This window comes from Podarcis melisellensis (genome assembly GCF_964234715.1).
Source record: "Podarcis melisellensis genome assembly, chromosome: 4".
NCBI lineage: Eukaryota > Metazoa > Chordata > Lepidosauria > Squamata > Lacertidae > Podarcis > Podarcis melisellensis.
The window spans coordinates 55,344,291-55,632,648 of record NC_138531.1 but is presented as its reverse complement, the minus strand read 5'-3'; the positions used below and the strand labels follow the sequence as shown (position 1 = coordinate 55,632,648).

At 41.9% G+C, this 288,358-nt stretch overlaps 5 protein-coding genes across 16 annotated transcripts; 2 read left to right on the top strand and 3 right to left on the bottom strand.

The window, feature by feature from the left end:
- Nucleotides 1-65,001: 65,001 nt before the first annotated feature.
- On the bottom strand, nt 65,002-79,788 carry MRPL39 (mitochondrial ribosomal protein L39). 2 transcript variants are annotated; one of them, XM_081908025.1, is made up of 10 exons: nt 79,658-79,788; nt 74,981-75,187; nt 73,937-74,076; nt 72,932-73,031; nt 71,983-72,050; nt 69,527-69,639; nt 68,447-68,512; nt 67,295-67,448; nt 65,726-65,773; nt 65,002-65,127 (listed from the first exon to the last, which is right to left on the bottom strand). In XM_081908025.1, exons 1-10 carry the CDS (start codon nt 79,692-79,694, stop codon nt 65,062-65,064), a joined length of 999 nt encoding a protein of 332 aa, XP_081764151.1. In that variant the 5' UTR covers nt 79,695-79,788; the 3' UTR covers nt 65,002-65,061. The 2 variants fall into 2 exon arrangements, with proteins under 2 accessions (XP_081764151.1, XP_081764150.1); XM_081908024.1 differs by lacking the exon at nt 79,658-79,788 and adding an exon at nt 76,626-76,784.
- Nucleotides 79,789-90,245: 10,457 nt separating this feature from the next.
- JAM2 (junctional adhesion molecule 2) lies at nt 90,246-115,772 on the top strand. 2 transcript variants are annotated; one of them, XM_081908033.1, is made up of 9 exons: nt 90,246-90,415; nt 99,148-99,213; nt 103,462-103,572; nt 105,097-105,249; nt 105,980-106,185; nt 107,363-107,465; nt 108,209-108,316; nt 111,471-111,486; nt 112,786-114,119. In XM_081908033.1, the coding sequence occupies exons 1-9, from the start codon at nt 90,361-90,363 to the stop codon at nt 112,919-112,921; spliced, it is 954 nt and encodes a 317-aa protein (XP_081764159.1). In that variant the 5' UTR covers nt 90,246-90,360; the 3' UTR covers nt 112,922-114,119. The 2 variants fall into 2 exon arrangements, 1 of the variants encoding a protein (XP_081764159.1); XR_014167595.1 differs by adding an exon at nt 114,126-115,772 and having other exon boundaries at nt 90,249-90,415; nt 111,471-112,813.
- Nucleotides 115,773-117,648: 1,876 nt separating this feature from the next.
- Nucleotides 117,649-124,117, bottom strand: ATP5PF (ATP synthase peripheral stalk subunit F6). Of its 4 annotated transcripts, none has more exons than XM_081908053.1 (4): nt 123,974-124,117; nt 121,957-122,148; nt 118,880-119,004; nt 117,649-117,798 (listed from the first exon to the last, which is right to left on the bottom strand). In XM_081908053.1, the coding sequence occupies exons 2-4, from the start codon at nt 122,124-122,126 to the stop codon at nt 117,770-117,772; spliced, it is 324 nt and encodes a 107-aa protein (XP_081764179.1). In that variant the 5' UTR covers nt 122,127-122,148; nt 123,974-124,117; the 3' UTR covers nt 117,649-117,769. The 4 variants fall into 4 exon arrangements, with proteins under 4 accessions (XP_081764179.1, XP_081764181.1, XP_081764182.1 ...); XM_081908055.1 differs by lacking the exon at nt 123,974-124,117 and adding an exon at nt 123,639-123,917; XM_081908056.1 differs by lacking the exon at nt 123,974-124,117 and adding an exon at nt 123,753-123,917.
- Nucleotides 124,118-124,274: 157 nt separating this feature from the next.
- Nucleotides 124,275-139,050, top strand: GABPA (GA binding protein transcription factor subunit alpha). 4 transcript variants are annotated; one of them, XM_081908011.1, is made up of 10 exons: nt 124,275-124,432; nt 126,380-126,480; nt 127,857-128,001; nt 129,094-129,178; nt 130,045-130,290; nt 131,848-132,042; nt 132,670-132,726; nt 134,270-134,410; nt 135,070-135,262; nt 136,422-139,050. In XM_081908011.1, the coding sequence occupies exons 2-10, from the start codon at nt 126,404-126,406 to the stop codon at nt 136,648-136,650; spliced, it is 1,368 nt and encodes a 455-aa protein (XP_081764137.1). In that variant the 5' UTR covers nt 124,275-124,432; nt 126,380-126,403; the 3' UTR covers nt 136,651-139,050. The 4 variants fall into 4 exon arrangements, with proteins under 4 accessions (XP_081764137.1, XP_081764139.1, XP_081764138.1 ...); XM_081908013.1 differs by lacking the exon at nt 124,275-124,432 and adding an exon at nt 124,545-125,065; XM_081908012.1 differs by lacking the exon at nt 124,275-124,432 and adding an exon at nt 124,545-125,093.
- A 2,803-nt stretch (nt 139,051-141,853) lies between these two features.
- APP (amyloid beta precursor protein) lies at nt 141,854-287,635 on the bottom strand. Of its 4 annotated transcripts, XM_081907999.1 has the most exons (17): nt 287,394-287,634; nt 244,216-244,383; nt 222,762-222,891; nt 204,322-204,434; nt 202,353-202,546; nt 197,079-197,281; nt 189,556-189,723; nt 180,667-180,800; nt 176,526-176,600; nt 175,175-175,333; nt 169,172-169,300; nt 166,275-166,374; nt 158,997-159,218; nt 155,217-155,270; nt 149,254-149,354; nt 146,339-146,485; nt 141,854-143,128 (listed from the first exon to the last, which is right to left on the bottom strand). In XM_081907999.1, the coding sequence occupies exons 1-17, from the start codon at nt 287,451-287,453 to the stop codon at nt 143,027-143,029; spliced, it is 2,259 nt and encodes a 752-aa protein (XP_081764125.1). In that variant the 5' UTR covers nt 287,454-287,634; the 3' UTR covers nt 141,854-143,026. The 4 variants fall into 4 exon arrangements, with proteins under 4 accessions (XP_081764125.1, XP_081764126.1, XP_081764127.1 ...); XM_081908000.1 differs by lacking the exon at nt 155,217-155,270 and having other exon boundaries at nt 287,394-287,635; XM_081908001.1 differs by lacking the exon at nt 189,556-189,723.
- Nucleotides 287,636-288,358: the final 723 nt, after the last annotated feature.

Here is a 288,358-nt window from a genome sequence, read left to right as displayed (position 1 = left end):
GCACAAACGTTGCATGCTACAGTTCCCAACCAGCGTGCTACAATTCCCGCTCATAATGTTACATGTGCATGCGTATGGCATCAGAGAACGATTCACAATCCTTTAGAGGATTTGCAGGCGTTACCTGAGGTTGTTACAGGTTGTAAAATTAGAAATTGTCAAAGTGCCATTAATTGTGACACTTGCAAGCAGGCAAAGGTGAGAGGGTACAGTTACCCAAAGGTGGAACGTGTGGCCACTAAACCTTTTGAGTTGGTACACATAGATTTGGCCGGTCCTGTCAAGGAACCAAGTCTAGGGGGGGCCAGATTTCTGCTAACTTTTCTGGATGATTTCTCGCAGAGTTCCTGGGCTCACGGTCTCAAATCCAGGGAGGATGCAGCACAGCTGATCAAGAGCTGGATTGAGGGGGTGGAACAGAGGTTCTCCACCAGGGTTCAAGCGATCATCAGTGACAGAAATGCTAAGTACACTGGTTCTGCATTGCAGAAGTTCTTGCAGAAGAGAGGGATACGCCACACAGTTACTTCACCCCAGCAAGGGGGGGTGGCAGAGCTGAGGAGTGGAGCTCTGGTTAAGGCTGCACAGGTGATGCTGAAAGAAGCCAGGTTACCTCCTGAGTTTTGGGTGGAGGCTACGAGGGCTGTGTCATTTACCTGGAATCGTGTCTACAACTCACTGGTAGGTGACACACCGTTCTCTTTGTTAAATGGCCGAAAACCCCAGGTTCACTTTCTGCGGACTTTTGGAACTCCTGCGCTTGTCGCTTTGCCTAAGGCTTTGCAAGGGCCAGATGGAGCCAAAGTCCAGAAAATGATCTTCTGTGGGTATGAGCCAGAAGCCCGTGCATGGCGGTTTGCTTACCCGTCAGGTGATCAGAGTAAGGTGCTGATCAGTAAACACGCTGAGTTCTTAGAGGAGGGTGTAAAGTCAAAGACTCCTGTCAGGCGTGATGTTCTCTCAGATTGTCTCTCTGATCCAGAAGACAGTTCTGATGAGGCGGAAGAAGAGGCTGAGGCTGCTGATGACGACCAGGTCACTGACCAGGGTCAGGAGCAGGATAGGGCATCTCCACAAGCTGTTAAGAGACTGCCCAAAAGTGAGCCTAGTTCTCCTGTGAGTGTAATGGAGAGGATTCGAAGACGCTTTAAGTCAGAAGGAGAATTCCATGATGCAGAGGACACACCTGCTGATCAAAGTGAGTCAGAGGGAACACCTGAGTTTGTGCCTAGGAGGTCCAGTCGCACAACAAAAGGTATCCCACCAGAGAGGTATCAAGCCACAGGTGCGTGGGTAAGTTTCGCACAGTGCGATTCTGAGAGTTGTGAGGTGGTTCCACAAATGCCAAACAGGTTTGCCAAGGGAGGGCACAAGGCATTGGGGAAGGGATCGATCTCACAAGGTGTTACTGAAGATGTTGCACAGGTATCACGCAGGGACACAAGGGGGGGTGTGATGGTTCAGAATTTATCTGGTTAAATTCCCTGGTGTGTGTCACCTGCTGACGTCAGCTTACAGCTGGGCGGAGACAGAAGCTTTCGAAGCTAGGGAGGAGCTAAGGAGAGACAATCCCTGTATTGTTCAGTTCCCCTGTGTTCCTGAGGGGAGAAAGACCTTCTCTCTGTGTATCTGTGAGAGAGACATGGCTGAAAGAAGCCCTGGTCTTTGATGCTGTAATGTTTTAATAAAGAGCTGTAAATAGACGAACCTGTCTATGTGTGCTTACAAGGAGCAAGACTGCTTTACACGCTGTGTTCTACTCTGCTAAAAGCCGTGACTGAGAAGAGACAGCAGGAGTTATTGCGCAGCTTGGGAGGAAGCGTGCCGGACCGCTGTAAGTGATTGATTGGGATCGTAAAGCTGTCTGAGATCGCGGCCCTATCGATCAGGGAGGATCGATATATATACGAACATTTCTTGGGAAAGTACTGTATCTCGTCTCCTTAGCCTTCGGATCTCTTCTTGGCCTCTCCTTCTCTGCACCCCTTTCTGTTTTGCCCTCTGCCTATTTGTAAGTATCTTCTCTTTCTTAGGTTGTAAAAATCTTAACTTTCTTAGATGGATAGCCTGTGAATGGGATCTGCTACTGGAATTGAATTTCTGCTCATAAACTTGCTTCTCATTGTAAATCATGGTGGTGGTGGTTAGAGGCAATTGCTAACAAACGAGCCTCAGAACTCAAGGCTGATTCCCACCATTTTGTATGTTTTTCATTTCATAGGCCAAATTGACTTGTTTTCTAGCAACTCAGAGTTTGATTTTGCAAGGAAAAACATGTTGAGTTTGCACTGTTAGGAATGTTTAAACAAACCCTCATCCATTCAGTGATCATGTGAAGGGGAAGCATGACGGCTAGCCACACTTTTGCTAGCCATGCTTCTGAAGCCTCACATCTGGTTTTTGCATTATTCTTGTTGTTGTTATCATATCATGATGCTTGACTAGATGGGCCATTGATCTGATCCAGCAGGGTCATCTTATATTCTTATAATGATCCTTCATGGAAAGAGAACCTTGATTGACTAGGTCTGAATGCGCATAGATCCCCTTTCACACGAATTTTGAATGGGCAATGGGAGAGCAGCAATCCTGCTCTCCCCCAACACTTTCACTAAATGCATGGTGGATACTTATAATGCCCTATTGAGCTTGCACATGACAAGTTGTGCAAGCAGGTTAGATACAGGCTGCATTAGAGCTGCTACAATCTGGTTAGGTTACAAATGTGCAACTGCCCCAGAACTGCTATAAGACTAGCCATCATTTCATACAAATTTAATCCTAAACAATAAGGAAAACGATCAGTCTTTTTGATAACAAGCCCACGGAAGCCTTCTATGAAAAGGCATTCAGGTATGAGAGTTAACATTTCTTTAAGCTATGTAAGATATATTTTAGTCCTCGTAGCAAGATATATATTCTGCAGTGAGGAGATAACTTGGCAGAACAGACACAGAGGCATAGTTCAAAAGGAAATGCCCTTTTACAAAAAGCCATTTCTTCAGATGATCCCTTGTCTGTGTTAAAAGCCTAATTATTCAGTCATTAGACAGTGGAACTGGTGTTGCATTTAAATTTCGCTTGGAATCTGAGCCAAAATCCAAAGGAATAAAGGAAACATTTTGCAGATGGCTTTGTATTCAAACTGCACTGCAAGACAGTCTGCATGTTCCAGAGAGAAAATGATGTATTAATCTTTACCCATCATGGATCTAAGAGTAAAGAAAACTGATTTGTTTCCAACTCAGAAGCAATCATGATATCAAAAAATGAGCAATTTACTTAGTCCCAGAACACGGTGGTGCTTGCCAGCTTTAGATGGCCCCGTTTTTAAATGCACAACTTGAGACACTTAAGCATGCCCTGAGCATGCAGAAGATGGACTGCTTAGCACAGCCAATGATACAGTCACAAGTCAAGCCAAAATTAATACTTTACCCATATTCACATCCCATCTGCCTGAAAATTCAGGACCACGCTTTGGGGAGTCTGACACCAGTGATAGTTCAGTAATCCAGTTTTTAGCGTATTTTACTCATGTGACTTGAGCTTTGATAAAGGCAGTATCTGCACAGGAGATTTAGGACCTAGGTGTTATATCTAATAATCAGAAATTGTTTAATGGCCAATATTTTATACTAGACAGCCTGAAACTATTATCAGTAGACCACTGCTGCTGAATGAGCTCGTGTCATATGGTCCATGCAAAGGATGCTAGAATATCTGTACTAGACGAATTTATCCTGCACTTGATGAATTTATTTTTTCTGACAATTGAGATTTTTTAGACTGCTTTGACCAAGGCTAACAACCCAAAAGGCTAACAAGGCCCTGATTTAGGATCCCTAAGCGTTCATAATATAGTGCTGGTATATTAAAATACATTTTTCCTTTAAAAAAAAACAGTTAAAGGATATGCCTGTTCTCAGTGTTCTGACTTAGGGCTCATGATTTTCATAATACTTTGCTAGTTTTAACAATAATAACAAAAGTGTTATTTTTCTTCATATTTAATTTGGACATGAATTGTCCCTTTAACTCGCTCCTACCCAGAATAAGAGAGTAGATACTATTCCAGGAACATGAAAGTGTGCCTATTCCTTTCCGAAATCTTAGAATCATAGAATTGTAAAGCTGGAAGGGAAATATGCAGCTGTCCCATACGGGGATCAAACCTGCAACCTTGGTGTTATTAGCACCATGCTCTAACCAACTGAACTATCCAGTGCTGATGAAATATTCTTTTTTATTTTTGTAAAAAGACATGTTTTTCAAATTCTTCTGCACAATGAAATCCTGATAGTAACATCCCTTGGAGGCTTTTCCAGAGGTTCATGAAGCTGGTGCTAAATTTGTTATTTTTGTTAACTGCTCTTCATTTTGATTGTAGATGTGAGTGATTGTACAAAGCTAAAGATACTACAGGCCTCTGTCACCAGAACACAATCTCGGTGCTCCAGAAATGGGTGCTGCCAAGTACCACTGCCAAGAAGCATGTCCCAGATCGTGCTATATAAACAATTTCAAGAGGGGGGGCAGGGAAGATGGGAGTCTGTGTTGTGAGGAGAGCCCAAGGACCAAGGCAACCATTGCATTCTGTAAGGGAAGTTACAGAGCTGGGGAATGGAAACTTGGTGATGAGTCAGCTCTTCCTAAGGCCTAAGCCAAGGTCAAGTCTTTGTGATGAGTCAACGGTCCTTAAGGTTAAAGTTGGGAGGCATTGAGCTCTCGCAGTGATTTCAGAAATCCTAAACAGACTCTGAGCAGTCATCTCAGAAATGACTTTTTTGCAAAAGGGATATGTGCAATTCCTGGTGGGTACCCAATATGTTACTATTAAGAACAAATCAGAAGCATCAAATGAAAAGCTTCCAAGTCATGCAAACACTCTTTTGGTAGCACGACAGACAGTTGTATCTGCTCATTAGTCATTACTGCAATATTGAGGCAAACACATTGGCAAGTGACAAAAGAAAAAAGAGCTGCAATCCAGTTCTTGTCGTGCATAACACACACTGGTCTTGGTTGGGAATGTGCATCCTTATTTGCTTCAGGACAGTCACCCAAATTAATTTCAAAAGATCCATGTAAACATCATGATGCAGAGGGGAGGGAAGCATTTGAATAAGTACAAGCTGTGCCCCCAGAAGCTGACCTCTGCATGTGGGTCCCCCATACCTAGTCAGAGCAAATGTTACGTACATAAAATTCAAGGAGAATTCAAGGAACCATATAGCAAGGCTTTTCACTGACATTAATGCGACATTTTTTTCTGAGTATATCTGGTTGGCTGTAAGCAGCTTTTGAATAGTATGACCTGGTTCTTATTTTATCTTATTTTATCCCATGATATCCAATTTCCAAGCATTAATTGCTTCGTCAAAGACAGGGGCATGTTTCTCTTGACATATTTATTCCAAAGGGCACAAAAAGTCATCACAGGGGTGCATATTTTCTTCTAGGCATGCACTACAGCTTTCTACATTACAAATTTTTGACACATCTGGAAGGTGAACGCTCATCTGGATCTCAAAGATTTCCAGCTTAACCTCTCTCTGGCTATTCCTATTCCGGATGGCATTTCTAAAGAGGCATGAAAGCTTTCTTGTATAGTTCAAAGGCCTTTAAAAGCAAAATCACTACTTGGCTTTAATATATACACACACACTTTCAGCATTTTCATTTCTTTGGGGCATAAATGAATTATCCAGAGTTTGAAAGGGATACATTTCCTAGTCAGCCTGCAAAGAGACAGTAGTGGCAGCTGTAGAAATAATGTTCTGAAACGATAGCCTGGAGATGCTGGAGATGAATTTCCCAGTGTTTCAAAACATCAGATCACAAGAAGTCTGCGGCATTCTCAGATCAAGGCAGCTGTGCTCTGTGCAAGACCACCAGAATGATGCTGATAATTTGGGGGATGTTAGAAGCCAATGCCATAGCCAGAAGAGAAACAGCAAAAAGGGTTATAGTCTTAGATGGAAGTGAAGGCAATATTATGGTGATGACTGGCATATATCTCATTGGTAACAGGCTTATTACCCTTGATTATTTGATATATAACCCTAAAATCGATCAGTTATCAAAACATGGAATTATCAAAGTACATTGACACATTCTAGGCAGGCAAAATAATTGCAGTGAGAAGTGTGGTCTTGGGAGGGGCCATGATCAGGTGAGAGTCTTGAAAGCCAAAGATCTGAGGTTGCCTACTCCTGCCCTAGAGGAAGTCAGAGAAAGAGGCCAGCTAACTGTTCTATGACCACATTCACACCATTTAGGCTGGCCATATTTTAAAAAGTAAGGAAACCTCCAAAGTTGTGTGAAAGAGAACTGGAGACACCCCCACCTCAAGGGAAGGGGAGCCGAAACCACACCAGCATGTTCAGAATACCTGGAGAGGGACGTGGGGGGGAGCAGCAGTGAGAGCTGCTGGGCAGGGATGAAGAAGTCGAGGAGGAAGAATCGCCCAACGACCCGTGTGCCATCCTGTTGGTTATTTATATATCGCCCCTCACATACAGAAGTATCATGAAGGACTCGCACTTATATTCTGCCTCAAACCCAGCCGTGGGTGCAGATGGTGCCTCACTGCTGCTGCTGCTAGGCAGCCCAGAAGGGCAGCAGAATACAGCCCCAGCCTCAGCGGAGCCCCACACCCAGCCCCCGCCCCAAATTCAAGGGGCTGAGTGTGAAGGCCTTGTCGGAGCAGCAATGATAGGCAGGACCTGGATGCCAAGGTGGTAAGGAGACCTGGAGAACTCCGGGGATGAAGGACTGAAGAGGCCCTCAAGGAGGGGAGACAACCCCCTCACTGCCTATCCCAGGAGCCCAGAGAGAGAGAGAGGCACCCGAGGAAGGGAGATGCTCCACACCTGACGCGGGCCCTCCCCACTAAACGCTTCGCCTCGCCCATGCCTGAGTGCGTCCGTCACTCTCTCTTCCTTCCAAAGGCAGCAGTGGAAATATGGCGGGCAGGGCTAGAACAATGGGCCAAGCGAACACACTGGGAGGCAGAGGATGGGGCTGAAAGGGAAGCCAACGGCAGCCAACGCGGGGGAAGAAAGCCTCGGTGGCACGTACTCACACATAAAAACAGAAAACCGGGGGGTGGGGAGAGACTCAGGTTGCTATACCTGTGGGAAATTCCAGACAAGAATAAAAATTCCCCCCAGTCGCCATTTTAGGCATCCAATTTCCATACATGTCTGGAATTTTCCAGATGTATGGCAAGTCTAACACTATTCATTTAAAGCACTATAATACCACTTGTCATGGCTTTCCCCAAAAGAATTATGGGATCTTTAGTTTGCTAAAGCTTAAATTTCCAGAGTTCTGTAAGGACTGAATGTTAAGCTGCAATGGGAATTAACACTTAACAACCTAAAGCTCCAATAATACTTTGCTTAAAGTGGTATCATAGTGTTTTAAATATGTGGTGTGAATGCAGCCTGTAACTGTTCACGGATCCTTATACAGAAGGGGTCAATACAGCTGCCAAAATGTTCTGACACTTCTTGAGGACTGTCTTGATGAGCTCTTGGTCTTACCACCACTGTGCTTGTGTGCTCGCGCTCTCTCTCTCTCTCTCTCTCACACACACACACACACACACCCTACACCCTTAGTTGCTGTTGTTGTTGTTTTGTCACTCTACAGGAATGCTCTCCCTTGGCTTTTACACACAGCCTTCTTTATTCATTTTCCTTAATCTATTTTCTGAAGCCCAATCAATTTGGCCCCTCATCTTCTGATCCGTTGTAGCGTGAACAGAATATTGTCAAACGTGGGACATCTAGCATTTCCAATGTGACATGAAGGCTGGCAACATTAAACCTGCCATGTGGGGATCCCTTGCAGATAACTGCAGTTGTTGGAGACAGAGGAATAATGACTGCTGGGAAGAGTGTAGAATGAAGAAACACCATAGTGCATCTGCAACAGCACAACCAGAAACCTTCATCTGCCCCAGCTGCAACAAAACATGTCTCTCCCATGCAGTGCTTTTTTTCTAGGGGCAGAAAAAAGCACTGCATGCTTTTTTTCTAGGGGCAGGGGTACACATACCCCTAAACATTTTGTGAATCTTAAGTTTGGCCTCATTGAGGGGCAGTATTTCAATATGAGTAGGAAAATGAGAGTACCCCTAAACATACATACATATATATATATATATATATATATATATATATATATATATATAGGCACTGCTCCCATATCTGTCTCTACGGCCACAGCACGTGCTGTAAGTCTCCAACAGTAACTCTCTAACTCCCAAAGCACAATCTTCCATTGTCTCACAGGAGAGACAGAAATCAATCAAAATTCCCAAACATTTGATGGCGATTATATGATTCATATTAATGAAATCTATATTAAATAATGAGGCGTTGTATTTCTGGAAAACTAATTAAAACTGACTGAGAAAATAAGATGATATTCTGCTAGTTTATCTTTGAAGGATTCTGTTCTGCTGGCTATGGAATATCACTTTAAAAGAAAATTCTCATTTTAGTGGGCCAATGTAACACTTTGCCACATTCTAGTTTTTTGGAACATTAAATCAAAAGAGAACCTGACAAAAATGTAAGATGGAAACAAAGGCAATCTAAAGGCAAGAGATGGAATGTTAGGCCAGAGAAATTTCCATGAAATGCATTGCATTATACCATGCAAGTTGTGTGTCATACAGATTTCATAACCTTTTAAAAAAAAACAACTATTGACTTCTCCAAACTCTTTTTTCAAACCTCTCTTTATTAAAAACAACCACTCCTGCTGAATTTATTATTTTATATTAGGAGCAAAAAGTATTTCATTGTGAGAGCTGCTGCAAGGTTATAATAATCATGCTGGAATCCTAGCATGCAGAAATCAAGCAACTTTTATAGAAAGCATTTTTGGTTTAAAAAGCTAAACACAATTCCATTAAAAATTCAAAGGCATTCTAATTTCAAAGGGGTTTTATTCGACTTGTAGATTTCCAAAGCCTTGTAGCATTTGACAATTGACTGACAATTTCTTATCATGCAAATTCTTGCCAGTTACACAATTGCATTTCAGATCACTCTGTTGACAGGAGATGGTGTTTGCAAGAACTATTTGGTAGATTTTTATTATGTGGCTTTGGAGGAGATGCCATGAAAGTAGGAGATATGGAATGCAGGCCATGCTGTTACAAAAGGAAAGTGGCTTCTAGGGCCAGAGATATCAGGTCACCTGTAGAGGGATTCAACCATACAACAAGTGTTTGTTTGTTTGTTTGTTTGTTTGTTTGTTTTTGTTTGTTTATCTTGACTTTCCTCCCAGAGGAGCCCAAAATTTAGACCTGCACAATTAAAGTGCTCTGTCTCTCTAGTGCAACAAATCCATAAAAATACAGACTTTTGCAGTTAGAAAAGTGCTGAAGAAATGCACTGAAAAGAGCGAATGACTGAATAATGGGGAAATATATAAACACCATGAAAGTGAGTGGAGTTGAATGGTCAATAAAGACCATGCACAAGCTATCTACACACTATAACATTACAGCACATCTTCCCACTCAAAGAATTCTAGGTACTGTGGTTTGTTACAGGTTGGTAGCAACTGTAGCTCTGTGATGGGTAAACTACAACACCCAGAATTCTTCAAGGGAATGACTGTGTTTTGAATATGCTTTAAAGGTATAGTGTATTGTGTAAGCTTTGTGCAAGCGAATCAGAATGAATGTTGAATAAACAATAAATAGGTTGTCTGGTGGAGTGTTCAGCGCTACTGAAGACTGTCTGACTTAGTAGCAGTTGTCAACACGCCTCTGAGCAGCGACTCACATTTACTAAGACCCTAGGAGGCTGCAGACATGAGTGAGCCCTGCTTGTATCTGCACATTTGAAAAAGGAAATGCATGGAAGAGATGGAGCAGACTCTGCATGCCGAAATAGCTTGCACATCTCCCACACGGATTCCTGTGCAAACATTGGAGCAGCTGTGTTGTTCCAAAAATAACTGTGAGACTTCAGCTCCTCTACCTTTCAGAATTAAAAGCTGGAAGTGCAGTTCTCTTTCCCCAATTTCAGATAATGTGCAAAGCACAAAAAGGGCAAAGGGGCTGAAGGTAAAAGTAACATTTTCTGTACACCGACTCCACAATTTTTTGTTGCTGTTGTCATTTTTCTCTCTCAGCCTACTTTTATAATGAACTAAAGTTCATCCCAGCACCATGGCAACTAACATTTAGAACAACTGCAAAGTTCTAACAACATACTCTAAAAACTAAAAAGAAGTGCCCCTGGCTCTATATTCATTTTTACACCATCTGGCAAATGACTTTTACAGGAAACTCTTGATTTTCTTCTCCATTTTAAAACTGTTTTAGAAGGCAGCCCTCTGGAACCACTGCTGTGGCCTTCACAATCTGCAAGTCAGACTACCTCAGATTCATAGTCAGATCTGTGCATTCTCCCAGGGTAGTTTTTCAGGGGTGTGTTTGTGTCTGTGTGTGGTTGCTGCTGCTGCTGCTTGTTCACACACCAATTCACCATTTTCAAAAACAGGAAGGTGACATTTGAGAACAAATGAAAATGATCTAGTATACAGTGGTACCTCTGGTTGCGAACAGGATCCGTTCTGGAGCCGTGTTCACAACATGAGCAGAACACAACCCATGTCTGCGCATGCACGGGTCACAATTCATCACTTCTACACATGCGCGTGATGTCATTTTAAGCTTCTGCGCATGCACAAGCAGTGAAACCCAGAAGTTACCCTTTCCAGTACTTCTGGGTCACTGCGGGACGCAACCTGAAAAGATGTAACCTGAACCGAACATAACAAGAGATATGACTATATATTTTATTTTTGTGCCCTTTAAGACAAGGGTGGGTATTCCCTCCAAAAGCTGTTGGAACTCCTACTCCCCTCAGCGTTGTAATCCTGTAATATTTGCAGGCCTACATGTCCCCATACCCACTCACCCTTCTGCTTTAAGAAAAAGCCTTGCTTAGCAACATTCAGAAGTGGCTTCCTGGCAGGCGGACCACTGTTGCTTACTAGGTCGAAGGTAAAGACAGTGGGGAAGTTGGTGCAGTGCAAATGCACTGACAGGAGCACCAGATGAGCTCCACTGATGTGTCTGCACTGCACCAACCGTCTCACTGCCCTTCCCTCCCTTATAATCAACAGCAACCAACCTGCCAGAGAATTAACGTAATGGCTCTGCCCCACCCAGTGAGCCACTTCTGACTAACTGTTTTGTTTTCATGTTGAGAAAGGCGGTTAGGTCAGTTGTCTTTTCTGTAGTCCTGACACATCAGCTTGTTACTTGATATACTTGTATTTTGCAGAACAGAGAGACACCAGTGTATTTTCTGGTTGGGGAACTAAACATGTTTCAGTGGTGACCTTGAATTCTGGCAAGACAATGACAATGTGGGTGAATGGTTTCCGTATCTGGGAAATTCTGAGCCCAATTATTTACTCTAAGCACCAGAAATGAACTGCAACCACAGGCCTCCCACACACAAAAAACACCCCAGGTTACTGTTCTCCTAACTTTTAATTTCAGCACTTTATTTTTGTTTTTAAAAATGGTAGCCGGAAATCCTTCTTGATCTACTTCAAAGCACCCCAATATCTACCTACCAGTAGATCTACCTTCTGTCCATCCCTGGGTTAGAGGTACAACTAGAAGCCCTTTTGCTGGTATCAGGCTTTAATAATAATGATGATGATTTATTATTTATATAACCACCCATCTGGCTGGGTTTCCCCAGCCACTCTGGGCAGCTTCCAATAAAAGATTAAAACTACATTAAAACATCAGTCATTAAAAACTTCCCTAAACAGGACTGCCTTCAGATGTCTTCTAAAAGTCAGATAGTTGTTTATTTGTTTGACATCTGATGGGAGGATGTTACACAGGACAAGCGCCACCACTGAGAATGCCTTCTGCCTGGTTCCCTGTAACTTGGCTTCTTTCAGTGAAGGAACCGTCTGAAGGCCCTCAGCGCTGGACCTCAGTGTCCGGGCTGAACGATGGGGGGTGGAGACACTCCTTCAAGTATACTGGACCGAGGCCGTTTAGGGCTTTAAAGGTCAGCGCCAACACTTTGAATTGTGCTCAGAAACGTACTAGGAGCCAATGTAGGTCTCAAGTATGTCCATCTCTCATTCTTTTCTTGATTGTTTGTTTATATGACTTTCCATCCATAATTTCCCCCGCCTTAAACTTCTAAAAACTGTTAATTAACAATAGAAAGACAAACTTTAGGAACTGCAAGTTTTTGATGGCTCATTGCTTTAAGAGAGAGAGAGAGAGCAACAGAGAGAGAGGGGCTTAAGATACTTCCCTCTGGCAACATGTTCTGAAACTACAAAAGCAATGACACCTCTGAAGTAAGTTCCCATTCTGCTTCAGGGTATCCTTAATGTTCAGTGAGCTCATCTGAGTATGGATTTAACAACAGAGCTTTCATCTCCTTATAGTCTGGTTCACACATCTCTTGCAAAAGACTAAATAAGCTGACTAAAACAGCCCCCATCTTTACAATTGCAAATTGAGGACTAAGCAGTCGGTGGCTTGGATTTTTTATATTTTAAAAAAAATGTCCTTGGGGTGCAGTTTCTTTCTTCTCCTATCAGTTTTGAGCAGGTTTCCTTTCCATATGGATTTGTACAATTCATGTTAGGATGATGCATATGTTAAGCATGTGCTAGTGCAACAAATAAGATTATCTAATAAAAGGATGGAAGCTGTCAACATGATTGCACTCTTTAAATGCTTTCATTTAGATGTGTTTCAAGTGTTTTCACAGCCTTGCAGCAAGATATCATAAACACCAAAAAAGCAGCACAACAAAATTTTGGCAGATCTCTGATTGTTTAGGCCAATAAGATTCTTGAATTCCAGAATTTATTTATTGGGGGAGAGAGGAGAAATGAACGATGCACAGAATTGATGCACTTTGCTACCATTGATCTACCTTAGAGGTTCTGTACATCCAGATCCTCCTCTTCTAATAATGGAAAGCTTCAACATGGGTAGCTGCCTCATATCAGGTCAGAGTATGTCTGTTCCACACTGACTGGTAGCAACTGCAGTCAGATGGGGATCTTTCGCAGCCCCACTTGGAGAAAACTCAGAAACTGAAATATGTGTTCTAGCATTGAGCTACAGCCAATGCTTCTGTAGAAACTTATTATTTCTGATAAAGTAGGTGGATATACAGGGTATGAAAGTGTTCTTGCAGCTTCACCATGATCCGTTCTACAGATCTGAATTCAGCCACAGGTGCAGCATAAAAGTATGGTTGCCATTCTTTTAGCTTGGATCCTACAATATATCACAGACAGCCTCAGAGTTCTTCCATTGTATCTGATGCATTGGATGTTTGGTACAGTTGCATGTGATTTATTCCCAGCTTTACAGTGTGCATAGGACTGCATCCTCAAGCTTTTCTCTTTTTTAAGTCTTACTACATATATATTTGCCTCAACAATACATTTGTACGATTTCAATCTCACCTCCATGTTGAGCCAGAGAGTCCACTATACAATGGGTAGCTAGAAAAACCAAAGCAGTCTACCCCTTACTTTGCCCATATAAGAATGCACATTATCAATTGAAGAATTACCCCCAGCAACAAGGGTTTCTTTGCAAATCATTGCCATTCTGTATTGAGGTTAGAACCATCTACATAGCCAACCACCTGCCCAAAAGTTTCATACAGTTGGTTCTCAATAATAAGCACAACATTCACAGCTCCATCTTGAGTTATGGATATCTAGTGGGACACATGGATAAACTCATTTTCTACCACTTTCTCGGCAGCACAGTGTTTTCTCCCTTTGCCATGTTTTTATTTGTCTGTCAGGACCTCCATAGGTTTCTTCCCCTGCTTCCAGGCATGCTGCTTTCTCCTGTCAGTGCAGTGAGCCTCATAGGGCAGTGTCCCCTTGTGCATCGGATCAGCTACCCATTCCTTTTCGACAGCTGAGATGCACAAAAGAGGAGGTCAGCCAACTATTCCGCATGCACATTTAGATATTTACTTGGGATGAATTCAGTCTGAATGTTGCTTCTGTCCGAAGTGAGGCAGAAGTATGAGTTTAGCTGTCTGCCGGCACACGGTACTCAACATCTGTTCTGAGGAGGAGGGCAGAAAGTGCTTCATTGTCTCCTGCATGGTATTCCATACAGATGTGATCCCTACTACTTGGAGATATACCTTCTTCTTCCAAGCAGCAGCTGGCAAAATCTTCAAAGGATTATTAAATTCTAAGTATTATTTCATTCCACATCACTAGTTGCTTCCAGAACAGCAACTTCTTTTTGTGCCCGTTAGCCATTATTCCAGAGTCTGGTCTCCTGTGTAAGCTTTCAGCAGGTATATCACAGTACTGTTCAAGTCCACTAATTGTTCCCACCATTACTTATGTTTGTTCTTGAAACTGCCAGCAGATGGGTAATGTTCTTCCAATGGAACAGTTACCTCCAGGCATGCATGCTGGCGAAGTACCATAAAAACGCTTTGTTTGTCCCCTTTACTGCTTCTTGATGAGGTGGAAAAACTGTCTCAAAGTTTAGAAAAACTACTTCGATTTCCACATCAATTGCAAGCACAGGAAGGACAGAGCCCATGGTCTTAAGATCCCCCCTAATATTTCCTGAAATCCTTATGTTATTTCTCACCAAAAGTGGGTGCAACACTGCCACACAGTGGCATCTCTATGATGCAGCCAGGGCAGAAAAGATTTGAAAGAGACAGCAGCCAGAGGTGCCAGTGTAGTATCCTATATGGGCCATTTTTGTGGTCCAGAAACTGAGATGGATAATACAACAGATTTGTAATGATAAGTTCACTTGCTGAGCATTCTTTGCGTAAAGGCTGCATTCTAGTTCTGCAGTGCCATCAAAGGAGGAAATGCTCACCACCTGCTCTGGCCGTGCAGTCCACCTGCCCACCTACCCACCTCCACGTGTGGACCTCAGGTGGCAGAGGGTGGTGGTGGAAGGCTGCTTGCCCTATTATATTGCAACCGTAATGTTTCCTGACTCCCTCTGTCTCTATTATAGCAACAATCATAGTGTAAGCTGTAGGTCCAGGCATGGTGGTATTTATACAGCCTGTATATGAGTTGTGCTCAAACTAATTTTTCCTCTGTATAACAATCTCATTTTCGTAACTCAAGCCACAACACTATTTTGTTCTCTGGTGCCATTTTTGTGTTTGTAATAAGAAAATAACTGCTTTTGAACCGTTATTGGGATTCAGTCATTCTTGCTCATTCTCCCTGGGACAGTGCTAAGAGTACAACGCAACTTCAGTGCAGTCCGCCAGGGCTCCAGGCTCACAATCTCAAAATGCTTCCATGGTGGCATGTGTGCTGAGCATAGCATGGTCAGCAGTGGGTGGCACGGTGAGGCGATGCTGCTCACCTGACTTCCAGTCGCTCCCTCCACTACTGCCTGCTAGGAGGCAAAGAGGGGAGGCAGCATGGTGTAAATGTGCTAGCAGGAATGCCGAATTGGCTCTGCCAGTGCATTCACTCTCTGCTGACCTATTTACTTCCTCACAACCACCCCTCTACTTCCCGGTAACCAGCATCAATGCAACCAACCTGTGGACAGGTAAGTAGAAGTACCTCACTATGCCAGCAGGGATGTGAGTTATCGGGGGATGTCAGGGATTGGACTCCAGGGGACAAGATGGAGGAGGAATGTTGGCAATCACCCACCCCACCCATGTTCTCCTGACGGAATGCAGCACTGATTTACAGCAGGGGTTTGAGGAGGGTCACAGCTCAGAAACAGATGAACAAAAGAGTTGGGAAGAGTTAGGAGAAGGGGGAGGCAGAGCCAGGGAAGACAGAGGCAGAGCGGCCACCTGACATGTCACTGGAGAGTATTTCTGACACCCCTTCTCCCAGAACTCGGCACTTGTTGAGAGTGCAGGAACAAAGGACTCGGAGACAATTGGCCATGAGCAGCCACCATAAGGGGAAATGCTGTTGCTAGGAAGGAGGGAGAAGGAGCTGAGTTGGAGCAATGCCATGATTAGGGCAGACTGCGTTCCTTTGTCTCTCGCTGTTATGAATGAAACTCATTAATAAACTCATTAAAAAGAACTATCTTGTTTTCTCTTCTTTTTGCTACCACAGGGGAAGAAATAGAATTCCTGAAGCACTGCGTAGGCTTGGAAACACTGCATGACCACCTTTGCAGGTGGCATAGCCTACCAAAATTCAGCACATATAGCCACTGAATTTTAGAAGTGGAAGATACCTTGAAGTTCATGTAGCCCAGCCCCCTCTACAATACAAGATCTGCAATGCAGGGTGCAACTACAGCATCCCAGACAGATGGTTGCCCAACCCTTGCTTAGCTATCTCCAGCAAAAGAGAGTCTACCACCTCCCTAGCTAGTCTGTTCCACTATCGTCTCTTACTGTTAGAACAGTTCTTGTAATTGCCCTTTCCACCCATAACTTCCAGTCACAGCTTCTGCAGCTACAGAGAAGTAGTCTGTTCCACCTTCTTTGGTTCAGCCCTTCAGATATTTGAAGAGAACTGTCATGTCTCGCATTTATCTTCTCATCTCCAGGCTAAACTCACCCAACTTTTAATCATGGGGTTTGTTTTCCAAAACCCCGCACCATCAGTGGCTTGCTGCCACCATGGAACGGGAAGGATAGAGCCTAAGAATCGACCTTCTGTGTGTGTGCCAAACTTGAACATAAATGGATTGGATGAACAGCAGAGATGTCAGCACCAATCCAGTGATGCAGCATTTAAAAGAAAAAACCAGCACTCAAAAGTGGCCTCGCCGCTATCAGTCCTCACATTAATGAAAGAGAGTTTTTCATCTTTGGGTCAACTCTTAAATGTAGATTTGGCACCTCATCTTCAGTGTGATGAAAGGCTTTTAGCTCATGTCTCATGTAATTAAGCATGCTTGGAGCAAAAAAAACAACAACCAAAACCTTCCCCCAAAAAACAGCTTCAATCATTATCGCACAACACTATGCACAACATTATGCAGTTACTTTGATTAATCCTTCTCCCAGAGAAGCAATCTTATTTTGAAGTTCAGTCTTCAATAATTGCATTTCACTCCTGTCTCATCTGCAGCCGTTCTTTTCAGCTGAATTGAGCATTTGTTGTTTAGCTCTTCACGGTGGGATCTGGATGATTCGGACACTAGTTCTTCCTTTTTGGTAGAGGTTAGATGGTAGCTTTCCTGAGGTTCTCAGACACTGATTTGTGGAGCACTGATTTGCAGAAAGCTGGCTGAATAATTTAAAATATCAGTCATATGGGGTGTAGCTAGGGGGTGCTGAGGTGGGCCCCCACCAGGGGCACAAAATCAGCTGCCAAGACCCTCCGCCGGGTGCCCTGTCCAGCCAGCCCTCCCTGCCCACAGCCCAGGCAGGGCAGGGAAGAGGGCGTGCTGGCCAGCAGCTGTTCTCGGCTGCTCTCCTCGCCCCTTGGCTCTCCTGGCAGCTGGGTGCAGCAGCTGGGCTGGCTGGGGAACCTGACGGGGGAGCCTGTGCATGCCCCAGCGCTCCATCCTGTTTGGCCGTGAGGTGCCAGCTCTGTCTCTCCCAGACCACCACCAGCCTTGGCCCCTGATGCTGCCCGGTCCACCTCACTGCCCGTGCCCCTGCATCTCCTGGCACCGGGGGGGAGGAGTTGCCAACCTCAAAGCCTGCCTACTCCAGAGTCACTTCTCTCTCTCCTCTTGCACAGCCTCTTTCAAGGGTGCCAACTTGAATCAAATAAATGGGGAGGCAGGTAAGCACCGTCCTGTATAATTGAGATGGAGCATACACACACTATTTGAATGGCAATACCGACAAAAGAACAGTGGCAAGAGAAATTGATGAACTATGCAGAACTGGCGAAATTGACATGCAAATTGCGAGATAAGGACAACTATGACTTTAAAGAAGAATGGGAGCCTTTTACAAGCTATTTAAAAAGACAACAAAATGAACTGGACTCCTTGGCATATTTTGAATAAACATACACAAATTTATTGAGGGTATAAATAATGAAGATGATGTGTTTTGATAATTTGTTATGTTGAAATTGCTAATTAAAAAAAAAAAAGAATGGCAATACCCATTAACTGTGGGGGGGCTCCTCAAATATTTTAGGGGGGAGGAACCTTGCTCCCATGCCCTCCTCTCTATTAAAGTGGGGTGCTTCCCACTTTATGCGACTTCACCTATGCACGCAGGGGCCTGTGCGTAAGTGGGGAGACGCTTATATACCGTCATCTAGGTCAGCCTTCTGCATCTTGGTGTCCTCTCTCTGTTTTGGCCTCCTTCAATCAGAATTCATTACAAAAAAGAATTCATTACAAGGTGAAGTGTGTGAGGAATTGAATGGGTGGAGGGGGCAGGGATGGAGGAGAGGCAGAAAGAAGAGCCAATTTGTCTGTGGCTAGGGGGCGCAATCTGGACAGTTCTGCCAGGGGCAGAAAGTCACCAAGCTATGGCTCTGCATATGTCTTGCTAAAGCTGATAAGCACTCTGCCCGACTTTACAGAACTTTTTTCACAAAAGCAGATGCATTACAAAGGCAAGCTTATTAATATACGAATTATATATTTTGAGTTCTAGAGCAGCAACAAAAAAAGTTTATTAAGTGGCCTGCTGTCACCTCCAGGTATTTTCAAGTGATCCATGAAGGTGGGGAAGCCTGAAGAACTGCTGGTCTAGAGTATTCAGAATTATTTCAGAAAACATTATGAAGGAAATGGGTCTATTCATGGGTCACAGAGCTCCTGCTTTTGATGACAGTACCATGCTAGACAACCAACACTTTTTATCTTGACTGAAATCATTTCTATCCAAGACTGGGGAAGAAGGATCATGAGCAGACTTAAAACAACTTAAAGAACTGCTTAAATGACTGGCATCTAAATAAATGCTAAGAAAATTCAGTATTCTTTAGTCCTCTTCTGTCATTCCTCACAATAAGAGGGAAAGCAAGTGCAAAGGGGTTGTGCGGGGAGCGTTTAGCTCTGACCATGCCATCACACTGCTTGTGCTGGTTGCTCACAAATTTTAGCCGTGACCTTTGCAGCAGGAAGCTTTTCTTCTCATAGAAGCTACCTGCTTGATTCTGAACCCTAGAAGATTAGGGTTCTAATTGGGTCTCCACAAGAAGAAAAGGCATGTGAGGGGCAGATTTGTCCATTTCCATTTCAGTTTCTCATTTTCCCAGTTCTCAAATTTTCATATCAATTTGAGAATTATTTTCTAAATATCCTCATTAAAAGTTGCCAGCATTTTAATGTACATTTCTAAGATCAGCAGAGGGAGCACACTTGATGGTCCTACCAGCCTTGTAAGATTGGAGGGAAGACATTCTCTGTGACAGCCCATAAACGACGGAATTTGATACCTTTGTTATTTAGTATCCTTTGCATGCTGAAGACTCACCTCTTTACTCTAGAGATACCTTTTTTGGACCAAATTTATATATCTGATGTCAGCTGTTTTAATTTATTTTAATAATGTATTATTGAAAGGTAAAGGGACCCCTGACCATTAGGTCCAGTCGTGACCGACTCTGGGGTTGCGGCGCTCATCTTGCTTTATTGGCCGAGGGAGCTTCCGGGTCATGTGGCCAGCATGACTAAGCCACTTCTGGCGAACCAGAGCAGTGCACGGAAATGCTGTTTACCTTTATGCCACAGCGGTACCTATTTATCTACTTGCACTTTGATGTGCTTTCGAACTGCTAGGTTGGCAGGAGCACGGACCGAGCAATGGGAGCTCACCCCATCACAGGAATTCAAACCGCCAACCTTCTGATCAGCAAGCCCTAGGCTCAGTGGTTTAACCCACAGTGCTATTGTTGCAAAGTGCCTAGGGACTTTATGGTGAAGATCAGGTAAGAAATCAAATAAATAAATTGGCTAGCAGTGATCATTTTCTCTGTCCAAAATAACTGTGAGAATCTCTGCCATTGTCCCCATTGTTTTATTGGTGCACACAAATCTCTCCCCACTTGGTAGTGATCAAACAAGAGAAAATAAGTAGCACTTGCAGGTGTGAACTAACATTTAATAGCATCATTTTAAACTGAGCACGCAATGAAGTTGAATTGCTCCTTTAGTTAAACATTTGCATTGCATCCTTAAGTGAACCACCATAGGTCAAGATTTTAAAATGATAATGCCTTGATCTATAAAACAATATTCCTTACTGTCTAACCTCTTCTGGTGTCCTCTCATTTATATTACACTCATCATTCACTGAGTTCCCTCTCCTTATATTACACATGGGCACTGAAAGCACATACTAAACACTTTTCCAAAAACGCTTTCTTGAGTTTCTATAGCAGTGCTTTACATTCTCAAATCATCCAATATTCAAGAGTTTATCTGCAATATTTATCACCTTTCACATTCAGGAACCTCAAAAACAGATAAGATTCCTGGATGAGCGCTGAAACTTTCCTACACTGCATGCAAAATATCATTATTTTTATTAATCTAATGTACAGTTGTTTTCATCAGAGTTCCCTACATTCTACACCCCCCCACCCCCCGCTCTCTCATACCTATAATTCAAGCATCTGGGAGGGGGGAGTTTACTGAGCTGAGGATGTCAGTTTCAAACTGAAAATGGAGAGTGCCCTATGATCCCATTTCCCAATGACACGCCAAAAAATCTCAATATAAGCCATTTTTTGAACATATAAATTAAAGTCACTGTAGATGCAAAATGGCATGGCACAGCCAAGTTACCGGTATATGTAGGACAGAAACATGCCTGGCCACAAAGCATTCTTCATTTCTACACTCTTCTTGTATATCAGGCAATAATTTCCCCTACATCTTAAAGAAAGATTGGAACTCAGACAGACTTATCTATAGATGCATAATATCCTGCCTTGAGGGCTCTGGAGAGCAGGATTTATCCGTAAGATTTAAATCAAGCTCTAAACAATATAGAACTTTACAAGAGCTAAGGATTCTGATTAAGTACTATCTTGCACACAGAAAAGCACACAAGCTCCAGACCAGAAAGCAAGGCTAATAAATAAGGGTTAGAAGAAAAGATTCAGCAGCATTAAATATGCATTCAAAGATAAACAATATGCTAGTCACATATACCTACAAATAAAATTTGCAGAAGGATGCTTTTGCTACTACTGGCAAACTCTAGCCTCAAATGAGCAGAAAACAAATTCAGACATTATCACAATGAAGCTGGCTACTCATAGACCTCTTGGGGTAGGGGGACTTGAATCGCACTTTGTTCATGACGGATCAATACAAGATCACAATTGGTTAGTTATTAAACCAACTCACAACATAAAATCACTACAAATACTACAATAGGATTATAAACCTAAGTCACCCATCATTGATTCCACCTTTTACCATGGTTCAATTCAATCATGAACTGGTCCCATGGTGGTCATCGAATTGTAGAGTTGGAAGGGGGCCTGAGGACCATCTAGTCCAACCCCCTGCAATGCAGGAATATGCAGCTGTCTCATACGGGGATCGAACCTGCAACCTTGGCCATATCAGCACCATGCTAACAAGCTGAGCTACCCCTGGTACTTTCATGCAACTTGTTTTCAAGTGAACAAACTGCAGTCTAGCTGAGTCAACCCCACCATGAGGCAAGTGGAGAAGGCTGCCTCAGGCAACAGTCACACCAACAACAACATCTAAGGCCTAGGGAGAGGAGATCCCCCATCATTTTTTATCCAAAGCAGGAAAGGGGAGGCTTTTGCAGCCTGAGGGCCACAATCCCTTCCAGAAAGCCTTTTGGGGGTCACATAACAGTGGTGAACAGGAACAAAGGCCAAAGGGAACATATCAATGAATGTGAATTTTATCTTTGTACAGTAGAGTAGCTTCTACACATTCACACAAGCCTCTCTGTCCTCTATTGAGGCAAGCAAGAAGTATTAGCCAAGTTCAAGGACACATTTCAGTCAGATAGTGAAAAGCAGGGTTGGTGAGAGGTGTGGCTTGGGAAGGGCATGGCCTTGGAAGAATCCCAAGAGAGGTCTAGAGGACCACATTTGGCCTCAGGTCTATAGTTCCCCATCCCTACCAAAGAGCATTTCTCGGAGCGCATACACACTTGTCATTTGGAAGAGCTGAAAGCTGCAGATTATCCAAATGTGAAAGGAGATGCCAGGTCCTTCCAGGGCAACACCCTCTGGTACTACCTGGTCCTAGGTTGCTAGGGAGCACATGTGGCAGGAAGACTATGCTCTGTCATGGTCTCCATGGAACCTCTGAAGAGCAGTAGTTGAAAACAGTCATGCCACCAGCAGCAATCTCTAAGGCCTAGAGAGAGGATAGCTGCCATCATCCCACACATACCCTGCAAAAACCTTCATAAATCAGCACTACCTTTTGAAAAAATCTTATAATTGTGTTGTTATGTATCAGTTTTCACTTATTGTCACCAAGGTCTGTATTAGATTCCTGCTGTCAGGTAGAAATATAGGACATAAATATTGCAAATGAAAAAAGAACTGACATGTGATCAAGGATGGCAAAATGGAAAACCAACAGACCTAATGCATGATATACAATCTTCCAAGACATTCACCAACACAACCTCCACTAAACTGAATGTCAGCCAGCCGTCAATGGAAATTGAAGAGGAGAATTTTGTAGTGGATTATTATCCATGTAAATCAATTACCAAAACATCTTCAGTCTAAGTCGCACAAAACTAGACAGCCACAAACCTTTATGGATCTTATATCCTAAAGTATTTGGGAGTCAGGGGTAGAAACCAAGAAAAATAAGGTGTATATTTGCTTATTATAGCACTTACATTGGCCACAATCATGTACAGTTTTATGCATTAAAACTATGTGGATTTCAATGGCATTTAACTGTTCACAGTAGAAGGCAAGATTATGGCCATCTTGTTTTACACTAAACAATAAAAATTGTGTGTGTTGTAATAAATACAATTCTGAGGAAAACAAGAGGGCAATAACATAATTTTCAGTAATTTTTAATTTCATTTAAGTAAAATAATGTGGCTGTCCTCAGCTATTTCAGATGGACGTTGCATCACTTATTGTGCCATATGCCAGATAATCATTTTGAGATGCCCTGTGCCTTTTTATCATAAACCAATAGCTGTATTTGCCCGTCAAGTACATTTAGCAGGTACGTAGGTCTGGATTCTGCATGTTTGGTGCCTTTCCACGACATTTGCTACATTCAGCAGAATGTAAGATTTTAGATTTAAAATATGTTTCCAGGCTCATCCCACTGTGTAAATAAATCTATTAAACCAGCCTAGTAGAGAGCTAAGAGCTAGCAGACAGAAAATTTGCTTATACTAAACATTTTTTCTGTTAAAAAGAAAAAAATCATTTTCTATATAAAATGTAAATGGTGAATAGCATTTGAACGTTGGTTTGTCCACCAGAGCATATAAACCATGTCATGTAACTTAAGGGGAGAGATATATACCAGTGAAGTGATTTTGTGAGTCCTAGCAGATTTGGATCTGTGTTTTGTTTTGTTTTTTTTAAAAAAAAGGATTTATAGATGTCATTTCAATACAATAGCACAGTCGTTATGCACATTCCCAGAGATCAGGGCAGGAGGAGGAAGCTAGCTTACAGCTAGCAACAAATCAGTACTTCAATATATATTTCTGAATATTAGTGACTGTTACTCCTTTGTATGTATGCTTGTGCAGTCTCCCAACAGAAAAAAATACCAAGGCCAAATGTTGATCCTGATGGCTGCTACCTGCTTTGAAAATTCATGGTACTCTTTATTTGTTTAAAAATATTTGTCATACTTCTGGAATTTATCTATCCACCCCTGTCCTTCTGCTTCATTCCTCTCTCAAGGCTCCTCAAGGAGAATAATCTAAAACACAAGGAAAAGGCATCAGCATTGTAGTGTAAGTACACATTATATGTTATGGGCATGAGAGAGATGAAATAGTGATTCTCTATCAAATAGCATAATGAACAGCAGAACCAATACATAAATTTAAGGGAAGCCTGTTACCTTATGGACCATAAAGGTGCGTGACTCCTTAAACTTTGGATTTATGACTGTTGATGTGCGATATTCAACCTTGTCAGAGGCAATCTAGTGATTCTCTCAGAGATTTCCGAGAGCTAGATAAGTGGCCTGTACAAAGGGACAAGGGAGCAGGAAATCAGAAGGGATGTCAAAGAATAGAAGATAGCTTGACCCTTAAAGCCCTCAGATGTTTGGAGCCAGGTTATCTATGAGGTAGTAGCTTTCTCCAATAAAAGCCTGGCCAGGTTTTAAGATGCTGAGTTTAACTGATCATAAACTTATGGAGTTTGAGGGTGCCTTATAAGCCAATTATCTGCTTGGTGCAAGAAATTTCTGACCTGAAACATCATCAATAGATAGTTGCACACCTTCTACTTGAAGATGTCCAGCAAGGAAGAGTTATCTGTGGGGCAGCCTTCGCCAATACAGACCTGCCCAGGTTTTAAGGTGCCCAGGAGAGAGTCTTCTTTATGTCCAACCAATGCCAACACATTCGGCATGTTCACGAGAAAGAGTCTTCTCAGTGACTGCACTTAGACTTTAGAACGTCCTTCTAGGGACAGGTGAGAATTTTTCTCTTGCACCTTCTGCTAACAAGTCAAGGCAATGGGCTGAATCCAACAAAGTCATTGCACGTGTGGAACAACTTACATTTGTGCAACAGAACTCCTTTTTTCTCTTCTACCTCTGTACCCCATCATCCATAAATCTGCTCTGGAAACTATGGGGGCAGGACTCCAAGCCAATTTGGGAAGTCATGTGCAGGTTTATGGGGAATTAATCAATTGACTACATCCTTAGGATGCTCACTGGAAAACACCAGTAATAATAATACATTGGTCATCAAAGGCATTGCTTGTTCATCAATTAACAATCCTTCTTAACTTGAAAGAGGCCACCAGGATGCAGCCATGACCCCAAATGCTCTCATCAGCACCTGTGACTCCTGGAAATGGTATCAAGCCTTAGCTAGCCATCAAACTGACTCCACCTTTTTTGAAAGAAAATGAAAATGCTTTGGTGTTTTTCTTGCAATGCAGGTGTCAGAGCTGCCTCCAGGTCCCAGCTCACAGAGGACCAACGCTAGCCGGTAGTAATGTACAAAAGTCTTTATTGAAGTTCAGTTTCCATTTACAAGCTGCACCGTGCAGCTCTACGTCTAGAAGCTAGATCGGCGAAGCTCCGTCTGAGTCTCCACCCCCTGTACACCAGTTTAAGACTCTAGCCTTACTCCACCTCTTCCGTCGCTCTTTTCTCCTCTGGGTCCTTCTGCCCCCCGGGGTCTCCTCCTTTCTGGACTCTTCTGACGCTGACCCCCCTGACTCCTGTCCCTCCTTTCGGCGGGCTTTAGGACCTGGCTCCCTATCCGGGCTACCGACTGTGCCGCTCGCCTGTACATTTGAACTTGGCGCACGCGCCCAACCTCCAACCTTCCTCTTGACCGTTTCCTCGCTCCCCGATGGAGGCGTGGCCAATCCTGACTCATCTCCTCCCGCTGGCGGTGAGCAGCCTGATCCCGATACCTGGGACTCCTCCCCCCTACTGCGCTCTGGTGGGGAAGCTGGTCCTGATTTCCAACTGCTGCTCTCTGAGTCCCCTCTGGCCCCTTCTTCCTGGGGTGTCCCCCTAGGCACCCCCCTTGCTCTGACCATGGGAGCCCCTTTCTGTGAATCTTCCGATTCGCTGGAAAGACTCAGCGACCTCGGACCACTGTCATCGCTTACGCTTCCTTCGGATTCCTCCCCCTCGCTCTCCATTTCCTCCCTTTCCTGTGCCTCTGCTCCTGAGCCCCTGACATCCGGTTTGGCCTTTGAGGTCAGCACTGATATTGTTTGCAGCTCTCCAACCAAATTTAGTGAGGGCTCTCTCTTTCTTCTGTGCTTTAACAGATTAATCCAAGTAATTCCTATTACTGCTAATGGGAGCAATCCGTTTAAATAGCATGCAAGTAGATGAGGGAAATGGATACCATTTGTAGGACAATCAGCAAATACTGTAAATTGCAAGAAGCCCTGAAGAAAATTCATGTTCTATAAGAGTCAGTGTTTGATTGAAAGTGGTACTTCAGAGGAGTGCATTTTTGCCATTTGAATTGTTTTCCCCTCCCTCCCTCTCTGCTTTGTGGTGTGCATGATTTGTCTGTCTTGAGTTTCTGCATAATTGTTGTTCACAGGGGTACATCTGCCGCATCAGCACTTCAAGGTACCCTTTTCAATTAGTGCACTATTGCCATTAAATTAAGGCATCTATTAAGCCTCCAACACAAATTCAACAGAGGGAGAAACTGCAATGTAGGGCAGTGGGAATCTTTTGCTTACATTAACATTATGGCCTTTAAAAGAGCCAATCTACATAAACACTGTTATCCACACAAATGAAATACGGATTAAAATTAGTTTCCCATTGGGCTCATTTTGTTTCATTTTAAATGCAGCCATTCCTGCCCCGGTAGACGTTTTTGGAATCATTCTGAAGCATACTCGATCTGCCAAGACTAGCATTGTAAATGAATGACTACACCAAGGAAAAGCCAGTTGATACATTCTGCAGGATTTTAATTTCCACTTGATGAGTTTGTATTTATGCATGCAACAGGATTTGGTAGGAAAGCTTCTCCTGGACTGTGCCCATATCAGACTGTGTTTTTGCATGCATACCACGTCTCTACAGTGGGAGAGAGAAGTTCCTCAAATCCCTCCTGAAAGAAAGAGGATGTCAGAAAGAAGGGCTTGGTCTCACCTTCTTCCTGATGGGTGATTTTTCTGTGCACAGTTCCCCCCACCTAGCAAGCATGTGATTCCCACCTACTGCCTATAGCAGTCTATACTGTATAGTCTACAACAGTATTCTTTAACCTAGAGTCATGAGATGTTGTTGGAGTGCAACTCTCATCATCCCAGGCGAGTTTAGCCAAAGGCCAGGGATTCTGGGAATTGTAGTCCAACAACACACGGGGACCCATTTTTAAAAAGCACCTGGCTAGAAGAAGCTTTACCACTTAATTATGTTGAATACATAAAAAAACACATCAAGTGAGGTTTTAAAATATGACAAACTGTCTTTGCAACCTTGAAAAAAATAAGATAGCATACTTTAATGCCTGGATGACAAAAGATTTAAAAATGAATTACAGGTTTTCCTTTGCACCCCTTTTAATTTCTTAAAATCACACCATTTGGCACCACTTTCCCTCTCTTATTTTACAGCCTATAAAAAAATCACTTAAGGATAGGAGAAAAAATAAACTTGAAGGACTCTAAACATAATTAATCATTTTTCCATTTACCACTGCTTTTTTAAAACAAAAAACCCCAACCTTTATAACCTACAGTAATGAATGCTATGGCATCTTATTTTAGAATTGTTGCTTTTATACCCTCATCTCCTATTTTTGTTCTCCTTAGTTGAATCCTAAACCTTTCAGCATCTCATTAGAAATTACTCTGTAAAATGGTATCCAGGTTTCATACATGAGGTAACTAGCTGGCACATTTAAGCAATTAACTCAGCTGAACTCCACTGAAGTCCAAAACCAGCTTCTAAAATAACAAGTGGCATATGAGACTCTGGGGGTAGCCTTCTCTCTTGCAGAACCACTCCTTTGCTTACTTTGAAAGTAAGGATAAAAGGCGAACGATGTCACATTTGGAAAGAGTTTTCCCTCACCCCAGCTTTTGCATTAGCAACTTCGCTTTCCACTTAGCGTTTTTCATTTAAATTGTTAATATTGATCTTTTTCATAATATAGTACAAAAGTCATTAGCAGTAGGCTCTTTTCATAATTGCAGTGTCTTCTGTGTTGCACTCAAGAAGATTAATATTGATGTGATTGTGTCAAGAATTTGCAGCCTAATAGAAGGCAGATACTGTGTGATATAGAAATCTCATTGTTCACTTATCTGGCTCAGCTGAACTGGGTCTGTTAAGAGTGACTGGGTGGTTTTTCTTACCACAGTATGACATCTATTCTTCTTTGGTGATTGTCTTCCATGAATATGGTCTTAACATTGTGTCCGTGAGTAACTGTGAAAGCCAATTCTGGATCTGCACATCCTTCCACAGTGGGGACATAGTTTCTGGGTGGGAGTTGATCACAGTGAGGATTTGCCAAACCTGCCTTTCTTATAGCTCATTTCTCCCTCTCTTCCTGAGTTCGTGCATCTTCAAAGTCCATGGCGCCTTTGGTAGAGGCTAGTCTCCAATTTGAGCACTCACAGGCAAGTGATTCCCAGTTATCTGTGTTTAGACTACACTTTTTAGATTTGCCTTGAGAGCATCTTTAAAACTCTTTTGTTGTCCATCAGCACTAAGCTTTCCATTCTTAAATTGGAAATAGAGTAGTTGCTTTGGAATATGATAATCAGGTATCTGAACAACATGACCAGTCCAACAAAGCTTCAACACTGGTGAACTTTGCTTCTTCCAGTATACTGACATTAGTTCGCCTGTCTTCCCAGGTGACACCGTTGATGAAATCTTTCGAGGAGTTGGAGATAGTGTTTATAAGTGATCCACGTTTCACAAGCATACAGTAAGGTTGGTAGTGCAATAGCTTTGTAAACAAAAATTTTGGTTTCCCTGGGAATGCCGCCGTCTTCAAACACTCTATGCTTCAATCTGGAGAACGCTGCACTCAGAGATCTCAGGCAATGTTGGATGTCAGCATCAATGTCGGCCCTTGTGAAAAGATGACTGCCTAGGTAGGAAAAATGATCGACATTTTCTTACCTCAGTATGGCATACCATTGTTTCATTAAAAAGGAAAATTAGAGCTGTTACTGAGATTGCACAGAACCTTGATTATCTGAGAGGAAAGGCGGTCCTCTTCTCCCCAGTCTGCTGCTGTTGCTGCTGCGAGAGTAGGAGACACAGATTAAATCAATGCAATAAATCACTGGTTAGGGACAATAACTACATCAGAGCCAGGTAGCCCATCTCTCATTCATGCTTTTTGGAGAGACTTCCCAGGACCTGCTATTGTGTTACCTTTCCAAAACCATTAGTCTATCTATTTCTGTAATAAACTGTATGCTTCATTACTCTAAACTCTGGCTTATTGTCTTGTTGCTGATTATCCCTGTTAAAAATTTAATGGCCACCAACGTAGAAAGCTTTAAAAACAAATTGGACAACCTTGTGGATAAGACATTATGAAGGCTATACATTACAGTCCTGCCTCCAGGATGCCTCTGGTGCTGGGAATCATAAGGGGGAGGGTGCTTCTTCTCATGGGCATCGGTTGGCCAGTGTGAGACTAGATGGGCTTTTGGTCTGATCCATCAGGATTCTTCTTGGGTGGGTGGATATTCTATGGCGCACCATTTCACTTGGTTAAAGATCCAAACACATGTCATTTGTGTGCACACATGTGTGTTGCTATGCACGTGTGGCTGAGAACCCACAAAAAAAACCTACTTCTATTACCAAAATTAGAGCTACACTAAGCAAGCCTGAAATTAAGAACGGACCTCTGGAACGAATTAAGTTCTTAACCAGAGGTACCACTATAGTAGTTAAGAGCAGTGGACTCGTAATCTGGTGAACCAGGTTCGCATCTGCGCTCCTCCGCATGCAGCTGCTGGGTGACCTTGGGCTAGTCACACTTCTTTGAAGTCTCTCAGCCCCACTCACCTTACAGAGTGTTTGTTGTGGGGGAGGAAGGGAAAGGAGATTGTTAGCTGCTTTGAGACTCCTTAAGGGGAGTGAAAGGTGAGATATCAAGTCCAAACTCTTCCTCCTCTTCTTCTTCTTCCAACAATACCCCCAAAAAGTTTTCTTATCAAAAAGGCCTGGCTGTGCTGCACCACATAAAACATCCAAATCCCCAAGCCCTTGGGCATGATACATTGGAGGAATGAGCCTGTTGCCATCTCTTCTGCTGCTGAGTAGCAGTAGAACAGTCTGTGAATATTGTCAGTAGAGGTGGCATGCAAAACTGGTCAGCTCTTCCTTGCATATAGAAGTACCAGCCAGGAACTCTTATCATACGTTGAAAAGCTGCAATCTGGTCATTTTTCAAAGGAAGATTTTCATTACATCACATTAGTATCAAATGCCTGTTTGGAAAACTGCAGAAAACCATCAAACATTCAGCAAAATACATGGCCTCAAGCATCTCCTTTAATAAGAGCTAAACATTGGCTGGGATGTTAGGATTATTTGCCAATTACCTTTTCCAGAACTGGCATGCCATTATTAATTTCTGCAGAGAGAAAAAGACCATGGTGTGTGGGGGGGAGTCCTTCTGGTTCCACTAAATTGGAAATCCTGCCAGCATAACATTTAATATACCCCACTTCCTCGTGCCCAGGGTTAAATGCAGGCAAACACATCATTTAAGTGTGTTGTAATCTCTCCTTATCTGGGTGTATTTGTACGTTACTTCAGCCATAGGCCACAGCAACAAAAAGGACAAAATATATCCGCCTGCCTGCACATTGTACAAGGACTGCTTTTCAAAAATAGTACAAAGCAGCACAGAAATGATCAGTAAAAATCTGCATACACTGAAATAATATTTTGAAATGAGCTGTACAAATTCAATTGAAGTTTACCTAGGTTGATGCGCACATGAAAGACTTGACACGTGTGACACATAAGCCCCTTTCAGGCATTGTGCATGTAGACTGAACAAAAACTGAAGCACAGTGTAGACACCAGATCAGGTTAGGTCAAGAGTGGTGAACTGAGTCTGTCCTGTGGGCCCGATCCTCCTCTTCCTTCTCCCTATGGGCCAGGTTTGATGGGTGAGCCCATCTGACAATCACCTGACATCACAGTGACATCAGGCACCCCATTATGTTTGCCTGTGCAGTTTGAAATCAAACTGTGAGTAAGGGCATAGCATTTTGCAAGCCCTCAATGATCATCTGATTAGGCTCAACCATTAGAGAGGGTAAAGAAAGAGTTGTGAGTGGAGTGGGGCCTTTTCCCCATGCTTTTGGCCCCCTGGGAAACTTAACAAACTGTTGCACCTGCAACTGGGTGAGGGGAGTGCAGCTGAATTGGACACAGCTGTGGGCAGCCTGAGGCAGTACCATCAACCTTGGGCCTGCCCATGAAAAACAAGCTTAGACAAGATGGGTTAGCAGCCATTTTCATCCCCATCAGGTTGCAGAGCTGGGCAGATAGGTTTAAACTCCATTCTATTTTTACCATCACCAAAACTGATGGGGTCTTGGTTGGGGGTCTATTTGCTCAGGTAAGCATGACAATTAGGTACCCCTGCTCTACTGTGAAAACAACAAAATCTTAGACATTTCCCCCCTTCCTGATCACCATCAATGTAGAAGCAGTAGTAATTGGTGCCTAAAATAACTGATATGCACTGTGGTGCGTGTAACAACTGTAGGCAGTTCAATGACCTGCTGGTTCATTAAATAGCACACATGTGTGAAACAAGATCCTTCACTTAAAGAAACAAAGCAGTTATTCATGAAAGGTGAAGAGGACAAATTCCGAGCTTGCAATATGAGTTCTGTTTTCTATATTCCATCTTCCCACTGATGTTTCAAATAAATCATTGCACGCAATCTGTAAGTGAATGCATATGGTGAATGTATGTAATTACAGTAGGTGTAACACAGACCTCAGTGAGATCCCAAATCTATATCCTCTGCTCGGATAAATGTCTTACTAAACAATGGAAAAGCCTTTGAACAATCTAAAATCCTTTGATAGGTTGATGTTGTTTGAACAGCTAAGTGGATTAGGATTCCACTGAGAAGGTATGTATTTTGGCATCCCCTACTGTATTGGGGATAAAACTCTAGGGAGCAAGGACTGTCAGAAAAGTTTCCAGCAAATTTTCAGGCCGTGTACACATTACCAGCTTGAAACACAACTAGTTCAGTCTGTTTCTCAATTCAGATCAAACTGGTTTAGGGGAAAACACATCAAAAACACAGTAGAAGAGAAGAAGAGTTTGGATTTGATATCCCGCTTTATCACTACCCGAAGGAGTCTCAAAGCGGCTAACAATCTCCTTTCTTTTCCTCCCCCACAACAAACACTCTGTGAGGTGAGTGGGGCTAAGAGACTTCAGAGAAGTGTGACTAGCCCAAGGTTCCCAGCAGCTTCATGTGGAGGAGCGGAGACGTGATCCCGGTTCCCCAGATTACAAGTCTACTGCTCTTAACCACTACACCACACTGGCTCTCTAATATTTAATAGTAATAATATTTAATATATTATTTAATAATATTTAATAAACAACACAATAGATGTGGATTGTGACTAACATCATGTGCACACCGCTTCCCAAACTAGCAGTGGGAGCAGTGTGGGTGAAATTACTCCTGATATTTTTCACACTGCAGAAGGACATAAAACTTCACACTGATCTAGGGGCGCCAACATGCAAATGTGTCTACATGTTAACTAGAGATGCCTGATGCCACCTTTAATAAATGATGTAGGCCAACTATTTTGCTACATGGCCATTTGCAAGCCAGTGGAAACACTTCCACAGGGCACCTGCTGCACATGACAGTTATAATTCAGAAGAACCACCCAACATGGGAATAAACCTGATTTAATCTAAACCATCCAATCCAATACCAGTCTCTAATAAAAACATGGCATAGGACAAGCAATCAGAGCAGTCGTTATGGACAGTGGCTCTATAAATTACAGCTCCAACATGGAGGTTTCCTTGTGGTGACCATACTATGAGAAATAGCCAGGTTTAGACCTTTGTTTCAAGGTGACTTCATGGATCCCACTGCAAATTCCTGATACAGTTGTGTATAACTTCAGCAATTTTTTGTCTTCATGGAAGCATACCATATTAGTTTCCATTTCATATTCCCATTTTTAAGCAATATAACTAAATAAATAAATAGGTAAAGGTAAAAAGGTAAAGGTACCCCTGCCCGTACGGGCCAGTCTTGCCAGACTCTGGGGTTGTGCACCCATCTCACTCAAGAGGCCAGGGGCCAGCGCTGTCCGAAGACACTTCCGGGTCACGTGGCCAGTGTGACATCGCTGCTCTGGCGAGCCAGAGCCGCACACGGAAACGCCGTTTACCTTCCTGCTGGTAAGCGGTCCCTATTTATCTACTTGCACCCGGAGGTGCTTTCGAACTGCTAGGTTGGCAGGCGCTGGGACCGAGCAGCGGGAGCGCACCCCGCCGCAGGGATTCGAACCGCCGACCTTTCGATCGGCAAGTCCTAGGCGCTGAGGCTTTAACCCACAGCGCCACCTGCGTCCCCAAAATAAATAAATACTAGGCCATTAAAAAAGTGAAATAAGGCCATCTTAGCATACCCTTAACTGTTAAACTGCTGGATCAACAAATTCTCAACGACGGCCCTCTACTGTTATATCCTCTGTTAGATTGCCTTATACATCCATTCCTATAAACGGAATAATGGGTTTAATGGGCCGTTGGTTTCCCACTGCAAAAATTATGCACTCTCTTCAAGCACCATTTCCCCAGAGATGATGAAAAGATACCTGCTTTTGCCACTGTGGCTCCCTTCTCAATCGTATCAAAGCATGAAATTACCATGGACCTAGAAGTTCTAGAGGAAGGGCAAGTATGCCATGCTTGTTATACACACATTGACTGACCTATTATTCTGTTAACAGCCCATACGCTTTCATGAAAACATTATGTCAAAATAATAGGTGATGTCCCTGGACCTTGGAGGGGAGGGCTAATACTGTTGTAATTGTTGTCTTCTTGAACAAACGCTGGCTATGTGCTACACATTGTGCATACAAAACGGAATACAAAAAGTGGCCATACCTCTGCATAGTGGGCTTACAGTCAGACTCATCCTAAATGTTGCTTTGCTACTTAAGTATCAGTGTGTGTTCTCCTGAGCCAACAGCTACAACTGCCCAAGATTCCCAGTATTCTGGGTAATTACACAAGGGCTGGGCCACCAGGAATTTGCTAAACCCATGTTCACACAAGCGATAACTTCTCCTTAATAAGCCCATAAAGCATTGTAATCCTATTTTGTTCTCGGAGGAGTTTAGATGAGGCGGGATTTGCAGGTACTAATCACAATATGAGCTCTTCTCTCCCCCGCCCCCGATGTGTGTGTGAGAGAGAGAGAGAAAGACAGAGAGAGAGAGTCAGAGTCAGAGAGAGAGAGAGAGAGAGAGAGAGAGAGAGAGAGAGAGAGAGAGAGAGAAGAGCTCATATTGTGATTAGCGCCTGTAAATCCCGTCTCAGCTAAACTCCTCCAAGAACTCTCTCTCTCTAGATATATCTATCCCCACCCTGGTTAAGCTGCTTCATCTATTTATTTTAGAATGCTGTTATTGCATTTAATGGTACGGACAAGCTAAACTTTAAAAACTGACTGCTGTTGAATTGATTTAGTTTAAAAACAACAAGAAGAACAGGCTAGCAGTGCAGGAAAAGGAGGGAGCAGAAAATTCTCATAAGCGTTTGTCAACTGGCATGGGATGCTACTGCCATCTGGTGGGCTTTTCCAATTATATTGCTATATGACAACTCCCCCCCCCCCCCTTGAAAACAAACAGATCACATTTAAGGCTCTCTTTTCTCTCTGAGCAAGCACCCAGCAACCAATCAAGTCATGGACACACGCGGCTCGACAGAACTGACAAGTCATCTTTAGTAACAGATATCTCATCACATTTTGAAACAGCAATTACTTACGCAATAAGCATCCTTTTAGCATACAAGAGGAGCTTCTTTTCCCCTTCTGCACCCTCTCCAGATACACTCATTCTGTCTGAAAGTGAGTTCTTTTACATGCCTTTGATTCTGACATGCAATTAAGTTAGACAGCTACAACAGCCTTGGTTTACCAAAGGTACATGTTTTCATACAATATACATACATCCCTGCTAAAATGAGGACATGAGTATACAGTAACAGAATTGGGCTGCAATCCCAAGCTCACTTGCAAAAGAGTAAATTCCACTGGACTCATGGTGTCTTACATGTACATGCATCAATCTGGGCATGTGAGTGTGGAATAAATAGTTCATGTCCTATCTATACTTCTATTCTTTTTTTTTTCAGAATGCCACCATCCAAAGGAGCTTGCATTCAGGCATAAAACAGAAACCACACAGCCAGCAGGGATTTTCCCTATGATTTTCACTGTCATATTTCCCATATATGATGACTCAAGCTGAACTGTGTCTTAATGCACAGGCAATCTGGTCTTTTTCTCAAATGTGGGCCTCAAATCCTTTTAAAGACCTACAGAAGGGATGGAGGACCTGAGGACTACAATTACAGCTCTCATTATCCCTGACCTTCTAACTTCTAAAAGGGTGCCAATAGACTGAAACAGTGGACACCCAAGCAGAAATACTCAAAACAAAAGCACTCATGCAGAAATAACCTGGGACTGCAATCCTATGCATATCTAAGAATAAGCCCACATGCTTTTGAATTATGGTGCTGGAGGAGATTCTTGAGAGTCCCATGGACTGCAAGAAGATCAAACCTATCCATTCTTAAGGAAATCAGCCCTGAGTGCTCACTGGAAGGACAGATTGTGATGCTGAGACTCCAATACTTCAGCCACTTCATGAGAAGAGAAGACTCCCTGGAAAAGACCCTGATGTTGGGAAAGATGGAGGGCACAAGGAGAAGGAGACGACAGAGGACAAGATGGTTGGATAGTGTTCTCGAAGCTACCAGCATGAGTTTGACCAAACTGTGGGAGGCAGTGGAGGACAGGGGTGCCTGGCGTGCTCTGGTCCATGGGGTCACAAAGAGTCAGACATGACTAAACGACTAAACAACAACAACAAGGATTTAGTTTGCAACCACACGAGAGCCATTTAGAGCTGATAAGGCATGCTTTGCTGCAGTTAGTTGTGTAAAGGGTTAAAAGTAAAGTTTCGCATCTCCTTATTAGTTATATTATCTAACAACGCCCATTTCTATGACCAAGATTTTGCTATAAGGTTTAGTCATGTTCATCCAGTTCAACAAATTTCCCTTCCAATGTTAATTAAAAGCTTCCTGTTTACAGATTCTAGCCATTTTATTCCTTCCTTTTCAGTGCGGCAGTAGGCTTAGTAATTAATTGCCCCTTAATTGTTTAATTCCTGGTTTCCATGCTTTCTTTCTTGCCTTTTATATCCTTTTACAGTGAGCTAGTATGTTTCACTATTAAAAATGAAAAGGAGAAAAAGAAATTAAGGAAACTAGCAACTAAACATACACACTGTGGGGAGCAGGAGTTGCCTATAAGGGAGAAATCATCACTAAACCTCCAGGTGAGCTGGAAAAGAAACAATAAAATTTCCAGAACCTATAACAGGAAACCTTTTTATTTTAGGCACAGTTATCCCTGAAAAGCATCGATATTGTTCTACCAGTTCACTGAGGATTTGTTGATCTGGATTTGTCATGAAAAATGAGTGAAGAAATTACGACAAGGAGTAGTGTGGAAGCAATCCTACTACGATCAAACATTCATAGGGTTGTGCTGCACTGGAATTTCCAAGCAAACTTGGGTGTTTAAAATGTAAATTAGAATCAGTGGGCTAACGTTGGATCTGATTGTTAATACATTACATGTTGGGAGAATGATTATCGCTACAGTCACAAAGGAAGGAAAGGCAGCTTTTCCGTTTGACTTGGGATCAGGTCCAAATTGTGATGAAAAAATAACCGAGAGGAGGGAGGGAAGAAGAACACCAAATATTCATGAGGCGAGCTTTGAAAGATTCTGAAAATGACTTTTATTATAATACCAGAGCATTCATTCTAGTAGTTGAGATTAAGGTTACAGTGCACAGAAACTCCTGTTTGACTTCGGAGGGAGAAAGAAGAAAGAGGTATCTTTTTCTCTCATTCACCTCCACTCGACTGTCAAAATCTTGGCAAGATCTGCAGACTTAGTCCCTTTCCTGCAATCCTTACAACTGCTTATTACAGTCTTTGTATGAGTTAGAGTGGATTCACTCTCGGGGCTAAGCTGGAATCCTACCATCTGTAGAACCCTAGTATTAACTATAGGCTTGGCAAATATGCTCACAATGCGCGTGGTTTTCATCAATGGGATGGCAACTCCAGCACTAAATTACTGTTTGCACAGGAGTCTCTTCGCTCTGAGTTAGCAACAGAGCCCTCCTGAATAGCATGTCTGTTATTTACAGGCAAATACCCAGCTGTGTTCATATCCTATTGGCAAAAGTAAGTGAGTATATAAGCAAGTCCCAAGATTCAAAGGCAAGACCCATACCACATGGGAAATGATGGGAAACAATCCCTTAGACAGAACCCCAAGCTGAGGATACTTCTCCAAGGGTGGTAATGCATAATTCTATTAATAGGAACATAGATAGTTGGGTGCATGGTTGGCATACAGACTGCAGGGAGAATTGCCTGCCCAGGTGGTTGCAGATGTCTCTAGATAGCCTAGTAGACAGTCAGTGTCTACTAGTTGTGGGAGGTCCTGGAAGCAAAATATAGTTTGTTGAGCATTTTGGATCTTGACATTCCTTGTTTCCTCTCCTGCTGGGTTTTAGAGATGCTTTATAACTATCTTATGCTGCTCTCCATAACTCTTATGTTGATTTTTGTGTCAGTACAGCATTGTGTTGATTTTTCTTTTAGATATTTGACTGTATTTCAATTGCATTTTATGTTTAATTGATTTCTACAGTTTTGTGAACCACTCAGAGGACTTGGTTAATTGCGTAGCATAAAAGTGCCACAAAGAAATAAATTGTATCCTCTGTGCTGGTTGTACGCTGCATTAGTTTTATGGTTTTATATTTTATTAAACTGCTTTATTCTGTTGTTGGTTTTAGCAAGCCACCCCGATGACTTATCTTTGCGGGCAGCAGGGAAAAAATGTTCTAAATGAATAAATAAACTTGCCTGTGAAAGGTTCCGGGTTCAGTCCCTGGCATCTCCAGCTAGTGATGAGAAAGATTTGTGAGAAAAATCTAGAGAGATGAAGACCCATGTAGGCAATACTGAACTAGATGAATCAATGGTTTGGCAGCTTGCTAGGTTCTTAGATATAACAGCCCCATATGAGAACGTAAGAAGAGTCTTCTGGATCAAGTCTGTGGGAAACCAGCAAGCAGGATTCAAACACAAGAGCCCTCTAGCCTCCTGCTATTCAAAAGCATCACTGCCTCCAACTGTGGAGGCAGAGAATAGCCATCATGACTAGTAGCCATCGATAGACCTCTCCTTTGTCTAATCCACTTTAAAGCTATGGAATCGCAGCTACACATACACAAATAAGCCTCACAGACATCTTAGAAATGTTAAAGCTATGTTGGTACTAGGAATTCAAAATCATTACTGCTGAGAAATCCGGAACCTGTTCATACATTAGAAATGTGAGGGAAGATAGAAAACCTATCGGATTGATCATACAGTGGGCAGTGGGTCTACTCTGCCTAGTATTGAATATCACCTGTTGTCTTTTTCCCCCCATACGCTTTGGAAAATTTAAATGGTGAGGTACCGTTTTGGTATTCATAGGCAATACAAATTTGTCTTAAGTGTGTAAAAAGAGGAACTTAGGTCTATGCCCTAAATAAAAGGGAATTTTGTCCATGAATAATCTCTGAAGTGTCTTCTTTTTCTTTCTTTAGATTAATCATACACTCTTTTTTATTTTTTGAGACAACTGAGATTAAATAATGCACTACTCTTCTACAGATGTCATGGAAACATGAGTTGTGCCTCTGTTAAACATCATAGGATCTCTGCTGGACTCCATACAATTTAAAACCATTTTGAAGGCTTTTGATGAGACTCTCTTAAGAAGAAAAATGGCTAACAGATTTTACAGTGGCGTAAGCTTTCATGGAATAGAGCCTCTTGTTCCAGATCCACAGTAGGCTTCGTTTATACCATGCTATAAGGCATCTGCTCATTTTTAAGGAGCCAAAAGTCTCTTTCAAGGCTTTGTGGCTAAAGATTAATGCAGGCACTTCTCTAGAATGTGGCCTTTTTGTGGGGGGGAGGAATAAGCTTTCAAGCCACAGAAACTAACTTTTCCTATAAATTAGCGACTACAGAGAAAACTTTTATCAAGGCATCAGTTGCAGGCAGTTTCACAAGTAATGCAGCACTCTCATTTTCACTGTTTTTTTTCTTTTCTTTTTTGCACAGTTTACTATCTGCATGACTTACTGTGATATAATTTTGATTACACAAGAATAGATTTTTCATTTTTATTGCAAGCAACTGAAGAATGTGGATTTAATTTTAAAATAAAATTTAGGGTACATAAAGTTTTTAATCTGACCAAATTTATCCAAATATACAATACAGGAGGCGGGGTTGGTATTTAGCTCAAAACCTACTAGCTTTCTACCCTCCCTTTATTCTTTTTAGAAGCGTATAATTATATGTTTTTTATTTAAAAAGGAGGGATCCAAATTTAAATGGAACATCTGCAAAATTACAGTTATAAAGTATCTGTGAAATGAATCAGTCATGAACCATCTTTCAAAAGGAATTAACTAAAGCAAATTTTAAAAATGGAGAGAGGGAGAAAGAGACAAGAATCTGTATCATAAATTTATGACAGGAGATTAAATGATTTAAACATTCTCACTAAACATGAATTCAAAACAACGTAAAACCGCAATATATTTTGATGAAGCCCGAATATATCCTTGCTTTATTCAATAAATAGCTGCCAATTTGTTGCAAATTTATTTTATCTTTGTCTTTTCTCTTTAAATCTGGCCTAATGAGTTAACTTGGTCATTGAGACAAACTCTCACATTTTCTCTGTTGGAATCATTGCTGATCTCCATTTTTTTTTTTCAAACAAGTTTCTTGCTACCAACACCAGATGCATGACTTACCAGAGATATGTCAATTCCTTATGCTTCTGTCAAACTCAACCACATATTTAGGGGAATGCACACACAGTCAAACTGAGCACCGGCTTATGGAAGGTGCAATCCTGTTGGCTGCAGGGGTCTGCTTCAGCAGCATATTATGTAGCATAGAAAGCTACATAAATGAGAGCACAGCATATGAGTGTGCTGCTCCAACACACACACTCAACCTGGGAGTATGTACATCCTTGGTCATATCTGTAATTGCTCTCTGTGTTGTGGTCAAGACAATGGTGAGATTAATTGATATATAAAGTGTTACTAAGGTGTTTTGTTCAACTGGAATTCTGTGTGGGCCGCAAGACTGTGTGTGTGCAGGGCTGTCTTAAGCATATGAAGCGCTAGGGTGCAAAGATCCGCCCGGTCCCCCCCCCCAGTGCCCCAGTCCCAGGCGTGCAGGAAGGCCAAGCCAGCCGGCCGCCTCAGCATCTCGCTGTCTTGGTCTCCCCCAAACTCATGGCGCAGAGCAGCCCGCAGCAGAAGAGCCCACCACGGTGCTCTAACCAACAGGCAGGCTCTTCCCCGGACTCAACTCTTGGGCCCCGGACTCTCAGCCCGGCACCCCTGAGAGCCCGGCGCCCCGCACCCCTAGCACCTATGGGTAAGACGGCCCTGTGTGTTTGGATAGTTTGGCTTTGCTCTGAGTGTCTTTAATTTTGTATCAGTTCCATCGCGGTAAACCAGAGAAAGCAGGTGTAGTGCAGGCAAATACCAATTCTGGCAAGATGATGGGAAGTAATGGCATTGATAAGACGTTGCAAGCCACAGATCAGAGTAAAAGTGTCAGATCTTAATTAATCCCCTAGAATCAATGCCATTCTTGGTATAGGTAACATCTCTAATTTGGTCATTAATTATTTCTTGTGAATAATGGATTCCCTCCAGCAAGTATGTTCTGCCCTAATTAAAGTAAGCATCCCTGTTTGCAGATCCTGAGAATTTTAAGCTAGTTGTTCCTTTAAAAAATGGATACACTGATTGGCTAAGACTGCCACTGTCACCTTGCCACAGTTCTATGGTACAAAACATACCGTATTTTTTGCACCATAACACTCACTTTTTTCCTCCTAGAAAGTAAGGGGAAATGTCTGTGCGTGTTATGGAGAGAATGCCTGCGGGTGGTGGTGGGGCTCTGCTGCAGTCGTGAGCAGAGGATCCATGGTTCCCCTTCCTTCCCTCCTCTGTGGTTACAAAGCATGGATCCACATGGATCCTCAGGATTTTTGCACTGGGCTACTCCAAACTCACTGTCAGATCACATTGTCTGTGGCCACAGCATGAACCACAAAAATCATATATCCACTATTTCGTTTAGAATATTTTTTTTTCTTGTTTTCCTCCTCTAAAAACTATGTGCGTGTTATGGTCTGGTGCGTGTTATAGAGCGAAAAATAAGGTAATTGCTATGGCTCATGACTGCTTACCATCTCTGATATTTGAATTGCTTTGGCTCATGGCTGCTTATGATCTCTGCCCATCCCGGACATTAGCAATATCACCTCACAAATTTAGATTAATGCCTGCTGATAAGCCTCTTCACCATATCTAGATCCTTTATGCTTTGTCAGTTTCTTCAGCTTTAGGAATACATCCAGAATGCTTCGCTGTGCTTCTTTTTCAAGGCACTTCAACTCCATGAATCACTGTGGGAGCCAACTTATCTTTTCCCCCTTCCCTCTCATTCTTCTGCTTCTGAAACATTATCATCATTATCACCATGATCAGTTCTATTTTTTCTATAAAAATAGGTGCCAGAACTCACCATGAACGCTTCCCTTGTTCTCTTGTAATGGCAATGGCGCCCACCTGAGAGGTGCCAGAACTGAGTTCTGGTGAGTTCTGGCTGGGGGGGAAAGCCCTGATCAGGATGATCCCCTCTTGGAACTACTCAGAAAACCCTTGCAGGGATACTAGCCAATGTCTTTTCTATAAGGAAAGTTTTATTATTTTAATTGGAGCAGATACTTGTCTGCAGGATTTTGCTTTAAGATGTCTGGATCAACAAGATGCTACAAAGCACTCTATGGGTCCCAGCTTCAACTCGTGCCACCTCATAGAGCCTCCAATCAGTGGTGGAGGAGGGGGTCCAGAGGGGGCGGTCCACCCTGGGTGTCATCCCTGAGGGGTGATATTTGGCACACCACCCACCCACAACTCCCAAGCCTACCACAAGCCATCAGGGGAAGGGGGAACTGTGCCACTTTGCCAGCGGCATTCCCCCCTTTCCCCTTCGTTTTCACAGCTGGGGAGGCTTGGGAGTCGCCGATGGGCGGCGCGCAGAATGTCTGCCATCGGTGGCTGGCTCTGCCCCATGGGTGGCTTGCTCCACCCCCGGCTGCAGGGTGTGCGTGCCACTCCATGCACCTGCGTGGCTATCCCACGCCTGGGACGGCACCCTCCGTGTCCCGCCCTCCTCAGGAGCGTGCCCCACCAATGTCCCCAATTTGCTTCTAACAAGTCCCAAATCCCATTGAGACACCTGACTTTGTATTGGAATTTGTGGTTCATAAAGAGCCAAACCACAGCCCTAAACCTTGTGATGCTAAAAAAACAACAACAACAATGAAGTTTCTTTCTTGAAACACCTTTAGAGTATTCATCAAACAGGTTATCAATTGCCTGCTATTAATTATCCATCCCAGGAATTGTCTTACACATTTACGGTTCTTGATGCTTTTAATTTGTCAGCAGATGGTTGCTTTCTCCAACCTCCAACAGTCTTTAAAGATAGAACAAGCATCGCCTGGAGTATGTACTCACTTTTCTGTTGTCCCATTCCCATCCCCTTTTTCATTACAAAAACCTGCAATTGCTAACTCAGGGGGAAAGAAAGTGAGACAGAAAAAAATGAGTGTGCACACCGTGAGCAATGGTGACTCTACCATGTTCCTTTCGATTCACTGAGAAAATAATAGTCTGTCTACAGCTTTTTCTCCCACGTGCAGTTTAGGAAAATTACGTGCTATACTTGGGAACTTCCAGACATCTTCTCTCAGAAGGCTGTAGCAGCCAACAGAAAGTGGGAGGAAAAGTACTTTGAAGAGCATATGTAATATAGCATGAGGGCATAGTGATACTTGTTTTAAACTGATTCAAATACTGTATTTTTGAATTTCTGTGACCCGCCTTGGACCTTACAGTGAAGGGCTATTATTATCATTATTATTATAAGAAGATGACGTTGCCATACATTTTGCCCTGTCTGCTATTGTCAGAGACCACCAGTTGGTCCTCACACTATCATTAAAAGACTCCATTATTTCTGAATAGGTTACATAGCTAAGGTCTAAGAAGCTATACTGAGGGGTTAGCTACCTCTCCTACAGATTATAAAGCAGGGAGGAGGAGCCTGTAGCCCACCACATACATACATACTTACTTACTTACTTACTTACTTATTTATTTCTTATTTATTTATTTATTTCATACCCCACCTTTTTCTCTAAGGGGCTCAAGGTGACATACATGGTTCTCCCCCTTTTCATTTAATCCCGTCAGCCTTTTCGGCTAAGATGCTATGACAGGCCCAGGGTCACCCAGTGAACTTCATGTCTAAGTGGTTGATTTGAACTTTGGTCTCTCAGATTCTAGTTTGACATTCTAACCACTATATCATACTGGCTCTCTGTTGCTGGATTGCAACTCCTGTCAGTCCTAGTCAACATGGTCAATGGTCAGAGATGGGGGAAGTTTTAGTCCAGCAAAGTCTGGAAATCTGGAGTACCACGGGTTCCTCACGCCTGCTCCAATGTCTAATCTTCCTCTTCTTCCCAATTCAGTCTCTTCAACACTGTACCACTTGACAGTTGTCCGCTGAGAGCCCTGAATATGCAAAAATGAAACATAGCCCTCTTTCAAAATTCGCATTTCTCTGAATTTTGCAATACAGTGGTACCTCAGATTAAGTACTTAATTCATTTCGGAGGTCCATTCTTAACCTGAAACTGTTCTTAACCTGAAGCACCACTTTAGCTAATGGGGCCTCCCGCTGCCACCACACCGCCACCGCATGATTTCTGTTCTCATCCTGAAGCAAAGTTTTTAACCCGAGGTACTATTTCTGGGTTAGTGGAGTCTGTAGCCTGAAGCGTCTGTAACCTGAAGCGCCTGTAACCCAAGGTACCACTGTACAGTTCTCTGGCTACATAATGTGTACGAAATTGCATATTCTGGATAAAGTTTGCATTAAAATGTAAATATTAGTGAAAGTAACACAGAGAAATGCATATATGAAGATAACATGCAAGAAGACATTATATTAAGGGGAAATTGCTATGCAAAAAAATTGTATATTAAGCAAAATTGCACACCAAAATGTGTATAGTCACACATGCTGATGAATTTTCATGAGGATTTCTATTTTTAAAAAATTCACAAAATCCCATTTGGTAACAGGACTGAACACGCTGATCTTCTTTTGGACCATCATCAGAAGGACTGGCTGAACCCTTTGCCTAGACGGCAGCACATCTCTCATTCAGCACATATGCAAAGCTGGAGCCAACAGTCCCGGATTATCAAATAGACCTCGGCCTGAAGCAAGATGAGCACTGCAACCCCATAGTTACCTTTGACTGGACTTAACCATCCAGGGGTCCTTTACCTTTACTTTTAACTACCAAACAGACAGAGTAGGCACCAGCTATAGGCCCCACACTTTTTCGGAGTCCAGCGACAACAGATCAAAATAATATTCATTTGATCTTGAAATAAAATGACAATCAAGCTTTCTTAGTTCAGTGTTATCCCACTAGTGTACACAAACAAGGGGGGCCCTGAGATTTTGACAGCCCAGGGGCCTCCACAGGCTTTAATCAGGCACTGGAAGCCAGGATGGAGTTAGTGAAAGCAATATTTCACTGGGTGCATGGGTTTACTGTAACATTTTCCCCAAAAAAACTATTTAATTTGTGATATCTTTGAGTAGCATTCAAAGAGTGGGAGCTTGCTTGCAGAACAGCAAGATTTCTGGTTTGAAGGGTGGCCCATGCCTCCTAAACACAATATAAGAAGCAGTCCAGTGTACCTGAAGGAGCGTCTCCACCCCCATCATTCAGCCCAGACACTGAGGTCCAGCGCCGAGGGCCTTCTGGCGGTTCCCTCACTAAGAGAAGCCAAGTTACAGGGAACCAGGCAGAGGGACTTCTCGGTAGTGTGGAATGCCCTCCCACCAGATGTCAAAGAGAAAAACAACTACCAGACTTTTAGAAGACATCTGAAGGCAGCCCTCTTTAGGGAAGCTTTTAATGTTTAATAGATTATTGTATTTTAATATTCTGTTGGAAGCAGCCCAGAGTGGCTGGGGAAACCCAGTCAGATGGGCAGGGTATAAATAATAAATTATTATTATTATTATTATTATTATTATTATTATTATTATTATTAATGCTCATTTCATGAAGTCAGAAGGTTCTCCAGCAGCCTCTTCAGTCACCAGTTGCTCACTGACTTTTCCAACTGCATTTCCCTGTAAGCCACTTCTAACCTCCTTTAGGCATCCTGCCAAACTCAGAGTGGCTAAAAGCTGGGGGGAGTGGTGTTTCAAGCTCACATGAAAGTGACAGTAATCACTAATAATGATTTAATACTATTAACATTCATAAGAATGAAGGGACAAAAATATATGCCGGTCATTTACTTCACAGTGTTTGCAATGAGTTTCCCATTGCACTAGATTTTTATGTAGCCAGTATAAAACTGATCTGTAAATCTAGCCTTCTTGCACAAAGTGTTTGCTCATTCAATGAAGGCATTTCATTAGAAGTAAAAAATCTTCTGAACTTACAGAAAACTTTTGTTCTTATTCAGGTACATTTTTGATATTCACTGTGAATGAAAGATCTCAGCCATCGTACCAGATGACAGCTGCCATACACACAAAATTCACCTGAGCCTCAGGTCTCCAAGCAAGATATCACAGGAAGTCAGATTGCCTGTGAGATCTCATGACAGCATCACTAGCAATCCCAGAGCCATTGCCCTTGCTTCGGGCAATGGGAGGGATGCTTTCTTTCTCTTCCTCACTGGCAACCTCATTAGAAAGCAGGCTAGCTAGCCATGGGGCAGCTCCAAGGGTAATGTGATTTTGGCTATACGTGTTACCCTTGGAACTGAACCCCCATGTAAGATGCAGGCCAACTGTACTTCATTATTATTAATTGCATTTATTTACAAACTTTCTCTCTCACATGTACCCCAAAATATTATTGCTTTATCATTATTAATTAAATTTATTCAACACTTACCACTTACAACTGGAAAAAGAAATACAAATACAAACATATTTTTTAAAAAATACATTGCAACCTGAAATGACCACACTCAATCACATAGAAATTTTAAAAAATACTGCAAAGCTTTTAGAATACAGTGGTACCTCAGGTTACATACGCTTCAGGTTACATACGCTTCAGGTTACACACTCCGCTAACCCAGAAATAGTGCTTCAGGTTAAGAACTTTGCTTCAGGATAAGAACAGAAATCGCATGGCAGCGGCATGGTGTCAGCAGGAGGCCCCATTAGCTAAAGTGGTGCTTCAGGTTAAGAACAGTTTCAGGTTAAGAACGGACCTCCGGAACGAATTAAGTACTTAACCTGAGGGACCACTGTACTGTAAACTTTGAGTGCTTCTCTATTTTTTGCATTTTCTTCTGCGTAGATACTGCAGAGGAAACATTAGCTAGAGAGAAAAAGGTTATCCCAACTGTTATCTTCTTGAAAACAGGCTATTTGCTACCATTTTTTATTTTTTAAGTATTAGCTTATAAGTCAACATTTGATCTTTCTTTTTTTAATGTAAAGAACCCCTTGAAGTGGGCTTGTGAGGACGAGACTCTGATACTTTACATGTTACATTCTGGAAGTCCATCTGCCAGGTTTCATGAAACAACCACATTTGGTATCATTTGGTATCATGCGGAGTTTTCCGTTCACTCCAGAGACTCAGATGTGCAAATGTATGCAAGCACATACATTTCTCACTAGTGCCGTAACTGTTTCAATGATCGGCATGCCAAACCAAGAAGTTTCGCTTTCATTTTGCCTGTGCTGCTGTGGCTCTGCTTAAAGTTCAACAGAAGTGAAAAATGTGATTCATGGTAGAAACAACTGCTAGTATTACTTATCTCTCCAGAAAAACTACAGGGGCTTTCCCAGATACACTAATAGGAAATTCAGATTTTACGTTGCAATCCTAGGGCAGATCCTAGTCATAATTAACCAGGGTTAAAGCCCATTGGTGCTGGGGTGTTGTTTTTTCCAATTTGGGGAGTGGGTGAGAATCTAAGCAGGTGTTCTAACATGATCCAACTATGCTAGGAAGTCATAGTGCTAGGGCCAATAGCTTTATATCAGAAGGCAAGGACGGAGAACCCTTTACCTTCAGATATTATTGGACTACAACTCCCATCAACCCCAATCAATATGGTCAGGGTGACAGGAATTGTAGTGCAGGGCTCCTTGTCATAAGGGATGCTCCCTTTATCCCTTCCACACCACACATTCACTGAGGGAGTTGCTAAGGATCATCTGGAAATGAACTGAAAATTAGTACTGCCCCTATCATAATGCCATTATGTAGCCTTATTGGAGTTCAGCGATTGGGAGTTCAGCAACAAATCTGTGCTGTGACCACATTTGGAATATTTTCAGAAAAGGGCAACCGAAATTATCAAGGGAATGGAGTGGCTCCCCCAGAGGGAAGGCTGAAGCATTTGGGACTTCTTCTGTGAAAGAAAGGATGACTAAGAGGATATGTGATAGGAGTTTATAAAATTATGCATGGAAGTTTCTCTCTCTCTCTCTCTCTCTCTCTCTCTCTCTCTCTCTCATAGCACTAGAACTTTTGGACATCTGATGAAGAGGCATCTTGGAAAATTCAGGACTGATCAAAGAAAGTACTTCCTCATGCAGCACATAGGTAAACTTTGGAACTTGCTCCCAGAGGAGGCAGTGATGACCACCACCACCTTGGATGGCTTTAGATGAGGATTGGCAAAGGCATGATGGCTACAGAGATACAACATTGTTAATGGCATGATGGCTAACACCAGACAGGAGCCAGACTTAAGGAACTTCAGATCCCACTGTATAACTAAAAGGTCACACGTAAAAATGTATCTCTTAGATCCCATATACCGCACCTGTCAGACTGTATCTGCACGTTCATTTAAAATAGTGTTATACCACTTTAAACAGTCATGGCATCTCCTAAATAATTCTGGGAACGGTAGTTTGTTAAAGCTGCTGAGGGTTGTTCCCCTCACAGAGCTACACTTTCCAGAGTAGTTTAGCAATCAATCCCTCTTCCCAGGGAATTCTGAGGTGAATAGGGATCTCCCAACCACTCTTAATGCCCTTAACAAACTACATTTCCCAGAATTCTTTGGGGGAAGACATGACAGTCTGAAGTGACATGATATTGTTTTCAATGTATGGTACAGATAGGGCCACTGTTTCAGTGAAACTGATGTTGAATCTAATTCCTGACCACTCTGTTATAAGAATATTTGGTTTATAGAGGATATGGGAAAGCTTTTATGTGAATAGGTACTTGTTTTTCTTTTACAAGGGTCAATATTAATACCTGATGACAAAGAACTCTGAACCCTAGAAGGGAGCTTTAAACAAAGCAATGTATGAACACATCAGAAATGTAGATGTGTATATTACATGGGTACACTCAGGTAAGATTGTACATAAAACTCTGGGAACTGCATTCTTGGAGGAGAATGTTGGCTTGTTACCCTAAAATGTGCGAAGCTCTCAGGGAATCTAAAATCAGATGTTATTTCTTTAAATAAAATAGAAGACTTACATATTATACACCCAAATGGAAGGTGGGTGTGATGCTTTCAGAACTTTGTGAATGTGCCGATATACCCAGCACCAAGAAAACAAAGGATGCATCAAGAATAAATCATGTAAGTTCAGGACCAACTGAATATTCATATGCTTAACCTGCATTATATTAATCATAGCTGACATATGATTTTAACGGCAGCTTCCAGGAAAAAGAGGAAGAATCAAGAATTCTAAGAACTGGTGAGCAATGCTTTCAAAAGTTCCGTGGCCTAACGTTCTTTGCTAAGGAAATGAAGGGAGAAAACATCATCTGCTATGGAGAGAAAAAGTGGCATCAGGCAACATTATTAGTAGTGTTTTGCAATGTTGGGGAGAGGAACGCACAATATAAGTGAGAGTGGAGAGAAGAGGACTGTCAGTATTGTTCCTGTGGACCAGCATAGCCAAGTGACCCCACCCCCAGGAGAAAACAGTAATTTTTTTGGGGGGGGGAGTAAATAACACTTTGTGCAGAATTACATGGCTAGTAGTTGCCACTTTAGATGACATTATTACATGAAGGAAGCGTATACTTGCAAACCACTATGTACAAAAGCTGAGTTTGAAAAAAGAACCCCATGTGTTTTAGATGCTATTTGTGTGCACAGCCTATTTCTTATCATCTGCCCTGCTTACTCCTACCAAGGGGCTACTCAGAATGGGTCTTCCATTGAAACTTGTATCCAAATCCAGGACTTCTGAGTCAGATATGAAAATGGATCTCCCTGGTCCTTCTCAGGACCTAAACCCTGCACCATTAACATTACCTCAAATGCTAAATTTAAGTAATGCCCATAATCCCAAATCAGAGTAAAACCCCTTTATCAACTTATCTAGATTCAGTTTAAACATTTGAGAAATATCTCTTGGAATCAAAATAACTAAGTATGTCAAGATACCAACTCTGGATACCAACACAATCACCTATTAGTATACAAAATAGATAATCTGCAATTGCCCACTGGCATTCATTTAGATTTTGATCAATTAATTGTATACCTTAAAACTCTACCAAAACTATTTTTTTTTAATTCTTGTATGGAAACCATCTGCTTACAATCATGAAAAATGAAACAGAAGAGGAAGGGATTTGGAGCACAGGTTGAACTGGGAGGTGTGGCAATTTCTGTGGCTGGATTGGATTTGGAGACTAAGTGGCGCTATTTCCATTTTTTTAAGAAGTAACTTATTTTCCAAACCAATCCATCGTGAGCCAGGGAAAAAATCTAATGTGGACAAATTCCTCACACCTTTACATCAGTGCATACAATCACTGTACATATGTACACACCCTGTTGATCTGGAATTTAATCACAACCTACCAGCATTATTTCATTCATTCTTTTAAATATGCCCCATACTGTTTCTTTTTTAGGAGTTAGTCCTTCAACTATTCAGGTGGCTGATTCTTTCCTTGCTTACACTTAAAACAGACCTTTTAAACAGTCAGTAACAACACAGATCATGAACGAGGGCTTAACATTTATTACTTATCTTTTTGCTAACATAAAATAAAAAAGAAAGAGGGGGTTTCAGTAGACCAAAAGCCACTTGCACAATGCTATCAAGATGCCAGCTGATGAGGGGCCCACTCCTTTTCCAAAAGAAAAAAATCCCACAGCTTGCACACTTAGCACACTATGCCATCATACAGAGATTTCTGGCAAGAAAAATCCCCTGTACTTTACAAATCCAGCTATCAGCAACTAGAGATGGGGCCCTTCAAGTTGTGAGTAGCATCTAAAATCCCCCCACCTACATGGGTACACAGAACCAAGCGTCTCTGTCTCCTTCTTGATACCTGCTTTGTGTAGTGCCAAATATAGTTGAGCTAAACTTTTTATTGTTTCAGGAAATTTGAGCTCAGCTTCCTTCCCGTAGAAAGATATATGTATGTCAGATAAAACACACAGAGAATTAACCCTTTCCCTAAACTAATATATGCACAGCACTACTGTACAGGGTGAGGGGGATGAAATCTTTCATGTTCATGTAACTTTGCAATTATAATTGACCCACAGTGCAATTCATAACATATATTTTGTGTTTTAGATGAGAGTAATCCCTCTCATGGGAACGCGGGTGGCACTGTTGCCGATCAGAAGGTCAGCGGTTCAAATCCCCACGACGGGGTGAGCTCCCGTTGTTCGGTCCCAGCTCCTGCCCACATAGCAGTTCAAAAGCACGTCAAAGTGCAAGTAGATAAATAAGTACTGCTCTGGCAACAAGGTAAACGGTGTTTCCAAGCACTGCTCTGGTTTGCCAGAAGCAGCTTAGTCATGCTGGCCACATGACCTGCAAAAACTGTCTGTGGACAAACGCAGGCTCCCTCGGCCTATAGAGCGAGATGAGCACGCCACCCCAGAGTCGTCCGCGACTGGACCTAATGGTCAGGGGTACCTTTACCTTTAATCCCTCACATTACACACAGGAGCATTAGACAGAATCGAAATAACTATGCAACTAGGGCCAAATCAGCCATTAATTGTGAAAATTTCAATTAGCCTGTGCATAAAAAAAAAGTAAATAGCAGCTGGACAGTATCAGAACTACAGGGGGAGAGGGAGCTGAAACATTTCCTCTGCTGCTGCAGTCTTGATGAAAGTCCTCACCACCTGCTATTGAATTGGGAAAGAAGCCTCTATAGGTGCCAGTGGTGGATTCCCTTCGGATTCAGATATCTGCCCCTCTGACATTGCTTTCATCAGGACAACAATGGGCTGGAGAGCTAAACTCTTCGTCCCCAACCCCTGCATTTTTAATCTACTCTGGCTGCTGTCTGTATTTTTTAAAATGTAGAGTTGTTTTCTTCAATCAGCACATTGCAAAGTAGTGACAGTAGCAAGTTGTGGGGGCACGTGTAGGGAAACAGGTTCCCCCAGAGACATCTTTCCCAGGAGAATCCTAATGTGAATTTGCAGTGAATGCATGCTATTTGAGTTATTTGAGCTCTCCCCCACACACACACACACACTTCCTTTTGAAGGATGAGGTGGGCACAGCATCAGTGAGGCAAGTGACTCGCATCCCAGGTGCTTGACAAGGAGTGTCTTGGGCTCTCCCACCCCATGGGCTGCCAATAGAGGGTCAGATCACTCTTCCAAGAAGTCTAAGCTGAGCACTTGCATAAGGCTTTTCCCATCCCCTTCTCCTTCCATTACTTTCCCCCCTTCTGCCCCCTCCCCTCCTTTCATTCTCCACCCACCTGCACAAAATTAGGCCATAATCACACCTGACATAAATCAACAGAAAGGTGGAAATGAAAAAGAGTTTAAAGAAAATATCATTATACCCTACAGGAAGAGGAAAATATGCAGTACAAGTGCACTGTGTTTTAGCATTAAACAATGGATAGTAAAGTTCCTGTGGTTTTCCCAGCTTTAAGATGACAATGCAGGAGGCGAGGGCAATGTTAGTCATTTAGCGTTAATTGGTGTGGTCAAACTCTGTTAAATAAAGGTTTCTACAGCAGCACATACAAACGACTGCTATGGCAACAAACACAACTCCAAATTAAAAACATATGTTCTACTTTACTAACACCTGCCTGTTGTAGAAGGAACCATTAGATAGATCACAAACAGGAACAATGGCGTTGTCCCTTTTCTCCCTATGAAGACAGAAAATGCTATAACAACAACAACAACAAAAACAACAGCAACTTTATTATTTAGCTGTCGTCCATCTGATTGGGTTGCTCCAGCCCACTCTGGGCATCTCCCAACAAAATATTAAAAACACAGTAAAACATCAACCATTAAAAGCTTCCCTGAAAAGGGCTGCCTTCAGATGTCTTTTAAAAGTCAAGGAGTACATCACCTTGAGATGTACACAATCATCTCAAGGTAGGAAAGTCCTGCCCTTTTGCTCAAGGTCTCCCTCCCATTACGTGTATGACATCAGGTGCAAGGTGGGCAGCCGTGCCTTGCCCAAAATGATCTCCTGGATCAAATGGGGCAACCTGGCAGGCCAAGCTTGCCCCATGGGGTGGGGGTTCCCAACCCCAATCTAGAGATACAAAAATTCACCTCAGGAGCTGAATGTATTCAAGGAACAATACAATGAATTCTGCAAAAGGTTGAAGGCAATAATGAACACAAAATGTAAATGGATTTTTAACATATGCAGTTCAAAATAAACACCACAAATACATTGGAAATGTAATTATCCTGAAAGAAGGTCCACAAGCAGGAACAACCAGTGAAGTACTGGCCTCAGTTGGCAACTTTGTTACTGTTGAGTATGTGAATGGGAAACTGAAAATAATAAAAAAAAATTGCCCAAGTGATACTATTCAATAGTAAGAAATTCTCTTCTAAAAAAAAGCGGGGTTTCTGTGACATTTGTCTTCCCTGGAAATGATACTAAATGTTAGGTTGAAAAGAAACAAGTCATTAAGGTTTTGCCACAGCTAAATGTAAATTCCCATGGGCATTCGAACTTCCCACAGACCTGCAACATATGAATGCATAGTAAAGTGTCATAAGCACAGGGAGTCTGTCAACGGATTGTCTCATGTTACATCGGCCATGTTATATTGGTCAGAGACCATTTGCTAGGAAACCTTTTCCCAAGAATCACCACCATCAGTTTGATGCTTGCCCGTGTGACATTAGCTCTTTATGTATACTGGTGCCTGGTGGGTGGGTGGGGGTCCATACTTTTAGAGAAAACAATCATCCAAGTTGCAAATAAATTTGTGATGTTGCAAAACTGTTACACTGGTCACATCACTTTAAAACACAATAAAAAGAAAGTATTTAAATTACCTCTTGATAGTTTTGAGAATGAAAATCAATCCAGTTCACACAGAAATAGTTTCATGTTAATTGGAGTTCAAATAATATTAGATAAAACACAAACTATGATGGAAACATTACATTGGTCACTATGGAATTATCCTACTGTGATTTCAATATCCGCTTAAAAGACAGAAGTTCAGAAGGTGAAGCTTTCCTCATCACTCTCTTCTTTCCATTTAGCTGTGATCCCTACATTGCTGGGGATTGGCCTAGATGACTCTTAGGGTATCTTTCAACCCTAGAATTCTGTGATTACCTTTAAGAAGGGAATTGCTGTCCTGTAATGCAATTGTTCCAGAACCTTTCACCACCTCCACCCTCAAACAGGCTGATAATCCCAAGAGCAGCATGCACAGTAAAGTGCTGGTTCAATTTCTTTAAATACTCTTGGGATTTAGAAGGTCTTCATCTGGTGCCTACTTTCAAATGCACATGGGGAAGTTGCAGCTGTCATGCCGTCCACCTGTCCCATCACCTACCCTCTTCTTCTCCTTCCCCCATACAGGATACGCTTTAAGGAGAGGGAAGCACCGTAACCCAGTCTGCTTGTTATGCAGATGGCAGAGGCGGATTTAGGGCAGCACAACTGGTTCCACTGCACTGGGCGTCAAAGGGAGTCACAACTATGATTAAGCAGAAGGTGAGATAATTAAGCAGAAGGTGAGAGGCAGGAGGCACACTGGATTTGGGCCTTGCACAGGGTACCGCTGAAATCTGAAAGACCAAAGTCCATCCCTGCAGAAGATCCCAGGTTCAATGATCCAGAAGATCATTGCATCATCAATCAAAACCGGACTACTTTCCACACATGTTCTTCATTATCTTAGAAAGTTTGGGATTCCCAAACTAGACAGAAACTACATCTCCCATAAAATGTACATGATTCAAATTAATAGTCTCATCATAAATTGGTTAGAGTGGCAGGTGGATTGCCATGGGATGGTTACAGAGAACAGAGAAATCATGAACCAGAATCATGATGACCATACTGATGTTGATGTCATATTCATACTAGATCAACTAGAAAAACATTCCTCTTAATCCCCATTTTAACAGCTTATAGGAACAAGATTCTTGCACAGGTTAACAAGCATTGTAAGAAAACAAATTAAAAAAATCACTGAGTAGTTTATCAGTTGCGTATCAAGAATGAAAATTTGACAGGAAATAAAGATGGAAATTGAAGCCTTAACATCCCATAAAATGGTGAATGTTGTGGAGTAAGCGCACTACCAAGTATCAATTTGATTCCAAATTCTGCTAGTTGCACCAAAACTACAATCCTATGTATGATGACTTGGATGCAATCCCAATGGGACTTACTCCCAGGCAAAGTGAGCCTTGAATTGTAGCTTCAGTTTGCAACTGCTGAACTGAGGAGCAAAGAGCTCTACAAAAACTCAAGCTTTAACTGATTTTGGGGGGAACCCATCCATGCTAAAGTGACAGATAGTATCACAAGTGGCAGTAGATATTTGGTGCTGTATTTGTGTCCAAGTAAATTGAAACGTCAAACCAATTAGCATTCTAGCATAATTGGGGAAAGCAGGAAAGGGCCCGCTAGATATATTGGCATTTTAGTATTACCTCCAACAGCCTTGCCAAATTAAACAGCACATCATTCTTATGTGTGACTCAACGTCCTTCTTATTGCAACAATAAATGTTTCATGATTATGGAACCAGATTTAGTATGTATGTATGTATAATTATGGAACCAGATTTAGTATGTACGTATGTATGTATGTATGTACAGTGATATCTCGGGTTACAGGTGCTTCAGGTTACAGACGCTTCAGGTTAGATTCCGCTAACCCAGAAATAGTACCTCAGGTTAAGAACTTTGCTTCAGGATAAGAAAAGAAATCGCATGGCAGCGGCATGGTGGCAGCAGGAGGCCCCATTAGCTAAAGTGGTGCTTCAGGTTAAGAACAGTTTCAGGTTAAGAACGGACCTCCGGAACAAATTAAGTTCTTAACCTGAGGTACCACTGTATGTACCGTATGTATGTATGTATGTATGTATGTATGTATGTATGAATAATTTATTTCTCTTACATCCCCCACCTTTTCCATCTTGGAGCCCAAGGTGGTATACTTTCTTTCTGTGTTTTTCTCATTTCTTATCTGGCCTTCACCATAAGGTCCCAGGGTAGGTTACAAAATAAAAAAATGCAGTATTACAATCCCTTAAACTGTTTTATAATCTTAAGGTGGCACTCTCTTCAGTTTGATGGAAGTTTTGATCTAGGGTAGCCAGTTATACATTGCAAAGGATTTTTGTAACCATGTGTTAATTTATAAGTATAGACACACATTTAGAAATAATCACTATAAATAGAAATGCAATGCACCTCACCATAACAGGGAAGGGTTTGTCCAGGTGACCTGTCTGCTGACCAGGTGCTGCTAACTGTTGATGAGCAACTTAAAGGCTCCTGTTGTCCTTTTTTTGTTTCCTCCTCTTTAACCGTACTTGGACTGGATAGTCCTCAAACAGAGGACACCTTCCAATAGAGAGCTATCCTCTGACAAACCATCCAATGAGAGGGTTACCCTCCGTAAGGTAGGACACATGACCACCTTAGTCATGCATTAGTCCCATTGAAATCAACCCATAACCCCTGAAGATGGCATTCCAACCTTCCTCTGCATATTTGCAAGGAAGGCAGCTAATGGGTCAGATCATCTCTTTCAGAGAACCATTAACTATTTAGCTGCTTAGTTTAAGAGGTCACAGTAAGGCATATATTATTGGCCCAAACTACCCTTGACATGTGACCAAGTATTATGTTCTTCTGATCTTTGCCCATTTATATTCTTACCTTTGGTTTTTATGTACATTGCTTTGAGAATATTTTTTCCTTTTTCTTGATTTAGTGCTTTAGAAATTTATGTATAAAGTAAATAATAAATAGAAGCAACCCATTTGCATTCATTACTCTTTTTAAAAATAGCCTACAGAAAGTACACAGTACATTTTCTAACATTGCATGGGATTTTTGTCACACGCACGGGCATGCACACACACATTCTGAGAAGAGTGAAAAAAGAGGTCAGGGGATTTACTGAAAGCAAGGGGATGAGTCACCTTCATGACTTATAAAATGTCCCAAGGTTGTTAGGGGCTGGCTTTCTTTGCTTAACTTGCTCTACAAGGATGCACAGCGCAGGGTCAATGCCAGCCACTTCCAGGGCACTGTTAACATGTGCTTTCTTTGTGTATGTGGGCTTTTGTTCTTTTTCTCTCCCTTCAAGAGACGGAGAAAGAGAAAAGGACATGCACATTGTGTGATTTTCGGTGCGCACGAAGTGGATTGAGAGGAAGTCTGTGGCGTCTTTGCTGAACTGCTTGCATCTATGAGGAAACAGCCTGCAACAAACAGGTAGGAGTATTTATGGTTTTTTTAAAGAGAGATTAAAAAAAATTACAGCCCACAAGGAAATATAGAGTGGGCCAAGTAACTAGGGCATGGAGAAAGAGTCAAGGTGGTTAAAAATCAACCCTAGACATATGTAGAACTTCACGCAGACCGACAGGCTTAAGACAATGTGAAAACATAAATATAAATAAGCCCTTAAAAATAAGAGACTGTTATACAAACCAACAGTGTCCATCATTTGAGGTGCCCTTTAAATTATATTATGCCAATAAAGCCAAGAAATAGAGGCAATGCTTTAAATAATTGTGTAACAAGCAACTGACAGCCTTGGGGGTCTTGCAGGTGATTTAACATTTGACTGTATCTACAGAAGTGACTGTGCAAATACAACAGATTTTATTCGTTTTATAAGGTGGTTTTACAAGTTTGCTTTAGCTTGCTACATATTAGGGCCACAAATCAGTACACCATGATCCAATTACAAAGGTTATAATTAAGACCCATGGGAATTATTGGGATTTGAGGTAGTCAGAACTAATTTGTCCTGTTGATTTTAACAAGACTCATGCATGGTCCTCTCGAGATACAACTCCTGTTTGCAACATTCCTTTATCAAAAACGTCCTTAAAAACTCATTTAGAACATGTATCCATACTTACATCTTGAGGGTGATCTTTACAAAAACACGATTTATAATATTAAAATAACCAAATGACTATAGAGATATATTATAGTGATTTAAAAGTTTGGAGTCTTTTCGTATGCAGGTTCAGTTTTATTTTATCAAAATGCAAGTAACTTGACAGATATTTCTATAATGAAGTAAATCTTTAGATGAGCAAAAGTAATCTAGATTGTAAAGAGGATTTTCTGTCTTATACACCCATCACACATGCAGTGAACTCAGTCAGATAAGTGTCTAGATTTATTGGGGAAAGTACCGGTTGAGCATTTGCTATGATAAAGAAGGTTGTAAGTTTGCTGGTTACTCCTGAGTAAGCATGGCTAAGCCCATATTTTGTGCTCAAAATATTAATGAAAGTAACTTCAAAAGGTAAGGAAATGCAGTTTTAAGTACATTGATGTCATGTAATGTTTAAGAATGTATTCAGAGACATATATCACAGAAATATCTTCAGCAAATAACTAATGACCAGTTTATACCTGCAGCAGAATCAAGTAGTAAAACATTTCCTGGATAATACCAGTTCATGCTTGAATTGGAACTGAGAGGAACATGGCTGTATTGCATGTTTAAATGGGTGGAAATTGACTCCATATAAATAGTAAAATAACACGGCAGGGTGAAGACTAGGATGAATCCATCTCCCAGACATGCTGAGATTCTATAGGTGAAAAGATTCATTCCTCTTTGAAGCAGCATAGACAAATGCAGTCTTTCCATGTTGCAACCTGAAATGATATATCCTAGATACAACTTTAGTACTTGATTCTACGGAATGCTTTCAGCCAGCCCTTAAGCTTTGGTTAGCGAGGAAAGAACATCGGAAACCATGGTTTCCTATTTAAAAAATGCACTTTGGACTGTTTTTCATGGTGGATTAGCATTAGTACTGCAGACTTTATCAACTTGAACTCCAGAGGTCTTTTTGACTACAGTTCCCATCAGCTTCAGAAAGCACACCCTATGCTGACTGGGGCTGATAGGAGTTGTAGTCCAAAACATCTGGAGAACACCAGGTTGGCAAAGGCTACACTTCCGTTTCAAGTACAGCACATGGTTTTCAGTGGCGCCTCCTACCCATTGCAGCTCTTTCTACCCACAGAAAGGAAAAAATTCCTCCAAATGTAAGAGTCAGAGAGGCTCCAGAAGAGTATGGGACATTGTATGGAGGACTGTGGTATGGAACAGGAAATCAGTGAAATTTGTGGCATCTGCCTTGCACATGTGCTTTTCGCTAGCACAAAAACATTGCTGGATAGAACCCTTTGGGTACATCCTGCCCAATTATAATCCTGCACCCCAGTCAAGCCCAGCCCCACAGCTAGGACCCCTGGAAGGTGAACTATACCATTTAAACAACAGCCCCAGAGTCCATCTTTTATGGAATGAAAATAAGGCATTGACCTGTTTGGGCGAATTCCTATGCATCTGAACTGCAGAAGTGGTGTGGTGGCAATTGTGGAAGGAGAGTTTCATCTTCACATTTTCTTCACTAGGACTAAACAATCCACTGTTTCCATCTCCCCCAGACTGTAGTTGGCCGGTTTTGTTTTAATGGAACCATGCAAGCCTCGCCTCTTTTGTGGGAATTTGTGTTTGCAAGCTTTGGAAGGTAGCATGAGGCCAGCTCTTTTCTTCCCATCTGCCTGAGTGAGGCGGTAGATCACCACATACTTTGGGATGAGTGTGAGGATCATCTTAGCTATACCCAAGGAAGCCCATTGACTTTTGTTCTTCACTTAGAGAAGCCTAGTGACTTTGAGGGCCAAGTGATTAATGCATTCGAATGGAGGGTAAGGGGAAATTTGGTTATTCTGCTCATCAGAATAATTAATTTCTCAGGTTTCTCAAAGGAAAAACAATACAATATAAAACAAAGAAAGGGGAGGGAAAGTACCTGCTTGATCTCCTTGTCAGTGAAGGGGTGTCTCTGAATCCTAGCATTGACTTAGTAACTTTATTCGACACTCCCTTCAGATGCTGTGTCACCTGCAGTGCATTTTTGTTTACATGAGTTCCTCATGCTTGGCGACAGCCTCTTCCGGGCCTTTGAATGAGTTGAGTCTTGTAACTGCATTTAGCTGGCTTAATTTAGACTGAAAAGAGGCAATTTCCATTATCGCTTAACTCACCGCATCTTACATGACATCCACTTCCTCATTGCTCTTCAGTCGCAATTTAAGGGCTGCTATGAAAATTATATGCAGCCTCATTCACTTCCTTTCGAAAAGAAAAACTTCTGAAGACAAGCATTGTTTCCCAACTAACTTTATTAAAGCTCCAAACAGCAGTTTAGGTGCAGGCCACTCACCAAAGAGGCAGATGGCAAGAAACCCACCTCAAGCAAACTCTGAGGTCAGCCCAGCTCCACACAAGCTGCCTTTGAAACCTGGGTCAAGATTGCAAATGGGTTCCCACATACAAGACCAAAGCTGGGAAGAGAGGGGGAAATTTTAGCCCTCTATAGACTATGGCTAGCTACAAGCTGTTATAGGTTGTGGCCAACTAAATTCTATTCAGCATATACCCACTAAAATTGATGGCCCCTAAGTTATTATTTTCAGGGTTTACTCTGAGTAGGGAGGTGGGACCCAGTCCTGAGTAATTGCAACAGAAGGAATTAATTGTCCATAAAGTCTGTTTCCTGTACCAAAATTCTTTTCCTGCTAGAATACATTTCCTCCTTAAGTTCACAGCTCTTTTTATGTTACAGGTAAATCAAAGAGAAGACTGCAGCAGCTTCATCAACTCAGGACTTCATCTTTCAGGCCACATGCTGTTAATGCTAATCGTGATAGGGGTTTATTTTATTTCTAACTGACTCCTACGTGTTAGCATTAGTGGTGTGTGGTGCTTATTTCCAGAACTGAGATGGAAAAACATCTGCCACTGGTGGAAGGAGAGCAAGAAGCAGCCACTGTGGGCCACCTTGATGCTGGGAAGACAGAAAATAACTACTTCACATACAGGTTTGTTTGCTAAAATGTTTGTGTTTTCCCACAACAGAATGAAACCACTTTCTCAATAAATCTTTTATTATGACCATGGACACACACAAGTGACTATGACTTTTTCTATTCATTTGATAAAGTGTGGGTTTTATTTTCAAGTCATGTGATTGGGCATCTTTCATTTTGCCTGATGCTTGGAAGTGGATTTCAAGCACTAGTGTAACCACAGAGATATTCCCCACTGCATTTCCACAGCACTTAAGACACACACACGCCAATAATCTTGCAATCATGCAACTGGCTTCTTCCTTTCTTGACCATGGTCCATCCTGGCTGGTGAAAAGTAGTTCAGGTTGGGAGATGGCATTGACCAGGTGGATTCATGATGTGGTGAATGTGTCTTTGTGCAGTGGAGTGGCACCTACTGTACTTAAACAGGAAATAGTATATCCACTCTTGAAGAAACACACACTGTACTATATGGTTTTTAACAAACTGCAATTACCCCCTCCTTTGGTAAGTTGGTGGAGAAAACGGTGGCTGGGCAGCAAAGAAGTTCCTGAAGGACATGGAGTATCGAGATCTGTTTCAATCCAGGCTTAGACATGACTTTGAGGCTTGAATCGAAAGCGGGACAGGGGGAATACATCTCTGCTTCTCAGCCTCTCAGTGGCTTTTGATACTACTGACCATGGTATGCTCATGGACTGGCTCTGTGGGATGGGTATTGGAGTCACTGTTCTACAGTGGTTTTGTTCCTACCCACATGGTCATGCCCAGACATCAGCAATGGGAGATGGTTTCAACCCCTTGGTCATTGTGCTAGAGCGCATCTGGCCACGATCTGGTCTCCAGTGCTGTTCAGTATCTACATGAAGCCACTAGGTGCAGTCATTAGGAGTGTAGAAGTGAAGTGTCATCAATATGTTCACAGCTCTAATTGACCATAACATCTCAGTCAGGAGAAGCAGTGCATGATCTGGACTGTTGTCTGGGTGCAGCGGTGGATTGGATGAGGATCAATAAATCCCTGGGAAGATGGAGGCACTGTGAGTGGGTGGTTCCAGTGGGTGGAAGATTGATCAATTGTCTGTTCTGGATGAATTTGCATGCCCTCTGAAAGAACAGGTTTGGAGTTTGGAGGTGATCCTGGTTCCATCTTTTGGTACTGGGGTCTCAGTTAGCCTCCATGGTTAGGAGTACCTTTTACCAGCTACAGCCATTCTTGGACTAGGCTATTCTGGCCACTGTGATTAATACATGGGTAACCTCAAGACTTCCTTATTGCAATGCAGTCTAGGTGGGGTTACTCTCTTGGGCCTGCCTCGGACACTCCAACTGGATCAAACTATCAATGGCTACTAGCTATGATAGCTATGTCCCACCTTCAGTGCCAGAGGCTATATGCTTCTTAATACCAGTTGCTGGAAAATGTAAGGGGGGAGAGTGTTGTTGCACACAGGTCTTGGTTTCAGGATTCCCATAGGAATCTGGTTGGCCACTGGTATATAGAGCTACTGAATATGAACATGTGAACATTGCAGCTGCCATACTCCTCTACAATAGCACAGTATGCATAAGCACTGTTGACAGCACCAACATCCTAAGACAATTGGACATCACCCCAAGGTAGAAGTGGATACCCACAACAGGGCACAATACAAGCACAGTTACCTGTAGCCCATGTGTTTACAAAGCAGATATCACGTCTGTGGGGCAAGGAGAGAGAAACAGCATTGCTACCAAGTTTGTCTGGATTAGTAAACAAATATCTCAGGATTTGATGCTGGGGAAGTTCTTCCAAATACTGCAAGATGTGTAACTTTAAAAGGTATATGGTACAGGAGAGTAATCTTGGGAGCTTGCCAAATATATTGTTCCTGCAACATGATAGTCAAATACAGCCTCTGCATCTCATTCACTCATATTTTCTCCATGAGATATATGAATATATACTTCCACCCAATTGTGGAAAAAATTAAAGAGACAATCCAAGTGGCTGGGCTTAATGGAGCAGCATAGTGACCACTGCATTCACAGACCCTGTTCAAATCAGCCTGGGTGGGAGTGGAGGAAAAATCCCTTTTTGCTACACCAGCTCCCAGGTTGACATAGTGAAAAGGCTCAAAACACATTTCTTGCCATCATGTGATAGCTGCAGAGCTGGCTCGCCGGGGGGGGGGGGGGAGTATTGCATATTGCAAGATTTCCATTTCTGTCATCCACCCCCTAAATAAACCCAGTTTTTCCCCTTCAACTGTTTCAAAGTTTCCAGAAACTTTACACCCTAGACCCAGCAGCCCACCACTATGGAAATGAAGGTGGGCTTTGAGTACTGAAATTAGTGCAGCAGATTTCAGAGTAAGCCAAGGCTTGCTGCAGATGTGGGCATCTACAGTACATGTGCAACTACAACAAGTTCTCACGTACACACCCATGAATGGAAAACCGCTCTGGTATGTTCAAAATGGGACAGTCTGAGCAGCAGGAGATGCGAAGAGCTGTCTACCTAAAATTCAACCTCACAACCAGTCACCTTCCTCAGTAAGGAGGGCGAAGGGGCTAGGTGATTAGTCCTTCCCATCAACAAATGGTGCCAGCCATGCATCTGATGTACAGATGCTGCCACAATACAAGGAGGCAGACAAGAGGGATCACCTACTGCTGATTAGTCAATAGTATGTAGGGAAAGATGAGAACATGACTGGGAAAGCAACTTTGTGTGGTACAAGTGAAAGCTGGTCTGCATACATAAAGAGAGCTGGTTTTTACCATGTGAGTAAATGGCCATCATCAGCTCTTCAAAACCTCAGGCAGACATCTCCCTCTGTCCTGCTAGCATGGATTCTATTTCGAGGGAAATCAAGGGCTGAAGGTGATAACTCAGCTTGCCAATTCTGTACACAAGAATGAAGAACCTGTGCTCTTCTGGATATTGCTAAATTACAGCTCTCATCATCCTTGACCATTGGCCATGATGGCTGGGGCTGGTGAGTGATGGAGTCAGTCATCATCTGCCATCACATGGAAATGGAGGTAAAGGTCAGTCTTACTGAAGACTGGGGGCAGGGGCTGCTCAAAATACACTCTACTGCTGTGACAGGTTACATCATTGCCCTTTGCACTTTTGAAAGACCGATCTGTGTTCCAGTCTTATCATTTCTTTGACTAATTTTCTCCGGCTGGATTTGAATGTGTCCTTCAGGTTTATTTAAAACACTGTAACATGTGTATGTTTAATTGACTTGTAGAGAACACATCCACTGTGACAGCACTGTAGCAGCAACATCTACCATGAACTGAATTTGAACTCATGCAACACAATTCCTGATGCAGAATTTTAAGTCACCAGGTTACCACACCAGATAATGTATGGTTTAGTGTCACTCTTGTTGCCCTCATTTGGTGGTGATGCTTCAGGGCTTCATATCCCATGGAAACCAACTGCACTGGCTCCCGGTGGAGTACAGGGTTTTGACCTTTAAAGCCCTATGCGGCCTAGGACCCACGTACCTACGGGACCATCTCTTCTGGTATGCCCCACGAAGGACCTTAAGGTCCACAAATGACAACATTTTGGAGGCCCCATGTCGCAAAGTGGTTAGATTGGTCTCAATTAGGGCCAGGGCCTTTTCAGTACTGGCCCCGACTTGGTGGAACGCTCTGTCACAAGAGACTAGGGCCCTGCGGGAGTTGACATCTTTCTGCAGGGCCTGCAAGACAGAGCTGTTCCGCCTGGCCTTTGGACACCGTCTGACCCTTATGCTTCCCTCCCCTTATGGTCTTGATTTATCGGCTACTTTTAAATTGAGGCTGCATTTTAAATTACATTTTAACCTGTATTTTAAATTATTTTGTTTTTGTTTTGTTTTCCCCTATTATGTTTTTACTGTGATTTTATTGGTGTTAGCCGCCCTGAGCCCAGCTCTGGCCAGAGAGGGCGGAGTATAAGTTTAAAAAAAAATTATTATTATTATTATTATTATTAAAAAATACATACATAACCCAGTACATATCAACTGTAAAATGTGCTAAGACTACAGGCTATGGACAGACATTATAGATGAGAGGCGACATCATTATCTAACTGGATTTGAAACCAACTTTCCCAATTCCTATTGCAGCAATCCTGTTGGCATAATTTAGTGGAAGCTTGCAGGTGTGCCAGCACATAGACTTATAAAACTGTAGAGTTGGAAGGGACTCTGAGGATTATCAAGTCCAACCTCCTACCATGCAGAAATATGCAGCTATCCTATATGGAGATTGAACTTGCAACCATGGCATTATCAGCACCGTGCTCTAACCAACTTAGCTATCCAGTGAACTTTTCCATCCGTAAAACTTTCATTTATGTTTACACCTTACTTCTGATTTGATGAAGTAGGAGCAAGGGCCAACAAATGCTTTTTTGTCCGAGTCCATGAAAACCTATGGTCAGAAGTCCTTTTGGGGGGATTGACTGAATAATGAAATGGTACTTTACAAAGAAAACACAATTTAATGTTGACAAGTTTTACCCATGTGCAAATTAGAAAGACTTAGGCTGATTCAGTATTTGAGATTTCATTTTCATCTTTTGCTTCTTTCATTTTGTCTTCACTGATCTGCAAAACACAGTAAATAATTTACTGGAAGCATATATTCTCATATGCTACTTGCACCAGCTCCAAGTCATTCTTGCTCCTTCATTTAGAGCAAGTGAAGAAACACAGCACTCATATTAAACAACCTGTCTATTAGCAGCCACTCTATTCTCAACATGGAGATTTCTCAACAAAACTGTGGTATCTGATGTATGAATGGCAAAGACACAGCATAGCTTTTACCTCCCCTGGGAAATGCTAATTTCCTCCATCTTAAGGCATTAACACTTTCTCACTGAAAACTGTTCTATTAATACACACCATATTGGAGGAAATTACAGTTCTGTTTTAGTTACATATGCAAATTGGGATTGCAAAGCAAAGTTCCCATACTTTTTGAAGTTGTACAAATAAGCAGCAAAACTTTCAACAGATGGGCTAATATGGATCATGTAAAACTGATAATTTAAAATTTGCATTTTTGTATACATTTGATCCTTAGCCCTCTAAGAAATAAAACATTAAATACCCAAAGATAGCATGTCAACAATTCAAATTACAACAACAACAACAACAACAACAACAATAATAATAATAATAATAAAGCAACTAGACTTACTAGGTTTCGAGACCTTTCCCGCAACCTGTGCCATATTGTGTGATGAAGCTGGAATGTGAAAGGGTGCAGTCAAGTATATAGCCAGACAGATGTTTTACCATGTCTACTTTAATGGCCTATGACAACAACTACTCTGACAAGAACTTCCATCACTACAGTTTCACAATAACTACTCAAGAGGGTTTTATCCAACTTAGTCATACTCTTAGCTGGCTCACTGTAATCAGTGGACTAGTTAGCCATGACTAAATTAAGCTCACTGATTTCAATGGCTTTCTCCAGTATGATTTAGCAAGATAAAACTTAAAGTGTAACAGTATTTCTTTATACTGTTTGTATTTGGTTTATTTTGTTTATTAGTAAAATATAATGTAAAAAAGGAAAGTAAGCAACAAGTTAACTTTAAATGCCAGAATAAGAGTATCAATTTTTTTCAAATATCTGTATCAACTGCATCATGCTACCTTTTCTTGTAAGCGACTTTGTAAACTGAGTTTTTAAAAACCCCAAATAAATAGAAACAGCTTGTGTGTGTTTGTGTGTGGACATAAAATGATTCCTAAATGCAAGCACATGCTTGTAACAATTTTATTTAAGTATGTACAGAGAGATTTATTTCAGCTCTTGACAAAAACTGCGAAGGGAGCACTGATCCAACACACACATGCTGTTTAACACCTTAAACACGGTTGTTCTCTATGCTATACAAGAAAGATCTAATTACTGTTGCAAATGGACAACCAACAAATAGTATTAAATGGTCTGGTTGGGAGAAGTGGAAACAGACCCCTTTAGGGAAGCATCCAACATCACATAAACAGAATTTCAATTGTGTGATAGGACTTCCCCTTCTTCTCTGCTCATACCCTCCCTGCCCGCCTCCCGCCCAAAATCTGCTGCAGAGGGCATCTAGGTTAGGAATCTTAAAGAGGCTGTACTGCTTTTTATTCTTCATTAAAAGGAACAGATGGTCTTCTACGTCAAATTTATATTTATATACTGAAAGTGATTCAAGCTGTTCTTTAATTAATTAAATAACATTTGCACCCAGCCCTTCCCTTTAAAAAAAGAACAAAAACCTAACAATTAAGTTAAAAAGAAATGTAATTAACATAAGAAGGCTCCCTATGACAAAACTGAAAAAATCAAGCCAGTTAATGGGGGCGGGATGCTCCAATGTTGTTGGACTTCCATCAGCCCCAGCCAGCACAGCCAAAAGTCAGGGATGATGGGATTTGTAATTCCACAACAGTGGGGGGGGGGGGGGGGGAACAGCACTTCTATGACTGCTGTATAACAATTTTTGGTTTCCTCCTCTTCGTGCCATTTATAATTTACAGGTTTCTAATGAATGAGTTTCTACTTATTCTACAAAAAAGAATAGTGGAACTACACATTGGAACTAAAAGTGCTATATCTCATGTCTAATGGGATAACTGAAGCTACTAACACAACTTATACTGAAGCCCTGATCATGGAAAAAAAGTAAGACAGACACATCCACATAACAAGCATCTTTTATGTTCCTTACTTCAATCACAAATATCTATAAGCAAATTGATGACTTACCTTTAAGTAAATTGGAACAGAGAGACCCTGGAATCTCCGCATAAGCTCAGACTCAGCCCTTGGAACATTATGAGCAGCTGTCACCTCATACTGGTGACACAGGCTGGTTCTGGGAATCTGCGGACCTTCGCTAATGTCTACAAAGTCACCTAACCTGATTCAAAGCAAAAACAAAGAAAGATTAATAACTTTTTTTAAAAAAGTGTATTTCCACCAAACATTTGTCTCATTTACTGCAAAACAAAAGTCCTGCCAATGTGATGCACCAATAGTCAGTAGATTTCAGAACTGTTCTTTTAGAAAACCTGATGTTGTTTATAGGTGAAGCTGTTTATAGGAGGAACCAAGAAGTAAATGTGCTATTATCTGTGTCACCTGCATTGACAGAGGAGATGCATCTTTTGGGAACCCCAAAAGGGAAGGTACCAGATTATTGTGGTAACACCATAATAAACCTAGCCTATGGAATCTAGTAAACAGGACAACTGACATGTAGCAGTTTGATTTTTAAAAGTCAGTTTAAGGCATTTTGAACATTCTGGGCAGAAGAACTCAATGCCCGAGAGCTCCCTATCCTGTAAGCAGAACTCTGCTCTTGGAACTCTAGATCCAACTCACAAGTACTGAATACAGTGGTACCTCGGGTTACATAGGCTTCATGTTACAGACGCTTCAGGTTACAGACTCCGCTAACCCAGAAATAGTACCTCAGGTTAAAAACTTTGCTTCAGGAAGAGAACAGAAATCACGTGGTGGTGGTATGGTGGCAGCGGGGAGGCCCCATTAGCTAAAGTGGTATCTCAGGTTAAGAACAGTTTCAGGTTAAGAACAGACCTCCAGAACGAATTAAGTTCTTAACCCGAGGTACCACTGTATTACATACAAGCACATTTAAAATGTGATTCATTTCTATGCTGCTCTTCAATGTAAAATATCCCCACAGTCTCACCCCATGACTAGAATACAACTGAACACTGTTAAACAAGTTGCCTATTTGTACCTTCATTGTATCTGGGGAAGTTCAAATCATTTTTGTGACTTGATGACAGGTAGCTCACAGTTACAAAGAATCCTCTCTGTCTCTGCGCGCTCTCTGTCTATATTTATATGTAATCCTAGTTATGAAACAAAGGCAAACAAGATTTTGCTCACCTGTGCAATTTTACTATTCTTTCAGAGTTCTGTGAAGCTTGCTGTTCAATTAACTCCCTTTTGTACCTACAGAACCAGAAAAGAGGCCCATAACTCAACATCACAAGGTATAAAGTGGAAGATCATAACCAAACTGGAAGAATACACATTATGCCACACTTCTTTGCATATTCATAACCTTATATTTTTCCTTCCTAACTACTAGGTTCAACCGCCCTGTTTCCAAGGAGTTCTTCTCAAGAAATTGCCAAAAGAGCATCTTTCTTACAGTCCGCCAGTCCTGGGTAAGCAGTAGGAGACGGCTTCCTCCTGTTAACTACTCAAATCCACAACAAACAGTGACAGTGAAGTTAACTCAGATACATTTCAAGCTCTACAATATTCTAGCATTATAGATGCCTATACATTCAGGCTTAAGCACATTGTTTCTCTTAGACAACACATCTCCCTTTACTTATATTCATTAACACTCTTTGTAGTAGATTAATTTAGACTATCTACTACACAGCAAAAAAATAAGTTACAAATGTAACCTCTCTCACAGGTATGCATGACATATACGGCTGCTTGGCTGATCTGACTTGTTCCACATTGCTTTAATTATCAGCAACTGTAGTGCCATCTACTGGCAAAAATGATGAAAAACTTCAGGTCAGTACCTTAGTAGCTGAAAATTAACATTACAGTGGTACCTCGGTTTAAGAACAGTCCTGTTTACGAACAATTCAGTTTATAAACTCCACAAAACCAGAAGTAGTGTCCCGGTTTGAGAACTTTACCTCAGTCAAAGAACGGAATCCGAATGGTGGAAGGGCACTGGCGGCAGGAGGCCTCATTAGGGAAAGCATGCCTCGGTTTAAGAACCGTTTCGGTTTAAGAACGTACTTCCTGAACAGATTAAGTTCGTAAACCGAGGTACCACTGTAATTGTTTAATGTAACCAATTGGACCAGCTTTAAAACTCATTTAAATTATATATAAAACTTATCTCATGGAAAACAATACACAATTTCAGCAGAAGATACAGGTGGCCTGCTTTTAAACAACATGTGCTATTAAACAAAATATGGTAATACTGACTTGTTATGTTGAAAAATTTCAAGCGCCACTTTTGCATCAACATCCAGCATTTCAAATGGAAGGTCTTTATGAATTAGTTTGTTAACGTCTTTTGTAAGAGAATGGAGACTTTCCTTGGAAAAGAAGAAAAAATGTATGTATACACAGATCAACAAGACAAGCAAGAAATACAGAATGCAAGTTAGCTCAGATGACTGAAATCCAAGCTATGTAAGGATTAGCCCTCATCCTCCAGTGGATTTTCCAAGGCCAAACCAATTAGGATAAGTCTTGCCTATGCTCAGCCTTGGAGTAAGGCAAGACAATGCAATATAGAGACAACAGATAGTAAATATTAACTGTTCCTGGTGATTTTTCCTTGTTGTAATGTTTCATTCCCCCACCCCCCATAGACTGTAAAATTATTTAGCTTCTTTAGTTTTACAGCCACCCATGAAAAGTGCTCTCACTCCTTTACTTCCAAGTAAGGCGAATAGTAGTTACTTTGGAACCAGCCTGAAACTGCATTTACGGATTAAATAAGAGACCAGAGCTTTCCAAACGCTTCATGTTGGTGACATACATTTTAGATATGCATCATTTTGTGACATGGTAATTCAGTTTTACTAGCAAACTGGAGGTTAAACTAACCCCTTTCCAGCCCCAGGAGGAGCGCAGGAGCGTTCGCACGACACACCTACACACTGCAGCCGACACAAATGTGTCGTGACACAACAGTTCAGAAAGCTCTGTAATAGACCTTCTCTATTATACAAGCTCTTGCATGGGAAGGTCAATCTCGGTTTATAAAGACTAATTTGTAGTTAATTAATTCTCATTTTCACTGTTGAAACTAATACAAATAAAAGGGGAGGAATCATTTCTAGAGAATCATTTTTACTGTGCACACTACAAAATGAGGCATAGCTATTTTGATCTTTATCTGGAGACCTTTTCGTTTCCGCATTTATTTAGCTGTGTACGAAAATGGTCTAAAAATCCATTTCTTTTAATGCTTAGAATCATAGAATTGGAAGGGACCACAAGGGTTAGCTAGTCCAACCTCCTGCAATGCAGGAATCTTCTTTCCAACATGGGGCTTGAAGCCACGACCCTGAGATTTTAAATTTCATGCTCTACTGACTGAGCTATCCACAGGGTTATCACCAATTAGAGAAAATACCAGAGCAGTAACAGGAATAGATGAGCCTCCCTATTCCTCAGCTTACTCCAACTGCCTTCAGTCCCAGCCTCTATGCTCAATGGCCAGAGATGATGAGACTTGTAGTCTAAACTGCCTGGAGGTTGGGGAAAGATTGCATTTTAGCATCCAACCAGTCCACTTGTGTTTCCTTACATATACATACACACACTTCCTGTACATGCGCAAACACAATACCCTGTACACAATATACTGTACATAATATACTGCTACCCTTGTATACAGAAATATACCCTATATATTCCTGTACACAATATACTGCTATCATTACACCAGGGGTCAGCAACCTTTTTCAGCCGTGGGCCAGTGCACTGTCCCTCAGACCATGTGGTGGGCCAGGCTATATTTGGGGGGGGGGGGGGATGAACGAATTCCTATGCCCCACAAATAACCTAGAAATGCATTTTAAATAAAAGGACACATTTTACTCATGTAAAAACACACTGATTCCTGGACCACAGGCCGGATTTAGAAGGCGACTGGGCCGCATCCAGCCCACGGGCCTTAGGTTGCATACCCCTGCCTTACACCATATAATACAAACACTTGAGTAATTCTAGAAGCCTTGTTTTGCTCAGTCAATAACAGGTATGCTGGAAAAGGACTATCCTAAATAAAGTTTTGCCAATGCAGACCTAAATTTCCCCAAGATGTGACTCCAAGCCTGAATGCAGTGCTATGGCTTGGATCTTAAGGAGACTTCTGTGAACAGAAGAGCTTCTGAAATTCATGGATGGTACTGAGATCCAATAGAAGACCCCATGCACTGAAGAGAAATAAGCATTTCCCACCTATTTCTCCTTCCATCCTGCAACCTTCTGTGCTGTCTCTCATATTGCTTTGGAACCTGAGAGACAAGGGGTGGAAGAAGGAAATAGGCAAGAGTCCAACTCAAGGTGGATTCCAACAATGCATAAGCAGCTTTCCTCACACCTCTTCCACTCCTCCGTCTTCAAGCATCCTATGTGCCCCCAAGATTTGTTTCAGAGGGTCCCACACTCCTCTGGAGCAGATTTTAAGGGCATGAAGAAGAAGAAAGGAGAGGAAGAGGAAATCCCGAAGCACGAGCAGAACTCTCTTCTGCTCGGGAATAGGCAATGTTGGATACATCCTAGTCAACATCTACTGGACAGTATTTGCCAGCAAGTAGATCTGTGTTTGGTGAAAATTTCCCTGTATTTTGTAACATTGAATAACCAATTATCCCCCAAATAAAGAGTACACCGGAACATGTCTAGTGAATCATCATACTTACAGCAGTTGGTTTCCAGTCGTCCAGCCTGCTGTCCAAGATTACATCGTAGCAAAAAGCTCCAGATATCACTGCATGGCAAGTCAAGATCCAAAAGAAAATGAGTAATTTTTGAAGTTAAGTCTGAACTAAACCTATTTTGCAATCCTAATGGTAGCCAACATATGGGGCTTCCTACAGTATCGGAATGCTCATATACATGTTTATGGTGCAGCCAAATATTGGGTATGATTATGGTTGCACCATCTAAAAAGGGTAGCAATAGCCTAGAGTAGGAAAAGAGGAGAGCAACCACAATGACCATAGGGGGTGGGGCATTTTCTCTACAGGAAATACAAATAAAACCTGGGTAGCTATTAAGGTCAACCTCTGACACCCTGCTCTGAGTTTCACCACCTTCTGGTGACTGGAGAAAAGGGTTTACACTTGCACTTCATCTTTGGAAGTCCTTTTTCAGGGAGGTTCTCCCAGTGTCAATGTTGTTCTCTTTTCAGCAAAGGTGAAAGCATTTTTATCTGCTCAGACCTTTTAGGTTTTCTACAATTTTTATCAGAGGTAGGTTACACTGAGATTCCATGAAGTTGACTAACAGTAGATTCCAAACAGCTAAGTAGTATTTCGTCATTCAACTTTTAACTAACTTATAGAATTGTCTGCTACAAGATATGGCAATGGTCATTAATGAGGCAAACAGATAAAAATTATTTGATCCATTTGCGAAACAGGTTTTCTCTTTCCCTGAATCTCCTCACACAGGGCAAGGGGCGACTACAGGGCTGAGGAGAAGATGGGGAAGTCCACTCCTACAAGATTAGAATTACTCTAAATTACCAAAGCTTTTGAAATGCATAAATTAAGCAGACCTTTAATCAAAGAACCTTCTACATGTGTTCCAATATACAATTCATCAACTTTCAAGAACAATAAAAATTTGCAACAGCAAAACATGTACCTGGCACTTCTGGAGCTCTAACAAGAGTGACTGGGTATTCATCTTTAAATGCTTGTTCTAATACACAGCCCAGCATCATAGCACAAGAGCGCCAATAGGCCTGCAACAAAGGATTTCAAACAAACTTTATTTATTCTAACATCATGCTATGCCAAGACAGTTCGCTTCAAGTGAAAACAGAGCGTAAAAGTCTCAAAAGATGCAAGAAGACAGCTGCTAATATTCATGGATATCTCTCCACCTCACTTCTGACATAAATTTTGCTTGTGGTAGAGAAGCGGAAATGTGAGGAGTGGAGCTGTCCTCTATTTTCATGTACTGTGTAGGACTAGTAATTGTTGAAAGATATGAATCCCTCTAGAACAGAGCCACACATACAAAATCTTTCCAGAAATTGTTTGCTATATGGTAGGATCCGAATTTCCCATTACAGGAATGGCCAGACTCTTTCCATTTTTGGAAGACACCAAGATCCAACAGAGACTCTCTGATAGAGGAAAAGGAGAAAGCGATCTTCAATGATTCCTCCTTTTTCCTGTCTCCTCAAGCTGCTTCCCACACTATTCCAGAGGGTCTCACAATTTTCTGGAGCTTTCCAGGACACACAGGGTAAAGAAGAAATTGGGGGAGTTTCCTTCCCTGCCTTCCTCTTTCAGAGTAAAATAGAATTTCAGAGCTATTCTGGATTCAACCCTTATTGGCCTGCATTTCTTACTGTTCAACTATAAACATAAAGAGCATTGCTTATGCAGTTATGTGGAAAGAGATATAAATGTACTACAGAAGTGTGTGATTTAAAAATAGAAGAAAACAAGGAATCCAAATATTTTGACTAATACATAATGAGTAACCATGTATGACTATGTACCTATTATTTTCTGGCCTCATCTTTGTGCTTGTATTCAACACACAAGATTCAAATCCTTCCTTTCCTTAGGTTTTATTCGAAAAAAGCTTCAACTCAAAGAGAAGAAAACACTATGAAGAAAAATGGTACAAACATACTTTGTTCACCTCCTCCGGGTCCTCACTTTTGAAAGTAAGAAACTGAATTTCACAGGAGCGAGTCAAAGGCCTGTACATATCCCAGATTTGTCCATCTACAAGGGCAAGTACCGATCTCTTACTGTGCCATTCACTTAGATCTAGGAAAGGCGAAAAAGTACAAAAGGTACAGCAAAATAATAGTGATAGTATAGTTGTACTTTGTTTACAATAATCAGCCAGACAATAAACCATCAATTAAAAAAGAGTGAGCAGCAGCGGCATTCTCCATGGACCAGCTGTTGCTCAGTCTTTACTGTCACACACTATCAGAGCTCAAAAACATTTGGGATAACAGAAGAGAAAAGAGGGGACCTCGTCAGCCTATTTATTTTTTTAGATCATCTTGTAGAATGTTTTAAAGAAATGGGATGGACGGAGCATACTACTCCTTCTTAGCTTGTTAGGAATTCTTGATAGATGTGAAATTAATAATCAGGCAGGCATCCTTTTGATGGCCAGGGAAAGGTGGAACTAACAATGTTGGAGATTAAGAAGGGTAGGAAACCACTAGACCTCAGCCTAATTTCGAAAACCACCTGGAAGGGATCATTCAAGTCCTTGGAAGAGCAGTCTGCGTCCCCATGCAAGCAACCTGTTGGGCAGGGAAGAACAGGATGCAGGAGAGAAAGACTGAACACTTGAAAGTGAGAGACAGAAAGAGTGGCTCTTCCATTGGCAGGTTACTCCTAAAGGAATGGGGGCCCATGAAAGGGGGGGGACCTCTACTCTCAACATACCAGATTGCTAGGCCCCATTAATAGATGATAAAATATAAAGGGATGGGAGTACCTATGGAGGGAGATTTCTGAATGGGATACAGGAGCAACTGGGTAATGGAACTGATTGTACTACCTTTGGAACAGTGAACTAGATTTACTCAAAAAAGGAACATTTATCACAAGGACATTCTTCTTCATATAAGATTAGCTGATGCACTGTCCATCTTTTAAAAAGTGTGCTTAAGGGTGACATAACTACAGCCCTCCATTTGCAAGTACTTACGCATAGCACAAGTGTAAGGAGTGGAAAGCCCTTTGTTCATTATTAAAAAAGTGCCTGGATTAGGTTTGCCAACATATTTAACTTCAATCTTCTCAATTCGTGGATAAAGTGACAATTGTCTCTCTTTCTCTTTTGTGAAGAGCTCACTGCGCATCTGAGCAATCTCAGCTACTGAGAGTTGAGGAGCGGGAGCTGTTGAAACAAGCCCTGCAAATAAAAGAAGTCTCATCAAACAGCATATTGCTTCATTTTAGTAAACAAAACAATCCCATTCCAGAACAGTTCCTTGGAAGCAAGCTCTAAGAATCTAAGTGGAATAGTAGATAATTTATATATTATCAAAAAATGTTGCAGTAAACAAGACTTTGACAAGTTTTGAAACTATTAGGTAAGTTCATTACTCACCATCAATATCTATAATGAATAATCAGATAAGAAAAAAGTACTTCATATATTCAGAAGTTCAAATGTGTTCTTTAAATATACGATTCTATTAGACCTTACCAACAAGTCGGATCTAAAAGCGATACTGCTGTGCCAGTATTCAGGGGCCTTTCCACATATCCATATTTTCATAGCTAGAACTAACTTGATCCAGCTTAATAGCCTTATCACCACATGCTACATTAGGGAGAGGGCTATCAGTGTTGTACAGGAAATTACTATTAATATGTTCACTGCTGTAACTGAAGGAAGGGAGGAAATTTTCATCATGGTGTAGTAGTTACAGAATTGAACTAGTACTGGGAAGAACTAGTTTTGAATCCTCACTCAAATCATGAAGCTCACTTGGTGACCGTGGGCAAGACACACTGCCCAACCTAACCTACCATACAGGGCTGTTGTGAGCATAACTGGGAATGGAAAAGTATGTACCAGCTTGAGCTCTTTGGACAAAATACATAAAATACATTTCAAAGGCCAGAAAATGGTGCAGGAGTTATGGCAAACCCTTTGAAAGTTGTGGGATGGAATAATCACAGTGTTTTTCCTCCTCCCACTTGCACACAAAACAAAAGGCATTTTTTAAAAAGGCAGGCGTGTCCCTGTAAATGTTTAGGGTGCCACTATTATCTGTCCACTAATATATATGCCAGTCAAATTATTCAGAACATACAAAAAGGATGGACCCTGCTCACAGCACAAAGCTTCTGCATACAAGAGCACATCAAAAAGTGCTCTACCCCAGCAGCACACACTGCCCTAATCACAAATTAGACTTCCTATTCGCCCTATTGAAACTTAGCAAAACATAAGTTTACCAAGGTGCAATATCTCTGGAGAGAGAGAGAGAGAGAGAGAGAGAGAGGAAGAGGAAGGACCACGGCGCTACCCACAAAGAGCAAAACTGGATCCAAAGCTCACAGCCTCTGAACTCGTTATGAACCTGCAGGGTTCAGCTTGGAATATATGAGGCGCCTACCTCATTTGGCTTAAAAATTAAAGATACAAGCGTGCAAAAAATAAATAAATCATGCTTTCGAAGGGCAAAGGGGTGGGTGGGAAACCACCATTCCTTCACTTGGGAAAGCAAAGCACCGCAGCTCCCCACGTGCTGAAATGGGCCGTGCAAATCAATGGGGAATGGGAAGGTTTCTCTCCCCACACCCGCCAGCCTGACCCAGCCATTCCCTGGCGCACTCACTCCGGCTGCAGCCTCGCCACACTCCGCGGCTCAGCCAAAGAGAAGCCATCGCCAGGCGGATCCTTCGCCCCTCGAAGCCCGGCGCAAGCGGAGCACCAACAGTCGTCGCCTTCCGGAAAACAGCTGCTGCGAAACAAAGGTTCCGCCTCTCTTTCCCAGCGCGGCTCGTTACGGCTCCCCCCTCCGCAGCTTCTGGAGGCGGAGGGCGCGCGTGAAACGGCCCCTCATGGTCTATGGGTTTGGAAGGAGCGGACTGAGTCGCCTGCTCGAGCGATTCTTTCAGCCCGTTTTGACAGCTGCAGCTGGACAGGCAGAAATGCAAGAGGTGCAGCAGTGGGCGGAGCTACTATGCCTATTTGATTTCTGTCCGCTGTGCAGATGCTGCAAGGAAGCTAGCCAGGAGACGGAGGGGTTGCAAACAGGCCCTTTCTCTATTCATACAGTGATCACCAGCAACCAGGCGCCTTGGCACCCGTAAAGGCTTTCGAGGATGCCTCAGGTGCCCTAGACTGACGCTGAGCTTTCTTTAAAAAGAAAAAGTATGTCTCTAACCCTAGAAAATTATAGGGCAAAATGGGCAGGTACCATCTAAGTCAGGCATCCCCAACCTGCAGCCCTCCAGAAGTTTTGGCCTACAATTCCCATGATCCCTAGCTAACGACCAGTGGTCAGGGGTGATGGAAATTGTAGTCCAAAACATCAGGAGGGCCAAAGATTGGGGGTGCCAGATGTAAGTCATGTCTATGAAATATGAGAGTGTGTGTGTGTGGTGTGGCCACTTTTCCAGGTACTGGAGGATGCTGCCTATTGCTATTCAACAGCGGCAGTGCTTGTGGATATCGCCACAATATTGATTTTCCGTGCACAACCAGGACTAGCAGAACATAGCTGACATCCCATGGTAAGCACAAGGAACATCAGGAGCAGCTGTCTCTAGTTTTGTGTTGTGCCAAGCTCCCCATGGCAGCCATTTCATGTAATGCCATTTTCCCCAACAGCTATTTTGTGACTGGCGCCCCCAGCACTCAGTCAACCCCTGGCATATATTATATCAGCACTGACTGCTTTGTACAGCTGCCCCCTTGTGCCCCACCACCACCACCAAAAAAACACTGCACTGGTGGGGGAGCACCGAATTTTGGCATCACACAAGGCACTGCTGAAATTTGAGATCCCAAGGTCTGCCACTGTACATAGCGTGAATGTCTGCAAAGACAAAACCTTTGTACATAGAGTTGTACATATGAAAACTTCCATGTTATCCAGAGCATGAAGCAACTAGAAAGAGTAAAAATAAATATTCAGATCAGAATGTAAATTCAAGCAGTTACATCTGACTTCTGCATTGTCACACGCAGCAAGTGAGATGACACCATTAATTGGATCAACTATGCTCAGTGGCGTAGTGTGGGGGGTGCAGGGGGGGCCGGCCGCACCTGGCGCAACATCTGGCGATTAGGGTTAGGGGGCGCAAATCCACGGGTTAGGGGGCTCAAATTACTTGCCTTGCTTCGGGTGCTGACAACCCACGCTACGCCACTGACTGTCCTGGTCAGTTTTCAATACTGGAAGCAGGTTTTCAGATTGCACACAACTCTGTCAGACAAAGGCAATATACTCATTAACAGTTTAAAAGACAATGAGGTCATCCCCTCTCCACCCACACAACATTTAAATTTGCTTTTTAACAATGCTGTACATACCAGATAGGGGGTTGTTTCAAGAAACTACAGAATACATATGGATTGTGGCTAACATCATGTGTACTTGGCTTCAAGCCCCAGTGGTGGGAGCACATTGCAGCTGGAATAAATGTGCACAGCCTTAGTTTAGGAGACCAAAATAAACACTGAATATGCTAGATAATTGGCCTGATCATTATCCAGTTACAAAGGTTTCCTGCTCAGTGCTGTTGGCATAGAGATATCCCAAACTAAATCAAAGATGGCATTCTAACGTCTTGTATGATGTCACAATTGGGATATACTTAGAGTAGTAGTAGTAGTAGTAGTAGTAGTAGTAATAATAATAATAATAATAATAATAATAATAATAATAATAATAATAATAGGGTTTTATTATTTATTACTATTATTATTTATTTGGTTTTATTATTGGCTGGGGAAACCCATCTGGTTGGGTTTTCCCAGCCACTCTGGGCAGTTCCCAACAGAATATTAAAAACACAATAAAACATCACACAATAAAAAACAACTTCTAAAGGAATCTGAACACTGGGAAATTGGGTAATCTTTGTGACAAGTGATATTGGATGTATATATATTTTTTTTCCATAGAGGAAGAGGTTTAGAATGATTTGCAGACTGAGTAGTCAACTCATCAAATTCAGATGATCAATAGAAACTCTGGATATCTTGCCCAGAAAAGAGTTAATCTTATTTGGGACTTTGGGACCTGATTCATGCTACTATCTTGGAGATGTTAACCCACCATATTGTGAGTCTTCCATCTAATGCTTTGAAGGGAAATTCATATCATAACATTAATTTTTACTATTTTGCAGGACCTGGTAACTGTGTTACCATATGGAGACTTTTTCACAGGATCCATTTTGCCAGGTTATATATTGAGGTGCAGATCATTTGAAAATGCTTGTAAGAACCATCTTGGCCAACCTCCTTCAAATAAATGAAAGTTACTTGTGGTTTTAACAATAATTATAGATTCTCAAAAGTGTATCCACATAGCATGAGGCTAATTCCTGTCACCCTCATTCCTCAACTTAACTTTTGACCACTCTAGTATGCTGGTTCAGTGTTTCAAGATTTGAGTTTGAGAAGGGAGGGATTCCTGTTCTGTCTATAGATGGGGCATATCCTCAACAGGAGCCCACAAACAGCTGTCCAGAAGGTTTAGCTAACATTGCTAAGGAAGTTCTGCCCAAATGGTGCTCACATATGGACCTCACCCTGGATGAGAGGTGAAGTGCTGAAGTATGGTGTAGTAAATCGGTGACAGCCTATACATACCAAGCTTGCAATTTTAACAAATAAAATGCATTCGGTTCTTACAATTGTTTGGGAGGAGCAGGCTCCATTTGGGTAACATCTAATTTTGTGCTTGTGCTAAAGTAGCAGCTTTTTTTCTTTCTTTTGCTGCTAGAGGGCTACATTTTAGAAGTTGTTGCTGGTCTTAATTTCATTTCAGAAAAACACCTTAGAACACTTAAATGCTTTCATCAAGTTCCACTGAGCTTATCCGGCTTGTGACATCATACACGGCCTCAGAATTCCATGTTTGCTTTTAACCTAAGTTATCTCCATGCCAACAGCAGTGACCAGTAAACATCTGAAACATAACCATCAGCCTGCCTTTCCAGCAACTGGGACATTTCCTTTTGCTTTTTTATATTAAAGCATGATGGAAGAGTTGTGTGTTGGCTAAAAGCATTTTATGGACATTTCATTTCTCAGCCCAACTCCAGCTGCTGTTGCTGCTGCTTTCTGTTTGGTATAAATAACAATCTCTAAGAGGACGATTATGAGAATCTATGAAATTGATCAGAGAGTGTGTCTGGATCAACTATTGTGAAGTTATGTGTTTTATAAGTAAGATAGTTAAGAAGATAGGCTTCTGCACTAGCTAAGGAACAATGGATGCTTCCTAAAGGACTGAATTCCTGCTTCCTTAAGGATGGAGGCCATTTTTTTGTATTTTGTTTCTTTCTGATAATGAGGATACAGCCAGCAAGATTGGGTTACAAGCATATGTATGTATGTATGTATGTATGTATGTATGTATGTAAATCTTGCTGACTGTATTCTCTCTCTCTCTCTCTCTCTCTCTCTCTCTCTCTCTGTGTGTGTGTGTGTATATCTATCTCCCCACCCTTTGCATCCCACTTTCCCTCTCCATTTCCCTTTATCCTCCTCCAATCTTCTTTCTGTCAGAGTCATCTAGGGACAAATGTCTATTAAGACCAGGCTGGGAAGAGACTATACCTAGAAAGATGTGTCATTCATTCTTTTGGATAAAAGTTGGTAGATCCACAGCTGGATTAAACTCTCTTCCTATTAATCATGGATAATGAGACCTTTCAAGTAGAGCTATATTTTTCTTCATCTCTTACAAAATTCCAGCCCCAATATTGGAAGCTGTTTTGGATTCCAGAGCATTTTCTTTTTATGGAAATTACCCTTTCAGTAATTATCTCTTTTTTCACCTTGTGATTTGACTGCATGCCATGAGCCAGAGGAAGCCAACGCTTGCCCTAAAGGCCACTTCTTCACAACTTCCATGAGATAGAACTGTTTTTGAAATTTTGACTGCATGTCAACATTTATTTTATGTCCTGGACAATACTGAGGGTTTTTTTTAAAGAAGGACTAAGCTGCAATCATCTGTGGAGCAATTATAATTTGGCCTTTTTGAAGATGATGGAGAGATGTAACGTCTTGAATGGCAAAAGACAAACAGCCACACCAGCAGAAAAATTGATATACAGTAGTTGTTAGAGACATTGTTTCATTTTTTCCCCCAGCATGCTTTCTTTTAGCCATGCACCTCTTAATTCCATGGTACAAATTATCCTGGTTTCACTTCCTTTTTCATGGTTAAGAGTTTGTTTTGAATAGTTTGTTTTCATTATATATTTGGATTCTATTATAATAATTGTAATGTTTGGAGGTTTGAATTTCTTTAATTAAAAAATAAAACTTGGTTTTTTTCCTTTTCATATACTTTTATTTTTGCAGGGGGGGTTAATTTGATATTCCCTCTCATGCGCATACACAAACAGGTGTTCATTATATTTGCTTTTTACCTTAGATTCATATGCAGAAATTCTCCAAATACAATCTGTAAAATGACCAAGTTTCAACAGCCTTTGATCAGTTTGGCTGGTACCACAGTTGGCATATTTGACTAACCTCATAACAAAAGTCAACCACTGATGACATGATGGAGACCACAATAGGAACCCAAATGGCATGGTTTGATATTTTAATGTGTAGCTAGGGCAGGAATGGCTTGCTAGTCTATGGTCTTGGGAACAGGAGTAGACAGCTCAACATTTCAAGTATCCATTGGATCCATGCTGGGTTAAGAAGATGGCACCTCAGGTGTTAGAAGGCAACAAGTAAATATCTTTATGGGGACTAATTCAGACAGTGGTATCTCTTGTCCTATATAGTGTCCTTTCACCACCACCCCCAGGTTATCTCTCATGGTGCACCAGGACAGACCCATCAGGGATCATAGCCTCAGCTCTCTTTTGCTGCTCCTCTGCTGTTCTTTCCTAGCCTCTGGCTTTCTGTGATAAAGAGCCTAGTTCTCCAAATGTATACAATTACTGGTAAATAAATATAAGCAGCTTTCCTGAACGTGCATTTTTATACCTTCTTTTCATGAATGTATACATTTTCATGCACACTTTACCCTACCACATGCATTTTTGTAGAGACCTGCATTGCCAAATTTGGAGACGTGTGAATTTCACATAATGGTTGGTTGTCTTTTCGCTGATGTATTGTTTTGGAGCGTGTGAAATAGGCAGGTTCACCTTTAAATATGAACTGAATCAAATTTCTCCCCAATCTCTCGGTCAAGGCTCACCTACTCCATAGAAGGCAGGTGGGTAGTGTGAGTGTTCAGAACTTAAATGGTTAAGGGTTCTGAGTGTGCGTCACATTCCGACGTCAGACGTAAGCCGGGAGGAGACAGAAGCTTTTAGAAGCTAAGGAGGAGGAGTTTTTTTCCCTGTACTTTCACTTCTCTCTGTGTATCTGTGAGAGAGAAAGACGTGCCTTTGGATATGGCTGAAAGAAGCCCCGGTCTTTGTTGCTGAAATGTTTCAATAAAGAGCTGTAAATAGATGGAGCTGTCTGTGTGTGCTTGCCAGAAGAAGGAAGTAAGTCTGCTTTACACCGCTGTGTGTTCTACTCTGCTAAGCCGTGACCTGAAGGGAGCAACAGTGGCGCAGCTTTGAAGAAGTGTGCCGGACCCGTTATAAACTGCTGATTGACGATCATAAAGTAATCAGGTGTCACGGCAGATCGATATCCAGAGGTTATGGGAGGTCAGCCAACGCTCGTAAAGCAGACGCTGTGAGCCTCAGGAATGCTTTGAAGTTAGCGTTCTGAGGCTGAGGGGCCGTCGGAGGCCAACGGGAGCTGACAGGAAGCCCAGGAGAGGCTGAAGGATGCCCAGAAAGCCCAATGGGGGCTGGGACAGTGTTGGGGAGCTGTTGTAATGCTTCTACACGTCTGTGTGATGGACTGGGTCCTGGAGAGGCTGGACTGGCAGGCCCTGTTCCCGATGGATTGGCCTCTAGGAGCGCTAGTGAGCAGATCGGGGGGGCGAAGAGTTCCAAAGGCAAGTTTAAAGGACTTTTCACTTGTGCTGAAGCGAAGAGCAGCTTCAGGGGGGGCCAGGCTGGTGGGAGGCGCCGTTCCAGAAGGAGGAAGGCCAGGCCAGCTGGGAGGAGCCCCGGGCAGTGTTTTTCCACTGGAGTTCAACGTCTGCGTGGCAGTAGCCCCCACCGGAGCAGAGAGCCGAGGCAGGATGTTGGCAAGGACACTTCTCATGGGAACCAGACGGGTTTCCGTGGCAACAGGCCTGGGAAGACAGGCAGGCGTGGAACTGAACCAGGTGGTCGTGGTAAACAGGAAGAGTCTTATCAAGTTTCTGCTAGCATGGCTGTGTTTGAGAACTGTTGTGTGGAAAATTCCGAGCTCTGCTTTGTTATTGACTCTGCAGCTAACCGCAACATGGTTCCAGAGACCCCTGCAGTCGAGATGTGGAATTGCACGGCAGTTTCAAAGGGACAGACTGTAAAGTTCGCAAATGGACAGAGATCTAAAATTAATAAGCGTACTAATGTATATCTTTCTGTTTTGCAGGAGGCGGTGGATTTTTGTGTTGTTCCAGGGGTTCATCACTGTTTGTTATCTGTGCCTTATTTGTTAAAAAAGGGTTTTCAGGTTTGTTTCCAGGGGGATTCCTGCACAATCTCCAGAGAAGGAAGACGACTTGTTGAAGTGAAACGGGGACAGAATGATCTTTTCGTTCTTAAAACGTCTCTTGGGGGTGAGGGGAAGGTTGAGAAAGCACAAGCGTCGCGTGCTACAGTTCCCAACCAGCGTACTACAGTTCCCGCTCATGATGCCTCATGTGCATGCGTATGGCATCAGAGAACAATTCATGGGTCGGTAGAGGACTTGCAGACTCTGCCCGAGGTTGCCAAGGGGTGTAGGATTCAAAATTGTGGAAGTGCCATTAATTGTGACACTTGCAAGCAAGCAAAGGTGAGAGGGTGCAGTTACCCAAAGGTGGAACGGGTTACCACCAAACCTTTTGAGCTGGTTCACATAGATCTGTCCAATTCTGTCAGGGAACAGAGTCTGGGGGGGCCAGGTATCTGCTGACTTTTCTGGATGATTTTTCGCAGAATTCCTGGACTCATGGTCTCAGATCCAAGGAGGATGCAGCACAGCTGATCAAGAGCTGGATTGAGAGAGTAGAACTAAGGTTCTCCACCAGAGTGCAAGCGATCATCAGTGACAGAAATGCTAGATACACTGGTTCTGCTTTGCAGAAGTTCTTTCACGAGAAAGGAATACGTCACACAGTTACTTCACCCAAGCAGAGGGGGGTGGCAGAGCTGAGGAGTGGAGCTCTGGTTCAGGCAGCACAGGTGATGCTTACAGAGTCTGGGATACCTCCACAGTTTTGGCTGGAGGCGGCTAGAGCTGCATGCTTCACCTGGAATAGGACCTACAATTCGCTGGTAGGTGACACTCCGTTTTCTCTGTTGAATGGCCGCAAACCCCAGGTTCACTTTCTGCGCAAGTTTGGGTCTCCTGCGATTGTCTCTGCGCCTGAGGCTTTGCGAGGGCCAGATGGAGCCAAATTCCAGAAAATGATCTTCTGTGGGTATGAGCCAGAAGCCCGTGCATGGCGATTTGCTTACCCGTCAGGTGATCAGAGTAAGGTGCTGATCAGTAAACACGCTGAGTTCTGTGAGGAGGATGTAAAGTCAAAGTCTCCTGTCAGGCGTGATGTTCTATCAGAATGTCTCTCTGATTCAGAAGACAGTTCTGATGAGGCGGAAGAAGGGGCTGAGGCTGCTGATGACGACCAGGTCACTGACCAGGGTCAAGAGCAAGATGTGGCATCTCCACAAGTTGTTAAGAGAGTGCCCAAAAGTGAGCCTAGTTCTCCTGTGAGTGTGATGGAGAGGATTCGAAGACGCTTTAAGTCAGAAGGAGAATCCCATGATGCAGAGGACACACCTGCTGATCAAAGTGAGTCAGAGGGAACACCTGAGTTTGTGCCTAGGAGGTCCAGTCGCACAACAAAGGGTATTCCACCAGAGAGGTACCAGGCCACAGGTGCGTGGGTAAGTTTCGCACAGTGCGATTCTGAGAGTTGTGAGGTGGTTCCACAGTTGCCTAACAGGGACGCCAAGAGAGGGCGCAAGGCATTGGGGAAGGCATTGATCTCACAGAGTTTTGCTGAGGATGTTCCACAGGTGCAGTCGGAATCCAACGCAAGGGGGGGTGTGAGTGTTCAGAACTTAAATGGTTAAGGGTTCTGAGTGTGCGTCACATTCCGACGTCAGACGTAAGCCGGGAGGAGACAGAAGCTTTTAGAAGCTAAGGAGGAGGAGTTTTTTCCCCTGTACTTTCACTTCTCTCTGTGTATCTGTGAGAGAGAAAGACGTGCCTTTGGATATGGCTGAAAGAAGCCCCGGTCTTTGTTGCTGAAATGTTTCAATAAAGAGCTGTAAATAGACGGAGCTGTCTGTGTGTGCTTGCCAAAAGAAGGAAGTAAGTCTGCTTTACACCGCTGTGTGTTCTACTCTGCTAAGCCGTGACCTGAAGGGAGCAACAGTGGCGCAGCTTTGAAGAAGTGTGCCGGACCCGTTATAAACTGCTGATTGACGATCATAAAGTAATCAGGTGTCACGGCAGATCGATATCCAGAGGTAGCGTGTGGCCCCTGGCTCAATTTCATGCAACCCTTAGCCTGATTCCATGTATATGGCAAAGAGGGAAGAACAAGGGGAGAAGAGAACACAAAGGGAGAGAATAGTGGGTGGCAGAAAGTTGGAGAGGAAGGAGTGACAAAAAGAGAGAAAGCGAAGAGGTTGGGCGGGGAGATAAAAGGGGGTGCCTAACCCAGTTTTGGCTCCTAGAAGTTAACCCCAGGGGAACAGTGCCCTTGACAGAGAAGAGATTGCCCCCAATGAGAAGAACAAACATTGTTCTTTTGTTATCATTTAGTGCAGGAACACCCAATAGCAGTGAATTTCCTTTATTTTTCATCCAGGCCAAATCTTTTCCAAGTGGCAGACAATTTATGGCTTTTGGCATTTTGCCAAAACCTGATTCTTTAGCAAGGCCTTGAGATGAAAAACTTTTCTTTTTTTTTTTAATAAATTTTTATTGAATTTTCAAATTTTTTAAAGACAAACACACACACACAGACACCAAACACAGAACAATACATATATAATTTTCATTACCCTCTTTCCTTGACTTCCCCACATCTCTCCTTCCCACATTCCAATTTCTATAGTTAATTCAGCAAGTTATTTCCTCTTCTCTCTATTATATTGTTATCCTCTGTTCTTTATATTTAGCATCTCTTGTTAGACTCAAATTTACTTATAAATTTTTACACATTAACTCCTTTCTCTAAGGTCGACCTATCTTCTCTCACACGAATCCTCCCTTTTTATATTAAACAAAACATATCTAAATTAAAAGATCATAAATCAAAAATTCTTACTATTCTACTCTCCCCCTCCCTCCCTGGCCCAGTTTCTGTCCCTTTCCACATTACTATTCTAAAAAATCAGTCTCAGCCCGGATTTCTCACATCCGAGGCTCTCAAGCCCCAGTTAGTCTTTCCCCGTCTATTTTGTTGCTTATTGGCCTTCAATTCTCGAAGGAGTTGTGTCCCAAGCTCCTTCTTCTTTCCTTCCGCCAAAGTCAATAGCATTTGCTGCCAAGGATCTGCCAGTCTCCCATGCTCAAACTTAAAGAAGGGGTCCCAGTCATACTTGTTCTTTCCTTCCACCGAGTCAGTCCATAGCAATTGCCACCAAGGGTCTGCCAGTCTACCATACTCAAACTTGAGGAAGAAGTCCCAATCATGTTTGTTTATTCTTTTATGTTCCAGTATTTCAAATGTTCCAGGGACTTCTTCCTTTGTCCTTCTCTCCTTTTGCAAATTTACGGTACACTGGTCCTGTTCATCAAATCCTTTATTTTCTGAAGCTGTAGGCTTTTGGTTGGTACTTTCCCTCTGAACGTCCTCTCCTTCTTCTTCGTCCTCTCCCCCTATTTCCAAAGCTGTCTCTTCTGTTTCGGCTGCCGGGTTGTTTCCCAACTTTTTGTCATCAGCAGAGTTGCACAATTTCAAATTCAAGGTCACGAGTTGTTTGCTCATATCTGCAGTCTTTTCTTGTAGAATTCCCACGAGAAAAAACATCCTTTCAATCTCTGCCAGTAATTTTCCTTCTGCTGCCATTGCAATATCTTTGGTTCCCTCCAGGGGGATTACCAGTCCAATAGTTCTTTTTCCAACAGTTCGTTACTTTGTTATTCACAAATACTTTGTTTCCAATCAGTTCAGATACAATATATCGCCTTTAATCCAGAAAAGATTTTCTAAGTATCTCAATTCCAGCCTTTAATCGCCCGTTTGACAGCTCTTTTGACAGCTGTCAAACTTTCTTCTCCTTTTCCTCAGGCTCACACGCAGGACCCTCCCGGGTCCAGAATGGGGGGGGGGGAATTACATAAAAACTTCTAATGTTCCTCTCTCCTCTCCAGCACAATAGCTTTTTAATCCAATTCGTGCGAGTTATCTTTCTAAGCACAAAAGTCTTTCCACCTCAGTGCTTCTCTCCTTGCTTAAATCTTTTTGTGGGGGGGGGAGTGTGGACTTCCTTTTAGCACATCCCCCGGTCGTACTCCGATCAAAGGTAAAATTTTAGTATCAGATTTCCATTCTACTCACGGGTTCTTTATTTCAGTCCAAATTTCAGGAAGGAAGACAGCGCTCTCCGGCCATGGCTCGCGGCTTCGCTCCGCCGAGGTAGCGATGGACTCTCAGCACCGCGCCGCACCCCAGTCCACTCCGCAGCCTTTAAAAAGGCTCTTCGCGGGTCGGGGAGGGCGTTTAAGGTGCCCACCGAGTCACCAAGTCCGCAGGCTTCAGCGCCTGCGGTTTTTAAGGGTCCCCGTGTCGCCAGCACGGCAAGACCCGTCCTCAGCGGAGCCGATTCCCTCCGGAGCTCGGAGGGAATCCGCCATTACCGGATCGCGCTATCCCGGAAGTCCCCGAGCTGAAAAACTTTTCTTTCCTCACTATGAATAGGTTATGGCTGTTTCCCTTTCTCTCTTAAGTTCTGAGGTTTTATTAGTTGCTTTCAGCAGAGAGGGATAGTTATTGTTTGGGGATTTTGTGTATGTGTTTCAATGGCCCTCCGGAGCAGGCTTTGAGGGTGTGCAGAAGCACATAGGCAGGAGGAGAGGCAGATGAATTCCCATTGCACAGGAAAAACCTTGTTTGTGCAGTGATGGATTCCGCCCTGTTTATATCTTATGTTGTTAAAATATTAATATAGAAACTTATTTATAATTAAATTATTGATTAAAACACTTTGTTGCTCTAGTACAGGGGTGACCAATGTGGTGCCGTCAAGATGCTGGTGGACTACAACTCCCATCATCCCTGACTATTGGCTGGGGCTGATGAGAGTTGCAGTCTGTCAACATCAGGAGGATGCCACGGTGGCTATCCATGCTCTCTAGCACAACATACTCACTTTAGAAAAGAAACTTAGAAAAGTATTGAGGAAATGAATGAAAATGTGGGGAATGAGCAAATCCAACACTCTGCAAGCAAATCAGGATGAATGCTCAATAAAGACCAGATATAGTCTAACTTCAGGCTTTGTGCAAGCAAACTGGGATGAACGCTCAATGAACAAGTCATTGGGAAGAGCCTTGTAGGACAACTGTACTGTTACAGTATGTGATGACCACCAATTTGGATGGCTTTAAGAAAGGATCGGACAAATTCATTGAGAAAGCTGTTGATGGTTACTAGCCAGGATGGCTCTGCTCTTCTTCCACAGCTGGAGGCAGCAATGCTTCTGAATACCAGTTGAGGCATACTGGGGGCGGGGGGAGATATGCTCTTGTGTTCAGACCCTTATTGCAGGTTTCAAACTGGCATCTTGGGTGGCCACTATGGAAATAGGATGCTCAATTAGATGGGTCATTGGCCCGATGATGCAGCAGGCTCTTCTTATGCTCCTAAAATGAGAAATGTTCTCATGTTGCATTAATATAGCACGGGACTGAATCCAGCACCATCAGTCAATGGAGCACAGTGCACTTCAACTAGTGCCAGCACATGGCGAAGCTGGACAGCTGCCTCCCAAGAGCTGATGTTTGGAGAGTTAACTGAAGTGTGTTTCTGACATGTTAAAATCCCTAGCCCGTTTCTGATGCAATCCTGACCATGCCTACTCAGAAGTAAGTCATATTGATGTCAGTGGAGCTTACTGCTAGGTGACTGAGGTTAGGCTTGCAGCCGCACTCTTCCAGGACCAGGGAATCCACTCTTGCTTTCTTTATTGAAGCACCATACACACACACACACAAACGAAAGGAAACTGGTGGTGTTCTAGGCAATGGGTATGAGATCATTTTGATGCAAGGTGGACCATCAAAGGGTTGCCTGATGGGATGTACTAAGAGGAACAGCAAGAATGCTCACTGGAAACAATGGGATACAACTGAAGGTGCACAGGAGATAATGGGAGCTCCTGATCGCTTGTTTCAATATATACCTGTTGCTTCTCTTTATGGGCCTTAGAAAAGGGGGACTGACCTTTGGCCAGTCACCGTCTTTCAGCCTACCTCACAGGGATGTGAGGCAAAAATGTAAAGGAAGAAAGCATGTACACCACCTTGGAGAAAAGCTGGGCTATAGCTATATAAATGAAGATGTGCTAGATAAAAATTAAGCCCCCACAGAACTGTAATACCCGATGGAATGGGAGGCTAGACGCAGCGTGGGGCAGCGGTGAAGAGTGTCGGGCTAAGATATGGGCGGCGACCAGGGTTCAAATCCCCACTCGGCCATGAAGCTCCCTGGGCCAGTCACTGCCTCTCAGCCAACCTCCCTCGCAGGGTTGTTGTGGAGCTTTAATAAGGAGCAGGAGAACCACGTGCGCCACCTCGAGCTCCTTCGAGAAAAGGGGGGCACGTCGATGCAATAAGGAAACCTGGTACGGGCTTGTTGTCCGGCAAAGAGGCAAAAAGCTCTCTCTCTCTCCAGCGCCTTCAAAAAGCAGCGCGATCCCTTCCCTCTCCTCCTCGGCTGCTTCTGGCCGCCCCTTCTGCTGAGAAGTTGCCTCGGAGTTAAAGGAAACGTCCGTCGATGTGCAAAGGGGAGGGGGGCAGAGGGGCGAGGCAGGGGAGGCTGAGCAGCTCGGGCCCGTCCCTCTCCGCCTAGGACCCAGCGGAAAGCCCTGCCCATCTCCCCGGCTCGACGGGAGAGGCGCCGTCCCCCTCCCCTGCTCGAGGTGCCCGGGCGGAGGGAGGGAGGGAGGGCTGGAGGGAGGGTGGAGCCGGAGAACGCGACCCCCCCCACCCCGCCCAGCTGCGTCGCCAGGCTCTCTTTCCCCGCCCCCGGCCCCTTCCCTCGTGGGGGCGAAAGGAAAAGCGGCGAGCCAGCTGTTGCTGCGAAGATGGCGAGCCGCCGCGTCTTCTGGCTGCTCTTCTGGCACTTGGGCTTCCTGGGCTGTAAGTCGCTTCTCTGTCTTGGCCTCTCCTTCCCCGTAGGGCAGCGGATCTCCCTCTTTCTCTCCTGGGGGGAGAGGGCGCTCAGCTCGCCTGGAAAACCCCAAGTCCTTCCTCGCGCAGCCAAGTTCGCCGCCGCCTCCTCGCGAGGAGCATCGGGTTGTTTTTTCCAGGGAGCTCCCTCTCTTTTCGCTTACAAAAGGTCCACCTCCTCCTGGTAGGGAAGAGCAACCTCGCCTCTCCCAGCTTCTCTGGGCTGTCTCCTCTTTCTGGCTGACTCTTCCTACTAGGCGGTACTGCCGCGAAGCAGAGGACGGGGCTCGCCCTCCCCCGCCCCAGCCGCCGCTCGATTTGATTTGATTAGCGAGGCCGGCTGGAAACGCGCTGGCCGCCCCAGGAGGCAGGCGCACGCGGCGGGGAAGCCGAGGCTTCAAGCGGAGCGGCGCCTGCTGGGGGTCTGTTAACCAGGCAGGGCCGCGGGAGGGCACCGGGGTCAGCTGGTGTCAATTCCCAACGCGCGCTTCAACTGAGAACGCTGCAATCTTAGGATGCTCCTTTGCCCAAAGCGTTTAAGGTGCATGGGCGTGTCCCTTCACACTTGCCTTGCTTCTAAGCCTGTGTGAGAATTGGCTGGAAGGAGACTGCTGTGCACACCTGCTGTGGAATGAGTCCCGTGGAATCTGGGGGAAGTTAGCTATTATGAAGGAGTTTGGGGGTATTTGAGAGATGGGGACCAGCACAAGTGCTTTTGTCTGCCAGCTCCCTTGAGCCACAGCCAACATCACCTGTGGTCAGGACTGTTAGGAGTTGCAAGGGCCTCAGTTTCCCCAGCCCTAGTCTAAAGTGTGTGTTGAAAGTGGCTGAAAGCCATGCTAAGCGGTTTTGAGACATAGAAATCTGGCTTTATTTTTAAGTGGGATTTCTACTTTGTTTAGGAGAGGGGAAATCCTGTACATTTTTACTTGCGAGTTGGCTCACCTGAGCTCGGTGGGACTAAGTTCTGAGGCAACATGCCTAGGATCTGGCTATAAGACTTACTCCAGGCTGCCTCAGCCCTCCAGATGTTTTTGGCCCACAACTTCCATGATCCCCAGCTAGCAGGACCAGTGGTCAGGGATGATGGGAATTGTAGTCTCAAAACATCTGGAGGGCCGAGGTTGCGGAAGCCTGACTTATTCCCATGGAAGATTGCAGCTGTGACACACAAGACTGGATTCACTCTGCTTATTACTGTGGACTCACAGCGTTTTCAGTGCTGGGTTGAAAATCCGTGTTCACACAAATTGAAGCCCAGATGTGAACAACTGGAGTGGGGGGAAGCCGTGAAAAGCACGGTCAGGGGAACTAACTTCACTGTACTCTAAGACTGTAAAGTAAGCACACCTGAAGTTCCACTGTGTTCAGTGGTGCTTTCTCCCAAGTACGTATAGGATTCTGCAGCCATGCACCATGAACTGAAACATCTCACTTGGGACTAAACCTAGAGTTTAATGGAACCTGCTGTCTGATAAATGTGCCTTAGGCAGTTGACTTGGAAGTAAAATACATTGAACAAGTGGGCTGTACATTGGTTGTATATTGTGTGAAGAAATACAAAAGAGACTTGTAGGCTTGGCAACTATATTATTTATTACTTGACCTAAACCACTGAGCCTTGGGCTTGCCGATCAGAAGGTTGGCGGTTTGAATCCCCGCAATGGGGTGCGCTCCCGTTTCTTGGTCCTAGCTCCTGCCAACCTAGTAGTTCGAAAGCACATCAAAGTGCAAGTACAGTGGTACCTCGGGTTAAGTACTTAATGCATTCCGGAGGTCCGTTCTTAACCTGAAACTGTTCTTAACCTGGAGCACCACTTGAGCTAATGGGGCGTCCTGCTGCCTCCGTGCCACCGGAGCATGATTTCTGTTCTCATCCTGAAGCAAAGTTCTTAACCTGAAGCACTATTTTTGGGTTAGCGGAGTCTGTAACCTGAAACGTATGTAACCTGAAGTGTATGCAACCTGAGGTACCACTGTAGATAAATAGGTACTGCTCCAGCGGGAAGGTAAATGGCGTTTCTGTGCGCTGCTCTGGTTTGCCAGAAGCGGCTTGGTCATGTTGGCCACTTGACCCGGAAGCTGTCTGTGGACCAACAACGGCTCCCTTGGCCAGTAAAACAAGATGAGTGCCACAACCCCAGAATCGTCCACGACTGGACTTAATGGTCAGGGGTCCCTTTATCTTTACTAAAGGAATTGTTGGAAAAAATTGCAAAAGGAAAGGTGCACAAAGTGAGATTTTGATGTGCCTGAAACTGAAACTTTTAAGAGACTTACCGTAAATTTTTATATCACAATTCACAAGATTATTCAAAATGATTTGTGTGCTAAAGCATTTTCTTTTGTGTTTCAGAAAGATAATCAAGCATTGTTGTGATACTTAATCTTGCAATTTAAAATAAATTCAGCAGTTTCAGATTCTGTGCTTTTCATCTTTTCTAGAAGATTTTTTGAAAATTGAAGTTAGCCGTTTGGGGGAGAGTTGCATGTAGTTAGTCTTGCCTAGGGTTCAAAATAACCTGGCACCAGCACATTAAAGCACATTCAAAACACATTATTTCCCTCACAGAATTATGGACCCTTTAATTTACTCCTCACAGAGCAATTCCCAGCAACCATTAACAAACAACAGTGCCCCAAAGGACTGGTCTTCAACTCGTGGGTCACAGCCTGATCCAAGGTGGATTGCAACAGGAGCACTACCACCCTGCAAATGTATGGTAAAAGATTAAGAAATGGGTCCCCAAATGCATGTTTGGGTTAAAAGTCGGTCCTAGGTCTGAAAATATTAAAGATATGTTTTAAAGATATAACAACATATTCAAACATCCACATCAAACTGGTTAAGGAATCAAAACATTCATTCCTTTCTTAGGAGGGTTATGAAACATATGGGGGGGTTGTTTTGTTTTTATTTTTCTTTAAAAAAAGATTGCCAGAGCCCCTGAAAGCAAAAGTAGCAAGCATGAAAACAGTCAAAAGCATGCCCTCAAAGATTATGTTTTCTCTTGATAAATATAACTTCAATGAAGATAAGAGGGGGGAAGTGGAGAAAAATGCCCCACCCAAGAACTGTGTTGAACACAGATAGGTGAAGCCAAACCACACAGCTGTGAAAACAATGTGTATTGAAATATGTCGGATATCTGACTAGTATGCTTGTTAAGCTTTAATTCCCGGCAGATTTGGTACTTTGTACTTCTACACTGTAGTGATTTCAAATTGATGTGATTATTGGAAGATTTGATATCTTTCTGCTTTGATGGCTTAATATAATTTTAGAAATTGTTCCCTGTCTGCATTTTCCCTGTCCCAAGATCCTTCCATAAATCAGGATTACACCTATCAATGAAAGATATCTTCCTCATAGCATTTTTCACACAAGATGCAAATTACTTTGATATTGTGTTGGGAACTGATTTTAATTTCAATTAAGCTTTGTATAGTAAAGAATTGTTCCAGAGCTATCCAATGTTTATAAGCTCAAATTGTACTGTTATGAATCTATGGGTGCAAGACACCCTGAATTCTGGATTAAGTTGGTGTTAGAATTGAATTAATGTTGGGCTGTTGGAACAGGGAAGTAGCAAGACCTGTGTGTGTGTTTAAGATGTGTGTTAGCTGCTATTAATCTTCTGGAATTAGCCTATGTGGAGAGACAATTGACCTAGGCAAACTACAGAAGTTGTGTATCAGCCATCCTCTTTAATCCGAGGCAATCAATACAAAGCTAGTTTTGTTTGAGGCAGTAACCTGGGGGTTAATGATCCATTAGCACAACAAAGCCTCAAAGAACTAGGTGTAAGAATGCAAAGACTAGGGTTTAGGTTAGCAAGCGCATAACAGGTGGGATGTGGCAGGGTAGGGATGATGCTGCTGCTTTTGGAAGAAGCTGGCGTCCACTTGGGATGTGATGTTTGAAACCTCCACAGTAGGCACTGGCTTTAGATGTGCGTAATTAAACCATATATCATAAAGACACCACAGTGGAATGCATCCACTGTGAAACTTGAAACTCCTAGAGCTGTATCCGGCTAAGTTCTACTCAGAGCTGTTGTTGGCATCCATCTGTCTCAATGGAGTGTGCCTCCGAAGGTGAAGTCAAACCACTGGAGAATCACAGAAATTAATGGACTTGCTACTACTATTTTTAAGAATGCTATCAACTTGATGGACACTTTCAAATCCTGCCACATATTTACAGAAAAGCCAGGCTGGTAGTTGCCAGGGACGTGGATGCATTGCACTGACAAGCCGTTAACTCTCAACCTCCAGTTTTTCAACTGTAAGAAAGGCTATGATGATGGTAATGATAATAATGGTTGTCAAATACTGCACACTTAAAAGTGCTACATAAATGGTAAGCCAGGATAGGTCTTGCTACATTTGACAGTACTGTAAAGTGCAATTCTCTTCTGCTTTGTTGAGAAGCTTCATGGGCTCTCTTAAATACTAATCCTGAATCTGAACAAAGAAAAGTTCTCAGCATTTTTTGTATTGCCCAGTTTTGTTGCAAAGCTGAGGTAATGCAATCTGCTGCAGTTTCCTGAGTCTAAAGCCCTGCAGAAAAAAAGCCATGAAGGTTGGGGTCCTTCTTCTTCGTAAAATCCTGGGTCAGCGTGCTAATATTCATGAATGGTTTTTCTACTTTACTGCCTTTGTAAGAGCTTGGAGCAGAGAGCTGCATAGCAACGGAGGCTTCCTTAGAGATTCACCTTCAGCGGCAGGCTCTTCCTTTTGTATAAAAGAAGGGAAGTGAAAAATGCAACAGTTGAGGCCACTTAAAAGTAGCACCGTTAACCCAACAAATGAGGTACAGAGCAAAATGCCGTGCTGCTGTGCGTTTTCCTGTTTGCCTTGCCATTGTTCTGTGTCATCTGTATCCTATCTGCCCTGTGTGTGTTTGCTTTTTGTATAAACAGTTGTTTTTAAAAAGACCTAAATAAGGGCAAGAGGCTTGAGTTGAAAGTTTGCAATTGTTAGCTTACTACAAAAGGTGCCAGTTGATCTTTAGCATACAAAAATTGCTTTCTGTTTTTAAATTGTTATTTTTTTAAAAAGGAAGATTACATGACATTGTTTTTGCATTATTATGTAAAACTTTAAGGGTTTAATTCTAGATTCCAACAGTAGTTCAGGGCACTGCAATGCCTACGGAAGGCAAGCTGTAGCTCCACACTGGATCACATGCTTTCTAAGCACATAGTCCCCCATACGTCTCGTTCAAGGATAGCTAATGTAGCTTCCTCAAATGTTGGCAGCAGGGCCAATGGTCAGGGTTGATGTGAGTTGTGCTCCAACAATGCTTGGCAGGCCACATGTTCCCAATTCCTGGTGTAGTGGGTGACATATTGGTTGCTTATTTTATTATTAATTACATTTCTATACTGCCCTTCATCCAAAGATCACAGGATGATTTATAATATAAAAATGCAAAAAGCACATACAACAAACAAACAAACAAATACACAACAATACCCATGGTGTAAAAGGCCCTAGATTGTTTAATTAGCCAAAGGCCTGGAAAAAGAGGAATGTTTTTGCCTGGCACCTAAAGATATGTAGCGAGGCTTTGAGAGTCAGCTTGGCTGGAGTCTGTTTTGGAATCAATAAATTACTGGCTACCAGTGCACCAACAATATCTGAAGGGCCCTGTGTTGGCTAGCTTTGCTCTAGTTTGTGGGTAGGTAAACTAAGGCCTGGGGGGCGGATCCAGCCCAATCGCCTTCTAAATCCAGCCTGCGGATGGTCCAGGAATCAGTGTGTGTTTGCATGAGTGGAATGTGTCCTTTTATTTAAAATGCACCTCTGGGTTATTTGTGGGCCATAGGAATTTGTTCATTCCCCTCCCAAAAATAGTCTGGCCCCCCACAAGGTCTGTGGGACAATTCACCAGCCCCCTGCTGAAAAAGTTTGCTGACCCCCTGCTCTAGTTAAAGCATCTTCCATGGTGTAGCTGTAGAAGAGATGTCTGGTGGGTTGCCGCCTCTGAAGAAGCTGTTCTGGGTTTGATGTTTCCAATGGTCTGAGCAGTATAACGTGTACCGAGTCCAGTGTACTGTGTATTGAAGCCAGAGAGCCTGTGTGCTGAAGCCCAGATGGCTTCCATAATCTAGTCAAAGGGTTTCATCAAATACTGCTGTTCCACTAGCACAGCAGACTACCCTAATGGGACTTTTCTCTCCTTTTCTTCAGTTTCCCATGCACCATCAAAATCTGCTCCAAGGAATTGGAGAACTCCCTGCCCCAGAGCAGATTATGAGGTTGTGCAGAGAAGGGAGATGAAAGAGAAACCCGATTGTACAAGTATTATTCTGCATGCGCACACACACACCCAAAGTACCTAGGAGGTGTAGCAACCTTGGCAGTGTGTAGGATGGCTGTAGTAGTCAAATGAGAAAGTAGTTCTTCTATCCGTAGCAGTTGTACAGGTGAGGAAATTTTGGCTACCGTATCTTTCCCCAGCACATCATGCATCAACACAAAATTATTTCCTCTACACAATTATCATACACATGATACATGTGTTGTACAAAGGTGCAACAGGGTTTGCAATCTTAGTGGATCTTGCATTCCTGTAAAAAATAAAAATAAATAAAGACATGATGCATTTTAGTTTTGCAGCCATTTGGACAACATTTGCATTTTTAGGCTTCATAAATTGGCAGCGTTTCCAACAACTTTGTTGCTATGGAAATAAACTCTGTGCAGCTCTTAACAATAGCAGTGTAAGTCGATTATTTGTAAGACACGAAGCATTTTTAAAGACGCCTGACCCCTATTTTCCTATTCATTGCCAAGAAACAGAAGAGGCAGCAAATATGTCTTTATTTTAGTGCATATTTCTCTTAATATACAATTTGCATGCAATTTTGCCTAATAGGGTGTCTTTTTCTTTGACATTTTCACTAATGCATTTTATGTACGCTTTCCCCTGATATGCACGTTTTAAATACACTTTTTGAGGGTTGATGTACTGCATTGCAAAATTTGCAGGACTCTGAATTACAAAGGATAGCTGTGCTTCAGTTTACTTGCTCTTTTGGGAAGTGAGAATTGGGTAGATCTAGATTAAAATCCAAATCAAACTGAATTTCTTCCCCATCCTAGTGGCTGATAATGTGTGCTGGTAAATGTCCAAGCCTGCAAGAACAGTGCACATACATCTCAGGTCCAGGATGCTTTTTAAATACATATATTAAAAAATGTGTTACCTTACTTGTGATTTTGTGTGTGCATGTATTGCATTCAGAAAGGTGGTTCATGTGAGGTCTGCCCTACTGGATTCACACACACACAAAAATTGTTTTAGCTTTGAAAAGTTCTAGTCAAAATTTCCCCACCTCACCTTTTGTCTGAGCTTTCTTGTTATTTAATTCTCAGTGATGTGTATAAGGATTCTTTTAGTTAATGTTTTTATAAATGTCTCTGTTCAGAATTCTGGAACACATTCACAGTTCCTAAAAATGTTTCCAAAGTAACTGAAGACAAAGGTGAAAGTTTGCATGCATCTGTTTTTTCTCTTGAAAATGGCAAACTGTAAACTATTTCAATGGGGGGGTTGGGGTGGGGAAACAGTACTTACTAGCAACCAGCAAGAACAGTAGTAGAAAAAATGCTGACTTGTGAAATATATGTATACTTATTTCCCTCTAATTATACTGCCTATATTATTTAATAGCGGTGGTAAGACTAACTGTAAATTGCATAGTGGAAACACACATTTTATTTAATGCACAAACACATGCATACATTTCCTAGATTATTTATTAGTTTAAATCAAAGTAGAAAAATGGTGGGGAAGGGGTAGCCAGAAAAATGGTTCATAACTTTAGATGAAAACGTGTAGTCATCTTTAGAAGCAGTAAGCTTTAGATGAACTGCTGGTATTCAAAAAGCCTTATGCATGCAGCCCAGATTGGTTTCAGTGGGACTGAAGTGAAACAAACTTGGCCTGGCTCCAACAGAGCTGTTAGCACACTCAGATGCAGAGTGTCATTAGAGGGAGTGCTTATATTAATATTCCATGTGGAATCACCACACTTGGTATGGTCTGACCTGTAAATGGGAGCGAATCGTAATTTTTATGGAAGGGATCTGAAATGCAGCCCCCTAAATTGAAAGGTTCTCAAGACTTTCACCATCCCTATTGGATAATCCTCAGTTTTCCCTGAAAAGACCAGAGAATATCATTTCCAGTTGCACAACTTGGCTGCGCAACTTAGAATCATTGTTGAACTGTAGTCATAACATGACAATTATAACCTTCCCCTCCCTCTGCCTTCTTTGGCTGGTTGAAGTATTGATGTTGAGAATTGTGCGAAAGGATGTTGTAGTGCAACAGTACAAAAAACTGCTTATCCCTGGTGTTGCTCAGCTAAAACCTGAGTGATTCTTTTAAGGGCGATTTACGTTTCATCTGACCTGATGTTTAAATACTATAATCCAGAACTGTACCTAGAGTGTACATTTGGCACTGATGCAGGTGTATGGAAATAAGAGTTGCATTTGTAGATTAAAAGAAGAAAAGGGCTCTGAAATACATTTGCACATGCATGGTTAAAAAAACTTAACTAGTTAGTTTGATCTCCTTTGCAGGCAACATGATTTAAGGAAACAGCCCAACTGTATGACTGCAGAAGACATTTATTTGATTGTGAATGGACATTGCAATGTAAAGGATTTCTATTTCATTTCAGATTATAAAGCATATGGAATCATCGTAGAGACAGACACGAAAGATGTTACAGCAAACGAATTTGAGGGTACAGTATGTGTATGCCTGTGTACGTCTTATATCAATGGATAAGTGAAAGTCCTGAGATGAATTTTAAAAGGCTGTTTGATCAAAGTGCAGTGGAGTGATGCAATGGATACAGCAGCAACAAAATGAAGTTGGATTGTATATTAACAAAAAGTAATCCCATTTGTCCCCCTCAACTGAGTGTCCCCAAATCTATTCTATTCCCAAGCCTCCAGAGCAGATTTTGTGTGCATGTGTGTTGGGGCGGGTTCAGACAGAGAAGAGCAGGAAGAACTTTGGTTACATAAGCAGAAGTCCTTGCATAAACAGTGTGACTTTGTTACACACAAACCTGTGGGTGCTTCCAGACAGGTGTTTGGTATGAAATTGATGTTTCAAGTTTTTTGCAATGTCTATACAATATCATTGGCGTTGTTTAATATAACAAGAAGAAGCTATAAAGGGAATGTGTACTTGCAATGCATGGAACTCTGTACACAACCCTGTAGAGCTTTGGGTTATTGTCAGAATCACGTGCTTTGAGTCTGTTTTAACAATTAATCTGTGAACAAATGTTTTCTCGCTCTCTCTTTCTGTATTTTTCTTTTCATTTCCCACCCATGTGTGTATATCTCTCTGCATGTTTTGTTTTGTTTGAGTATCTTTATTGGCTGTTCTGCTGTGGACTGCCAAGAAAGGTCACTTGGCATCGTTTAGGCTGTTATCCCCTTCCACAGCATTTCCCCTTGCCAAAACAAAATGGGAACTAGTACAGTGTGCCAACTGTAACAAATATAGACGACCTGATGTGAAATAAAGAACATGGGTCCTCTATGGAAGAGTCAGTAATTGTGTTAGTCGTATCGTTTTCTGAGTTAGTGGCTTTGCATTTGCTGTGATTGATTTGAAATATATTACCGTAAATCCACACTTAACGTTTGTCCCACGTTTTCTTCTGTTTGTCCCATGATTTCTAGACACAAGTCTGATGAGTTTTTCTTTCATTCTGCTGCTTTCCCTGGGAAAACCCACTGTTTACTGCTGAATCAGAACAAACATCAATCCACAGAAAACCCTATTGATGTTTGATTCAGCAGTAAACTGCAGGTTTTCCTGGGGAAAGTGGTGGAGCAAAACAAAAACCTCCCAGACTTATTCCTAGAAATCATATTACAAACAGAAGTGAAGATGAATCATTAGACATTGTACTTCCTCTTGACAGTTTCTTTCTTTGTCCTTTCTGGATTTATTTGTTACTGTTTGTTCAGAAATATTTCCATCTGTCCTTATCCACATTCCATTTTATCTTTATTGCCAATTCTCTCATCCACACCCTTCTCAGATTTGCATTTTTGTTTTTCTTCTTGAGTTACCACCCATGTCAGCTATTCATTTGTGTGTGTGTGTATCGCCCTGTCATCTACAGTTTAGTGCTTTTATCTTTCTCCCTTTACAAATATAAAAGTTTAAGAGCCCTTTTCCCCCCTGGAGAAATGTCAGGGAGAAACCATCTTTGAAAAGGTTTGTTAGGCTGCATGAACAAGAGCAAAATAGCTTCCCCACTGTGCAGATTTGAAATTCTGAAATCCCATATCCCTCCTCTCGTTTTTAATTCTATAATATTAGCAATATGAGAATCAGCCAAATAAAATACTTGTAAGAATAGAACACAGTGGTCTCGTAACTTTCTTTCTCAAAAGCTTAATAAAACATTAAGAAAAGGCTACTTGATGCAGGCATTTCAGGAAAGACACCACCTATTCCGCTCAATCAGAACTTCGGAAACAAAAGCATTTCCACTACTTTGCTGTGGAAGTCTGTCATATCAATGTTGTTTATGATTTCCTGGAGCAGGGTAAGATCCCATCATTAGAACTTCTTTTAATATGCTTTTGAAAGGCAACAAATGTTCTTTTGGGTGGAGTAATATGGGGCTTACATGCACATTGCATGAGCAATTTGGGGTTACATCTAATTGATTGAGAAAGTTTCCAAAATGGCCACAACAGTCCGTGTGTGAATAAAGTGTCCTGCTACTATTTGCAGGCATCAATAATATAACACAAAAGCTGGCCAATTTCACCACCTAACCTTGTAGCTGCTTTTATGCTCAGAATGTGTAATTGCAAAGTCAGTAAGTAGGTCTTTCATTCTTATTCTTTGAACATTTGCAACATGGAAAGTTGTAGGCGTGAATGAAGAAATGAGACTGTACATGGAGTTAGATTTTAATTATAGGGAGCCAGGCCAGGCCACTGCTGGTACCTGCCACTGTACACACACATCATGTGTGCATAAACAGGGAGGAAAAACTATTGGGTACAAGATCATCTCCCACAATTACCTTTGCAGGTTAAGACATTGTGGGTTTTTTCCACACTAATAAACCACAGCCAGGAAGCCAAGAACCTTGGCTTCGCATCATAGTTTGTTTGGAGTCAAGCAAACTAAAATTCTTGGTTCTGACATAATCCTAAACCAGGGATTGTGGTTTGTTGCTCCTGCTTGTGCTAGGAGAGGGAGCAAAGTGGGAGCTGTCTGCATGTTCACATTACACATTAACCATGGTTTACCATCATGTGTGAACACAGCTAATCAGGGCTGACCCAAGAGATTTTGGTTCCTGAGGTGAAGCACAAAATAGCGCCCCTTCCCTGCCTGGGAAGACGTGGGGAGTGAAGCTGCATATTAGGAACAAGGGGTGACTAAAGATCTACATGTGATCCTTTTCTTGAAGGCCAGATCTGTTGCTGTCGATTCTGCTACCTGAGGTGATTGCCTCACCTTGCCTCATGGACGGGCCAGCCCTGCTGCCAATGAATTCCTTCAAATTCCTTGCTTCTTCCTTCAAATTCCTTGCTCTGCCCCCCCCCCAATAATTTAATAAAATTATTAGTTATATTATGCTTTGTAAAATCACAAAATTATGTTGGTATTTTTTTATTTTCCTTGTTTGACGATAGTTACCTTTTAAAATACGGGACACAGGTGGCGCTGTGGGTTAAAGCCTCAGCGCCTAGGACTTGCCGATCGAAAGGTCGGCGGTTCGAATCCCTGCGGCGGGGTGCGCTCCCGCTGCTCGGTCCCAGCGCCTGCCAACCTAGCAGTTCGAAAGCACCTCCGGGTGCAAGTAGATAAATAGGGACCGCTTACCAGCGGGAAGGTAAACGGCGTTTCCGTGTGCAGCTCTGGCTCGCCAGAGCAGCGATGTCACACTGGCCATGTGACCCGGAAGTGTCTCCGGACAGCGCTGGCCCCTGGCCTCTTAAGTGAGATGGGCGCACAACCCCAGAGTCTGTCAAGACTGGCCCGTACGGGCAGGGGTACCTTTACCTTTACCTTTTACCTTTTAAAATACATTCAGTAATGAGTTAAAACAAAGCCACTCCCGATCTAGAGAGGGGGTGGGGTTGCGGGCTCTCGACCCATCAACAATCTCGCGGGGCTGGCGTCAGCCCCAGCCCCGCGAGAAGCGGGGATTCCCCCTAGCTCATTAATATTCACCGCCCATGGCGGCAGCCAATCGGCTGCCGCAAAGGGCGGGCCCTCACAGGTTCACTTAAGGTCGGGGCAGCCCGGGGCTCGCCCCTTTCGTTCCCCCAGCAGCAGCGGTTTGGAGGTCTTGGGCCCCCCCAATATTTTTTATAAGTCGGTATGGGCCCCCGCCCCCCCCCAATATTTTTTATAAGTCGGCGCCCCTGACTACTGTAAACTTAGGGGCACCTCTCATCCCACATGTTGTGTTTATACAGTGGTACCTCAGGTTAAGTACTTAATTCGTTCCGGAGGTCTGTTCTTAACCTGAAACTGTTCTTAACCTGAAGCTCCACTTTAGCTAATGGGTCCTCCCACTGCTGCCGTGCCGCCGGAGCACAATTTCTGTTCTCATCCTGAAGCAAAGTTCTTAACCCGAGGTACTATTTCTGGGTTAGCAGAGTCTGTAACCTGAAGCGTATGTAACCTGAAGCATATATAACCCAAGGTACCACTGTATATGGATTTCTTTCTGTAAAATTCCCATGCCACCTGCAGAATCCGAAAGGCTTGGGTCCAGATATCTTAAGAGTTATGCACCAAAATCCTGAATGGGTGCATACTTTGTGCATGATGAGAAGCTTGTGCATTCTGTACCCCAGTGTACACACACAAAATGTATATGGACTGTTAATCTGTAGAGTCATTCTACAAAAGTTAATTCTGAAAGTGTGCCAGTTGTTTGTAGTGTATTCCAACTCAGAGCAGAAACAATGACGTATTTTTCCCTCTGCAGAGGCATTTCTAAGCTGTAAACACAATGAAGGGAAGGAAACTACAAGAGTAGAATGGAAAAAAATTACCAAAACTGGAGTTAAATTTGTCTACTTTGAAGGTTCCTTTGTTGGTAAGAAAATGCTTACATTTATATTTGTGTGTGTGTTTACTGTGCTGCTGAGGGCTTGTGTCCTGCATGTGAAATGTTCCCATGTTCAGGATTGCATGGAGAAATCACAGGATGTACACTGTACATGGATTTATTTTTTACTGTTTTATCCAATTCTCCTCCCAAGAAGGTCAAGGTGATGTACATTGTTCTTTCCTTCCATTTTATCTTCGCTCACCCCTGTGAGTTAAGTTGAGCTAGGAGTTACCAGCTGGCCCACGGTCACCCAGCAAGCTTCAAAGCTGAATGGGCATTTGAACCCGAGTCTCATGGATTGAACTTGTAGCTCTAGCAGCCATTTCCATGATTGTGACATCACAATCAACTGTAGAAATAGCTGCTGCCTGCTTTGCTGAACAAGAGGATAGCCTGTTTGGTTCACATGTTCCTTTTAGTCATGGGCACATTTCTTAAAAGATAAATCAAATAAAATTGATTTGACTGCCTGACGTAAGATTTATTTAATTAAGTGACATTCCCTATATGTGTATGTGTTTGTGTGTGGAGTAACTAGTTAACAGAACATACATATTGCATTCTGCTGTTGTAGAGTTCTTGTGTGTCACTGAAAATCTCCCATCCTATGTTTCAAGGGTTGCTCAAACACTTGAAAGGCAAAGTCGCACATATTTGGCTTTCCTCCTTTTTCCATTCATGTTCCTGACTGTCCTGACTAACCCTTCTTCAAACAGCTAACATCCACACTCAAGCATCCCATTCCATCTGTAGCTTGGCTTACTCTGTCTTGTAGTGCTGTCTGCTGTTGTAACAGTTTTGAGGGAGAAATGAGAAAAAGCATGCATCTCATGTGTGAACCTGCCTTTAAGTCACAAATTAGGTCTGGCACAAAATGGCTCCTCTGCTTTCAGTGGTGTCATTTTGAGTACGCTCTAAGCATCTGTATGGGGGAGAGAATGGGGTGAGAAATCGGGGGATGAGGAATTAAAGGGGGATACTGCCAGCAGCCCTGTAGCAGCAACCACAAAACATGTCCTGACAGCCACTAGCTGCTATTTTGCTCTAACAATTTCCCCTCAGAAAAGCAGTAATATGATTAGGATATATAGCAGGAGTTGCCAACTCAGTGCCTGGGAGCCATGGCATCCACAAAGGCCTTCATTTGGATTAATAATGGCATTGATAACAGGGTACTTGTGTCTTTAACAGCTGTATGACTGATAGTGGCTGATAGTTCTCATTTGAAAACATTCTACTGCAACATATGAAAGCTTACAATGTATCAAAATTGCATGCAAAATATGTGTTTGAGACACCAAATCCCTTAATAAACTACCTCATATGAAATGGAGTGTTGGAAGGGTCTTTGGGAGAAAATAAATATCGTGGGGAATGGCAGGTAGAGAGCCAAACTGGCATTGTATTCTGGAAAACCAGTCTTTTTTCCCTAATTGTTTTATACATTTATAAAGCAAACTTGAGGAAGTTCCTTTCTAGCCATTGCTCTCTGTCTTGATTGTTTTGCAGGTGATTTTAAAAATCGAGGAGAAAGAGTGCAATCAAGCATCCGCATTAAAAATGTGACTAGAAAGGATTCTGGGAAATACCGTTGTGAAATTAGTGCATCCACGGAACATGGACAACAAATAGGGGAAGTTATAGTCTCTCTCTTAGTGTTGGGTAAGAATCTAAACAAAGCTATTTTGAGGTAACACTATTCAGTAGTACATTTCTTCTTGCATTTTGTTTGCCACCCAATTACAGAAGGGGTACAATAAAGTATCCTGTGTGTGTGTGTGTGTGTTGTCTTTAAAAGAAACCCTCTGTAAAAATAATGTTTCATTTTATATCATTTTATTGTTATCTGAAATGTACACATCCATTGGGCCTGGGATAATTTTTGTTAAATTAATGGTATGAACCAGACTTTAAAGCCAACCATTTTGTAAAGAGATAAGTAGCTGGGAACTAATTTTAGACATTCTGAAATAGATTATTTAAAATGTATGAATGGGGTTGTATCCAGAGTGGACTCACTGAAAATACATGATTAGGTTCATTGATTTCAGTGGGTCTACTCTGAGGAGTAGTATTTAGATGTTAGTTTGATACAACCGATTATATTTTATCTCTAGTTGTGGAAGAGAAAGTCTGGACATAATGCACCTCAGATCAGTATTTTGTTTACAACTAAAGATTATATTACATTTGCTGATTCATTGTTGAAAAATCTTGAACACTGGCTTACATCAAACTTCCGTCGGACAATGCCGGAGGCGAGGAACAGCATGCATACAATGTGATGCATAAACCACTCAGTCTAGCTGCCTTTATTAGAGCAACTTGTGAGCAATAGGCAGGTTTAGCCATTCAGATATTTTACTTTGAAACAGATCATGTCATTTCCTAGTCCCACCAGCTCCTCCTGCTTGTGAAGTGCCCAGCTCAGCTATGACGGGGACAGTAGTGGAGCTACGCTGTAAAGAAAACAATGGTGTTCCTGCGTCAAAGTACAGATGGTATAAGAATGGCCTTCTTCTGCCGGAAAGCCCAGCATTGCGGAGCATTAAAAAAGAGAGACTTCCTTATACCATGAATGCTACAACTGGAACTCTGGTTAGTGAACCTCTGCTCAATACCACTTAGCATTGGACTTTACTTAGCCCAAGAAAAGGCTTAACATTCTGCTGTGGTAGTACTGAGGAAATTTAACATAGTATCAGGATCCTACTGTGTGGTTGTGTGGTTGTGGTTTTGCCTCAGAGTTGCATAGAGATATAGTAAATAGGGCCTCTTTCAGTCACCTTGCATCCTACACGTTGTATATCTTTTGAAATATAGCTCAGAACCAGCATGAAACTTTGCTGATTCACCTATAAGATAATAAAATAGATTGACGAGTATGAGAATGTTAGGAAAATGGGATATATTTTACAAAGCAGAGATATGTACTTATCTCACCAAATGTCTGCTGCAGTAACTGAATTGGCTCATCCACACTTCCGTTTGTCTGGTGATTTCTAAGCATGGGTCCAAGAGGTTTTTCTTTTGTTCCTCTGCTTTCCTCAGGAGAACCCGCTGTTTACTGCTGAATTGGAACAAATGTCAATCTGCAGAAAACCCAATTGATGTTTGTTCCATGAGCACTTATTATTTCTGCTACACCCCAATTTTCAGAACTGTTTCATTTCTCTCTCCTCCCCCTAAAAAGGTTGAAAGCAGTTTGGCCAAAAATATTGGTCTGCTGGCACTGCTTTGTCCACCCTCTCCCATCCCTTAGATCAGTTGTCACTGTCAGACTGGACAAGCATTTTGCATTCTGGAAAACTGTGACATACAGTCATTGGTTTTCAAACAGTTTAGTTCTCAAACATTTTGGCTCCTGAACATCACAAACCTGGAAGTGACTGTTCCAGTTTGCAAACTATTTTTGGAAGTCTGACAGGGCTTCCGCAGCTTCTGATTGGCTGCAGGAGCTTCCTGCAGCCAATCAGATGCCACATTTGGGTTTTTGAATGTTTTGGAAGTCGAACAGACTTCTGGAACGGATTCCGTTCGACTTCCAAGGTACAACTGTATTCTAAATCCACTTCATTGATGTTGGTGGTAATAATAATAATAATAATAATAATAATGATGATGATGATGCAATGGCATAATGTACTAGAAATGTTGTCTCAGTTTTGACTGCTCATTCCCATTTTTTTTAAAAAAGTTGGAATATTCTACTTCTTCTCTCTCTCTCTCTCTCTCTCTCTCTCTCTCTCTCTCTCTCTCTCTCTCTCTCTCCCAGCAATTCAATTCTGTTTCAAAGAATGACACTGGAGAGTACTACTGTGAAGCTGACAATAAAGTTGGACAGCCTCAGAAATGTTCTGTAAAGCGAATGCAAGTTGGTAAATGTCAAATTCCAATGTGACCAACCAACCTTGAGATGAGAATGTCTTAATTACAAGACAGAGTTAGGAAACTAAAATGTGTTAGTTCACCTTCCAACTTCAAACTCGGTTATGTGGCACATCTTTAAAGGCCCAGTTTGGATGATTAATAAAAAGAGAAAACATTTTAAGCAAAAAAATACATTTTACAGGACACTGCCACAATTTAAAGTAGGTTTTCTTGGGGGGGACCCAAGAGGGCGGCCTGCAACTAAACTGTTCCCTTAAATAGGCTAGGAGTGGGCTGGTCACAGCCCCTAAACCCCTGCCTCTGATTGGCTTAGCTGGCGCTGTCTCTCCCAGCTGCACCACAAGATGGCGGCCTCCACGGATCCAAGTGGTCAGTGCAGGACCATTTTTAGAAAGAAGGATCCAGAGTAGTGAGGATTGCAACTTGAAATGCCTTTAGATGCACCTTTGCAGATGAAAACGCAGGGAGCATATAATATTTTCACTAACTTCAGTTCCTGGACCAGATGTGTAGAGTGATTATCTGGCCATAGTTATTGTAGTTTAACAAACAGTCACTCTTCCCAGGGCTCTACCATGCCCTATTTGAGTGTGTGTGTGTGTGTGTGTGTGTGTGCGCGCGCACACACACACACACTCTCTCTCAAATAGGGCATGGTATATATAATGAATATTGCCTTCTATACTCAACCTCCAATTTGAAATTATATTTGTTTTGCTTTCCATGCTAGATGACCTTAATGTAGGTGGCATCATAGCTGCGGTGGTCGTTGTGGCTTTGATAATAGCTTCCTGTGGTCTCGGGGTATATTATGCACAAAAGAAGGGCTACTTTTCAAGTAAGTGAAACTTCTTCCTTCCCGGATTGATCAGTAAGTTCCCATGCTTAAATATTTGTGAACTGTGTGGGGTTGTGGGCCGGCAGAAGCAAAGGTGGTTTTGGAGCAGAGCTAGCACACCTGGAAGGGGGTGATAGGAAGGAGGGTGGTGGAAGGGGATGATAGCAAAGTAATGGAAGGGGGTGATAGGAAAAGGGGGTGATGGGAAAATAAAAGGAAAGACAACTTTAGTCTTGGAAATAACAGCAGAACCAGCTGCCAGAAAGCAGTACTTCTGGTCTGCGTTGAAAGCTAATGTTTTTTCCATGTGGATGGATAATGAACAGTTCCTGTAAATAAAGATGCTGCCCTTGTAATAACAGAGATTTGGAGTCAGCGTTGCATGTTCTGTTTTCAACCCAGTTTTTATTAGAGGGTGGGTAGAGAACTTATTATATACAATCTTCTGAGTCTCTATTGGAAGGCTCTATTTTTTTTTAACCTTTAAGCTGGTGGCAAAATGTCCAAATATTGCAATTTCCCTCAGAAAATCTAGAATTGCTTTCTGCCCCCCCCCCCCCCGCTTTTAACAACCTTGGGTATTTTACATTTGTAACTGTTCAATTTGTGGTGAGATTCAGCTAAGTTTTATCCAGGGTAGGCCTATTGAAATTAATGCTCCTAACTTAGTCATGTTGATTAATTTCAGTGACTGTACTCTGTGAGTAAAACTTAGAGCCAGCCCACCCATGAGGCAGGGTGAAGCAGCTGCCTCAGGTGGCAGAAGCACAAAAGGCAGTGTCCCACCTGCCCCACCACTTCTGGTACTTGGTGTTGCCACTTGTCCACCCTGCCCCTGGCTGGGGTGGAGAAGATGAGTGTCAAGGCATTGTGGAATGGTTTTCCTCTTGCCAAGTGTTGGCAAGGGTGGTGTTCCACCACCAATGGAAATCGGAGGGGGGGCACAGCAGCAGGGGGACAAGAGGGGCACATTCCCATTTTGCCTCAGGTGGCAAAATAGGACAGGCTGCCCCTGTGACTACCAATCAATAACAAACAGTCATGGATTGGAGTACACTAAATCTTAATCTACACCAGACTGCAGAATTTTACCTTGATGGATTTTTCACATGGTGTTGAATTTAGGTACCATTTAAAGCCAAGATTCCTGCAGCCAGTTCAGGCATCACTGCAACAGGCTGGGACACCTCTGTTAGCAAATTCTCCCGGGGGGGGGGGGGGAGACGGCAGACCCCCAGTACCTCCGAGCTTCTCCCAGTAGGCATGTCTCTGGAATGGCATGTCTCTTCACTCCAGAGTGCCCCTCTGTGACACTTCTCATATGAAAAGTGCACACAAGTCTTCTGGCATCACAAAGCAAGAAGATAGAAACATCCGTAGGCCTAAACTACGCTTTATTCACAATATATACAGAGAATCCATAATCACGTCTGTGCCCTCCAAACTCTGGCAGAAGCAGAAAGCATACAGCAAAAGCGAAAGTACAGTCCAATAACACTCACAGACGGAAGAGATAAGACAGTCTTCCTTTCCCAAACTCTTCTCAGACATCTCATGTGATTTATACTAATCACACTAGTCAGCATCGGCTACGTAAAATCCTAATAACCTATTCCCATGGTCTTCCTTCATGCCAGTTGGCCTATAACCGTATGGAAGATCCACATGGCAAATGAGATCAACGCAGCTCCCCAGCAAATAGATTTCTACCTGGCAATATTCACATGGAAAGGAAATTGTTTTCACAATGGTTGCTGTTCTCTGTATCTGATGTTACTGGTGCAGTATGGGACTGAAGCCTGGGACTCCCAGCTGCTGCTGAAGTTGTTTATGTGGTGGGCTTAATGCAACCGAGTCAGGTTTAGTACGTTTCCACAGCCATTGAAAAAAGCCATCAGCACACAGAATAGACAGGACAGTTTCTCGTGGGTTCATTTGCGATATGTAACGAAATATATTTCAGTTGTCTAAAAGCCAGTCAGTACATGTAGACAGTATCTCAGTAAAAGCTCAAACACCATGGTTTCTGCCCTGTTATATCACGTGACAATAAAGATATCGTATCGTATCGTTGCTGATTTTTGAATGCAAGTTTTGATATGAAATTTCTGCAGAATTTGATTAGCCAGCTCCCTCTGCTGGGTAACAATGAGAGTGCATCTCCCTGTCCCCCAAATATTTCTTTCTGTCTTTAAAATAAAAGTTTTATTTTTCCAGAATCAGGATTCATCCACATTCCTTTTTGCCCTGTGAGGCATGGGTCTGAGAGGTTTTTCTTTCACTAGGAAAACCAGCTGTTTACAGCTGAATTGGAACAAACCTCAATCCACAGAAAACCCAATTGACGCTTGCTTCTATTCTGCAGTAAACCACGAGGGACAAAATAACCATCTAACTGAACAGTGAGCTGTAAGATAGGACCATTTTTGTCCTATGAGCAATTAGGAAGAAGTCAGGCATCTTCAGATCCCACTTAGACCAAATAATTAAGTAGTAATTTATTGACTATATGTTACTTTGTAATCTAGCAATAAATGATTACTTAGGAATTTCTTGGCAACTTATTTTGTAAGTTATCTTAACAAATTATTTTGTATTGCCCTACATACTGTGGAATTTTTTTAATATATAATGAACTGACGTGGCTTCCTTTCTAGCATTTATAGAGTGCAGCATAGTCTACAAAGAATTGTTTTAGAATCTTTATTTTGTTCACACATGCAGCAATCTAGTGAGTGGGGCACAGGAGGTAGTGATTGAACATCTAGTCAGAAGGCCACATCTGACTACAGATGTAAACTACAGATCACATAATATAATTAGCTTCAAATTATTTAACCACATCTTTCTCAAAGAGAAAGGAGGAAAAACATAACCAAGCTACATAAAACGTGGGTGAATGTATGGAAAAACCCTGCTTTAAATGGTCTTAAATATAACTTTTATTAACACTTAGCTGGGTGATCTGATTGGGAATATCTGGAAAACCTGATGTTTGTCTGAAAGTAAATATCTGCAAGATTAGAAGGAAATATGTGATCATATATTTATGGCAGTTGTTCCAGAGACTGGTGTAAAGTGTGCAGTTAGGCAGTGTGAAGTATGGAGAATGACACTTGTTTATCTTTCTTTTCCTGTTTTTTTTATCCCCCAGAAGCACATTCTTCAACGTAAGTATATTTATTTTCCTTTCTGTTTGCCACTTTTGAACAGCTGAAACATTGACTATAGTTGCAAATATTGATCCAAGGATCAATAGTTCTGCACCATTGTGCAGAATCCCTTGCATTAGTCATATCGGATCAGATCCAAACTTCTCCTTCCATCCACAGGTGATTTTTCACCCTGGATGGAAGGATCCTTCTAACAGTAGAGAGCGAGGAGGCAACTTTTGCCAATCCCCCTACAGCGCCATCTCCCACACTGTTTCGCTTGTATGTCTGCCTTTTACAACTCCCTGAAGCATTTCCTCAGAAAGCACAAGGGGCTGTAGGGGGTATGGGGGTGGAAACTCCCTTTCCCCCTTTTGCTAGCCGGAGCAAAATCTGGATCCAAGCCATTTCATTTCCTAGCCTATGATACCTAAGCTGGGCTCAGTTGGCTAATATTTGAAGAGGGTTCTGGTCGCCCATTGGCTACTAATTTTAAGAAGCAATAAGGAGGCCTTGAACAGTCTTCCCTATAAAGGATTGCACCATAGAACCATAGAGTTGGAAAGAACCCCGAGGGTCATCTAGTCCAACCCCCTTCTCTGAGCAGACTCACTGAAACCAGTGGATCAGATTTAAATGAGTGTTTTCTCAGTAGAACTAAACACTGTATACATTCAGTACTTCCCTGACTGAAAATGTACAAGGCAATTTCTTTCAAAGTTCATATGTATATATGCCAATGTTTTCTTTGTTAATAAGAACACAGTTAAACAGCAACTTTACATGGTTGCTAAAGCAATATTGTCTATATTTGGAAACCCATGTAGCAGACGTATCTGGATAAAATTATTTATGTTTAAATAAAAAATAGTATAGGGTTTAATTCAATTATAATATGATTTATAATGTGATCTTGTGGGTATTGCTTCTGTAACAGTTAGACAAAAATTAATTGAACGTTAAGCCCCAAATTTAGAAATAATACGATTGACTTCTTACGTGCAGGCAAATTCCCTGTGATGGGGAGCCTGTGGCCCTCCAGTTCTTGTTGGGACTCTATACTCTCACCGTCCCTGAACCATTTGCCATGCAGGCTGGGGATACTGGGAGTTGGAATCCAATAGCATCTGCAGAGCCACAGGTTCCCTTATCCTTGCTCTAAGCACTGAATCAAACTTTTTTTAAAATAAATAAATAAATATCCAAGCAAATTCAGTAGAAACAAGAATGTATGGAAAACAAAGCTCTATATAAGTAAGGTGCATGAAATGCCCAGATCTAACAGTATACTTTCTCCCACTTTTGTTTTGCTAGCAGGAAGAACAAAGCTGCAAACAGTGAAAAGGTGAGCATTCTGTATCCATGCTGTAGTGGCACTGGCAAGATTAATTCACCCGTTATGTCTGCTTCAGGAAGGGTGGAGATAATGTACTTTCTCATGCCACAACTCTAAAGTACAGAACGGCTAAGAGCACAGCTATTCACCCAGACAGCATGGTAAACTGGACTGCACCAATTCAAATGCAGGGAACAAGGAGGGAATTATCTTTGAACACTCTTCCGTATAAAAGTGTCCCATAAAAAGGTGGCTAGCATATTAGGGAAGAAAACAATGCTTGTCTACTATTTACAGAAAGTTGTTTTGAATTATGTCCCACATAATGTCCCATCTGACCTGGTAGATAATAGCACGAGATGCATCAGGTTATTTCTGTTGGCATCTTACTCAGCTGTATGCTCCTCTATACATTATACCGGTAGTTATGGAAAGGAGCATTTGCCAGAAAGAGGCTATTTCCAGCAGTCTTGTTACGTACTGAATACATACCAGCTCTCAGGAAGGTGCGTCTCCATCTAGTGGCAAGTTCATGAATTTCTATAGCCTTACCCAGATTACATATTAAATACTGTTGTTTCTCCCCACTCCTGACAACTTGTAGGATCAGTGTTAACTCACAAAGCAGTGGTAGATGGCAGCCATACTAAGGTTTTTCACACTGCATGACTCCGTGAGAGCTGGCTAGATAGGATGGTTTTCACCAAACTCCGTTCTACATATAAGATCAAGGGGAGGGAGGGACTTCAGTGGGAATCAGTCTGTATACATGGAGGAAGCTTTGTAGTTATTTTTTACCATCATAGTGACAGCATAGAACCACTGAAATGGCAACAAGCTTAGGATACAGTCCACATTGAGGTTTATTCAGCTGATCTCATGCTCAGGTGGAGATGCATGGATTAAAGTGTGTTTGCTTCGCATATGTGAATCAGCTTGTAGAGTTCTTTTCACAATGATATGGATGACACAGAAAACTGTTAAACCAGGGGTGGATAACTTGTGGTCCTGCAGATGTTGCTGGACTTCAGCTCCCATCAGCCATGCAGATGGAAGTTGTAGTCCAACATTTGGAGGGCCGCAGGCTTAGCTACCTCTTATGTAATGCATAGGACCTTCCAGATGTCTTGGACTCCAATTCCCATCAGCATCAGCCAACATTGCCCATAGCTAGGGATAGCTGGAGTCTGCACCATGTTTGCTACTCCTGCTGTAATGCTATGTGGGGTGCTTTGATAATTATTGGTGGTGAATGGACATTAGTACAAAACCTACTGCAACTATCTGAATTATCTCAACAGTTCTTCTTTCCATTCCTTAGGATTTCAAGCACACCAAGTCCTTTGTTATTTAAAAGAAACCCACCCTCTGAGGAACACCAAATGAGCATTTGCTGGAGCAGAATATCAAAGGGATGCTTGGACTCTATTATATAAACATTAAGAGTGGTACATGCAAAAAATAAACCAATGGCAAAGCCAAGGCACTATTGCTAAAAGCTGAAGACACATGATTGTCAGAAGTTGTTTTAATGTAGTTTGATAGTGCTTTTCTAACCTGGTGGTTGTAGATTACGCAATTGTAAGGGGTTTCTTACTGTGTAATGTCCCCAAAAGGATAGGAGAGGAGGTGATGAAGTGCACAATTCTAGTCGCCGCATCTCAAAAAGGATACCATCCAACTAGAAAAGGTGCAACCAAAAGATCAAAGGACTGGAACAACTCCTCTATGAGGAAAGGTAACAGATTTATAAAATCGTTGAGGAAGTGGCTGAAGTATGCCCCCCCCCCCCGTAACTCCAGAACTTCTGTGCCATCCAGTGAAGGTAACCGTAGAGTCTGAACGGAGAAAAGGAAATAGTTCTTTACACCATACATAGCTAACTTGTGGGTTTTACTGAGCGCAACCAGTTTTGATGTCTTTAAAAGGGAGCTATACAAACTCATGGATGATAAGAGTTATAATTGGCTATATACTCTTTTATGATGCCAGTTGCCTGGGAGTAAGTGGAGAGGACAATTGCCTTCATGTCTTCCTTGTGGGCTACCTAGAGGTCTCCGGCTGGTGACTTTGGGAAACAAGATACCGGATTATATGAAGCCAGCCCTCTAGGAAGAACTGTCAGGAGTAAGTAGCCTGATCTGATCATTACTGCCCTTGGCTCCTTTGGGAAGGGCAGGATATAAATTTAGTAACTTAAATAATTTAACTATTCAGGGCCAATATTTTGGGCTGGGGCATAGATGCCTCTAAGGAAGATTTGTCCTTTTCTCCATTGTGCAGGTCAAGACAACTGCTACTGCTACCATACTTGTTAATGTTAAGGGCGTAATTCTACCATCAAGCCAGCAAGCGGGCTGTTGGAAGAACTGTGCAGTAGGAACAGTCTTGACTTGTTGACCTTATTTTCTCTACTCCTGCATCCTGGTCCAGGATAGCTAGAACCTCAAAAGACATCATGTGTAGAGTGAGTGAGGATTTTTCCTTGTTCTAGAGTAGATCTGCATGTGATGTCTTGCCCTATAAACAACTTTATTCCAGCCTGCTTGTAAGCTAACTTTAAAGGCCTAAATGGCAGAAAGGCAATATATGAATCAATCAAATAAAGAGCTCTGCAGTTTAAGAGCTTTTTACTCATAATTTTTGTGGAACATGATAGGTTCCACAGCCAAGATCAGAATAATATTGTTCAAAGCCGTTTTTGCCTCCACTATTTAAATGTCTTGACTCTTTCAGTCTATCTAAACAATAACAAAATTATGCAGGTATAGGTCTTTTGAAGTGTAGTGCATTCTTACTATTGCTCATTTTTTGCCCCTTAAACCCTATTTATGATTTATTTTCTGAAGACTGTACATTTTGCCTGAGAAGAAATCCTTTTCACCACTCAATGCTAACGAATGCCTTAATGTTTTTTTTATAAAAATCTCTTGGATGGTATTATAAATAAATCACATATGCTTTGTTACTAGTGTGATCATGATACTGATGCTTAAGACAAAACATGGGTATGAATGTTAGGTTTCTTAAATAAAAAAAGCAAGACAAATTCCTAAGCCGGATTCTCATCTCTACCAAAGAACCTTAAACCTCACAGCTGGCTATAATTTCTTGCCCTAACTTTGTTCTGTCGACATTGTTAGCCTCACCATATTATAAGTATCTTATTAGAGATGTGAGAAATGTGGTTACTGCTCCTACCCTAGGGATGGGGAGCCTGTGATGCTTTAATTGTTGCTGGATTGTTGATGGACCCAAGACAGCATGGCCAATGGGCATAGATGGGAGCTGTGGTAATGCAAAATCTAGAAGTCCACAGGTTCCCCATGCTTCCTACAAGCATTAATAGTGTAATGTGATGCTTTTTGTTTCAAGGATAAAAACCTTGTATAGGAAAACCTTAGATCCAAGTATAGATCTCAAATTAATATGCAGTCAGTTCTGATCAACCAAGTAATCCATTATCTGCATTATACGTGTGACTATGACTAATTGTCAAAGGTGGGCCAAAGCTTCAGGTACTATTTACACAATTTTCCTATGTAAACTACTCAATTATTTCAAATTTCTTTCCCAATATAGCAACTATTTTCAAGCACATTTGCTTGTACCAGTTGGTGTGGACTTTTCAGTTATTATTTTTTAAAGCATGCCACCAAACTTTCAAGAACAAGTATGGAGTTACAAACATTTACCATTAATCATGTGTCCCTCCAACCCTATACACATTTCCTTAGAAGCAAATCCTACTCATTTCAATAGTCTGATAGACCACATTTTCCATCTACAGTATTATATTGACAGGCTCCTGACTCTGCTTGTATGAAAAAAATGAGCAGTGTTAAATGAAATTAATTATTGAATCACCCTGTATTTCAATTCAATTCACTGAGTGATAACACTTATGTAACCAAGTGGAAACAACCACATACTCAGAATGTGCTGGTGCCTCTTCTTGTAACTCCAGGTTTTTTGGAAGCACAAAACCCGAGTGCACCTCCTAAAACCCGCCAGCAGTACCAAAAGAATACAACTTTTGACAAAGAAGCTGAAAATGGGGTGGGAATGGAATGGCTAGAAAAATATGATGGGAGAAAAAGGATAATAAAAACACTAAAGCTATTTTTGAACAGCCTTGGGACTGGAGAGCAGAAGGAAAGCATGCTGGCTTCTACTACTGGCCAGAAGACCTAGGGCCCCTGGGAAGCTGCTCCCACCCTGCCTATGAGGAACAGCATCATGGTAAGAAGATTACTCACCTAGCCCTATCCACTAGCCAGAGGAGGAGCTGCAAGGCCCTTGCCCTCCATCCACTGAAGAATATTCAGCTCCAACCACCCAGCTGCCCTACAAAAGCAAGGGGACCTCATCCCCTTGGTCAAAGAAGCAAGAGCTACCAATTTCATTTCAAGCAAGAACACCAGCAAGAGAAGATCAACCTGACTTGAATTGGATAGAAGTGCCCTCTTACAGCTCACCCCTTTCATCTAGCCTTGGAAAACTATCTTCTACCTTTCCCTGCTCCCACTCGCCTTTCCATGTGTGTGTTCTTTTAGTTTGTAAACCTGATGGCAGGGACAGTCTCTTTTTATTGAAGTGAGCCACTTTGGGAGACTGTTATTGTCTGAGAGTGGGATAAAAGCAGTAAATAATATTGAAAGGGGCAGAAGCAATATTTTAACACAGCTGAAACTGGGCATCAACTATGTCTGCTCCCTAATCCTAAAGGAGGAAAAACCCAAACAGCCCAATGAAGTCTGAGAATGCAGACTGATTGTTGGAGGAAAACAAGGTGAGGGACAGTGGAATGAAGCTGTCTTTCCAATGAGCAAACAAAGCACAGATTTACATTCAACAGAATTCAAATATTCACATTTGAACACTGAACTGTTTATTTAAATTACAACCGTGGGCCTATTCAACACCTCCAGCCACATTGCTGCTGCTTGTGTACTTGCTATCACATCACTTCTGCTCCTCTTCAAATTTGGGCTCTGTCATATAGGAAAAATGAAAGGAAGTGTCAGTTTATTTTCAAAGTGAAGTTTTCTAAATAGATAGTTTTACAACTTGATTCTATTGTCAATTTGCTAGAAATTAAGAACTGCAGCTTTAGCTACACAAATCTGCAAGAGAGGAGAGGGCCCATCAGCACTCTTAGAGCATAACACTTATTCCTTTTTAAATGCAGGTTCTCCACAGATGAACAGAGTCTACTTCAGTGTAAATGGTGCAAAAGCCACACTTGCTTCCAAGGCAAGTTCCTACTACATGTAAATATTAGCTGCTTTACAAAGAGATGCATATATGTATGCATATGTATATATGTATAGTTTATTGTTGTTGTTTCAGCCATCATTTCCCACAGGGTAAATATATACACTAATGTAATATTGAGGAACAACATCAACCAAAATATCTATTTATATTAAAATATACTTGTAACAACAACAACAATTTAATACACAAAATATATAATATACCAAAGGTTAAGAAATGATAAAAAATTAAAATACAAATGGTTCAAGGAATTAATAATTAAAATCATCCAGCTGCATAAACCCAGAAAACCAATAGGAACTAAATTGTTTAAAAATAAAGACGTTACACTGTCTTTTTGCTTGTTGATCTCAAATTTAAAAACAATGTATGAATGCATAACGTTATTACTGGAAATAGAACCGACTGCTAAGATTATTATGTAGAGAACAAGACTACGAATGTATCGCTATAACATACATATATATATATATATATATATATATATATATATATATATATATATATGCATATATATGTCAGGTACAACATTTGAGCCCATTTACACACTCACTCTCTCATTCTCACTAGTTTACTGAAATATGTCTAAAAGCCAATCCTGAATATATATTGTAAGTCCCATCCCACAAAAGTATGCTTAAAAATATGTGAAAATATCTGCGGTTACTGACTGCAACCAGTTAGTAAGGGTTTTTTAAAATCACTTATTTTATTTAACATGGCATTTCTAATATTTCAATTATCCACTCTCACGTTTTTACATTACTAAACGAGTCATAAAACTTAAAAGCTTACCCTGAAATTTGAATTCTGGAAATTTGGTCATATCTCCACCACCATACACCCGCTGGAGCTTGACCATTTGTTCATGCAAGCTTTTTTCATATTCTGGACCAGCATCAACAGGGCCACCAGTTTTCCTACAAATGCAAGAGTTAATTGAGCTTTGTTACATCTACAGTGACGGATGGGGAAAGAATCTAAATAAATCACAAACACTTGGCAAACAGAGAACTTGTAGCACAAATAGAACAATTCAAGTAGAGTGGTGCCTCAGGTTAAGTACTTAATTCATTCTGGAGAAGCACCACTTTAGCTAATGGGGCCTCCTGCTGCCGCCGCACCACCGGAGCATGATTTCTGTTCTCATCCTGAAGCAAAGTTCTTAACCTGAGGTACTTTTTCTGAGTTAGTGGAGTCTGTAACCTGAAGTGTATGTAACCTGAAGCATATGTAACCCAAGGTACCACTGTATAGAATCTTTAGTGTACAGTGATGCCTATAATGAGTTTTCACACTACATGAATTATAACCCTTGTTACAGTTACAATAACTTGTTACAGAGTAATTTTAAGAACTGTTATTACAAAATGATGAATGATTCCATAGGCAAGAGACAGCAATAATGCGTAGAAGTGAGAGTATTTGGCTTAGATTAGGGTGGTCCAACATGAGGCCCTTGAGGCCTTTTTGGATGGCCCTCGGGTGACACCTCCTGCAGCCCTTGAGCTGGCTTCCCAAAGCAAGGTAAGCAAGGTGCTGGGCTTTGGGAAGAAGGTGTGAGGACTCTGACGGGATCCTAGAGTCCTCTCTCTTCCTTCATAAAGTCTACCTAGTGCTTTCTCAGCTTTGGGAAGGCAGCGTGAGGTGTGTGTTTGTGTCAAATTTTGCTCTTATTCCCTGCCCCCACATGACAAGAATGTGCAGCCCCCGGGTTCTGTGCTAAAGTATGCTTGTGCCCTACTTGGTATGAAAAGTTGGGCCACCCTGACTTACATCAAGGAGACCTAAATGAAAATCCCACTCAACCCTTATGCTGACTGGGTGACCAGGAACTGATCATATACACACACAGCTACTTTAGTCTACCTTCTAGAATGGTTGTGAAAATAAAATTGGAGGGGGATCATGCGGTCTTGGAGTAATTTCACAAAGAACATATAAATCAGGGGTGTGATGTTGTTGGGATTACAGCTCCCATTGTCCCTGACCATTGGCCATGCTGGTTGGGGCTGATGCAAGTTAGGAATCTGCAGAGCCACAAAATATAAATATACAACAAATCTAAGAATTGGTTGCATGACAGTTTTATAAGGTGGCCAATATTGTGACTGATGTTAAAAAATGCCAGAAAATGGCATGGGTTTGTATTCAGTTTACATGCGTTATGGAAACTATTTACCAACACCCTTCTGTGGAAGTCACTGAAGTCTAAAAGACAGAACAAAGAAATCTCAAACTGGAAAGGAGGCAGGAGCCAGCAAATCTTCCTTTTGATATTAGCACAGCTGCAGAAAAGCAAATATAAGCAGCTGCCCACAATGGAAGAGCATGGGGAAGATTTTCAACCAGGTGCTATGGGTTTTTTGGGGTGGTGGTGGTGGAGGGTGGGTTAAGCTTTATTATTTAGAGCAATAACTCTGGTTAAGAGTGTCAGACTATGGCCAAGGAGACCCAAAGCAAATTCATGCTCAAATCTTAAAACTCATTGGGGTAAACTTGGGCCAGTCACAATCTCTCTAATGTACCTCACAGGGATGTTGGGAGCATGGACGGTGAGGAATAACCATGTATACTGCCATTAACTCACTGGAGAAAAAAGTGAGATATAAAATGGGATTAATAAGTATGGCATATCACAGGGGGAAATGTTTCATTGCTGGGAAAACTAAATCCTATAGCAATAATACAGACAGCACAACTTTCATATTTGTACTTTATTGTTTACCTAATAATTTGTGAACTTTGTGGAACAGCAACTGTTCAGTGTTGAATAACTTCAGCATCCCATGAACAGTTGCTATGACTGACTATAGCAACAACTGTGCTAGGTATGCAAGACCATTATGTGGGAAATAGCATTCTGTTGCTTTTATTATATGTCAGGTTGGGGCTTCAAATAACAAGCTGTGTGCAAAGTTGAATCCAAATCATGCCTGCAAACAAATGAAGGGGGACTCACAGAGAGCCCCTTTGGTGCTGAGTGTGTCACTGATCAGACATTTGGCACTGCAAGCATGCCTTCAAAGGGGTTTGCATTCAGTACTGACAACAAGTGCCCTCAAATGGAGCCCCCTAATGCAGCTGATCAACAAGTCCTGAATGCAAAAAAACAACAACTGGAAGCTCACTTTAAGCTGCCAGTTGTTCTTTTGCGCCCATATTCTTACTTGCTCTGCAGCAAACTTCACATTTACGAATACTGCAGGCGGCATTGTCATGGTCAATTAGGACCCCTGCCAGTCCTAACTGGCACTTGCCTGGAGGTTCCTGGTGTCTTTTTTATATATATTTAAGAAGATTTATGCTCTACCTTTCATTCTAAAAGATTTTTAGAGGCAGCTTAAAAGACATTGTACAACTCAATGTAGGAGGAGCTGCTAAGGGATATCAATTACAATATCATGCTATGGACTAAAGGACTTTTAGGCTACAGCCCTAATATGATGTATATTATGTGGAGGAGGAATGGAGTGCTCTGTCCATTCTCTGTGTCCAGCATAGAAATACCGCAGGCTGCTGGAGGAGAGACAGAGCTCTCCATTGCTCCTCCACTAGCTCCCACCAGGCAAGTAACTTTTGAGAACTTATTCAAAAGTCTAATTTATGTGTCTTATTTAAAGCTTTAGATGAATTTACTCAACAGTTACCATATGTTGCAGAACTTGATTACTTTCCACAAGCAAACAATTAACGCAAGAAATACATTTACATCCATATATATTTCATAGCAGGCTGTTATTACTGGGAGTCAAGTACTGTCCAAGAACCAACTTCAACAATATAAAAATTAAATGGAAAATTATCAAAATGCCCACAAGATAATCAAATGACTGGAGCCTTGAAATTCTGCATTTACTACATTCACTTACTGGCTCTTTGTGTTATATTCTCTGATCTTGTCCAAAAAGAGTTTCTGCACAGGATCAAGTTCCTTTGCCTTATTAAAAGCAATGGCCGAAAAGCCGATGTTTCTATGCAAGTGGAAGGAGATTGCGGAACGGAGAACAGAAGAAAACCTGAAGAGCTGTTTGAGAATCATGATGTATTTGTAGAAGTTTCAGCTAGAAAGACAAAAGGAACTATCAGTTACATCTTACATACTTCTATTCCTGTCTGAACCTCCCAACAGTTGGAGTTCCACTGGGGAAGCCCACTTTCAAGTTCAGCTGATTGGGACACCACAGTAGTTTCGACCAGACGCAGGGCATTCTAAGTTAGTACTGCACCATTTTGTGGCAGGGGTGCAATGGAATGTGTACTGATTTTTTGTTTAATGTTTCAATATTTCTTTCTGAAACTATCTGGTGACAAGAAGCATATAAGATTTGATGAAGAATTTGTAAGATGCTTGACACTATAACAGATAACATGGTCCAGAGGTATAGAACCTTTACCAGCCTGAGGGCCACATTACCAAATGGGCAACCTCCCGAGGATGGGTGAGACAGAGGTTAAAAGGGGACAAAGTTAGAAGTATAAGTGGGCAAAGCAACAAAAGCAACCCTTAACCTAATACAACACACTACATTCCAACAATAACAATAGAAACATCAGGTTTCCTTAGTTCATGGACACAATCCAGCCAGCCAAAACCATTTGAAAAGGGTGTGGAGCAGGTCCAGTGATGGGTGATGGCTAGGAAAGAGTACTCGGGGCCAGATGGGCCTCATTTGACACCTCTCTGCTCCGCAAGCTCAAGGTTCCCCACCTTCATCCAGCCAAAGTTAATGGGGAAAGTTAAATTTCCAACACACTGCTCCCCCATGCCCATTAATTTGAATGGAACATTTCCACCACTACTCCTTATTCTAATGGCTAAACTGAAACATTCTTAGCTTTTAAAAACAATTGATCAATAGAAGTTATGAAGTTCTTTTCTTGCATTCTCCCAATTCAAACAATACACCTTTAAAAATGCTTTAAAATTCCATAACTGCTTCTTAAGGGTACTTAGGTTGGGGCGCCCACCCCATGCATTTGCATACACACAGAAGCTGGACGCCTTAATAGCACCCCTCTGGAGGCTTCACCCGGGGCAAAAAAGTGGCTAGCTCCCCCCTCCCAACTACAGCTTTGCTTAAGTAAACATCTCAGTCTAGAAACATGCAGAGTGACATTCTGGTTCTTCTCAGGGATAGCGTTGTTTGGGGGCAGTTGCAGGTGGGAAACTAGGTCAGAAAGAGAGTACCAAGCAACAGCTACAAGCAAGAGGTTGGGCAACAGGAGCGTTTGTTGGGCATCTGACAAGGCCTACTTTAGAACAGAGGGGTGGGCGCACTGTCAATCCCGATTCTTCTGCTGCATTTCCTTGCCTGTTCATCTGTCCTCTTAACAGGATGCAGACCATAGCAAGAACGAGAAACCACTCAGCCATCCACCACCCGCTTCTCCTTTCTCAAACTGGGCCCGGAGGGAACGCAAAAGCGAATGGACAGTTCTGACCGCGGGGGAAATGCTACCATTCCCCCTCCTGAGATACCGCAGAAGCCTGCTAATTCAAAGGCCCGGAAAGGAGGTTAAACGAGGGTTAAACTCGAAGGCGGTTTCACACCGACTGAGGCGAACCAGCAAGGCCCACGCGAACGCACCCGCCCGCCCGCTTGGCCTCCTCAACGCCGCGCTCTCTCCAGTCCGGATTCAACCCCGCAGAGGAACCGCCGGTCACCTTGCCAGAGCCCGCAGTCACAGGGAGGGCCTGACTCGGCCCCGCCTCCAACAGGCGCAAAGAGCTTCGGGAGTTTTCTCTTTTGAACCCCCCGGCCTTTCGACACAATTCTAGGCCGCCTCGCCGTACTTAAGCCTCAGATTCCCTTGCACCGGCCCTTCATAAAAGAGAAAGCAAGCCCGTTGAAAGGGGGGGGGAGCGCCTCAGAAACAGCGACGTACCTCCTTTGCTTCCCGTCCCCGCTTCACCGGAAACGGGTGGATTCACTTCCGGCTTCAAGTAGGCGGGTGGGAAAAGAGCAAAAGCTAGTTTGAGTTTGACTGAGGCGCTTTCCTCGGGAGGCAGCGGCGGCAGTTTCGCAAGGGACGCCGGGAATTGTAGTTTTCGCCCCGACGCGGAGGGGGGGATTGTATGTGTGTGTGCGCTTTTCCCCCGCCAGGGCCCCGCGCGCAGCCTTCTCTGCCCGAGTGTGAGCGCGCTGCGGCCTTCTTCCCGCAGGGGCGGCGTGAGGGGCTCCGGTGGGGCTGATCCAGCCGCCGCGGCTGGAAAGTTTTTTTTTCTTTAAAAAAAAAGGCGCGGGGAGGGGAAGCGGCGGGCGCTGCTCCGCCTGCTTTGGCGGGTTAGCGGGGTTTTGCGTTTTGTTTTGTTTTTTGTGACGGAGGCTGAGGTGGCGGCGGCTGGTAAGTCCTGAGGCGCGAGACTTCGGGGCGCGCGGCTGGAAAGGGAGGGCGGGGGAGAAAGGGAAGCGCCTCGCGCTGTATCCGGGGGGGAAGGGGGGGTCTCGTGGCTTCCTCGCTTCTTGTGTTTTGTTTCCGTTTTCTGCCCCGCGCGGCGCGAGCCTCATTTCCGTTCCGAGTTCAAACAACAAGGAGGCGCCGCCGCGGGCGGAAGGGAGAGGAAGGCCTGGGCTGAGGCGGGATGGAGCCCTGCGCGCCTCATGGGCCTCCTCACCGCCATCGCCACCGCGGCGGCGCCCTTTCCTCGCCTCCTCTCAAACGGCGGGGCGGGAAAGAGAGACGTCCCCGCTCGCCCTGCTCCTCATCCGCTATGGAAGAGGCCGCCGGAGTCCAAGGCCGCCATCGCCTCCCTTGGGAAAGAGACGGGCCCGGCGGCGACGGCGGGAGGAGCCGGCGGACATTTCGGGACCCCTCCCGCCGCCTCGCTCAGCCGCCGCCCCCTTCCCTCACTCCGTGTAACCTGGCGGGGTCATCTCGGCCGTTCGGCCTCCTGTCAAACGTCGGAGGGGTTATTTCAAAGCGAAGGAACATCACAACAACTTCACCCATCTCTCTCTCTCCCTGTGTATCTGAAGTGTGTACATGCGACAGCGAGGGTTATTCTGTGCGTGCCTTAATATGCAAATAAAAGGTACCAGAGATTAGATCAGGAGATCATGTAGCTCAGTTGGAGCATGATAATGTACGGACGGCTACATATTCCTGCATTGCAGGGGGATGGACTAGAGGATCCTTAGAGTCCCTTCCAACTCTGCGTTTCTAGGATTAGGTCTCTTCATGTTTTGTTACATTAAGTGAAGCAGGCAGTACTGGCACCAGCTGAGATGCAATATTTGTATTTTTGGAACGAATGAAAATATCTTGATCAGTGGCTTGTATACTGCTATGAAGTATACAGCATCCCCCTTGCCGGCCCGGTGCAGTTCTGTATGCATTAGTGTATACACACTCCCACCAATAAAACAGGAACTTACCGGTACTTCCCTGTAGGTGTGTTTTAACATTGGGATGTTTTTACTCTTTTTTTAAGCAATACCTTAGTTTGACATTATGTTTACCTTGGAACCACGATTATGTGACTTCAGAAAGAGATGGACCAGGAACAAATAATCATTTTGTTTTTGTTTTCAAGTGGCAATTAAATTACAGCAGTGTGCATAAGTAGAAACAAATTGCTTACTTTATTAAGAATATCTGTGCTCTTGCCCCAATATTTAGCTATATTTAAATCATGCTGTGATCATTTCCCCAAATCTGGCAGCAACTTATATTAAATGAAATAACATATTGAAAGTCCTCAGCTTCTTGAAAGTTAGATTTTCCAGTTCTCTTTGGAAAACATCCAGCTGTGGCAAAGTTAATAATATAAAGTCGAATGATAAATAGTGCTTCACTTCAGTGTTTCAGACAGAAACTGCTTCAAGCTGACTTCTAGACATTACTCATAATTCATAAGTTGCATGTCCTGCCTCTGAATTCAGCAGAGGAATGGAAAGATGAAAGGAAACAAATGATTAGCCAGCATTTGAGATTTACAGCGTTGAAAAAGCAATATTTTAAAAGAGACATCTGTTTTATACTGTATAAGCCAATTTTTTTTAAAAAAGGATATGAATCCGCAAGCTACCAAACATCAGAATAATTTTATTGACAATGTTATTTTGATATATTAGTGGTCTTAATCATTAGCTCAGCACCCAGTTGAAATCTTGCTCCTTATTTATGGCTTTGGATTGTGCCCTTAACCACCTGTGCAGAAACCCCACTAGACTCAATAGATCGTATTTTCAAGTGAAAAGTAAACGAATGAATAAAGTGTACTTATTTTGAACCTGTTATTTCTATTTGTATGTAATGTGTAAAAACAAACAGATGCATTTTATTTTGCAGGTTGCCTCTTGAAACATTTCAGCCATGACTAAAAGAGAAGCAGAAGAACTGATAGAAATAGAAATTGATGGAACAGAGAAACAAGAGTGCACTGAAGAAAGGTATATAGGTTGAGTCCACAGGAGTGCATGCATGTATTGCTGTTTGGGTTTGTTTTTTTTGGGAGCTGCATTTCAAATTCAGGAAAGAGAGCCGAGTGTTTACTGTAAATCCAGTTTAGAGTGTTGCAGTAGAAGAACAGTGGCTAATCTGCTGTTTGTGGGGGCCCGGTGCATCCATCCAAGCAAACTTTTCTGCCCAAGCTCCACGGAATTTGGTATCAAAAAGTTAATAAAGACATTTCTGGGAAGGCAAATATTTAAATCCCAGCACCCTTATATTGATGCAAATCACCTGCTCCCCAGTGATCAGATTGTTCATTTAACTAACAGGGAGGAGCAGTAATACCCATCTTGAGCTGATCTCCGGGGGGTGGGGCGTTGTGCATGTTCATGTGAGTGTTGGGTGGCCACCTTCATCACTGGCATGTGGCCCATGGAAGGTTGGGCAAAGGGTGAATGCAGCCCATGGGCTGAATCAGATTAGCCCCCCTGGGATAGAGGCCACGGAAAGTGTCTAGCTGTATTTCAGTAATCCAAAGGTTTTTTTCTTACGTTGGGTTCTATATGTTAAAATTCACCCACAGTGGAAAAAATCGAGTTTGTTGAATGTCAGATAACAAGTTGCTGATTGCTTTTTCTCCGTTTTTTACTTCCTTTATTTCTGATAGAAACTTTTTCTTCTTTCACCAAAAGAAGCCAAACAAGGAGTAATTTCCATTTGAAAACTCCTACTCATTTAACATCCTCCATATGAGATTAAGTCTCAACACTTACTCCACTGAGCTAATTTCTCCACTTGACCAAGGGCCAAAAAAATCTAACTCCTGGAAGTCTCTCTGAGCATAAATAATCACAACTTTAAAAGCATTTTCTGTTCCTTTCTTTTTTCCAGCTGTATAGTGATTAGATGTTTTCATAGCAAAAACCAAACTGGTTTTTTTATTAAGAAAACATTTACTGCATGCATGTTTCTATAAAAACTGCAAGATAACTGTGCATAATATTAGCAGATTCCTAGGATTTTTTCATTAATTGCATGATTAGTCAGGTAGTATTCAGATATGACAATGACCTAGATGTCATTGCAACTTTGCATTAACAGTAAGATTCTTCCCACTCCCCACTATAGTCATGGTTTCTATGTCCCAATGCATTTTCAGTTCAGTGCAAGTTCAGATCACTACAAAAAAAAAAAAAAAACCACACAGAGCAGTTAAGGGAGTTCAAATCCAGCTTCAGATATGTACTTAAAAGTTGTTCCATTTTAAAACTTTCCAAATGAGGTTCATGTCTCTTACTTGAATGTTTAGCACTAGCACATTCTAACAGTAGTTTTTGTTCAAATACAAGACCCCTTTTAAACTCTTTTGTTTCAGCATTGTTGAGCAAACTTACACCACTGCAGAATTTGTGAGTCAGGCTATTGATATCAATGAACCGGTTGGAAATCTTAAGAAACTACTGGAACCAAGACTTCAATGTTCTTTGGAAGCACATGAAATCTGCCTACAGGATATACAGGTATAGCAAAAGCATTGCAGTTAAAAGTTTTAATATAAAGGATGGCCTATACTGAGTAGGACTCCTTTGATCTTCTGCCTACATTTTCTATTGGCGGTTTTATTCTTGTATATATTTATCAATATTAATTGATTGGAACACATTGCATAGAATATAATTATCTCTACCAGGGGATGCACATCAGTCAAGAGTAAAACGGACATAGATACGTGGTCACCTTTTCATTTAACTCAACAAAACTTTACCTCTGTATCATATCTAGCATATTTTTCAACAACTGAGACTTTTGTTTAGATCAGAGTTTTTGAGTAAGTAAGTTCTAACCAGATAAACATATTCCAGCTACAATTCGCTCAGGAAAACAAAATAGATTCAGGTTTATAAGCAAATATGGGAATGCTCAATTATAACAAGTAAGCTGGCCTGCCTTTTAGGTGATACATGCTAGAGGGCAGGGTAGAGCTGCAAAGAGACTGGTTTATCCTAAATAACTGTTTTGAAAGGCGAGTCCTGTCTTTGCTGTTGAAAACACACAGTCTCTCAGGAGACAAAACTAGCCCCTGCCTGTAAAATAAAACCTTGCAATTCCCCCCACCCCCCTATAATTTTATATGGATAATTGCAAAAAAAAAATATAATGTTAAATAATATGTGTGTTTGAGGAGCAGGAAAGAAACAGCTATCTGGAAGCACACAGGCCATATCCTCAGAAATATTAACTGAGTGGTCTAGAACAACAAAGCATGATCGAAGATATTGCAGAGCATACCTCCAATTGTGTTCAATAGGCCTCCCAAAACAAAGGCTATTGCAGTCTGGAAATCATATCTTTGATGCATGTTCAACACTGTGGTTTCAAAAGTGCTGTATGATAAGGGCATGTGATATATCTACATACCATTATGGTGACCTATCAGATGTTGTTGGGAAGGATTCCAAGAGAGAGGAAGGCCACTGAAGACAACCATGGAGCCCTATCCACCTGGAAAATCCCCCCAAGGGTGTTCTCCCATCAACTGCCCTGTCCTGATTGTTGTGAACAAACTCATAATAATAAGTTGACTACCTTTCTTTGAATTTCTATTTATCAAGCTGGATCCAGATCGTAGTCTTTTTGATCAAGGTGTCAAGACAGATGGAACAGTGCAGCTTAGTGTCCAAGTAATATCAAGGCAAGGTAAAAAACTAATTCTGTAGATTTATGATGTTTCCTGCATCTGGTGGAGTTATATGTTAAAAATAGTACTATTTAGTGGCAGGGGTGGTATGCAGCCCTTGTTATTGACCTGCAGTAATAGCTTTTTCTGTTCAAATATTATTTTTCAATGGTTGAATGTAAATATACACATTACAGCATAGTTATTGTGAACTTACTACACAGGGTAAACTTTCATAGTAATGCACGACAGTGAGCAGGTAAGAATGATTAATCTGGAAAATTGGTTTCCTTTTAGTGATTTGAAGGACTTTGTAGACTTGCAAATGCTTTTGCACAGCTTATTGATTATATAGATGTTGAAGCTTAAACCTGCATATGATTTTTTAAATGATGAAACTATAAGGTCAAAGTCGATATTGGGAGCTAGTGGGTAGAAAATGAGATAAAGTAAAGGTTGGTGAGCTGGGAATTCAGAGTTTGTATTTCACAAAATATTAATGAATAGCATTTCTTAGAATTTTAAATGTTAAAGTGATGACACAGTATTGGAATGAAGCCTTTAAAATTGAAGTTAAAATGCCATTTATAAAGATTTAATTTTTAAGAGGGCTCTGAAATAAAATTATTTGCTCACTGGTTAATGTATGATTGCTGTTGTTTATTAATTGCCTTCTACGTATGCCCCAAGGCAATGTGCAAAATATAATAAAAACAGGACTGTATAGTTAACCTTTTATCAGAACAGTATGAAGCAGAACAGAACAAATTAATTGTGTTCCAATTCAATACAATATAAGGAATTGGAACACAATTAATTTGTTCTGTTCCACTTTGTGTAGATTGCATTTTGTGTGGTGTTTTCTCAATTCTCTTTCTCTGTACAGGAATAGAACCAAAGTTAAACATCCTTGAAATTGTAAAGCCAGTAGAAACTGTTGAGGTCGTGATTGATCCAGATGCCCACCATACGGAAACTGAGGCACACCTTGTTGAAGAAGCTCAAGTGATAACACTGGATGGAACGAAACATATTACCACCATCTCTGATGAAACATCTGAACAAGTGACTCGTTGGGCTGCAGCATTGGAAGGTTACCGAAAAGAGCAGGAACGTCTAGGAATACCCTATGGTAATAAATTATATACAATGGCACATGTATATTTTTGTGGTTCTTTTCTCGATCTCCCCCTCCATTTGCAGATAGTTCTGCTTAGATGTCTGATTTGTAATAATGACAAAGTGGTGTTGAATAAATATAGTGCACATTCAGTTTCTACTGTGAACGTTTCATGTTGTCAGTTCAGCATCATTGCCAAGGGAATGCCATATGAGCAGGGGGAATTCATAACCTCTTGTGCTGAGGTTTGCATTTTCTCTGATGTATGCAGTAGTTCAGAGAAGGGGAATAAGCTGTGAAAATATAATTATTTTCTAATTGTCAAACTGTAGTAGCTAAACATTTCTTTGAGAGATTGGTTTGGACCTTATGATCATCATCTGAGGGCCTTCTTTGTGTGCCTCCTCCATGAGAGGTCTGGAGAGTCAGAAAACAAGAGTGGACCTTTTCTGCCATGGCTCCTTGTTTGTGGAATGGTCTCCCCAGGGAGGCTTGCCTGGCACCTTCATTACATATCTTTAGGCACCAGGCAAAAACAGTTCTCTATGACCAGATGTTTAGCTGATTAACATTCTATGGCCTTTTAAATGTTTGTGGGAGCAGGGTTATTGGTTTGTATTTGGTTGATTTGTATTTTGTGTTCTCATTTTTATGTTGTGAACTGCCCTGTGATCTTCAGATGAATGGTGGTGTACAAATTTAGTAATCAATCAGTCAATCAATCAATCAATCAATCAATCACTGAAGCACTGGATAGTTCATGTCATTCAGAGTAGACAGCACTAGTATGGAGCTGGATTGACTTGGCGGTTTGGTTCAGATGTAACACTAAATCTTAGTTTACCATTACAAGGATAAGCAAGTGTGAGCCTTGGGGTTGTTTACTCTCCTTTCTTCCTGTATATAGAAGGGGAGGAAGTTTAAAGGTTTAATGTCACTAATTAGAGTTTAACATTACCTCTGAATATGTGATATTGTAGTTTATTCCAGTGACACCTAGTTCAGACATACCAGGATCACACTGGCTTCAGATCCTGATGTGTTGACCAACTGTGGATAGAATAAAATATATTTTCGTATATTTGGACATAAAGAGGAATGGCAATTTGTTCAAAACCATGCCAAGAAGCTTTACATTTTCCTCCTTTCGCATGGAAAGGGGAGACTGAAGCAGTCAGAAGCGCTTTGTTGTGACATCTGAAGTTAGCAGCTATCAGTCATCTCCATAAATTTATATGTTCAACATAATGATGTAGTCATGGATCTTTGAAAAAAGACTACACGTCCATGAGTTACCACTATGTCTCTGAAAATGGTTGTCATAATAAAGCTATTTTCTGAAAACTTGATACTTAGTTTAGATCTGAAAGTAGTTGGAAAGTAAGATTTTCATAGATGATATATCAGAATTCCTTTTCTTTATTATTGCTTCAGCTGCATGAACCTGCCATCTGTTGGGCTTTTATGTTCATTTTAAGAATACTTTGTTTGAATGTATGCTGATGATGGTCTAACATAGTCTGTTGCAACATTGGGAAAAATAAGTAGAATATTTCTCTTCTTTCCTAGATCCAGTACAGTGGTCAACTGACCAGGTACTGCACTGGGTAGTATGGGTGATGAAGGAGTTCAGCATGACAGACATAGATCTCAATACTCTTAGCATTCCTGGGAGAGAGTTGTGCAGCCTCAGTCAAGAGGACTTCTTCCAGAGGGTCCCTCGGGGAGAAATCCTTTGGAGCCACCTGGAACTTCTTCGAAAATGTATGTGAGTTTTCTCAACGAGTATCTTGTTTGATTTTTTAAAATAAAAGTTTTTAAATAAAAAGTCTACATCATAGCAGTCCTAGTTACCAAGTAATGTATGCATTCAGTCAGTCACTATGACTTAAAATGCTACTGACACTTTAGGGCTCTGTACACATAGCACAATTCAAATTGTAAGGGTTCTGTATGTATCAGCTTCTAGACACAGATAATTTAAACACTATAGCAGTTTAGTTTTCTCAAGATGCAAGTATTCTTAGCACCAGGAGAAGAGTTACTGATAATTTAAAGTAAGATTTAAATCATTCTTCAATCTCTATTAGAATCTAAGTGCTTCTATACTTCCTACCCCTCTTTTAGTTAAAAATATATATGAGGCAACAGAAGGTAATTACTTAAAATTATCAGATATGAAAAAAAAGTGAAATACAGAATTGCCTATAAATCTAATAACATTATAAATTTTATAGATGTGTATTTCTTTTTTTCTTTCCCTGCATGGCCTTTAGACTTCAAGCATGTTCCTAATTCTTATATTCTTTATAAAATTAGCACTTTCCTTTGTTCTTTCCTCATTTTTTCAAGTGAAAAGTTTAGTATTTAATATTTTTCTTGTATATCCAGATGTGCTGGCTAGCCAAGAACACTCTGGAGAAATAGCTACAGTTACTATTGATCAACGTAAGTTGTCATTCTATGATTTTGTTTTAAAGAAATAGTATTTTCAACAGAGTCGTATCATAGTCTATATAAAAAATGCTTGAACTTGGAAGCTGATCTTTAACCTTTTAAAGATGGAATCAAATTGAAATTAAGAACATTTGTCTCTAATGGTGCATTCGCACTGGCACCTGACCAGTGAACCAGGAGGTCTATTGCGAGGCGTATTCCCATTGCTGTGGGGCTTTAATATTGAGCAGTAGTTCAATATTAAATTATTCCTGGATTATCTAGCAGCAGCTTACTGGCGTTTCTCATGGGATACTTTAAAAAGAGAGTGCAAACAATTTGGGAGTAGAGAGTAACTAATAAGGTCTGTCCTCCTGGGCAGAGCGAGTTTGGTAAGGTTATTATTTCTATGGTGCTTTCACCCACAGTTCTTTACTTTTATTGGAAAAGACTTTGGATAGTTGTTATTTTCTTCTTAGTTTGGGAGCAAATAAAGAGGAGCAACAAACGTTTTATTGAAGTGGCAATACAAAAGGTACAGAAGCTTCAGTATCAAACTCACCTGTTTGCTTCTCTTGGCTGGTAGAAGCAGAATACAGTCGTATCTTGGTTGTCAAACGCCTTGTGACTTGAACGTTTTGGCTCCTGAACGCTGCAGACCCGGAAGTGAGTGTTCCGGATTGCTAATGTTCTTTGGAATCTAAACGTCCAATGTGGCTTTTGCAGCCAATCGGAAGTCATGCATTGGTTTTCAAACGTTTTCACCAACTGCAAACGTTTGGCACCAACTGCAAACTTAGCTTTTGTATGAGGCAGGTGGCCATTACTTTGGTATACCAGCTTTATGGGCCTAATAACAAACCTAGGTGGGCCTGATTTGGCCCATGAGTCAAAGGTTCCCCCTCTATAGACTAGTTGACAAGCCGTCACTACTTCACAACTCAGAAATTCATTTTGTATGTAATACAAACTCTTTAATTACACAGAGATTGGTCTCCCTAGTCATGCTGACCAACTGAAAGATTTGCTGTGCCAAAAATCACTGTTTCTGATGCAGCATTGTAACTAATAATAATAAAAAATGAAAATACTTTGGTGTTCCAGACATATTTCTGTAGGGAACTAACTCTTATCACAAATGTTTATTTCCAAGTGCCAGGTAATGACACCATTTTTCAGATGACTTATTGATAATGCTGTTGGACGTTATCTGGTCTTTGGTTATAGAAAGGCTGAATAAAGCTGTTTGTATACTCTTCAGAGAAAATATTAAAACTATTCTATCTCCAGTTCAATATCTCTTCATCTGTATAGTGCAGATTACTGGAGCTAAAGTTTAAGAAAATGATCTCATAATGTAATTCACCAGCATTTGTAATATTTTATTACATGTTCCTCTGTTCTTTAACTAGCTCATATGATTATATTCCATGTCAAATGTCTGTAATATCTTAGGCTGTTCCTGTGTCTTGGTGTCTGACATGGGAATTTCTGCTTATGCATCTAATACCCATTTTTAATCTTATGGGTATATAATCATATGTTTTCTTTGTAGCTGTGCAGATTATTCCAGCATCTGTACAGCCTGCTACTCCAACCACTATTAAAGTCATCAACAGCAGTGCAAAGACAGCAAAAGTGCAGAGAGCACCAAGGATTTCTGGAGAAGATAGAAGTTCACCTGGGAACAGAACAGGTATTTTCTTTTAACTAAAACCAAAAGATTTTGAGTATCCATATAGTATGAATATTCCAGTCCATAGAGAGACTGTAGAATTTGTTAGTATCTTAGAAGAACAAAGGTCAGTTTTATTTGAATGAGCAAAGTTCCTGTTTCTTAAAATAATTTATCTCAACCTGAAGACTCTTGGAGGGAGAACCATCAAGACAGAAAAAAATAACCCCTTTTCATAGCTGGTAGATAAAATAATGCCCATCTTGCGCAACAGAGAGAATAGACACAACAAAAATAGATTTTAAAATTTACATTAATGAAAGATACAAACTCCATAAAGCTATTTTTTAAATAAGGTTGGGATATGAGGTTTTTAATACACATGTATTGATTGCAGATTTGCTTCAGGTTTAGGGTAATTTTTCTACAATAGTAGGGTAATAGGACCCATTAAAATGGAACATAATGTGAGCAAGCTTTCAAATTAAACTTTTTTTTAATCAGTCAGGATATTTACTTTATCTTGAATATATTTTATGTTTAATTTCTTACCCCAAGGAGTTCAGCTTACTGGAAAGCTTATTCACTTAAAACATTTTAGTCTATTTCACAAGTGAGGCTCATAATGAGATGAAAAACATGGTTTTACATTTGCATTTTAATCATTTCATTTTCAATAGGAAACAATGGCCAGATCCAACTCTGGCAATTTTTGCTTGAACTTCTGACTGACAAAGATGCCCGAGACTGCATTTCATGGGTTGGCGATGAAGGAGAGTTCAAACTAAATCAACCAGAGCTTGTTGCACAGAAATGGGGACAACGTAAAAATAAGCCTACTATGAACTATGAGAAACTCAGCCGTGCTTTACGGTAAGTTAAGAACATAAGAACTGCTTATACTGGATCAGATCAGAGTCTGATTCTAACAGTAACCCCCAGTTGCCCATGGAACTTCACAGACAGAGCATGAAGGTGATGGCTTTCCTGTTGTTTGTCCCTGGCATGTGGTATTCTAAGGTACACTGCTTTTGAATATTCTGGTTCCATTTACATTCCATGAATTTTTTAATTCCCTTTTAAACTTTTAATGGCCATATCAACATCCTGTGGTAGCGAATTCTTTATGTTAACTATGCATTATGTGAAGAAGTACTTCCTTTGGTCTGTCATAAATCCAGTGTCAATTTATGAAGAATAGTAAATTAATTAAATTGAATACTGCTCATCATATTGATTTAGACAATACTTTAAAGTGGCTTCCCCTTCTGAATGTGTGGACTTCAGTGAACTATTAACTTTAATTAACTGCATGCTGTCACATATATTAACTCTGCTTTATATCCAGCTAAATACTCTAGGAAAGTCAGCTGAAGGCAAAATTTAACTATTGGCAGCTATTCAGTGTAATAAGGCTATATGTCTAGATGTTGAAAGTTTAACTAAAACCCATAATCCCTCAGCTTCCAATGGTGAATACACATTATTATTTTCCACAAAACTATAATGACAGTGTACATGCAGCCCATCTCCTGAATGTGTATCCATGTTGTCCCATCACAAGCATGGTGATTCTTTTGTGCATTCAGTGGTGTTAAACTCCACAAGACCCAGTTTCATGCATAAAGCAATGGCAAAGTAGATTCTTTCTGCTGCATTGGTTAAATTGAGCATACAAGTATGCAAGGCTGCATATATCAGAATACTCATTTGCACTGACTGTTGGTTTCTCTAGGTGATAAGAAAGTAGGCTCAAGTGTCCCTCTGAAGCCTCCATTCAGATAGACATTCTCAAACAGTTGAGGCTGCATTGTAATTCAGGGCCTACAAAAGGAAAATAAGTTTGTGATGGTCTGCAAAGTCATCCTTACATTTTGCCACCTTCTAGATCTTGTTAGATGTGAGGCAAGGTATGCTTTAAGTTAGAAAAGCAGCTTATTTTTCTCTTTATCAAATTTTATAGTTATCATCCATGTTAGTTATCATTAGTTACTTTTTCAAGGAATTTTTGTTCCCTTTTTTCTAAATGAAGGTATTACTACGATGGAGACATGATCTGCAAAGTGCAAGGCAAGAGGTTTGTATACAAATTTGTCTGTGACTTGAAGACTCTCATTGGGTACAGTGCAGCAGAGTTGAACCGGTTGGTCACAGAGTGTGAACAAAAGAAACTGGCAAAGATGCAACTCCATGGTATTGCACAACCCGTCACAGCAGTTGCACTGGCTACGGCATCTCTGCAAACAGAAAAAGATAACTGAGTACCAGGACCTAAAAGCTTGGGAGCATGAGGCCTTTCTTGTATAGTGAGCAGTTTCTGGTCCTAAAATGGGAGCTACTTCATTCCTTGGCAGTTCAATATGATGCATGGTTTTTCTACGGAGAACTGAGACTCCCATAAATTTGGATCTTTTTCACGTAAAGGTATATATTTCATGTTAAAGGCACTCCAGATTCTTCAGCATGAAGACAGACATGATGTGACAAGTTGCTGGATCGGTAAGAGAGCTCAAAATTGGTTGGTGCCATGTTATGCCATACTATTTGTCCAGCGTTTCGAGAAATTGAAGCATATTTACACGATGTAAACCTGTCAATATTTTGAATTTAGTTCTCTGCACTTCCATTTCTAAGCTACCAAATTAAAAGTAATGTATTTCCAGAGGTAAGGCAGCTACTCTTAACCATGCTCATTATCTAAGCATGTCAGGCTGTAAAAGTACCATGCTCCTAAGATGATTTCTCATCGCAAAAGAAGTGTACTATAGGCAGAATTGGGAGATCACTGCTGAAGAGAAATCCAAATTTAAGTCCAGCAAGGTCAAAAACCAATTATGAGTATTTTGATAAAATATGTAGATAACGTGTATTTGAGGGAAAGTGCTTAACTATCTTGAGAGACATTGCTAAGCTTAATGTCTGGCACAAAAAAGTTTTCCACATTTTTCCTATTACGAGATTAAAAACTTGAAATGCTGTCTCTCATCCAAAGAATAGGTTTTGCTTTGTTTTAATCTACACTGCAGAGTATATCAGCTGATTCTGCTTATACATGCAGTGTAGCTGACTTTGATCTGAAGACTTAAGTTAATCACAGAGAGAAGCCCCTACCTGTTGAGAAATAAAATGTAATCTGCAGGTAAATTGATAAGAAAAGAAGTTTGACTTCTCAATGTTATATAGACCTCTGTATTAAGATACAGAAAAATGCAGTTTTCTTTAAATTACTTAAATTTCCAAGCTGTTGTTATGATGCTTTGGAAAGAAAAGGGTGTGTATCACTCATAGTTAATTAATTTGATAACATTTTTTAAAAGATAACCAAATTAATTCTAGATGAGCTTATGCTATTTTTCTTCGTCTTCCCTTTGTTTGGTATAAATATCCCTTTGTTCTGAATGTAGGCTTTTTGTTGAATCATTTCAATTAGAAGAACAAACTTGTTTGAAGTTGTGGTTTCACTTAACAATCAGTGAAAGTGCAGATGTTAAACAGGGCCTTCATCTGTAAGAGCAAATCACTCACGAGCTGAAAAACAGGCTTACAGTAAAAAGCACTGAACATAAAATGTAGCTTAGTCTTGGGAATGTAAGATTGTAGCTGTAGTTACAGCTCGACTCATTTGCTTATTTTCAAACTGCTTAGAAACGTAGAAGATATTCTGGTATTTAAACATCATTAGGCAAAGAAAGTGTTTAAACCTTTGGGTGACATTTAAGGTTTCTGATGGCCGGTTAAGTCCATTGATTCCAGTGGGACTTGTATTTAACATTACAGGATTGCAGTTTAAGTTACACTAATATTTTATGCTGTTAGTCAAGCTGGTTAAGAATATGTTTTCTCTCAAAAAACCCACTTTAATCATATATCAAGACTTTGAACTCTCCTATGCATCACTGGAGCCATTAGTCCATAGCTGGGGTGGGAAGGGGAGGGGAGAGAAGCTGCATTCCTAAAAATAAGAGTTTGGACATTTTATGTAGTGCTAAGGAAGACAAGCAACATAACTTACATTACTAGTTCACATGCATCTCTTTAAGATGTGTTTGAAGTGTACAGGCATCTAATTTTTCCCTGTAAAAGAAGGCCGCCGGTAAACCTTGGGATAGACAAGGGTGACCACAAATTACATATATTAATGCTGTCATAAATATACTCTCAGCTATGCACATAATTGCACATAACAGAATAAGCCATATTAGTAAACATGGCACATGGCCTTTTATTATATATACATTGGATTTGTTTTCTGAATTTTAAAATTTCATTATACTTCCTTTGTAAGTTTGCTGCACTTCTTGTAATATTTCCCCCATGTATAGAGTACTGGTGTGTTTTAAAAACAGTACATACGTGTCAGATTTATTGTGGGGACAATCTGTGACTAATCGAGGTCTTCAGTAAGGTATGGATTATTGTATGTCAAATAGCATTGTGTGGCTGTCAGAAGAAAAATATAGAAGGTATATTCCCAATTTTTTGTAAAATGGAGGGGTTTTTGCATACATTTTTACTCTTTAAGGACACATATTCTGCTAATTATGTATTTCTTTTGTGTTGAATTTTACATAAAACAATTATTTTCTATTTTTACTCTAAAATATTTGTGCATAAAATTGTCAATATAGTAAAGTAAGAAAATAAAATTTTACACAACAAAATGTTTTGTCTTCTGTACATTCACAAAGTGTATATAACTTTTTGCAGTGTTTTCTTAGTAAATTTAGTAGATGTGACATGTAGTAGAAAAGGAAGAGAGAATGCAAATGATAAAAAATATCATTACTCCAGCATTTCTGCAGTTTGTTCATCTCTTAAATTCATTGGTAGACATTTTGCTTGATTGCGAAACAAATGTCAAGTTGTACAATGGTGCTTTCCTTTCTTCATCTGAGTAGACTTCCATAAAGCCCCAAAATTTGCTCTGGGAATTCCCCCAGACCTAAGAAGCCGATTTTGGGGTCACACAAACGGCTACAGGGAGGAAGAAAAAATCCATTGTGCAGGTTGAAATTGTATGAACTGCCACTGGATATCACCCGGTGTAACTTCAGCATAATTTCAGTGTTTGCAATAATAGTAATGGGTAATTCTTGCAAAATAATGGCACTAAGGAAATCGGTAAAGTTCCTAAGACAACAGTGCTTCAGTTTGTGTATACAACGAATATATCTTAAGTTGGATTTCTCCACCTTTTTACTATCCGAGTTAGCATCATTATTTTTCAGTCTTATATATTGTCACAAATGCTCTAATCTGCTTCTGCTGTTGCTCTGAACCCCAGCAGAGCCCATCTTGGCTATTCTGGAAGCGTACCTGTAAAACAGCAGAATAACCTCTATTCTTGCTGGATTATTTCACTGCATGTATCAGTGGTACTTTTTCAGTCCTACAGCATCCCAAACTCACAGGAGTTGTATTTAAAAGCAGCAGGATAAAATAATAGGCTGTGGGGGCAGCTCTGCAAAGCAGCTTGTAGATTTGAGCTATTTTTGTTAAACATCTTGTGCCTTCCTTTCGGCCTCGATGAAACCAGGCAGCTGCCTCGGCAACAGCCAAAGGATGCAGTCCATTAGTAACTGGTTGAGTTGTAGTTCAGAGGCACACCCCAGAAACCTGAAGATGAAAACTGGCAAGTTGCATTCATTTCTGCTTTGTCCTTGAGTGAAAGACAAGTGGATTTCAAATAAAAATCCTTCAGAAATCCAGAATTTGGCCCCCCTCCCCCAATGAAATCTGTATTTAGATCTGATGTGCTGACAAGGGATGAAAGGTTAATCCCCACATAGTCCTTTCTGCTTCCAGCTCAACATGTGATCAAGTTTTATCTTATGCCATTCTGCCTATCAAAATGCACAGAAGAGGTATCAACATGACCGGCGGTGTGTGTGTGTGTGTGTGTGTGTGTGTGTGTGTGTGTGTGATTTCAAAGACTGTTCACCAGGCAAGCTTCTTCCCAGACCAGGTCTCTTCCCAGGTGCTCCAGTATGAGTTTATATATCCAGCAAACCCTGTATCTGCAATGTATGTCTGCGCTACTGGTGCCTTAAGACAGGGCATTAATGATTGGTTGGCTTCTAAATTGTCCAACATTTCTTTAATTGCAGAGCTACTTGACAGTGAAGGTACCTTTCTGGAGCACTTGCCAAAGTCCTTTTGGTGAGCTTAACAACTTGTGTCTGGGATTCCTCAAGTACTGCCTAATCCCTTACATGCCAGCCTGGTCACTTAGGTCTTCTAGGGAGTTACTGTTTGTGGTCCTCCTTACCAAAATACTAAGTAATTTATAAAAGGACATTTAAAAAAAATCCATTACCCAAATGTGGGTGTTTTCTTGCCACCGCTAATGCCAAAGATACCACTTGGACACTATAGTTGTAGTGTTCAGATTCACAAGGTAGCATCATTGAACAAACACCATGCCCCTTATAGGTTGTATGCATATGTCTAAAAGCACTTACTAAATTTTTGGTTTGATTTGCTGAAATAAAAATTACCATATATAGTAGCCACAATATGCCTGCTGAAAAACCGGGCTGACTGAGAGACAAAGTGCCCTGAACACTTAAGTGGATCAAGGGTCCCATCTAATGAACTGTATTATTATTATTATTAATAATAATAATATTAACAACAACAACAAATTTATATCCCACTCATCTCACAGTATTGCCCCAGCCACTCTGGGTGGCTTCCAACAAATTAAAACACAGTAAGGCATCAAACATTAAAAACTTCCTCTATACTGTGGTCTGGTTATGGGGAAGCAGGCTGCCAAGGACCTTGTTGAAAGTCATACCTAAAGCCATTTGGGTTGCTTAGATTCAGAAATCACTTGCAAGGCCTTTTCATCCCCCTTCACCCTTAGGAAGTTTAAACAAATGAAAACAGAATTTCAGAAGGCCAAGTTCTATACCAGATTGCATATTTTGTCATAGAAAATGAAATAACATGACACTCTGAAATGGCAACTCACCACTTTAAGCTCAACGTCTGTGCTGCTGGATCTTTCCTAGGTCAGTTTGGATGTCATCACTGTCATAGAAACAGGGTTGGAACTGTATAAGGTTGAAGAGGGAGGGCATTTTATAGAAGGTAGCCCCATCAGAATTGTTCCTACCTTGTTAAAACGTTGACTGGGGTGCACGCTGACCTGCCATTTGATGAGCCAACCTGTTCTTTCCTCAAGTGTTCCTTGTACTAAAAAGCAACCAGCGTTTGAGATTCTGGTAACGACCTGACAGTGAGCAGTAGGACAAGCCATTGCATTTCCAATTTCAATAGGAAACCAATAGCGCTGCACAAGTTCTAGCAGAAGAGTGCCATTCAGAGAACAGTTTCCTCCTTTCTACGCTTGTTGGAGAAGCCTGAGTACTGAATTCTGTAATGAATGTACAACCCATACAAACCATCAAGCAGAAAATTCAAGGTAACTGCTACAGACTCACACCACTACAATGGAGCTCCTCCAGGAATGTATTTATTTACATTAAAACACTATTATACAAACTGAAAAAAAAGACATTTTAGAGGGAAGGCATGCCCAAGCAAACAGCCCTCTCACCCACCGCTGTTTTGTTCCACTATATTCAAAATGGGAAATCTATGAATCAGGTCTACTTGGAAAGGAAGAAAAAGAACAAAAACCAACCACCACCCAACCCCCTACGTTTGAACATTTGATGGCCACTGTTAAAGTCATCCCCAAAATACTTAGTTTTTCATTCAAATAAAACTCTTGCCCATTGGTTTTATTTGTAATTTATTTATGTAACACAGTGTAGAAAGCTATCAATTCATAAGCAATGATTCTGTACAATCATCCTGCAGAAACGCTTGTAGGATCCCTGTTAATTTTTCAACCAGCAGGCACTTCCCCCCGCCCCCCTATAAAAGTGCTCACAATTAACAAGGATTCCTTTTATTTTTTTAAAATATGAAAAGATACATGGGAAAGGAAAGTTCATCCCCTTAATGCCTAAGGTGTGCACATAAAACAGGCACAAAGAAACAAACGTGTATTCCCATGATTTCTACATCACTAATACAGCAGAAGCAACAATCTGTACAATAAAATGCAACTGCAGAGGAAAATAATTTCAACTCATCTGGAATACTTTTCTAAAAAAAGAAAGAAGAAAAATTCATCTTGACCTTAAAATGCATAGTGATCAGAAAAAGGAAAACTCAGCGAAGAGAAGCGGCTCAACCCCACATACACAGAAAGCATCCCCCATCGATTCTTAAAGCATATTTCAATTAGGACTTAATTTTCCCCCTTCACAAATCACAAGAATAATATACAACTGGCTAAAGGAGCTATATGATAAATAATCGGGAAAGAAGCTATTCATGCACTAGTTAAGTACAGCTAAACTTTACAGTACACAAAAAACATTCATTAATAATGTAGTGTAAAGACTGAAATGTAAAGAGAGAGAATACATTACTGATTTTATAATTCAAGTTCAGGCATCTACTTGTGTTACAGCACAGCTGTCAAAAGGCGATAATGAGTAAATAATAAAACAAAGTGTTTGTTCGTTCTTGCTTGTTTCCACATTATTCTCTAACTGAACACCAATGGGCAGTGAAGCAATCATTTTGCTGTCCAACTCATGAGGCTGCTGTGGTGTTCTAGTTCTGCATCTGTTCAAAGAACTTGTAGGTTGGATTCTCGTAGCCATTTTGTTGCATCTTGGACAGGTGGCGTTCCTCTGGTGTCACTGCGGCGTCCACCTAAGGCAAGTAGAAGGAAGACCAGAGTCACGGTCCCACACGGGCAGCACACAACTCTCACGTTGACAGTGTAAATGGAAGAAATAGGGTTGTCCCCCCCACCCCACCCCCTGGCCAACTCTTTGAAGCTCCGTGGCTGTAGCTCAGTGGTAAAGCATCTGCTTTGCAAGCAGAACGTCCTGGGTTCAATCCCCAGCATCTCTAGGTAGGGCTGGGAAAGAACACTGCCTGAAACCCTGCCTGTTATCATAGAAAAGAGATGAACCAATTGTCTGACTCAGTATCAAAAATCTTCCTACATTTCGAAGCCAGCAGAGCAGGGTCTCTGCTGAGGATCAGTGTCCTGACAGTTTGCAGGAGCAACCTCTTTCACAAGTCATGTTGAAAGACTCTAGGTGTGTGTGTGTGTGTGTGTGGTGGGGAGAGGCAGTAGGTGTGTACACTGACTGTACATACTACAGTCCCCAGTCACAGAATCTCACAGATTAGCAATAGACACCAGTGCTGATGTGTATTCTGATGATACCCTTGGGAGCTACACACTCAGTGCCAGTGTGAAAAGGAAATGTGAGGGAGAACAGGATACTGGACTTCATGGGCTTCTGCCATGATCCAGCAGGAGCTCTTCTTTAGGTTAAATCAGGCATAGGCTAGCTCAGCCCTCCAGATGCTTTGGGACTACAACTCCCATCATGCCTAGCTAACAGGACCAGTGGTCAGGGATGATGGGAATTGTAGTCTCAAAAACATGTGGAGGGTGAGTTGCCTATGCCTGGGTTAAGTTTTGAGGAGTCCTTTGTGTGTGAAGCACACCAAGAGTGTATGAATTCTGCTGACAGGCTTGATGCTTCTGTCCCCTTGCATGTTCACAGATGCAGGAGAAGAGTGGGTTCAAACTCTCTGTTATAAACATATCTTTTTATTTATAAAAGGATTTATATACTGCATGTTACAGCTGAACTGAGGTACCTTATCAATTATGTTACTTTGGTTCACAGAGTTGTAGAGTTGGAAGAGACCACAAGGGTCTTCTAGTCAAACATCATGCAGTGCAGGAATCTTTTGCCCAATGTGGGATTTGAACCCACAAACCTGAGATTAAGAGTCTCGTTTATTTGAACTGAATTCCTTAAACTTGTTTTAAAAGGATGGTATTCATATTAAGTGGGATGCAGGTGGCGCTGTGGGTTAAACCACAGAGCCTAGGACTTGCCGACCAGAAGGTCGGTGGTTCGAATCCCCACAACAGGGTGAGCTCCCGTTGCTCGGTCCCTGCTCCTGCCAACCTAGCAGTTCAAAAGCATGAAGTGCAAGTAGATAAATAGGTACCGCTCCAGTGGGAAGGTAAATGGCATTTCTGTGCACTGCTCTGGTTCTCCAGACCCGGAAGCTGTATGCCGGCTCCCTCGGCCAATAAAGCGAGATGAGCGCCGCAACCCCAGAGTTGGTCACGACTGAACGTAATGATCAGGGGTCCCTTTACCTTTATTCATATTAAGTAATAAAACAGCAAAATCACAACAATATATAATAAAATTCGGCAAATGGCCCCAAAGGCACCATCAATTAATTCCTAACATTTAACTTAAGAAAAGTCTAATTTCTATAGTCACTTGCATACGTTCCCACTGGAATAGGCATTCTTGGTGTCCATAGAAAAAATGCAGCAGTTATGGTGAAGCACTGCAGAAAATATACTGCTCAGGGGTTAATTTTTATTGCTCACAAAAAATGACATTGCAATCATGTGAAATTCTATTGTCTCAGCAGTCTTCAGATCAGGTGTGGGGAACCTTTGGCCCTCCAGATGCTGCTGAACAACAACTCCCATCATCCCTGGCAGTTGGCCAGCTCCCGACTGATAAGAACGAGAGTCCAGCAACATATGGAGGGCTAAAGGTTCCCCACAGCTGCTTCAAATGTTCATTAATTCAAAAAAATAATTAAAAAAATCCTGCTCTGGGAAAATAATTTCTGCATACTTAGCACAACTGATACTCTCACTAACTGCTGAAATAGAGCAGGTATCTGTTCTTCTCCTATGTATTCTACGTATTCCTTTATCAGCTTTATTTTCAAATTTTTAAATAAAAGATCCCTGGATGGTTAAGTCCAGTCAAAGGTGACTATGGGGTTGTGGCACTCATTTCGCTTCAGGCTGAGGGAGCCGGCATTTGTCCACAGACAGCTTTCCGGGTCATGTGGCCAGCATGACTCAACCACTTCTGGCACAACCAGAAATTGTATTCCACCTAAGACAAAAGGCTCCATGTCCCCACTGTCCCCTGACGCCTGCCCATTTCCACACTAGGAAAATGAGAACAATTCTTACATTTTAAAGAAGGTCCAAAACCTGTCATTGATAGCTTTTTCAAGAAGCAGAGGAATGCTCAGCCTAGCTATATTAGCCATTCCAATCCATCAAGTTTTGGGTGTCCTTAGAGAATGTCACGGCTTCCCAGCACTACGCTCAAATCCCCTACATAAGAATGTGCTCAGCAGCAGCTTGAACAAATCTATATTGACAATCTTCAGCTCTTGTTCTGCCTTACCTATCAGTTCATAATGAAATAATCCATAACACTCTACAGACTTGGTATGGATCGGTCACATTCTGCTTTCAACCCATTAGCTGTAGCTGGGGTTTGAGACTGTCTACAGGCCAATTGCTTGAATTGTTCCCATTTAAACATCCCTTAATGTGTTTTTCCCTGCAGATGCAAAAGTTAGCACGTCACTCAACTGAGTTCTCCAGCATATCCTTGGGACCTGGGAACAGGGACCATGTAAACCACACCCCAAAACTAGTTATGGCTTCATGTTTGTATCTAATGCTGTGAGAGCAAAGTTCCAGTCATGTTACAGGACTGTCCCTTCCTATCCTACCCACTGCAGTGCCCCCCAATTGCTTCAGAGAGTCCCCCCCCCCAGTTCTTTGGAGCAGATTTTCATGGTACATGGATGACCACAGGGAAAAGGAGAGAAAGGGGGAGTCTGTTCTGGCACTGCAGCAGCACTTGATATAATTTTAGAATTACAATTTGAAATCAGACTCACAGTATTATTTCCCCTGCGCCCCACCCCCTCCATAAGCCAAACTGGTTTTGCAACTGGGAAACAGAGCAATCCAGTTGACTTCATAGAAGGGAATAAGCTCTGTTTGGCTGCTATTGTCCATTCGCAGAATTATTATTAGTAACTTTCACTTACCTCCACTACACCATGATGGATAGAGGTATATTGTTTCTTCTTAAGCATCACCAAAGTGATGACAATTACTGTAGCAATGACAACACCTCCCACCATTAGTCCAATGATGGCGCCTTTGTTCGAACCTACATCTTCAGCAAAGAATACCTAAAATAAAATTTTAAAATGGCAAGTTAGTTACTGAGTTAGGCAACTTGTTACTTGTGCATTTTGCACCTTGCCAAACAGAAGAAAAATTCTCTCAACAATCCAATGGTTTCTGAGCAGTGCTCAATAAAATACCTAAACTTTGTTTCCATTTAAGAGGTAAATTAGTATTACGGTTTCTCTTCATGTAACATGGGAGAATAGAATCTGAAACTGCTAGCATCCCATCTGCAGCACATAGAAATGCACATGTGAAGTTGGGATAACCTGCAGCCACAGAGCTGGTATTAGGATGTGGATGGGGAAGTGGGAAAATAAATTTGTTCAGCTTGCATTTTAATATGAACCTACCTAGTTTGCACCTCATGGAACAATACGTAAACCAAACCAAACCCATCTATCCTGCACATTTCTCCCCATTTTGCAATGCAGTTCTCCAGCCACGCAATACATACAAAGAAGCATATATCAGAGCAAACGTAAAGAAAAACAAGTGTGTCTGTGAAAACAACATACAAGACACATTACGTTAGGAGAAACTGCTTGCAAAAATGTGTCTATTAGGAGAAGGGCACACAAACATGCATACCAGTTCTCACCCAGGCTTTGCAAATTGATGTGGAAGCAGGGAGAACTGAACTTAAGATATGGGAACTGAAATGGTTGGCTCCGTCCATCCCTAGCTGCATTGTAGGAGGAACCCAGGTCCGAAGAAGGGAGCTCCCCAGGCCTTCTTCCCACACAGGCTCACAATGAAGAACTCAATCTGGTCACTTTCAAAAGTCACCAAAAGAGACTGAACAAGAATCCAAAAACTTTCTCCTATGTCAGCCTCTTTTCTGGCACTACAGACATCAACAAGGGCTATTCTCAACTGCCAGAGTCTTCATTACAGATCATCGGGATCCAGTCCAAAGGTGATGGACCATTAAGGAAGTTGGTGAGGAAATTTCTACTTCCCAATCTGACAAAACCCTCAACTGTGTGACCATCAATTAGGATGAGAGCCACTCTTGTGGAGCCACAGGCACCTATGACAGTAGAGAAAATCGGTTCCAAAGATAAGCTTATAATGTGCTGAGAGTATGCTGAGCTCAGGTACTGAACTGCAAGGTTAACCAGATTGCCAAAGAACAACAACACAGACCTATCAATAATCATAAGAGGTTTAGACCCAGAACAAACTTGGTTGGTCTCTAAGGTGCTACTGGACAAATTTTTATTTTTATTTTATTTATTTCATAAGAGATTTAGGTTTCAGTGCTATTCTTCTACTTACTCCCTACCCTGAACTATGATTAAAACAAAAACAAAACTGGTGTAGAATAGAAACAAAAACACACAGATTTATTTATTTATATTGAGGGTTGTTACTGAATAATATTGTGTCTTCAAGAAGAGTGTTTGTTTTTAAAACTGCACAATGCAATTCTGTTTGAATTGCACACCCCCCCAGCACAGTAGGAGGAGGAAATAGGTTTAAATTTTCTTTTTAGTGTTGTTCCCCATTGCATACTAGCTCCCATATAATTAAAAGAGAATAAAATAGAAGTAAATGAACTGAAATACACTTTCCCTCCTCTCCCCACGCCTTTTCAAAACAAGTCCTCCCTTAAATGACTCATAAACATGCTAACTCTTGTGAGCCTTGCAGGCTAGCATTTTACACAGGAGAGCTAATGCATTTTGGATATTTTTTTTCTAGCACTGGGAATTTTTGATCCCCAGAATCTAAGAGCTGATTATTATTGTTGTTGTTGTTGTTGTTGTTGTTGTTGTTGTTGCACGGAACAATTATCTATCCCTAATGCAAATTGGATTCCCACGCTAATTTTAATTTTCAGCACCATTTAGCTTCAAGAATACGTTCCAAAAAGAAAACCTTTCAAGTTTCAGTATCTGAAGTCAAATACTCCAGTACACTTTATTCCTTAAGAAAACAAGAAGGCCATTTCAGACCCAGAGAATGACCAGGATATATTCTGGGTTGATTCACATTTGGCTTTAGTTCAAGTTCCAGCTATACAAGAAATGTTTCAAATTGCTTAGGTCAAATCAGTTCATTTTGTGCCAATAAAAAAGTTAAACCAATATTCATAGGCTTAATTTTTGTTTTTAAAAATGTAATGATCAAAGTGATTCCTTGGTTGTTATAATATATTGGGAAGCCAGAAGGAAGAAAGGACAGCTCTGGATATGGGGAACAGCTCTGGGCAGGTGGAACAAGGAAATCTTTGTGAACTGCCATTTATGGAAGTAATGCAGCAGCATTTGCTTTTTCTTCCAGCTCCCTAACAAAGGATTTTAGGGAATTCCCCCCCTTTCCTCCTGCTTTCTTTTGTGTTTCTGGCATTCCTTTCCCCTCTTTCCACTTCTTGCTCAGTTCTTGAGATGTAACAGGGCTCAAAGCTTCTTCTAAATTATACCTTTAGATTGACAAGCCCTGTCTTGAAAGGAAAAATTAGGGATGATGACAACAGATCCGTCCCTTTATATGTGGCCTTGCCCCGGTCACATATAAAGGAGTGGTGTCCCCTGAGTTGAAGCTATTTATAAGCAGATGCCCAATGCGTTAAAAGAATATGCACAGTATTTCACTATTGGTGAATGAAAGATCTTGTGGGTTCCAAGGACAAGGATTTCAATAGTCACAGAAATTGGAAACATCCCCAAGCTATTTTCATGAACAAAGTTAGAGTAACATAAAATAAAATTAGTCTTAAGGAGAATAGAGCAGGATCCAGTTTAAGGAAAGAAGGCGCACTCACCAGTTTCTGATGATGTACTTCGTATCCTGAATCATGTCTGTACTCAGCATCCATCTTTAGCTCTGCAGTCTCTTCTGTTTTGACATTGGTCAATCCAGAGCCTATATCAGGCCAAAAAGAGAGAGAGAGAAACAAGCACCAGTTTTTGATTAGCTCTATGTGTACCCTCCGCCACTGCTGCCAACAATCATGAGTGCAAGACACACATATGAAGAAGTCTCTAATGAAAGTGTGCATGGTGAGATAATGGAAGAAGATGCTACTTTAAAAAAGGGGGTGGGTGGGGAGCAAGAACAAAACCAAGCAATTGCTATTTTTCTACTACTTACTGAGAGACAAGCAACGCACTTTCATCGATAGCCAAGGGGGAAAGAGATTCTTTAAAGAACAAAGCATGGTGATGGTTTCACAGCCTTGTTCCTGTGCTACTTCCACACAGGGCAGAAGCATAGAGATGTGGGGCAGGGCTGCACTTCCAATTCCACCCCACCATCAGGCCTTCTTTCAATAACTGCATGTTGTGCAGTTGTCTGCAAAGGAGTTCTTGCTTACATGCAGGGGCTCTGTACAATTAGGGGTCCAAGGTGCCTAAAGACCCTACTCACGAGCTGCAGCAACTGAGTTGTTGAAAGAAGATGATCTGATGCCAAGGGTGGGGCCAGGGCACAGCCCCACTACACAGGCTTATGCCTTATGTGCAAGTCAATCATGAATAGGGGTAGGGTGGCTTGCAAAAAAAAGGGGAATATTTATGATGGGCTGGCTGAGTGAGGAAAATGCAGGAGAACTGAGTGGGATGTGGGGGTCTCTGCCAAGACTGGGGCAGCTGGATAGTGAAGATCTTTGCTGTTTTAGTCATGTCCACGATGAGAACCGCAAGCTCTCTCCACAGCTGTCAGAGCCTCTCTCTGACACTGCCATGGTGCCTATTCCACTGCCTCCCGCACTCTGCCTTCCCCAAAGGGGATGTTCCTCCAGTCCCAGCTGCCTCTCAGGAGGCAGAGCCACTTCCACCATCACCCAGATCTAGGAAGCGCCAAAGGAGAAGGAAACAGAGGGTCCCACCTACTAGGCCTAGTGTGATGGCAGAAATGCTTGCTGCACCAAGTTGTGGTTGCCCCATTTCTAAATACAGGACAGCAACGGGGTGTGTGTCAGTGTCAGATCCACAACCACAGCTTGTTTGAGAACCTGCCTTTGTTGTAGCTGTATTTGTGGCATACACACTAAAGTCTAGATACGCAAGCAGTTCATATTTTTTTAAAAAATTGGTCGCATTATCTCAGGTATACTTGCACAAGTCAGCCAAAGGCTGTTTGCTTAATAGAAAGACAACACATATTGCCCTTCACTTCTAAAATGTAGACACCCACTCAAAACTATCTAAGTAAATGGCCAAACAGCAACCATACTGGGATGGTTCATCTAGCCTAGAATTTCTGCATCTGAAAATTGCCAGCTGTAGTTATTAATAGCACAGGCTACTAATACCAATTTAATTCCTGGCAGATTGCTGCCAGTCTCTGGGCATTCACAGTTTAAGGGACACCCTACTAGTCAATTGAACCAAACATCCTTTTGAATTGTTGTAAAAATTCTCTTTCGAGTTATAGCAAATAATACAAGATCACTGAAAAATATTTCTGCCCCACAAATTATCGAAGAAGTCATTGTGCTATAAAATTGGCATATTTGATAACAGTACTGGAAATTGGCTGAAGTGCGTATATGTTCATCTTCCTGAACATTTTAGCTATATGTAATACAATCGTGCATCTAGGACTGTAATTTTTTCTAAGAAAAGCTTGCATGATTTAAGAGTACAACTCTTTCTGGAAAAGTGTACATCCTTGAGACTGTAAATAGCAGAGCTTCCAAACAAAATCTGGAAGCTAAAAATTTCAGTAAGATTCCTATGAAATCTCTGAAATTTTAGTTCCACTCTCTCAAATGCAATCTCCTAGATCTCTTTCCATAAGGCATACCATGGGCTTGTCACACGGGCAGCTTGTTATGTGTGTATCTCACAAAAAGCAATTAATCATTCCAGACACTGGAATGCCGTATGTTGTTTGCGCATAAAGTGCTTCAGACTTAAGTTATAAAATGGTAGCCAAATATGCAGGCATCTTGCTACTGGCGTGCTACTGTGAATTATGGAAACCAGCCAAGTTCCATAAATGAAGGCTTGGACAAAGCCCAAGAGGGGAGAAAAACACACACACAGCCCATTTCTCTCTTTGGTATGAATCAGTACAACTGCTAAACATATGTCACGCAAACTCTTCATGGAAACTAGCTATGCCCTAACATGCTTTCATAACCTAGCACTTTTATTTTGAAATGTGAAAAGGATGGCAAACCTACAAAATATCGCACTTTCCGTTTTATTCTTGCCTGAGGAACCCACAGGTTTTAACACCAGGAAGAATTGATTTGCTGAATTATTTAACTCTAACTGTGTAGCTGCACAGTGAGATCCAGATGCCACAGATTAACTCTGAAGCACACAGATCTAACCTTGGGACCACTGCCCTCTTTGGACATTGCATCAGAGTGATTACACTATATTAGAGGGGTTCTTGCTTCTACAAGTGTACTTCCTGTGTAACTAGCACACCAAATGATAATACATTAATTGCATGGCATTTTTTTTGTTATCAGCAGTCTCTGGACAACAGGTTAGGGAAATTGAACTCTTTTCCCACCTTGCAATGATTCTCTTTTTTATAATTATATTTTATTAATTTTCCATCAAAAAGCATACAATCACACCACATTACAACTTCTATTAATTTTTCCATTTTTTGACTTCCTTCAGCCTCTCTGCCAATCATCCAAATTATAACTTCTTTAATTGCACATTTCCAAATTTTACTATTGCCTTTATGCCTACCCCCCATTTCTATTTTCCCTTTTTACAATATTTCTTATGTGGTTACAGAGCTTCTTTAAATGCCACTAACGTTATTTCACCCACCTTGCAATGATTCTCACACATCTCCCTCTCAAACTATTTACATTTCAAGGGAAGCCCCTATGGCTCCAATGGAGGTTTCCCTTAAAACAGAAGCTGTAAAATGTCCTTATGTTGACACATCAACCAAATCTTTCTTTTCCTTCCTATTAATAAAATACGATATGAGCCAGATAGATTAAAGGGGTTGCCACCACTAGCAATCAATTGCAAGAGAGCAGCAATTTCAGAATTTTTACTATAAAAGCATTAATTAGCCGGGTTTTTGTGAGGAAGGCCTGTGAACTAAATGTGACTGTGGCTGCTGGACTTAATCTGAAACCACATTTTGAAGCAAGAATTGGAACGGTTTTGGATTATTCTCTTTGCAAGTGGCACTGAGTTAACTGCAATGTGCTCCTTCCCATTATGCTAAATCTGCAGGAACCTCTGGTAGAATGACTAGTGTGGCCAGATGCAGAAGACAAACAGGGCTCCTGTACCTTTAATAAGTCATATGGAGGGGGATTTCAGCAGGTGTAGCTGGTCATGTAAGCTATACCAGCTGAAATTCCTTTGTTAAGGTGCAGAAGACCTGTCCTCTTCATAGTATTGGGCCACCTTAAGGATTACTACAGAGTCATGAACTGTAATGAACTGTAATGTGCTTGCAAGCATACATTTTCTTAGCACTGGTTTGCAGGAAAAAAATAATAATCCAGCAGTAATAAGTTAAAATTCATAATGTACGGGAGACCTTTGGAAGGAAAACACAGTATCAAAACAGCCCACTATCATCTACAAGGCAAGGCATTTCTTCCTGCTAGACAGATGACATGTCCCTGTATGGATGCTATGTCATAACGTTCTATTTCTTCGCACACAAAACTTTGGGGAAAGAGAGAGACAAGAATAGATTCCTTTGACATATGTGATGATGACTAAAGGCAAGAAGTGGGTGCATAATCACTAAGCTGCATTTTAGATAGGCAATAGTAACATCACTTATTTTTCCACGTGTGTGGTGTCATCAATTGAATAGGCAAATAGCTCAGGCATTCTGTGATTTATCAGGTTCTATTTAGAAAGGCTAATAAGCTACTTCTGTTCTAGAGTGATGTAATTTTGGTGATAAGCAAGACTTGGTCTTTGTGATAAAAGCAAGGCCTGGCAAGTCATGTAACCAGACAACTGAGTAGACAGAGATTCCATGTCTCCTAAGGATGCCATTACATTTAATGAAGCCTTTCTGAGCACTCCGGTGCAGTACAGGTGACAGTGAGCTACAAACCAGAAATATGATGTGTCATTGCACAAGTAATGAGAGAAAACACTGAGCAGAGAGCTGCAAATTGATTGCCCTTTTGGCAGATGGAGGCTAATCTTTGGAGTGTGCTTATTTAGACTTTAGCGTTGTACATTAATTTGTTGTTGCTTCCAAAGTCTGGGAAAACAACTGGTGACATTTCTTTTGCTTATGGTCCCAACAACAACAAGAAAATGTGATTCCGTACAGATGTCTGGGGAAAGGCATGGTACATATAATTGAACTTGCCATTTCATAGTGTCTTGTGAGTGAATGTGTTGTTCTAGCATTAATTCAATACAAAAGAAACTCCTCTGCGCCCTATGTTACATGGTACAGAATATCTACCACCCACTAATTCCCTAGGCACACTCACTAGTGCAGATTACAGTCTCCATTACTCACAAGAATAAAGGGCGAGGTGTCATTTGCATGTTAGGTAAAGGTAAAGGGACCCCTAACCATTAGGTCCAGTTGTGGCTGACTCTGGGGTTGCGGCGCTCAGCTCGCTTTATTGGCCGAGGGAGCCAGCATGCAGCTTCCTGGTCATGTGGCCAGCATGACTAAGCCACTTCTGGCGAACCAGAGCAGCACACAGAAACGCCGTTTACCTTCCTGCCGGAGTGGTACCTATTTATCTACTTGCACTTTGACGTGCTTTCGAACTGCTAGGATGGCAGGAGCAGGGACCGAGCAACGGGAGCTCGCTCTGTTGTGGGGATTCGAACCGCCGACCTTTTGATCGGCAAGTCCTAGGCTCTGTGGTTTAACCCACAGCGCCACCTGCGTCCCTTCATTTGCATGTTACGACAAGCCAAATTTAGCAAGAACAAGCAATCTTGTGGGAACCCAAATTGAAAACAAGTCCTGCATGTGCCACACTACCCAGATCTCAACCACGATCTAGTTTAGCATTATGGCCAAACGTGGATTCAGGGTTATTCTCCCCCAAACAAACCATGAAGAAACCTTGGTTATTTGCTTGCTTGATCTTGCTAAGCTATGGCTTGGGCTTAGTGTAATGTGCAAACTGGGCTTGCTGATGAGAATAACTATTATATGCACTCTGAATATGCACACTAGATTGGGGCATTACAGATACTTGTATTTCTACCAGCCAGCAAGGTTACTGTAATGTCTATATCTAGAAACCTGTCTAGACATTGTTAAAGCACTTCTGAAGGAGAATGCATTCATTATCTTTGTTAGAAGTCATTGGGCTCGCCCTCCCCCCCACCATTCTGAACTAAATATACTGCAATGAAGCCCCCAAAATTAAAAGTTACCATTGCCTGGCTCTTTACCAGGCAAACAAAGTATTTATTTTTCATGCAGAAAGATATATCACACAACACACACACACACACTTTAAATGCCCCCATGGCACTGCCTGATGTTAAAGTTACAAGGAAAATATATATAAATGGGAAAAGGAGTTCACAAATCATCTAACTGCTTCTCTTTTAATTCCAGCATATTCTTGGAACAAATCATTATTTTATGGGTCAGGCAGACATGTTTCAGCAAAATGACCTCATTCAAGAGTTGGCAGGAAGTTACTGAGTTCTAAATCATGTCTATGAGAAGACGCAGGAGCTCAGCAGAGGAGTATTACAAAGAAAAGGTGATTCATTCAGCTGAAGCCAAAGATGAACATGCAGGGCAAACACAGGTTAGGTAAAAGCCATGCAAATTATATACCTGGTCGTGTGGTGAGTCCTCTGTCTGCAGCTGGGCGGGCATCAACTGGCTCAACTGGGCACGTGCAGCCAAGAAATAAACAAATAGGAAAGAAAAAGAGCAAATAAAAAAATAAAAATAAACAAAAGCTTCCAAAATAAGTTGCCTTTGGTTTTGCCTGGGACAGTGCAGGAAAGTTATATGCCATAAACAAAGTAACACAAGCCAACAGTTGGAAAAGATCTGCTTTAAATTAATCCTGGAAATGAAAGTAAAGGGACAGGAACTATCACGTCCATCCATTTCTGGTTACTTTACATATCACAAACCCCAAACAGAGTCTAATGTTCTCCATCTATTGGAGAAGAAGAAAGTCTTCTTCAGTCCTTGAAAACTCCACCTACCTTTTTCTTAGAACTCTGTAACATAAATATCACACAAAAACGGCTGCTTCTCATCTCTTAACCCCGTCCTTCCCCTTCCCCTTTAGAAGAATGGTTACATTTTAAACACCACTGAACACTATAACTTTAAAGGCAAGTTATGTGGCAGTCTGGCTTCTCTCAAAATAACTGGGGGAAACTTAGGGGATAAACATTTATCTCTTATATAGTCACAGCGTTTTGTGTCTTAAAAAAGGAGATGAAAAGGACAGGGAACTTCTGAATTGTAGAAATGCTTTATTCTTTAATATTAAGTGCATGTTCCCTGAAACAAGCTTTGAGGAATTGCGTGACAAATGGAAGAGACCAATTCTGCAGAAGCACATCACTCTCTAATATGGTACAAAACTTCACCTGAAAGTCTCCAGAAAGTGGAATATAAATACTGACAGATGACAGAATGCAGGGCTCTAGCTGCTGATGCAGAAAGCCACGAGTCTGAGCATATCTGAACATCAACCATAACTTTGCCAGCAATACCTTCTGTACACCATCTATGAGCCAAGATATTGTAATAGGGATTCTCATTGTTGGCTGCATCTTACTACTGAATCTCTCTTTCCTGGATTTTTTTCCTGACTGTGTTTTGAATGAGAATAAGACTCTTTATTTAACTAGGCACTGAGTAAAGTTTTTGAAATAGGGAAATTAAATTAATTTCACTAAGTTTCTTAAACTTTATTTCGAAAAGCAGGTTGTTATCCAGTTTAGGTATAGCATATTCATTCAAATAAATACACAAAATTGGGGTGCGGAACGACACACAACAACACATGGAAGCATCATATTTCAAAACAAATATCACCACCACTTTGAATGCCATGTTGGAAGGAAAGCCACTTATCCAATGAACATATCTAAGTACAAAAGGTATTGCCAACACAGATCTTTGTATGCTAGGTATTGTAACTAGATTTTCTAAAATAATGATCCTCCTGAAAAGCCACAACCCTCTGACATGAGTAAGACAATCTGCATGGATTTCCTCACACCCCCTCACAACATACTTAGCCGTGATTTATGTTTGTGGAAGCAGGTGGACTTACCAGCTAACCTGTCACACACTCATTCAATCCAAGCAGAACATCCCACAGCTGCATAATGAGAAAAACTCAAAAACATGATACTACTTGTCCCTTTTCCATGCTAGAGGAGGAGAGACAGTCTCTCAAACCGACATATGCAGGAGCCAGAAATGCTAAGCTTCCATTAGTAGAATGCAGTGAAGGCTATTTCATAAACAGAACAGAGTCAAACCCCAGGTTGACTCATAGTGTACACTAAGGATAGATCTGCAGCCAACCAGCCCTTGGTGACTGCATCTATGTTTTATTATAGACAGACTAATTTCAATTTTATTGCACCTTTCCTCCAAGAAGCTCAAGGTGGGATACATAACTCATCTTCCACATTTTATCCTCATGGAAACCCTGTGAGGCAGGTGAGTCTGAGAGGCAGTGACTTGCCCAAGGTTAGCCAGTAAGTTTCATGGCGAAGTGGGTATCCCACGTTCTAGTCTGACACACTGCACTGGCACTCAGGGATACTCCATAAAATACTATTCCTGCAAGCATATGTTGGTCGCATTCAAACTTCACATTTTTAGTTTGGTGTTCACTTAAAGCATCTTAATGTGTACCTCTGAAAACGAAACGAAACAGTGAAGTTGCTTCAAGTTCTGCATTTATGACATTTATTCAGGCAGCAAAACCACATTTGTGTATTGTATTAAGAGGACCAAAACGAAGCTTTTCTCTTGAATCTGCAAAGGTAACCTCTGTAGCACTGCTGAATGCACACCAATGAAGTGGAAAGGTAAAACAGGGGCAGCTGTCAGGAAAGCAGAGGAAGAAAAGGGCCCTCTAGACTAAGTTAGAAAGTTTCTGGATACAATCCGCATCTCTTAAATATTCTTTAAGTGGGGGGTGGCGAGCTATTTTTCCTATTGAGCTTTACCAGGCAAATGCAATGTGAAGCCACAGGTTTCTAATATCAAGTTTATGTACCCAGGTTTGCCAGTATGTGCCCTAAAGTCTGTTAGATAAAAAATGAATATAACTCACAAATTCAGCACAATCCACAATAAAATAAATGGGAGTTTCTCACTGCACAGCTGATCTGTCACACAATGCCTATTTTCACTGGTTGTTCTGAAGGAGAATCTCCCAACTGACTGTGCTACTTTTTTTTTTTATTGTGTAGTGTTGAGCTGTATCCAGCAAAATCCTCCTGTTTGCATAAGGACTTCTACTAGCGCAATTGAGCAGATTTTTTTTTTGGGGGGGGGTTGCAGGGAGAAGGGAGGGAGGGAAAGTTCACAATAGCATAAACCATTTCACTTCCTTTCTACACTGTATTCCGATTTTCAAGAAGTGCCAAATTTCTGTAACTGATGTCATTTTTGCATGCTTTATAATACATAAAGGAACTGCATATGAAGTTTTTAAATGTCACAGCAAAGCAATCATCAACCTTCTATGCCATTATTAATCCAGAAGTTACCTGTGAGTCTCACTAGCAACAAATAAATCAAATACAGTATAATGCTATATATTCTTATATATTTTGCTTTGGGGAATAACAAAAAAAGACATAATAAGTTAACACATTTTCCCCACATTAATCTTGCACATCTTTCTGATGTACACATTTTACTTTGATGAATTCCTTTTGACACTTAAAAATAAGAAGACTGCCTTTTTAAAAAAAGGATTCTGATATGGCTAGAACCAAATAAAAGCTGACTTTCCAGAAAATTGATTATTATTAAGTTTTATCCACTTTACCTATTACTTTACACAGAGGAAACTGTACATATGGCAAGTTCAACAAAGACCACAATGCTTTCCTAGCTATTTGGGAGGGGGGATTCTTTGGAGGAATATAATTATATTGATCACTTATCAAAGAATCTTTAAGAGCAGTAGTTTTGAAATAAGACTACTGATAATGACCTCGTTAGATGTAACGCATTCCCAACATTCTACTTCCACAGAGTCTCCAAGGTGGTACCTCTCACTCATTAACAGCTCAAAGCACCCCTTTTAATTAGACATTATTATTTTGACTTGCTTCCAATTCCTACAAGTTCGCCACATTAATTTTTTAGTGGGGGCAGACATCTCACTTAAATCTTGACAGCTTCTCTGTTTCAAGGCAGTACGTGAACTTCTGAATCTCAGTGCATTTGCAGTCTATCAAAAAGTAAAAGAAAGGCAAGTGCTTCTGGCAGACCTTTCACCACTCAGAAGGAACCATTCTTTGCTTTCGTCAGAGAGGCCAAGACCTTCTCATAATACATCCAGCTACAATCCCACACCATCTCCATCCAAGAAACTCTTAAGTCATCTTACATTACCTTCGTTTTCAGTGTTGGCTGGGACTGAATCGACTGCAAAGGGGTGCCATGGCTGAAAGTCATCTAGGCTGATTTCCCCATCGACTGGAAGGAGTTCAACTGTTGTTTTAGTCTCTGTCAAGGAAGGCATGAGGGCATCATTTCCATAGCTGATTCTGGGCTCACTGATCATATTTGCCAAGATATCATCTGAGTAGTTTTGCACTTTTTGAAGCAGTTCATCTGGAGGAAAAAGAAACGAGAAACCAGCAATTAATACACTTCAGGCGACTCTAAGCACTCACTTGGCCCTAACTGGTAAATTATTACAATTGGGAGAATGCAGAAATGGTTTTAAACTTAGTTTGCAAAACAGAAACAGAGAGGCTGATGACCACAGCATCGTTGGAGGTAGGGAGGGAAAGAGAGAACGACAAAGAACATATTTGTGGTACCTTGCAGTAAAGCTGCAGAGCAGAAGAGAGAAAGGAAACAGGGCTATTCCATTGGCTCCGAGACTCCAGTCAACACAGACAGCCTTTTGATGAAGCAGGGTGAAGCATACTGCATAGGTGGCAGATCTAGACTCCTCCACTTCCACCCTTACTTGCAGGTCTCCATTTTGAAAAACCACACTGTTACAACTTTGGCATAATTTTCAAATGGGAGACTCTGCAAGATCCTTTACTCCAAATTCAGCAATTTACAGTACAGTCCTATGCATGTCTGCCTACCCAACAGTACGTCTCACTGAATTCCCAGGTGAGGAGGAAATCTTATACACATTTACCAGGGAGAAAGCCCCATTGAACATAGTAGAGTTTGCTTCTAAGTAGACATTCATAAGACTGAATTGCTAGAAGCTATTCCATCTGAGAATGGGAGGCCTGAGATTTTATTTGGTAGCCATTTGCTAATGCCTGTTGGTAGACAGGAGCAGTGTGCACATTTTCTACCCCCTGTACTGATAATGTCAGTCAGTTCTGGGTATTCCCACTTCCAGTGAGTGCAGGCTACCAATTACAACATGAAAGCATAGAATCCATTCATTAGTGCCAGTTTATTGGTGGATTAAAAAAACAACAACATACTCACCTTTAGGATAGTTTTGAGACACTCCCTGAAATGTTAACAATTGGATTGCTAGTACTGGCATACTTTTAAAATACTGAAGCTCTCAAATGGAATCTGAAGCCATCTCATTTTCCATGAGTTCTCTGCTCCCTCAGAGGGAGAAAAAAAGAAATCTCTCTCTTTCCTGGAGAGTCCCGGCTGGAGTTCTGTCTCTCTGAAATAAGGCAGCCATACATTGGGAGGTCTTCTTGGAAATCCCTGCTCTTAAGAGCAAGGAGGGCAAGAGGGCATGGAGCCCAGCTGGGAGGGCAGGGGCAGGGCATTTTGCCCATAGCAGCAAAATGTACTAGGCAGGCCTCACCAGTAGCATCCCTTCTCAAAACTGACCTAGCTGCAACCATACCATCAGGCAACTGTTTCCAACTCAGCTGGTCTTTGTAAGAGTTGTAGCTTTAAGCACTGGTGCTTTTTAGAATGCTTCCCCCCCTCCACCCCCCACTCTTTGTTGCTTTGTGTTCCATGTCTTTCAGATTGTAAGCCTGAGGCCAGAGACTGTCTTATTATTGATTTTTGCAAGCCGCTCAGAGAGCCTTCTCAGTTGAAGAGTGGGGTGAAAATATTTTACATACCTAAATGAAATGTGTACAAGCATTGGACCCTGCAATAATTCACTTTTGGTTAATGAAGCTACGCTTGCAGTTCTGTGCATTCCTATTTCCTCATCACCTTTAAATATGCAAACCTACATAGGGAGGAATTCAACGATGCAATATTATGTTCGTTTCATTAGTGTAAGCATTTCAGCGTGAGAGATGAACAATCTCCCCCCCTCCTCCCCCCATGCTGTTCTGGGGTTCTCCCAACACTCTGGAGCCAAATTGGGGGAGGCATTTTTTGGGGGTGGGGAGGGCCAAAAGTCCTGTTGCACTAGCAGGGTGCATTGGACTGGCACCTGGTAGCACAAACTGTTTATCTGAATCTGAGCCAAACATACACACATCACACACACACACACACACACACACAGAGAGAGAGAGAGAGAGAGAGAGAGAGAGAGAGAGAGAGAGAGAGAGAGATAGCCTCCTCTCCAACTTCTAGATTCTATTACTTTCCTGATTTCCACTGCGAAACTACAGTGAAGATAGTATACCCACAGGGCAAACATCTATCAACGAGCAAATGATATTAAGTCAGTTGTGTGGATTGCCAGTCACAAGCGTGACCCAATATGAACCATAGCATGTGTTGGCTCGATGCGCTGTGATTATCACAGGCATTGACAAAGACAGACATATCCTCCTGGGCAACTCACTTGTCTCTGCATTATCCAGCTTTGTTGCAAGGAACACATGGAAGGATCAAATTTCTCACTGGCATCCAGTGACCCCAGGGCTGGCCCAAACCAGCAGCACACATTCACATTTAGCATCAGTGCCAGCGCTCCCTTCATTTTCTAAATTGGGATAGATGCTGCACTACGTGCACTCCTAGCTAGCTGGGATATCACTGTAACATTTCATTATGTAGGTAGCTAAGCAGTGAAAAGGGATACAGGAAGAATCTGAAAAATAAATCCTGTCAGCAAGAACACCCAAGGAATGGATTGTTTTATAATCCATTTAGTGATAAGCTGAAATGAGCAGAAATTATTTGAACTACGCCATAATTAAGTTCTTGGTGCTTTCTTGGCTGCACATGCTTCTGACTATTATATTTCAAAATAAGCTTTTAATTTTGCAATTCTTATCTATTTAAGATGCTTCCTAGAATGTCAGACACCAAAGTAGATTCCCAATTTCAAGACAAAAGATGTTTCTATACGAACAGTGCAATCCTATCCTGGTCTGTTGAGAAACTAATGCTCCTGGAGTTCAAATCAAGGTCATTCCCAGGTGCATGGGGTGTAAGATTGCAACCTAACTCTCTTACATTCTTGAATCTTGTACTTACCACATTTCCACATTTCTTAATTGTTTTTAAAAGGCACTGGTAATGATCCAGAGCTTTTCTGTGTATTCATCACGGCGTTTTAATTAGCACTTTTCACCCCTGCATTTGCCTACCCAGTTTACCAAACCGGCAATACCTTTTTAAACCAGGACAAAGTGGCATTTCAGGAACCAATATGTAAATAAGGTGGTACATGGAGCTTGATTTTGCAGGGATCTCCAAATTGAGACAGGTACCTTTTCACCAGCTCCACTTCAAAGCTTGCTACACAATGATCCACTAACTTATTCCTCATTCCATTACAAATCCATCCGACATGGTCTGCACTCTTCAAGATTGTTTAGAATTTTCACCTGATGGTCTTATTTAGACACACCAATTTCCCCTTCTAGGCACCCTTATCATCTCATAACCAGTTCACGCTATTAAAATCCTGAGACATGCTGAGCTAAAGAAAAGACTTGCTACTGACCAAATTCACAGAGAAAACTGGTTTACTACCTCAGACTGCAGCCTTTCCACTACATTATTTTGATGAAACTGCCACTGGCTACAAAGGCTACCATTTCCATGTCTTTCTTTATTCCTTTTAAAGAAGTCTGGCTCCAGTTTTCTTGGAAGAAGTATCCCTCTTGGTCAAGGTGGTCCACAAGAGCCTAGAGTCTCTTGAAAGCAGCTATGCAGGGGTGCCTGCAAATCCTCTGTGCTGACAGACTGTCAGTCCAAGAAAACAGGATTTAGGAGAGGGAGGAAAGCGTGTGTATTTTCGTGTGCATATCTGTATATCTGGGTCAATGCAGATAAACTATTTTACCTCTACTTTTACTGCCAGGGAGTTGAGCAAGACAAAAGGGAGGTTTAGAATGGCTAAAACAGCTGGTAGGCCTGCTCTGCTCTGCCTAGAAGGTACAACGCTAGGATGTTCATTTCAGAAATGGTTCCAGGTTCTCCAAAATCCCACAACCAGGCTTGAATAAACCCCTTATAAGAAGTATAGCCTGGCACGCTGTTATGCATTTCCCTGAAGGTTTGGTTGAGCCTTTCTCATATATTGAGCCTCTCATCACTAATGCTAAGCAGCCCAACTCCAGAGAAAATGGGAAAGCCAGATCAGGGTGCCTAACTTGCACTGTTGGGGAAGTTTTTAATGTCTGATGATTTATTGTATTTTTAATATTTTGTTGCAAGCCGCCCAGAGTGGCTGGGGAAACCCAGCCAGATGGGTGGGGTAATAATAATAATAATAATAATAATAATAATAATAATAATAATAATAATAATTACAGCCCCTCCAGAAGTCATTAGATTACAATTCCCATCAGCTGCAGTCAGAACGATCAGGATGATGGGAACAGCAGTCAAGCAATATATGGGAGGGTTAGAGGTTAGCCACCCCTGCTTAAAATAAACAGGTTCATGTCAACATTACTCCTCTGCTCTTGCTCTTACGTAACATAGACTTCCCAAAGCACTTTTAAAGAAAGCTACAATCCATGGGCTGAACACACATTTTGGGTTGTTTGCTGTGTTTTTACTCCTTCACAGATATGGCATCTGTAGCGGAAATCTTTTCTGAATATGTTCAGGCAATTTCCAAAGGGCAGAGTCATTCATCATCTCAGAGAGCACAGTAGAATTTGTAAGTATACCAACACTTCAGTCTCCTATAATGTCAGAATAGATTTAATAAAATAAAATCATCCTATGAAGGTAATGTGTGATATGAAAACGTCACCAAGAAAAATAAATTGCTTGCATCCTAAAATAAATTCACCTAAGAAGTTCAGGAAAGAAAAGCAAAGAAAAAGTTCACCTGTACCCCTGAGAAGCTTCTCCAGAGCGTCAGCAGGTCTTCTTGAGGAATGTGGGAATGGAGTGTGGGGAGGAAAAGATGAAACACTTTCCTTCCATTAACTTCCTTAAGTCGACTTTAGATCCATGCCTGATTTAGAGAGATTGTCTTATGGCATAACCTCCCCCACGACCACCCAACACTGATCAGGAGAGCTTCCTAATCCTCAGAGTAAGTCTTTCAGAGGGCATGAGTGGGAATGCAGGGAGTAGGAAAACTTCCTTCTGTGAATGTTTTTAAGTCAATGGATTCAAACCAGTCTAAATATTTTTAAATGTCTGCATTTTCTAGGCTCTTTTCTGAGGTGAACATCCCTCAAAGTGCACATCTCCCATTGCTTGCATCAGTTCTGCAAACATGCCCTCCTTTTGTCCTGATTTGAACACACTGTCTCTTCCTGCACTTTTTACCAACCTGAAAGAAAATTGACCCTGCAGCAGTCAGAGACAACCACCCCTAAATTTCAGATCAATTGAGTTTATTTGAGAAAGATTAACGCATGACTACTTATTAGCATTGGTAAAGGTAAAGGTAAAGGGACCCCTGACCATTAGGTCCAGTCGTGGCCGACTCTGGGGTTGTGGCGCTCATCTTGCTTTATTGGCCGAGGGAGCCGACGTACAGCTTCCAGGTCATGTGGCCAGCATGACTAAGCCACTTCTGGTGAACCAGAGCAGCGCATGGAAACGCCGTTTACCTTCCCGCCAGAGCAGTACCTATTTATCTACTTGCACTGGTGTGCTTTCGAACTGCTAGGTTGGCAGGAGCAGGGACTGAGCAATGGGAGCTCACCCCATCGCAGGGATTCAAACCGCCGACCTTCTGATCGGCAAGTCCTAGGCTCTGTGGTTTAACCCACAGCGCCACCCGCACCCCATTAGCATTAGTAGTATGCAATAATTCTGACAACTTTCTCTTGTCCGTGACCACACTGCTCTCATGCATTTGGGGATAATTCTGATTCTTGAAGAGCAGATCATTCTCCCAGCTCAAATTAAGTGTGATAGCTGGGATAACATGAATCAGCCTTCCCCAACCTGGCATCCTTCAGATGTTTTGGGGGGACTGCAGTTCCCATCATCCCTGACCACTGGGCATGGCTAGCTGGCATTGGCAGTCCAAGACATCTGAGAGACTCCAGGTTGAGGGATGTTAGTGAAATTGTTTCTGTTAATATATATTAATGAACTGCTCATTTTGTTCCTTTGCTACCAACTCTCCCCTAATTTTATAAGAACATAATTTTAAACTTTGCTTGTGGTGACTTCACCTTTAACTAGACAATATTTCAAATACTTTAAAAAGGTGGGGGGACCCCAATGTTTAGCAGGATCACCAAAGAAACAACCACCACTGAAGTGTTTAAGCTGCAGTAACAAACATACAGTTTGGATAGCAATTGTATGAAGAGCTGAGTAATGGAGCAAAACCCAGCATCTGTTGAGACAAATATACTCAGCAACCAGATGCAAGACAGATGTTCATAGTAGTTCCAACCATCACTTAAATACAGAAATCATATTTCCCAGTCATTCATTAATAACATAGTATTGCTTATTGCCCAAAATTAGCTACCCTAAAGTATGGAAATGCCTTTGGAAATCCATTTGCATATTTTGAAATGAAAGCCTAATTTATACAACATTTGCTAAGAACTGTCTAACATTTGACTACAAGGGATTAGGTCCTGTTGAAGGGTAGCTTATTACCATCACTTATTTAATGTATTTTATCCCGCTCTCTGAGCGGCTTACAAATGATCAACAATAAGGTTTGCAATCTAAAAGTAAAGTCACACAAAAAAGGAAAGTAGACTGGGATGAAGGAGGGAAATAAGTCATTTCAAGCACCAGCTCTTTGTTAATATAGTTTTATATTTTTTTAAAAAAAACCTTTCATCTGCTGTGATGCTTTTAAGCTACACATAGTTTTTTATGGCTGTTTTAAATAATTTTAATGTTGCACTTTAGTGAGGTGTTGTAACCCAACTCAAGAGGGCAGATACCCTGAATGGTGGTCTAGAAATCCATTAAATAATTAAAAATGTGTACCACTTTTCTGTCCACAGCAGAACCCAGTTCACTTTAAGAGTTTTGCATACTTAGGGAAGAAATATAGCAAAAGCATTCCTGATTTCAAAGCACCACCCATTCAGGGTGGTTACACAGATAGCAGTTATTTCTCTTTCCACATAGATTCCCTCTCAGCAAACCGGCCACAGAATGTGTTGCATTAATTTTTCCCCACTCACAGACTTTTATCACCATTTTAATGTGAAAGCTACCATCCACTCTTAATACTAAAGGACCAAGTAGTTTTTAACTCATCCTTCTCTCCCCGCCACCCACCTGCTACAAATGAAAATTAACAGCCAAACTATTTTCAGGACAACAGACCCCCGAGCAAAAAGTAAAGCAACTTACCGACTTCATCCTGAATCTCCTCAGCAACCGCTGGCACATTGTAAAGCAAGGAAAGAGACTGGTTCATGCGCTCATATGTCACACGTAGGTGTGTCATAACCTAAAGAATTTTTGAAAACCCCCCCACAAAAAACAAGATCAGTTTGCAGTCATGTGTCAAGGCCAATGAATCACCATGCAGTCCCCAGGGTAAGTTGCAGTGTGATTAAACTATGTAGCATCTTCCACTCCAAAAGGTCTGTGCAAAAAAGGTGTGCCTTGATGAGACGTCAAAATATATACAAGTGACAAACCAGATGAAACTCAGAGCTTGGCCATTCTACCACTTACCCCATGAACTCGACATGGCATTGCATCTGCCAACAGCGCCTCCCTTGCTCAACACCTGACAGGTCCATATGAGAGATGCTCATTCAGATATTTTGGGATCAAATAGTTATTCAGGTCAGCATAAGCACCTTAAATATACAGGTCTTTAAAAACTGGTGTAATATGTGCCTGGCCAGGAGTGCTAACCTGGTGGCTGCATTCTGCACAAGTTGCATCTTCCAAGCCCAGCCCCACATAGAGTGTGCTATGATAGCCCAGTCTTCAGGTTATTAGAGCAGCCAAGCCCTCTCTATTCAGGAAGGGCCATCGTTGATGAACCAGCCTGAGCTGGAAATAAGCCACAGGAGCCACCTGGGTCTCAAGGCCAAAAAGCACCTGCAAACTACTAACCCAATCTCCCACTGGGAGTGCCACATCATCCAGAACAGGTTGTCTCCTCACTTCCCAGACCCGAGAACCCACAACACATATAGAAACTCCATCAAAATGCAGGCATCGCCACTGCAACTCTATATTTTCAGAGAACAAGACAATTTGCGGTCCTGTCAACCTTATTGATTTTGTAGTTGAAAATCCATTAGGAAGTCACTAAGTAATTCACTCCTGTCATCCATGTCACAAAGAGGTACGGTTCTGTGGCAGATGTCTTCAGTGGTATGCTTTGTAGCTGTTCCCGCCCATGTCAATGAGGATTAACTCTCATTAAAATTGCCGACAAAAACCAACGTCAGCATGGCGCACAAGGTTGGGAACAGGCAGGTGAAGGAATTCCTAATCCATGTTCAAAAGGAACAATCACATTGGTCTGGGGACTGAAGGGAAGGTGAAAAGGATAAAGGGAATGTTCCCAGATAAACAGGAAGCAGCAAGACAATTTTAACCAAGAAAAGACAGTTACCACCAGTGCTTTCCTTGCAAGAGCAGAATGAACTTCTGCTTGCACGACGGGACTTTACCCCTCTTCTTCTCCCCACACACCATCAAAATCTGCTCCAGAGGATTGGGAGAGCTTCCAGAACAGATTTTGGGGGTGGCTGCAGTGGGTGCAAAGAGGGATGTAAAGTCCCACTGCACTAGTGGAAGTCAACTCACACATTACTGGATCCAACCCAGAGTTTTATCTTCTCTACTAGTGACTGAGAGTTTGCTGAGACTGAAACTTCAGGTGATTCTAGGTCAGCAGAATCCTATGCTCCCATGGTTATTTTTCTTAAACTTTAAAATGTTTTTCAGTTTCACAGATTCTAGGGATTGAAGCAGAAGTTCTTAAGAATTTTCAGACACTGTCTGCTCTTTTAATTCTTCTATATTTTCTTTGCCAGTTTTTACTCCTGCATAAATATGCGAGGGTATTATTAAATCTTTGGCACACAGTCTAGAAAACTCCCTGTTAGGAAGCATCTAATAAGAAATTACAAATGGAAAGAAAAGAATTTTCTCAGCAGTATGGAGGTGTCCTTGGCTGCAGAGATAACTGAATGGTAAGCCTCATTGTTCTACACAGTATGCCACCAGGCCATCAGAAAGCCCTTATTCACAGCACTACCACATACTCACAGAGATGGGAATATTTAAATAGTCCTTACTGCACAAGTTGCTCAATTGCATGCGAAACAGATAGGCTAGTGGCAACACACCCCTGGCACCAACATGTGTGTTTTGCATCTGACCAGTTCACCCATGGGGCAACATGCATCAAACGATTATTGCTTTAATATGCATAGCCTGGGATTTTTGGCAGCCTGCCAGAAATGTCTAAATCGACCCAGAGGGTATCAGAATGCTGAACTGCTCCTGGTTTTCCCCATGGAAATGTCTCTAAAATGGAGTGTCCTGTAAAATGGGATGCCTCATGAGAATACCATTACAATGCAATAATTACTGGGGTGGGCCACATATATTCATAAGCGGTGCCGAGAGGGTCACAATAATGAATCAAGGAAAACTGTTTTACAATATAGGGACATATACAAATTGAATGCAGAGCAGCGTGCAGGTGACTCGCAACTTACACTTATTTTACCTATGCAATAGCAGCTATGCATGGGTGGGAACATTATTTATCCCAACACCAATGCAAAGCTATGGCTGTGGGGGCATACTTGGCTTTGAGAAGGTGGTGCCTAGTAAGGAGGTGCCAGGCTTTTGGGAAGGAGGCAGGGAAGGAGACTAGATCCTGCCAGAGCCCTCATACCTCCTTCGCAAAGCTGGGTAACCAGCCCTCCATCTTGCAGAGATCCTGGTTCCTGGCTTTACACAATTTTGCTTACACACACAATGCCCAGGAAGATCACCCCCGTGTAAGTTGCAAGTTACCTGTACTACAAAATTTATGTATAAAGCCTGATCTCTTAAAAATTGTTATAAAAACCCCATGATCCTACTACCTGACAGAGAGTATCAAATATTTAGCAGGTATCATCATGAAAAGAGGGATACTAGTTGACATTAATTGACTGCAAGCTTTGCAACTTTTTTTTTTAATGCTCTGCTTCTTAATTTATCAGTCTTAAGAAATCAGCATGCGCACACTAATAAAAGTTGGGGGTCTCTGATGGACATGTTACCTGAGATCTGATCTGGGCAGCTTTTTTGGGATCCACCATACGGACGTGCTCAAAGTGCTTGAGGGTGTGCTGCCTATCTTTCTGCTCAGCACGCACGTACTTCTTCAGCATGTTAAACACGTGTCGAGGCTGCGGAAACAAAAACCAATCAAAACCACATATATAATTCACAGACCTCAGAGCAGAGTGTGATTCAAAGTCATCTCTAAGGAACACGTAAAGCCTAAATTCTAAGCGTTAAGGACACTCAGCCTGCTGAATTAGACCAATGGTCTACCTAGTCCAGCACTGTCTTCTCGCAGTGGCCAAACAGATCCCTGTGCGAAACAGGTAAGCAGGACTTGAGCACAACAGCACTCTACACACACACACACACACACACGTAACTTTGCGTTAATGTAACATTTTTATATGTAACTGTATTTTTATAATGTTTTGTTTAAGCTGTCTTTGTTGATTCTTTTTTGTATACTGTGATTCAGGTGACCAAGTAGGGAAGCTTTTGTGAACTGGGGAATATATATATATTTAGGTCATCTGCAGTGTTAGAAATTAGCTAGGCACCAGGCGCATTTTGCAACTGGCGTGGTTCCACTTGTAAAATGTCAAGAGAAGGGATCTGAAATATTTTCCTTGGAGCTTGAATTTGTTGTATTCTGGGTTGTTTCATCTGATGTTTTAATGTGTTGTAAACTGCTTTGAGATTTGTTCTTTAAAATATAAAGTGGTATAGAAATAATAATAATAATAATTCCCAGCAACTGGCATTCAGAGGCATACTACCTCTGAAGAGTGGAAGCAGAGCACAGTCATAATAGCTAGTAGCCACTGATAGCCTTTATCCTCCATGAATTAGTCCAATCCTCTTTTTAAAGCCATCCAGGTTTGTGGCCTTCGTGGCCTCCTATGTAAGTGAGTTCGATAGCTTAACTATACACTGCATGCAGCAGTAATTTCCTGAATCTTCTAACATATTTCAGCTTCACAGGATGACCAAGAGCTCTAGTCTTATGAGACAGGAAGAAAAACTTTTCTCTCTCACTTGCTCTATGCCATGCATAATTTTATAAGCCTTTATCATGCCACCTCTTAGTTGCCTTTTCTCTAAAATAAAAAAGTCCCCAAAAGTCACACCACTGATTTGTTAAACAGGATTATGATATCAGCAGTTTATTTTCAGTTCCTTTGACTTTTTCACAGCTGCCCCATACTGGGTTGACATCTTCACTGAGCTTTCTATTTTGACCTAAATGTCTCACTCCTGGTCACTGACCACCAATGCAGACTCCATGAATGTATATGTTTAAAATTAAGATCCCCGCTCGCCGCAACATGCATCACTTTATACTTGTTTACACTGAATTGCATTTGCCATTTTACTGCCCATTCATTCAGCTGAGCGAGGTCCTTTGGGAGCTCTTCATAATCTCTTTTTGTTTTAATGATCCCGAACAATTTATAAATTTTTTTTAAAAAAAACTAGTTTTACACTGTCCACTTTCCAGTCTTCAGGTATGGAAGTTGATCTTAGCGACAAGTTGCATATTTCAGTTAGAAAATAAGCAATTTCACATTTGAGTTATTTGAGTAATGCTGAATTCCACCCAATACATATAAAATATTAATAATCCAAATCTTGCAGCTGGATACAACAGCTGGAATGTATTTGACAGAATTATTTTGTAAATTAAAATAAAATGTCTGTTCCATGTTGATATCTAAAAAGCCTTTAGGATAGCATCTAGTCAAGTATTATCAGCTCTGTCCTGTCATATCCTCCAGCACATTCAGTTTCCACTGCTTTCTGTGCTGCATAACTGCATTAAGTAGTACAATTACTCCTTTTTTTGAATAAGCACCAGTTATTTACATGTGCAATGTTAGATGTGCTACTGTTTGATCTACAATGCTTTGCTCTAAACAGCTCTGAGAGCTTTGTTACAGACAAATAAAGGCATTTAATAGACAGAATTACATGGTAAAAGTCATTGTTTTGGGCACAGCAAATAACTCACACCATCCAGGTTGATTTTCTAGGTTAGTTCACAGCAGCAGCACAATGCCACAAGCTGCAATACCATGCATTTTCCTTGGAATGAAGGACAACAACTGTAGTTTTGTCAAAACAAAAACTGTTCAGTACATTTTTAAAAGAAGTTTCATTTGAGCAATAGCATAGAATTTTAAGCTGTACTGATGTCTCTCATGGGCAGATAAGATTCTTGAAAACAGAACTGACTGCGCTTACATATAACCAGATTGGGTGGGCAATTAGCAATTCAAAGTTCCAAGAAAGCAGAGGAACTTCTGTGTGTAAAACAACCCAAATTCAGTTTCTCAATGTTTATTTATGAATGAGATCACTCAAATTCAACATTTTTCAAGAGTCATCTTCTGCCGCTTTCATTACTAAGGAACGTATTTCACGTAAGTTTCTAGTTCTACAGAATATTACTTTCCACAAAGAGGAAATAATACTAATCTAAACAAATCTGTAATTTACAAGATAGGTAATTAATTGTCAGTTTTCCTAGTTATTCTCAGTGAATACTAGGATTTGGATTGTGTGCAATGTAAACATTTGATTTTAACTTGCAGCTATGGAATTTAGGATGCCAAGGAGGAAGCTCACATCATACAGGAATATGTATAGAGATGTGTTGGATTCATACAAAGCTGCACCTATAATCTAAAATCACGGTTCTAGGATCACTTTATAAATTTTGAGATTTACCTTGCAAAGTAACAAATGCTTAGTCCTCTTTGATCTTTGCAAATTGCATTGGTGGTATTAAGGTTAAAGTAAGGATTCGGAAGATAAGACGGCAACCTCTCCAAAACCTGATATCCATTTGTAGTATAGAAGATTAAGTTGGTTCTTTTCTCAGGATAACTTGTGGATACAATGGAACCTTGCTTTTTCTTGGAAGCCGAACGATTCAGAACCCGAACACCAAAAACCCGGAAGTAAATGCTTCTGTTTTTGAATGCACTTCAGAAGTCAAATGGCTTCCGAGGCCATTGCTCCAGTGAAACTGCTGACCGCCCATTGCACCTCGGTTGTCGAACGGTCTTCCAGAACGGATTACATTCGACAACAGAGGTTCCACTGTAATATATTTTCTGTACAGTGGTACCTTGGGTTAAGTACTTAATTCATTCTGGAGGTCCGTTCTTAACCTGAAACTGTTCTTAACATGAAGCACCGCTTTAGCTAATGGGGCCTCCTGCTGCTGCTGCTCCTCCGCCAGAGCCAAATTTCTGTTCTTATCCTGAAGCAAAGTTCTTAACCTGAAGAACTATTTCAGGCTTAGCGGAGTGTGTAACCTGAAGCGTATGTAACTGAAGTGTATGTACGAACTTAATCTGTTCTGGAAGTCTGTTCCTAAACCAAAACCGTTCTTAAACCGAGGTGCACTTTCCCTAGTGGGGCCTCCCACCGCCAGTGCCCTTCCACTGATCGGATTCCGTTCCTAGACTGAGGTAAAGTTTGCAAACCGGGACCAGTTTTGCAGAGTTCATAAACCAAATCGTTCGTAAACAGGACTGTTCTTAAAATGAGGTACCACTGTAAACTCATTATGTTCTTTTCCCAACCTGCTGCCCTCCAAATGTTTTGGACTCCCACTGCTATCAGCCACAGCCCACCTGTCCAATGGTCATGGATAATGGGAACTGTAGTTCAACATTCCTAGAAGGCTGCACTTGGGAAAACTGAATTAGAGTACAGTTTCTCAAGTACAAAGATAAGGTTAAGTACTGATGCTAGCACTTGTACTCATTGCAAGAATTACACAACACCAATACCTTTGTTCGAGTCATTGACCTTTGTGGTTAACAGTCTTTGCTGCCTGGTGAAATAAAATGCATTTAATAGCAACCCCACCAGCTGCCTTTCCATTTGGCTGCAGAAGAGTTCTGTGTTAATTTTTAAAGGCTGGAAAGGACACACTAATAGCAGGATCCAGCTCTCCACAATGTAGCTGAAAGTGCATAGTGAAACAACCTTGCTGAAAATAAGCAAGTCTTGATCTATTCAGAGCTGGGATGGGAAAGAAGGTTGGATGGCTGCCTGCCATGGATTCATTGCAGGGGGTTGGAATAGATGACCCTTGTGGTCATTTCCAATTCTACAATTCTATGAAACTGGTTGGGAACCCTATTTATCCCACCTTGGGTCCAATGATGGAAGGCAGGGAGGATGCAACCACCTGGGAGACCATGACTGCTGAAAGAGAAGTATTTTAAAATATACTAAGCTATTTTGGATCTCTTATTCTCCAAAATGGATAACTGCATCAGCCTCTATCAAAGATTAAGTATGAAGCATCTATATTTATTGGATCAATATTGTGTTTTAAATATTTGTAAGCACATGCAAAAAATCCATATTCCAGATATGGTTTGTCGCTATCCTACCTGTGTGTTGTGTGTCTGTGTGAACTAAACAACTGGGGGGGGGGGAAACATTACTCATAGAAACCAGCAGGGGCTGCCTGAGCTCCATAAAATAACTTCCCACATATACAGAAATTATTTTCATTCTTCTTATTAATCTTTGTCAGAAGACATATTCATTTTTACAATTCTTTCTTTCCTTGTTTACACACATTATACAGTATGTTCATCAATTGTGATGGGTGTCCTAAATTATTGATTACCGAGACTGACAAATTTCTTGCCAGTCTCACATCAGACTGAATCATAATTCTCACCTAAATACACTATAAATAGCAATAACACCCCCCCCAAAAAACCCACATCTTTGTGGGCCTACAACTTCTACCTACATATTTCTTCCTCTCCTTCTATAGCCTAATGTATCTTCAGAAAATGCAGAATAATTTTGAAAATATATTTAAGTTCTTGCCTCTCTACATTAAACTGTTTGGTTCTGACAGTGCACAAGTATTCCACTCTGCAACTCTTTTATTTCTGTCCTAAATATTTGTGCTTGTGCTACGTGCCTACAAAACTAGCACGTCAGGCTTTGTAACACCGCGGGTGCTAAATGTACAATGCCAGGTTGTTGCATTATTATTTTAATCTGGAAAAAGCAACTTGGGGGTGGTGGTGTCCAGTCATGACCCTTTCCTTATCACACCATGGTCCTGAGGGCAGCAAAGGGTGCAAATTTCCAGGTGTAACAGTATCTTTAGAAGGTGATTCCATCAGCACTACGGATGGGAGGAAAGGAGCATAAGAATGCAACATCAAGTCACATGTAGTTTGGGTACAGCAGTTGGTATGCTCCATCCTAAAACAGTTCTATACTGGTTCATCAAGTCGCTGGGTAAGATCAGCTTTTCTCAGAATTTTTCATTTGCAAACCACTTGAAAAATCCTGGGGGTTTCAGTGGACTATTAACAAAACTTTCAAACCAAATAAGAAAGCTCAGTTGGTATCAAGATTGTCCTCACAGGTATGACGAGAGCACACACTGGCAGAATAGTCAAAAGATGCGCCACTTGTCACAAACACTGGTTAAGATTGATTTAACCCTCAGGTTCAACCCCCGTAACACTTTTACAAAATTGTGTGAAACAAGTAGTGAGCTGGCACAGGAAATGATTGCAGTCACATTCATACCATGTCATATGAGGGAAAAGAAAACAAGGTTGCTTTGTAGCGCATACTGTATTTTGGACAATATATTCTAGTGATTTCCCAACAGCAATAGCACTGAACTTTTAAATCCATGCTGTATGTTTAAAGGAGTGGTACCATTATGTGATCTCTGGTGACTTTTAAGAGATCTTTAAGAGAACTTAAGAGAAGGCTCTCAACTCCACACAAAAGTACCAGATGTACTTATAATCCCAAGCATGTTTACTCAAACGCAAGTCTCAGTGGGTTCAATGGGGCTTTTCTCACACAAGTGTGCATGGATTCGCTTAGGTAGAGACTAAGCCCCACTTGGACTCAGTGGAACTTACTTCCAAAGAAACATGCATAGGACTGGGCTGCTGACCTATGCTTATGCCAATCCTTATTTTGCTTACTTTGGGAGGGACAGCCTGCAGAGCGGTGATGTAGTTCTCCAGAGCAACACGGCGACGGTCATTGAGCATGGCTTCAACCCGTGCCATGTGAGTCTCCACTAGCTGCTGTCTCTCATTTGCAGCTTCTTGTTCCAACGATTCCACCTTCTCTTGGAAGTGCTGTTGTAGAAGAAACACAAGTTGTCACAAGACAGCAACAGGAAACTTGAAACCAGCAGATGCCACCCAACTGATTCTAAAATATCCCATTTTTAAACTGTCTCGGAATTGCACTGAATAAACTGGGAGCTTCTGGCATTTAGCGTTTCCTGCATTTCTTATTATCGGGTGCTGCCAATCTTTCCCACTCTCTAAAAATCATGGAAATGACATTTCCGCATGATCCAGTGATGTGGCTTAGTTTCCACTTGGACAGCCAACAACATAAAAATTGCTTGAGTGTGCATAATCAAGGTAAGAGAACCCATTCTTCACCAAGTTAATGATCAAAAAGCACAATATCTTTTCCCTTTCCTTTCAAAAAAAGCAGGTAATTCTAGACTGAAGGGTTTTTAAAACAAACAAGCAAGGAAGGAAGCAAAAAAAACAAAGAGGTCCCATTGGGCAGCTGTTTTAGCAGTGGATGAGTGATGGTACTCCTTCTGGATGGCATGTTGCTGTGTTGTGGCAGCAATATATAAAAATAAAACCATGCAGCTGTGTGTGTGTGTGTGTGTGTGTGTGTGTGTGTGTGTGTGAGAGAGAGAGAGAGAGAGAGAGAGAGAGAGAGAAAGTTCAGTGTTAAGGCCCCATTGGTGTCACTGTACAGATGCTCGCCCTGATCTTAAGTTTGGAACCCAAATACCCAACAGGCACACAGTGTTTTGTATGCACAGTGGTTAAGCTCAGACTTCTTCACAGCTACACCTCACAGGTGATGGGTACCATATCATCTTCATCACAGAATTCAAAGAATATGTAAATCATTCATGTTAAGATCACAAGGAGCCTCCACCCATGCTTCCTTCAAACTATAAAGATGTGGCAAATTGCACGGACAGGGCTGCAGCATGACTGAACATGGAAGTCCTGACTCACATTCAAATTACATGGAGAAGATGTAGCAGTATCAATCTCCTTTTCTCAAAAGGACTATCAGCTGTATTGGTATCGTATGACCAGGATTTAAGCCACCTAGACTTGTGAAGGCAGATTCCACATTGTGTTGAGGGAGTGATCTCCAAATTCACAGGACAGAACAAGTAACCCTACATTTTGAAACCTCAAGGTACACAATGGAACTCAGTTTTGCTACACATTTATTTTTATTTTGCAATCCTCATTGGTATGGAACATTCCTTTTTCTCCTTACCTGGATGACTGCCTTTTTATCAGCCTTTGGCAAATTCTTTGCTTGGTGTTCTGCCTCCTCCCATTCCCTCATGACCTGCCCAGACATAAAACACAATACGAGCAAATTGTATTAGGTTCATACTCAGAAGGTGATTTGAGATTTTCTGGTGGTTGGAAAAATAAAATTAATCCAACAAAGCTATTTTGTGCTGGCACCCACAACACTTTTATCAATTTATGATTACAGGCACCTGATTTTTATTTTTACAAAAAAAATCAGCATTGTTTTAGAGTATAAATTTTTAATTATTAGCTCATGTATCCTCCCAATAATGAGCCCAGAACAACAAAACTAAATGTAATGTATACACTGCCTCTCAAGGACAGGTTTCAACCCTGCTACTCTGTCCACCCCACCAAGCTAACTATGACCAATATGAAAATAAGTCAGGTTTTAAATGGAAAGCTGGAAAACAAATGGGCAAAAATTGAGTTTCCCTTCAATATACCACTTGCTGTGAAGTGTTTTAGTTTTTCTGCAACAATGGCATACGGCTAAGATCAAACTGACAAGCAAAATAACACACTTCTGAAACTCTTTCCCACAATTAGCGCTCTGAATTTTAAGGTCCTTCACAACAGGCCTTTTCTTTTTTGAGGGGGCAGAAACTGAACAGTTATATGAATCAGCGAGCAGATTCTATTACATATTATGCTCAGGGATTATGAAACACAGAAGGCAGATGATTTGTGAAACCATATATTAAGAGATCAGGTTCTTCATTCCCTAAATATGTCTGTCCCCCGTCCCCCGCTTAAAGACCAAAGTACCTTGAACATTATTGAATCTATAGCATTAATTTAAATATCTGTGTGATCTGTTACTTCATCTAACACACTTTTTAAATATAAAAAAGAGAAAGCTTAAAAGCAGCCAAGGCATAGGGGAAAGAAAACTGAGACTGTGGGTCCGCTGTAGCTTTATTTTTTGTATATATATATATGTGTGTGTGTGTGTGTGTGTTTGTGTGTGTGTGTGTGTATAGATAAGTAGATAGATGATATAGATAGATATAGATAGGGGTGTGTGTGTGTGTGGTTTTGGAGGGGAATGGGGAAGTTGCCTGCTTTTTTGCAGGTTTTTTTTTTTAATGGGGGTACAAATATTTTGCCTGTTCTTCTGGAACGGAGGCTGTAAATGCTGGAATTTTTTTCTTCAGTGAACCTGCTATTTTGCACATGGCTAACACACTCTGTGGAAATTAGCATTACAGTGGTACCTCGGGTTACATACGCTTCAGGTTACAGACTCCGCTAACCCAGAAATAGTACCTCGGGTTAAGAACTTAGCTTCAGGATGAGAACAGAAATTGTGCTCCAGCGGCGCGGCAGCAGCGGGCGGTCTCATTAGCTAAAGTGGTGCTTCAGGTTAAGAACAGAGCTCCGGAACGAATTACCGTATTTTTCGCACCATAGGGCGCACCCGACCATAGGGCGCACCCATTTTTTGGGGGGGAAATAAAGGGGAAAAAATTATTTCCCCCCCCCCCAGGCGCGGGGCTGGGGCGGGGGAAGCTCGAGCTTCCCCCGACCCCAGCCCGCAAACAGGCAGCTCTCTGCAAGCCGTGGGAGCACTCCCGCTGCTTGTGGAGAGGTCCGCGAAGCCTGGGCGCGCTGAGCTCAGCGTGCGCAGGCTTCGGCATGCTGGCAACTCCCCGCAAGGAGCCGGAGCGCTCCGGCTCCTTGCGGAGAGGTCCACGAAGCCTGGGCGCGCTGAGCTCAGCGCGCGCAGGCTTCGGCATGCTGGCAACTCTCCGCAAGGAGCTGGAGTGCTCCCGCTCCTTGCGAAGAGGTCCGCGAAGCCTGGAGAGCGTGAGGGGTCGGTGCGCACCGACCCCTCTCACTCTCCAGGCTTCAGCGAAAGCCTGCATTCGCACCATAGGACGCACACACATTTCCCCTTCATTTTTGGAGGGGAAAAAGTGCGTCCTATGGTGCGAAAAATACGGTAAGTATTTTACCTGAGGTGCCACTGTACTGCCAATGTGAGAAGACAGTATTTGGCTTGAGCAAGTTTTCAACATCTCTCATCCACTCCTCAAACATTTTAAGTATGAGGAAGGTGAGATTATAAAATGGCAGGTCATGAGGCTGGTCTGAAGAGATGCAAATTGGGAGGCCCAGAGTTCAGTCTGGTGCAGGGATGATAAATACCTTGCAGAACTTGAAGAGCATGGTTATCTTTAAAAAAATAAGACATTGGCCCAAGCTGTTATTTTAGCAGGCTATGTTTTTGTCATCAGTTAAATCTGAATGGTCTATTTACTCTAGCTGGTCAGAAAAATTCATCAGCTTCTGCCAGACACCATCCACATACATAAGTGTCACAAGAAAAGGAAAAATAAATACATTTTGGGTTTTCGTTTTTTGAAGGTCACGGATTTAGAAATAATCTATTTTTTTAAAAAAATCATCTGTAGGGGATGGACAAACCCAAGTGATGGAAACAAGAATAAAAATCACTAGATTAACATGCATTCATTGAAGAAGGGCTCCCCAAGAACCATGAAGTTGTCCTATAAGTGCTTATAAAGCTATTCTCCTTCATTGAAAATACAAAGCTATCACAGCCATACAGATTTATGATACTTCAAAGACTTGGCTGTTTCATGCCGAGAAAATGACAACTTCTGGGCTGAGATTTAAAGAAGGCAGCCATTTCAAAGTCAAACTGTTCTCAGAATTCAGGACACACAGCATGATATAATGCAGGGAAATGGATGGGGAGAAGAGACAACATATGCCATCCATTATTATCAAGGCATATTCTAATCACAGCAACCCCATTGTACTTCAAAAAGGAGATTTTAGATTTTATCCTGAGTAGGTGTTCTACGCAGCGAGTTTTACGATTATCAGCAGTTCTGATATGTCTGAGAGAAAGGGCATATGGAAAACACCTGCCAACCATGAGGTAATTCTCAAAAAAGCAAAACAAAAACCCCAAATGTCTCTACTAGTTATATGAAGAACACTGTAAAACCTAAGCAAGTGCTATGGCATGACTGCCAAGAGACTGGGTATTCTGCTTGCGCCTGGACAGTTGCTACACGGCCAGTCCTGAGAAGAAGAGAGCTATTTGCTTCAGACCACAGAGACAGCTGTCTGGAATGAATTTGTATGAGGACATGTTAAAAGAAGCTACAAAGCAGGCAAGCTTATATGTCCCAGGAATAAAAAACTTAAGAAACTGATAAGGTGAAATCAGTGTGCATGATAGGGTTTTACTGACGCTTTCAATGAGGATTAAAAACAAAAAACAAACTCTATACGAATATTTGAAAACCCACCACCACAAACCTATAACAATCAGGATCTCCTCACCCCTTTCCTAGAACAGCAGTGCACACATAACATTAGAGATGTAAATGTTTCAGAAGAGGACAACCAAGATAGTCAATGGGACAAGCCAATTCCACTTTGAGGAAAGGCTAAAATGGGGCTTTTCAGTTGAGAGAAAAGTTGAGTGGAAACAGGTGAATACAATTATGTAATGTGTGGAGAAAGTAAACAGGCAATGAAATACAGTAGCATAAACATTAGAGGGCATTGTTGCATGTTTCCCCCACCCTCCCAAACATCCTTTCAGCTCCAAATGTCTCACTGCACTTTGCACAGAACCATAATATACTGTATTTTTTGATCTATAAGACTCACTTTTCCCCTCCTAAAAAGTAAGGGGAGATGTGTGTGCTTTTTATGGAGTGAATGCGCAGCTATCCCAGAAGCCAGAACAGCAAGAGGGATTGCTGCTTTCGCTGCGCAGTGATCCCTCTTGCTGTTCTGGCTTCTGAGATTCAGAATATTTTTTTTCTTGTTTTCCTCCTCCAAAAACTAGGTGCATCTTGTGGTCTGGTGCGTCTTATAGAGCGAAAAATCCGGTAATTCCTGCCCGCTCACCCAAATTGGTTCTATGAAAAAATGCAAGTCTAATATGTACCACTTTTCTTTCACTGCATGTCAATAGACTGACTGTCAACAACAACAAAAACTTGTGCAGTAAATTATGCAAGGAGAGATCTTCTGACCCATTTTAGGGAGGAGAAAGGATATCAAGCACCAATAGGAAGATCAGTTTATAACACCAACTTGCAGCTCACCTGAGACATTCTTTCACGGTGCTTGGCTTCAAGCCTCTCTTTTGCTTTTTGGAAATGGGAATGCTCATTCTCATCACCAGGTGTCTCCAAGTACTTGTCAACAGCATCAGGAGTGCTGGCAGCTGTGGTGGGAACTATGGATGGGGATTTACAAAAGGAATAAAGAGGCAAATGGTTCACTTTAAAAGTGAAATATAGAAGCATCTGTACACTTCCAATATACGGCAACTATTTAAAGCAACTAGCTACTAGAGGAATATAAGAAGAGGATGGTTCATAAAGAGAAGATTTTGCTTCATGGCAGTGGGGAGGATACCCCACACAGATAAAAGATTTTGCCCACATTAGGAATTAAGAAAGCATGCAAAAATTCAAGTTATTCCAGTTCACGTAAAATATATAAACAATCAGAAAAGGCAAGGATTTTAAAACTAAGTACAGTACTGTGTTTTGAAAACAAACATGTGCCCCAACACACATGCACATATTTCAAAAACATCTCCAGAGGCAATTTAACTCCCGAGCCATACTGCCTGAAGTCCAGAGGGAGCATATTACAACTCTGTTCTACAAAACCCTTTTCTTATATATAACTTCCAACAACACATTTGCATTGTCTGACTGTTCTATACACCTAACCATTTTTATCATCATGTTAGAATTGCTGAGATATACTTTGGTTCTATGTTTTCTATTTTACTGGGAGACGGAAATAGTGTACTAACAAAGATTTGATATACTGTATGCAGCTCCACAAATTTCTAACTTCCAGAAAAAGGCCACACACTTTTGTTTCTCATTATATGACTGACATTAACAATTCCTAATGGTCAAATGCCAAATTTCACTACTAATAATTTAGGGTTTGACCAAACCTTCTTTTAGCTTTAAGTGGAATTAGGAACAGCCAAAGCTGCCTTATAGGCTACCTATGCTCCCAGGAAAGGTCTTTAAATTCCCCTATCTAACCCTTTCAACTGGAGTACTAAACCCGAGAGTTTCTGCAGGGGAAAATATGTTCCTGACTATCACTACACTACAATAATTTCCCAAAATACAGATAAAAAAATCAAAAGCTTATTTAAACATGAAATTGTAATGTGTACACATGCAGATAAGCACTCAAAGTGTCTTCACTGGAATTTTATTTCTCTATATTATTGTTTATCCAAATATCAAAGTGTATTTTAAGCCCTTTTGCAGCATTCTGAATTTTCAGGAACTGATGGAGGAGTAAACTTTCCAAATATAAGAAATGAACATGAAATGCATTCAACAATCAATATATAAGATGCATTTCCAAACTGAAAGATGCTAAATATTTCACATTTCAGTGTTTCTGCACAACCCATATATGACCATTTTAGAGAACCTCTGAAGGCATAGGACATACCGAAATTAGAAAAATGTACATTCTTGTGAGCATGCATATTTGAGTACAACTTCACAGTTTTAGTTTCGAAGACAATCAGTACCAAAGATTTAAGGTACAACTACTTGTGCGATGGCTCTTTCTTTAGAAAGACTCAAAATTATCTGCAGAAAGTGCCACCCAAATTACCTATCAACAATAGAAAAGTTCACAGAAACATCTCTCTACTGTCACTATTATAGGCAGGATGACGACGCAGGTGTTGTATCCTGCAACTGTTGACAGAAAGGTTATGAGTTCCCTGTTAGACAAACAGCTAGTTTCAGCATAGAGTCTATGTTAGGAATGGTACCAATACTAATTGAACAAGTGGTACTGCACAAGCTGTAGCCGTGTCCAGCAATGGCAAATTTTTGTATGTTGCACAAAGCAAACCACATCGATTTGAGGCATGTCCAATTTGTACTGCTAATATTTTCCCACAAGGCAAAAGAACCTGTTTCCAAACTGATTTCTGAGAGATAAATGCATAGCCCTGTCTCACCCCACTGGGAAATGCAGATGGCTTCTTCAAAAGAAAGCACATCTGAGGCAAAGCTATCACATTTTGCTGACATCCAGACTACAGTACTTTACACCCGGAAAAATATTAAGTCCCCTTGACAAAAAAAAGGAAGAAGGAAAAAAAGAAGTTGCAATGAGAAGTGTTTGCACAGCAATCTTAGGCACTCAGCGGTTAGTGCTTGCGAAACTCGTGATGCAATGCTTTCCATTTGGCGGTCATGTCATTTTCTGACTTTTAAATTCCAAACTTTTTTTAATTAATAGAAGCTGGCTGCTCCACTATCATCCCTGAAAATAGAGCACACAGCAAGTACAGCTGAACCGGGGGTGGGGTGGGGGAGGTAGAGGCAGTTGATCCCAGGACACTACTGTATGGTAGCAAGATGGAAGGACTGGTGCAGTTCAATACTTGACTGCTGCCTGGGGCAACTGCTGTTCACTTTAGGCAACATATTGCATAGCTGTGCCAAAGAGCAACGTAGCCCTGACAAGGAAAGAATAAGAGGCAAACGAGATGTGTCAGCAGCAGATCAGATTGCTTGACTTTTGTGCTTCCCCATTCACATTTAAGGAGGAGAATACAGGGCCATAGAAGGAGGAGGAGGAGGAGGAGGAGGAGGAGGAGGAGGAGGAGGAGGAGGCAGGCTTGCTTCCAAGTGGCCTGCTCTCCTACTCCCACAAATGTCTTTCTCTCGTATGAGCTCGCTTCCAGCACCAAAGACTGTCTTAAGTGAAATGTTCCAGTGACTATGTGTGAGATGTGGGGCTGGAGGGTTGGTTGGATGGAAGACAGTTTAGAACAGGGATGGGAAGCAGGTGACCCTCCATATGTTATTTGACTAAAACTCCCATCATCCCTGACAGGTGGGGCTAATACCAGTTGGACCACCAACACCACCCTACACTACTGTCTCAGAATAAACATATATTTCACATCACCAAGAACTGGTTCACATAGTTGTCCTTTACAAGGTGAATCTGGTTTGATACCCAATAAATTTATTCTGTCCTTCAGATTAGGGATTAGGAACCTGTGGACCTCTAGATGTCGATGGATTACAACTTTCATCTCCCCTGACTGTTGACTGAGGTTGATGGGAGTCCAAAGCAAATGGAAGTTCATGGGTTCTCCACTCCCAATTTAGCATCCCTAAAATTATCAGCTAAAGGCAAACTGGAAATTGGATTGGACAATGTGTGTCCTGAGGCATGCACACCCCACACTCCCAACTATTCACAGAGCACAGGATGTGCACATCTGCATTATGCCCTTCAGAAGTAGGGCTAGATAAACAAACTCACCTAGCGTCAAACCAACAGAGCAGCTGAACTGCAAGAACAGGGAAGCCCTGAAATCCAGCAGCCTCACACAATAGCATTTCTTTCAAAGCTTTCTTTCCCTGTCTGTTTTCTTAGCTTACATGCTAGCATTAATTCTGCATCCTGCTTAGCACCAGGATGCTAAGGAAGCTCTAATTTGGGACATGTGCTGGGTTTTTAATACAGATAGAGAATGTTAAATACATAATGTCTTCTTATTGCATGACATTGATTGTAGTTGGGTGGGGGTGAGCTACGTTATGTAAATCTTAAGAGGCTGCTTCAACATCAATTCTGTGAATACATTCCAAACACAACACAATACATTCTTGCTGTAAAAATGAGCATGTTTATGCCCTATGTAAAAACCAAAAGAAGCCAAACAAACAAATGTATGTTACTTCTGTGCACCTCCTTTTTAAAAACTGGATTAAATTGCTAGTTTAACCTCAGACTAGCTCATATGTCTGTCTCGCTTTTTGACTTTACCACGCTTTCCATTTTAAAGGTGATGGAACAGTATTTTAATGCAGATAAGTCCGGCGTGATTTTTATTCTCAGCCGCTCCACGGCACCTAGCTAGTTGTAAATTGGCTTGACTGAGTACTTTTTGTCACCTGCATCCAGGGATCAATATCAACTCACACACCACGGGGCAATTTCAAACTGACATGCACTTGAATCATTGCAGCAAAAGGATTTACTACTGTGTGGATTAATTACAGCTCCTCGTTCTGCCACTGCCATGGCACTAGTCCACTGCAGAGATGTGCAGAGTAGAATTAAATGCTGTAGTATGAGGCTTAACCTTCAAGCCTCTCAATGAAATATATTTTAGCACAACTAAATGCTAGTTTAACTACTACAGTTGAAGAGTCCATTTTCAACAGATAAACAATACTCAAAGTGCTTTATGATCGTATTTGTCAAAATGACACTGCTATATAATCATTACTGTTTGCTTGTTACAATCTTTTCCTGGGAAACAAAAATAGGGACGGTATATTTCAAAGACAATTCTGTGATCTTGAACTCTGAACCTAGGTTTTCAAAATTCAAGTCTCTTCTTTTCTTCCCTGTTCTCTTAAAACTATGTGTATGAACCAACATAGTTACTTATTATTATTATTTTTACTGCTGAAACTTCATAAAATAAAATGTTTAAAGCTTTTAGCCTCTGTAGCACTTCTGGGTAAGGAAAACACACTCATAAGCACACTGTTGGAGAGGATAATGACTCTTTAAAACAATGCACCTGCAATTTCAAAAGAAACTGTTATACAGACCTAATATTTCCAAGAAAGAATACTGTCTGGACTATTCCACTATCAGCTATAAAATGGTTAATGCCAACAAATTTTAAGATATTGCTAAACCACTCAACTCACTAATGAGACTGGCAAAATCCCCAAAAAAATGTGTTTCATTTTCTGGCAGCTTGAGGAAAACATCCGAGCACTAGAGATAAGGAACATTTTCTTTTAAATAGTTTCTTGATTTCTCTGGAACTGGATGGTGCCAATAAAGCAACAAAAACTGGCTTGGTTGGATTCTCGGAGGAACAAAACTATAGCAGAATGCAAACCTGGTTTTGCTGAAAATTAACTGCAAAGAGAGAATCGGGAAGCTGTCTGTGAAATCACTAGCCAGGATACACCTTGATTTGGCCAAGAAGCAGTGCTAGTTCCTCATTCCATCAGTACACAAGAGGTGATGTGTTCAACGCTCTTATGTTGCTTGCCAGTTCTTACAGACAGCAGATGCATTTGGGACATTGTTAGAATGAAGGGAATAAGCTGCATTTCCAGGCTGCTCTCCCCCTCCTTCAAAAGCTTTTAATTCAATTTTTGATTAACCAACCTTTAGCATAAGGTCCAAAACTTATAAACAGTGGTTTAACTTAACTATGGTTTCTTGAAGCAAGCCATCTTCATAACAATTGTTTAAAGTTGTTTTGTTTTAAACAAAGTCAAGAAGAACTAGGGTTCGTTGAGTTTGGACAAAATTGACTACAGTTCATCAAAAACAGAAGTGAAGGCTTCCGAACTCCTGCTTGTGGATGTGCTGGAGGAGAGGGTGTGAGCCTGAGTCTTACTGTGACTTGTTTCCTTCACAATAAACAATGGTTTACTGTGATGTTCAAATGCAATTCTACAAGGGCAGCACTGAGATGGAGGAGAAGGAAGCTGGCAAGAAAGGCCAAGAGAGAAAGCAGAAAGACCGGGGGGGGGGGCTGGCTGAAGTTGGTGGGGCAGTGCCCCATTCACCCTGATGGACCCACCTCCAGTGGAGAGCCCCTAATCCAGGCTTCCTCAACCTCGGCCCTCCAGATGTTTTGTGACTACAATTCCCATCATCCCTGACCACTGGTCCTGCTAGCTAGGGATCATGGGAGTGTAGGACAAAAAACATCTGGAGGGCCGAGGTTGAGGAAGCCTGCCCTATTCTGATATATTCTGTCAACTTGAGAGTGAAATGAAATTCAACAATTAAAAATAGCAGCTGTGCCATAAATCATTTTTCCACAATACAAATACATGGATTAGGATCCAACAGAATAAGTCCTGTGAGATTAAAGGGTGTGTGTGTAGATTTGCTTTTTAAAAACAGCAGCTACTCCAGACCGCCCAGCAATCCAGGCAATTCATAAACATTGGGATTACAGTGTAAGCCCCATTATTGGCATCCAGCCATGTTCTAGGTTAACCCAACCCCTTTCATAATTGCAATGTTATTAACACAAAAAAACCCAACAATGTATTACCCATACAATTAATCACACTTAAGGTGCACAGCATGCATTTCTTTTTAAGATATCTTTAATTATGCTGTGCTTTAACAGTTGTGTGTGTGTGTGTGGGAAATCTACTCTGAAATATAGTATTGAGATTTCCTCAATTCTAAATTCTACTGGAGGGAGTGGGGGAGAAACTAAAGGTTAAGTGGATTCTATGCATGCATGAAAGGTAATATTTAAAGTAAGTTCACTGTTATCCACCCAGGTCTGACATTATCTCATTTGTTTGCTAAAATAAACTGTGCTTAGCATTTCTAATGCCTGATGGCTAGCTAATTTCAACAAGACTAGAGAAATAAAATAAAAATTATGAAAAAGTTATACTGTTTGTGTACATCTTGCTTTTCTTTATATAAACTAAATGCAAAAAGGTAATAAAATAAATACTGCATAGTAAACCCTATTCAAATGACTAGAATAAATTTCAAACAATAAAATCAAGGGGGGAGGGGAGAGATATTCCTCATGAAAATTGGGATACAAACTTTTATCCACATTAAAAGATCAGCAGAATAAAAAGGTCCTAGCCACTCACCAGACGCTTAAAAGACAGGGTGTCAATCAAAAATTTCAAGGAAGATCTACAACATGGGTGCCACATTAGAAAAGGCGCAGTCTAACACCCCAATCAATTATGCTTATGAAAGTGGTGATGCACTGTGGGGCCTCTAGTGTTGAGCACAGTATGTCAAGATTGCATGAGGGGTGGTTTTCCTTCAAACAGCATTTTACTCTGATATAAAGTTTATGATGTATGATGGTGTGTTCTTGATTAAATGGTTACTATCTCACTCAGGAAGACTATGCTGAATAAGCATCTGAGGTGAGAAACTGTCTGAAACTGTACTGGTTTCTAGGCCTTCTTCTTCCCAAGGGAGAAGGAAGTAGATTGAGCTGACAAGGAAGCAACCGAGGGTTGTTTTGTTAGTCCAGTGTCTTGGAAACCAAGAATTCAGTCTGTCATACATCGGCTCCAGTAAATGGACCTTTGAGATTCAGGGCAAAATCACATTTATAAAAACATTAATTTGTACAGTTCATACTACAGATTGGATGACTGATGCATGTTTGAATTATCTCTCTAGTTTCTGCTCAGATTTGACCCAATAGTGCAACTATAACTCATTTTCCTAATGAAAACTGGTTTGGTTGAATTTAATTTGATGTGCTTCAAGATTTGGAGTCTCTTCAGAGAGTCTACCTGAGGGGGCAACTTATCAGGCTTTCCTTTGTCACAGAAGGCGTGAAGTAGTGTGACATGTTTCAGTATAAAAGTGAGAAGCCTTAACCTTTAAAGTTATCTCAGATGAAAATGAGGTGAAATATCCCTTGCTAGATAGAAGACAAGAGAGAAAGAGAAGCAGCCTATATTTCATGTTGAGAAGAAAAGGCTGGAATTGTGTTTATGGAATTCGATTTGCTCTCTCTCTTCAGGTCCCCCCGCCCATGGGAATTCTATGAGGCAGAGCTGAGACAACAGGACAGTTACATCAAAGCTATTATATGCCTTATTTGGTTCAGACCACAGTTCAGTTTTTCAGCTTTTAAAACTATAAAAACTATCAATTTTAATCAATCTCCCCACAATACTATATGACGTCTGCTGTGTAGCTACCTTAAATAGATTTTTCAAATGTACATTTTTGTTTGTTTTAATCTTGTACAAATCTGCTGTTGGGTTTTTTGCTTTTGTCTCATACAAATATTTTTTAAAATATATCCTAGAACCTTTGGTTTACAGACCTTTGGACAGATCTTTGCCAGGGCCACCCTAACGGTCAATATTTGAACAATTTGAGACCTCTGCTAGAAATTGGGGTGGGGTAAGGATGGTGTCAATAGAAGACTGTGTTGAAAAATGGGCCATACAACTTTCCAAAGAATAAAGCAGTCCAGATGATCTGAGAAGTTAGCACAAATAGTCCAACAAAGCACACTATAGCTAATGATGTTGATGTTTCTGCAAACCAAATGTTTCTGCAAACCAAAGACTTACCACAGTTTAGGGTTTGGGCAACATACTAAACTATGGGTAATCAAAAGAAGTAGTGGAAGTTTCCAATCTCTTCCTTGTGACTGTATTGAAAGAGAGGCGAGGGAGAATTCCATGAACCAGAGGCCTGTTCCCAGTGTTTATTGTGACGTCCAAACACAAACGTTCAATTGTTTGCTAGTTACCCAATGTACAAAATAACAAAAACAATGTGCACACATGTGTGAAACAGACACTTTCCTTATCACCACCGGGGGGGGGGGGAGATCTGTTTTATAAAAGGAAAAGTAAAGATATAAGCAAACTGAGTAACTTTTTCCACTGGAACCATTTTGTTGTTGTTTTTTATAATGTGAATATATGCATCCTGGCATTCTGATGCATGTCTAGTGTTTTCCCAAAAGAGAACAGCAAACAATTATAAAACAACGAAAGGCAGCTTTACAGGCTTGTGGGCTGTTTCTGTTTTAATCATGCATTGTACGTGCATGAGAACAAAGGCACAGACACACACGAGCAAATGCATTTCTAAAGCAAGTCCTACAACAGAGACTCTCATTCCAAGTGCCTCATCTCCCTGCTTCCATTACCTTGTGCCTATAACAAGTCACAGATGGGAAAACAAAAGTCGCCAATTGTCAAGCTTGAATAGAAAGAAAGAGACACACGTACTAATGGCCAAACACACTCTACAAGATGTGAGCAATTAAGAGAAGCTGACAGAGGGATGTACGGTTAGTGGTGGTAAAGGCCCACTCCCAGGGGAATTAAGCAGCAGAGCCAAAGTGGCACAAGATAGAAAAGAGAGAGAGAGACTGCCACAGGCTGGAGAGGTCCACTTACTGACGCTGCCACAGACTGCCATGCAGTATTCCTCAGTGTCAAAGTTGTTTCGGTTTCCACCGCATCCGCCGTAAAAGAATGGTGCACATTTTCCTTCAGTCACATCAAAGTACCAGCGGGAGATCATTGAGCGGCAAGGACCAGTCTCAGCTTGTTCAGAGCACACCTCTAATTATAGGAGATGTGGAGGAACTATATTTAGCGTGAAAGTGGAATTGTCAATGCTCTTCTACATACCTTTATTTGTAGTCATATACATAGCCCTAGGAGACCAGGAGTTACCCTAGGAAGAGGTTAATCTACTAGGTGTCTCCCTACATGTTTGTTACATCATTCAAAAACCAACTGCTTTTAGTCCCACAATTCAAATCGGATTCAAACCATTCAAGCTATTGGTTCTTGTCTCAGTGGAGCACTGAAAGCCCATCAGGGAGGACTGAACTGTACACTATTTACTTTGGAAATGCTCATGCATTGCCACATTATAAAATCACCCCTCAGAAGACAAAATTGAAGTACAGTGAAAGCTATTTCTCCCTATGCCGAAAGGACTGATACACCGATGAAGGCAGGACAGCTGAAGTTACTCCCAATATAGTCCCATTCTCAATGACGACCCTTAAAACAAGAGGTATCCAGTTTTGTGTGCTTCTGTGTATGACAGGGGGCCATGTCCTAATGAAACACATCACACATCTACAAGCTTAAATGGATTTTGTTATTTAGGTTAGCCACTATATCTGCCTCTGAACTAAAAATGTAAAAAATAAAAATAAAAATCTATATGCTCATCTTAGAATCCCATTATGCATCAGTGTACATATCTGTAGCCCTTTACCAATAATGTTCCAAACAGGAAATATATATATACATATATATATACAGATACACATACTCCTTTGTAAACCTGCAGAACATTAAATGGCTGAACATAAAATGGCAGTTCTTCAGTTGTCATTCCTTTCCCCTTTCCTCATGGAAGCAGAGTTTGATATGAACTTTATCCTGAACATTTTTAGGAGCATAATTTTGTTATTATTCCATCCTATCACTGCATGTTTCTACGTCATACTCAACCTGCTAGCCAGTATGTCTTTCAAATCACTTCAACTGTAAATAAGCCAAATTTCCCTCCCCACTTACAAATGGTTGCTGAGACTTTCAACGCACTTTTCACCTAGGATATTTATCTTACCTCATACAAAATGCATTTGATCTTACATTTTTGCAAAATTACAAACATCTTTACACTATAAGCTAAGTCCTTCCACATTCCTCTGAAGATTATCTTGGCAAGTCTGCTCACATCAACTGGGACCAATTGTGAAGGGCTACTGTGCCTGGTAAGATTGTATGTGGTCAGGTTCACATGTAACAATAAGCAAAGAACCTTGGCCTAAGGTTAAACCCAATTACTGCTTCCCGGCTGAGTCGGCAAACAATTTAGGAAGGGGATAGCTTAAGAGTTGCATCTAAATCCAGGAGGGTGGCTTGTTTCGCCTTAAACTATGATCTATTGTTGGCTTAGAAAGCTTGGCTTGTTTAGGCAGAATAAACGCAATCCCAGGTTCAGACAGAACACTAATCTATCCCCCTCCTAATAGTTGGTTTATTAATGGATGGTTTATTACGTCAAGGTTCTTGGCTCACTGCTACAAATACTAGGAAAACACAGAACCCTTGTGTGCATCTCATATAAAAGCAGTAATGTTATGCCACCTTTTTCCGGTGTTGCCCAATTGGCACAGGACCATGACGACGCCTTCTCTGTGGCCATTTCACACTTCTGGAATGTCCTCTTTAGTGAACTGCATCTGTCTCCCTCATTATTAACTTTCAGGAAGAATTTAAAAACATTCCTGTTCACTCAAGTGTTTTATGACTGTTCCTAACAACCCTGAGATTATTAGCTGTGAGGGTATCTGAGTATCTTGCATGTTTTTAGACATTCTTAGTATGTTTTGGTTTTTAATTGTGTGGTTGGTGGTGGTGTTTTTACTTTTTTGATGTTTGCTGCCATGGACTCCCGTGAAAGAAAGGTGGAAAAGACACAGTCAAGAAATAAAATTAATATTGAAATATTCATCCCTAAATGGTATGTGGCACCTTTGGCACTTTAGGGTATATTGGGTACTGCACTTGATAGACTGCATTTTGTAAATCAACTGTGTCTACATATGGCCATATGAGCCATCACACTGCTCTGATGTTTTATTTACTGATATTTTACTGAAATGTTTTATTGACAGATATCTGTTTAATTCCTTTGTTTCTTTGGTTAGAAAATTGTATCTATATATTTTTCTTTTACATTTTTGTTATGTGTAAACCGCTTAGGGGTTTTGCAAATGAATTGACACCAGAATATTATGAATACTTTATTTGGAACATCCAGTTGGCCTTGTGTTACGTATGTCTAAATGTACAACACAAGAGAACAAAAAAATGTAGATGTCTTAGCAGAACCACACAACAGTTTTGAAAATATATAAGCCCAAGTCTCTTAAGTTGGCAAGCTAGTACCTGACTGTGCAGGAATTTTATATGGTGTATAGTACAGACAGTTACCTGAGAGTAAGTTGGTTTGAACTCAGCAGGAGTTACCTTTAAGCAAAAATGCGCAAGACTGTACTGTGTATAATTTAGAGCACAATCCTATACATGTCTACTCTGATGTAAGCCTCCCTAAGCTCAATGGGGTTTCCTCTAGGTAAGTGGATATAGAATTTCAGACATATTCCCTGAACAGAACGTCCAAGTTTAACTTTACCAAGAAGAAAATTATTTTTTTCTAAAAATAACTTAGAATCAGAAGCCAAATACTAATTTTAACACCCAAAGACAAAAGCTAATTACACAAGAGGCATTTTCGAATTTATCTGGAGACAGCTGCGAAGCTGGCATGCATTTTTAAGAATAAAGCTTAGGCATTAGCTACACCATGGCAATATTCTCCCAGCAGGCAGTTACAGGAAGGAAAATTAAATTATTCATTTCGACTCCAGTCCAATAGAACAATTATTTCTACCATGGTAAATACCTTAAAACTGTAATCTGTACCCACAAATAATTAAAATTAAATTTCACTTCCAAATGTTTATTTTTAATTCAGCGAAAAAGAATAATTAGGACATGAATTTAGCAGTTAATATAGTGCACCTGGAATATATAGGGCAACATCCAATTAAGTCATACTTTCAGTCAATCTGTTTGTATGACTCACTTTGGCTATCCCCCATGGCCTTCTAGTTAGCATATTATACTTTAAGAACTCCTGTTTTATTTTCCTGAAATATTCATTTCAAATCAAGGAATCAAATAGTTCCAGGCAGCAATTGTTTTGCATGGGGGTTCTGCTCTCAGTCCCTGCGAGCATTCTTGGTGTGCATCCTGCCCTCTTCTGGGTCCAAAAGGACCCGCACGTCCACAGCCATGTGTCGACTGGATGTGCCTAAAATGAGTACCGCCTGCACTGCACAAAGGAAAGAGCACTACTTTTATTTTACCTAAATTGGCAGACTTACATAATTTAATGGCCAGGAATATTACATTCATAAATTGCTCTCTTGTTAATGGATTGTATACACCCTGTTTTTTTTTTAAATACATGGATCCAGTTCTGCCCATGTCAAACTTTAAGATGGTAAGTGAAATTTCTCCCTCAGGTTTGATGGAAATACCAGTGTCTTTATGTAAGCCACTTGGGATACGGACCAATTGTTGTTGCTACTCTGTAAAGTGCCCTGTAAACTGATGGCACTACAGTGGTACCTTGGGTTACATACGCTTCAGGTTACAGACTCTGCTAACCCAGAAATAGTACCTCGGGTTAAGAACTTTGCTTCAGGATGAGAACAGAAATCGTGCGGTGGTGGCGGTGCAGCGGCAGCAGGAGGCCCCATTAGCTAAAGTGGTGCTTCAGGTTAAGAACAGTTTCAGGTTAAGAACAGACCTCTGAATGAATTAAGTACTTAACCCGAGGTACCACAGTATATAAAAACGAGCAACAGAAATGACCTTCCAAGTCCATTTGCTCTGACAATATCCATTTCCTAATGTTTCCAACAGTCATACAAGGACAAAAGAATGATAGTAAAAAAAAAAAAAGGCGAGTATATAGAACTATATTTACAGTAGTGGGAATAAAGAATAATTCACAAATATCAAAATACCATATATAAGCACCAACAGGTGAATTAAAAATGACAGATCTACAGGACTAGTGGCATTAATCAAGGATAGCCCAGTAAATACAAATACATGACTCAGACCTTTGTGAAGTCTCCCGTAGCTGCAAAATGGTTGCTTACAGGCTGTTGTGTTTACAAGACGGCTGGATGTCCTGTAGCTTCCTTTCAGTATCTTCCTTTAGGTGAGAATTAAGCTTAAAAAATCTATTTTTGTGTGTGTGTGTGTGTGTGTGTGTGTGTGTGTATGGAGAAAGGAAGCATCTGAGTAACAACTATCACGAAAGAACAAAAGAACTCAGGAAATGGCTGCACCAAGACACATTGCTCAGCTTCAGCCAGACCTTATAAAATGGCATTCACTTTTTTCTCTCATCAATATTCCTAATACCAAAGTGACATGACATCTAACAAAGCAGCTGCGACACACAGCAGACCTTTTATAATGGCTGGTGATTAAAGTGTGATCAGAACACAGGTAGGCAAAAGTACAATAAATAGCCCTAGAATCAGTATGAAAGATGGTCATTCAGTATTAAAAAATGTCTCATCTTCTGAGGACGCTTCCTGTCATTTTTCTTCCTTGCAAACCTATCTGTGAACGCATGGGGAAAAAGAGATCGTCTCTGGAAATGTCATGCCAATATGACTTAGATCTGTGGCGAGAACACGGTTTCTCAGCATGCACCTCTGCTTCCTTGCTTATCATTTCTCTAGGTCTTCTTGCTTTGTCACTTTCAGGTCCTTGAAAAGGCTTCTGAGGGAGTGACAAGTGCTGTGGGCAACTGTGTTATCTGCCATAGGAAAGAAATTAGCAACCTGCAGCTCACAAGTAATAGCACCTGTGCAGACTGAATGCTAGCTAAACGTACAAACCTAAAAGAAAACCAATGCATTAGCAGCACAGACTCAGTCCCCCGATGCTATTGAGAGCCTCTGAAAACAGATATACGCTTGTCTCATGACGATGCTTATAGAAATGAAGAGTTGTACTACTAGTCTCCCAGGAAAACATTCTTACGTGAAGCCATTCTCTCCACCACCACCACCATCCCTGCTTTACTGAAGCAGAACAGCTGCTAAGAACACACCTTTCATATAATATGTTTGCCGACGGGCAAGAAATAACAGGCTGCCACCTGTCATTCTCCAGGCAGGATTTAAACTGCAATGTTCCTGAAAATGGAAGCATTTTGTGTGTGTTCCATTCTAGCAAGAAGAGGTTTGGCTCCTGCTTATTAAATATGAGGAGAAATTACAGTGAAGAAAAATATACTGGCTACAATCTTTCCCTGCGTGAGTGCAGCAGTTATGGCATGCAGAGGGATCTCCATTTGAACAACACTTTTGTTTCCCCTCCTCTCTTGGTGCTCCCATGTGGAGAAAGAGAGGCCTGTGAGCACTCTCCTTCTTCAATATCCAGCCTACCTTCTCCACTCTGTCGAGGAAGACAAGCTCAGACCCAGATTCATTGATTGAGCAAAGGAAGAGAGACTGTATGGGCGACACATACAACTGTGTTTTCCACTCTCTAAAACAACTTTTTGATGGGAATGAGGGAAAGCACTTTCTCTGTTTTGACCCCCAAGGTGCTGAATGTCCTTTTGCAGGAAATCTGCATCTGTCCTAATGGAATATATTTTTGTTTATGTCAGGTCCTTAGCCTGATCACTGGCCAAATACAGCTTTTGCTGCATTTGGAGTTTAAAAGTAGGATAAAAATATATATCCACCAGCAAAGCAAATGAGGAGTTCCATGGAATGTTCTGCTAGCCACCAGATGGTTCAATACACATAGAAGTAATAAAAGAGGTCTGAATAAGTAATACTTATTTGATCGTTTTTCCACATTTCAACTAAAATGCAATTAGGATCTCCTCTATTCAAAGCATACTTGTTGTAAGCTACTTTCCCATCACTGCTTTATTTAATTGGCCTAGTGCAGAGGTAATGTTGCTAAGCTCAAAACCTTGGCTAAGTGACTGGGAATAGACCAGACTCAGAAATGTCTTCCTCCATTCCCCAGAATTGATTTATCGACTCCTTCCTTTCTCCACACTAGTTGTGATTTATCAGCACACCTGCATCAATGCTAACTTCAGTCTTGAATCTTGTTTGACAACACTATGGAACCTGGTAATTTATTTGTCATGCCAATTTGTATCTCTGCTCTTCTCCAATTATGTACTCAAGGCGGTTAATAACAATGCAGTACAATGTAATAATACACAACACAGCAAAACATCTATAGGAAACATATTCAAAAGCAACTAAAACACTTGAGTTCTTAGGTAGCACGAACCATGATTACCATTGATACAGGTGCAAAGAGAAATCATGGTTAAAGCCAACAAGGAAAAGGAAGGAGAGGAGGAGTCTGTATGCTGCCTTGAGCTCTCTCTGGTGTGCTTTTGCCCTCAAGATGTTGATAAACACAAGTCCCATCTGTCTCAGCAAGCATGGCCAAAGACCAGGGTTGGTGGAAGCTGTAGTTCAGCAACATCTGCAGGATGGGGGGGGGCAAAGGGTCCCCACACCTGAGCTACTTGAAGGAAAGGAAAGAGATAAATGTGACTAACAAAATAATAATAGTACTGAAAGCTCTCATTTCTACATATGTGTTCATCCCTCTCTCATAAATACTCCAGAACACAGAATAGGTTATTCTGTTGTGGAAAATATCCATGCTTCTTCAACTTTCTAAGCATCCTATGAAGTGTAAATCCCCCAAGATTTTTTTTAATTATTTTTTACAATTAAGTGCTATTCATATTCTGCTAACAAAATAAACACCACGGCCATTCTTGTATCCTATACTTGTTTCTCACTATATCCTGTAAATCTAAATTTGTACCATCTTCTGGCTTCTAAATGATGATAGCTTAAGAAAGGTTGGGGGAGGGGAGAGAGTAATTAAACCACCAATCTATTTTTGTTACCCCCAAGAACATTTTTCATTCTTAATATAAGCTGATGACCCAGCAAGCAAACCCCCTCTTGACATGCATCCTTTCCCATCTCATACCTTACTAAAACTGTTCACCACATGGTTGACGCTATTTTAAATTAAAAGTTCATATCTATTTTAAATCACTTTTTATCCATGCACACAGAGATGACAATCATCAAAACATGATTTAGGTTGTTACTGGGATTCTGAGGGGAGCAAAAGGGGGCAGGGAGTAGCACGCAAATTTGGCAAATCACAATGGAAAAGCATGATTGGTATAGCAACTTGGAATATTTTGCTGTTTGGAACATTTTTTGCAGTAATGGGCATATGCACACTGTGAAGATCAGTTCCTTAGACCTCATGCTCTATAAATAACAGCTTACCTCGAACAACCTCTTCTACAGACTCTGTAGTTGTGGTAGTGGTGGTGGCGATACTGGTTGTTCGTTCGGTGGCTTCCTGAAACTGATCATCTCCCTCTTCTTCAGCTTCATCACCATCTTCATCGTCGTCATCAGCATTTTCATCCTCCACATCTGTAATGTCCTCTTCCTCTGTCAACTGTTCTTCTGCTATCTTGTCATAACTGCGAACAGCAATGGATTCTGTTAAACTCCTCACAATATGTTTTTTAAAGCAATTAATTCACAGCTTTATGGAGATACAGCCTTTATTAAACTGATCACTGAGAAAAGAAAAGAACTTTTCTACACTGAGAAAAGAACTTAATGTGTAATAATAGCCATGCTAGACTACGTGACCTCCCATTGCATGGCTGACTCTATGACCTCTGCTTAAGGTTTGGAAATCACTGCTTTGTGTTTGGGGAGGCTGAACATTTGTAAAACATCTGGCCAGGTCAGAAAGTTCATTGTGCTACACACAACGAAAGTTACATAAAATGGTATTTACAAAAGTGAATTTGTTTCTAACTAACTAAATGAGCCAGGCAAATGCTTTGCAGTTGGGGTTCTGTTAAATTGTTCTCATGTAAAAATCCTGCTCATTCCATACAACCACCTTGTGTTTGTTGTACTCATGCCTTTTACAGGCAATTTCAGCATAGGAAGGTATGTAAACAGAATGGAGGAACACTGGAAACTGACTTACACAGAGATAGACCACTGGGTCCCTCTGTGTATTGTCTACTTTAACTGGCAGCAGTTCGCCAGGAATTCAGATAGGAGCTTTTCCCAGCCCTACCTGCAGACACCAAGGAGGAAGCCTGGAACCTCTGAGTACAAGGCAGATTCTCTATCATTGCACTAAATTGGGAAAAGGAGGACAGTGCTACATCAGGAATGGGGAACCTACAACCTTCAGGAGGCTATTGGGCTCCAACTTACATCAGGCCTGGACAGCATGACAGAGATAGTGAGATAACATTTGGAGGATCATAGGTTCTTTATACTTTCATATCAAAATCAGCAAAAACAACAACAGCAAAATACGTTTTCGCCAAAAAATGAACTAAACATTATAAGCATGCTGCTTTGTTAGCAAGCAGAATCATGATTCCAGGTGGAAAAGAACTTTGGGGGTAAATCACACTTGCTTTGACATACATCTGAACATGACTAGCTCGACAAAGATGTACCGTATTTTGAACTTCACCATTGTCACTAAGTAGCGGCACATTTATTAAGAGAGCCCAGACCCACCCTCAAAGGGGTCAGGTTTTGCAACCCACAAAGAAATAGATAACACAGAAGTTAGACATCAGTACCATAAATAATAAGCCAGTAGTTATGGAAGAGAGAGAGGGGGGTGGGAATTATATGATCTCATATAAGGCCACAATGGAGAGAGAAAATCGTTCAGAATTAAGAAGGAAGCTGACCATTGGTCTATCTGCCTCACTATTATTTACCCTGGCTGGCAACAATAGGGCTAGAACAGGCACCTGCTCTTAAGGAAACAGCTCTGACTTGCCACTAAGCCAGGAAGCCAGAATGTTTGCATTTTTAACATACAAAATCCAGTTAAGCTATAAATATTATTTATATTGAAACAGAAGATGGGCTTTTAGATAAAACTGCTCGATTATTTTAAAAAAGGGGGGGGGGGTCTGCAGAGAAGAGACACCTGGACAAATATACAGGAAGCATTACCAGGTTTTCCAAGATTCCTAATGCCCATCATCCCAGGACTCAGATCTTTAGGGTAATTGTATTACCCAAGCCATTAGGTGCATCTCTAAGTCCACTGATGTGTCTATGTTATCTGTCAGCTTATGTGCATCTGAAATAATAACACATTATCTTCTTGTTTACTCAGTTAACATTTGTGCATTTAGAAAAACTGGAGAGGACTACTCCAAATATAGCATCTTTGCGTGCTTCCTTTCAAAAGCAGCTTATTCAGATATACTCTCAAATGCATAATGGCACAGGACACAATCCATTAGAGGTAAATCTATTGGTCCTTAAATGGTGCGGCAGTGAGCATTCATACGGGAGAATACTAACCTAAACTTACATGGTGGCACTTCTTCTTTTGAAGTAAACCAAATTTGTGCATCCTTCTTCTATGAGATTTCTCAGCTACTGCAACAGCTACTTCCCGTACATACATAAACCAGTACAGTTCCAACCCAGTAATGCCCTGTGGGGGTTTTTGTTGGGGAGGGGGTTCACACTGGCTGGTAGCTTTCACCGATGTTTTTCATGCTTTCAGCAGGTACAGTGGGATCTCTGTGGTGGCAAAGACCCTCTACTGGCGAAGTCAACTCCAAATCCCCTCCACTAAGGCAGATTGGGGGTTTCAATTGCTCTGTTAAGTGCTTCATCTGGAGATAAATTCCTTTGGCAGCTATCTCTAAGTATTCACTCTCCAGCAGATAATAATCAGAGCTTGGATTAAGAGTCGCAGGCAACCACATCTAGTTTACAGTAAACTGGCTCAACCTGCTGGTGCTAGTAATTAGTTTTCCAAAGCCTATTAAACGTATTAAATGATGCACAGGGCAAATGCTCTCCTCATTCTTGAGGGGAAATAAGAAGGAATCTCAAGTATCAGCAATGTAATGACAATGGACCCTATCCAGCTTGGCCCTATCCAGTTTTGTTTTTGGGAGGAGTTTTTTTGCTTCAGAGAAGTCTTCCCTCACAATCACCTCAGGAATGATTAGCCTGTGAGTAAACTGGAGACTGTGGGGATGTGGGGCTGCACACACTGGAGGAAAAGTCCGAGCAGGCCAGATGCAACTTATGGGCCTCATTTGCTAGCCTGCAATAAAACCATTCCCACTTCTCATACCACACAAACCTCTAAGCAACCAATATATGCAAGATCAATGCTGATCTTTTTAGGCTTCCAAATGGCACAGGAAGCCAGAAAGCAGCAACGAGAGGTGAGCAGAGCTGGCCATGCTTGCCCCCACTCTTGCTGACGGATCCAGTAACTTGCATTTCTCTGTTTTCCTGGCACTGAATTTGAAAGCCAAAGAAAAAGGGAGGGGAATAAATACAGCAGCAGTAAGCTACATAAAATGAATTATATGGTCTATTAAATTACCAAGAGGGGTCTATAAATGGATTAGGCCAGTTTTGAAAATCATCAGGGGTTGCTATGTCAGGTGACTTAATTCACTCATCAGAGCTTCAACTTTTCTCCTGAGATTGGGGTGGGAAGGAGTTCCTGTTCGTCTCTACAAACACACCATGAGGAATTTATGACTGAGGAATTTATAATTCCAGAAATGAAACCTTCCCCAATCATTCTGATAACTCTTTCCAGAACTTTCCCCAGTCTGCAAATATAATTTTCTAGTGGGAGTGTAAAGCAAACGATAGCAAGATTGAAGGACATGAGGTAAACATTATCTTAAGTATCAAGCCACCAGAGCTAAACACTGTTAAATATAACATCAAACATCTAACACCAGACAGGACATAAAACTCAGATCTCTTAAAATATCTTGCTGTAACTGAGGACTGCAGTGCAAATATAAAGTCCACACTTGAGTAAAAGTCTATTTTTCAACCTCTGAGATGATGAAGCATAGACACAAATCAAGGTAACGTTCTTATAAACATTCCACGAGAGCATTCCTTTTAGCATCTTTAAGAAATAAACTACCATCACAACATCCCTTGTGCTACGTCACACTGAAAGAGCCATATAATATAGCCAAGCAACTCGTCTCTAACAGCATGTTCAGAAGAATATAGCACAGCACAGGGAATCAAAGCCCTTTATCATTCGTCAATTCAAGCCCAATTTCTGTTTCTTAGAAGCAAACCCCGAAACAATTTCTCCAAATGTGCAGATCAAACACAAACAAAATGTCAAATTTAAGAGCTTGACCACATTTGTCTGGCTAATGACAATTCGCTGTACTGAAGCTAAAATCCAAACCTAATGAATTGTAGTTTAAGATTCCATTATGAACAGAGGTTAGAATCTGTGTTTGTTTGTTTTTTTTAAAAAAAAACCCTGTCAGCTTAACAAAAAATAAATCCTAAAGCAGTATGTTCCTTCAAAGTTCTTTTTTCTAAGTTAGCTATCAGGGTGAGAAAGGTTTTTGCAGCTTAGTACAGTGGTACCTCTAGATGCAAACGGGATCCATTCCAGAGCCCCATTCGCATCTAGAAGCAAACGTAACCCGTACCCACGCGTCTGCAGGTCACGTTTCGGCGTTTCTGTGCATGCGCATGATGTCATTTTGAGCGTCTGGGCATGCGCAAGCGGCGAAACCTGGAAGTAACACGCTACATTACTTCCGGGTTGTCGCGGAGCGCAACTCGAACACGCTCATCCTGAAACACATTCAACCCAAGGTATGACTGTAATTGGAATATATTTTAAACCAGACAGCAAAAAGTGATAGGTTTTCTGTAAACCGCTTTGAGGGGTTTTTTTTGCAATCAAGTAGTGTATAAATTTTATGAAATAAATAGAAATAAATAAGATGCAACGACTCTCTAAGAAACAGCTATTGAGCTGGAAGTAGTAGGGTTGTAAATAAAGGTAAAGGGACCTCTGACCATTAGGTCCAGTTGTGGCCGACTCTGGGGTTGTGGCACTCATCTTGCTTTACTGGCCGAGGGAGCTGGCGTTCAGCTTCCGGGTCATGTGGCCAGCATGACTAAGCCGCTTCTGGCGAACCAGAGCAGCACACGGAAACGCCCTTTACCTTCCCGCCAGAGTGATACCTATTTATCTACTTGCACTTTCGAACTGCTAGGTTGGCAGGAGCAGGGACCGAGCAACAGGAGCTCACCCCGTCATGGGGATTCAAACCACCGACCTTCTGATCGGCAAGTCCTAGGCTCTGTGGTTTAACCCACAGTGCAACCCTTAGTAGGGTTGTATCTAGAATCAATTACCCCTTCTCCAAACATCTGATGACTTGGCATGAAGCAACAATGTAGAACTAAGTCACTTCAAGCATTACATCAGCAACATGAATACAGTTCAAAATTCACTTAAAGACAAGAATTCTATGCGTTGCCAATTCCACTGAACAATCTACTTACTTCCAAGTAAACATGCTGTGGACTGAGCTGCATGTTTGTCATTAAAAGATCACAATCTTTCAGTCAAAGACTTTCAGCAAAGGATTCCTCTGCTGAAGTTTCTCATGCAAACTTTTTCTTCAAAAGAACATCTTGGCTTAATAAACTGCCTAATGATGGCAGGAGTAGCGGCCTTACCTGCCATCTGCATAATCTGCATCGGCTCCTCCCCACCAAACATCAGAGTCATCTTCTTCAGCGTCAGCTGAATCTATGTTGTCACTTTCGTCTGCTACCGGGCAGCAAACAAACTCCACACCCCGGAACTTGTCAATCCCACACGGTAACAGCATACCGTAGTCATGCAGATTCATGCCCTTTTCGCTACAGGACTAAAAACAAAATGGGGGGAGGGAGAGATAGAATATATGGTTACATGAGAAAGAAGCTATTTAAAATATTTATTAGAGAATGGCTAACAAATTGATTCAGCGTGTACACTTAGCATTAATTCAACTCTTAGCACCAATTCAAACCTTAGAGCAATAATCACACAGAAGCCCAGGAATTTGCTCTACATTGTGGTGGCTCCATGCAATGGTGAAGAGTAACTCTTACTTCACTGACATTCAGTGAGAACCACAAGGCGTAAATGAATACTAATATATAAAGGTTTTATCAAGACGACATTCCCATGTTAAAGAATTACAGATAAACCACACAGAATATAACATAATTTGCATTTGTATCTTCTAAGCAGGTAGATGGTGCATTGCAGATATAATCTTGAAGTCAAGAGCACTTGGAAGTCAACCTGACACAGCACTCTCCAAAATATACGGATGTGCCTTCAGATATTCACAGATAAAGAAAGCACCCACTTGTGAAAGGAATTAAAAATGGGACAAGTGGCCTTAAGATGTTTAAAAGTTCCCCTTCCATGATTTAAACCTGCAATATTTCTCACTGACAGAATTAGATAAGAACTACAAACAGCAAATATACACAAATCAGGTGGGGTAGGAGTGGAATTCAAATTTGGACCATCACTGAAAATCCCCGTTGTATTCTCACTTGTGGAATCAAGGACGGTGGGTTTGTTTGTTTGTTAAAAAAAAGATGTTTGGTCCATTAAAATGGACTTTTTAGTTTAAGACAGTAGACTACACAGTCCACTTTTCCAGATGTTGAAAACAAGCAACAACAAGCATAGAAGAACAGCAGTTTTATTTACTTATTCTTAAGTTCTCCATGCTTTTAACATAAAAAAAGGAATCCATGGTGCCTGCTCAGACATCAGATTACACAATTACCTATTGTTTTTATTATTATTCTGCCACCTCATTTTCCACCTGAATTAATTTGTTTGAAGATAACCACTTTGAGGTCCTTGATGGCCAGGTAGGTTAAAACGTGTTCCTCCATAAGTTGATTGTATTCCGATTCTTTTCGCGCCTGATGTTTTTCTTAAACAGAATGTTTTTTCTTGAACAGAAACTGCTCTGGCTTATGCAGACTATAGCTGGACAACACTGATAAGATGCAAGAACCTTGAATATTGTAAATGGCATTGTTAGAATGATGTAGCCAATGCTAATCAAAGGGCATAACTGATATTTTGGTTTCTCGAGGATCTTGTCCCTTCTGCAATTTATTTGCAGTAGTTTCAAGAGCTCTCAGTAGGCTGCCTGTTATATCCTTCAAGGTGCCATTACTCTCAAGAATGGACTGTAGGTCATCAGTAATAATTTACTGCTGCAGCACCTTTAGAGTGAACCTAAACACAGGAGCCACAGAAATTCATTATGTTTTGTTGTTTGTCTTGTATAAGTTGTTCCCAGAGTATTTTGCTGGCCTTTGCAATTTGTTTGGCAACTGTTCTGAGCTGGTAGCACTGAACTGTGATTTTATTTTCCGTAAGATTTTCCAAGTGTTTGTCAAAGCCACTAAAATCTGACATGGAATATAACTGAAAAATTAAAATATTTGGCTCCCAATTAAGGCTTCAGGCAATAAAGATGAACACTCAGCTGTGCCCACAGGCTTACAAAACAATAGATAGGAATATAACCACACATTCCCCTTTTCCCCATAATATCTTATTGCACTTATTTTTATTCATAAGAGAAACATCAAATAAGCTTCAAGGTACTGATTATAAACATACCTCCTTAGCTACTGTGTGCCAGTGCAGGTGAGTTTCACAAATATCCATCCTTTCCTGGTGAAGGAACTTGCACTTATCTGGCACCAGAAGAGCATCACTCACGAATTCTCCAACTGAAAGAAAAATTACGTGACATCTTCATTTTATTATCACCTTGAATGGATGCTTTTCAGAGCAACAGCTTACAAGCAGACATCTTACAAACTGGTACTGGGAAGAAAATGTTCCCTGTGGGCCAACTCACACCTTAATTAACAGCCAGATTTAAAAAATAAAAAATAAATCCTTACTGAATTAAGTAGATTTCAATTTGTGATATTATTGCATAGTGCCTGTGCTTTAAATACACACATCTAATGGCATGGTATCTCTTTTGCTTCTGCAGTGCCACTACTTACAAGCCTCACTTATGAAACATCCCCAACTCGCTTATCTTTGTGCCCAAAGGGTAAGAAATTTGACTGTTCTAAAATGAAAACTGGTACTTTCAGGTTATCACATTTGGTTCTTTTGACCTTGTGTGACCAGAACACAGTGGAATACACAGCCCTAATGGATGGTGGATCCAATATCCCTACTTTAAGATTAGTTGGCTGAAGCCATCCCTTTCACTATACATTAAAAATGATGAAAATACGATCTGATTAATACAGGAATCAAAACGATGGGAAAACTCATATTGTCTAATGCCAAGTCAGATAAGATTTCTCACCCGCCCACCATCAAAAGGACCCAGAACAAGTTAGAATAATAAAATGCACAATTATAAAAATAAATCCATTATAAAAACATGTAAAACCATTTCAAATGGAACCAAGCAATAAAAAATTAGCAAAATGGGTAAATTATAAAAACCCAGGATACGGGTTTGCCTATAACTGGTTTTATGCAAGGGTAGTCAATTCTAAGCATCTTAATTTAATACTTTTCTTGTCATGAAAAAGGCTTGCAGGCGCACTTTCAAACAAACACTGAGATGGACCAAAACAAATTGCTTCTACAACTGATGGGATAAGTTTTGCTCATGAAAGGGGAGGGGTTATTCTGTGAGCAGAACTCTCTTTCCATCACCAGGAACACTGGAACACACAACACAGACCCTAACAGGAGACTGATATGATTTAGCTCTCATCAGTATGTTTCTTGATGAACCATTTATAATACAATAATTAATAATAATTTATTATTTATACCCTGCCCATCTGGCTGAGTTTCCCCAGCCACTCTGGGCAGCCTCCAACCGAATATTAAAAATAATACAGCAGCAAACATTAAAAACTGCCCTAAACAGGGCCGTCTTCTGTTGTCTTTTAAAAGTAAAATAGTTGCTTATTGCCTTGACATCTGCTGGGAGGGCATTCCACAGGGCAGGCGTCACTACCGAGAAGGCCCTCTGCCTGGTTCCCTGTAATCTCACTTCTCGCAGCGAGGGAACCGCCAGAAGGCCCTTGGAACTGGACCTCAGTGTCTGGGCTGGACGATGGGGGTGGAGACACATTTACTGTCTATGCACAACAAGAAACACTTCAGTGCAAAAGTATGGCTCCCAGCTCCAGAGTGTGGTAAGACTGAAGCCCTCTCTTGAGCACTGCATTTTTAAATGGCCAAAAGAGATCCACATACTTAACTATAACAATGCCAATATATCACCTGGGAAGAAATGTTTAGTTTGCTTTGCAGTTGTAGAGATTATTCATTGATAAGCAGTATGATTTATTACCTGACAACTGCTGTCATTCTCTGGCAAGTTTGGCATTTGTGAGCCATCTTAATTATCCAAGCGATAAATAGTGAAGAAACAGGCTTATAGAAAGTTTACATGAAGAAAATACACTATCTACACGAGCATTTGAGGTTAGGCAGTAAGAACATGACATAACTGTAATCCACACCTCCTTATGCAGCGTTACGTACACCTATTATTCATATTGTGTGGGATGCCACATTCTGATTTCAACTATATTCATTTCCACCTAGTCACATTGGCCTCATTTGGATGCAATATTAACCTACCATTTAGAATTATGTGAACTCAGTTTTTCCTCCTCTCTGGCATGGTCACAAGATAAAATAAAAATAAAAAATCTTCCATTATTATCTGTCCTTCGACTTTTGTACACTCCAGAGAAAGAGACTAAAAGCATCCACTTCCTGTTTAAATTAACCATTATTTGTTCTTATGAAATTTGTTTTAAACCTTTTGGGTGTGGTCCTGACTTGTTCCAATTCTTGGCATTGCATTTTTATATTCTTAGTCTCAATTCCAATTGCTTAAATATCTGCATCACCACTAACTTCTCCTTTAACTCGTCTGGAGCATAAAATACAGCAAGTTAGCATCTGATCTCCCAAACTCCTGATTTTGCATGCAGATGTGACACATGGGTGGCAGACTAAAATAGTTTCATTTTTCATTTGTGTCTAGCCAGCCTTGTGAAATTTTTACATGCAGCTTTCTATTCTGCCTGAATAAAAGTTGTGTTTAACCCAAAAGTCTTTGTATTCTTGCAGCCGTACCACAGCATCAACTGATTATGCAGGGCATTTTGATTATTTTACGATCATCGGTGTGCTTCTATGTACTTCAGGTTGTGTTTGGATTGGAGTCCTAGTTATTGACAGCTGAATAAGATCAAAATTCATTTATTTTGAAGTGTTGACTTGTAATGATAGGGAATTACATCAGAATCAACTTATTGATTTAGGTATAAAATAAGTGGTCTTGTGAAACCATTAACAAAAACGTTCTCTCTGCTAAGAGGCATTCCCATTTTCTATAAGTAGTCCTATAACTGTTAGCAATCAATGACTTCGTCAGGCCACTGTTTCTCAACAAAGGCCTGATTAAGACATAAGGCTTAACTACGGTTTAACATTACAAGAAGCAGCCTTGGGTTTATCAGCTCCTGCTTCTCTCATCTCTATCAGCTTGGCTGTGAGGAGTTCAGAAGCATTTCTCCCTAAAGCCACTAGCATATTATGCTTTTCAGGGCTGACTATGCAATCTGTAACATGACAAGCTTCTCTTGTGGGCACATGCTGACAGAAATATATTTTACAATACTTTTCTGCCATTAGACAACAAATAAGCTAAAAGCAAATATATAATGTTTCAAGTAAACTAAAACAGCTTCAGAGGTTTTGTTACATTTTCCAAACACTCAAGCGCAATTATTTTGTGCCTTGGGAACTGTAGTACTTTTATGTTCATACCAATCCCACTTTGAGGTTACTGATGATCTGTATATTTGAAGGAGCATCTTCACCCTCATCTTTCCAGCCCGGACACTGAAATACAGCACCAAGAGGCTTTTGACAGCTCCCTCACTGTGAGAAGTGAAGCTACAGGGAACCAGGTAGACGGTCTTCTCGGTAGTCGCGCCAGATGTCAAAAAGATAAGTAACTATACAACCTTTAGAAGACATCGGAAGGCAGCCCTGTACAGTGAAGTTTTTAATGTTTAATGTTTTATTACGTTTTTGTATATGCTGGAAGCTGCCCAGAGTGGCTGGAACAACCCAATCGGATGGGCGAGGTACAAATAATAAAATTATTGTTGTTTCTGTTATTGCATGGACAACTGTGGTCAAGCTATCCAGGAATGGCTATCACTGTCCTTATCACCCCTGGCTGGTAAAAGGCACTCTGGGCCACCAAGAATACTTGTTCTTCCAATGACAAGAGCTGGACCCAGAAGCACCCTTAGCTATGCGGAGAGAGTCTGACTCGCTGCCGCTCAGGCAAGCAGCTTACCAGCTACCTGGATACAACCACTCACCCACACAGCCTTTGTCTTGCCAAGATTGAGGCTCAGTTTTTCAGCCCTCATTGAGGACCTGCAATTCACTATTAAATTTCATACTGCTCTACAAAAGTTTACAGGAAAGCGCAATCTATAATAATTTTAATAAATAAAAATAAATGCATTGCCCAATTTATTAAACCAAATTCACTTCTTAATTATAAACCAGCACCTTAGGGTCATTCACACTGCCAAATTTAGGCAACTTGTGGCTCCCTATGGATTCTGGAGCTGGCTTTTGTTCTCTCTGTAAGAGAATATTAAGGTTACCATAGTAAGCTACTTAAAACAATGGGATTGATATTAATTCTACATAGTTTATGAACTCTATGGAAAGAACTGGGAAGCTGGCCAGAGAGTTAAGGTATACAGTCATACCTTGGGTTAAATATGCTTCAGGTTGAGCATTTTCAGGTTACGCTCCGCAGCAACCCAGAAGTAACGGAAGGTGTTACTTCCGGGTTTCGCCACTCACGCATGCGCAGATGCTCAAAATGACATCACGCGCATGTGCGGAAGCAGCAAATCGCAACCCACACAGACGCAGGTTGTGTTCGCTTCAGGATACGAACGGGGCTCCAGAACGGATCCCGTTCACATCCAGAGGTACCACTGTAACTCTGTGCTCTCCAGTTCACCACAGCTTGAACGAAAGAGTGGCCATTTTGAAGAGCGTTTGCTGGTTTTTATTGCATTTTTAAAAATAGGCTGGGACTCTTTCTGCTCTTTGGCCTGAAGCATGTAACTGAAAAGGAAGGATAAAGCAGCACTCCTTTTCTGAAGCAGAAGGAATCCCTCCACCTCCAAACATTTGGGTTTTTTGTGGGAAGGATGTAATACTATTGGCATGGACTCGCCTGCAAGACTTTCTTTCAAAGGATACATATGGTTGGAAGTATGCTTTTGACTCAGTGTTTATTTTAGAAGACGCTCAGAGACAATATTAATGATATTAAAGGACGTGTAGCCAGTCAACTGTAGATAATGTTGTCAGGCCCCATATACACCACTGGATCCATTTTAATGCATAATTCAACAATATACATTTCTCTCAAATTAGCTAAATTGACAAAAACATGAAACGTAATTAAGATACACAGGAAAATATTATAAGCAGCCACATGGATCACTTAGCAATTTAAAACAGAAACAACTGAATGCTGTTTGCATATTGCTATATATAGTAATTAAAGCAGAAATCTAAATGTATCCTAATCATTAAATAGACTCTTAGCACTGTTTAAAATGGCTGTGTTTTCTAGGTTGATCTTGCTTATTTAGACTAATCTAAACATTGAAGTTTTAAATATAGAAGAATTCAGCAAATGTTGCTGCTTTTCTGTCTGGTTACATCTTATTTATTTATATTTAACAAAATGTATAGACCACATATTCAGCATGGAATAATAATTTCTAAGCAGCTTACATTAAATGGTATAAAATATTTATAAGGAAACACCAGTAAAATAAATAGACTTTATGGGGGGAAAGCTAACATAATAAAATTATCAAAATATATAAAACAAGCAGCATTTAAAAACCAGTATACACAATAGAAATTACATGCCTAGGTAGGCTTGCATAAACAGAAACCTTTTTAGCAGGCATCAAAAACAGAGCGGAGGTGGCTGCCGAATATTAATGAAAACACATTATTTTTCCAGACACACTAAGTGTTATTCAAATCTTACTCATCATGCATATAAATATGGGGGATGCATTTGCTTAGGAAAAGCTTCTTTAACATGCTTCGTTACATTTGCAGATGCCCATCTAAAATTCCCCTGAAGTACTGTATCATTTTCTTGTTGCTTATTCTGGTTTTGAATAAAACCCTTTTCCCAGTATTTTATTCCTTCACGGCTGGCGTTTCAAGTCTAGGTGTTCACGTGCCCTGCAACTTTGGATTAATGGGTGCAGCAAGAGAACCATATCACCATGGCTACTGATAGTAAATCAATATGTAACAAACATCCTAAACATTTATTTTCTGGAGCACCAAAATTCATAAATGGATATTATTGAATCTCTCAGAAAGTGTGCAAGCATTAAGTGTTTCTTCTATCAAGCAGCACAAGGGTCCTCTAAGCTTATGAAGACACTTCAATCATTCCCCAAAAGTTGTTTTGGTTGGCTCAGGAGTCAAGTACCAACACAGTTGGAATCCTACCAGGCCAATGGGTAGAACAGCATCCCTAAAAAAACTAGGCACAGCCAGTAAAGAAACATCTTTGTCAGGTCACCTTACTGTTTCTTTTTCATCAGAAGAACTGAAAGCATGCTATGACTCAAGCACAGTCACACTATTTTAACCTGCACTTCCAAAACCATAAGCTGTTGGCCCTTTGTTAACATTACATGATGGGAGGAGGCTTTTAAAAATAGGTTATGGTATAGCTGAAAAACCTCTGTGATAGAGGAACTGAGTTACTCAGCACCTGTCGTTCCAAAGCAAGGTGACTGAAAACTTGTCCAATAAAAAAATGTTTCTCAAAGGAAACACAAGTGCATAAACTGATTTTAATATCGTATTTTTTATATTGCTTTTATATTGCTATATTGTGGCTTGTTTATGGACAACAAACAGGGTGGGAGGGGAGACAACAAATGAACATTGGTTTGAAACAACCTGCAGTTTCTTTGCTCATCTGGAAGGCAAATCCTGCTTGTCCAACAAGCCATGGTTAAAACAAATGGTTTGTGTTATATCCAAATGAGGCCTATGCCAACTACACCCACAATGCTACTGAGCAATGCAAAAATGAACAGAAAGGTGTGTGGGGCTGGATAAGAGATTGGTCTGTTGTATATGCACCTGAAAGCCTGTTGGTCACCACAGAACCATGTTTAAATAACAAAAGAAGTTTAAGGTGTTTTGTAGCACTTTGAATGACTAATTATTATGTCAGGCTTTGGTGAAGTACAGTTTACTCGATTGGATCCTCAGTTTGTAAGTGTTTCTACATAGGTGTAGAAGGAATAAAAAGTTGCTGACTGTGGAAATGGTGAAGACGTGCAAAATTGTTTGTAACAATTCAATTAGAGCTTAAAGTGCATGCAGAGTCAGTACAGCAACCGTTCACAGCAGTGGTAGCTGAAGACAAATGTGTTAAGATTATAGTGCTAAGCAAATAACACCTGTAGCAGACCAGAAAGCCACTGTACTTGCCTATCTTAGTTGACACATCTGCATCTGGCTCACATACTGTAGCAAAACTGTTATAATGGGAACACAGAACAACACATACAACATTTGCCTTGAGTAAGATGATTCTCTAAGGACACGGACAGAAACAATCCGAGATGCATATTGATGAAACTTAAGTATATAACAAAGCCTGAAAGTTCCTTCTACAAATGTCAATTCAACTAATTGCTCCGTCCAAACCACCAGTAGAAAAACAAAGGATCACATTACCTTTAAGAACTATCCTAATCAGATTAATCCCATAAACAAAGAGTAGTATTTTAGAGCATCTTTTCCTTTAGTATTCCCAAAAGGTACTGTGTTAAAATGGAAGTCAGTGAGCTATGAAATTAGCACCTTGCTTGTGTTTTTGTTGCCTTTTATTCTGCTGCCTTAAAAAGGAAGCTTAATTCTTATACCCAGACATCAATATTAAGTCAGCCTGAAATATACATGCATATTCCCAAAATGCATGCATATTATGCATAGAACATATCGTGCAATCTCAGGCAGAGCAGAAATTAACAGCTAAAGAACATGACTTATTTTTGAGGAATATATAATCACCTAGCTGTAGACCAGTGGTTCTCAAACTATTTTCTCTGGGCCACACCGATTTTTTAATTGATAAGAAATACTTTGGAAATCACAACTAGGATTGTCTTCAGTATCACTTGATGCTCTTGCTCTCATTCTGAAAAGATCCTTATCCATATTTTGCAAAGAAAAAAAATGATACTATATTATGCTATATACTACACTGAAATGTTTAAATGTTTCTTTGATTGTTCTAGAATCTTCCCACCACATTTGCCATCCTCTCCTGCCACATCAGTGTGGTGTGCCGCACCCTTTGAGAACCACTGCTGTAATCATTGTGATCCATGCCCCTGATAACACAGGATTTCTCTCTTTTATACTGCTTCATTCTAAAATAGAAGCTTGAAGAGGTACCTGCAACATGATACTGTTTAGTGGTATTTTTTATTAAAAAAAACCAATAGAAACAGGTCGAAAATTACACAGCCCAGCTCCAGTTGATGAGAATCTTCACTTTACTAATCATCCAGACCATGTCACTAATCACATCTGCTCAACAACTGAAGAAGCAACCCTAGCATTTAGCAGCTGCTGCGGAATTGAACAGTTCATACTACATTCCCAAGGGGAGGGCTGGCGGAAACTGCATTCCCACTGAGCCTAGGGAACCTTGAACAGGAAGATCAAGAAAGAGATAGGAACAAACAGCTGCTCAGCTCGCACTTAACATTCTTTGAAGCACTTGGAAATTCCTTCACCTAGTGCTTGGTGTTCCATAGTTTTGCATTGTTCTAAGCCCGTCTCTCACTATGCTGGGGCTGATGGAAGTTGCAGTTCAAAACATCTGGGAGGCATAGAGGCTGGTGAAGGCTTTAAGAACTGTATTTTGTACACACATCGAGGCCTTTCCTGGAACCTGTTACACAAGAAGTTCTACCCTTCTGTAAATGTAAACCTTCCCAAACACAGTATTTGCTCAAAGTCAAACTAACAAGGACCGCAATCTTCCACATGAACCTGTCTGACTGCTTAGATTCTACTGGTGCCAATGGAAAGTTTTTTAAAAAAGTATTGTAGTTGCAAATTGAGGGGGGATCACAAGTGAGAAGGGGTGAAACTCCCCTCTCTACAAACTGGGATCTGATGACAATCACTCCTCTCCTGCACACACATGAAATTAAAAGAAAACATGAGATGTAGCTACATGCTATGAATTAAGAGTAACATGTAGTTTGTCTGCTCGCTGGACTTTGCACAGGTTGCCCCTTCTATCTGCTTTCGACTAACTTGCTTAAGCCAATTTGCTTGATTGATTTTTGGCTTAGCGTTGTGTCCAACTGCAACCACCAGGTATACTATATTGTTATCCTGTTGACTCACAACACAATGACCAACACACAAATACTGCTTTACATTTTGAGTTTGAATTTTTTGTGAGGAAGGAACTCTCTTGACATCAGTATTTTTTTGCAAAGGTAGTTGCTTACTCATAAAAAGGTTGATTTTGCAATTAATGTATATTTTGCAGTTAATGCAGAAACAAAACTGAACATTGAGATTTTGCAGCTCTGATATCACTTGCATAAATGATTTGTACATGATTAATTGCATGTTATTTTGAAATAATTATCTTGTTCTCTACTTTTCTCTTGAAGCTCCAACTATGCTACCAATATTGACATGGACTGGAAATTTAACAAACCATCTACTCCATTTTCTCCAGTCCGATGTTACACCATTTCCTTTTTCCACACTAAACCAGTGATGGGCTACGTGGCCCTTCAGCTGTAGCTGAAATCTAGCAATCTAGATCTTGCATTTTTTTCCAGGTCTATCTTATTAACATAATTATTATATTATCCCAGTAAGAAATGCTAATACTGCACGAGCCTAAAAAGAAATATTATTGGTCATACAGCTCAGTTTCATGCAAACAACTGCGCAATTTAACAAATAGTTCCCTCACACGCTCTAAATTCCTGTTCCATCTCTCGTTTTCTGACTTGACTCTATAACCCAGATACAATGACTAACACTCCAACCAGCCTTGACACTAGGTATATACCTTTCTGTAGAAGCACACCTGTCACCACTGCAAAAACATACCCTAGAACCTGTGCTGAGAATGTTACATGTGGATTAATGAAAAAAGAAGTGTTATTGTATGCTTGACCTTCAAACGTCAACATATCCATCTTGTAAAAATATTGCACATTTTCACGTCAACCAAGTGCTGTAACCTTCCCTGGGGAGATTTCTGAGCTAAGCGATCATATCAGCTGAAAGCTGGCAGGTGCCATCATTGTGCTGCTTTATGGAAATCTACTAAGAATTGCCAGATTCCAAAATGTGTCATTTCACATAATGCAGTCCTGCACAAAACCATTCCATTAGTTCTCCGCTCTTTTTTCTCTCTCCAAGTGTTTCAACAACAAGAGCTGCTAAGCATAAAACATTAGCTTTTTCTATTGCTACTCTAGCAAGGCACAAAGAGCCATCTGAGAAATCTTTTGTCATAATGAAAATGGAACGGACGGTTTCAAATATTTGATCGTAATCCTAACTTGTGACGAGGAAGAGCTAAATTCCTGCAAATCGACATTAATGAACTGGTGCTTGCAGGCTGAATGTGTCGACTTTTGAAGGTCAAGAACACAAACAGCCAGGCTTTCTATAAAACTGAAAAAGGGAAAGCAAGTAATACAGAAAAAATGGTGTCCAAAATTTCACATTGTGTCTAAATGCATAGTTTGCACTTGCATTTTTAAAACAGGACCCACTAACTTTGGTGGGGGGGGGGCGTGGTATGGGGTTAATGCCTTTGACACTATGATCCTGATTTTAAAAAATTGCCTCCTCCAATTGGCTGGGAAGGAGGTGTTAACTGGGGCCAACAACAGCTTCTCTTTTAGCACAAGGATATGATGGGATAATTTTCATTAGGTTGGAAAGTTCAGCCTTTTCTCCAGCCCTAGGACAGTCCCAATTATCACCACCTTGCTCCACATGGCTGCTGTTGTTCTTCTTAAGGTGCAACTATAAGCCATGCATTTAATGTAATGGGAGGGACTCAACATCACGCTAAGTTAAAGCCCCTTCGCAGTGTGCCGGTTGCACAAGAGACACAGCTGTCAACTTACAGATTTGAAAACAGCCTCAAAAATAAGGGATCAGCAGCCAAAATAAGGGATTTTGGCTTAGCTTATACAGAAATCCGGCACTCATGGAGCCATGCTGCTTTTGCTGCGACTGACTGTGTTTTGAGGGGGTTGGACTAGATGATCCTAAGGGTCTACAACTCCGACCAAAAAAGAGTGGCAGACAAAACTGATGAATGACGTTGAGATGGCAAAGCTTACAGGCAGAATTAGAAACCAGGAAGAGGACCTCTTTAATAAAGAATGGGGAAAGTTTATAATTTATTTGAAAAGCTATTGTAAAGAGTTACATACATTGGTAGGCTTGACAGAAAACTTGAAGTAAAAATTTGAACTATGGATGGACAAATGATTTATAAAAATAGAGTTATGAAAGGGATGCAGAGGGTGAAATCACTACATTAAGATGCTGCACTGGTTGGAGGGTATGCTAAGCAGCACATCAGGGCTGCCGGTGTCCTGGTGCGAGGAGTTCCATCGGCCCTTCCCCGCCCGAGAGAGAGGGAGGCAGGGAGAGAGACTCTCGCCCACACCGTTCATGAGCTGCGGCAGCCGCTGAAGCACCGCCCTTCTGCGTCCCTCTTCATCCCCTCCTCTTCCTCCTCCCTCAGGCCGCCTCCCCAGCAGCCGCTGCCGCCACCGGCTTCCCCTGGCAGCGCGGCGGAAGTCTCGCAAGAGAGGGGCTGCCTGCCCGCCTGCCACCACCCATCTCCTCACGACGCGCCCCTGAGGGGGAAAAAGGAGAGACGGAGATGCGGCAGAGGACCCCGAGCCACTGCCCCCCCCCGAGCCGGGCGAGCATGAAACCCAGGAAATTTAAGGGACATCATCAATCCGGGACAGCAGCGGGAAACGGCGCTGGGATAAGGGAGTTTCCCGCCAAATAAGGGACAGTTGACAGCTATGACAAGAGAAGGAACAGGAAGCCAGCGTGGTTTCCGTGACTGGTTGCACAACAGGTATGTTGTAGCCATGATACAACCTGTTGCACAGCCAGCTTCTGCTAGTACAACTGTTGCACTAGATTTCAGCCTGCAGACCCATTACTCTTACTCTAGTGCAACAGCTCTTGCATTAGCAGTCACAGAACCAAGAATCTGGGCCGAAGTAGTTTCATCTTAAGTTCCATTGAACCTAAGTGTACAGTTCAGAAGCACTTTTCTATTAAAGCCCCACTGATATGAATGAGACAAAAAGAACACCTATTATAGGTGCTGCATTTGGAAACATGACAAGAAGGCTGCCAATCTAGCTTTCTTCCTTTCTATCTGCAGCAAGAGTTTTGACAAAGCCATCTGCTGGTGTGCATGTTACATCGTACCAGACAGTGAAAGGACCATACCAGATGCAGTTTGTCTGAAGGGACCATCTGGTTAGAGAATCTGAAAAACTTCAAAGGCCAGACACTTATAGACCTCCATCTTGTCAATAGATGAGGAAAAGTGATTATGAACCTTCTGGGTCATTCCTGTAGGCCTCCTGCCATGGTTTGGCTAATGCTGCCCACCACTCTGGCATGCCCCCACTGCCATCATCTCATTGCACCAGCGCTGTGTCCACCACCAATACTAGGTTATCGCATAACTTAAATGCAGTTCTGTTGACCATGCTGAGACTTAATGCATTCTTTATTTAAAAGCAAAATGGAGCTCTGTAAGGCTTGTCTCTCTCAATCACACAGCTAAGTGGAGACAGAACCAATTTATGAGAGTACGATAAGCTAAATCCACAGTGACATTAAAATTCTGAGACACAATTAGTTAATCTTGTCTCATCGATCAGGCAGTAGATAGGAAAACTACTATCCGGATGTATGGCTCTTCAGAGGGAAAGCTCATTTGAAAGGAGAGAGGCGACTCCAACTAAGGAGAAAAGCCAATAATTGCATCAAGAAACAAGCTAGCAATAGCCACATCTGAGTTGCATGGACAACCCTTAAATGGAATATCCTCAATGTGGATTTTTTTGTTTGTTTACACCTGTGCTTTTTTATGCCCAGAGCACATATTAAAGTTGCTGCCCATTTTTCGTTTTGGATCCCAGGTAAATTTACTTGGAAGGCTGGCGGTTCCATGTCAATCAATGGGATCTTTACATGTAAATATTACAAGGTCCTTCAGCAAAGCTACAGAAATGCTTCCATATTTGGCATTACACTTCATTTGACCCAATTAGGAAATTAACATTTCAAAACATTACAACACAGGCATGTTAATACTTAGTAGGTGATTTGAATATGTGTATGCAAGTGATTTCCTAAGCTACTCATTAATGACCATCCTCACACTGATACGACATGTGAGGACTAGCCTTACCCATAAAGGTAAAGGGACCCCTGACCATTAGGTCCAGTCGTGGCCGACTCTGGGGTTGCGGCGCTCATCTCGCTTTACTGGCCGAGGGAGCCAGCGTCCAGCTTCCGGGTCATGTGGCCAGCATGACTAAGCTGCTTCTGGCGAACCAGAGCAGCTCACAGAAACGTCATTTACCTTCCCGCCAGAGTGGTACCTATTTATCTACTTGCACTTTGACGTGCTTTCGGACTGCTAGGTTGGCAGGAGCAGGGACTGAGCAACGGGAGCTCACCCCGTCACGGGGATTCGAACCGCCGACCTTCTGATCGGCAAGTCCTAGGCTCTGTGGTTTAACCCACAGCACCACCCACGTCCCTAGCCTTACCCATACCCCTGTGTAATAAAGGAGATGGCAGCAAAAACCATTCTGAAGCTTGGATATTGAATGAAAAGATTAATGGGGTAACCTTTAGAGAGTATCTAGCGTAGAGCTAGTTCTGTCTTTGAATCAGATGAAAGTGAAATACATTCATCATGTGAAACGACCTGACATTTTACAGTACTAGCAATTTTGACAACATTGCCGCTTGTATGAATGGCATATTTTAAAACCATAACTGATTTTATCTATAAATAAGGGAAGAAAGAGAAATAATCTCTCACCTTTTAGCTGCAGCTAAAGCTAAATATTGGAAACAAAAAACAAGATACCACAAGTACCTATTTCTTACTAAACGATTGGGATCCTGCTAGTGAAGTTTCTAAATTCATTATTCAATTTAGAGATGTATCTACAAGAGATTTAGGCTCCAAGCTTACACCCATGTACCTGGGAGTAAATCAACATGGTCTGACTGTGATGTCAGGTTCATGAGGAAGATACTATTCTTTGAAAGAAAATATTAAAGATTACAAGTGAGATCAAAGGTTATGCTAGTTGATGCAATGGGATTTTCCTTTCTGCCTGTAATTCCACCTTCCCTCCAAATCTACTTGAGGGCTCCCCAACTTTCCATTGCAGAGGGTCTGGGGGAGAGAAGGGAGGGAAAGTCCCATTGCTGAAGTGTCTGTCGCACAAACAGAATACAATTACTGCATGTCACCCATTCTATTATATCAGGAAAGTCTAGTTTGACAAGACTATTGTAACACCGTGTCAAATTCAACTTAACACTTGCACTACCACCCAGCACAATGGGACTTCCCCACCCCCCACTACCACCCTTCCAAATTGACTTGGGGGGGGAGAGAGGTTCAGGAGAACCCCCAGAACAATGTGCAGGGGCAAGAGGGAGGAGGTTGAAGTGACAGAACTGACAGAACAATTGTAATAACATGACATGGAATTCTACCCACTGCTTCCAGGTGTAAAGCAACACAAAACTGCCATTTCTCTTCACTGATATAAATCAGGATCTCTTATAAATGCATAATAGTCACAGAATTAGTGTATAGTTTTCACAGATTACAGGTTTCGATTTTTAATTTTTTAAAGAATTTCTACTTTCCATGCTCTAGCCCCATTAACTCGAAGCAAAACCTGTAATCTAATAAACTCAATCGATATTGCTGGATCTTTTGCTACGTGCAAGATGCCTGTCATACTGTATAAGCCATTTCACTAAGGAAAAGAGCTAAGGAATCAGTCAAGTGTTGAAGGGCTTCTCTGCAACAAATCCCCAAAGGGCAATGCTGAAGGCCAGCACAAAAATGGATCATGGATATTCTCTGGCATGAGAGCAGACATACGTCTGCTAGTCAAATAGTAATTCTCACCCCTGTGAAAAAGCCAAGCATCTAACTGCATAAACGGACTGAATGAACTTCAGCAGCTCTTGAACTAAAATGTAAATGTAGCTGAAGAACTAATTTTGATGGTGGGTAATGTGCCTAAGAACCCTCGCAAGCATGCCCACAAACTAAACTTTCATTAAATTGCTCCATAAAGTCAAGCAAGCACTGTGCTTTCAACAATATCATTACATTCCTAAAGTTCATCTTCTTCTATAAAAGTTATCCACCATCTCACCATTCTGTACTGCTGCGCTACAGTCACAGCATGACCTAGCAGCCTATGACCTATAGACATTCCATGGAAGCATCAAGTGGGGGGACCAAAGAGACTTCCTAGCTGTGCGCCACAACCTGAATTTCAGGGACTTGCTGTTGAGTCAAGAACCTGGACACAACCAGAAGCTGATCATTTAACCACACTAGAAAAGGAACCTCTATAGCGATGGAAGAGCGGAAAGGTATCTTCCTTTCAATCTTAAGGCAAGCAGTTGGGAGGTAAATGATGCAATTGATGATTGATGAGCAAGACAAAAGAATGAAGCGAGCGGGGCATAACCATTCTATAAGTAGAGAGTAGCCCCATTTGCACACATATGATTTTTATTCCTGATAACTTACTACTCTCAAAATCATCTAACCCACAAGACAACTGACTCCTCCAGGCATCAACTTATATCCACTACTTTCCATCTCACATTTTCTAGAAGCTGAAAAACAAAGCAACGTGAGAGACGAAATAATGTGAACTAAGACCATGGCAAGCAAAAGTCTTACAATTTATTGCACATAAAACTGCAGCAATTAATCTCACAACAAGCCTACTTGTCAAATTAGGCTGAAAAGATTGCAACTTGTTCAAGGCAATTCATTGCACTCCATAGATGAATGGGGCTTGGAATCTGGTTTCCCCATGTCCAAGCCCTGGGACATTGTCTAATGCAGGGGTAGGCAACCTAAGACCCATGGGCCGGATGCGGCCCAATCGCCTTCTCAATCTGGCCTGCGGACGGTCCAGAAATCAGTTTTTACATGAGTAGAATGTGTCCTTTTATTTAAAATGCATCTCTGGGTTATTTGTGGGACAGAGGAATTCATTCATTTTTTTTTCAAAATATAGTCCGGTCCACCACGTGGTCTGAAGAATGGTAGACCAGCCCACAGCTGAAAAAGGTTGCTGACCCCTGATCTAATGCATCATGGCTATGAAAGTACTTCTTAGAACTCCATACAGAGAAATGTGCATCCCTCTTAATGGGAGAGAAACAAGATCTTAAGTGCTATTTTCAAACTGTTTCCTTAAAACAGTTTCTAAACAAAACAAAACTAATCTTGACAAAGTATTTTCAAAATCTACATAACCATTAACAGTTCCTGAGTTTCTTTTCACTCACCTTTAGCCCTAAACACATTCTCTTTGAAGCAAATGCCAAGGGAGATCACTAGGGCTAACTTCCAAGTAAATTGTTCAATGACTGAGGAGGTCAATGAATTTCCCATTTGTCACCTTGCTACACCTTTCCCAAGTCAGAGCCTGAAGCGTTTGTTACATTAGAATCAATGTGGGACTGTTTCTCAGTTTCCTCGGTATAAACCTTAGGAATGGTGTGATGCCATGCTCATGGGCTTCCAGTTTATTAGGGAGAAGGTAAGCAGAGCCACTGCAGAAATCTGATGGAGATCCATCTGCACCACAGCATAAGCAACACGTGTGCTCGTTTCAACAGACAGCTCTGAAGGTAAATCTGAAAGGAAGCTGGAAATGCCACACTGCATTGTGAGTTGTCACTCACAATATATTAAGTTACATAGTACCGACACAATCAGAAGATAAGAGGACAGGAGCCCTAAGCTACATGAAGATGCTGGAGGTGTAAACTCCATCGTTTCAAGATGACCAGGACACTGAGAAAGGCTGCTTCTCAGTGCATTTGCTCATTCTGGGGAGGTAACCTTTTCACTGGACCCACATGGAGCCCAGTTCCACGAACTTCCCCATAGAATTTCAGAAAACAAACTGTAACTCCTGCCCTTTCTTCGAACAAAGAAAAAAGCAAAAGGAAAAAAGCAAACCTAGCGTAGAGATTCACCCTAGAAAGAGATACTATATTTCCATACAATTTTCTTTGCTGCGTTAGTCACACAGTTGTTCTTCCTGTGTCAAGGAGTGTTACGATTTCTCACAGCATACAAACCACAATATTGACTGGCTGGGGAAATAAAATCCTTCCCAAAACTCACATATCCATTCCTATAGATTGTGTTGGTGGAATGCATCCATTTGGGTGCTGCAGGACCATATTGACCAATGTCTGTGACATCACTGCCAGTAAGAAACAGTTCCCCACGATTTTGTTTTGTTATTTCTGATAATACTGTGTAAGTTTTATGTTCCCCACTACGGAAAGGGCATATCCATGTGGATTCTACATACATAGAAAAAACGCTGTGAAAATGCTTTTTTTAAAAAAAAAAAGTTTTGAAAAATACATTGAATTTGGCATAGCTTACAGTTGCCATCTAGTGTGACATTTGTACAACACATTCAAAATGTTTTATTTGCAGCTGTATAGCTGAGTCCCCAGTCTGAACACACACTAATCACAATCATATACTCAGATAAACACATGCCAGAAAGGTTAGCCCTTCTTGCAATATTCTTCTACCATCTCTTCAATTTTAATTGCCACTTTGTAACACAGGTACAAAACTATTATTGCCACACACATATCACACCATGACATTCCACTTTGGTTTAGTCAGTTGCACCAATCATGTTACAGTGCAAGGAAAGGTGATCAAATTCAGTCACCAATTTTGGTGATAGGGAGACAGTGGAAGTTTTGTGCTTGTGATTTTTTTTAGAGTCAAGAATAGTAGTTATCTCTTACAGTTTATTTATATGCACGATTTATTTTAAGCTGCTTTGAGGGGGAAATGGCAGAATGCTCTAAACAAATAAATCCTCAGCCTAATGCATTCTGTGGAGGTAGGATATAGAGCTAAAATGACCTGAAAGACTATTGAGAGTTAAGTCTGAAATGCGACTGAGGAATGCCTTTACAAAAACAGGAATGCCACAAGACAATTGGTCCATATGCAAAGGGATTTTTAGAAAAGGCAGACATCAGGAACACTTGAGAACTAACACGGTTAGGGTTTTCTTTTATAATCACAGCTAGGTTATAACCTCTGTAGACTAAAAATAAAAGGAAAGCTGGAATTAAGGCAAATATACAAACCTCAAAATGCATATATGACATACACGCAATCCAGCCAGAATTTAACACCTTTAAGGCCCACTGATATCTATGTAAAAAGTTAAGCAAAAGTTTAAATGGTTCCTACCTGAAACTGAAACTAACTAGAAATGCTTGATTTTGCCCCAATCCTTCTCCAGATTAACTGCACAGGGTGGTAGTGAGAACATTGTGCCTCAGAGATTTTCTTGCTGGTTTGTTTAGGAGTAAATACCACTAGTCTAAACACTATGCAATTTAATTATTGCTTTTCCAAAATGCAACACTTAAAAGAAAAAAAAATCCCTGGTGTTATTACATAAGCTATAGCTTGCTCAGTGGAAAAGCGGGGCAGGGGAGTGTTTGTGGAGAAGGATATATGCAGTTAAAGCTCAGAAAAAAATCACGAAGTATTTGACAATACTCACCTAAGCACCTATATGGAACTACAATGTGAGGGTGACTTCTGCATTGTTTCCATCCCCGCTTGCACCAGTTCTGGATTGTTACAGGTTGATTGGCTTCAACAACATTGGTAATTTGCAGTTCAGGGTAAACCTATTAATCAAAATGCAAAGAGCACAGTTAATTGAAATAAGAGACACATTATTATTATTATTATTATTATTTACAGGGATGCATATTTATTTAGAATAGAATGCTGAAAAACATTTCCTAACTTAGTTCCTAAGTGCAAACACTGCCTAAAATTTTGGAACCTCTTTTTCTTGATTATTTTCAAGGGAAGATTAGATAAAAATTCATTCAGGAGGCACTGAATGCAGGAAATGAATGAATAAATGCATATTTGGAGCTGGAGGTGGCATAGTTTTGTTTTGTTAACATATTTTTATTAAAAATTAATTGGTTTACAAAAGCATATGTGCAACGTCTCTTTTTACAAGTTACATTTTCTACAGATCAATTTCATTTGTTGAGACATTAGTGCTACATTAAGAAGAAAAGGGGGAAAGAGGTGGAGGGGGGCATTATTACTGGGGTTTGTGCAAACTTATTAACATTCTAGTACACGCCAGCCTACCCACAGTGCATTTTACAAGCAGGGAGTTGTGGAGTTATGTTTGCAGGGGCGATTTTCCTGTACTTGTTTCTAAACACAGGGGCAGTCATTTTATTGAATTTACATACAATTTACATGCAACAAAGAAAATAATCATATACCGCCTCAATTAAATGTTAATTTATGGCTAAATAAATTTTGTCCCCAGATTTAGATACCTAATTCCTTGTACCATCTTCTTGTAATAACCATGTCCATACATTAATGATGATTTCTTGTAGTTTTCTGTAAGAATGATCCATTATGTTTACAGCTTGTGCGTTCACAAAAGTCCAATAAATATATTTCCAAAACCACAAAGGCAGTCAGTGGTGTTTCACATATCCAAGGAAAGCAATGTTATTCACAGCAGAATCAATTCATCTTCCCCCCACAATCAAAATTATTAACCAGCGTAATACATCTCTTCCTTTCTTCACCCCATGTTTTGGCTTAATAACTACAAAAATAAGAAACTCTCCAATGGGACTAGCAAACAAGAAGGCAGAAGCCATGTGGATGCAGTAGGGTCACATAGGAGGAACCAACATGAGCCTCAGAAGTCAGGCTGGGAGCCCAACCTTCATATGCATATCCAAGATATTTATTCTGTGAACTGCCCTGAGACCTCTGGGTATAGGGCGGTATATAAATTCAATAAACAACAACAATAACAGCGGACCACCATATCAAATCCCAAAGAACTGGGCTGTTGGAGTTGCTTATCAAGTGGTTGGTTACAAACACATCACAATTAATCACCACTCAATAAAAAGTAGTATGCCCTCACCTACTGTGGTATAGGCACTGGATCGAAAGTGCACTTTGATGATAGAGATTACATACTGTCCATCTGTTTCAGTGACCAAGGAATGGTTTTGAAGGACTAGCAATCTATACAAAATACTTCAGGGGGAAAATGTTTCCCCTGATTTTGTGCACAAAATAAACAGGTTTTGTTAGAAGGAAGATTACCGGGAACAATAATTAAAAAAAAAAAAAAGAATTTCTTACCAAAAATTTGAAGAATGTTTGTAAGATACAACTAGTGAAAAATACAGCATGCCAGCTGCTGACAGAAGTGAATTATGGAGCCTGAATTTGCTTCTTTGTAGTGTTCCAAGCACAATTCAAGTGGCTCTATTAATCTGTGAAGCCCTAAATTGCTTGGTCTCCACACACCTTCCATGTACTTAATTTCTGAAATGGGAAATGCCCAATTCTATTTTTTCAGCATATGCTTTATTACAGTTCCTTCTCCTATTACTCATTTTCCATACACAACAATGTATCATCAATCACACAGACACACCTACTTTAAGATGCAGTAAAATATAAGCATTCTGCCATTTTTATTTGCACGGCTTGGGGAGGAGGGGGTTACCCAAGATCTCATAAAGAACCAGCGTTGTTTGCTTAAATGTATTTTCCACTCTGTATACATATAGCTGACTTTGGCTATTAGAATTAAATTTCCCTCCTCCCATGTCACCTTTTACCATTGACTGATGTAGAAAAACAAAACAAAGACAGGCTCCATGTTGCAGATTGAACAAAACAGATGAAGGGAATATATTCCATTTCCCTGTAAATCACAGGTCTACCTGCTGTATGCTATTGGAGTAGCCTTTTCCCACCATCCACTGAATGAACATTTATGGGATGGAAAGCAGATTCTAATTCTAATCCAAACTTCTTGCGTAGCATGGAAATAGAAAATCTATGGCACAGATTCACAGGGTAAATCATTCAATATATTATAACTAAGGCAGGGTTAAACTCCCCACAGAAGAAGTAGTTGTTGTTTTTAATGTGTGCCTATGTGTGTGTTTGCCATACACTCCACAACTCTAAAATCTAGCTTGGGTAGCTAGTCAAGCAAGTCAATTATTCCACAGCAGCAGGATCATTTTTTGTATATTCCAGATACAACTCATCTCCCAGATGTTGAAGCAGCTGTTGTGATTTCGAAAAAAATAAAATTCTCTCTGAGGTGCAATCTCTTAAGAGCAGCATAGGGGATGCATTTTCCTACAGCAGACAGTAAAGTGCTTGAAAGATTACTACTCCGTTAAGAAATCCCTGTAGACTACTGATGCACTGCTTGGTTCTAGCATTCACCATTTAAACTAGCATGAATCAGAAGTCTGTATGATGTAATATTTCTGAAACACATGATGTCATGGCAGCACTTAAAAAAAAATCCTGTTCACAAATAGTAAGGCCCATCATGAGAAGGTTTAGCTGCCAGTTTAAAAAGCTGTGTAATAATACTAAGGAAACAAGAGTGCATATTCCAGAAGATCTTAAACCTAGGTGAGAGAAGGCTGTGAGCACACAGACTCCCTCCATCTTGCATGAAAATTCCCCTGCTATCCTGAATTCCTAACCATGGTTATGCTGGCACCAGTATTAAAGACAACAGATGAGAGGCAGGTAGAAGCCACATGCATGAGGAGGAGGAAATGGGATATGACCCTGAGGCTCATTTCCTCCAACACAAATAATTCTAAATTAATGAATTAAAATAGAACCTGAGTCAAGATGACCATAACTGGCAAAATCAGAGGTCAACACGACTGGAAGTAAACCTTACCTATGTCACCTACAGTATATAATCTTTGCTTTGTGCTGGCAAGCAAGATTATTCCTGCATCTTACATGGGTCATTTGATGCAGCTACACCAGGGATGGGGAACAGGACCTCCTACCTGTCAATCCCCTAACATTGCAATGACACCCATGCTGAGGAACAGCCAGAAGCAATTTAATGCTCCCAACCGGTCCTTGGCAGACGAGTTGCCACCTGCCCCACACTCGATGTCACACAGGTGGGCATGGTTTGGGGGGAATGGCCTCATGGTTGGAATTAGGACCTAATTAGGAAGTAGGTTCTCCATGCCTGAGTTACATATGACTATATAGAAGGCTCTCTTTGCATGTATTGAAAAGTGGCAGTTCAATGAATAAAGGTCTCTTCCAGCCAGCCAGCCAGCCGGCTTTGAGGTTCTTAGCACAACAGCATCTCCTACAGAAAGCAACTGAACATTCTACTCCATCATGTCTATCTTGTGAGTTTGGAACAGGCTTAATTTTCTGCCTGTACTACCTTCTTGTCTTATTACGTGACCAAAGTATTTGATCAAGGTCATTTTAAAAAACAATCTTTTCTTTATTAACTTAACATTTTTGGCCCACACAGTTTCCCATCACCTGATGCATACTGAGATCATACTGTCCTGCCATCTCTGTAGGCACAACCATCTTATTTCACTCAATTAAAGCAAGTGAAGACAGTGCTTCCTCATCTTCCATCTTGACTTAAGCACATTTAACATATACCCCTTATTTAGTGCTGAAAGTCCACCCCTCATCTAGCTTAAAATGGCTGTATGATGGGTTCTTCACTATGTATTACAACAATGCCACCCACAAATATCCTTGGCAGACACACGAGCTATCCAAGCAACAAAAGGGATCAGTGTGGTAAGCAACACTGTTTAACAGAAGTGGAATGACAGCGTCACAACAGAGATATTGTTCTCATGAGTCACCACATCACAGCCATAACATGTTGAATATGAATGGGGCTGAGCGATACTAGGTTTTCAACATCGCGGTATATCACCAGCCAAACAGTTTGGCAATATCCTGCGATGTTGAAAAGAGCGGCATTGGCCCCAGCCTGTGAGGCCCTGGGTGAGACTGCTTCAGCTCTCATCGCACAGGAGCTGAGGTGTTTTCACCCCAGTGCCTTGCAGGTTCACCCTCTAGCTGAACTAGCCCTCCACTCCCCAAGATGGAGGCAGCCCTGTGACGGAGCCTGACAGGCTCTGTTTGCAAGGCTCCTTTCGCCAGCAAGGTATGAGGGTGGACAAGCGGCCTCCTTTTCTTGGGAGAAAGAGGCCGCTTGCTCTCCCTCGCATGCCCAAAGATGGAGGTAGCACCGTGACGGAACCTGACAGGTTCCGGAGTCAGGGCTCCCTTCACCTTCACTGGCACAGCCCTCTCAGCCAGGGAGCACAAAGACCACCACCCCGCCCCCGCAAGACTCTCCCCGCTGAGCCTCCTGCTCCCCAGCTGAGGGAGCCCCAATCCTTCTCCTGCTTGCATGCTGTCAGGAGGATTGGGGCTTCTCAGCTGGGGAGCATGAAGCCCTCCTCTCAGCTGAGGGAGCCCGGATCCAGATCCTGCTCCGAAGGAAGCGGGAGAAGGATTGGAGCTTTCTCAGCCAAGAGCGGTTACAACTGAACGGAGCCCCCACCCTGCCGCTGGCTCATGTGAGCTGGTGGAGGGTTGGGGAGCTCCATAAAACTGCTTGGCTGAGACGAGCCAAGCACTTTAAAGAAAAGGAGAGAGGAAAAAGCTGTATCGGCACCTGGCTGACGCAGCTTGACTCTCCCTCTGCATGAGGGGCAGACAGCAATGGCGGTTTCACTCAGCAGTATATCGCTGGTGAAAATGCAGTGGCTCTGAGTCCCTCTGCCCCCAGCTGCAGTTTGTTTTTCCCTCACTGCACTGGGGGGACTCAGGAGCTGTGGCAGTTTCACTAGCAATATACCGCTGAATGAAATCACCATTGCGGTCTGCCCCTCATACCAGTCCTGGGTGATATACCAATACATCCCCCAGGCCTAAATACGAATGGCGATCATAGCTTCATGGATAATTTTTGAGGGGCCACATGTCAGCGGTGAGCAGGCCAAAGCTACTCAACCTCACCTCCATTCAACCTCATACACCCATGCCACTTTCACATATATAACCACACACACTGGCATGGCCTTTAAAAAACTCTGTGTTCTTTCAGGATGTTCTTAGTCCCTTATGCATTTTATTCCTAGTTTCCCCCACCTCAAACTCGGGCCTTTTCTCCTGGGAAAGAGTGATAAAAATGGTAGTGGAGATTCATAAATATAGAATTGCTACAAGCAAGCAGTTTTTGCAATAACAGCAGTCACCACTGCTTGAATTCTGAAAATTCAACATCTTCCCTCTCGTATTTCTAAGTCTCTGCCAATGAAGGCTTTGTTAAAAGAACAGTAAATGGAAATAAAACAACCAAACACAAATTCGTAACATCTCAAGGTTTTCGTGGAGCAGACTTATGATTCCTACATATCTGTAATTTGGATTACTGGTGCTTTTTATTGCCCCAATAAATTGGCTGGTAAGTGCAGCTGCAAAGAGGCGGCTTTTTTCAGACACTTCCCAAATGTTAAGAAAATTGCTCATGAAAACATCATCCAGGGCACTTCTTCAAAGACACTCAGATTGGAGAAACTTCAACCAGAGCTTGAAGGGAAAGTTCTCTACAGACAGAAAGGCTTGTAGTTAAAAAGGAGAAAACCACAAGCTCTATTCTAGTATTCAAATCTCCTCACATGTAAACACAAAGGAGAAGCAAGGCTGTGCGGCCAAACCCCACCCCCTCCAACAGGGCCCTCCAGGAAGGTGACAGTGACTGTCTGAAGGAGAGAGCCTCCTCTTCTGGAGGCTTCTTACACAATTAAGAAGACTGCATGGTTAGGGTCCTGTACTTTTTAAGTCAAAGAAATGAGATGCATTTCATGGGCCTGAAGTTTCTTTATATGAGTTCTAGGGACAAATATATGCAAACTCCTGATCATATACACCAGAACATCAGCTTAAACTGGACCCTGAGGCTACACCCAGAGACAGCCTTCAGCAATTTCCAGGGCTGCACTTCAGCTAGCCTGCTTTATCATCTCTACACTGGTTCACACCAATATTTCTCCTTTCAGAAGTGTGTCTATTGCGATACTGTGAGGAAATGAGACTTTTGGCGGTCTGAGAACTCAAATAAGCAGGAGTAAGACAGCAAATACCTTGTTCTGATTGTCTTTACCTTGCAGGTTTTCCTCAGAGTGCAACACAAAGATCACAAATTCTGCCTTGTTTAAGAGATGGCCACACACAGGCATTTCCAAGCCTGAGCTCCCTCTCTATGAAAGGTTCCAAAGTCCCAGCTTTGTTTTGTCACTTCCTTCTTAATTTAGAGATTCCATGAGCCCCCTTCATATGCAAATCACTTGAAAGGGGCATCACACAATTACTGGGAAAGCCTCTGTGATGCATCTGCATTGAGAATGCCAGCAGAACATTTCCCCTCCCAGTAATTGCATGAAGGGAGCTATAGTCACTTGGCACTCCCTAGTATTCCAGTAGGACAGCACAGAAGTGGGTCCAAATCTATTACGGCTTTATAGAAACCACTAGTGAATTGAAAGAAAGATAAGCACAGCAGAATTGCAAATTATAAGGATGTTGGCAGCTAATCTATCTAACCATAAGTGCTTCTCACTGGAGGAATTTTAACAGGTACCCCAAATGCTCTCAGCAAATCCTCGCCCACATGGGTATTGCACAAGCCCAGTGTTGACCCTTATCACTGAAACTAGCTTACGTGGCTTTAACAGTAAGTATTGAAAGTGGAAAGGATTTTACTCTAGGTGGTGGTTGGAAGCCAATCTAAAAAGGGCTTATGTAATGAAGAAAGGCTCAAGAGCAGGGGTCAGCAACCTTTTTTAGCCATGGGCTGGTCCACTGTCCCTCAGACCATGTAGTGGGCCGGACTATTTTTTTGGGGGGGGGAGGGAATGAACAAATTCCTATGCCCCACAAATAACCCAGAGATGCATTTTAAATATAAGCACACATTCTACTCAAACACCAGGCAGGCCCCACAAATAACCTAAAGATGCATTTTAAATAAAAGGACACATTCTTCTCATGTAAAAACACGCTGATTCCCAGACCGTCCGTGGGCCAGACTGAGAAGGCGATTGGGCCGCATCCGGTTGCCTACCCCTGCTCAAGAGTCAACCACATTGCCTATGGCCCAACTCAAGTGGGAGTGATACTCTGGGTAGAGTCAAAGATCTTCAAAACCTCTCCCCTTCACTGTACCAGTAACTTTACTAGGCACCTGAGCCCCTCACTCTGAGGCCTGATGTCTACCTCCATCAGAATGGGAGTAACAGAATGGATTGTAAAACATCAGCATAAAGTAAATGGGGTAGAGTGTGAGTTCTCAGAAAAGCTAGCAGAATAAGGGATGGTCGCTCACAGAGCCTGTACCCAACAAGTCAGTTGATACTGTTTTGATTTAAACCAGCAAACTTTTTAAAAAGACGTGGAAGAGTGATAAAAACTGGCATCCTTCACCTGCAGTCTGAAGGGGTATGGAGCATGCTGTCAACTCAGGATTCTAACATTTCATTTTGTTGCAAGAAAGCGGGGTGTTCTTTTTTCCCTTTCCCCCCAAAGCACCTCAGCCACTGTGAAATTTGCTTGTTTTGCCTCACAAAATGAATTGTTAAACTGCAAAATAAGAGGAGAGTCCTCGAGTTTTGAAACTAAGATGGAGGTCATAAAAATAAGTAAATTAAGCTCTCAAGGTGCCAGTTTTCTATTTCTAATTTAAAGTGGTGGGAATCCTCAGTGCTCCTATGAATTTAAAAGTCACTTCAATCAATTGTTTATTATACAGTCACAGACCAGTTTAAAAAGAACAAAGAATAATAACACAATAATTAAAACATACACACCTAAAATAAAACATAATGCAAATAATAAAAACAAAAAACACAAACTGCAATTAAAATGAGTGTTATAAGCGGCTTTTGCACACATCTATGAAAGGTCCGATTAACCTTGTCTGCAGCCTCAACCATCCTGAGTGAGAACCTCTCTGGTTTTGAAAAGCATTTTCACTTTGCTAAGGTCTTTTTGGGCCACAGAAAAGGAAAGAAAGTAAAACCTGGATGACTGCTAGAAACATCTGTATGTTACAATGTAAGACAGCTTCAGCTGTTTAAATTCTTTGAATTTTGTTGCACGAAAGGTTTCATGAGATTAAAAAATGATTAAAACACAATATTTTTGGAGGCAGGGAGAGGAATTATTAGAAACAAAGTTTCCATGAAAAAAAATCCTAACAAAAATGCATTTTAACCTACTATTTCCATTTTAAAAGGTTACATCAGATTGCCTCCTTGCCTCCTATGTAGACTGCTTCTCTCCCCTCCCCATGTCCTATTTCTCAGGCCTTCATGAGAAAACCACAACCGCTATCTGCTATGTAAAGATTCTCCAACAATATCAGAGGGCCTTATTACATATCACTTCACTTGTACTTGCCCATCGTAATTTAATAAAGTCAACCTTCTATTATAAACAGCAAAATATTCTTACAAAAAAAATGCTGATTGACATTTTCCCCCGACGGTCTTCCTGACGAACACATTTTTTTAAAAAAACCATCCTTTTATGTCTTCTTCCATCAAAGCTTAGCAATTAGTTTATGTATCAATCCACACATTGTCTAAACGAAGAATTCCTGAACTAGTTTCAGTGCAGAAATGGCCTCTAGATACTGTTGGGTAATGTATTTTTTACTAGGTCCAATAGCAGAACTAGCCTACTTTGAACAAATGTTGCATAATGACAAGAGAAAGCACAGAGTATAAAGAACCCTTCTGTTCTATTTTGTTTCAATGACTAGCCTCCTAATTTCTTCTGACAGGGCATAGAAATAAGGCTTTGTGCAAGTCTACAACAGAAAGGCAGTTTTGAGTTTCTCAACTTAATCAAATACCGGTAGCACAGATCTTGGGAAACAAAGGTTCCCATAAGGCATTTCAACCTAAGTGACATTAGGTCATCACAATCACAGTTTATAATAAAATAAAATCCCTGTTTACTTAGGGAACAGTCAATGGGATTGGGCTGGCTAAAAGACTCGAACTTTTGGCTTGGCAAATCCCAAAAGCTTTATTGATAAAATCAGCTCTAACAACAGGATACATAGTTCAATGGTTCATGTAGACCGCTAGGAAACATGGCTAGCCATAAGCACAGATGTTGTCCTAACCACAGTTCGAAATTAGAAGGGTGCCAGGCGCACTTTGCACCTAAAGATTCTCCATTTGCGAGCACCTCCAAAAGTCTGGGCGCCATTTTTGGCGCCCTACTGACACTCAAGGATTACAGAAATCTGTGTGCTTTGAAGTTTAGGTTAAGGATAGACAATATGTTAAGGAGTTTAACAATACAGAGTAGTGTTTTGAAAACTGGTATGGTACCAATATTTTTATTAAACATGCAAATTAAACATGCATTAACAATTTCTGCTAAAAATGTGATATTAACAATGTGTCAATTAAGAAGAGGAGTTTGGATTTGATATCCCATTTTATCACTACCCAAAGGAGTCTCAAAGCGGCTAACATTCTCCTTTCCCTTCCTCCCCCACAACAAACACTCTGTGAGGTGAGTGCGGCTGAGAGACTTCAAAGAAGTATGACTAGCCCAAGGTTACCTAGCAGCTGCATGTGGAGGAGCGGAGACGTGAACCCGGTTCCCCAGATTACGAGACTACTGCTCTTAACCACCACACCACACTGGCTCTCTTATCTGAATTGCTTATCAAAATGATAGTATTAGTTCATGCTTATCAAAATAATAAATAAAAAGTGTTGCCACACACCCCCAGTGGTGACTAGACATTCTGTTTTGGCTCCCACAACCCATGTCCCACAAGCCATTTGGCTCCTGGCTTTTCTATCCCAGTTTCTAACACTGACTCACAACATTTGACATGCTCCCATCCCCCCGCTCTGCTTTTAAAGAATGGGGTGAAACCAAGCAGGTGTGCAGTTCTTGTCCCAAGTGGGAAGTCAGTGCTTGCAAGTGAGCACTCCTATGGAAAGGAGGGCATGTCCTTGTGATGGAACCAAAACCCAACCCTCTGACTCCTGCTCCAACAAAGACTCAGTCAACTCCCATCAACTGGACAGCTGCCTCTATGACCAAGATCTTCATTCTCTGGAGGTGGAGAAGAGACTGACTGAACGAATTCTGAGTAACAACAGGCACTCGCCATGTTACAACAGCTGCAACACAGTGCCGGGCTGGGTGCAAGGTGTTGTGGCACAGCAGCTTCCTGGCTCCCAAAAGCACCTGCGCCATACCATGCTGGATAAGCATGCTGGGGGAGGAGATACATGGTGGCTAGAGCATGGCAGCGGCATTCTTTCAGTAAAAGGCAAAGCTAAAGGACTCCCGGACGGTTAAGTCCAGTCAAAGGCGACTGGGGCTGTGGCGCTCATCTCGCTTTCAGGTCGAGGGAGCTGGGGTTTGTCCGCAGACAGCTTTCCAGGTCATGTGGCCAGCATGAATAAACAGCCTCTAGCACAACGGAACAACGTGCTGAGTAACAGAGCACACAGAAACACTGTTTACCTTCCCGCCCTTCCAGTTGGGAACTGTAGTTCAGCAACACCTGGCAGGTCAAAAATTCAAAAATGTTTCTCTCTCTCTCTCTCTCTCTCTCTCTCCCTTTCCCCTTCACTGATACATCAGCACAAAGCAAGAATGTAAGCAAGTTTTAATGTTGCTTTTAAATTACATTTAGTAATTTAGTATAAACACAAGGAATCATAAACTGCTTTTGATCCCTGAATTTAAACAATCATGAAGAACAATTGTATGTTTTGAACTTTTAAAAAAAAATATTCATCTGCTAATCTAAAACCTAGACTGTTTTCTACTCTATCACTAAAAGAAGAAAGGAGCAACAAAGACTTTAAATGGAAATGAAATCAAGGTACCCAACAGATTCAAAACTTGCCATGCTTTTTGTGGGTTTTTTGCAAGCACAGTCTTGGAATCAGCTCTGTGAAATGTATAAAGTTTTATTGATACAGGCATTTTCTAACTTGAGATTGCCTCAGCCACTTGATAGCATGATAACTTCCTTAGACCTTTACGGAAATTCTCTCTCTCTCTCTCTCTCTCTCTCTCAGCTTCTCTCTCTTGCTAGTCTGGAACACAGCTGTTCAATTAATCAGTCTGTTTATTTGAGGATGCCAACCCTCAAAAAGCAGGAAAATTGGGATCTTTTCCTTCTAACTACATATGCAATTTTACTTTAAACTCCTCGTAAGCACCATCATATGTACCGCTTTCTATTAATATGTTAACCATATGAACATTTTCTCACTTTCTTGTTTTCATAAAAATAAACTGCTCATCTAATAATGGGGGGGGGGAAGGAAAATTATTTACAAGAAACAAATAACCTTCCATTTTCCCCTTCACTTTTACTTCCTAATACACTTTAGGCATTTACTAAGTCTTAACACCCTGTTTCCCTATCAGAATTTGATTAGCCCACGGCTGACTCTGCACATAATGTTAAACCGTAGTTTAATATTATGTGCACAGTTTTTAAGCACACGTGTTCCCCCTCTCCCCTATATATATCTGAGCTCAGACTAACGATGGCTAAAGTGAACTATAGTTCTTCATGGTAGGAGTGGCTAACCTTTTCCTTATACAGGGACACACTGATCCATGGTCAACCTTCATGTCTAAGTGGGTGTGGCCATTATTTATTTATTTTTAAAAGAAATAAGGAGAACATTTTTAAGGCTTGGGTGGAATTGTCACAAAACATCTTGTGGCATCACAACCTATTGGGCAAACAGGAAACGGCCAAATACAAAATTATTTGAAAAACAGTAATATGGTGGTAGTTTTGAAGGCCACAATCTCTCTGTGTGTAACAGGATGTGTATGAAAATAGTCAGCTGGGGGGAACGACACATTTTTTGAAAAGGAAAAAAATTGGGCCATACCTGGTTAAAAGAAGTAAGTCAGCATCAGAAACCATGGTATGAAGTTAGCCTGTTTCCCTAAACCACAGTTCGCAAACAAATAACACTTCTTAACAAACAGATCGTATTAATTACTTAAACTAATTAATTGCATTGTAAATTGTAGATTTTATTTGAAATACCATACATAAATAAAAACATTGTAATATCTAAAACTATTATACTGGGATGTTGATTTATCTCTTGCTGAGAAGAGGAAACCTATCTCAGGAATATGGAATCTGCAGCCTCCAGATATTATTGGATTACAATTCCCATCATCCCTGCCCATTGGCCATACTGGCTGGGGCTCATGGAAGTTCAGCAACATATGTATGACTGCAGGTTTCCCATCTATGTCCTATTCCTGGAGAGGGAGAAAAGTTAAAATGCATGTTGCACCTTCTATCAGTGAAAACAATTTCTTTAAAATAATAAAGATCACTAGGGTCTATAGGTGCAAGATGCTGACTACCACCTCAGCAGTGAAGACTCCCTTGAAATACCTAGAGGGGATGGATGAAATTCAATAGGGACCCATAACTGAGTCGTGTGCCAGTGGTTCCTCACTTCCGCTGTAATGCCTGATACAACAGCTTAAAATGGACATGTTTACCAATATAATCCATGTATTCAAATATATATGCTTGTATATATAATTTTCATGCAGTTTCACATACTTACTTTCTCTCCTACTTTTTCTCTACATTTCTGCTACCTTTACATTTCCCCCAGATATTTATTGAAATCTATACATTATGTCCTTTGTGTGAATAGACATATTCTGTGTAGTATTCAAGATGTACAGTCGGGTTAAGTACTTAATTCGTTCCGGAGGTCTGTTCTTAATCTGAAACTGTTCTTAACCTGAAGCACCACTTTAGCTAATGGGGCCTCCTGCTGCCACTGCGCCGCTGCTGCACGATTTCTGTTCTCATCCTGAAGCAAAGTTCTTAACCCGAGGTACTATTTCTGGGTTAGCGGAGTCTGTAACCTGAAGCATATGTAACCCGAGGAAACACTGTATTTAGCCTAAAAACAAACAAACCTCAAAGCACATACTATTGATATATCAAGTTAGAAGTTAGTGTAGTTAAAATATCCCTCTCCTAAATGACATATTTGGTAGATCTTCATCTAAATAGAGAACAGTCACTTGATAATTCAACAGCTGTTCCAAAATTACCATTTTATACAATGACCTACTTTATGTCAACGTTCCTCTCTGGGCCTTGTGTGAACTGTCACAACTGCACAAGCCTGGAAGCTCTTTTTATAATCATCATCATCATCATCATCTAATTAATGTATGCATTCCTGGTTTTACTACAGAAGTTGCCAAAGGCAATTCACTAATCTAAGAAGTTGGATTCAGTTTAAAGTATCACCTAGGCAACAGAAACATCTGTGATTTCCACTGCTTCTGAAACCGACTTTAGGGTCTAACATCAAAAAATATGAACCTTCAAGATGCAGCAACACTCAGACTTTGAAATGGTGATCCAAATAATTAAAAAATGCATCGATAAATTCAAAACCAAGGCTGTATTCTGCATTTGTCTTCGATTGCAAATAACCTAACATGAATTGCACAGAGTCATCCAGCCTGGCATGAGAAAATCATAGGCAAAGTGGGCCAAAACAGCAGGGGAGCTGTCCAGCCAAAGAACGCAACAAAAGAGGATGGGCATAAAAAGATGTTGCACCAGCAGCCACTAAGCAGGAACTGAATGGTTTTACAGTCGGACCTACTAACCCACACCCTTCCAAGGGCATAACTTGGTCATGATCCAGAACATCTATTAGCTCTTATCTCTTCCGTGTTGCCAAATGGACTGTCTCTCTATTAGTGGAGCAGGAGAGCTGAAAATTTATTTCACATCTGGCAACCAATGTGCCCCTTTGGTTTCAGATAGTACACAGGTAGATAAGTCTAAAAAGCCTGGCACACACATTTTTGCAGTCCTCTAGTGGCTATGCTGGCTCATTTATGAGAAGTAATGTAGTGTTAACTCTGGAAGTGTATACTTGATTCTGACCAAACTAAGCCTCCTAGGACTGGATTTGATCCTGGGCCCATAATTGTCTCTGGTTCTGGTGTAGGATGGTGAAGTGTCCAGAGTTGTGTAGAAGTTGGTGGATAATACATCCCCTAATTCTGCAACCTCCCACCAAAAGGGAGACTCTGCCTTCTAGAGTTGCAACCTCAGGCTATCCCTCAGGGTTTGACAACTCCCTCTGGTCCCAATCTCTGCTAAGGCCAGTGCTGGGGGTTAAACATATCTGAGTCACAATATTTGGGTTCAACCACACACATCTGTATGGGACCCAGCATGTGACCAGACCCTGATCCATATAAGACATATTCACACGTGTCCTGTCCTTCCTTGAAGAGCTCAGGATGGTGTGAATGATTCCTTGTTTTGTTTTAATTCACACAATCCTGTGAGATAGATTAATAATAATTTTATTATTTATACCCTGTCCGTCTGGCTGGGTTTCCCCACCCACACTGGGTGGCTTACAATACACATAAAAACAAAGTAAACATAGATTGAGAAATAGTAACTGGCCCAAGGTCACCCCGAGAGTTTCACTGCTGAGTGGCAATTTGAATTCATATTTTTCTAGCACTCCAGCCACTGCATTATACTGGTTCCCAGGCCATCCCTGATCTTCTCCTAACTGTTCACCTCGCCTTGAGTTCTTGTTCTGTGCTGCCCAGTCAGCATTTCCTGCCACTTCTGATTTTGTCACTTTGACTGGGCTACTTACCCAGTTCCCAACTCCTATTTGCAACCACCTCTGACTTAGTATACAACTTTCTCTGGATCTCCTCCAACAATCCATCCAAACCCAGTCCCGTTCATGTAGAGACTCGCTCTTACAGTTCCCTTGTACTGATCTGTCTAAGGCAAAGCATTAACACGGGACATGCAAGACTGCTTCAACAACTCTTAGGATCCATTGCAAGAAACTGCAGGCTGTGCAGTCAGACAGAACGGCCTGAGGGCAAACAGTCACTGTGGACAATCACTTAATCCATGAGCTGTCATTTTACCACAACCTCTCAAAATCTCAAGTTGTGTTTTAATCCAAACTGTGAAGAGTCTGGAATCCCTGAAGCAATTAAGTGTTGCTGTCATATTCGTTAACAGTTTGCTCGGAGTCCCGGTCTTGATGGGAAATATGTTGACGTTCATGGTTAACATCAACTTGACATTCTGTCTTAATTTCAGCTCTTAAACACTGCTCAAAGATTTCTAAACACATGTACCGCATTAAGAATGTGCATTTGGAATCACACATTCTGACAACTGACCTCTAAAGTATAAACCCATTTATAAGCTCATTTATCTTAGGCATGCCGGAGGTAGCTCTTTGGATTCTGACCCACATTTTGGAGAAGTAATGGTTTAGAGAGTAACTGGTTTAATCTCAATGAGCCAGGAGGAAGAAATAAGTTTTAAGATTATACAGTATTAAGGTTCTTTAATTTACAGGGCAGCAGCTGAAATGCTTTAAGCATCTATGCACTGATGCAACTTGATTACTAATATCAGAAAAGTGGTGATATAAGTCACTACCCTTCTACATGTTTTGCTTCCTTAACAGAACAGGATGCCTCAGGGTGCACAAGCTATAACGATTACATATTCCAATCAACTAAACATCACAACGGAGTATTCCAGGGTTCAGACAGTGCTTTATTAACCCACAATGTGTGTTGGAAAGTCCTAAACTATGGTTTCACTGTATACAAATGAGTCTCAAGCTAACAAGCTTCCAACTAGACAAAATTATATATATATATATATATATATATATATATATATATATATATATATATATATATTTCACTTTACTCGAGTGTGTTACTGCCTAGCTGCTTCTATATTCACCAACTTCTATATTCATCACAAGAAGTTATGTCCTGCTAAGGCTGAGAAAGACCTCTGTCTGAAATTCCAGTCAGTAGACAGTACAGAGCTAGCAATGGTCTGGCTCAGTATAAAGGGAAGTGTTCCTAGCAGCACAAATAAATACAGAATGCGTTCATATGAGCACGATACAATCAGCTTGGAGCATGACTTATTCTCAGCTGGGTTGTTGATGAATAAGCACAGCAAGACCAATTGTATAGATCACACACCTAAGGAAGGGAAATTACTTTCTTTAGTAATGTAGGCATTCTAAGGATTTGTCAAGACCCTGATTCCACAGCCCTTAATTTGCTATAATCAATTCCAATTCTGTGGCTTCACTTTGCTTAGAAGTATGGCAAGTTTCAGGTGTGAGGTTGAAATGCTCTTCCACTGGATTCTCCATGCATTTGTACTGTACTCTGCCTAGTGCTGGGAAACGCTGCTATGCCTTGCATTGCTTGATTTTTTGACCTCACCTAATGCATATGTACATATGTGTAATACATTTTCTCCTTCTCACAATGCTCAGGGCATTTATATGCCTCTAATTGCTTTAAATGTGAAATGCGTTATGGCAAATGAAAGCTTAGGCCATCAGTGCTTTGTTAGTCTTCAAGCACTCCAAAACACTCTGCTGCAATTGCTGCAACAGACTATGTGGCTACCCCCTGGTATATTTCACCCTACCCCCCCCCCCCGAACTTAATCAGAGGTACTTCTGAGCAAGTCTGTCCACTTTTATTGGGCGATGTCTAACTAAGCTATACTCAGAGCAGACCGATTTCAGTGGGTTTACTCTAAGTACAATATCTGCCACAAATTGTTTATAGCTGATGGACATCTACCATACAGTGGTACCTCTGGTTACGTACTTAATTCATTCCGGAGGTCTGTTCTTAACCTGAAACTGTTCTTAACCTGAAGCACCACTTTAGCTATTGGTGCCTCCTGCTGCTGCGCCGCTGCCACACGATTTCTGTCCTCATCCTGAAGCAAAGTTCTTAACCCGAGGTATTATTTCTGGGTTAGTGGAGTCTGTAACCTGAAGCGTATGTAACCCGAGGTACCACTGTATATTGGTTCGTCTGTCCATCTGCTTGTTCTCTATACTGTTTGGGGATCAGAAAAGTAGCATATACCTTTCTTGCTGCTAGTGCACATGAACCTACCCTACAGGAAACAAACCTGTCTACAAAGGCCAGCAATCATCTAATTAAAAAATTGTCTGACTGACCTAGAAAATTCAGAAATGGCAAAAAAAAATCTATACCCAAGCGACTTACAAAAATACAGAATATAGAGCATAATGTCTTCAATCTGTTCTGATCTGCACACAGAGAGATGGTAAAAAAAACAGTACCAGCCAAGAATTTCATGTTTGGAGACAGAGGCCACAATCCTGTGCCCATTCTGCTAAGCGTACACTCTACTAAACTTAATGATGCTTACTTTTTAGTAAACACACCTAAGATTCCATTGTTACTTGGTCTATTAACAGCACAATCCTAACCATACCTATTCAGAAGCAAATTCTATGGATTTCAATGCTGTTAACTCCTAGCAGGGTTAGAATTGCAGTTTGGGGTATGCGGAGCTGTACATACTGAGGTCCCCAGAGCCATATGAGTCGATCTTCTCCAACAACATTTGTGTGGGCAAGGTATAGACACTCTGAAAACAATCACTACCTGCCTGTCTGGCCAATCTTTCATTTATATTAGCAGCAGCCATCCGTGTCATAGAAAGGAGATGAAACGTGGTGGGAAAGTATTGTGACTGAGGTGAGGAGGGATGATTTTGTTTGTTAATACAAAGTTGGGGGCGGGAGATACATTTTATGCCTACAGTTACTCATCTGCTTTGACGCTATCACGCTCCCTGCTAACAGGAAATTTGAAAACTTGCACAAATGTCCCCATCTCTGATCTGCAGCACAGTCCTGCTAGCTAGATAATAATTGGCAGAATGAAAAGGACAAAACTGGGACAGGATATAACATTCCTCCCTCCCTCCCGCTACTTTCCAGAATACAAAGCATATATGATGTGCGTCAAGCAATGAACAAGACGACATAGGTTGCCTTAATGTTCCTGTTAGTTGGTATCAGTGTGTGTGTGTGTGTGTGTGTGTGTGTGTGTTTTATGTTGTCATTTAGGCTCCAGGCTTCCTATTCTTCTCAGCAGAAGCACCCATCAGTTCCCATGTTCAATCAGCTGTCTCCAATTACATACAAAATAAACAGCAAAGAATACGCCATGTGCTGTGTTTCAGTAAATGGCGCTGTGGGGGAAAAACCGGAGCCTCCTGGAAGGTCAGTGGTTCGAATCCCCGCAATGGAGTGAGCTCCTCTTGCTCTGTCCCAGCTCCTGCCAACCTAGCAGTTCGAAAGCACGCCAGTGCAAGTACCATATATACTCGAGTATAAGCCGACTTTTCCAGCACATTTTTAATGCTGAAAAAGCCCCCCTCGGCTTATACTCAAGTGAGGGTCCTTTTGGGCTGCTCCTTCCTCCTCCACCTTTGCCGCTGTTCTTCCTCCACCACTGCCGCCACCAGCCTCTGGTGTGGTGAACCGGCTTATACTCGAGTCAATAAGTTTTCCCAGTTTTCTGTGGTAAAATGAGGTGCCTCGGCTTATATTCGGGTCAGCTTATACTCGAGTATATACTCAGATAAATAGGCCGCGGGAAGGTAAACGGCATTTCCGTGCGCTCTGGCTTCTATCACAGTGTTCCTTTGTGCCAGAAGCGGTTTAGTCATGCTGGCCATATGACCTGGAAAGGTTTCTGTGGACAAACACCGGCTCCCTCAGCCTGAAAGCAAGATGAGCGCCACACCCCATAATAGCCTTTGGCTGGACTTAACCGTCTAGGGGTCCTTTACCTTTTACCTTTACTTCAAATGTAGTTTTACTTTTTAGGGGACTATGCACAGGGGCAGAGCCCTCCCCTCAATCACTGCAGCTGGTCCAGAAGCTGCTTATGGTGCAGGATGGAGCATGTTGTCGTACACATCTGTCACATCTCTTAAATGAGCTGCATGAGCTACCGGTGCGCTTCCAGGCCAGGCTTAAAGTTCTTAAACAGATTTACAAAAGCCTTAAATCAAGGACGTGGAGCCTCAGACCCAGGGGCAGCAGCAGGGCTAGGGGAGGAGTAAATGCTTGACTTAGTATTGTGTGCAAACAGGTCACTGGCTTTGTGATTCTTAAATGAAAAACAATTATTATTATTATTATTATATATATATATATATATAAAATATAATATAAATAATTTAAATATATTCCGTAATCTAGGACTTCATTTTAAACGTATTTATGATTTTCACACCTTTAGACTACAGAAACATATGAGCAAGGCACAAATTAAGACATAGTTGCCTGTTCCCTCTGCAGCAGGCATAGGGAATCTGTGGCTATCCAAATGATGTTGAGCTACAGTGCCAACCATTTTTATGTATAAAAATACTTATAAACCAAAAATTAATTTTAAAAAGTATGTAACATATATTCGACAAAAACTATTTTCTTCTTCTTTAACTGTCTGCAAAGGGGTTGCTGAGAGTTGGTAGCAGACCCTAGTCCCCTCCCAAAGGTACAATTCCCAGAGTATACTAACAACCAATCCCTCTTCACAGGGAACTTGGGGAACTGTAGTTGTGAATGGAATAGGAGGCCTCTAACAACTCAGCACCTTTATCTAACTACAGCTCTGAGAATTAGGCTGGGGGGGGGGGGAGCCATGACTATTTGAAGAGGTTTCTTAGTGCCTTAAAGGTCTAGTGTGAATGTGGCTCTCTGGGATGTAAAAACTGGTATAGCTACTATCCATTTCTTAGCATCAGAAATTCTCGCAACATTGTTCATAATTCATTGTTTGGCTGCTGTAGACAAATTGCCCACCACATTGCCATTCACTCCTGCTGAGAATTGCCTGTAGCTGAATTTAGGAGATGTACCTTTCTTACTTAAGCCTACGTTAAGAATGCATGATTCCAGTTCCCCATGGACAGAAGCAGCAAAGACCAGAAAAAGAAGTGGATTTCCTAGGGCTTTCTAATCATTTCTGCCACAAACCTATCTGACACATATACACACTATGCTTTTGCACTGTGCCAACTAAATGTATTGCTACTGCCATGAATTTGAAACCTTAGTTTTTTTGTGTTGTACTCATACGGCTATAAGGCCACAATGTGGTTAAAACTGAGAAGTCTTGGGGGATGATGCTTGTGGATTTCATTAAAGCCCCTCTTACCTATCATCTCATAACTTGAGCATGGTTTTTGCCTTTCCCCCCTTGTGCTCACTTCTGCCCATTCAAAGGAAAGCATCAGATGATTGGTTATGTTACCATAATGAGGTTCTCAACCTCATTGGTTTCTTACCATTACTTTTAAGAAAGGTTCTGTTTAGAAGTCTGCAAGCTTTTTACACAATTTCATAAACATAGAAAAGAAACAACAACAACAACAACACAGGGCATGAAGGAGGTTGGCTGTGCAGTACAAAAAAAGATGAGGCTTAAAACAGTGACTTGGGGGGAAATCACTCATTTCCAAAATTCAATTACAAACCAAAATGGCTATTAATACTTATACTTGGAAATCACAGACAGTCCTTTGTATGAAAACTAACTGTCAAAGTGACTAAATCCATCCTTTGTTGCTTCACTGCCACAACCAAATTATCAACCACCTGGGCTCTAACAGGATACAGAATTACAGAATTGGAGAGTTGGAACCAGGGACCCTGAGGGAAATCTAGTCCAACCCCCTGCAATGCAGGAATATATGGATGATAAACCATTATTTTTCTTGGCCTGCTTTGCAAGGCGAACATGCTGTAGAAAACCAACACAAAGCTCTTTGTAAGGGAGAAAGCAACAAACTAGGACTTGACACTGTGTCCTGTTATGACATGAGGAGCAACTTATGAACTAGGGTCTTGATTAAACAAGCACCCTCCTTATCCTGAGGAGAGCTGTGCAAACTATTAGCCTGAACAGACTGAATGCCTTTTGTTAGCTTCAGGCAGAACTCACTGGCCACAACTTGAAAGCTAGAGAAATGTTCATTAAATTGAACAAAAGGACAAGACAATCCAGAGGATTGGGAGGGGGGAGAGTAGATGACAGAAGATTCCACTTTGAAGCTGAAAGATTTGCATTCTTGGTGGTTGTTAAAAACTATTTATGTTCAGGCAGAAACTTACATGCTGGCAGTACTGCAAAATCCCTTCTTTTGTCGCAATGCAGCTCTTGGTTCCAGAAGGGTCAGATTCCCATTTTCCGTTCTGAACATTCATATGCATATTCAGCTTGCCACAGAACATGGCCACTTGGGGCTCCGCCAACAGGCCAGCATTTCCATCAGTAGGCACCTAGAACAGAAAAGGCAGACAGTATTACTTCATTATTGAAACCACAACAAGAGTTTGGATTTGGATTTGATATCCCGCCTTTCACTCCCTTTAAGGAGTCTCAAAGCGGCTAACATTCTCCTTTCCCTTCCTCCCCCACAACAAAAACTCTGTGAGGTGAGTGGGGCTGAGAGACTTCAAAGAAGTGTGACTGGCCCAAGGTCACCCAGCAGCTGCATGTGGAGGAGCAGAGACGCAAACCCGGTTCCTCAGATTACGAGACTACCGCTCTTAACCACTACACCACACTGGCTCTCAACAACCTAAAGTAAAAAACCTCTCTCTGTGTGTGCGTGCATGTGCACAGACATGCACACGTAAGAGCACCTGCAAAAGTTCAAAAAGCGTAAAACAAATCATCACTTCACACATTAAGGCTGGCAAAACATGCATTTCAGATTTACTCAGCTTGGCTACAGCTGTTGTCAATAGGCCTTTTGTGACATGGCAACTAGAGAAAGCATGGATCTGGCTGTGAACCCACCCACTCATATGCATATGGCAGTCACCCAGAGATTTCAGAAGGCAAACAGCTGACTCTGGTGTCATAGGGAGAAACACAGAAGGAGCACCTGGGAAGGCGCCATCAGTATCTTAGCAGTTACAATACTATAGGGAAGGGCCGCATCTATAGCCAGTTGTTTCCTGGCCAAAAGACAGTATTACTCCTCTCCAAAAGCCATTTGTCATGCTGGCTGACACTGACTAAAAAGCTTACCTGTGCCATCACATAGCAATGGGAGATGCCCCCTCTTTTTTTACCGGGAACTCCCAAATGCACATATAGTTTTTTTCAGATACAGCAGCTAATGTTTTGGCCTGCACTTTGAAACCAAAGTGTAGGTAGAATACGCTGAATATGCAAAAGCATCTTGGAAGCCTAGGAGCTTAGTGACCTTGAAATGTACTCCTAGCAGAATTTGTGCTCATTATTCAGGGTTGGAAAGGAAAAACTCACAGGCTTCCAGCATCTGAACACATCTGAATTTTTCTCAAATGCAGTGCAATACATGTTCTACAACCTTCATATATTTGGAAGGCAAGAGCCATAGCTCAGTGGTAGAACATTTGCTTTGGGAATCAAAGGTTTTTCCATCCCCAGCATCTCCAGGTTGGGGCTGAGGATGTCCTGTATCAGAAGCCCAGGAAAGTCACTTCCAGTCAGTGAAGATAATACTGAGCTAGATGGAGCAAACTCATCTGACTCGGCATAAAGTCACTGCTGCTGTTTCTATGAACTACACAATTCCAAGGCAAAGAATGCACCTTGCATGTAGAAGGTCTCAAGTTCAGTTCCTGGTATCTCCAATTAAAAATCTCAGGTAGCAGGAAAGAAGTTCTTTCTTATACAGTGGTGCCCCGCAAGACGAACGCCTCGCAAGACGGAAAACTCGCTAGACGAAAGGGTTTTCCGTTTTGGAGGCGCTTCGCAAAACGAATTTCCCTATGGGGTTGCTTCGCAAGACGAAAAAATCTTGCGAGTTCCCGCGGGTTTTTTCCGCTTTCCCCCCCTTTTCCTAAGCCGCTTAACAGCTGATCGCTAGAAGCCGCTAGACCGCTGTAGCGCTAATCCGCTAAGCTGTCAATGGGCTTGCTTCGCAAGACGGAAAAACCACTAGACGAAGAGAATCGTGGAACGGATTCTTTTCGTCTTGCGAGGCACCACTGTACTTTGGGTGCACCACTGACAGCAAAGAGTGAAAAACAGAATACAGGCCCAGGTATACCACTGCACAACTTCAAGTACAGCTGTTTGCACAGCTATTCTCACATGTGAGCAGTTACAATCACAACAGCATTCCTCCTTCAGAAGTCAGGAAGGAATAAAAATGCTTCAAAGTCCATGAAAATCTGATGGGATCAGTTTGGGATGTGAACAGGAAACATGTGCTTCCAACTTTCCATAGTCGCAATTTTTTACACACTTGACCTATGCTGTGTCTGTACATGAGAAGACTTACTTATGCTTATGCAATAGGCCTTGACCTCCTTCTCCCCTCTTCTTCCAGCATACCTTCACACCTTCAAAATCACCCACCCACCCCAGCTCCTCTGCAGAGACTCTGAAGGTGTGCAAGAAGGGGAGAGCAGCAAGGTCAAGTTAGTTCACCCACTAGTTATAACTTTTAACACTCACTTTGCTAGGACAGGCTTACATATTATCTGATGGTACAGATCGCTTTATTTACATTTTCATCTCTAAAAAATACATTCATTCCACCTAACCCCATGTTTCCATATATCTTACACTTTTTTGAATGAATCAGTTCAGGTGGCTCAGACAACATTTACTCAGATTATTAAAACTTGTCACATATTCAAAGGATCTTAGAATGCAGCATCTGCTTTCAGGTGCCTTAAAAGGAGCTGCCATCTGACACAAAGGCTTTTGGTAACTTAATATTAATCCTCTTCAAAAATCAAATTAGCCTCAAGATGCTTAGTGAGCAACAATAAAGCCATGTAACAGTAGACTCATTTGCTTGAAGTGACAGCATCAGCAGATACGTGAAACCACAATGATTCTGACTGCAACTGGCATAAATACAATGGAAACATGTGTTATACATCAGTATGTCAAAGAATATCCATTTCCAGGAGAAAGCGAGGATGTCTCATGGAGGATGCTCCATGTAACTTTAGAGAAAACATCTGAATATGTTACAAGACTAAAAGAATAGTCACGCGAATGAGTTTAGCATATAAAGGCAAAAACATGCAGCATCCTGGGCAACTTAGGACAGTTTTCCCAGTCAAGGGCTGGATGGAACAACTATCATATCATAATCCAAAATACACATACTCAAAACCGCATTAGGTTTTCAACAGCCTTGCCAATTTTTAATCAAGGGGATGGTGAAAAGATTGCACTCAGAAATATGCTACCATAAGGAAAGAATAAAATTTGGAGGTCTCTTATAAACCAAGAGAATGCCTACTAAATAAGCACACATCACGGTAAACCACAAGCAACAGTGTACCCATAAACACACAGTGTACAATAAACACATATGCACCACAAACTCAGCTCTATTTATATCACACTCAGCACAACTTGGATGTGACATGCATGTGAGAAAACTGTTCTAGTTTATTTTGTCAGTTCATCAGAAGGGATGACATTTGGGAGTCCTTTGAAGGTAGTAACCAATGTATTTTCTTCAACATCACACAGAAATGCTGAATGACAATGTGCTGCCTGATGCCCTAAATTCATTAGAACAGAAATGTTACACTGACATCTGCTACCAACAGCTGTAAATATAGGAAATTCATTAGCTGCCTGTCCAATACACAAGAGCCGTATAAGAAAACACATCAACTGTGGAAGTTATACATCTATATTAATCATGATTATGATCTAAACTTTTCTTACTGTTTAAAGTGTCCCTTAATTGCATCCACAACTCCAAATGACAAGAAACATTAAACTGTCTTCAACAAATAAGTAATGTGGAATACTAAATATGCTGAAGGCTTAATTAGCAAACGCCTGTCAACTCCAGTGCTATGAAGAAGTCTCAGTGTGCTCATGACTTGTCTTAATAATTCAATAAACCAGGGAGTGGAAAGAAAATATGATATTGCCATGATTATGGACGATGGACTATTTAATAACTAAGTCAATGACTAAATCTTTAGTGGCTAATAGCCCAATTTACTCAGAAGTAAATTGAGATTTGCTGCTGGGGGAACATGCATAAAAGTGCAGCATAACTGTACAATGCTTTACATGTCTACTCAGTAGTAACTGCCACTGAATTCAATAGTATTTATTCCAAGTGGTATACGACTGCCGTCTAAATAATCTAAGTACTGATTTTCTCATATGGATTCCACTTAGCTTCTCCCCCAGAACGAAGAGGAGCAACAAACCAAGATTCCTGACTCAGCCTGACATCTGAACTGGACATCATGGGTTATTGCCCTCCAAACAAACCACAATGCAAAGCCAAGGTTTATTGTTGGCTTCCCAATCTTGGGTTAGCTTGGAGTGAAACTAACCACAAGGCACAGTTAGACAGAATGCTAAGCCAGGGATTGTTGCTCTCACTAGAGAAGGAAAGCTGGAGAGATCTCAACATTTGCAGGGAAGCATTAACAATGGTTTACCATGATGTGTGCAATCAAAACTGTCTACCCAACCTCCTTCCTCTGCTCTTGTGCTGATTATCCCAAAAAAGTTACTGTATATAAATTAGATGAACATGGGAGCTAAAGAGAGCTGTTCTAATTTATGACTAAGAGTAAGATATGCATATAGATATGGATAGAGATAAGGGACGCGGGTGGCGCTATGGTCTAAACCACTGAGCCTAGGGCTTGCCAATCAGAAGGTCGGCGGTTCGAATCTCCGCAACGGGGTGAGCTCCCGTTGCTCGGTCCCTGCTCCTGCCAACCTAGCAGTTCGAAAACACGTCAAAGTGCAAGTAGATAAATAGGTACCACTCTGGTGATATTTCAGGAGCTTGTTCACTCATAGGACAGAGGATGGCCCGGTGGAAAAACTCACCTTCCCATATTGTTAGTCTCACCCTTACTGTGCAAAGTTGCTAAAAGTTAATCATTCCAACACAGGCTGTAGACATTCACCTCTAATGAAAGTTTATACAGACTCAGATCTTATTTATTTAGCGGAGAATCAATTTGCACTCTGCCTGCTGCATACAATATGCAGCATTACCTTAAACAGGATTAATCATGGATCACTTAATATAGCCCTATTAAATTTAACAGGACTACCACAGTGTTGAGCGGTCACCTGGCCATTGAGAATTAAAGAAGCGGAAAAGCAAAGAACCTTTGGGAAAAGTTAGTCAAGGTGAAACATTTTACTCCTGAAAACCCTAAAACACTTGATGTCCAAATGCTGACAGCAATGTAAAAGGAAAGGAATCCTTGAAAAGGTCAGCTGATTCTTGAAACAGGGATAGGAGGTACTACTTCTGAGTTTTCCCCAAAGCACCAAATGAGGCGCTTAAGAAGCTCCATTGGTTACCATTATGGGTGATTTAGGTTATATTTAAAATGTGGTTTTCAGATAACTAAACATTTCTGTGGGGTGTCCTCTCCTCTCTCCGACAATTCAAATCTGTCACCCCAAAACACTCCAAGCTTGGAAACCTGTGTCTTACCTGAATATCAGTTAAAAGGGTCACTAGACAAACACAGCATATAGCAGTCACAGAAACATAGAAAGCCCCCTTATACAAAGGCAGACCACCAGTTTACACACTGACTAGCAGCTATTCTCCAGGGTTTGAGACCAGAGTTCTCTCCCAGCCCTACCTGGAGATGTTAGGGATTGACCCTGTGACCTTATGAATCATCCTACTTACCACTTTGTTTGCACCTAGTTCATTCTGGATCCCAGTGTCCCCAAAATAAGAGTTCTGAAGCAAAGTTCCTCAGAAGAACATCTATGACCTTCCACATGTTGCTGGATTACACCTTCCATAATCCCCCGCCACTCATCATGCTGTTTGGTGCTGATGGAAGCTGGAGTCCAACAGCATCTGAAGGGTCACAGGTTCCCCCTTCCCTGCAGTAGGTACCTGAAGCTTTCTCATGCGGTCAACCTGTCTTCTGATACTGAGCATGGCCATGCCCTCCACTTTCAAGCACCCACAGAGAGATGCAAATGGGTGATTACTTCCTCCCTGTGTGGCAACCCAGGCTATGCAGTATGTCTATAAAAGAATCTATCTAGCATTGCCAAATGTTTAGGGGAAGTGGGTTTATTCAGGTATCTCCAAGTTTAATTCAGAGCCAGGCGGTTGGGAGGAAGAAACAGCAGCAGTAACAACCAGGGGTGTGGGTTTTTGGGTTGTTGTTTTTTTAAAAAGTAGGGCATGGTCTTATGGTGGCAGTGGTGAAACAGGAAGTTTGCAAATGGTAAACCATTTGGTTGAAAGCCACAGAATTATGTCATGCAACTTTAAATAAACACGGATGCAATTTTATGCATATTCTGGGGCTTTCTGAAGCCTCAGAATTGTTTGGTTCCATGCAAGTAATCCCTCAGCATGTGTCATCCATCACTTCTAAAGATAACTTTCTTTAACCAAGAAACTTTACACATCTCTGAATCATCAGAAGTACTACCACATGGATTATAAGACTAAGTATTCCCACAAATTCCCACAACTGAAGACTGGCTAGGGAAAAAGTATGGGATGCTACATTGTTAATCCAGCTAACTTGTTTTTCTAGCAGCTGATCAAGAAAAACAGACAGATCCATTGAAAATGTGTGTTTATTAATTTGTAGAACACATCTCAATATAAAAATCAAGCCTTAATGCGTGTTTTTCTTTGCTGCAATATTAGTTTAGGGTTTTATTAGTTATATCAAATGGGACGCGGGTGGCGCTGTGGGTAAAAGCCTCAGTGCCTAGGACTTGCTGATCGAAAGGTCGGCGGTTTGAATCCCCGTGGTGGGGTGCGCTCCTGTCGCTCGGTCCCAGCACCTGCCAACCTAGCAGTTCGAAAGCACCCCCGGGTGCAAGTAGATAAATAGGGACCGCTTACTAGCGGGAAGGTAAACGGTGTTCCGTGTGCTGCGCTGGCTCACCAGATGCAGCTTGTCACGCTGGCCACGTAACCCAGAAGTGTCTGCGGACAGCGCTGGCTCCCGGCCTATAGAGTGAGATGAGTGCACAACCCTAGAGTCTGGCAAGACTGGCCCGTACGGGCAGGGGTACCTTTACCTTTACTTAGTTATATCAAATACATCATACTTGCAGTTTTTATTAGATCTTATATTCTGTTTGTAAATACTTCTAGCTTGTTATGTTTCCTATGAGTGTAAATTTCTCTTTTTATAATAAAAAGCTGTTTTAAAAAATGACTAGATAATGTGTATCTTGTTTAATTGCTAAGGGCTTATGCCCCGCTAACTCCACTCTCACCAACCTGTCAATCCCTCCATATTAAACCCCTCTCCCAAGCTTCCCACCCCATGCATCCTTTATCTCTGTCACATATTATTTCTTACATGTGAGGAAGCTGAGGAGCAGAAAAGAGGGGGACTTACCTTGCCTCTTCCTTGCATTATCTACAGTATTTCACAGAACAGCTTACAATTTCCTGAGCCACCAATACTTAACCTAAACTAAAAATGCCACTGTTCTCTCTCTCTCTCTCTCTCACGATTAATTTATTCTGCTTATCAGAGAGCCCTGAAGAGGTTTTCCTGCAAAGCCATTTGATAAAACCAAGCACACAACAGAATTAATTTGCATGTCTGTCCTATTATAAGAAACAGTCACACTCACACCTCGGAATAGCACTCACTTAGGGCAAATCCAATATGTATTAGTGTAGGATGTGGGACAAGGTTTAAAAACACATCTTAACAAACTTGTAAATATTATGTGAAAAACAGTTGCTTTATGTTTCGACCCCCTAACTCTAGTAAGATTTGAAGATGTGCAATTGCTACAAATAAAAGGTATGCCCCACGCCCAGAGAGATGCAGTTCAGTTGTGTCAATGGATGAGCCAAAGGATGCTAAGCAACCTGTCAGCTTTAAAGGAGGACACAGGCAGGGTAAGGAGCAAAAGGTTGAATCAATTAAATAAGTGTCTGCTTACTTTCTTTGCTGCCTCGCCACGGAGCGCAACCCGAAAGCGCTCAATCTGAAGCGTATTTATCCCGACGTATGACTATATCAGCACTAGCCCTAAAAAGATCCAACTGGCAAATGAAATTTCCTCCAACAAATTCATTGCAAGTTGTAAATCCCAGGGATTTCAAAAGAACTTGCCACAACACAGTGAGCTTCAAATTAGCAAACAAAGCACTCCAGATGCCCTTATGTCAATCGTTTCAACCCAAATACGCCCATTTAAAAATGCATTCCAAATCACACCATGCTATTTCCATCCACAAAAATAATTGTCATCTGATGTACATCTTGACTACCTCAAACCAGCTGAAGCAAGGTGTAAAGCCCACAGGAACTGAATATGACCGTACCTCAGAAAGCTACAGAGTTAGCATATATAAAAGCAAACCACCAAAAAAAGCTTGCATGGCAACCCACCTACCCAAAAGAAATAAAAACCCAACTAAGAGGGACAATGACTCTTTGAAGAAAGGCAAAATCATGCATCGGTGGGGTAGGCGAGGCAGATCATTTTCATCTTCACTGCACCAGGTGATCTTTTGTTTGTTCCCATTAAGAGAAAGTTATTGTCTGCTAAGAATTCTTTTCTTCAACAGAAAAGAGTCAAAATTATAGGGCTGCACCTGTATAGCTCAGCAATCAACCCTCTTCTACCTGAAAAAAGCTACTGTGGGGGTTACAAACTCCACAATTATACGTTGTCTCTCCCAGAGATCACAGCAACCTGCTTTTTTCTATCAAGCGCAATCCTATATTTCTATTAACCAAGTGGCTGAGGCTCAAGGCAGGGGGCATTGTGAGTTTGGCAAGAATGCATGCAAGACTCAATTGTTCAATTGTGCAATGTTTATTAGGAATAAAGAAGGCAAGGAAGAGAACAAAGGAACAAAGCAGAATATTGAAAATAAAAGGGGCTCTTTAGCTCAAGTCTTTGTATCCTGATCTTACTACAGTGGTACCTAGGGTTAAGTACTTAATTCGTTCCAGAGGTCCGTTCTTAACCTGAAACCGTCTTAACCTGAAGCACCACTTTAGCTAATGGGGCCTCCTGCTGCCACCGCACCGTCGGAGCACAATTTCTGTTCTCATCCTGAAGCAAAGTTCTTAATCCAAAGTAATATTTCTGGGTTAGCGGAGTCTGTAACCTGAAGCGTATGTAACCTGAAGCGTATGTAACCCAAGGTACCACTGTACTTTAAAGCCAGTGTCTGGTCTCCTCATGAGTAGAATAGGTGGTCAGTCCCCATTCATGGGCTTTCAGTCACAGTTTATTTGACTGGTAGCTGGAATCTTTCCAGGTCACGTTTGCCAGAGAGTCTGCAAACACTTTCAGGGAAGTGGGGAGAGGGGGAGATGGCTGTTGTTTTTGCAGATCTGGGAAGTGGCCATCTGCTGATAAGCATCACCAGCATTTTTCCATCTTTCTGTCAGGCAGCATTTAATATTTTCCTGCTAAACAAGATTTAATGAATAACCTTTGGGTATGAGAAGGGGCCCGTGCCTTAGTCAGCAGCCATGGTGGTGGGCAAGAAACCAGTTTTAGCCACGCCCTAAAACAAACACTGGTTTCTCTCATGCTCAAAAATTCAATCCCACTAAAAAGAAAGGCAGTTGATTATGCAATTACAAGGTGCTTTCTCTTCCTGCTAAGTTGTGTGGCATTACAACAATTCTCACCAAGGGTTACACAAGTTTCTCATCAGGAGTACAGTGTCACATACAACAACAGTGTTGAGAACAACAATAATCACAGTAGCAGTATGGTGGACTCCTCGTTTCACCTGAGATCATAAAGCAGTATTTAATGTTTAAACAGCTACTATAAACATGCAGGCATAACACAGAGGTTATCTGCTGTAAGCACAAAAGCCTCACACTTAAAAAGAAAACACAAGAATATAATGGATTGAAGAAATCCTTTCACTAGTTAGAGATGTGACCATGTGCCTCAAGGCAAAAATCTCAAACCGGGTAGCTAGGAAGCAAAGTTATCTGAAGGGGATACACAAAGGAGCACTTCAAAGCGCAGGCTAGTTTAAAGGAACAAAACAATTTAGAGCACAGTAGCTCAAAGGTCTTTTGATACATGGCAACTCAATGTAGCTGACAGATATACAGTACAAAGAAACCAATTCGCATGACAGGCCATTCAGTGGCAGATGGCTGGGGGCTATTTCCCTCATCTGACTGCTTGTAGCTGGAAGGGAAAAACAACATAGAGACACAATCCAAATCATGGATAAGCAAACTAAGGCCCGGGGGCCGGATCTGGCCCAATCCGGCCCGTGGATGGTCCGGGAATTAGCGTCTTTCTTACATGAGTAGAATGTGTGCTTTTATTTAAAATGCATCTCTGGGTTATTTGTTTGGCACCGGAATTCGTTCATTTCCCCCCCAAAAAATACAGTCCGGCCCACTACATGGTCTGAGGGACAGTGGACCGGCCCCCTGCTGAAAAAGTCTGCTGACTCCAATCCAAATCTTGAAGCTCCTACAAGTCCTGGAATACCCAACAGGGGCCATCATGTTTCAGGCACCTGGGTTTACTCATTCTCTGCTGGGGAAACGAATAAGATGGCACAGGGAAATAAACCGCACCTTCTCAGAGCGCTTCTGTGAACCGCTAGCTGGTGATAAGCATCACTGGGACTTCCTTGCCTTTCTGCCAAACAGGATTTGATCGTGAACATTTGGGTAGCAGAAGGACGTGGGTGGCGCTGTGGTCTAAACCACAGAGCCCAGGGCTTGCTGATCAGAAGGTCGGCGATTTGAATCCCTGCGACAGGGTGAGCTCCCGTTGCTTGGTCCCAGCTCCTGCCCACCTAGCAGTTCGAAAGCACGTCAAAGTGCAAGTAGAAAATAGGTACCGCTCTGGCGGGAAAGTGAACGGCGTTTCCATGCGCTGCTCTGGTTCGCCAGAAGCGGCTTAGTCATGCTGGCCACATGACTCCCTCAGCCAGTAAAGCGAGATGAGCACCGCAACCCCAGAGTCGTCTGCGACTGGACCTAATGGTCAGGGGTCCCTTTACCTTTACCTTATTCAGCAGCCATAATAGAGGGCAATCTTGTCACAGATGTATAGACAGACAGACAGATTAAAAGTTTATAGGTAGATATATTTTTAAAATTGGGGGGTGGAGATAGCAAAGGTATATAGATAGAATTGTTTGCAGTCGTATTTATGTGGCAGGCTGCCAGTTCATTCTGTGGGTGCAGCCTGGTTCATGCTAACCTTTTCTCATGCAGACAATACGCAATCATGCACAGGCATGCACATACAATCAATTGCATGTATTATGCAGTGTCTGTCTATCTGGAGACAAGCAGTGTATCCACAAGAGCCCTGTCACTCACACTAGTCATTCAGAAGTCTATGGGAAGCCCACCTGATGGAAAGAGCTCTTGCTTGTTGCTGTTCCCAAACATCTGATATTCAGTGACATTACTGCCTATGAACATGGAGGCTCCATACAGCCATCATGGCTAATAGTTATTGAAGGATGCCTTTTCCCTGAATTTGTCCAGCTCCCCTTAAAAGCAATCTAACCGATGTCCACCATGACACCTTGTGACATTCAATTCCATAAATTAAATTACAAAAGGTTTGGACAATATTCGAGGCATCAGGAAGCAATTAACAAGCTTTGGAACAGAATGCTCTGTTCTTGTCCTTCCCTTTCCTGTCACACACTGGTTTCAGTGAAAGATCCTGGCTTGTATCAAGTCAGAGTTCCCTGGTTCAGGCGTAACAGAGAACTCTGGTTTAATACAAGCTTTCTCTAAGCATGATAGGAAAGGTGAGAAGAGGAGCACCAGGAGGACCTGTCAACCCCAATGTTTATTCATGCCTTTATGAAGCCTTGCATAATTGTACAAACAGGCCACATTGTAAATATGTATTTCCTTTGTTTCGTTTTTCCTGAAATTTGTGCCGATCAGTTTCATCTACAAAATGCTATCCCTCCCTCCCTCCCAATCCTAGCTACCTTCCCCCGATTCCAGAACTAGAAATACCCAAACATAGCTTGAAAAGAAGAAGCATTTGGTGTGTAGGAAAGAGAAAAACGAGTTTTCTTTTTTCCTTGTTTTGTTTATTTGTTTTCTATGTTTGGTTATTGAAAACTAATAAAAAGAATTTTTTTTAAAAAAAAAGGAAAGAGAAAAACGTATTTCCAAGAGTTGGAATTGTTGGCCTGAAAGAAAGCAAAGAATAGAAACGCAACCTTGGGAATTTGCACACAAAAAAATAGCGAAGCTAAGATTTCTTCTCAGAAGACTTCTAGCTAACATGACACATGCTAACTTGAATGAAAAATAGAGAAAGCATGCCTTTTTCTACTGAAGAAGTGTAAGACACGAATAAATTACTAGGTGTCTATCCATCTTTGCATAAAATTACAGAGATGGTCCTTTGCCAGTAGTCAAGTGAATATTCCCAGAAACAAAATATTAAGCTTAAGAAAATAACTTTAGGAGAATGAGCTTGTCAAAGTGAAGATCAATAATCTTTTAGCAGTCGTGAAAGGAAAAATTTAACTTTATTATAGAGTACAGCTTTCTTCCATTGGGGTTTAATTAAAAGAAATATATCATAAAGAGGTTAGATTAATTTCCCTTTATTTTTTAAAACAACGGAGCACGAACCAAGCAAAGTTTAGTCTTTTTAGGAATCACTGGTTTCAGTGGGAATGTTAAACATATGGGCATAAGTTTCCTACTGAAATTAAAACAATGTAAGAGTACTTAACTTTAGAGGATTTTGCTCAGTTACTTTTTCAACACCACAGAATTGTCAGCAATAATTAAAATTTAGCAATTCTGCATGTTAGCACTAAACTTTTATATTTCACCAGGCAATTAGGAATACATCTTTCCACCATGGTTAACTGACGTCTGTTTTCAGTTTATAAATATGTTTTTTTCTTGTATGTTTTTGTTCTCTCACTGCAAAACACTTTGGTTTTTTATGACCGGGGGGAAGAAAAAAGGCACCTTTGTTTCAGTTCCCTTCATTTCTGACCACTGAACATGGTAGATACGACCAATGGAAGTTGGAGTCCAGCAATGTTTGGAGGGTCACAGTTTTCTCATTCCTGTCCTTCAACATTCCTGCCCTAGGGCACTTATTTGTTAGACTTCTATTTCAGCCACTATTTCTCAAGTCAGAGACATCATGCGAGGACAAGGCAATCTGATGCACATCTACTCAGAAGTTAGTCCTCTTAATGAGGCTTCTTCCCAGAAAAGTGAAAATGGGATTGCAGACTTAGGGAGGAAGTGGGCTTTGTCTGAGATAGTGCCATTAACCACACATTGGTTCCCCCCCCAATTATATGCTGGAACAGCAAAGACAGACAGGTGGAAAGGATTCACAGCAGAGATTAATGACAAGCTGTTTTTGAAGGAGATTTATATGTTCATGAAAAGCTGCATAATACATACACCACAGCTCATTTGTGTGAAAGTGTTCAGCTGTGGCATTTTGGCAGCAAAATTATAAATAGAACCCTCCACGTTCCCCGATATATACCCTTTTTTTGTTTTCTTATTAGGACCTAATGAGATGCAGCCACATTGCGAAAGGGGTCATGAATTCCACTATCAGCCAGGAAGGAAATGTCTAGTCCATTTTGTCTCCAGCAGTTCATGTTTCATTATGTAGAATTCCAAAAACCCCTAATGACACCACACAGCAAGAGTGCAGCAGCCAGAGAATCACTCACTAATGATGAGCTGGTGGAGAGAAACTGTAAGCAGAGGGGCTCGTGCCATTTTTGAATCCATCCATCCATTTCATTCCAGGTTATCAGACATTCTTTTCCACATTCAAAAGCAATCTAAGTTTCCATCTCTATCAGGGTAAAAAAGGTAAAAGGTAAAGGGCCCAAGGATGGTTAAGTCCAGCAAAAGGCAACTATAGGGTGCGGCACTTCAGGCCAAGGGAGCCAGCGTTTGTCCACAGACACATTTCCAGGTCACGTGGCCAGCATGACTAAACTGCTTCTGGCACAACGGGACACCATGATGAATGCATGGAGCACATGTAAATGCCGTTTACCTTCCCACCACAGCAGTACCTATTTATCTACTTGCCCTGGTGTGCTTCCGAACTGCTAGGCTGGCAGAAGCTGAGGTAGAGCACTGGGAGCTCACCAACGCCGCACAGTGGGGGAGAGAACGCTTTCCCAGGTAAAATTCCAATGCTGAATTTTTCCATAGGAACAAAATATCCATTGCATGAGCTCTTTAGCAACAATAAGTGTATGCCAACTGCTAACACACGATCAGGCGAGCTTGGCAGTTTCAACTTCATTGGTTTGCTTAGTAAACACAAATAAACTAAACAAGCAAAATTAGATCACTCTCTGGGACATCAAAAAAATTGCCAGCGCAAAACTGTCCAAAACATTACTGAACTCTAAATCACAGAAGCTGCATTTCAGGTGATTTTCTAAGCCAAGGATGTAGAACCTGTTGACAGATGGTCTCCTCCCCTCCCCTCCTATTCACATGCAAAAGGCTCCAGTCCTGACATCCTGTGTGAAATATAGCAACACAGAGATTTGTGCCATCCAGCCCAGTCAGGAAGGCAAACCATGTTTTGTTCTTGTTTTACATTCCAGCTTTGGGGGGGATCAAACACAGCGTATCAATTTGGACATCATTGTGAACTGTGGCTTGGGCTCAACAAGAAGGGGAAAGAAGTCATATGTGAGAAATAAGAAGGAAAGGGGAAAGGGGGAACACATGAGCTCGGCAATCACCACAATCCTCTAAAAGAGTGTTTGAAGGCTTGTCTGAATGTGAACACTGAGTGTATACCTGTTTGTACAGACACTGTACAATGTACAAACTAGCTAGAGAATTCTGAACTCAAAGATATGCATCACCACAGGTGAGTATTCCCTCTTTTTTACTTTTTCATGCTGTAGCTAAAAATGTTTTTTCCCTGATCTTTCACTGTCTCAACCATGGGCACTGATATTATAATACACAATAGTAACTGCATGAAGCAAAGAGGCATTGTTAGTCTGGAATAAGGTGGAAACGAAGTGTGTATGCACTCTACGAAAATGAGAAAATGAAAACAACAACAACAACAACATTTGTATGCCACCCATCTGACTGGGTTTCCCCAGCCGCTCTGGGCGGCTCCCAACAGAATATTAAAAACATGATAAAAGATCCAACATTAAAAACTTTCCTCTACATACTTCCATTTGTGAAAGCACAAAGCAACTAAAATTGATGACCAGTAATTTCTTCATAAACTATATGAGAAGGTCGTTTATAGACCTGACAACTGTGTACAGTTTACCTTTATTTCTCTTGCTTGCCCAAGAGTGGTGATAGTAGCACCTCAAAGCTGAAATCCTAAAGTACGAGTTCAGGAATTAAACCCACTGAACTCAGTGGGGTTTGTCGCAGAGTAGATGTGGTTGGACACTGTGTCTTTTCGTTCATTCTGCCTAACATTTGTTCTTAATTGGCAGTGACGTGTCATCTCATTAATAGAATGGGGGGGGGGAGATGCAACTATATACACATTGTTACTATACAGAGATTTTGCATGTGTATTAATTTATCCCTTCTGAAGGGACCCTCAAGTGAACAGAAATATGATGCAGGTCTCCAACCTCTGTATATCACCAGATGTCATAAAAGGGTGGGAACCATATGTATACAACCTTTGGTCCCACGGCAGAAGAAAGGTAGTAAATATAGTAAAATGAATTTCTCAACATGCATACTGTGAGCCTGTCACATTCAGAATAATTAGAAATTTAATATGAGAAGGTATAATGCCTCTTATAAGATGGGTATTTAGTCAACACAACTTGCAGAAAATGGATATGATCCTATACATACTTACTAGGAATAAGCCCCATTGATCACAGTGCAACTTACTTCTAAGTAAACATGCACAAGATTGTAGATCAGCCACTGTTGTCTGGCAAGAACCTCCAAGTAGACAAAATAGGAAGGAAGAATCTTAAAGTAAAGCACTAAATAATGTTTTCATTTCAAATCCAAGCAATACTCATGACTGGAGGATATTTTATTACAGTGGTACCTCGGGTTAAGAACTTAATTCGTTCCAGAGGTCCGTTCTTAACCTGAAACTGTTCTTAACCTGAAGTACCACTTTAGCTAATGGGGCCTCCTGCTGCTGCCGCGGCGCTGGAGCCCGATTTCTGTTCTTATCCTGAAGCAAAGTTCTTAACCTGAAGCACTATTTCTGGGTTAGCGGAGTGTGTAACCTGAAGCGTATGTAACCTGAAGCATATGTAACCCAAGGTACCACTGTACTAGATAGGGCACCCTTCTCCAACCCCTATCGATCTCAGCAACTGTGCCCCTTGGTCAGGAGAGATGGGAGCTGTAGCCCAAAACATACCAGGTAAAACCAAAATGGGGAAGATCATGACCCAGTTGTGCTGCTTATAAAAACATTCTTTTCATATCATTGCTTAGCTTGTTTAGACTTCATTTTGATTGCCAAGACATGCACTGGGCAAATTACTCACTTAAATCGACTTAATACGTTTGTTCTTTTCATTCAAAAAGAAAACTGTCAAAACAGTCTAGCCCTCTAGAGCACCATAACACCATTTACTATCAACATACCAATATTTCAAGCACAGACAAGTTGATACGGTATTCTGCACCAGTTCTTCCTCAGAATGACAGTTTGCAATAACGGTCATATAAAAGCACAAATTCTTCAAACTGATGTGAAGGAGAGAGAGAGAGAGATTGAGGGTAGAGAAATAAATCTACAGTTCCTCTTCCCTCTGCCCCAACTGCTTAAGGCTGCTGTTACAAAAAAGAGAAAGCGTCACCTTTCATACATTCATTTTTTTAAAAATTCAGAACAAGTGAATACAAAAACAAACAAACTTTGTTTCCTCAGGTCACAGTACTGCCTCCAGTATGGCAGGGTGTTAGACTACAACTCCCACAGTAAGGTGGTGTTGGACTACAACTCCCATCAACCAAAGCCAGCATAGCCCATGGTCAGGGATGATGTGATTTGTAGTCCAGCATTGCCTAAAGGGCCACAGGCTCCCCACACCTATAATACTGAATTCTCTCTAATCCCTAATTGTTTTACTTACATACATACATACATACATACATCTTCAGATTGACTATCCCTGCAATAACATCCTTATTTTCAATTCAACTCCTTTTCTTGGTGACGTTTGAACAAAGATACATCTTTCTTTACATTAAACACATGGCATGCAACAATTACATAAAAAAAACACTCAGATAAACATTTCTGAATTTATTAACAAAGTTGCAGCAAAGTGTATTTACCAAAATTATTACAAATACGAAATGATGCATAGTAACATGAGCTCATCTTCCTCTATCCCCCATTAGCTTCTCCCTTTCAGCATCAAAACTTCCTAAAATCCTCATCCTTTCCCTGGACTCTTCTGTCTAACTGCTGTTCTTTCATCATTGTTTGCTAAAAGGAAAATAAAATTACCCACACTGCAAGCCTATACATGTCTACTCAGTAGCAAGCCCCACTGAGTTCAATAGAACTTACTTTTGGGTCAAGGTGTACAGAATTCCTGTCTAAGTCATCTTCACCTGCTCTGTTCAACATGTGAACAGCCATAGATTAGCCACCTACAATTAGTATCATGAAAAATAGTGTGGCAAATTAAACTATTCCTCCCCAAGCACTGCTGCTTCAGTCAAATTAGGAATCCCGTTCAACTGCTTTAAAAAGAGCATTAGGCGAGCTTGCGGTTTCAAAGCTTTTTGCTTTGTTCACTAAATGAAAGTTTAAAGAAAAGATACATGACCATCATGGGCGGGGATCCAATTTGTTTCCCACAGATGTCGTTGAACTACTGCTCCCATCACCCAAGACATAGTACATGCTTGCTGGGGCCGATGGGAGTTGTAGTTCAGCAACAGTTTCGATATGTTTAGCCTATAAAAGAGGAGAGTGAGAGGAGATATGATAGCCATCTTCAAATATCTCAAGGACTGCCACATGGAAGCTTGTTTTTTTCCTGCTGCAGAGGCTAGGACTCAAACCAATGGATTTAAGACACAAGAATGGAGATTCCAACTAAACATCACGAAGAACTTTTTAACAGTTAGAGCTGCTCAACAGTGGAACGGACTCCCTCAGAAGGTGGTGCACTCTCCTTCATTGGAGGTTTTTAAGCAGAGGGTGAATGGCCATCTGTCATGGATGCATTAGCTGAATTCTAATGTAGGGGGTTGGACTAGATGACCCTTGGAATCCCTTCTAACACAATTATGATTCTGGCAAGCCAAAGGTTTCCCACTCCTGTCTTAGTGCACTGAAATATTTCCTGATACAACCTCAAAATTACCCGTTAAATTTACCAGGAAACCCACACCAACAGATGCAAACTTCCTGGCATTTTAGAAATCTCTGCACTGCACTGATAGCAGAATCAATTGTCTCTGAGAAGTAGAGACATCACCTTGCCAACAAAGGTTCGCATAGTTAAAGCTATGGTTTTCCCAGTAGTGATGTATGGAAGTGAGAGCTGGACCATCAAGAAGGCTGATCGCCGAAGAATTGATGCTTTTGAATTATGGTGCTGGAGGAGACTCTTGAGAGTCCCATGGACTGCAAGAAGATCAAACCTCTCCATACTGAAGGAAATCAACCCTGAGTGCTCACTGGAAGGACAGATTGTGAAGCTGAGGCACCAGTACTTTGGCCACCTCATGAGAAGAGAAGACTCCCTGGAGAAGACCCTAATGTTGGGAAAGATGGAGGGCACAAGGAGAAGGGGGCGACAGAGGATGAGATGGTTGGATAGTGTTTTCGAGGTTACCAGCATGAGTTTGTCCAAACTGCGGGAGGCAGTGGAGGACAGAGGTGCCTGGCGTTCTCTGGTCCATGGGGTCACGAAGAGTCGGACACGACTAAACGACTAAACAACAACAAGCAGAGGGCCTAAGCAAATAAGGTTATAATTTTCAGTTTATTTCACCAGATTAAAAATCATAATATTGAAACAAAATGAAAAAATGACAACGTACGATTGTTGGACAGACTGCAGGTCTTTGACAACAGTATTGTTCTTAAAATTTAAAATAAAGAAACACTGAGTCAGCTGAAAAACAGCATGTAATGTATATATAATAAGTAAACAGATACAAGGCATATACCAAACAAAACCTAGGTGTGTTTCTTTTCTTTTTCTCTTCTTTTTCCATTCATTTTTGGCAGCACAGTTTGAAGTCCTCCTCTGCAATGTAAAGTCTTAACTAATTTTTCTTTTATTTACATTAAAAACAAAGCTCAACACATTTTGAAACTTCCAAAATATTAGCAAGTCAATACTGGGGGGGGGGGTTTGCTGTCAAGTCCTTTTACTCTCATTTTTTCTTTTCAAAGTAGGGATGGGAGACTTGTTTTGAAAAGTAATACAAGTTTTCCCCACCTTCCTCCCACAGACCAGATTACATGGATGCATTCTGGAGACATTTTACTACTGCAATTCAGTTCTGCTGCTTTCAAGAGCAAGACTGAGTGAAACAAAATATTTCCTCGGCCACAATACACTTACTGTTCCCAGAGGGAAGTAAGAGGCTCTTTCAGCTTCTCTATTGTCCTATCTTTCTCAAAGATCACTGAAGAGACTTAAAAAACAGTCACAATACAGTACAATATTAGTTAGTTCAGATGAGTGACTAGTACCCAAAATTCCACTTCAATTTAACTTATAAAGAAGGGAATACAGTAAAGGTTCTTCCTGGTCATTTTACAGCCTGGCATGCTTCCAGAGTTCATAGCTCAAATAGGAGGATAACATAGGCTCTGCCTGGGTTCAAACCCAGTATTTAAAGCAGGCTAACCAGATGTTGAGGGACGCGGGTGGAGCTGTAGCTTAAACCACAGAGCCTAGGGATTGCTGATCAGAAGGTCGGCGGTTCAAATCCCCGCGACGGGGTGAGCTCCCGTTGCTCGGTCCCTGCTCCTGCCAACCTAGCAGTTCGAAAGCACATCAAAGTGCAAGTAGATAAATTGATACAGCTCCGGCGGGAAGGTAAACGGCGTTTCCGTGTGCTGCTCTGGTTCACCAGAAGTGGCTTAGTCATGCCGGCCACGTGACCTGGAAGCTGTACGCAGGCTCCCTTGGCCAATAAAGCAACATGAACGCCACGACTGGACCGAATGGTCAGGGGTCCCTTTACCTTTACCCAGATGTTGAGCTCCTATCATCCTGTGCTGGCTGGGGCTAACAGAGTTGGTGTCCAACAACATCTGGAAGGCCACAGGTTTGTAATCCCTGCTCAACACCCCCCCTCAAAAAAAAAACAAAAAACCCTCAGGCAGCAAGGCTTGCAAAGACTTCCAGCTGAGACCCTGAAGAGCCACTTCCAGACAGTGTAAACCAGGGTTTCCTAAACTTGGGTCACTAGCCGTTGCTGGACTACAACTCCCATCATCCCTAGCTAGCAGGAACAGGGGTCAGGGAAGATGGGAACTGTAGTCCAAAAACAGCTGGAGACCCAAGTTTGGGGAACCCTAGTGTAACAATTTTTAGATAGGTAGACCAATAGTTTGATTCAGGTTCATAAGTTTGTATCCTTGCTGCAATCAAAGCCATTAGTGACCCACTGAGAATTTTCCATTCTAACTTAGATGACTTGGGAGCAGGTAGATGAAATATTTGGACAGGTGAGCCCACTCTGCCTACCTCCTCCTGCCTCACATTTGACTGCTTAAAACCACAACTATTTCACACAATTGGTTGGATAGTGTCTTCGAAGCTACAAGCATGAGTCTGACCAAACTGCGGGAGGCAGTGGAAGACAGAAGTGCCTGGCGTGCTCTGGTCCATGGGGTCACGAAGAGTCGGACACGACTAAACGACTAAACAAGAACATTTCACACAATGGCCTTTCATTGGCCTTGGTTTTCAGTACTGTAGTCAGAGACATGGTCAGAGCTGGGGGGGAGGAATTCATGCTGGTTACGTTCTTAACAAAGTAATGGAAAGGCAGAAAGCAAACCACTCACAGAATGGCAAAATATAATAAGCAAGTCTCCTTTTGTTGTGTATGTGCAAAACGGCTTTGAAATGATGAAACTCCTCCAGTGACAGTGTGTGAATTGTGGACTCAGCTATTCGCTTAATTTAACACAGGAATATGCTATTCATAAGCTGAAAGCTCAAAGTAACACAGTACGCTCTTTTTTGTTTTTTAAAGTGCTGATCAAATCCAATATGTCTAAGCATGCTGCATGGGGGAAGGAGGAAGAGGAAAAAAACACCTCTGTGAAAACTGCACGCCACTTCAAGTTTTCAATGTAATCTATCACAAACAAAACTAACGAGAGCAGCTGCTAAACCTACCAGTATCAAATGGGCATCAAAATATTTGGAACAAGCTACAGGATGTGAGTAGTAGAATATCACACAACTCAACATCTGATATGGACACAGCCATGCAGAGTTCACCAAGAGGTCTGCAAGCTTCCCAGCATGGAACACAGCAGCCATAGAAAAATACTATAAATGCAACGGTTCAGCACAGAGTTGCCTTGCTGAAAAGAGGCATTGTGAGTTATTCTGCATTATCGGACTAGATTAAACAGATGACATTAAAGACTGTCTTTATAACCGCAGCCTGCATCAATTCACACCGACAAATTCCTAAACAACTTGGACCTCAAATAACTGAAGGAGCACCTCACCCCCAAGGTGCTGTTACAGAGGAGTTAGGACTACTGGAGCATTTTCAAAAATGTTTCCTAATTCATAATTTGCCAGAAAGCCAAGATGGCTTCTGGCAATGGGAATGTAAAGTCGCAGCTCTAAACAGTTTTATGGCATTTTTAGCTGGCAACTCTTCTGTTTTGCCTAAACTACAAAGTTTTCATCAGTTGTATGGCATTATGTCTGTTATAGCACCCTGTCCCCCCCCCCCCAATAAACAATCCCTGGATTACAGTTTGGTAAGCTGTAGATAATACTTGTTACCTCCCGTGCTTTTTTTCTTTTAAAAAAATGTTTAGGGCTACTCTCATTTTCCTACTCATATTGAAATACTGCCCCACAATGAGGCGAAACTTAGATTCACAAAATGTTTAGGGGTATGCGTACCCCTGAGTCTCCCCCCCCCCCGAAAATAAGCACTGGTTACCTATATCCTCTTCATCCCTACCTCTGAGAACAGGAAATGCCCATTTGTCTTTAGTACCAATAAGCTCCTGAAGAAATTAGACATCAAAAGAACAAGTGTCCATTGAGATGCACTGAGCTGGATTCAAATTCCTAAATATTAAATCCCTGGTGGGCAGTGCGCACTGCAACATTTGAATATCACAGTGTAAACTGCCCCACAAATTGTGGTTGATATTAGGCAATAAAAGGAAACTGTTAGTGTAATGTATTTCCAAATTTTCTTTTACTGCCTGCTTTAAACATGTACAACTGCTGATCTTCTACACACAAACACTTAGTTTTGAGAGGTGACCTACCTTTGTTTTGCATAAAACATAGCACACAGTAATATTCAAGTCAAAATAGGATCAAAACAAGGGAAATGAGTATTAAATCAAAGCATTCCGACACTTTCCCTTGTCAGCTGTCTCAAGACAGATGGAGAACCCATGCGGCTGTCCAAGCATAGACGCTGTTCTAAGAATTCACCTCCTACAACGCAATATTAAGTCACTCTTGTATGTCTGCCAAGTCATTCCACAAGACTGTGGATTTTGGTAGGTATTCAGTCACTTCAGAAGTACAGTCTGCACATTATAACTTATGCATCGGTTGTCAAAGTGAATTCAACATTGAAGTCTTAAAACCATTTCACACATCTTGTATTCTCACTGATGGAAGGGGTATTTTCGGAGGGAGTACAGAAATCATATCTATCTACGGATACGGCACAGGGCGAAGAAACTAATACAGGACCTAAGTGACATGACAGGGAATGGTATGACCAGACGCAGGAGAGCAGCATTCTTAGCACACTAGTTTTCCACACAGGATAAATGGCTATGAAAATAACACCCTGCTATTACCTCAGCTATGCCCTGACTCGCTGAGTTCAGAATTCAATGAAAGCACAAAGGGAGACCGAAGACTGCACACCCAAAGATATCACTGAGACACCCATCCAGAAACTGCTAAACCGAGAACCTGTTATCTTAGCCACAAAGCAACAAACATCCCTTTTCCAACGCACACTTAACTGTGAGAGCACAGCCCCTGCTTAAAAATAGCTGAATAAATGTCTCTATGTGAACTGAACGCTGGAATGTTGTGATGGGACGATGAGCTGCTTGTGCGTAAAATGCAAGTCCCTCAGAGTTTGATCAGGTTTTCAAACCTCTGCCTGTGACGGAGCCCCTCCAGCATGGCTGCGTCAATCACTAGTAGAATCCGAAAGTGGCTGCTTTCGGAAACGTTTCCAACATAAAAGCTCCTTAACGGAAACACGTCGTCTGGCCTCTCGGCGTGACAGTTTCCGTCGAGGTGTGGGTGTCCCTATAGGAGGTCCTGAGACCTCCCCACTGGTTTCGCTTGAAGCGTCTCTGAGCCATCCCTCCGACTCACTTTCCCTTGGAGTTCTTGCTCGCCCTCTACTGGTTCCCTCTTCCGCTGCTACTGCTCTCTCAACCTCAGGGAGCCTTTGCACCTGCGGCGCTTTAGATGTCAGTTCCCTGACATCCACCTCCCCTCCAGGGCCCCCTTCACCCCCTCCCGTCTCCTCTCCTACTGGCGGTGAGGAGGTAAAACCCCTGAAAGAACCTCCCTCATCTTCCGACGTCGCGAACACTTCCTTCCACTTGTTGCTGTTCCTACTCTCTAGGTACTCTTCGTCATCAGAGTCCACTCCATCTTCCAACTCCGACTCCGCGAACCCTTCCATTTCCTCTTCCTCATCGGTGGTGCCGAAATACTCCCTCCTAAACCTTGCTATAGGCTGAGGTTTCCTCGGGAACCTTTGGTGGAACGTTTCTGTTAAAACCTCGTCATTGACTTCCTCTGCACTTACCCAGGTGTTTTCTGACTCCGGTTCCCCTTCCCACGCCACCAAATACTCCACCTGATTACCCTTCCACCTGGAATCGAGGATTTCCGCTACATGGTTGCGGCGTTCCCTCTCTTCCAAGGCTGGTCCCCTGACGTGCTCCCCTTCACGTCCCCCCCTGTATGGTGACAGTAACGACCTGTGGAACACTGGGTGCAATTTCATGTGGTTGGGTAATCGGAGTTTGAAAGCTACCGGGTTGACCTGCTGAATCACCTCAAAGGGTCCCAATCTTCTGGGCCTCAGTTTCTTACAACCCCCTTTGAACGGCAACCCTTGGGTTGACAACCACACTTGATCCCCCACCCTTATGGTTTCACCTTCCCTTCTGTTCTTGTCTGCCTGCTTCTTATATTGTGCCTTGGCCCTTTCTAAGTTGAGCTGGAGCTGCTGATGGATGGCTTCCATCTCTTCTACAAAATGTTCAGCCGCTGGAACGCTCCATCTCTCCCCTCCTTCCCCTGGAAATGCCCTGGGGTGACACCCGTAATTAGCCAAAAAGGGACTCATCCCTGTGGACACATTCTCCGCATTATTGTAGGCAAATTCTGCCAACGCCAACTTTTCGACCCAATCGTTCTCTCTGTCATTGACATAACACCTAAGATATTGTTGAAGAATGCCATTTGCCCTTTCCGCCTGCCCGTTGGTTTCAGGGTGCCGGGCAGTTGAAAAATTAACTTCCACGTGTAGCAAGCTCATGAGCTTCCTCCAGAACCTGGAAGTAAATTGTTTGCCTCGATCTGAGATCACCCTCGAGGGAGCCCCGTGCAACCTAAAGATATGTTCCACAAACAACTTCGCCGTTTCTTCCGCTGTAACTGCATGTGAGCATGCTACAAAATGGCACATCTTAGTTAACAGGTCTACTACTACCATGATGGCTGTTTTCCCCTTGGACCTTGGCAGATCCGTCATAAAATCTATTGATATCGCTTCCCAAGGCCGTTCTGGTGTGGGTAAAGGTTCTAATAACCCTGCCGGCGCCCTTCTTTCCCCTTTGGCTCGCTGACATTGGTCACACCCTCTTACATACTCCCTTACATCTTCCCTCACCTTAGGCCACCAAAATTCCCTGGTAACCAACCACATGGTCTTGTGTTGCCCAAAATGTCCCGCCGTGGGGCTATCATGCAACTGCTTGAGTACTCTCCCCCTCAATTCACCTTCGGGTATATACAGTGCCCCTTTGTAATACAATGCCCCATTTCTTTCCTCAAAACCTCCGGGGCTCTCGCCCTCCCCCCTGAGACCTCTGAGCTTATCCTGGGCATATTCATCATTTTCCGTTTCCTCCACCAGTTCCCGTTGCCCCACCAGCGCCGCCCCACACACCCAGCGGTCCTCCGGGATGACATGTCTCTCTTCGATCACCTCCTCCCCTTCCCAATATTCTGGTTTGCGTGAGAGCGCATCCGCCCTGACGTTTTCTGGGCCTGGCACATAACAAATCTCAAAGTTAAATTTGGAGAATTCCTGTGCCCATCTCACTTGTCGTTGGTTGAGCACTCGAGCTGTTCTCCAATACTCTAAATTTTTGTGGTCGGTGCACACTTGCACCTTGTGTTGTGCCCCAATTAATAAATGTCTCCACCTCCGGAATGCTTCGTGAATGGCAAGTAGTTCCCTGTCATACACCGTGTAATTCCTCTCGGACTTATTCAGTTTCCGCGAGAAGAATGCACACGGTCTCCACTCCGACGCACTCCTCCCCGGTTGAAGAAGGACCGCCCCTATAGCCCGGTCGGATGCATCTGTTTCCACTCTCATGGGTTTTTGTAAATCCACATGCAGAAGTTGTTCTTCCGAGGCGAAAGCCCTTTTCAGTTCTTCAAAGGCTCGATCCGCCTCCACCGTCCAAACAAATTTCTTCTTGCTGCTGAGGCAGTCGGTGATGGGCGCCGTCAAGTGGGCAAAGTTCTTGATGAACTTCCGATAAAAGTTCCCAAACCCCAAGAATCTTTGCACGTCCTTCTTGGTCTTCGGTGTCTTCCATTCCAGTACCGCTTGAACCTTGCCTGGATCCATGGCCAATCCCTTGTCTGACAAGCGGTACCCCAGGAATTCCACCTCCTTGGTATGAAACTGGCACTTCTCCAGTTTCACCCACAGCTGGTTGGCTTGCAGCCTGCCCAACACTTCTCGAACGTCCCTCACATGCTGTTCCTCATCTTCCGAATACACCAACACGTCGTCTAAAAAGGCCACACAGTTCTTGTAGAGCAAAGGTCCCAGAACGTGGTTTATAAAAGCTTGAAAACAGGCGGAGCCCCCTTGTAGACCGAAGGGCATAACGAGGTATTCAAAGGCTCCCAAAGGGGTAAACATGGTGGTCTTCCATTCATCTCCCTTCCTTATGCGTATCAGATTGTACGCCCCCCGCAGGTCCAGTTTTGTAAAAATCTTTCCCTTCCTTACTCTGGTCAAAATGTCGTCAATTCGGGGCATAGGGAAAGCCAGGGGCTCCGACACTGCATTGAGGGCCCTGAAGTCACACACCAGTCTCGGTTTGTCTGTGTTCTTTTTGTCCACAAAGAACACTGGGCTGCCCCCCACCGCTCGGGACTCTCTGATGAAACCTCGCTTCAAGTTTTTGTCAATGAACTCCCTCAGCTCCTGCATCTCCCTGTCTGACATGGCGTACAGCTTGCCTACTGGGAGTTGGGCCCCTGGGAGTAGGTTGATTTGACAGTCAAAGGGTCTATGCGGTGGCAGTTTGTCTGCTTCCCTTTCGCTGAATACGTTGCTCAGATCTGCGTATTGCGGGGGCACCTTCCCTTTGCCCATCACTTCCATCCCCGCTAGGGTGACTCTGTCTCCTCCCGAGACCTTCCCCTCCTTGCAGTGTTCTAGGCAATGCGCTGACCCAAAGGAGACCACCCTCTGATGCCAGCCCACTAGCGGATCGTGTAGCGCCAGCCAGCTCATCCCCAAAATGATGGGCGCTCCTCCCAGGATGGCCACATTAAACGCTATCTGTTCGGTGTGCCTTGCCACTCTCATTATCATCGGGACAGTCTGTTGGCTAACTTCTCCCCCCAACAGCTCTCTGCCGTCAATCGTAGTCACCTGCAAGGGGTTACTTAAAGGGATGGTCTGTATCTGGTGCTCAGCTGCAAACTCCTTACTCATGAAATTACAGGAGCTGCCTGAATCCAAAAGCGCCTTGACCTTTAGTGGGTGTCCGTTTGGCAGTTCTAGTAACACCTCTATCACTAAAGCAGGTCTGGGAGGTTCTGGCATGGGCACTTTCATTGCTCTTTGGCCTGGCTGCTGTGCCCCGACGGTGGCAGCCAGGCGTTGGCTTTTACTTGCTCCTTGCTTTCCTCTTCCTTTCCCCCAACAGCTCCTGCCATCCCTTGCCATTCCTTTCTTTGTGGGCAGACTCTGGCAAAGTGCCCTGGCTGTTGGCAGAGATAACATCTCTTGGCGCTCTTTCCCTCCTTCTTCCGCCCTTCACTGGGATTTGAAACTGCGCGCGCCCGCGCTGTTCCAACTTCCATCGGCTCTGCCGGCGGGAAAGATGGCTCTGGAATGTCTGGAATGCGGAACTCCCTCCAACGGTCTCCTTTCCCTTCCCGCCTTTCCAAAGCCCTCGCCTCCTGGCGCGCTCCTATGGCCAGCGCAGATTTGGTTAATTGGTCCATAGACTCCGCCCTGGGCCCCCGGGAAAGCTCATCTTTGACGGCTGAAGAAAGCCCCTCTTCGAAAAGCATTTGGATGGGCTCCGCCGATAGGTCCCACCCCAATTTATGAATCAGCATAGTAAATTCAGTCCAGTACTCACGGACAGATCTGCTTCCTTGCTGGCAAGCCATTAACTGCCTTCGCACCACCCCCTGCTCAATATCGCTGGAAAACATCAGGTCCATGGCACGAAAAAACTTCCTCGTGTCCTTTAAGATCTCATTATTCGCTGCCATCAGGGGTCTAACCCAATCTTTCGCCCCGGATTCGAGATGGCCAATCACATACGCCACTCGCGATTCCTCGTCGGGGAAGTCATCAAACTGCAAGTTTAGAGCGTATTGCATCTCTGTTCTAAAGGCATGATAGTTCCTGGGATCCCCCCCGAATTTCTGCACCAATCCTGGTACCTTTCTGGCGAGCGGGGTGGTTTTCTCCTTTCCCTTTTCTGCATCCTGAGCCCTCCTCTCCTCAAGCCTCGCCGTTTGCAGCGCCAACTGGATCTCCAACGCTCTGTACCTTTCTTCCAGGCTTGGACCCCCTCCAGCTGCTCCTGCACCCCCGGTTCCGGCTGGGTTGCTCATGATGCTTCTCTCTGCACAAGCTGGCTTTCGGTGACTTTCGGATTGCTGTGATGGGACGATGAGCTGCTTGTGCGTAAAATGCAAGTCCCTCAGAGTTTGATCAGGTTTTCAAACCTCTGCCTGTGACGGAGCCCCTCCAGCATGGCTGCGTCAATCACTAGTAGAATCCGAAAGTGGCTGCTTTCGGAAACGTTTCCAACATAAAAGCTCCTTAACGGAAACACGTCGTCTGGCCTCTCGGCGTGACAGTTTCCGTCGAGGTGTGGGTGTCCCTATAGGAGGTCCTGAGACCTCCCCACTGGTTTCGCTTGAAGCGTCTCTGAGCCATCCCTCCGACTCACTTTCCCTTGGAGTTCTTGCTCGCCCTCTACTGGTTCCCTCTTCCGCTGCTACTGCTCTCTCAACCTCAGGGAGCCTTTGCACCTGCGGCGCTTTAGATGTCAGTTCCCTGACAAATGTCTTCGTTTATGTGAATACACATCCCCTATTCAATAATGAACAACTGAAATGTGATATATGCACTGGGACCAAAGCCCTAAATAATTATCACTCAGGGCAGAAAATTACATACGTGTTGGATTCGGGCTAAGTGTGAAACAATGCCCCTCTCTGCCATGCTGATGACTGGGGGAGGGGGGGTGCATAGGTGCCTTTCTGCTGGACTGCATCAGAAGTGCAATGAGGGGGATGGGACTTGGCTGCAGCAAAGGTCTGATCTGTAACCAGGTGGATGGAAAGCTAATGTAGGTAGACAGTTTGCCTCCCAGTGGTAGAGAATGGGGCGTCTCTGGGTTGTAGATCCCAATCTCCAGGCTGCCATTGCACCTTCCACTCTGGCCAGAGGAAGCCAACAGAGCTTGGCACACAGCAGTGGAAGTGAACCACTTCTTGCCAGCCCCACACGATTGCTCTGCTCAGGACTCAAACTTAGCTTAGCCATGGGCTAACCTGTCGCAATCATTTCAATGGCACTGTACATTACAAGCCAGACTGACAAGGCACCTCTCCCTAAGGAAAGACTTTATTTCATTTAAAAAAGCCGTTCTAGTGATCGTCTTGTACTATTTTTAAATGATGTTTTATTTCTGTAAACAACATTGATGTTGCCTCGCATAAATACTCTTATATAAATAAAGCAAACACATCTCACCACAGGACCTCCTGCTCCACCTACATCACTACAGGAGCCAGGATAGGAGGTGGGAGGTGGGGTGGGCTGGAGAACAGCTAAATTGCTCTCAGATTAGACAGTGCTTATTTCTGATTTTAAGAAGCGGAGAGCATTCTTGGATGCCAAAATTTAAAATGCCAGAACATAAAGAATCAGCGCATATATAGGATATATATATGCATGTATTTCCTATAAACATAATTAGCACTGACTTACAAATTGTATTTTTCTCCCTCTTCAGGATAACACCATCTAATTACCGGTCTGCACCATCTGTAACAACACCGAAACCTTTTTCTTCTGGAGGAGGAATCTACTCAAGAGCAGTTATTAAGTTTGGGAAAGCAGCAATTGTACATACAAGGAGTGGAATGTAATTTCACCGCCAGGTGAATTTATATGTGAGTTAAGAGCTTGGGGAGGGGGGAGATGGGGGGAGCAGAAGAGAAACACAGTCTTTGCTAGCTCTGCATCTGACCTGAAAATGCCAAAAAAAAAAAAAAAAAGGAAGATGCCTGACTGCTAAGAGCTGAGCAGGTGCATAAACTGCAGGGGACTTTTCTTTCAACGCTGCAGCTTTCAAATAAAATGGCACCTTGAGGCACTGGTAGGTAACAAAACAAAGCTGTGCAAACCAGCCATATGGTCACGTTATGTATTTGTTTCCCCCTGCAAAGCACAGTTCTGCTTCCAGTGGAGGGCATTTATTAAAAACATGCTTCCAAATAACATCAAATAACAAGTTTCCAGCAATGCACATCTGGGGCAAATGCTTTATTACTCCGAGTCCTTTGCTCTCTTTGTCTGCCTCCCAGGTAAGAAGACGACAAATCTCCCTACATTCCCTGTCGAAGCAGCTCTAATAGCTTTGGACCTTTAGCCAGTTTCTGAGCCCTCCTCCACCTGACGGACAGTAGCACCGGCAAAATTGAGGAATGCATTGCAGCAGCAAAGGAATCAATGGCTGCATTATGTTCACAGTATTAAAGGAGTTCATTTAAAACGATCATAGCACTAAAAGGTTTTCGAAAATCTGTAAGCAGCTCTCTGCCATGTTCTTATGTCGATACGATTATAAAGGAATATTAAGTTACACAACATTACCCTGAGATTGAAGCCCAAATTTCAAAGGAACCAGCATTCCAGGGCTGGCCAAACATTCCCCAGAGGCAACTCAAATCGCTTTAACAGATAAAGGGAGAGAGATCCCTCAAAAAACCATTAAAAAACCACAAAAAACACTATACTGTTCTATTCTACAGTCTTGCGTCCTCACACCCCCACTTCCCCCTCAGCATTCAGCTGCTCCATTCAGAAGTCACTTTGTCAACTGAGACGGTCTCCTAATGCCAAGTTATGCCGTGGGATAAGATGCCTGGAACTCAAAGCATCTGGAAATATTCCCTCACAGACACTTAACACTATTCAAGATGGTAACGTCCTCTAGACACTCCACTATAAACAGAAAGAAAGATGAGAGAGGGGGCAAAACAGCAGTTTGCTCTTAGGTTTCTTGGTCATACTGGGGCTCCAGAGCATTGGGGGCGGGGGAGGCAGAGGCATACACTGAAGCAAATTTGGTTGCCATAGCAAACAACTCACTCATTTTTGGCCACTTGCATGAAAGCGATTGCCACTCAGCCTTGGTGCTCCTCTTTCACAAGAGCCTTTTAAACCCAGCCTGTCCCTAGCTATGCTCACTGGGGCTGACAGAAGTTGATGGCCAAAACATGTGGAAGGGACCTGGTTGCGGAAAGGCTGTTTCAGTCTCTTGTCATGCTCCAGAAAGGAGAAGCAAACCGCTAGTAACAAAGCAAGAAGCAAAAATAAACAACAAACCATGAGGGCAACAGTTCTGCTTTTCTGTCCCACTGACTTAAATAACCTAAAATACAGGGTGGGGGAAATCCAGTTATTTCAGCTACACCTGCCCCCTCCCCACTTGCAGAGACTCAATGACGTTCCCCCAACTACTAGACTGAAGGGTCTCTGCCCAGCTCCCCCTTGAAAGCTGTGCTTGGACAAAATGTTGGCTCCAGATGTGGGGGGGGAGGAAAAGTAAAGGACCCCTGGATGGCTAAGTCTAGTCAAAGGCGACTATGGGGTTGCGCTCATCTCACTTTCAGGCCGAGGGAGCTGGTGTTTGTCCATAGAAATCTTTCTGGGTCGTGTCCAGCATGACTAAACTGCTTCTGGCACAATGGAACACTATGATAGAAGCCAGAGTGCATGGAAACGGCGTTTACCTTCCCACCGGAGCGGTACCTATTTATCTACTTGCACAGGCGTGCTTTCGAACTGCTAGGTTGGCAAGAGCTGCGACACAGCAACGGGAGCTCATTGCGGGGATTTGAACTGCCGACCTTCCGATTGGCAAATCCAAGAGGCTCAGCAGTGGAGTTCAAAGTCCACCTGGCCCCCAGATGCCAAACATCTGTCAGCCCAGGCTTTCCACAGAAGGAGCCATATGGTGCTTGCATCGTGGTTAGGCAGGAAGCTTCTTCATTGAATTGAGGCAGAAGAACTCCAAACAAGTCATTTGAGAGCCTCACATCTGCGTGGTCTCTTTCTGTATCAACAGCTTAACATTTAATAATTTGAATTATTCTTGCCTGTGTGTGGCAATGCTTGCCCTCCTTGACCAAGCCAGCTGCTTTACTCTAACAGCCTACCATTTACAAAGCCCTCTCTGTGTATCCTCAGCTCAACTCCTCCTCTATTCAATAAGACTTAACACAGAGATCATTTTACGGAGAACTTCAAAAGAAAAGCGTCTATACCTCACACCCTCCACAACCCTCATTCCTGTTCATGCTACCAGAGGTTGGCTACCGGAATAATCAAGAACAGATATTCAATTAGAGATGGAATTCTTTTCTTTGAACAGGAGGCAGGAGCCACTAATACGGAAATAATGGATTTGACAGAAGGTGCGGTGGCTTTAGACTCTAACGAAACCTTACTATCAAGACAATTTAGGCTGCAAAACTACATATAGCATCTGAGTACAGATCGGCTGAAAACAGAACTAGCCTAAGGATAACTTCAGCATGTAAGGTGACAAGACAGTTTAGCGATTATAGAGTAAACAAGGTTAGATATGTTGGGAGCGCGTTCAGATCAGACAAACAAGAAGTGCTGTTTATGACACACTCTCTTACAAAACAACTCTAACTGCAGTATGAGACATTTCCTCGTTGGCCCTTCTCTATTAGAAGAAAGTCACAGCAGTTCAAGGCAATGGTACATCTCTGCATTCTTTCCAAAGTGCAACTTGTCTGGTCTCAACCTCAGTTGTAACATCAACAGCTGAGTTGAGGGCCAGCTTGATAAAGACTATGCTGTGGGGGGTGGGCACTGAACCTGCAGTCCCCAGATGCGTTGGGCTCCAATTCCAATCAGCCCCACCCTGCATGGCCAATGGTCAGGGATGATGGTAGTTGTAGTCCCACAACCTCTGACGGGCCACAGGTTCCTCATCCCTTCTACATAGTTCCAGAGGTGGGAAGACATCTTGCTTGTGGGATCTACTTTTATTCAAACCCCAAGATCCATCAATCAGGGATCAGTGCAACCACCATTAAAGAATTCCAAGCTGGGGAATATTTATTTAGTACCAGAACTGAGCAGAGCATACAGTCTTCCCACAGAAATTTCCACGGATGTCTGCTATTAAAAAAAAACACCCCACACGTTTTGTTACTCCAAGCTTTCTTCATTTCAGGAGTATAATAAACAGGCCAGGGCTGCTATACAATTGTACATCATAAATCTACTACAGGCTGCCCATAGATCTACCAGTACACCCAGATCTGCTTTTGGTAAAGATTATATGAACATTCTGGTTTCTTAATTTCAGAATAAACATTTCAGGAAGATGTTCAGTTCTAGAACACATGAATGTACATACATAACCTGCCAATAATTTTTAATTCAAAGTAGATGTTCACATGGCAAAGCGGTCAATACAATTCTTTGTTCCTTAGTGTGCACACGTGTGCTAAAAAATTACATGTTTTGTTACCATATGCGGTGATGTTCAGAACTGCTATCTATTATAAACCCCAACCAGTTGGAACTTAGGTTATGTTATGTGGAGTACACAATTCTTTATCACAAGCTATCCATACATCAAGGGAATGACTGCAGCAATGCTGTTGATACTTTGAGAATTGTATAACAACTATATACATTAGAAATATTCCATGTCAATATAAAAAACCAACAAACCTTTGCAAGGTAAAAATCACTAAGCCTCTGACAAAGCAACTTTTCTGATTCTGAATATTTAACTATTTTTCTGATCCTTGTCTGAGAAATCTTCAACTTTTGCCAGTTATGTGGTTCATACAAATCTATTCCAAGTAATTATGTTTCTTTAGAATGCTAGAAAGTGTAAATTGAAGAGTCGAAATGATTTGCATTCAAATCCCAAATTAAGATATGCACTCTTGGGTAATTTACTCTGCCCAATGCTTTATTCTATTTTCTTTTAAAGACCCAGTAACACACATTTAACTAAAATATAAATATAGCTCTGGGTGGAATCCACACAAGCTGTTCCTCCAATTATATTTATAGTTATAGCAATTGCAACAGAATGAAGTAAATAAGTAATTAATACAGAAAGAAGCAAATCCTTGGCAATCCGTTATTGCTATCATGAGCCATTTGCATACAAAAATTCAATGTGAAAGTTCTACAAGAGTGTCCAGCTGCATTATTGCTAAAAGTGAATAGTCAGTGGTTTTTTGGAAGCGCACAAACAAATTGTGAAGACAACAACCATGTCCTTGTGTTTGACTCTCAGCAACAAAGGTTCGAAATTAGCAGGGGGCCAGGCGCATTTTGCACCTAAAGATTCTCAATTTGCGAGCACCTCAACAGGTCTGGGTGCCATTTTTTGTGCCGGGCTGACACTCAAGAATTACTGAAATGTATGTACTTTGAAGCTTCAAAGTATATGTTAAGGATAGACTATATGTTAAGGAGTTTAACAATAAAGAGTATAGTGTTTTGAAAACTGAAGTATGGTATCAATATTTTTATTGTAAACATCAAATTAAACATGCAGTAACAATTTCCCAGTTTTTAACACTGTCAGCAACCAGTATTTGGACACTGAAACACTGAACGTTCCATTTTGTATCATCAATGAATCTGTCCAACCTTGTAGAATTTGAAGGTGATAATATGGACTGTTCCAATTCCAACTGAAAGGGGGCATTAATTGACCTAGCATGCCCACCCAACCACCTGATTCTGTTCCATGTGTGAACCAAGCCTAGGAGAAGAAAATAAGCAAAAGAAAATCAAGCAAAGCTAACAGCAAACCTGAAAAGGACCATCAAAAGCTTCAGATAAATAATATATTTAACAAATGTAAAACATTTAGTTATCCAAACACTTAAGAATCCATAACACACATGCTATGACTATGGAGGTTTGAAACAAACAATCCATAAGCCCTTTCAAAATACGCATACACAAATTGCTCCACATTCGAGAGAACCAACCAACTAACTACCAGCAAATCATAAAATCATAGACACACAGAACTGTAGAGCTGGAAGGGACCATGTAGGTCATTTAGTCCTGCAATGCAGGAACATTTTGCCCAACATAGGGCTCAAACCCACAACCATGAGATTAAGAGTCTCATGCTTTACCGAGTTATCTTCATATCACTGGTAAGTGGGCACTGCTACTAAGCAGGAGTGGGCCAATAAAAGGAAGTACCCATTCAAGATATTTTAACAATTTAAAAGTATTGCATCACACTGAAGCCAATATAAAAACTCACTATCTCTACTACACAAACACCTTCCTCAGGAGTTTCTTTATGACCAGCATGGCAGAATGCCTTGTTTTTAAAAGGACTGCATGCTATCCCAGAATATTAACAGCTCCATAAAACCCAGTGAATGATTAGATGGCTCCAACTTTGAAGACTGTGCATGGTGTTTCAGCTTTCCCAGATCTGGTGTTTCACGAGCGGCCCCCATCATGCCAAATGCATTTACTTGGACAAGCCCAGGCCTGGCATCGGCTGTGCCATGCGTCACCCGGCTCACTGCCAGCAGGAAGCATGAGACTCTCCCAACAGGAAAGGGACTTGCCTTTCTCCAGAACACTTTTCCTTCCCCAAAATCAACATTACAGTGCACAACTGGCAAGGCTGAACCAAAAGACTTTGCCATTCCCAACAGTGCTTCAACACAATCTTACAGCGTTGGCAAGGATGGTAGGGCAGATTTCTCATATTATTCCCTTCTTCCCTGGGACCTCTAAAGTTATTTATTTTTATTTGCATTTCTATCCCAGCAATCCCCCCCCCGCCCCAGGAGCTCCAGAGGGTATTTATGGTTCTCCCCTCCTTATTCAATCCCTACCACAACCCTGAGCAGTAGGTTAGGTTGAGGGGCAGTGACTGGCCCAAGGTCACCTAGATGCCCAAGTGGGGATTTGAACCCTGAGTCCCAGCAGTGCTCAAGATAAGGCAGGCACATTTTGCGACTGGTTCGGGTCCAATTACAACTACATGGAGATCTCTGGATGCCAGGTTGGCAACTGACATCTCCATCTGGCTGGCCCCTCCAGCTTTCTTAAGAAGGTAAGCAGAAGAGCTTATTCGTTGTATTAATCTCCCACCTTTCTTTCCAAGGAATACATGCTTCCCATCAGCCTCACAGCCAATGGTCAAGGATAACAAGGCTTCTAACCATGTGGGGAGGGCAACATCTGAGAAGGTTTCATTTAGACAAGGCTCATTCTCAACTCCCCAGGGGGGTTGAACCTAACACCTTCTGCATGCAAAGCACATGCTCTATCACTCTTCGTCTGCAATCAGACCACCAACAGGGAGCATGTAAAACTGTCGTCCGACACATTAACCCAGCTCCCAAGAGTCCCTCTTTTGAAGCTTTGGAAATTAATGGCAATGCTACATTCTCAGTATTTAATTAGAAGGGGCATTGGAAGACACCAAACAGCAGGTGGAATACAGCCTTATGGGTCACTTAAGGCAGGTCATGCCTGCAGGTTTGAACCAAGCAGGGTCTGAATTTGTTTTAATCAATCACTTTGGCAGTTCAAATATTTCAGACCATGAAAGGAGATTGCCATTTATTTTTTTTAGTAACTATGCAAAAACAGACTCGGAATTAGTGGGACAATGCCTTTAATAGGCCAATTTATCTTAAAAATCAAGGATGTTGATTTCAATGTTATACAGAACTCTTTTTTTCTAGGTATTGTTCTGAAGAAAAGAAATAAGCTGAGCACCGCCTGTCTAGCCTTTGAACATAACCAATGAATCACACTGCCATCTCTGAATGCTAACAAGTCACCACACAGACTTGACTGGCACAGACAGCTAGTTCCCAAACACACAGCAGATTCTCAGCCTACGCCTGACCTCTGGGGTCTGGGATATCAACATGTGGAATCAGGGTATGGGCACCAGGCTTCAGTCAGGGCAAATAGGAATCAAGAAAACCACAACTGATGACCACATAACATAGACCTGTATCAACATGTCCTCAGATGTTAACTATATAGTCCTGCAACCTGAGGCAGTAGTAAACATACGCAAAGTATTTCATGAGGAATACTATGAGGAACATGACCACATACACAGGCACTCAGAGTCAATTTAAAATCAAGACACATAGATAGCAAGATTATTCAGAGTGCAAATTATACAATTAGGAACAGATAGTGAAAGATAGGGAAGAGTGACTTTGCATGTCCTGAACAAGAAGTAAAAACAAACCAGCAATGTCTTTGATCCATCTTGAAATCAGTCAGTCCTGTTGAATACAACCAAACTGTCCTGAGGATTATGGATATGTTATGGGTTCTATTTATGCAACCGTCCAAACCATGGTTTGCAAAATTGGAAACAAGCAAAGGTTTGTCTGTTCCCTCTTCCCCTCACATGCAACTTCCTCCTGTTTCCTGCTTAGCACTAACCATAGTTTGCTGGAACGATCAGGTCAGTAACTATAGCCTTTGTGACCTGGGATATATAAAAATGAACTGGAGTAGGAAGTCACATATAAAAGGGTAAGAGAAAGGAGTTCAAATTCCTGGTTGTTGGCCATGGGATTTTAGTTTTAGACCACAAAAAACTGTATTTAGCATTGTGCCAGCAAATATACTCAGTGCTAGAAATAGCACACTTTGGACTTCTGCAACCCTATACTACCAAAGAACATGTATTTTAGTTTCTGACATCCGAGAAGCAGGAAAAATTAAAAGTTGAAAATAGAAACCACCAATTTTGTAGTAAACAAAAGAAAGTGTATCATTTGGACACAAACAGTTGCATACAGTCACAATACTGATGACTAACTGCATATTTGGATATTGAGTCTGGTTTTATATTACAATATTAAAACCATCAGGCTCATCAAAAAACATTAAAAACCCAACAGGCAAAATATTGCTATACTACAGCTATTGTTGCCGATCAAATAAAACTGATGCACTTCACGTCTGTAGCCAAGTTTATTTGTTGTGTCAACCTGTAACTTTCCTATTCAATAAGCAAAGTACAAGGCACCATTTCATAAAACTGTAAGAAATATGGCCATGTATTCAGTTTGTTAAAATATGTAACAAAGAACACTCTGCTAGCTAGTACAAAAGTTCGACTTAGTCGACATGTTTGAATACTTATACCATATAACCGATAAACATTTTATTTGGGAAATAAAGTGCAGGCACATGAGTAGCAGAAAGAATGGCCAAGGCCTTTATCTCTTGGTGACTTAAATCATTCTATCCTGCATCTTAAAAATAATCACCTAATGCACACCACTGCATAACATATCTTGTATGAACACCAAAGGCATTTTAAGAGTAAGCTACTCTCAGTCACTGGAGGTAACCTGCAGCTCCCCATACATTGTGGGACTACAGCTCATATCATCCCTGACCACTTGCCATGCTGGCTGGGAGCTAGGGAAGCAGTGTTAGAAACTCAGATTTATAAGCTAGGCGCTAAATGGCTCCTTAAACCAGGGTCACAGTCACCAAAATGCAATGCCTAGTTGCCATTTGGGAGCCAGACAGCTCAAAAGTCCTATTTTTTCAATACAACTTTTTGGTTCCTGAAATTCATTCTGATTGTGCAGATAAAATATAATGCATAGAATTTTACAGGATGTGAAAACAGGCAAAATCCAGGCACGCACCACCAGATGGTGGAGATGTCAAGTGGCAAATTTCAAACAAGGTAGGGAATTTGTAATCCATTAAAATCTGGAGGCCCCCAAGGTCTTTATCCCTAATCCTGAGTCTCACCAAAACTCAAACCTGAGCAGCTTCCACAGACAATACGTTTTATTTTGGCTGAAAGAAAGCACTCAGCAATACCTATACAAAAGTCCCATACTCAAGCCTCAGGTTTGGAAATTAAATAAAGATCTTTATTTTCTACAAGCTTACATTCTAAGAGTTACAACTTCCTTTGTAAACATTGGCCTTGGAATGATTTCAACATTCAATAGAAATAATAAATCTTCAGTTAAGGCTGTAATTAACATCTTCAGCACATAATTTTGTTTTATAAAATGAGCTTCACAAAGACAATGTAATTATGTCCAAATGGGTTAACACTAAAATCTGACAATTTGCAGCAAATGATGCCAGGGGGGGGGGGGGGGAGAGTGAAAAGAAAATCTATCCAAGGCCATAACTGAAAGCAGAGGCGGCTTTGCAACTGTAGACAATATTGTTCATCACAACACCAATCCTATCCTAATGAACCTGACATTCTTCAGAACAAGGCCATGTAAATTAGTTCAGTACAGCAGGATGGTTTCATTTTATAAAACGAAAAGCAAGTGGGATGCGCAACAATACGTTGCAATGTAAATTCTCCCCCTGGGGAAGGTGTGGCTCTCCAGATGTTGTTGTAGTACAATGTTGTGTTTTAATTGCTGTAAGCCACTCTTGGAGCCTGGGGTGAAGGGTGGGCAACAAATTGTAATACTAATAATAGTAATAATAATACAACTCCCATCATCCCTGACCAGTAGCTGTGCTACCTGCTGTCCTGATGGGAGTTGTCCAATAATATCCAGAGGGACACAGACTCCCAAACCCTCCTCCAACAGGACTACTTCTGTCCCGGATGACATCCAGGTAGCCATGCCTTCCTCCAGGATCCTCTAAGCTGTCAAAGGGTCAAACCAGCCAATTCACTTTTTTCTCTGGTACTTTTGCAAACCTCTGAGCTTCCTTGAGCCTGATTTTGTTTCAAAATGGCATTATTTTGGCTCCATTTCTCTCAGTACAAGGACACCAAGTTCACCATGAGAGAGACTGATGTGTCCTTTGCCTTAATTCTTACCCACCCATGGAAAAGGGGTAAAATTATTGCTGAGGGTTCAGTTTGAACCAAGGTACAACAGAGTGTTATACTTGGGGCCAGACCTTACATGCCAGAGATGGGCTCCGTCACATATGAAGGAAGCTTGTAAACAGCTGCTTTTTTTGTAAACAGGTAAAAATAGGGTTCTCCAAGACAGCCCTGGCAGGAAAAAACAGATCTCTCCATTTCTGAGGCCAGCAGGGACTGACACTGTAACCTAACCCACCGGCACACCTTTGTGCTGGGCAGGGTGTGTTTCTCACAACCAGCCACCAACTTGGATTAAAGGAGCAGATTCATGAAGGATAAGGCTTTCAAAGGCTACTAGCCCTGATGTTCAAAGGCTACTAGCCCTGATGTTCAAAGGCTACTAGCCCCACTGTTCGGAGGCAGTGTGACTTCCAGTTGCTGAAACCATAGGTGGAAGAAAGTGCTGTTGTGTTCTGGGGTCCTGGGAGAACAGGACCTGGATTAGAATCGGTGTTAGAAACTAGGATAGAAAAGCTATTCACCACATGGCTCCTGGAACGTAGGCTATGGGTGCAAAAATAGAAAGTATAGTTGCCATTTTGTCCTTTTTACAAAGGTGGCTCGCGCTGTGGCAGGGGAAGTGGCACTGTGCTGTGTGGCATTGATCCTACTTTGGAGTCAGTAAATTAAATAAATAAAACGCACTGTGCAAATCATACGATTTATTTGAGAGGGTTGGAGTAGATGATCCTCAGGGTGCCTTACACCCCGACAATTCTATGAGTAAAACAAACATTTGAATTGTGAGCTATTCTGGTGGCTTAGTGACTTGACCTAAGCCTGGTTCACTGTAGGTTTGTGAAAGCAGGTTTGGGCAAATGACTTGCAGTGACTGCTCAAGTTGCCCTGGGGGTGGATTGCACTCCTCCTGGAAAAGGCAGGCAACTCATCCCGCCTTAAAAAAACAGCATTCAGAAGATGCTCGAAGGCATTCCTATCTTAAAGGTGACACATGAGGCTATGACTCCAATGGGATCAGTGGATTTATGCCTAGCTGCTCTTTTGCAGATTGCATTTTGTCTAGATGTTCCACCCACTCCACACAAGTGAAGTATCATCCATCAGTTTGCACAGGCTTTCCCTAACCCATAACCCTGTATTTTTGGTTTTTATGGAAGCTGCCCAGAGTGGCTGGGGAGGTCCAGCCAGATGGGCGGGGTATAAATAATAAATTATTATTATTATTATTATTATTATTATTATTATTATTATTATTATTATTAGAGTGGGCCCTGCTAGTATTGAATTCCTGCTTTAAGAGAAGGTTTTTTATGCTGCACAGTATCTGTTTTTAGGGTATATTTTATTGTTTTTAATGTTCCATTTCTGTGTGGCACTGAGAAATTCTAAGAATTAAGCAGTTTAGAAATGCTTTTAATTAAGCCAACAGACAATACTCTTACAATGACTCAGAACTAAGGATGCAATCCTTGCCTCACTGAACTCAGTGGGACTTACTTAGGAGTAGGCACGTTTAGGATTCCACCGCAAGTCTCAATAATTTCACTTGGACTTGGCTTGCGTAGCATAGGATTACAGACTACACCCTGAGAGTAAATCCAATCAAACCCTAGGAGACTCACTTCTGAGCAGAAGCAGACAGAACTGCATTGTGAATTGCAAGGAAGGAAAGGCAGCTAGCCTGGAAGAAGAAAGGTTTGCAAAACAAGCAAAGAAGATCAAGAGATAATGGCTAACATCCCTGCTTGCCAAAAAAAGAAAAAAAGCAACAGTATTCCTCCTTACTCTATGTGAATGTATTTTTCTTTTCCCTATCTTTTCAGGACTGTCATATGCAGAGATTTGAACATTATTTTTAATGAGCAAAAAAATTAAATCCTAGATTCTTTCCCCAACAGTCTCCAAAAGAGGTGTGGCATATTTAGAGCGTCTTCTGCCACTCCCCTAATCTCCCCCACCTTTAAAATAAGAGGGGCGAGGGCTGGTCCAAACCGCAGCCTCGACCACTGAATGATGTCTGGACCAAACAGATTCTTTCTGAAAGCGCAAGTAGAAGAAAAGCAGACAGCCAAGCCAAGCACAAGGCAGACTCCAGTTTAAGGAAGAAGGGGAAGAGCTCCCCCGTTACACTGCCCAGTCGTGTGCCCGGGCTCCAGTACGTCGCACCCAGCCGTGGCTGCCTGACGGACAGTGAGATGAATGGGAAGGGAGAGTTGTTTCCAACACCTAGCGGTGAGAGGGTTGCTCCAGGCTGCAGCTCGCATTATTACAGCGCTGCCTTGCTGCACTGCAGAGGCGCCATCTTCTTGCTCTTAATCTTCCCCGCCAACCCATTTCCTTTCCATCGGCTCCCTAAACGCCCATCCTAAGAGGAATCCACCCCCCTCCTTGTAACGCGTGGAGGTGCCTCTGAAAAACACGCGCGGCCAAGGCGATTTCCTCCCGCAAGACGGCGGGCGGGGGGAGAGAGAAGTCACCCCCCAGGACACACACAAACACACACACCCCTCTCTCTCTCGCATCCAAACAAAGTCTGCAAGGAGCTATCGGATCAATGAAAGGGGGGAAAGTGGAAGGTGCTCGCTCCCAGAAGCAGGTCGTGCCAGGTGTGGGAACAGACGGGGCGGGGAGGCTGTCTTCTGCTTTCTTTTTTAGGAAGGGGGGGGCTCCCTTGTGCAAACGGGGCGGCTATTCCGCAGGAGCCACCGTCCGCTCTCAAGTTACTCAGAGGCACCTGATCCCAAAACTTGACACCGCCCCCCCCCTTCTCCCCTATGGACGGCTGGGTAGACGGATGGCCCTTAACCGCCTGCCTGCCGTTTGTTTTCCGCACTGGAGCGCAGAGGAGGAGGAAAAACGAGGCTAGGCTACCAGGAGAGGCGGGAAAGCAGCGGGATGCCTGCCGTCTCCTCTCCCGATCTTCCCTACGGTGGGTCTCTCTCTCTCCTCCCCCCCCCCATCCTTCCCGGTTGGATTCCCCACCCCCAGGTCCGCCACACCGGACAACCCGGATCTCTCTCTCTCCAGGAAGGCAACAAAAGCCACGCAGCGGCCAGGCGACGCGATCGCGGCTCTGCCAAAGCCAAACACTCGGCAGGCGGATCGCCAAGACGGCGCACCTCGAGGGAGGGAGGGGGCGGCGGCGCCCTCCTCCTCCTCCTCCCAGCTTCCCGGAGACTGTCGGTCGCGAAATTCGGCACCGAGGAGGCGCACGACCCGGGCACCCCCCTCCCTCCAAGAAGGCTCCAAGTCGGCGCGTCCCACCTCCCCGCCCCACCTCTCGGCGGAGCCCATTGTTCAGGCGGGGAGAGAGAGAATTACCCCCGTCCAGGCGGGGGGCCGGGGACGCCCCCTCCCATGGAGCCCATATCCCGGAGGGCAGCAGTAACCGGGAGGGCAACCCCGCGCCCCTTCATTATGCCGTGTCTCCCACCCACCCCCACCCCACCCCCGGCGCCCGCCTTACCTCCAAAGCGTCGGCGAGCCACGAGGCCGCGAGCAGCAGCCCGGCTAAATGCGGCAGCATCGCGGTTGGCGGGGGAAGGAGCGGAGGCTCCCGCTGGAGAAGGGAGAGCGGCGAAATCCAGCCGGCGGCTCGGCTTCCTCGTCCCCGCCTCTGCGCTGCTGAGGAATGGAAGGGAGCTGCAGCAGCGGCACCAGCCGAGCTCCGCCGAGGAAAAGGCGAGTCAGCTGATGATATCCCAGCCCACCCAAAGCAGCGGCGCCGGCGGCAGCAAGGCCGGCCCTCCGCAGAGACCCCTAGCGGAAGCGCCGCGCAACTACAACCGCCCTCCGCGCACGCACACAAACACACACGCGCGCACCCCCGAGGCGCCTGCGATAATAATGGGAGCGAATGTGGGGCGGGGGGAGGAAGGAAGCCGAAGGAGGGGGCGCAGGAGCCCCGGTGGCCGTCTGATGGCTGTCTGGGTGGGGCGGGAACGCCGATAAGGCCGTTTCTTCCCTCGTTCTTCCTTGGTTATTTTTTAAAAAAACTATTTTTAGAAGCCACGCAGCTTGTCTGTCGATTCTCGTCCAGACCTGGCGTCTCTCCTGCCTTTTGCAGGTTACCAGGTGGTCTGTTTTCTTGTTGGACATGGGGGGTGGGTAGCGTTTTGTGAGTAAGATGCGGTTGAGGTTTGGTTACAGGCAAGCGGGGTATAAATCTTGGGAAATAAAGGAAATAATGTAACAATAATATTGCTGTGAATTTTTGGGGGGGTGGGGTGGGGTCACGGGAGTAACCCCGGGGGGAACTGCCCCCCCAAATCAACACAAATCTGAGGTTCTCCCCCCCCCAACAAAAGCTTGCCCCTAACAAAAATCCTGGCTACGCCCATCAGTGGGGTGGGGTTAGACTGTATGATGCCTGCTGCCCTTCTAAACCTCTGGATCCAGCAAGTCAAATGAATGATCTCATTGTTCATGTAT

Coding starts and splice junctions, on each gene's coding strand:
- MRPL39 (XM_081908024.1), bottom strand. CDS start 76,674: ATGGCTTCTCTTTGGCTGAGCCGCGGAGTGTGGCGAGGCTGCAGCCGG. Junction 75,188..76,625: donor GTGGCGAGGCTGCAGCCGGA/GTGAGTGCGCCA, acceptor TTTTATTTGCAG/GGCTTGTTTCAACAGCTCCC. Junction 65,774..67,294: donor CTGTTCCAATTTACTTAAAG/GTAAGTCATCAA, acceptor TTCACATTCCAG/CTTCATCACACAATATGGCA.
- JAM2 (XM_081908033.1), top strand. CDS start 90,361: ATGGCGAGCCGCCGCGTCTTCTGGCTGCTCTTCTGGCACTTGGGCTTC. Junction 90,416..99,147: donor GCACTTGGGCTTCCTGGGCT/GTAAGTCGCTTC, acceptor ATTTCATTTCAG/ATTATAAAGCATATGGAATC. Junction 106,186..107,362: donor ATGCTACAACTGGAACTCTG/GTTAGTGAACCT, acceptor TCTCTCTCCCAG/CAATTCAATTCTGTTTCAAA.
- ATP5PF (XM_081908053.1), bottom strand. CDS start 122,126: ATGATTCTCAAACAGCTCTTCAGGTTTTCTTCTGTTCTCCGTTCCGCA. Junction 119,005..121,956: donor GAATATAACACAAAGAGCCA/GTAAGTGAATGT, acceptor TTGCATTTGTAG/GAAAACTGGTGGCCCTGTTG. Junction 117,799..118,879: donor TCCAGAATTCAAATTTCAGG/GTAAGCTTTTAA, acceptor CCTATATGACAG/AGCCCAAATTTGAAGAGGAG.
- GABPA (XM_081908011.1), top strand. CDS start 126,404: ATGACTAAAAGAGAAGCAGAAGAACTGATAGAAATAGAAATTGATGGA. Junction 126,481..127,856: donor CAAGAGTGCACTGAAGAAAG/GTATATAGGTTG, acceptor CTTTTGTTTCAG/CATTGTTGAGCAAACTTACA. Junction 129,179..130,044: donor CCAAGTAATATCAAGGCAAG/GTAAAAAACTAA, acceptor TTCTCTGTACAG/GAATAGAACCAAAGTTAAAC.
- APP (XM_081907999.1), bottom strand. CDS start 287,453: ATGCTGCCGCATTTAGCCGGGCTGCTGCTCGCGGCCTCGTGGCTCGCC. Junction 222,892..244,215: donor TTTTGCAGTACTGCCAGCAT/GTAAGTTTCTGC, acceptor TTTGATTAATAG/GTTTACCCTGAACTGCAAAT. Junction 204,435..222,761: donor AGTTCCATATAGGTGCTTAG/GTGAGTATTGTC, acceptor TTTTTCTTTCAG/TTGGAGAATTCGTGAGTGAT.